The 277759-nt window shown below is 41.7% G+C and overlaps 3 protein-coding genes and 1 long non-coding RNA gene across 14 annotated transcripts in view; 2 read left to right on the forward strand and 2 right to left on the reverse strand.

Moving 5' to 3' along the window:
• Positions 1-18796: 18796 nt before the first annotated feature.
• Positions 18797-73579, forward strand: RPGR (retinitis pigmentosa GTPase regulator). Of its 5 annotated transcripts, none has more exons than XM_037512532.2 (18): positions 18797-19011; positions 20749-20874; positions 21311-21403; positions 22355-22417; positions 25395-25553; positions 27317-27466; positions 27565-27723; positions 32571-32726; positions 35158-35282; positions 36615-36800; positions 38016-38184; positions 41716-41813; positions 42160-42225; positions 44453-45388; positions 52978-53130; positions 54824-54881; positions 56182-56258; positions 60077-60700. In XM_037512532.2, the coding sequence occupies exons 1-18, from the start codon at positions 18849-18851 to the stop codon at positions 60263-60265; spliced, it is 3126 nt and encodes a 1041-aa protein (XP_037368429.1). In that variant the 5' UTR covers positions 18797-18848; the 3' UTR covers positions 60266-60700. The 5 variants fall into 5 exon arrangements, with proteins under 5 accessions (XP_037368429.1, XP_037368432.1, XP_037368430.1 ...); XM_037512535.2 differs by lacking the exon at positions 60077-60700 and adding an exon at positions 73295-73579 and having other exon boundaries at positions 18812-19011; XM_037512533.2 differs by having other exon boundaries at positions 18812-19011; positions 52978-53109.
• A 9207-nt stretch (positions 73580-82786) lies between these two features.
• SRPX (sushi repeat containing protein X-linked) lies at positions 82787-194666 on the forward strand. Its single transcript, XM_037512537.2, has 10 exons — positions 82787-82874; positions 139020-139079; positions 144376-144567; positions 146058-146234; positions 153722-153848; positions 157208-157329; positions 158063-158242; positions 159819-159952; positions 162216-162337; positions 194139-194666. Exons 1-10 carry the CDS (start codon positions 82799-82801, stop codon positions 194320-194322), a joined length of 1374 nt encoding a protein of 457 aa, XP_037368434.1. The 5' UTR covers positions 82787-82798; the 3' UTR covers positions 194323-194666.
• Positions 194667-194697: 31 nt separating this feature from the next.
• LOC129145885 (uncharacterized) lies at positions 194698-197881 on the reverse strand. The gene is made up of 3 exons (XR_008552021.1): positions 197566-197881; positions 196176-196249; positions 194698-194796 (listed from the first exon to the last, which is right to left on the reverse strand). It is a non-coding gene; the product is annotated as an uncharacterized LOC129145885 (long non-coding RNA).
• A 12529-nt stretch (positions 197882-210410) lies between these two features.
• Positions 210411-277759, reverse strand: part of SYTL5 (synaptotagmin like 5) — a 185814-nt gene continuing 118465 nt past the window's right edge. For 5 of the 7 annotated variants that reach the window (XM_054695781.1, XM_054695784.1, XM_054695780.1 and 2 more), the window contains 14 exons: positions 267759-267874; positions 266226-266328; positions 262735-262869; positions 247262-247397; positions 245264-245393; positions 243564-243670; positions 239715-239807; positions 235763-235941; positions 232792-232891; positions 230619-230780; positions 222038-222146; positions 219851-219986; positions 217773-217981; positions 210411-216763 (listed from right to left, as the gene is read on the reverse strand). In XM_054695781.1, the coding sequence (XP_054551756.1) occupies positions 216621-216763; positions 217773-217981; positions 219851-219986; positions 222038-222146; positions 230619-230780; positions 232792-232891; positions 235763-235941; positions 239715-239807; positions 243564-243670; positions 245264-245393; positions 247262-247397; positions 262735-262869; positions 266226-266328; positions 267759-267874 (1858 nt within the window). In that variant the 3' untranslated portion in view covers positions 210411-216620. Of the gene's footprint in view, positions 216764-217772; positions 217982-219850; positions 219987-222037; positions 222147-230618; positions 230781-232791; positions 232892-235762; positions 235942-238542; positions 238609-239714; positions 239808-243563; positions 243671-245263; positions 245394-247261; positions 247398-262734; positions 262870-266225; positions 266329-267758; positions 267875-277759 lie in introns of all 7 variants that reach the window. The other 2 variants (XM_054695786.1, XM_054695785.1) reach the window with 2 other exon arrangements.

Consider the following 277759-nt stretch of genomic DNA (forward strand, 5'->3'; position numbering starts at 1 on the left):
AAGCAGTACACACTTCAGGTATAAGCTCTGTGGGATTGTTGCTGGTGATATATCTTCCACTGGATACAAATAAATAAGTAAACAGATTCCCCCATCTGAGACCAGTAGCCATCTTGTGACTATGAGGAAAAGCAGCCTTAGAATGAAGTTATGGTTTGGCAGAGTGGAAGAAGGAAGGAGTCCTGGTCATTTATGACATCATTGAATTGTGATATCAGCCAACCTCTCGGGGGGAGAGAGAGAGAGAGAGAGAGGGAGAGAGAGAGAGAGAGAGAGAGCACGCGCGAGCGCTAGCACATGAGCACATTTGCTTTGCTTTTTGTTTGGGGAACTGAGAAGTAGAGCTACCATAAACATTTGTGTAAACATAAGTTTTATTCATCTAGGGTAAATATTTAGGTGTAGATAGATGGAGTGTAAGGAGTCTGTTTAACTTTTAAATAAACTGCCAAGATATTTTTCGGAGTGGCTGTAAAATTTTGCAGTCCCATTGGTAATGCATGAGAGCTCCAGTTGCTCTATATCCTTGTCCACACTTGTTATTGTCAGAATTTATCATTACTGGCATCCAGATAGGTATGTAGGTGTTTCTGATTATGGTTTTTAATATGCATTTCCCTAAAAGCAACTGTTGTTGAGCATCTTTCCATATGCTTATTTGCCATCCATATATCTTCTTTAATGAAGCCCCTGCAAAAAATATTTGTTGACTTTATGTTTTAATTGACTTGTTTGTTTTCTTATTGTTTAGTTTTGGGAGTTCTTTATATATTCTGGATGTAAGAGTTTTATTTTTGTTTTAATTTTCTTACATTGTTGCTTATTTGTATACACTGAACAACAGATGAAGTGTTCATAATTCTCCCACCACCACAGCACTCATGAACCATTACTACATTCTCTTGTGTTCTTCCCTCCCCTGTTTTGACACCTCTACCTCCACCTCCCCTGCTGTATGCCTCAGATCTATGGTCTGCCTGCAAATTTTGTCTTTTTTCTGATCCTTTGTTTGGTCTCCCTATATTCCCCTTCTAAGATACTTTTCTTTTTTCTTCCAACTTACTTTGCTTAGCATAATCCCTTCCAGCTCCCTCCATGTTGCTGCAAATGGCATGAGTTTATCTTTTTTGATTGTTGAGTAGTATTCCATTGTGTGCATATACCACATCTTCTGGATGCAAGACATTTATTGAATATGTAAAACATGAATATTTTCTCCCAATGTAACCTTGTATTTTCATTCTCTTATTAGTGTCTTTTTCAGAGCAAAAGTTTTTACTTTTGATCAAGTTCGATTCTCCTTTTTTTTCTAATGAATCACACCATTAATCCTGTATCTATGAAGTCTTTGCCTAATCCAAGGTCACAAAGGTTTTCTCCTGTGTTGTCCCACAAGTTTTATAGCCTCTACAAGTTTCAGTTAGGTCTATGATCCATTTTGAGTTAACTTTTGTCTAGGATGTTTGGCTTGCGGGTTTGGTGGTGGGTTTTTGTTTTTCTTTTTGGCATATGGATATAGAATTTCCGTATTCTTAAGCCATTTATGTCCCAGATCATATCCAACTTGCTGAAGAATTGAAAAAATATCCTTTTGTGTTAATGTCCCTGGAATGCTTCACAAACTGCAAATCAGTGTCCTGCTGTAAGAATGCATTCCTTTGTGCCTTGGATCTGCATGGGAAATAAATTAGAATTATGATAGTAAAGCAAATCACCTATCAGCTGGCTACTTTTATTTTTCTCCACATGTATATTGTCACCCACAGAGCTCCTGTTTTACAGAAAATTTGAAAATTACTTTTTAATTAACAGATGGTAATGGGACTTTGTCAAAATATTGATTCAGGGGTGTTTTCTTGCTACATCACCACTAAGTATTTGTTCAAATAGGCAGGCCCTAAGGGAGGTTGTGAAATCAGTGAAGATTATCTCTGATCCCCTCTCTGCCCCTTTTCATCTGAAGCATGTCAAAAGGTAGAAAGGGCCCTACATGAAGACCGAAATTCGGAATCAGAGTGTAAACTGCTCATCATTAAATTTAAGTGTAATCTCTCTTTTCTCATAATATAAATTGCATTTCCATTGAAGTCATTCTCCTGTTATTTACCTTAGCGATTGTTGACTTTAAGCAGAACCTGGAGTTTTTCAGAGCTCAGATGAGGACAAAAATCTCAAGCTTTTGCACTTTGTGTGCTTTTGGTTTTGTGATCTAGTGAATTTCAGCATTGGAAGATGAGTTTAGACAATGCACACACAATATATGAGGTAGAAAAAGGGTAAATAAATACGGTTAATAATTCAACATTGTGTCAGAGGCACGTGAGATGCAAAGGGTGAGGTTATCTTTCATGAGTGCCCTTTTATTTGCTCGAGCTCCCACCCAGAATGCTAGAGCCATCTCTTCCCCCATAGGCTGACTCCAGTTCCTCCCCTTGCAAGCACAGAGGTCAGGCTGTGCATAAAGAAGATTTATTAGCAGACCAAAGGCTATCAGGCATTAACCAAACAGGGAAATCACATGGGTTCAAAGTTCATCAGTGTCTCAGCAATCATCCCTGATGCTCCCTACAACTGCCAGACACTTCTAGTGTCTGTGATATGGGAGACCCCATTAGGCTATTGATATCGCTTCCCTCTGCCCAGGGCTTGGTCTGGTAGCACTGTCCCAGTAATAAGTTCCATGGCAATATTTTCAAATTGAGCCCAAAACACATGTCCTGTTTGTCCTCAAAAATCAGTGCTTCGAGAATGATGCCTTTCCTGCCCATTTCTAGTTTTTGGTGAAACCTACAATCATTGCTGCAGTCAATCAGTGCCTTTCTCCAGACACTACTTAGAAAGTCCGATGATTGTTTTGTTAGGCTACATCTGCTATGCAAGGGTTCTGCCCTCATCTTAAGCTGCTAGTTAAACACAATCTTCTTCTCATAAGGCTGCTGCTCTGGTAACAATTCTGTAGCCTCTAAAGAGGGGAACCTAGCCAGGTTCCAGAAGATAAGACAGTAGGAATCTTGTCTCTAAAGCAAGAGAAAGCAAACACTTTTCCTGGAGCTTTGTTGACTATTTGGATCCTAAGTCATGAGAATTCGGCACTCACCATTGCTGATTACGTCTGTCAGAATTCTTCAACTGGAGTTCAGTATCTTTGCTTTGAGAAAACCCAGGAGGTCATGGATTCCCAGATCATGCTTCATTCTTACCCAGTATATTACCATTAAGGAAGGGAATATAAAAGTCACCGGGGAAGCAGTAAAAGGAGAATTAATCCAAGAATTTAGGAGTCTGTAGGAGTTGGCGAGATATTTATTGTGAATAAATGACTCAGCCTCTCTTAGCCTGCTTCCTCCTTTTTTAACTGGTGATGCTAACAGCAGGTCTCATGGCTTTGCTGTGAAGATGAAGATTGTGGTCACAATCCCTGCCTCAGCGTTCGATAAATGCAGTGTTCAATAAATTTATTGAAATGCTCAGTCTTCAATAAGCTAGCTTTTACTAGTTAATATCCTCATTATATGTGGTGAGCACCCCCACCGCATCCCAGTTGTTGGCCTGTTATAGTTACTTTCCGAAAAATAAACGTGTTGACGTGCCCTGCTTTTTTCACCCTTGTTTTCTAAACTAATCAAAAAGAAGGAACAAAAAAAGAACATTTCTCAGTAAGGACCTCTGATATGTTCTCTTCTTTCTTTTCCTTTTTCCCCTAAATGATGGGAAAACCTGGAACTCTGTTCTCCCTCAGTCCTTCACCTGCCCAATTTTTCAAGTTTTTAATCTCATGTTGTCAATATTTTCCTTCTGTATCCCTGCAGTGCTAACCAACCTGTCCCATTTGAGATGAAGACGAGATAAAGTAATTAATGATTGTTAAGCGCTTTGAAAATACAAAGGACTCTACAAATGATGCCAAGAGTCGTGATAGCTTTCCAGTATAATAAAATAGCATAATAAAAATGGATCATAAAACCGCTTTGCTCCCATGGCTACTACACTTTTTGCCAGTTAAAATTTACAATTATAGCCTCTTTGTTCAAAGCCACAAGGGACATAAAAACAATCCAGTCATTTTCGAAAATAGGTGTCACTAATCAGTTGAAAGCAAAATGACTTTGCAGACATCAGCAATACATTTTGCAAAATCTGTATGAGAATAACACATCAGGATCACCTTCAATTTCTAGTGATGTCACCGACTCGTCCCTCACCCTTAAACTCTTTTGCTGCCATGCGCCTGCTGTTCACATCTCTGCTGCATCTATCAGTTGTAGATCGCTACCAGGTGTTTGTTTTATACACCATGCGTCACAGCTGCAGGACGCTGGGCAGAGAGAAAAAAGAATCCAGATAACCTCGGGTTAGGTAGAGGGCAAAGTGTAGACACATTCAAAACAAAGTATTGAATTTAGAAGAAACTATTTAATCAACTTAAAGTGAGAGCTATTTGCTAGTTTTCCTATTATAATTCCAAATAGGACATTTTAAACTCTCCAAGTATAACTGCCAGACTTGAAAACGCAACTATTTCTTTGTGTTTAGGAAGCCTGGGAACTTTAGCAGGCTTGGACAAATGATTAAGACATATGTAAAGGAAGAAAAGAACTCAGTTTCCATTAGAGGGTCTGAACATATTTGAGATCCAAGACTCAGGTTTGTTTTGGAAGCAAATTCATGTAAAAGCATTTAACAATCTTGTAATTCACCACAATTTTCAGAACGTTCTGTGCTATTTTCTTTTTCATCCTGACACTGTCCTTTGATTTGGCAAAGTAATGTTGGCACCTGACACTATCCCTTAACTTTATTAAGTGAATGTAATTAAAAGTTATTTACCTTCAATTATTTGCTTATCTGCTTCTTTGATTGTGCTTTCTCTTTTCATCAATACCAATTTTAGCTTCATTTAATCAAAGTAGTGAAATAATTAGATAGATAAGAGATTTAAAGTAAAACTGATGCATCAACCTTGATAAGACCCTAAGGCCTTCTGGAATATTAACTTCTTTTATTACCATTCTCCCAAAGGATTCCCTGGATTATTTATATGCACTTTAACTTTGGGGGGTGGGTGGGTACTGAGTGAACAACTAAAATCAAGACGAAATGTCAAAAGGCAAGTAAGGTTAAAATGCTTCAATATATAATATTATATGAGGAATTGCATAAATATTATGACTTGCTTACAAATGTAGAAGTTTCATATTTAATGTGAAATTGAATCAAAAGTATTCATTTTAGAAGACTCGCTAAAGGGAAAGATCTTAGGCTCTACATACACTAAACTTTTAACATAAGTATACTACCTCCTTTAATAGATTCTTAAGAGATATGAGACTATGTTTAGTAGGTCAAGAAATCTCCACACAGCTCTCCATAGTGGTTGGACCAGTTTGCATTCCCACCAGCAGTGCAGGAGAGTTCCTTTTTCTCCACATCCTCGCCAACATTTGTTGTTGCTAGATTGTTTAATATGTGCCATTCTCACTGGTGTAAGATGGTATCTCATGGTAGTTTTGATTTGCAACCCAAATGCCCAAAAATAGATGACTGGATCAAGAAGTTGTGGTACATATGCACCATGGAATATTACTCAGCATTCAAAAAAGATAAACACATGCAATTTGCAGCAACATGGATGGACCTGGAAGGGATCATGCTCAGCGAAATAAGCCAGAAAGAAAAAGAAAAATACCGGATGGTCTCACTCATAGCAGGAATCTAGAAAACTTAAATAAGGGACCAGGAAAAAGAATAACCATAAGAAAGAAAATATCAAAATCAACAAACAACTATGAACCGGAGACACTCTATGGGGGGTGGGGGGTGGGGAAAGGAGGGCTTGGGGTCAAAATAAGGGGGTTGTAATTGTATGGGGAATATAAAAATAAAATTTAAATTAAAAAAAGAGATATGAGACTGTAGTTAGATATAGACGGGTCCTTATAACTGAGCCCAACTCTTTCCTCCAGAGGAACAGGGGGAATAGTGTCTTTCTCCAAATCAGGTAAAGGAGGGAGAAAGAGAGAGAAAGCAAATGCAAGAGTGACAAATAGATATAGCTTCTGGAATTCTAGCTCTTTCCATTACTGATTAACAGAAAAGGCGGGTTTTCACTGCCAGCCATCACCTGTAGTTCTCATTGTACGAGTCTTACTGTAGTGTTGGTATAAAACTTTCCATGCTCTAGGGGCAGGATGGGCACTGGGCAGGTTATCTATGATCCGGCAGATGGGTAAAGGAGGAGTCCTGGAGCCCTCAGTGGGTTTCTCAGGCTTTTATTGAGCTGTTACATATAGAGCAACAACCAGGGGTGGGGAAGGCCAGCAGGCCTTCAGGCTCCCAGCATGTCTTCTCTGTGGGCTTCTCTAGCTTCTCTCTCTCCTTCTCTCTCCTGCTTCTCTCCTGCTACTGCTTCTCTTGGTGATTATATCTCAATACTCCTCCCATGGCCCACAGAAGTAAGTAAGACAGTTTGCAACAAAGTAACAACTGCAGGTACCCCATCAGGCAGTACAATCCTAATGGTGGGAGGGCAGAAAAGCCTGAAAACCATTTACCCTACCCATGCCATTCTCCACCCTCAGTAAAATGATATCATTGGTACATGATCCAGCATGGTATTACCATGGTGACTAGGTGGGGCAGAGGCTGTGCACTTCAGCAAAGTCAGCAACAACATCCTATCCCAATCTTCCCTGATTCCATATATCCCTCCCCTTCGGGAACATTCCTCTCCAGATCCTAGCTTGTGTGATGAAACTGTTCTTCCATTGGTTGAAGATGCTCTTTTATATGAGGGAGTGGCCTGGCAAGATGAAATCAATTCTCTTCATCCTCCTCATTCCCCACCAATTACCAAGGTTGTTAGATTTCCACATGAACCTGACGAGAGTGGTAATGACAAAGTGAAAAGCCAAAGTATTCCTAGATTTCTAGTATCTATTTAAAAATCTCTGGGAAGACTTTATGGGAATAGAGTATGAATAAAGATGCTTGATCAAGGATGAGAACTGTAATTTTGGATTAGTCTGGGTCCAACAATTCAAGAGATCCTCAAATAATGTCATTTCATTCAATGTTGCTTTGTTATATCATTCAGGAGAAAAAATTCCCTGGTAATGTTGATGATGTTATTCAAGGACCCAGTTTCATTATTTGTTGTTTTCTATAAAATCACAATTTCCAAGAACCTAGTGATGATGTTAAATGAGGATTGACTGTATTAGGGAAGAAGCATCTGCACCCCTGATTAGATGTGAGGATTTTGGTCCTGCTTTCTTATATAAAGATCTAGAGAGAGGCCTCCCCTGGAGGTGCAGGCGGTTGAGCGCAGCGCTGTGAAGCTGTCCACAGCCTCTGGAGCGCGGGTTTGATCCCTGCTGGCCAGCAAGGGTCCCAAATGGCTTGGAGACCTCTCCTGTCTCACACGCTGCTCCCCTCATCAGTGTGTTTCAGTCAGTCTGCCTGTTCTGCTCCCTGCTCTGTCTCTGGTGAATCCTCTCACCCTCCCGCACATCTGGCCTGTACCCCAGTTCTTGTATAAATAAATCTAAAAAAAAAATCTAGAGAGAGAAATGCATCTTCCTAAGATCAGAAAATGGGAGAAAGAAGGAAACGAGAGAAAACAGAAAACTAGAAATAAACAAATCTCTCTGCTCTTGTTTGATAGACTTACTGTGTAGATTAATAAAGGAGATTTAAGAGGGCTTTTGTTAATAGAGATTTACAGTTTTGTTTTGTTTTGTTTTGTTTTTAGAGAAAACAGAGAGCTCTTGGCTTTGAGCTCTTTCCTAATATCTAGAAATCCCAAAATGTGTGAGTCTTAAAAAAAAAAAAAAAAGACAGCACCTGGGTAACCAAGGGAAGTAAAATGTCCTGTTCTCACCCTTTAGCAAAGAAGGTGAACTATCAGGTGAACTAGCCTCAGCCAATTGGCTGCTCTACCCAGGACTTTGTTCTTGAAAATGTGACTAAGAAGGAGAATGAATTTAGAAGTGTGGTGAAAACATTGGCTGTTTCCAGTGGGGGTGTCCTAGCCAGATTGCTCCTTCTGGGTAGGCTTCCTGATCTCTGCCCGCTTTTTCAGAGCCTAATTCCCCAATCTTTCCACTAATTCTGTGCACTGGTTGATAGCCCCAAGCTCTAGATATTTCCTACAAAACTGATTTGCATATGTGACATCAATAAGTTCCTATAGCTTTAGCTTCTGGTTGGATTTGGCCATTGTAATCCCAGCTGGAGAATGGAGGGAGGGAGCAGAGTAAAGTCAGAATGCTTGTCATTTTTTCCCATGAGGTCCCCTTGGGTTGGCTGTTTCCCTCAAGTTGGCCTACTCTACACAACTTCCTTCTAAGTTCTAATCAATTCTCCAAATCTTCATCTCTTTTGGGATAAGGCATAGTAACATCTCTGCTGTTAGCCCTGGATCCTTGTGATTGCCACGACCCCCCAACTTATAGCTCTTTGAAATTAGTTCCTTTGTAAATAAACCCTACTCAGATTATCCTAACCTGACTGATATGCCTTCAAGTACATTCATTTGCTGGTTAAATTTGTGCCAAAGAATGCCAACAGACGTCACATTTTAACAAGAAGAGAAAGAAGGAACAGAAGCCCAGAGTTGAGACCAAAGGTGAACCTTTCTGTGAACAGTAAGAAATGAGATTAAGGGCCTCCCTGGTGGCGCAAGGGTTAAGACGCAGCCTGTGAAGCTGTCCGCAGCCTCTGCTCCCCAGCCAGCCAGGGAGCTACCCACATGGTGCTGCAGACCTCTCCTGACTCACCCACTGCTCCCCTCAGCAGTGTGCTTTGGTCGATCTGCGTGTTCTGCTCCCCACTCTGTCTCTGGTGAATCCTCTCACCACCGCCCCCCGCACCTCTGGCCTGTACCCCGGCTCTTCTATGCATAATAAATAAATCTTAAAAAAAAAAAGAAATGAGATTGAAAGTAGCCCAGAGGCCCTTAGAGAGCCCTCAAGCCTGAGTCCAATCATAAAAGACTTTGGCTACCAGCTAATGTAAAAGGAAAATTCTGTTCCCAGACATGCAATTGCTGAACAGTGAAGTCATTCATTTCTTAAGTGTCTGGATGATCATTAGGTCCTTCCTCCTGTCTCCCCTCCCTCCCTCCCTCACTCCCAATTCCTGTAGTGTTTTACACAAAGTCAAATGCACATGGGTTCTTCCAAATATCTCCTCCACAGTTTCCTTCGCAGGCAGAGAGACACATCTGCTCCATGTTTGGAATGATGCAGCATGAAAAAGCTATTAATCTGGCTCCATCTAGATGCACCAAGTCTAACTGCAGGGCCGCCTCTAGCTTCATTACAGCACTATGTACAAAGCAATGAAAAATTTAAAACACAAATAATGGGGATTAAAATCATGAGGGAAAGCAAATAATTTGTAAAGAGCTTACTGAAAGTCAGGCACTACAGGTTTTGTACACAACATCTCATTTAAACTGCACAACAATCCTGCAAATTAGGAGTTATTATCCTGATTTAACAGATCAAGGATCAGAAGCAAAGAGTAAACAGCTTGGCCAGATAACTCAGGTATTCAGCAATATAGCCAGAATTCCACACCATGCCAGCCTATTTTCTTAATTGAGGTGCGTGTCCCCCAAGACACACAATCCATCTCAGTGGAGCAAAACAAATATTAGAACTTTTAATTATCTTTCTTTTTAAATCTCATCTACTTTTTGTGTGTACTTTATACTGTACAAAATATTAAGTAAAGTAACACGTGCATGGAAATATGTAGGTCCAAGTGTATTTCTTCTGCTGGGTAGCTTGCCTTCATCTCTGCCTTTATTTTTTCTGGGCCTCATTCCTCAGTTTTCTCACTCATTTTGTGCATCAACTTATAGTTTCAAGTGCTAGATATGGACCCAGGAACATTGCTTTGTATGGGAGCAGCAGTGAGCTCGCGTTTATTCGGTTTCTAGTGGGTAATGACAGAGAATATGTGATCTAAGAAGTTTGAAGTCCACTCCACACTCACAACAAAGGGTAGTTTCCATCTTGAAAATCATTGGTAGTTCTCATCTATTTAAGTTTTAAGTTATTCTTCAAAACAAATATATTTTCTAAAATGCAATACAAATGCAAAGATGAAGGATTTTCACTTCTGTGGCTTTTTACAAGAACACACCCCAAGCTCTAAAGTCTCAGCCAAAAGAACAGACAAAGCATGTTCTGAGCAACTTCAGCAATGCCACATTAAGCGACCTCCCAAAGAAGGGGAAATGTCTCATTTGGATGTCTAAGTTATATCTAGCCAAAGTAGTGTTCACATTACTGTGAAAAAAATTTTAAAAAATAATTGTTTTATTAGAGCATGATGTAATATAGGAAATCCAGTCATTGATGTCAAATAAAACTAGATTTGATTTCTGGCCCTATATTTGCTAATAGAATTACTTACAAATCATTAACATCCATAAAGCGATTTAATAATTCCTTGCTGGAAGTTTTGAGGAGGTTGGGTAGAGGAGGTCAGTGAGTTGGAGTCAGGTAGTCATTTGTTAGAAGTTTACCTTTTATTTTGAGTGAGTAAAAAAGTCGCTGGAGGGTCTTGAGAAAGGGAAGGTATGTCATGTCTTTAAATGGATCATTCTGACCCCCGAGTTGTGACTACTGTTAGGGTGAAAGTGGGACCACTAAGGAAAGAGTGATGGCAGCCAAGTGAAAACAAATGGGATTTTGGAACGGGCAGGTAATACTGGAAATAATGAGACATGGTGAGTTTGCAGATATATTTTGAAGCTAGGAATTTCTGAACATGTATTTAAAGAGATAATGTAGCTTAAAAGCCTCAATCAGGTATCTGGTTTACAAAAAAACCAATAAGAGGACATGATCTTTACTTTATGCTCAAAACATGTAATCAGTGTCTAGCTAGTTTGCTCGGGAATGGTATGAAGTAATTTCTAACATATTTTTCCTTGTTAACATCTTTTAATTTTTCATCAATTGGCAGGTGTATAATTCTTAAAAAAAAAAAAAAAGAGGATAATAGAGCTCTGTAGCCAGTTATATGGGTTCAAAATTTGACTCCACCTCTTACTATTAGACCTTGAGCGTGTTATTTCTGCTCTCTGTACCTAAATGTCTTCATCTCTAAATTGGGGAGACTCAATAAAACACACCCCAAAGAATTATGTGAGGATTCAATAAACTGATGTATATAAAGCACTGAGACCAGTGTCTGCCATATAGCAGACGCTTAGTAAATGTTATTTATTATGATCGTCAGCTTCTAGTTGACTCTTTTGCTTGGTTATTTACCTTTTGAATCTTCTGTTTCTATTGAAAAAGCAAGCTGCATTCATTGCTAAAAAAATATGAATGACTTAGAAATTCGAAGGCCTCTCTAACTCCACCCCCCAGAGGGGACATTCATTTTAAACAGCATAGTAATTAATGGTCCAGATTTTCACTTGTGTTTATACCACAGATGTCAATATATGCATTTATGTTCATCTAGTTTTTATAAAGTGGGATGATACTCAATAGTATTTTGTAACTTATTTTTATCATTTAAATGTTGACCTTAGATATCTTTGCATGTAAGTTCACATGAAACAACTGTATTGGTTTTCATGGCTGTGATGTATTCTAGTGTATGGAAGTCTGATAATTTGCTTGTTGAAGTCATTTATGCATCTTTAATTTTTTTACTCTGACAAACAATGCTATAATAAACATTCTTGAACATATTTTTGGTGCAAATTTTTATATTTCTGTAGGAAAAAAATTCTGAAGAACTGTTCTACATAGTTATGATGAGTTAGTATTATATGACTTTTTTAAAAAATTACAATTTGTATTGCCAAATTGCTTTTTGAAAAGTTGTACCTTTTTAATTACCACAAAATGTGAATTAAATTACTCATTTCTCCCACTAACTGGAACCTGCTGGTCTTATTAGTCCTTGCCAATCTAATAGTAAAAATAGATTACTTTATTTGCACTTTTATGCATTCACAAAACATAAAACTGACAAAGGACACTACATGCTTACTCACAAAAAGTTTAAGCATTAAGCATTTGTGCATGAAGGAACATATGAATATCCGTAGCAGCTTTATTCATTAGATCCCCAAATGGAAATTATCCAATGTCCATCAATAGGTAAATAGATAAATTAAAGTATATCCACAGATATAAATTAAGGTATATCCATAAAAGGAAGAAAACACTGATGCATACAATCACATGAGATAATCTCAAAAAGAGTATACCTCGTGAAAGAAGTCAGATAGAAGAAATTGTACAAAAGCAAAACTAATCTATGACTGAAGGAAATTCAGAATGCTCTATTCTAGTGTGGGAGTGGGGAGGGAAATGTATATCTGGCTTAGGATGGTGGTTATAAGGTCTAAAGGAATATACATTTGTCAAAGTTCATCAAAGAATACACTTAAAATGTGTAAATTCACTTTATTTGAATTATGTCACAACTGAGTTGACTTAAAAAAAGTTTGATAAATAATGTAAAATATTTCAAATGTGCACTAAAGTACAGAAAATAATATAAAAGCTGTTAGCGTTCTACCACATTTGTATTCCATCTCTGCTCTTAGAAAAGCAAACCATTACAGATAATTAGGAAGTTTTACCGTTCATCCCTTCTTCCCATTGCAGAGGAAATGATTCTTCCTAATAGGGTGTACCTAGTTCCCACAAATGATCATCTTCTCTGTATGTGTATCTCTACACAAATATAGTACCTATCATTTTTAATTTCATTTTTATGAACATTATGTTTTTAAGAATTACTCGTGTACATTGATTATAACTGCTCTGTGATAATTCTTTTGGAACAGACTCTCCATTCTTCTTCTGATGGACAGTTAGGTCATTTCCACTCTTTTATAAACTAATATTCTCATGCCTCTGGGCACAGTTACTTTCCTAGTTTTATTTAGTTTGGGAAAATATTTTTTTAAATATTTATTTATGCATACAAGAGTTGGGGTACAGGCCAGAGATGCGGGGGGTGAAGATCCACCAAAGACAGAGTGGAGGACAGAAACAGGCAGACTGACTGAAATACACTGCTGAGGGGAGCAGTGGGCGAGCCAGGAGAGGTCTGCTGTGCCATGCGGGTTTCTCCCTGGCTGGCCAGGGATCGAACTTGTGCTGCAGAGGCTGTGGATTGCTTCATAGTGCAGTGCTTAATCCCTTGCGCCACCAGGGAGGCCCCTGGGAAAATATTTTTTAATGTGGTTGTAATAATTTACACTTTCACCAGCAAGCTTCCCATAGTCCTAAATACTCCAAAACACCTCAAATCATTCATGTTATTATTTTTGCCAAATGTTAGCTCTCATTATGTCTCTTGCATTTTCTTTTTTTTCTAGTTATGTTGAATCTTTTTATATGTTTATTGACCATTCGAATTTTTATCGCTGTGAATGCGTTCCTCTTTGCCCATTTCTTATTTCTTCTATTTTTGTCTTTTTCTTATTGATTTGTGGGTGTTCTAGGCACATTCTGAATACTAGATCTTTTATCTGTTAAATTGTGTTTAATCAGTCACATTGACCAGTCTTTCCCTTTCTTGCTTCAATAACCTACATCTTATGCCTTTCTGAGAGTTAAGCCCTTGCCACATAAAGTGTGAGCCACAGACCAATAGCATCAGCACCATCTGGGAACTTGTTAAAAATGCAGATCCCTTGGGCCCACCCTGGATCTGATGAATCAGAATCAGAATTTTAATAAGACCACTAGATGATTTGTATGCTCATTAAAGATTTTAAAAATACTGGATTAAATGATTAAGAAAAGTGTAAAATTTCTCCCCTGGGGTAATAGCTCAGTAGTCCCATCTGCCTTCTGCTGTTTCTTTATAAATAACCCCCCTGGCTGTGGACATGTGTGTCCTCAGTTCACATATCCTGGAGCTGCATTATAAAATATTAGAAATCAAAGAAGCCATTAGAATTTGATCTGTAAATTTGGATATTGATGGGGTTTCAGAGTGGAGTTTGCCAAATGTAACATACCTGTTTATCTGATTCCAGAGAAGTTGAGAAGGCAGCTGCAGTGTAATGCAACTCAAAATGCCAGCCTTGGAAGTTTTGTTGAATGCTGTCAAGAATGGAACGAGTTCAGCTAGGAATCAAATGTCTTCCTTGTTCATACATAATCCATCAAATGTCTTCCTTGTTCTTACATGTATCTATTTTTAGTTGACATAAAATGCTCCACAAATGAATAACAACTAGAATTAATAAGGGAAATTACCCAGAGTTGTACATGTTGTCAGATGTGTGATGACTTCTGTATATCAACGTGATTTCCTGAGGCATATAGAAGTGACTGGCCACGTATGAAGGGGGCACCCGAAGCACACACAATTGCAGTGAAGACTGATCAAATTACACCTTAGAACACCCTCTCTTCTCCAACATGCGAGAGGAGACAGTCAGAAACCATCCAGCTACCAGACAGGAATGGTGGCAGAAGTAGTGAATAACCACTCCCTGGGTTCATGGGTCCTCCCACAATTCTCAGTCCCCTTGTAGCACACAGGAGCACAGAATTCTGGATCTGGCCAAAGGGTTGTAGGAAGGAGAAACATGTTACCTCTGGTTTGAAATATTTCATTTCCGGTTCCCTCCCTCTCTCCTTTCCTGCTACAGCAACCAAAGAGATCAGAAATCGCATATGGTACAGCTACAAGAGTTGACCCTCCATCCATAGCTGTGTCCCAGAGTAACCAGGTGGAACAGATCCTCCCACTGACCCATATTGGACATACAGCACCAGTGAGAAAGAATTGGTTTTGTTCGTGGGAAGCCACTGAGATTGGGTGCTGTTTGCATTGCAGCCTAAGCCTGTGCTAAGTTGACCGATACAGCGAGCACGGCTGACTCTGCCTTATTAATAATAGCTAACACTCTTGAGTGATACTCTCTGCCAGATACAGAGCTATAAATCCTTTTTTTATTTCAAGAGCACATTTATTTATCCATTTGTTTTTAATCCTGACCACAAAGCAGCAAAATCTGTAGGTTCATACTTTCAGTTGTAGATGTGATTCATTCAAGCAGTATCAATGAGATCAGCCTCAGTGCAGCTTTGTTACACGTGTTCATTTCGAGCTGTAAGTTCTCTGTGCATTACCTAGTATCTCACAATTTCTGAGAAAGACAATAGTTTTTCCGTAGATTATAGATCACGTGTGATATATATCCTATAAGCCAATAGTGCTTAGATAATATATGTGGCTCTAGATATGTACATCAAAGGTGTATTGTGAAGAAAGAGGCTTTCTTCCTTTCTTTCTGTTAGGCTAGAAATTGTCTCACCTAAGGCCAGTCTGTCCAAACGAGGTCTGAATGCCATCACTTCCTTCCTAACATTACTGAGTATTCCTTGACTCTACTGAATCTGTGCTTTCTCCCCTTCTATTCACGTTGCCCCTCAGCATTCTCAAGTCTCTCCAAGCTTAAGAAAAAAACCCTCCATTTGATTTCTTTCCTCTTCCAACCACTGTTTCCCCACCACTACCCTCCCAGCTCTAGCTCTTGTCTCTCATGCTTGCTTCTTTGTCTCGGTCTCTGTTGGTTCTTCCTCCTTCATGCTACCAAACAGCTCTTTCTGTCACTAATCATGCCTAGACTGCTGGATTCAGTAGACAGTTTTCACCTTATCACATTTCCCAGCATCACCCATCACAATGGACCACACCCTGCTGCTGAAACCCTATCCTACCATGGGTGCTTGGTGGTGGGTGTAGGGGGATAAAGTACACCTGAAGAGGTGGGAACCTGTACCCCCGATCATATACAGTGTTGTAAACCAAGCTCACCTCAATAAAAAGAATATATTTTTATTTTTATTATTTTTTTTAAGATTTATTTATTTATTTATACAAGCACTGGGTACAGTCTGAAGCGCGGGAGGGTGAGAGAATTCACCAGAGCCAGAGCGGGGAGCAGAGCAGGCAGAAGGACCGAAGTACACTGCTGAGGGGAGCAGCGGGCGGCAGGAGAGGTCTGCGCGCCATGTGGGACCCTCCTCCCATGGCCGGGGAGCAGCCGGGGATCGAACGGGCGCCGCAGAGGCCGCGGCCAGCTTCGCAACCCAGCGCTCAACCGCTGCGCCACCAGGAAGGCCCCAATAAAAAGAATATATTTTTAAATGAAAATTTATTTTTTTAATAATGCCTGTCGATGGTTCCTTATTACCTAATAATATCAAGGTCCATTTTAATTTTAACTCTCCTCTCCTCCTCAGGGCTCACATATTATGTATTTGACTAGAATTTTAAAGAATTCCAAAAAATGCTAGTGCTAGTGCATCTACATGATTTATTATCTCTATAACTTCATATGCAGTTTGTTCTCTCAAAATATTCATTCAGCTGACTTATTTATGTTTGTTCCATAGGAAAATACTGAAATTGCTCCTCTCATGCTCTCTTGTCCAGGCTGGAATGTTCTCTACTCTTTCTCATCCTTCAATTATCAGTTCAAATGTTACTTCTTTTAGAAAGCCTTCCCAAATCTGGGCAGAGTGTTCATCCCGTATATTCCAACAGCTCCTTCTACTGCCACATTATGATATCTATATTGCAATAGCATAGTTGCTAATGTCAAGTAAATTCAAACTCGCGGAAGACAAGGTTTATAGGTTTATGTTAATATTGTTTGTGGTTATATCGCTAGAGACTGCTAAAATTCCTGATATCTGATAGGCTCACAAAGACTGTGCCTTGAATCAATGAAGAGGTAGAACATTAGGGGGAAGTTTAGTTTGCCAGTTACTATGGGTAATAAAATTTAATGTAATAGTGGTGTCTCTGAAAAAACAAACAAACAAACAAAAAAAAAATAAGAAATCCTGTCCTGTGGGCTCTCCCTCTCTGGTCACTCTCCTTTTCAAATTCATCTGTGCTTCTGGGAGCACTCAACACCAAAATGTGCCTGTAAAAATATTTTTCAATAAAACACAAACTAAAGCATATCAAAAACAAAGTAAGTCTTTTAAAACAATGGCTTTCCTGGGCCTCACTGGTGGCGCAAGGGGTTAAGCACCACACTGTGAAGGAATCCACAGCCTCTGCAGCACGAGTTCCATCCCCAGCCGGCCAGGGAGCAACCCACATGGCGCAGCAGACCTCTCCTGACTTGCCCGCTGCTCCCCTCATCAGTGTGTTTCAGCCAGTCTGCCTGTTCTGTTCCCCACTCTGTCTCTGGTGAATCCTCTCACCCCCTGCATCTCTGGTCTGTACCCCAGCTCTTGGATGCATAAATAAATAAATCTTAAAAAAAATAAAATTCTGACTTTCCTATAGTAACTATTATGATGCTTGTAAAAAGAATATGAACTCCTTTCCAAAACACTTTAGGGTCCCTTCTTTACTGTTGCTTTAAGAGCTACCTAATAGACCTGCACTGCCTAGAAGTCAATAGACACAATTTCTTGTTCATTCTACCTCCTAAAGTATTTCCCAATCAGCCTGCTCTGCTCCAGTGTGACTGCTTGTTTGCATTTCTGCAAGAACCTCTGAACCTTCCTCCCTGCTTCAATGAATTCTCCACAAAGCAGTCAGGCAGGATGATTTCAGCAACACACATAACTCACCTTGTCACGCCATTGCTTAAAACCCCTCAGTGGCTTCTCATTGTTTTAGGATAAAGTCTCAGTTCCTTAATATGCTCAAGATGCTCACACTTTGTCATGAGCCCAGCCCATTGTCCTGGAAAGGACAATCTCCTCATGAGCCTTTGTAGGAGATTTACTCAGGGGTCTCTCACCAACCCAACCCCCCCCCTCCAGCATCTCTTTACATTTAATGCCCTTTCTTCAGATAAGTATTTTTTAGCCTCTCACATAAGGTCAGTGCTCCTTGTAAAAAAATTAATAATCCCCCAATTTGCTTTGGAAGTAAATGGTTATTTGTATATTGGGTAGTTTAATCTCCCTTCCCTAAGAAAGTAGTTACATGCTCTAGTACACAGAGGAATTCAGGGATCCTTGAATCCACTTTTGTCGGACTTTAGATTTTATGGCCACGACTACCACGTGTTCATAAACCTACTCATCCTGAAAGAAGGTGACTTTTTGCCTCTTGGGTTTACGATGGTGAAATGTTGGTACATGGGAAACTAAGGCTTAACACTAGAAAAACGACATCTGTGAGTTATGTTGTCCTGCTGCTGGTGAATCTCTTTGATCATATTTCCCTCAGCTTTCCTCTGTGGGAGGATATAAGGGGAGCATTCAGAGTAGAGATTGGACAGTCTAAACTGGACCCAGCTCTCCCATTGTATAATTCCCATATCCGTACATGGGGGTAACATTAACCACCTTACATGTTGGTACAGTGGGGCTCATTCATGCAATAAATATTTAATGAGCATCTAGTATGTAAACCAGGTCTTAGTGTGGATGCTGGAGACATCATTTAACGTGATTTAGGATGTTTAGCAGAGTGCCTATCTTATTGAGACTTATATTGATGGTTACTGTTACTGGGGTTACAGTTGCCTGATGACGTTTGCCTATGTTACATCAGCTTGGGGTATTTATGACGTCTCTCAAAATCGGAAGGTCAGCCAGACTTTGCCTTTCCACCAGGGTAAGCGGAGGCGTCGCCGCCTCTCCCCTCCGGGCCGCCAGAGGGCGCGCGGCTTCTACCTCCCCGCGTGCCCTCTGGGTGTGCGCCTGCGCCAAGCCTGCCCCGCTCCTCCGCTCCCCTCCTTCTCCCTCTTCCCAGTTCCCGGTGCCCGCCTTCCCCTCGCTCACTGCCCCGCCTCCAGCTCCTAACGCTCCGCCTCCGTTGCCCCTAGCGGCTGTTTGTTGACTTCCGGGAGCGCGCCGCTGCCTATGCCCGGAGTGCCGCTATGGGGGCCCCAGGGGCTTCTGTGGCCCGCGTCTGGGCTGAGGGGCAGCTTTAGGCTCCACCAGGTCGCGCCCGCCGCCTTCCCAATCCAGTCAGAGGCTCCCCGTCGCGCCCTCGTCATGGGGGAATCCACCGAAGTAGTGCCCGGTGAGTCGCGCCCGCTGTGGTGGCGGCGGGCCGGGGGGAGGGTCCGCGGGCGGGCGGGCGGCCAGGCCCCGCCTCCGGGCCGGCCCCGTCGGGGAACAAGCCCGGGCAGCCGCCGCCGGGCTGGGGCCGGAGCTCGGGCCGCGCCGCGACGGAGGGGAAAGAAAGGGGCGGATGGAATGGCGGGGGGACCGCGGGCAGGGCGGGGGTGCCTGGGTTCCTTTTAAATAAGATTTCGATAAGTTTGTCGAAGGCAGGGACAGTTTCCACCGCCCCGTAAACTTTCTGGAGCACCTCTTCCACGTCCCCAGGGGCCAGTTTTGTATGGCGCGGAGGGTTGGGGGGTATGGAGAGAGTCGGGGGCGAAAAACGAAGGGAGAAAACGACGACTTGGGGAAAGGGGGTGAGAGGGGAACCTTTAGCGAGTTGGGTTTTTTTTTAAGATTTTCCCCATTGGCTCCAGAAAGGTATTTGAGGTTGTGACCCGATGTGCGTGTTGTGACCTCATAGGTGCTGTATAACAGAAACACATTTCAAACCAGTGCTTATTCTAACCACTTGACATACGCTCAGATCTTTTCTATAATGCCAGTATTTTATTTTTTAAGATTTATTTATGTATACAAGAACTGGGGTACAGACCACAGGTGGTGGGGGGGTGGTTTGAGAGGATTCACCAGAGACAGAGTGGGGGAGCAGAACAGGTGGATCTACTGAAACACACTGCTGAGGGGAGCAGCAGGGAGACAGGAGAGGGCTGCTGCGCCATATTGTGGGTAGCTCCCTGGCTGGCCAGGCCCGAACCCACGCTGCGGAGGCTCGGACAGCGTCACAGTAGGGCGCTCAACCGCCTGCGCCACCAGGGAGGCCCAATGCAAGGCTTTTAAAATGGTGATCGTGACCCAATGAAACTGATTTTCTGACCCACGAATGGGTCACAGCCAACAGGTTGAAAAACACTGGAATTAAACAGAATCGTACATTCACTGAAATATGTATTACCTTTTCTACTGTATTCTTGGCTCTAACATGATTAGATCCCTACCCTCCTGGAGCTCAGAGCATAGAAAGAGATAAAAGAAAGCAAAAGGGCAGTACCATTTGAGGGTAAGTGCCAGGGGGTCAGAGCAGAGCCTCCAAACCCTGGCTTGGGTGAGGATATCAAGGAAGGCTTCCTGGGACACTGAAACGGGACAAAATTGTTGAAATTATTCGTCCTAGAAGAACCCAGAGCCTATTCTAAAACCTGGCCTCCCAAGACTCAATCACCAGTTTGAACTGATACCTCACAATTGTTCTCAAAGATTTTCTATAGTGACTAGTATTTCGTGCACTGATATTTATTAATAGTTAATTTCACTGTGCTTTTCTTCCTGGTACCTATTAATAGTTTCTTTATGTCTGATAATCCTTGAGATTTCAAATGCTGGATTTGGCCTGTTGGGAGCACCGCTTGGTAACAACAGGACTGTTAATAATTGAGGAATGCCTTCCTTGTGATAGCTCTTATAACAGTAAATGAATAATACATATTTCACTTAGTAGATTTCAGAAATAAAACTCCAATGAAGTCTGAGCAGTGAGACTGAATTCAGGTGGGAGGACAAACACAAACAAGGTCAGAGCAGAGGCAAAGATGCCACAAAACATGGAATTTAGAGAGATAAGTTACTAATAAAATATTTTAGTAACAGGCTACATAGCAGGGGTTGTAAAATAGAAACTATCATTTATTTGCAGATTCTGGTGCTGTGTTTACATTCGGAAAAACTAAATTTGCTGAAAATATTCCTAGCAAGTTCTGGTTTAAAAATGACATTCCTGTTCATCTGTCATGTGGAGATGAACATACTGCCATTGTTACAGGTTAGTATTAAAATCCTAAATGAAGATAGTAATACTTCGAGAGTCCTATATTACAGATGTGCTGTGTTTTAACGTATTGGAAATATATAGAAAGTTTTGTTTGTTTTTTGCTGTGCCTGAGAATTATTGACAAGTTGATTGATCAAGGGAGGAAACTTAAAGTCCCTTTAGTATATTTAAGTATGCTTTTCTTTGCACACAACTTTATTGGAGTTAATGTATTTTAATATAGCTATATAATAAACAATCATTTAATCTTAGGAACTCCTTTACACCTAACAGAATCTGGCTCCTTAGATAGACAAGGTAACCTGTTTCAAGTGGAAAAGCCATGACTTTTAAGTGTAGCTTTTTCTCTTGCTTTGTGATGACTTCACCTGGGGTTACTTTATGTTGTAAATGTTTCAATTTATTGTTTCTTTTTCCTTCCCACCAGGAAATCATAAGCTTTACATGTTTGGCAGTAACAATTGGGGCCAGTTAGGATTAGGATCAAAAGCAACTGTTAGCAAGCCAACGTGTGTCAAAGGTTTGGGGTCTTTTCTTCTTTATCACTTCAAATGCTTAACAAACTATAAAGTACTTTATATTGATTATGTGGTTCATATTTTAAGTATAATGCCCTTAGTTCTTCATTTTAAATATTTGCTTGAATGTTATTGGCATTGAACTTTATTTTGTATATGTATTCAGGTCTACTTTTGTATGTTAGGGTCTAAACATCACGTTGATGTTACACCCAGATTCTCCCACTGCAGTTCAGCATCCTTTTCCTTCTCCCTGTTTGTAAAGCTCCTTAGCATCTCCATGCTACTTACAGGCTGTGGCCTGGAGCTCCTGAAGTATTTCACATAGCCAAAAAGTATTTATTGAACACAGTCTGCTGAACACTGGGCATATTCATGGTGACTGTGAGCCTTACTCTCAAATACCTGGTAGATGAGCTAACGGGAGTGTCTAGACTTGGTTTCCTTGAGACTAAGGACTTTGTTTCAGTGATCTTTACACCCCCTATGCTGTGCATTTGGGAGATGTTCTGTAAATGTTTACTGCATATTTAAATGAATGAGGATCTTTAACGCTTCATGCCCATGAATGTAGGATTTACAGTGCCTTGGTGGTGAGCTTGGTGATGATAATGTCAGGTTGATGAAGAGGCAGCACAAGCAAACATAATGGATCTCAGTGCATATTAATCACCTGTGGAGTTTTTTTAAAATATATAGATGTCTGGGCCTTACCCAGAACCACTGACTCACATTCTCAGGGATGGGCTGAGCTATCTTTATTTTTCTCAGAATTCTGCTGGCTATTATGATATGTACCTAGTTCTGGAAACCTTCAGTTTATTAGTTAAAAACATCACTTTGGAGTCACATAGGCCTGGGCTTAAATCTCAGTGCTACCACTTAGTTACCACTAAATCTGGGCTATTTATCATTTTTATAACCATAAAAATTATCGTATTTTTATATTTTAGCTTTAAAGCCTGAAAAAGTGCTGTTTGCTGCCTGTGGAAGGAACCATACCATCATTTCAACAGGTACAGTCTTCAGTCTGTATGACTTCCTGCTGGATTTCAGGACTGAGGTCTCCATTAGAATTTATAGCTTTGTAAAGTGAATAGAAACAGTGTTTGGGCAACAGATTAAGATTTATAAAACTGTACGTAGTTAGTAAGCTTGTTTGCCTTTGAAAATATGCTGATAAATATTAACTGGCTGCAGACAAAGCTGGTTTTCTCAAATCCTATCAAGGGACAACCTCTCCTTATCTGTGTGCACATCTCAGGGACCAGTTCCTTCTGATCTTGGTCTTCCCTCTTCTCTTCTGAGGGTGAGTAGAAGCCATCCCCCAAAAGCTGTTGATTTAAGTGAGCAGAACTCCAGTCAAAATCCAAACACTTTTTGTATATGTGTGTGTGTGTGCGTGTGTGTGTGTAGAAATTGACATGGTGTTTCTAAGTTTATATGTAAAAGCAAAGGACCTAGAATAACCAAATAATTTTGAAAAGAACAAAATTAGAGCACTCACACCACCAGATTTCAAGACCTACTGTAAAGGCACAACAATCAAAACTGTTTGCTGTTAGTGAAAATATAGACAAAGGTGAGTGGAACAGAATAGAGTCTGGAAGTACAGTACACATACACACCCAACTAATGTTTTTTTTAAGATTTATTTTTATTTATTTATGCATACAAGAACCGCGCTGTAGGCCAGAGGTGCAGGGGGTGTTTAACCAAGGTGCCAAAGCAGTTCAATGATGGAACATTAGCCCTCCGGGGCCTGGCCACAGAGCAGTCCTTCCCGCCTCCTATCCTGTGCACACAGCTTTTTCTGTCTTCAGGCTACTCTGACTTGGCTCCTCCTCACCTCTCTACACTCCTTTACACTTTTCCCTTGATGAAATGTCTTTTCTCTTTCTCTTATTTAAATTACTCCTTTGAAAATCCAGTATGTCTTTACCTTCCATGGAGTTTTTTATAACCAACATTTTACTAATGTAGTTCTCTGAATAACTTTAGCATTTCAACAATTCCAGTTTGCTCTGTATGTTTTATTTTATTTTTTTTAAAGATTTATTTATTTATTTATACAAGCACTGGGTGCAGTCAGAAGCACAGGAGGGTGAGAGAATTCCCCAGAGTCAGAGCAGGGAGCAGAACAGGCAGACTGATGAAGCACACTGCTGAGGGGAGCAGCGGGCGAGGCAGGAGAGGTCTGTGCATCATGTGGGGCCCTTGCCGGCGGCCGGGATGGAACCAGCGCTGCAGAGGCTGCAGGCAGTTTCACAGCCCAGCGCTCAACCGCTACGCCACCAGGGGAGGCCCTCTGTATGTTTTAAAATGTGCAGTTCAATTCTTTGTGGCCTTGTAGCACCTTCCATTTGTAAAAGCTAGTCTTGTTTCTCTGATTAGGTTTCATTTTTTTCTAAAATAGTATCTAATTAAAATTTTTTGTTGCTTTTGCCTTCAGTTTTCCCAATAATATAGCAAGGTGTTAACTTCACGGTACATTTTTACTAAATAATGTGTGTGTTTTTAAAAATCTTGATTAATTAAAAACTTACTGGCAATAGTTATTATCTAGGTATGATATACTTCTTATTCAATCAAGAAAGTAATTAAAAGGAACTCTCCTGAATTGCTGGTGGGAGTGCAAACTGGTCCAACCACTATGGAGAGCTGTGTGGATATTTCTTGACCTACTAAAGATAGAGCTTCCATATGATCCAGCAATTCCACTCCTAGGTATTTACCCAAAGGACACAGAAACATCAATTCCAAAGGGCACCTGCATCCCTATGTTTATAGCAGCACTATTTACAATAGCTAAACTATGGAAACAACCCAAATGCCCCAAAATAGATGACTGGATCAAGAAGATGTGGTATGTACCACATACACAATGGAATATTACTCAGCAATCAAAAAAGATAAACACATGCAGTTTGCAGCAACATGGATGGAGCTAGAAGGGATCATGCTCAGTGAAATAAGTCAGAAAGAAAAAGAAAAATACTGGATGGTCTCACTCATAGCAGGACTTTAGAAAACCTAAATAAGGGACCAGGAAAAAGACTAATTAATACAAAGTAAAAATCAAAATAGACAAGCAACTATAAACCAGAGACACACTACGGGGTGAGGGAGGGACGTGGAGAGGGAGGATTAGGGTCAAAATAAGGGGGCGTGCAATTGTATGGGGAATATAACCAAAATGAAAATGCATACATTGTGTAAAAATGAAAAATGATGTAAGAATTATATAAAATATTAAAAAAGAAAGTAATATACAGTTATAAAGTGCTTACAATGAGCCAAATATTGTTCTAAGAATTTTTAAGATGATGACTAATTTAATTTTCATAACAGCTCTAGGAAGTATAGGCAGAAGAGGAAAATGAGACACTGAGATGTGAGCTCTAAGTGCAGCTTACCCACACTCACAACTGTTAAGAGGCAAGCCAGAAAATGCACCCCAAAAGTCTGGCTCTGAGTCCTGTCTCCTAAACAATGCTATACGGCCTTCTTATTTAGCTAGAAAATTAAAATACTTACATGACAATTTTCATGCTTCTCTTTATATTCTTTTTTGATTAGCCTCATTTACTTGTTACTTATTATATCTTAGGTTTAATAGGTATGGAAGTTAAAATTAACGAACCACATCTCTGTTAAAACAGCTTGATTTAGATAATAAACTAATTTGGAGATTACTTTCATCTTTTTTGCTCTGAATTAAGAGTGCTGTATTAACAATACATCTCTCACATTCAATGCATTTCAATTGCTACTTAAATTCTATAATGATATCTAGAATTAAAATTTCACCACAATGTTTAACCTTTCTTGTTTTGCTTTTATTTTTGACAGCATAATGCAGCAATTCAATTTATAGGCTAATGCCAGCTTTCAACTTTCTTCACTATTCAAAGAAGTAGTACCTGGTATACACTGGCCTGTCTCATGAAAATGGTGACTTTAGTATACTGATATTTTCTTTTCCATGTGCAGAAGGAGGCAAAGTATATGCAGCCGGAGGAAACAACGAAGGACAGTTGGGACTTGGTGACACAGAAGAAAGAAACACTTTTCATCAAATCAGCTTTTTTACATCCCAGCATAAGATTAAACAGCTTGCTGCTGGATCCAACACTTCAGCTGCATTAACTGGTGAGACTTTCAAACCGAGACACATCCCTTTACTTTAGACAGCACATACCAGCTCAGTACACTGAGGACAGCATTGCTGTTTAGTTTTCTTTCATTGACCATGTTTTTTCAGAAGACATTTAAAATACAACTTTGAGTCATGACATGTATTGCACTGTTATGCTTATTTCAGATTTAGGTATGGACATGCATTTCAAAGGTAAGTGTTAAAGTACATCCTAAGCTATGCTGTTTTATTGCTCCTTTAGATGTCCTCAAATACTGTCATCATCATAGGTTCTGTAAGTCATGCTTGTAGCTTTTATGAAGTTGCTGTCAAAAACTAGAAATCTAATTGTTCAAATGTGGTGTGTAGTAGTCATTGAATCACTCTGCCCTTCCTATCAAAAGCCCATATGAGAAATGTCTTTAAAATTTGGAGCCAAGATAAACCTGGTGTCACTGAAGAGGCTGTTGGTGTGCTCCCAGGCAAGAGCTGGGTGACGTGATGAGTTGCTAAGACCATCCAAGGGGCCAGAACGGACCCACAGTTCCATCCTTTTAGGCTGTCAGCTGTGCAGTTAGAATATTGACAACCTTCTCTTGGTTCCTATTTTCAATTGTCTTTTTTTTTTTCCTTAAAGCCACTTTCTTTTTTCTTTCTTTCTTTTTTTTTTTAAGATTTATTTATTTATGCAAGCACTGGGTACAGTCAGAAGCGCGGGAGGGTGAGAGAATTCACCAGAGCCAGAGTGGGAAGCAGAGCAGGCAGAAGGACCGAAGTACACTGCTGAGGGGAGCAGCGGGCGGCAGGAGAGGTCTGCACGCCATGTGGGACCCTCCTCCGGTGGCCGGGGAGCAGCTGGGGATCTAACTGGCGCTACAGAGGCTGCGGGCAGCTTCGCAACCCAGCGCTCAACCGCTGCGCCACCGGGGAGGCCCATTTTCAATTGTCTTTTAATTTACCTTTAGTATTATTAAACTACTTCAAAGATCAAATAATTTTTAAATTAAAGACATAAGTAAATAAGTAATTCTTGGTAATTCCTTTCTAGCTTAACTTTTCAAAGAGTTAACCCTATTTTTGAGCTGCTTTATATGCTAATACAATTCCTTATTCTTTGAAGCTAGCTTATGTGTTTTCCAGTGTAAAATGTCAAAGAATGTTTAGTGAAATACATTTATCTTTTTCTTCCTTTAAAACGTCATTTCCACAGTGTTCTCAAGAGCAGGCCCTTTTGACCTGGGACTTGCCCAGGAGATGTCCGGTGTGACTTACACTGTTGTTCAGCTTAGTTGCAGGTAGACTGCTCAAAGGGAAGAAACCATTTTCTGTTAGAGACATTAGAATAAGATAAGGTTATTACAATAGGAAAGGACAGCCTGTTTTTGATATGGAGATAAAAGTATGGGCAAAGTGGACTGTGGTGGAGAACTATGGGTGGTTTGGTGGTGAGTACAGTGTGGTAACAACACCTGAGGGGGGAGACCCTATATCTCTAAAACATAAATAACATTGTAAACCAATGTTACCTCAATAAAAGAAATAAGTACACAACTAAATGATTTATACCAGGCTATTCTCTGTTCCTTATCATTACAGAAATATTGCATAATAGAAATTGAGCTCGTTAAGTAGCCAGCTGGTATAAGTGTCTTAGTATTTTGTTTTTCAAAACACAATTTTTCTAAATTGAAAAATAAATGGTCTGTTGGAAATACGATAAACTTGATATCCCTGCTACCTTTTAAAACCATTTCCCCCCCTTACGTTTTCTCTATAGAGGATGGAGAGCTTTTTATGTGGGGTGACAATTCTGAAGGACAGATAGGCTTAAATAATTTAACAAATGTGTGTGTACCTCATCAAGTGACCGTTGGGAAACCCATCTCTTGGATCGCTTGTGGATATTACCATTCTGCTTTTGTAACAAGTAAGACAACAGTTTGGATTCATAGCTATTACTGAATTAATAACAATATGATTGTTCATATTTATCTTGCATGGATCACTGTTCTTTTCCCTTAATAGTGGAGGGGAAACTGTTCACGTTTGGAGAAACTGATGGTGGGAAGTTAGGTCTTCCCAAAGAGCTGCTCCTCAATCACGGAACACCCCAGGAGGTATCTGCAATTTGTGAGAAGGTGATCCAAGTAGCTTGTGGTGGAGCACACACGGTGGTTCTCTCAGGTATGTGTGGAACCTGCTGCTCTGTGGTGACTAAGGAAAATTTTTCTTACATGTGTTTTTTATTATGATAAGAACACTTAACATTTGATCCACCCTCTTAACAGATTCTGAAGTGTACAATACAGTGTAGTTATGTGTAGGCACAGTGTGTACATCAGAGCTCTAGCACTACCTGGCATAGCTGAAACCAGATCTGATGGTTAGCAGCTCCCTTGCCCCCCACTCCCAGCCCTTGGCTCCCACTAGTGTAGTCTCTGCTTCTGTGAGTTTTCTCTTTTAGATACATCATCTGTGATGATCATGCACTTAGTTCCCTATCTTTTATTCCTATAGTTAATATATATTTTTGGCATGTAGAAGTTTTTAAGTAAAATAAATCATCAGATTGTTTTTGCTGACATAATTAACCTTTTCATGATTTTAACAGCTTTAATGACAGCAGATAACATTGTTTTTAGCTCATTTTCAAAAACAAACTTTTCTTCATGTATGTGTATTCCATATTTATCTAAAATTAACACCTTTTTTTCCTGCAATATCTTCTTTTGGAGGAATTCCCTATTCATGCTATTTTCTACATGCCATTGATAACCCTTTTCTTTGTGTTATTGACAATGTCTTAATTGGTGATTTGTTTGTGATCTTTACGTTCTGCAATAGTAATTCATTAAAAAGTGTTAAGCTTTTAAATTATAGATATTAAAAGAAAGTTAGAACCATAATAGTAATGTCACTTTTGTTTTCTGAATTTTGTATTTGGTATTACATGTCATGTCTCAAGACTAGCCAATATGTTAAAATATACTTATTACTTGATATTGTGCTTACTAAATTGATGCTCCTAAATTTATTAGCTTTAGGATTAGTTTTAGATGAGTAGTATAAAGGTAATATAGTCAGGTAATGAATTATTATGGGTTTTTTGGATCAAAAAGAAATTAGCAGTTTCTGAAGTCACCACTTAAGCTTTAGTAACCCAGGGTTGTACATGATCTAGACAAATTTGGAATAATTAATTCTCAGATGATAAGCTTACTGTTGCAAGGTGATGGAGCAGTATCTTGTCTTTGGGTTTTCTTCTGTTACGTTGATTTTCTTTGTCATCTTGTTCTAGTCCCAGTCATGCTTATTAAGCTATGGTTTCCCAGAATACACTTTCCAGTTGGAATTTTTTCCAAGTTAGAAGTAATTTCTTAAGACCTCTTCTCTAAATTTGGAAAAAATTCTGAGGTTTAAGTTTTTTTTGAGTTTCTGCTCACAAAATAAATTTTCATATATTTTCAAAAAGATTTATTCTAGGAATTAAACTTGGAAAGTAATCTCTGTACATTATCAGAAAATTCATTCTGTAGACAGAAATGCAACTTTTTATTTATGTGCTATGTATTTTCTCTAGTTTATACAAAGATTATAGAAATGATTCATTTATTCCATGACTAAAAATTATTCTGAAGGACCATGTTGATTATATAATTCAACCATACCTCATAAAGTAGTATCATTTAAAATGAACCCCAAGATAATCCATGATAATTTTAATTATGCTTAATATTAAGATGCATTTAAGTGTGATTTATTTTCTTTGCAGTATTGCAAGCATTTCACTTTCAGTGGACTTTGTTTTGAGACTAAAAACCATGTTGCCAGAATCTGTTTTCTCCAGATTTTTCTAGACTTTGGAAAATCTCAGACCACTAAAGTAATTGTGGGAATCAACAGATGGTTGCCATCTTCTAATTTGCATTTAGCTAAATTGCCCAAAAAAACCTAAAAAACAAAAAAACCTCTGTTCACCATATCATAAAATACAGGGCATTTTCAAAACAAAAAATGTTAAAGTTCTTTATTTTACAATAAAAGACACCTCATTAAATTATATAAATGCATCTCTATAGAAAATTCATTACTTAACCTATGTTTTACATTTCTCCATGGATCTGTGAGTGCTTTATTATGAGCCAGCCCAGGTGAGAAACCTGTGTTCTGGATCACAGTGGGGACAGAAATACTAATCATCAGTTTGACTAAGTACTAAATTGAATACCTAAAAGAGTATTATAAAGTACTTTGTGAAACTTTAAAGGAAAGAATATCTAACCATCTGTTCTAGGGCTTTCCCTTCACTAAAAGAAAGGACTTTAGTTAGATGAGACCGTGGAGCTCCTCCCCAGCTTTGTTTTTCCTTGCCTATAACTCTTTTAAAATGTGCTGGCCTATCATTCATGAAAACACTTTAAAGATCATTTAAATTAGTATGCTGCTGCTGAATTCATTAAACATAATATTTATACGCAACCATGATAGATTAGTGTAAGGACAGGAAGACCACAGTGCAGGTTTTCTGATTCAGCAGACCGGGTAAAGGAGGAGTTCTGGAGCCCTCAGGGGTTTTGCAGGTCTTTTATTTAGATTTACCAGGCATATGGCAGGCAGGGGTACTGGGGGGCCGGGAGGCTGGCAGTCCTCCCAGCCCTCAGCAAATCCTCACTCTATCTGGGCTCTCTGGCGTGCTCTCTGCTTCTCTTCTCTCGGCTTCCATTCGTTCTTGGCTTCTGCTGGCGTCCCTGTGATGCCACCCTTATAAACTCAGTCTCTCAGCCAGGTGTACCCACTTCAGGTGCCCGCCATCAGGCATGCATTCAGGAAACCACAGGATTCCCTCATGTATCCTAATGGTGGGAGGGCAGAAAAGCCTGATACTTTTTTTTTTTAGTATTTATTTATTTATACAAGCACTGGGTACAGTCAGAAGCGCGGGAGGGTGAGAGAATTCACCAGAGCCAGAGCAGGGAGCAGAACAGGCAGAAGGACCGAAGTACACTGTTGAGGGGAGCAGCGGGCAGCAGGAGAAGTCTGCGCGCCATGTGGGACCCCCCTCTGGTGGCCGGGGATCAAACCGGCGCTGCAGAGGCTGCTGGCAGCTTCGCAACCCAGCGCTCAACTGCTGCACCACCGGGGAGGCCCAAGCCAGATACTTTTTACCTTACCCTACAATTAGAAAATACAACTAATGGTTGTAGTTGATGGTTTCATTAGTTTCTCCTTGGAACCAAGGGCTGCTATTGTGGACGTTTCAGGCAGGAACTTGAAATACTGTAAGTAAGCCTGAAGGCTGTATCTTGTGTGTTTCCACATCAGATACCAAAAGACAAGAAAGGCCCAATTTTAAGATGGAGTCCACAATGAAGCCTGAATCCCAAGGAAAATGAGGACTTCCCCTAATTTCTCCAGTTTATATTTGGACAAACTTAAAATTTCTATAGGGAAAGAGTCACTAGTCATGAAATCAAATGTAGTCTGTGAAATTAGAGTAATGTGCATCTGCAGCTAACTAATAAAATCTGTTTTCCTAATACAGTATTGTTTATTAATGATGGATTACATTGTTAAATGTTATGAAGATATTACCCAGAGTTATATTAGTTGTTATATGTAATTCCTAGATAGAAGGCTCTTAAGTTATTTTAAAAAATAGTGACTGCTGTCATCACTGATCATTCTAGCACCTGAAAGTGACCCTAACAGGGTAAGGAACAAAACCTGGTGACGGGATTCAGATGCTTAAATGGTCTAACTTCACAGACTAATATCAGACAGTCCAAGAAACTTAGAGTAGTTGTTGGCTAGCTAGAGGTAGACAATTGTTTTTAATTTGCCCAACATTCTACAATTAAGCTGAATATTCGTAACTGGAGATGTGTGGATTAATTAAACTTAGAGGTGGCATTTTTTTTTACACTAAAAGATCTTTTGGCTCAATATAACTTCATATCCTTAACACAGAATATTTTCGTTAAGAAGTAATCTGTTTTATTTATAAAGTAAAAATTCTTATCAGATAGGAAATAAATTGTAAAACAGTTGGAAAGATGTTCTTGACCACTGAATGTCCTATTATATTTGAAAATCTGCCTATTTTCTCATTTAATCGTCACGGCAACTCTATTAGATAGGAGTTATAACATCAGAGACTTATACTTTCCTAGCTAATATTAATGGACATTTGGGTTTCTACCTGAATCCAAAGCTCTTGCTCTTCTTCCTCCAGCAGGACAATTAATGTATTGGACTAAGGAGAGGTAGACTTAATAGAACAAACCCCTTGCTTCCTAATAGCCAGAGTTGTAGGTCAAAAGGACTCTTTCATCACCACTCATTTATCCCGCTGTTGTATTGCTCCTTATTTATCCTGAATTTCCATTTCTCAAAAAAATATATGAGCTAACATTTACTAAGTTACTGAAGATCCTTTGAAATCACTGGAATCACTTAAAAATGCTAGTAATAGAGGAAAGCTTTTTTCCTTCCTTTTATTATTGCATTTACTTGTAAAGGAGCTTTACCTAGGAATAAATGTAGCATATTTTTTTTTGTAAGTTTTGATTCCCATGGAAATTTTCCTCTGAAGCTCTTTTATACAGTAGATTATTCTATCAATCTACTTTTGAAAGTCAGGAGATTTTCCATAGGAAACATTTTTCATTTAAGACAGTGAAAGGAATTAACTTGCTGACAATGATGCTTTTTAAAGATCTGAGTGGTAGTTAAAGGAATATTTTAGGTAGTTCGCTGACTTAAATGTCTATAGCAATTCCTTTTATGGTTATATATAAAAGATATAATCAGGCCTGTGACATAACTTTTACAATTGTGTGCCTTGTCATTTTTCTCTTCTTTTATCATTGAGAAATGTGTACTTAAGTAGTAGATATTCTTATATGGGTGTTTCCCTCAGAGGCATGTAGCCTTCAATATAACAGGTTGAATATCACAGCTTTTCTGGATAGAACCATAGCAGTGTCTTCTTTCCTGCAACCCTTTTCTTATATTCGCCCCTTCCCTTTCAGAGAAAGCTGTATACTCCTTTGGACTGGGACAGTTTGGTCAGTTGGGTCTGGGCACTTTTATTTTTGAAACCTCGGAACCCAGAGTCATTGATCGTGTTAAGGATCAGAAAATAAGTTCTATTTCCTGTGGAGAAAATCACACGGCTTTGATAACAGGTACAGATCAGAATTTCTGTTATATAATTACAGAATTGGGTCTATTTTATATTACAAAATAAACATATCAAATGAATGTATCTAGAATAAGCAAAGGAATTAATAACTGAGAAAATATGCCAAAATATGAAGCTGTAAACTCCTTTTTAATATTTTCCATTTAAATCAGTGTAAATGAGCAGAAGATTTAGAACCTCCAAATATTTAAGTGCTATCAGAGGTAAGACCACAATATTCTACTTTGGCAGGAAGCTGGAATATTTTTGAAGTTGTATCACTTTGAATGCTCTTAACTCTATGTAGGCCAGAGGGAAAAATCTTACAAGGAAGAACTTAAAACATTCTCCCTGTTCCATCTGACAGAACTGCTTGCAGGCTGAATACATTCTTAAGATGTGTTTGACACCAGGAGAGCCACTGCCTGCCTCTCTCCACAGAGATAGAGACAAGGCGCCTCAAAGATCATGAGTAAATATCTAATCCCTCCATATTTTCCACTCTATAGTTTCTCCTCCATCCAAGGAGATGCTGCTTTGGCCTATTTCTCAACCTCAGAAATTAGGTGCTGCTAATGTATGACTCTGTACAGAGTCTCCCCTAAAAAGACGCACTCACTCACTGTAGGTGATTGAGACACTCCACTAATTTAATTGGTTTGGAACAAAAAACTAATTTTACTACTCTAGCTCACATTTCTATCTAAAAATGAAGTAAAGCATTAAGGAGTCAGAAATCATACAGTATTTTAAAATAATCTAGATACTAGTATGTCTCCATTCTTTTCCTTTTTCCAAAAATGCTTCCGCTGTGATGGAGCTCATCTAATGGTATCTGGTTAGGGGAACTGGGAACCAGCAAATGTAAGGTACTTCCTTCCCCAAAGAACCTTTGGAGAAAAAACACTTGCCCATTTTGAAGTATCAGTACTCTTGTTACTATAGCATAAAATAGAACTATATGGAATGTATTTATCACAGACAGGGTAGAGCTGTTTCTGTGTATCCCTTGCTGCTGCAAGGTTTTCCTCTCAATTCCTCTGTCCTTCCTGCCATTTTTTTCATGAACTCTAAATTGCCATTGATAGAAAATACTTAACTTTTTATGGATCATCTAATGTGTAATTAGATTATTTGGTTGAACTTTCATAATACCTTTCCTCCTGATGTAAAAAGTTATAGCACAAATAATTGAACTTTAATTTTGATTGCCTTTTTGCGCATGAAGCCTCCCAAAGTGATCAGTATTAGGGAATTTTTTTCTCTAGGATTAATGAGAGGTGTGTAATAAGTTATCTAAGTTCTTGTCAGTTCCTCTGCATAGTTAGTGGCTCATATTTGAAAAAAACTCTCTGAGATTGGAAGTACAATTGGGTAGAATCAGTTTATTTTTTCTGGCTAACCCTAGTAAAGTTACAAGGCAAACCTTGAAACCTGGATAGAGAAATCAAAGTAAAAAAGAAGAGGATGCTGAAATAAAGATAATAAGGAAAATATCTTTAAAAAGGAAGTAAGTATTATAAGAGTCCAAATTTAGAATCTGAACACTGTTTATTGCTTATTTATAGGGAATCTATTTTTATATGTTAGCTTTTGAACTTAGCACCTTACTAAATTATGTTTTAAAGAAGGAACTTGAGAAGAGATGTGAAGATTCAGAATAATTGCCATGGTAGTGGACAGAGGGGTAACTAGAGAGTAGTGGTAAGATTACTTATCATTGTGGACCGAGCTATAGAGGGGATCCCAGTATTGGGTCAGCATGGTTGGTTTATATCATTTTCTTCAGGAGCATTCTACAGCCCAGGAACAGAATTGGTAAAAGACACATATGGAGCCAAGCCAGTAGTTCTCCATTAATGGAGATTTCGTCCTCCCAGGGGAGACATGGCAATGGCTAGAGACATTTTTGATTGTCACAGCAGCAGAGGTGGGGTGTTCTATGGCCATAGAGTAGGAAGAGGCAAAGGATCCTGTAAAGCACAGAGCAGACCCACATAACCAAGAATCATCTGACCCCAAATGTTAATAACGTCAAGGTTTAGAAAGCCTGTCCAATCAATGACCTGAGAAAAAAAGAAGATTCTTTTGGGATGTAGGGGGTCAGAATACATAATCTCTTTCCCCTGGAGAAGGTAATGCATAGTAGAAGATGTCATGCTGGATTGCTGCTGCCCCACCCAGTGCCTTGTGCAACTGGGCCTCAACTTCACAAACCACCAAGGGGTGGGTTAGTGTTTAATTCTGAGTATCTGTTACCCAATGCTATGCACAGGATACATGCACAGGATACATTGGATCAGGGCAAATTCATTGCATAATTTGAGGGGAAAATTACCATTGCAATGTTATTTAATATAATTATCTGTTTATAGATTTTGGTCCACACAAGTAACACTTTTGTAATCCTGCCCCCCCATTTTTTTGTATTTTAGACATGGGTCATCTATATACTTTTGGAGATGGTCGACATGGAAAATTAGGGCTTGGACTGGAGAATTTCACCAATCAATTTATTCCTACTTTCTGTTCTAATTTTTTGACATTTATAATTAAGTTGGTAAGGGCATCACGTTTTCCTGTCTACATTTTTATATCTACTTTTAGATTTTCATTGAAAATAAGTACCTTTCTAATTGTATGAAAGAATATCATGGATGTGTCTATTAGACACACTCATTTCCTAAAAGCCAAATGTCAGACATCATGCCACTCCCCATATCTGTCCCTTTCCTGGTTTGCCTCTGTAACATCTTTTTGACCTAACCTTGACTCCTCTGCTTCATTCTCGTGCGTCTCTTTAGAACTAGGACAGTGCCATGCCTGGAAGCTTTGTGTCTCCTGTGGTACCTAGCAGAATGCCTTGTTCATAGTAGCCCTCTCTTAATAGCTGTTAAGTTCGATATTACTAAGACTCACAAATTCTGCATGAGAAAATCTGATAATAAACACAGAGTTTTGCAGATGTTTCATTGGCTAACTTATTTAGACAAGAAGGTATTGTTTCAGAGTCATTCCCATTGGGCATCATATATTTATTGTTTCTAAAACATTTGCACTTAAGAACTGTGGGCTTGAAGATTGTGTTTACTTGATGATGATAATATCACTTGAAATTTGTTCTCCAAAGACTCAATGCCTCATTTGACACCCATTAATGAATGCCTGCTCTGTTCAGGGTGCTGGACTAAGCATCAGGAATACGAAGCATGCAGTGATGAACAACATAACCAAATCCTCATTCAATGAACATTTATATTATGGGGAAGATCATTTTGTAAAATGACACAGACTAAATAAATTTTAACTGAAAATATTGTGAAGGAAAGGTTCAGTGCTTACTATTCCTCTACCACTATGTAGCACATTATAAAGTTGCAAAAAATATATGTGTATTGCCAACACTGTAGGGTTTTTTTAAGCATTTTATTTAAAATGAGTTATTTCTCACAATTCTTTGAATCTTGATTTCATCTTTCATTGTTCTATCACTGTGTGTTTGCATTTTATTCCAAGGATTCTTAAGCATTAAACTTTAAAAGTGTTCAAGTAGAGAAAAGGCTTGGAGACATAATTATTTGAGGAGACTGATTTATTCCCTGGTCATTTTTTTCCAAATAGAACTTCTCTGAGTAATTTTTCAAGTTGCTATTGTTGCCTCCAGATTGAAGTAACATTTTCTAATTTGTAAGAAGAAACGTAATGTGCCAAACAAACAGTTTTTTCTCTATACTCTAGTAAGATGGTGTGTAATTCACGTTTGTATGTATCTATGCATTTGTGTGTGAGTCAGTCCAGGAAGTCTACTAAGTAAGTGAATATTTTGTAGCTGAAAAACTCACTTGTGTTTGAAAGCCTTGTCAATTAATTTATCTGTGGGTTTGTGCCTCAGGTTGCTTGTGGTGGATGTCACATGCTCGTTTTTGCCACTCCGAGAATTGGTGTGGTGGAAGAAGTTGACTTAGATGAAGTAAGCGACTCTGGCTTACATGCAACGCCTTCTCTACCCTTCAACGATCTGACCTCAGGACACGTACTGCACAGAACTTTATCAGCACGTGTGCGGCGACGAGAGAGGGTACAATTGGGGACTGTTCTTTTGTAATAGCCATGTCCGGCACCTCAGAGAAAACCAAAAGAAAAAAGTCCATTTGCTTTTTTTTTTTTTTTTAAAGATTTATTTATTTATTCATACAAGCACTGGGTACAGTCAGAAGCGCGGGAGGGTGAGAGAATTCACCAGAGCCAGAGCGGAGAGCAGAACAGGAAGAGTGACGAAGTACACTGCTGAGGGGAGCAGCGGGCGGCAGGAAAGGTCTACGTGCCATGTGGGACCCTTGCCCGGCGGCTGGGGATCGAACCGGTGCTGCTGAGGCCATGTGCAGTTTCGCAGCCCAGCGCTCAACCGCTGCGCCACCAGGGGAGGCCCTCCATTTGCTTTTTAAATAAAGGTCTTCTCAGAAAAAACTTAATTATTTGAATTAAGGGCTTACAAACTTTTAAGTGATTCAGAGCTAAGCCGTTAAATACCCATTAGAAAATTCAAATTATCCTGGCAAACCTTTGCTTATAGACAAGGGTAGTTAATCATTGTTACCACCTCACTCTGCATGCTGAGCTGTGTGCTCTACTGTATGTATATTGACTTCTACTTTGCTGTTAACTTTTAGTTGTACCTCAGAGCGAACACTGTAACAAGCAATGACACATGGAAAACAAAAAATAAGGACTTATTCTTGAGAGACTGTTCATTCTCCAATTAAATTTAGAGAGTTATACTGTGCTTTAAGTTTGTTATTTCAATGACACATTTTTAAAAAAATAAAATACCTCCCCAAAAGAAAAAGTGAAACAATTTTTAAAGGAGACAGTCCTTTAAAAAAAAGTACTTTAACTCCAACATGCATTCTTTTTGAGGTAAAAAGGTTAAGTTTGGCTTTAGATGAGGAAAAAGTATATATGGAAAGACTGTGAACTATTCCATCAGTATTTTATAATTGTTTTTGTCTCATGAGTGATTTTTTTGTTTCTCAGGAAAGGCTGAGAAAACACATGCCCACTTTTCCCCATCATGTGAAAAACAGATTTCCAGATTGATGATGTGGAGCAATTTAGACACAGAGACAACAGAACAAAGCATTTTTGAAAGCCCTTGGGGGTTATTAAACAGTGAATATTGTGGGACACTGGCAGATTTCCAAGTCTCTCAAATATTTTTAGCAACTGCAGGGTAGTTTATGTCAATATTAAATCCATAGCATCATCCAACAGTTTAATCCTATTTATTTTAAAGGAGAAATCCCCGGATTCCATGCGAATGACACAGATACTACCTCCAGTTGAAGGGACTTCTGTACCACCTGTTTGTTTTTCCCCTAGTTTAGTTCCTTTCTGCCCACCTGCAAGTCCTCTGCCAGAAAAAATGCCTGAAAAGGGGGACGACTCACAACCAATAGAACCAGGTAACATTTGATATTCTCTCTGCCTGCTCTCAGGAGAAGTGTGCCTTTTATTTTTAGTGTTTTCATGTTTATCTTAATATTTTTTTTCTCCAGTTAAATTGTTTTCTTCCTAGTTAGAGACATCTCTCATTTGAACTCAAATCCTGGAATACTCTTAATAGAAAGTGTACTCAGATGCCCGAAAAATCCCTTATTGACGACAGTAGTGTGTTTTTATAGAGCAGTGTGTACTTTAGTTTTTTAACTTCATTTCCTTTAAACTTCTGCTTTATTTCCTTTAAACCATGAAGCAATGCCATGGAATAGACATGGGTTATATTCTTCAATTTTATAAATGAGAAAAGCAAGGCTTAAAGGAACTGAGTGACTTGTCCAAGGTCACTCAGCTTATAAATGAAGTGAACAGGATTTCAATGCAAGTCTGTGGACCTATGTTAAGTTCTGCATTTAAGTAGTAGGATACAATCATTACGAGCATGGAGTATGAAGTTAAGAAGATAATCCTCTCACTCTCTGGCCCCAAGAGTTGTCTTTTTCTTACAAACTGCCTTCAAACTTTGGTCTATATCTTCTCATCTTCTTTGCCTGGAATGCATATATTCTTTCTCTTTGTGTGGCTATCTTTCTTACTCTTTATATTTTAGCTTTAAGTATCACTTTCTCAGCAAGGTCTTCCCTGACTTTATTCCCTCAGAATAAACAAAAAGTAACTTTTATATGTTGTATACAACTTTCAAAACATTCATTAAAAGAGTTTCAGTGAACAGTCACAAAAAGACAAAGGATAGTTTTTCCTTTCAATCTAAAGTTATGTACATCTTCACATTCAGATCTCTTAAGTGAGAAGCAACTTTTTCCAAGCCCTACATTTCTCTTTTCCTTGTATACACTGCTCATCACAATCTACTTTTCCAGTGTATACAATCTACTTTTCCAGGGCTGAAAAGCATCAATGATTCTTATTGTGAAAGGAAACACACAAAAATTGTGGGTCAATGCAGTAAACTGGCTCATCATCAAGGACCAAGTTACATTTAACTTGGGGTCCATTCCCAAGGCCCATGATTCTTACCTGAGTTCCTAAGCCTTTATTACCTCAACTTTTGGCCTAGATTCCAGATCCCAGAGATATTAAATACTATCTGTCCCATGGTTCATAATCCAGATTAGAAGGAAATAAAATTAAATGTGTGCATTTATTGGTGAGAAGATAAAACAGATCAGATCAAGTATAAAGCAAAGCCATGAGCAAAAATTATTACCTATTTTCCAAATCTCCATCTTCTGCCTTCTCAAATCTATCCCGTTTAGCATGTTCCACCTTAAACATCCTTGAGTATAGTTGAGTTCCGGTCTGCTCCAGTGTCTTCAGAGGATCCTCATGTTTATGAAAATAGGTATACATTTCCCCTATAACTTCCACCTTTCATAGCTTCCTCTCAGTAGTCTTTTTCTTATCATCTTAATTTAGATTGCACATTTGCAAACTGTGACCCATTAGCCTCATCTAGCCGGCTGCCTATTTTTGTAATAGTTTTATTGAACCTAGCGAGGCCTTTTCTTTATGTATTGTCTATGGTTGCTTTTACACTATGTTGGCAGAGTTTAAGTAATAGTACACAAAACCTAAAATCTTTACTGTAGGGCCTTTTGATAGAAAGTTTGCCACCGCCCCAATTTTGATCAAACAGAGCTGTTCACAGTCAGATTTAGTGGAGTCAAGACAGACCTGAGTTGACACCTGATACCAAAAGGGTCACTGTCCCTTAGTTTCTTCATTTGTAAAATGGCCAAATAATACTTAACATTATGGGGTTAGCCCTACATGTGTAAAAGCATGTTCCTGGCACACAGTAAGCAGTCAATACAAGCATTCTGCTGTTTCTGTTAGCACTGGGCTTCATCCTCCTACACATCCTCCTCTGCTTCTCATACTAATCCTTCCCTGTACCCCCTAATGAAATGTCTCCTCGTTCCCAGCATTCTGATGTGATTTGATATACCCCTAATGTCATCTTGTCATAGATTTTATATTCCCTTCCAGACTATCAGTTCATTAAGAATTCGCAGTTACTTAAGTTGATATAGCCTGGATAGGATCTCACCTGAAATAAATACAACCTGATTTGCATTGAATACATTTGTAAGGGAGAGATCAGTGAGGACTGGCATCTTTAGCACAGATTTCATTAGGAATTCCTCTCAAATAAACATATAGATGCTATATGGGGGCATAATAATTGAAAAAAAATATAAAGTCAAAAGAGCTTATAATTTCTATTTTATGATACAATCTTGTAATCTTCCATGAAAACTTGTAGCCACTTGTATTGGTTGGCTATTACTATATTTTAAAAAAACCCTAAAACTTAGCAGGTTAAAACAACAAGCACTTAACCAAAGTTTCTGAGGGTTAAGAATCCAGGAACAGACTAGCTGAGTGGCTCTGGCTCAGGGTGTTAAGAGTGGTTGCACTCACACTTGTTAGATGGGGCTATAGTTATCTAAAGGCTCAGCTGGGGCTAGAGGATCTTCTTCTGTGCTCCCTCATGTGGCCATTGAAAGAAGGCTTCACTTCACCAGCACATGAACTTCTCCCTAGAAATGCTCAAACATGGCTTTCCCCAGAACAAGTGATGAGAGGGAGGGAGAGTGTGGGGCCAAAATATACACTACAATGGCATGACAATTGCATCTGCTTTATTTTGTTGACTGTATAATTCAACCTGGTAAAAAGTGGAAGGGAACTATATAAGGGTATGCATACCTGGAGGTTGTGGGTCCTTGGGAACCTTCTTGGGGAATGGCTATCACAGTGCTTAATCCCTGAGTAATATTTGTTCCAAAGTGTAGGGGCAGGAATGACCACGGTGCAGGTTTTCTGATGCCATGCAGACAGGGTAAAGGAGGAGAGAGTCCTAGAGCCCTCAGTGGCTTTTGCAGGCTTTTATTGGGATTACCAGGTACACGGCAGGCAGGGGTGCTGGGGGCCGGGAGGCTGGCAGTCCTCCCAGCCCCCAGCAAGACTTCATTCTATCTGGGCTCTCTGCTTCTGCTTCTTTGCTTCTCTCTTGGCTTCTTTTTGGCTTCTTCTGGCGTCCCCATGACGCCGCCCTTAAAAAGCACAGTCTCAGCCCAGGTGAATCCCATCTACCTGTGCCCACACCCTATTCCAGGTGCCCGCCATCAGGCATGCATTCAGGACCTCAAGGATCCATCATCTGTCCTGATGGCAGGAGGGCAGAAAAGCCTGACATTTTCCCTTACCCTACACAAATGAATAGTGTTTACCATATTCATGTGAATGAAGCAGTTGTTATCGGTATCAAAGTCTTTAAACTTTCAAAAAGAGATTTTTGAAATCTCTGTGAAATTTCACTGTGAATGAATTCTATCCATTTCTCTTAACATGAGGTTAAAGAAACTTTAATAAAATTATACGTACACCTTCTATTATAGATTAATTTGTGTTGTTTTGTTGTCTTTCAATCTCAGTTGAATTCTAATCTCTTTTTCCTTTGAATCATTCAGATTATTTTGAAGATAAAATGACCGGAGAGAGAGAAACAGATAATTCTTCAGCGGGAGATGCAGAAAGTCTTGGAGAAACTACTGATGTCTTAAATATGGTAATGGCTTCCTCCTTATCTGTCTAGATACAAGTTTGAATTTTAGTTCATTACCTGTTGGTAATGTGTGTGTGTGTGTGTGTGTGTACTTCTTATACTTTTATACATATAAATATCTTTGTTTCATTTTGCTTGTTATTTTTAAAACAGCTTTATTGAGGTATAGATTATACACAATAAATGTCATCTCAGTCTTCACACCATCAGTATGCAATTGAGAGTTGCTTGTACTGCTAGCTGAACTGTTTCATATTAATTTTATTTATATATGTTTGGAATATATATATATAGTGTTTAGAATAATCATATATTCTTTTTTTGACATACGTGTGTATTTTAATTTCAGACACATGTGATGAGCCAGAATGCCAATGACAAGCCATTAAAATTCTCACCAGTTCAAAAACAAAAGGTATAATATGAAGAGTTATTTTCATTATGGTGGGTAAGAACAGTTTAAATTACTTTTTTTCCCTGCAGGGTTTCTGGAAAGCACGTTTGAAATGTAAGCTTTCACTGACTTTAGATTTAACAGACAGCACATGGCATAGATAGCCTCTGTTTGCACTTGTTCTCTTGGTATGTGTTTTCTGTGATGCAACAACTTTCATTGCAGAAATTCACTCTTTGAAGTCACTAGCAAATCATACTATCCATATTTGCATAATGTCAAGGCAAAAGATTATTATTGCAATTCTTAGGTATTAGAAGAAGCTGCTGTTATCAGAATGGTTTTGGACTTTCGTTGAGTGTGACTTTGGGGAGTTACTGTGCTGACCTTACTGCATGATAATATCCAACTCTTAAATTTTATGGTTTAATGAGAATATTTGACAATTCCTTTTCTAGTGTTTGGAATGGGCTTTAGTATATCAAAAAATTGATAGCATAAAACCAAGATTAAACATTTGGAAATTAGTCAGAAGCCATGCATGGGTGATAAAGCAGACACCTTTAATGAATAGCAAATGAACAGCAAGAGGAAGTAGTCTGTGGTTTTCACAATGCTGGAGAGATAAAGGCCTGACCTAAAATCCTTTGCTTTTTCTGGCTTTAAGGACTAGTGGGGTGAAAGGATGAGGGGTTTGGAGATTAGGAAAATAAATTGGATGAATATAAATTGAGGGAAGAAGGCTATAGAAAACATTTAACATAATTTCTTGTGCCTTTGCCAGATTGCTAAGCCAGAAAGCCTTAAAATCAAAGTCACTGAAATGCAAGAGAATCTAGCTAAGTTATAAAAATTTAGTGCCAGTCCTCATTAGTCTTATCTACATTTTACTGTGAGCCATGGTGAAAAACACCATTCCTTTCGAATATGGAAAAGCTGTTCTCCTAAACACAGTTGTGGAAGCTCAGTAAATGTTGACTGCTTAACTGACTATACTGTTAAGCAGCCATCTTCCCCTGTCTTTCCTTCCTCTTTCTTTAGATCCTGGCCTCTGCCCCTTCTGTGCAGCTTTACCATACTAGGGAAATAAAGGCTTGTAATTTTAGGATTCAATTCTGACAACTGACCTCTGTTTCTTAGGCTCTTGAAAGAATTGTGACTTTTTAAAGAATAGAACCTAGAACAAACAGAAAGGAAAATCACTTCCTTTAAAACTGATATATATAGGGTCGCCAGTTAGCTCAGTTGGTTAGAGCATGTTGCTAATAAAACTGATATATATGTATACTTTACATTGCCCTTTTTAAGTAGAGGCCTTGCCAGGCCTATCTTAGAGAATGAAAAAATGCTATATTTCTATATATTAATTTTTTAACCTGTATGTCTTAATCATTTCTGTAGCAAAATGTGACTTATTCTTAGGCCAAACACCCATCACAATTTATAAAAGTTGTCTTAGTGAGGTTTTACTATGTAGAGACCCACTTTGTCAAATATTTAAGTTCATTAGCTTGTAGGTTTTAGCTCAACAGTTTGACCTAAATGGTCTTAATATTTCATTTAATTCTCAGTGCTAAATTCCATAATTTTTCTAAAAACTCCTACTTTTTACCTTTAGCACTTTTTCTGTGTAGAAAGTGGTTTTATGAAAATTATTACAATTAAAGAATATAATGAATAAAAGGAAGAGGGTCAGAAATGTGAAGATTTTGTTTTAAAAAGAAAAATATACACATTATTTAGTATGTAGATTTTTAAAAGTTCATTTCCAGTTTTCATTTTAGTTTTTATTCGCCTAGAAATAAGCTATTTACTTTTCCCATTTGTACAAATTTCACATCTTCATTTCTTTAATTTTGAAATATTCATGGAATCAAAATATCAGAATTTGACAAGTGCTAAGGAAGATAGAAAAAAAACCTGAACTGCACTGTATTCAAGAGACATATGTTTTTTAACAGTATTTTGCAAAATCTGTTTGGAAATGCAATGTATTTAAAGATTGATTCAGATTAAGCAAAAGGACAGAGAATAAATATTGATGGTACTGTTAGTAATGACAAAATTAAGGCAGCTGGTAAGAATTTGAAAATTAAACATGTTACTGAATCAAAATAGACCATAGACTTAGTAAAATGTCTGGTAACACTGGATATTTTTATCCTCCTAATGAAACTTACAAGTATTTAGTAGATAAGTTACCTTGCTAACTAATAGTAGCATGACAATTACTTCAAAAAATTTACAGAAACAAGGAACAATTGAGCAACTGAAGCAGTGTACAGCTCTTTCTGAAAGCGATGATAGTAATGAATGTGAAGAGATGTCTCAAAAACTGAAAGAAGGGAAAGCATATAACCAGCTTTTGGCAAAAGGAATGTACATGGCACAAGAAGCTGTGACTCTGGAAACATTTTCAGATGAGGACGTAGGTAATGAGTCAGGCCAGCCTGCACCTCAGGCCAACATCTGTCCAGGGAATTTTCAAAGAGGATTATTTAGATGTCCAAGTAGATATAACCTTTATCCACTCAGTAGTAAGGAAATAGTAAACCAAAGTAGTAAAAGATGCAGTGAGAGGTTTTCAGAAGCAGAAGAAATAGACTATGAGAAGGAAACAGTGCTGGAGGAGATGGCAGGTCTGAAGAACGTGAGACAGAGGGAAAGGAGTTTTAAAAATACTGATACATTTTTTGACAAATCACCAAATAGAAATGTGAATTTTGAAGATGAAGAAAATAAAGATTTGATTAAGGAACGTAGACGAAAAAAGGAAGATCGGTTCTTTGACAGTGAAAGCGAATCTGTAGAGGAGCCAGAGTGTTACTGGGACGGTGAAAGTCAGCAGGGTACAGCTGATGCCTTCGAGCTACCTGACTCGGTAGAATTTAGTAGTGGAGAGAAGGAGGACGATGATGTGGACATTGACCCGATCTTGTGGTATAGCAGATATTTTATTGAACATGGACATGAGGAAGAGCCTGAACACAAAATGTACAAGTTCCTGGCAAAATATGATACTAAGTGTGACCGCTTATCAGAGATTCCAGAGGAGCAGGAAGGAACAGAGGATTCAGAAGCAAGTGGAATAGAGGAGCATGAGATAGAGGCAAATATGGAGGAGCCTGAAGGAAAAGAGAAGGAAGTAGAGATCCTGGCAGATGACCTTACAGACAGAGCAGAGGTGAGTGAAGGCGAGGGAAAGTTAGTGGGGGAGGCTAATGATGTGCCTGAGAGTGGAGGCGGGGGCATCTGGAAAGAAGGTAATTCAGGAGTAGAACAGAGGCAGAGCGAGAAGGGGGAGGAGGTGAAGGCAAGAGGGGAGCAGAAATGGAGAGCCCAGGTAAGGGAGAGCAAGATCTAGATGAGGAAAAAGATCTGGAGCAAAAGGAAAAGGAACCAGACCATCAGGAAGGAAGAGACAAAGGGATGGAGGAAGGAGAAGGGGAGGAGCAAGGAGACCGTGATGGACAGGGAGAGGAGGCCATAGATGCGGGCAAGGGGAGCGAAGAGGAAAAGGGGGAGGGAGACAGAGAACAGGAAGGGGAGGAGGGGGGACAGAGGGAAAAGGGAGAAGGACGAGAGGAAGGACAGGGGGGAGAAGAAGAAAAGGGAGGATATAGGCGAAGGGAAAGAGGAAGAAGCAGAAGAGGAAAGGGAGGTGGAAGGGGAGGAAGGAGAGAAAGAGGAGGAAGGAGAGGAGGAAGAGGAGGAGGGAGAAGGGGAAAATGAGGGAGAGGGGGAGGAAGAAGAGGGGAAAGGGGAAGAAAAGGGGGACCAAGGGGAAGAGGAGGGAGAAGAAGGGGACCAGGGGGAGGAGGAGGAAGAAGAAGGGGACCAGGGGGAGGAGGAGGAGGAGGAAGAAGAAGGGGACCAGGGGGGAGGAGGAGGAAGAAGAAGGGGACCAGGGAGAGGAGGAGGAGGAGGAGGAAGAAGGGGACCAGGGGGAGGAGGAGGAAGAAGAAGGGGACCAGGGGGAGGAGGGGGAAGAAGAGGGGACCAGGGGAGGAGGGGAGGAAGAAGAAGGGGACCAGGGGGAGGAGGAGGAGGAAGAAGAAGGGGACCAGGGGAGGAGGAGGAGGAAGAAGAAGGGGACCAGGGAGAGGAGGAGGAGGAGGAGGAAGAAGAAGGGGACCAGGGAGAGGAGGAGGAGGAGGAAGGGGACCAGGGAGAGGAGGAGGAGGAAGAAGAAGGGGACCAGGGAGGGGGAGGAGGAAGAAGAAGGACCAGGGGGAGGAGGAGGAGGAAGAAGAAGGGGACCAGGGGGAGGAGGGGGAAGAAGAAGGGGACCAGGGGGAGGAGGAAGGAGTAGAGGAAGCGGGGGAAGGGGAAGAAGGGAAGGAGGGAAGAGAGCAGGGGCGTGGGAAGTGGAGAAAGGAGAAGGGGAAAAGGAGCAGGAGAAGGGGAGTGGGAGGCAGGACTGGAGGGAGGGGAGAGGGAAGGCAAGGAAAGGGAAAGAGAGGCCTGGGGAGCTGGGGAGAGGGAAGAGGAAGAAAATGGGAGGAGAGAAGAGGAGGAGGAAGGGAAGGACAAAGAGAAAGAGGAGAGGAGTGGGCAGGAGAGGGGCGCTGAGGAGAGTGAAGGGCAGGGAAGACTGGGTGCAGGACTAGAGTTCAGGAAGGTGAGCGCTGTCAAAGCATCCAGGAAGTGTGGCAATGATAGGGCCTATCAAAACAAGTGCATCGCTGGTGCAGAGGGAAAGGGGGGAAAGCATGAAGTACAGAGGTGCCAAGTGACAGTGCAGGCAAAACAGCTTTCAGAAAAGCAGCCGCCAGGTTCCAAAACATTCTGGAATAACGTTTTGCCGCATTATTTGGAATTGAAATAACAAAGTTCAAATTTGACCTGGTTATTTCAACCAATTTGATCACCTTACACATAATCATTTTATAAGACTGATTTTATGTCATGATTATGTGTGGTCCAGTAGTGCCTGATAAAGACAGGCTGAGGCAGTGGTAAATGTGCCCCACCCCCAAATTATAAGTGTGCAATTGGAAAACCATCCAAAGGTCATCGCAAATAGTTAAAATTTTACATTCCTCATTAAAGACGGCTTTCGGATGCAGGCTAGACGTCCGCTGTAAGACTGGTGTGTGTTTCCTAGTTGGTCCCTTTTAAAATGGCGCAGATCCTTAAGTGCTGTAAAAACCGCTACTTTCCTATAAATATGTTAGCGTTATTTTTTTTTTAATCTATGATTACAATTTGCCTACCGCATAGAATAGTTTTTATAAGACTAGAGGATATTCTAAAGCTGAAACGAAGGACTCACTTTTAAGAAGGTGCCTGGGATGATGTGGTAACTATAGCCCCTTCCCTTGGGGCTTTCCTCCTGACAGGATACATAACATGAGCTGCTCAGCCCCGTTTGTTTTTCACCTAATTCTTTCAAGGAAGACAAATTACACTTTAACATTAATCTACCTTTCTAGAAAATATTGTTCTTTACTCTTAAAGATAGCTTTCATATGTCTTGTTTTCTATGATTCTGTATTTCTAAACTCCTATCATTTCCGCGCTTCAACTGTGCTCTCGGAAACTCATTCCTGGTACCTGTTCTGTACCCGTGTTCTTCAGTGACTGTGGTAATTCTATTTGTTGGTTGCTTATCAGAATATTTCAAGTAAAATAAAAATTAACTGTATAGGTCAACACTTGTTTGTAAATAGAGAAACTAATAATAGATATTGAATTTTAGAGAGTCCAGATTTCCACTAATTTCAATCTTCCCTTAAAATTTTCAATGTATTCAATGCAGCTCCTTTATCTGAGTGTTCATTCATAGCTCCCTTTTCAACTGATTTCCTTCTGTAGTCCTTTCCATATCTTGGACATGAGCGGGACGTGAGGGGTTTCTTATAAAAATTTCTTTTATTGAGGAAATTTTAAACTGCGAGTTACTAATGTTAGCGGTTTGGACAGTCATCTTCACTGAGGACATAATCAGCCAGTGATAGTACAGTGATGTTCTTAAGATATGCCCATTTCGGTATTTGAACTGGTCTAAATAACCACTTTTAAACAGCATTTCATACCCATTTTCTCATACTTCCTTGGACAAAAAAAAATTGTGTTTTTTTAGAAGTTCTGTTTCATGCACGTATCTGGTGTTCTGGTCAGAAGAACACCACCTAATCATTTTGAGACCTGAGTTAATACTCAGTTAAACGAATTGGAATAACTGATTCTTCCTTTACTGCCCCCATCTACTAGCTGGTCAAGCTTTTCCTGTAGTTTATCAGTGATCATTTCTGAGGCAGGTATGAGTTGTGCACGTAGAATTCATTGAGTTACAGTTTCAAGTGAGGATTCTGGCAGAAACACACTCTCAGGTAAGCCACACAGGAGTGCCACAGAAACAGCCACTGCTGCTGACCAGCAGCACACAAGGTGAGTGCCACTGAGATGTTTTCTATTATTTCACTATAGAGATACATACTGTATCACACCTGTATTAAAAATAAAATGCTACTGGGTAGGAAGGTGCTGTAATTCCTTTCCCTCCTTTCCATTGTGGAAATTAAATGTGATATGCCCAGTACCTGACACACATAACTTTGTATTTGGTACATATTATTCGTTCAACAAATATTTATGTACCAAGCACCAAACAGGAGTACAGAAACTTCCCCAGCTCAAGTGGATCTCAAGAAGTGAGGGCTGCTTACAGTCACCCTCCTGTTACCCTCTTACCTGCTAGGGACATTCAGTAGGTATAGATTTCTTGAAAGAACACCAGGTAAAAGGAGTTCCTGCATCTCTACCTGAACTATTGCTTAACAATGTCCTTTTGTTTCTCAGCACCCCCTTGTTCTTAGCCAGGACTGCCCAAAGGTTAAAAAAAAAAAAAAAAAGATCTGAGTACAAATCTTTGGCTTTCCTCCATTAAAGCCTTATTTAATAAGAAGAAAATGTTTTTGTGCCTGGGGTTTGCAGAGAATAAGACAAAGCTTCTGATCTCAAGCAAGTCTTAGTTACTTCTATAGACTGGCCTAAAAATTGACTGGTACAATAGAGTGCTTTAGGAGCAGCAAATCAGCTACCACAGAGAAAGGCTAAGAAAGTGCTTCCAGGGAACAATGGTAAAATGTAAACTGAGTCATGAAAATGTGAACTGAATCAGGTGAAGGGGCTGGTGGGGGGGGACTGGGCTTCTGACCAGTGGGAGCCATGGCCGTACAGTGTGACTGACTGCAGCCTCAGGGATCCTTTGGTCCCTGGGTGGAGAAACAAAGGATGTATTTGTAAAGGAAATTAAGCCACACAAACATGGGCTTTTGTAACTTCATTCTGGCAGCAATATGGAGGATGGATTGGAAGGAAATGGTACCAGAGCTAGGGCTACCAGTTAGGAGGCAGTTATAATAGACCAGGCAAAGACTGGAGAGGGACAGAGCTAGGACAGTTGTGACAGAGAGTCAGGCACACAAAGATTATTGAGAGACTTTTAGGGATAGAACTGGAGGGCTTAGTAAAGAGATGTAGCTTGGAGGGAGAGAAAAGGCCAAATACTCTTTTTGATTCTGGCCTGGAGATTGGGTAGAAGGAGTGCTAGTCCTCAAGACTGAGAACAGAGAAGTAGAAGCCATTCTAGGGAGACAGGGACTTATTAGTCCAGATGTTCAGCAAGCTGATACACGTATGGGTCTGGAGCTCAGAGGAAACTGCTGAGTACCACCAGCTTACATATATAGTTGAAAACGTAGAGTTGAATGAGAGACAGCTTTCCTATTATGAACAGAAGAGAACAGAACTGAAGATGGGATTTAGGGAACCATCAGTATGATAAGGAGGTGGTTTAAACCCATTCTAGGGAAGAGAGGTCTTGCCCAAGCCAAACAAGGAGCAACGGGAGGGTGAGAGAGAGGCCCAGCAGAGGGCTGGGGCAGAGCCCACATTACCAGCAAAGAATAAGCTCCGGGAAGTCTGCTTTGCCAAGAAATGGAATCAGAACTAGACTTTGAAAAATAAGTATCAGATCTAGAGCACTAACTGACATAATACTAAATTTAGGAAGGGAGATTTACTCTGGAAAAAAATTCCTAAATTTGTATTTGCTATTACACTATATGATGGTACATCAGAATAAAATCTCATCCTAGAACCCTGAAATTGAGATTTAAAAATAAATGCTTTCCTACCTGGTATGACTTAGATACAGTTTTATGCTCTATTAACCTTTTTGGACAACATTTTCTATCCTCTATGCCTCTCTCAGGATTTATGGCATGCCTCAATGGCAGCACAAATTCCATACTTTATAGTTTTTTTTTTCCTTCTAACGTAAATAAAATCTCTTGAAGTCTAGTACATGCACAGAAGAGTACATATCTCATGCAGTTATAGCGCGATGTATTTTCCACAAACTGAGCATGCAGATACTGTCAACATCTATATCAAATTAAAACCCAGTGTCAGCTCCCCTTCACTCCACTTCCAGACATCGCCCATCCACCCCCTCACCGGGTGGCCACTAGGCCCATGTGGACTTCTAATAGCAGCCTTGAGTTTTTCAATCATGCAGTTTAATTGTATTCATAAGCAACCCAGAACTTCATGAAGAGCCTTTGATTTCTTGTTATTTCCATGAGAAAAGTAAGCAACCAGATGAACGGCTGCATCTTACCTGTGCTGTGTCTGGCCAGTGAAGCAGGGTCCTTTTGTGCAAGCTAGGCCCATTCACTTCTTTCCTGTGGTCCTAACACAAGAGATTGTGTTTCCATTCTCCAGACTACGTCTTTTCTTACATGGTTCTGCTGACAATATATTTAAACTTTCCCCTTTTTATAAAATGACAGTAGTTCTACCACTCGTAAATTGTTTCGGTTTGAAGGTAAGTGCCATAGTTGTTCAAATGTGTAGATTAATGTTAAATGTGCTTAATAAGTGTAAAGTGTGAAAATAGATGATGTGATTTCTAGTGAAAAGGTCATTTTTTCTAAGCGTTTTCTCAAATATAGAAAATGACATAATTCCAACAGTTCTTCTTTGGTAGAAATTTTCTTAAAGTCAGTGAGGTAGTTGTCGTTCACTAAAAACGAGATGTCTTTTGCTAATTTCTAAAATGAGGTGAAACTCCATGTTCCTTTTTTATAATGGCATGTTATCCTGTTACATGAATACCTTAGTTAACTAAGTTGATTGAAGGGGACCCAAGGGCTAGATTAGTCGCTCTCTCCAAGTCATAAGGACTTAGCCTGAATACAGCTCACCAACCCTGCTTCTGGGAGACAGATGGGCCAAGTCTGAGATTCTGTCTCAGGAGCACCGTTCTTTCTAGTTGGCCTTTCATTCGTGTACATTTATCAACCGTAAGTCTTCAATCCGGTAATATTGCTTCCTGTTCCTTTCCAAAGTAGGCTGTAATTTTAGTTACCCATAATGTGCATCTGGCTAGGCCTAATATACACTATTAGTTCCTTAGAGGGGGAATCATGTGGGAAAAAGAAGCTTTAGCTGTTTTTCATAAGCGGTAGCTACCTTGTGCTTAACCCTATCCAACCTCGCGAGCAGTATGTCCTTTGATATAGCTGCCTTGCTCCTGTCTCCCACGTCCCCGCTCCGTGTACTGCCGCGTGACCTTTGATTAGCCAAGTGCTCCCAGAGTAACTTCTGAAACTCTTTTTAAATCTCAAGGCTTCACTTCTGGATTGTCTGTGCTCAGTGGGAATGCTATTTGGCCACACCCTTTGTGGCCTGCGGATGCCACTTAATACCTGTGACTAAGGTGTGAAATATAAATATAAATATATCCTCTCCCTGGCATGAACTCTCACTTTGTATTTTTGCCAGAAAAAAAAAGTGAGTTAATAGAGGCATTATTTTCAAACCACCCACCAAAGATTCTGCTATTGAATGGAATGTGAAGGGTGTGTATGGTCTGAGGCAAATATGGCCAAGGTGGGCTTTGAAAAAGCCTTCTTCTCCCCAGTGAATGGCACTGATTACTTACTGCCTCCCTTGTTGTAGGGACCATTATACCTTTAGTGATGCACATGAATAAATGAAAAGCATAGGGGGGAAATCTGGTAATAAGCCTAACAATAAATAGTATTCCACTCAAAATATAAAATTGAAAGAAAAAGCCTCAGTATAGAATAAAGACAAAACTTAATATTTTCCACCTAAATGAATAAGCATCTCATCATTTACTATCAGTCTATCAAACCCATAGATAATTTGCATTAGCTGGCCAAGAGCCAGATGGACCAAGTTCCACCTCTATTTGGTTTTCCCTCTGCTTTAAATAACTAAGCTCAAATATTTAAACTGTCTATGTTCCTTTATCTTTTTCCTGGAATATAAAAATTATACTTACCTCTAGTGAACACCAATGAATGGTACTTCTGAAGTGATTCTACATTTCTGTTTTGGAATATAATGTAGATCAGATTATGCTATAATACTTCAATAGATAGGAAGCTTTTGAATATCTCTGAAATGTTTTACAAACAAACACTCTTTTGAGACAGCCCAGAAAAATATCAAAATTTTCTTCCATTTTAACCTTGCCATAGGTGCTTAATAGAATTTTGGAATCCTAATCATTAAAATGTTGACATAGAGCCACATGCATAAAATCCTTGGCAATATAATAAGTGGCTATTCAGCAAGAATTACACAGTATTTTATTTCTTTGACTTCAACATTTGAATTAATAATTCAAAATGTTTTGAGATGGTGTCGATTATTTATGATGGCAGTATAAAATCTGTGTTTTTAAAACTAAAAATCTTAGCTTTTCCTTGACAACTATCAATGTTGTCACAGGATAACGAATTTTCAGAAAATGAGGGTCTAGACAATGTAGATGAAGACACTGATGACAACCTGGAAGAGGAAAAGAAATCTGTGAAAGATCATGAACATCCTGAAGATGACCACAGCAAGGCCGTTGAACAGGTACCACCAACAACTGAAAAGGTATAAAATGCTTAAGTCCTGAGATCCTGCCTAAGAGAAAGTATGTGGGTCCCCTGCTCCCCTACAGAGGGCAGATTCCAGCTGCTTTTGAGAATAAAAATACTTCCATGAGTGACTTTTGACTTTTGTCATGTGCAGTAGGAAAAGCTTTTGGAAATGTATGAATCAGACACACTTTGTCCCTAGCCCTCTTTCTCCAATTCTTGGCAGCTTTCTTTCTGTGCTCTACATTAGTGATATCAGCTGATATAGGCTAGGATAGAACACTGTTAAGAAACTAACCAAAGAGTTCAGCACTGGATCCTTGAAATGATGAAATTGCAGTTAGGAGCCCTGGTACTGATGGCAGAAATGGGAGGTATGTGTGTGTGCATACATGTGGGTATTTATATAGAGACAAATGAAAGTCATTTGCAGCAGTATTTGAGACTGTGATCCATTCTGCACAAAAATAGTTTACAAGAAAGTACTCATAGGAGGACTGGGAGGTATTACTGAGGAAGAGAAAGCCATCCTGAAAGTGGAGCAAGGGATGTCAGAAACATCTCTTCTGGTTGGTGGTTTTGTGTAAGGGTAACCCTGCTAAGAGACAGACGGAAAGTTTGAAATCATTCCTTTGCTAACACTATTCCGAAATAGTGACTCTGTATTGATTTATTTTCATCTTCCCTTGTTGGGTCTCTTGCATAGAACACTGAGTTAATCATGCCTTCTTGCTAAGGAAACCTGCCATCACTGGGCTGTGCATAGCTCCTCTCGACTAGTTGACTTACTTTAGCCCCGTCCTTATCATCCCTGACATAGACAGTCATTGAAACATGTTTTTCCTTTTATTTGAATATATACATGTAAAACATGTATTTTGTGTGTGTGTTGTATTTTTAATTTATAACATGTAATTGTGCTGTAGAGGTCATTCTCTCTCTTGATTCCCTCTTTTTCCCAGATTCCTTCCTCTCAGTGAGAAAAAATATGTTCTAACAGTTATCATTTTCTTTCAGAAGAGGAGGAAGATTGTTTATTGGAAATATTTATAAGTTTCCGTTAGGGTAGTCCCTAAAATTCTTTGACCTAGAAATCATTAAACTCCTATTTGACGTTGACACCATTTGACATCATATACCAATTAGTATTCCTGAGTTTTTGAATGGAATTTTTGTTTTTGTTTTTTTTTTTTGCATGTTTTATTTGTTTGTTTGTTTGTTTGTTTGTTTATACATGCACTGGGTACAGTCAGAAGTGCGGGAGGGTGAGAGAATTCACCAGAGCCAGAGCAGGGAGCAGAGCAGGCAGAAGGACCGAAGTACACTGCTGAGGAGAGCAGCGGGTGGCAGGAGAGGTCTGTGCGCCATGTGGGACCCTCCTCCGGTGGCCGGGGAGCAGCCGGGGATCGAACCGGCGCTGCAAAGGCTGTGGGCAGCTTCGCAACCCAGCGCTCAACCGCTGTGCCACCAGGGAGGCCCTTGAATGGAATTTTTGAATCATATAATTTTTTTAATCGTTCAATTTTAAGCTAAGATATTTTACATTTTGGACTCATTTTTACAAGAGTCCAGCAAAGTAAAGAAATTGTCACATGTTTAGCTTGTTAGTTAGAGATCAGCTCTGGAGCCCTGCTTAAAACCAAGGCTAAGTTTTTTAATACAGCAGAAATACGTTTTTTATTATTATATTGTTTCTTTTTTGTTTATAGGACAACAAAGTCAACCCGGAGCAATGGGCCATTCATGAATACAATGAAAATCCAAAAGGTATGAGCATGTTTACTTCAGAAACAAGTGTTTAAAAAGGCTAGATACCTAACATACATACAAAACACCTACATTTATGTGCGCATGTATATGCTATGACTGAGTAATTATAGCTGCCACACGTGTTCTATCTCACTTTCTCCTGTCACATGGCCCTTGTAGCCAATTATGAAATGTGTGAAATCAGCTTATTCTGTTCTCATCAATAACCACCCTAGGTTCTTCACCTAAAAATATTTATATTACTCACAGCTGCTTTTATGTCAATGTTAAGAAGCTTAGGACAACTTTTTAACTACTTTTTTTCATCTGTGTAATCAGTATTATTAAGTTGAGCTTTTACTTCAGATCTCAAGTTTCATCGCTGGGAGCACTGCACTATTGCCTGTAACTAGGCTGACCTAGAGCCACTGAAGTCCATCCTGTTATTTCCCTCAAAGCCCAGGCTTAAGGCTTTGGTCCTTTCCCGAGCCTAGCTCTTAGTGTCAGAGAAGAGGTGTCACAGAATGGAGACACTGATCACCCTTGAGATGACCTACTTTTGTATACCCAAATCAGCTATATTTTTTACTGTACGAGTCCTGTATTATATTTCTGCATCACATCGCAGTGTTTTTTCATTGAGTTCTCATTAGAAGCAATTGTTCTAATAGTGTATATCGTACCTGAACTTAAGCAGAAGAAGGAATAGTTTCCTTAATCCTATTTTCCTCCTAACTTCTTCAGAAAGAGTAGTAAGTTATAGAATACTTGAAGCAAAATGTTAAGATATTTATCATCTTATATATTCTTAGCCTATAACCCAAAGTGTTGAAAAGAAATTAAATGTAAACTTTAAGTAGTTTATAATATAAAATTAAAACAATGCATATACTTCGTGAATATAGTTTAAAAACTCATTCTTCAACTATGTAACATGGATTAACTTGAAATGGCAAGAAATAACATGGATTAACTTGAAATGCTTGAATACAAAGAATTTAATTATAACTAGGTTAATTTTTTAAAGGCATTTTATATTTTACAGAAGTTTGCCCTGACATTTACTGTTAGCTTTGTAGCTATATTTGGATGCTGGTCTTCTAAGTATTTACATTGGTCAGTTCATTCTGGGCTTTTTGCCTTAATTCAGCTTTTCAGGAAATACACAGCGTAGTCCTTGTCCATTACTCCAGCCGTAAGCTCTTTAAGTAGTTACTGCTCCATAATACAGGGTTGGTAAAGTTTCACTAAAAACTTAAGGATTTTTCTATTTCTCATTGGTTAGAAAAAGTGTTTCTAAATATATATCCTATTATAGGACGCATGTGCAAGTCTGCAAAGAACGGTTCTTCAGAAGTCTCAGAAGAGAGTGAAAATGTAAAAAAGTCAAAAATGGTAAGTGAAATGAATTCTTTAATGTTAACTCCAAAGTATTGAATTGTTCTTTTTCACTTTTCGTATGGATACCTGCATCATCTGACTCCATGAATAGGAGTTTTTTTGGCCCCAAGACGTGAAGAATTTCACATTTTTAACATGCCTATCTATCTATCTATCTATCTATCTATCTATCTATCTATCTATCTATCTATTGGACTTTAGGTGTTTGGCTGCTCTGCCAAAATTTAATAGCCCTTTCAATAATTCATTCCATCATGTTGATTCATCATATAATAAAAGATTCACTAAATAACTGTTGTTTAAATGATAAGAGTATAACACTCATCAATATCTAAAAGAGAGTAAGGCAAAGCCAAGAACAGAGAGGATGAATGAAAAAATAAAGATGATTGTGCTTAGGAAACACTGCAACTTGCAACTTTATTTGTTCCCAACTGTTAACTTGTTTTGGTAGTGTTCAAGTGTGATGTATACATGTCTTCTCCTTGGAAGTAAGTGAATTTTGCATTTGCAGAAGAACTTTCTTTAATCACAAGGCAATATTTCAGGGTAGAATTGTTAAATACAAACATGGAAGAAAAGAAAAATGTAAAGTCCTTGTTTTTCAACTTGAGGTCTCAGCTTTAATGTCGTTTCCACATAGAGGCCTTTTGTGGCCAGTAACACTTCTGTAAAGTGTTTTGTCCCATTATTACGTCACATAACACCCTTTTCTTATCCTTCTTAGTGTTAATCACAATTTGCAGTTACAGTTATTTGTATATTTATTTGCTTTATGTCTCTCTCCCCCCACTGGTCATCAGCTCCTTGGACACAGAAACTTTTCTATTTTGTTTTCCCGTGTGTCCTTAGAACTCAGCCTAGGTCCTGGTACTTGGTACATTCTCAGTAAATATTTTTGGTTGGCAATGAGTTGTAAATTGTAAGAGGGTAAGAAAGAAGAAGAGTGAAGGTAAAAGCAGGAGCAGCCCTGTCTTTTACCCTCTCTGAAAGTTGGTGCCACTCTGCAAGCCTTCAGAATTACTTCAGCAATTTTAAAGTTATTTTGACCCAGATCCCCATAGTGTTATCTTTTACTAAAAATCACTCCATGATCATTTTTACCTTTATAAAAATTATGTTTGGATTATTGTACCAAAAGCAGAGTTGTGACTGGGCTCAAAGGACACTTTGCATTTATTATCCTTCAAATTTTAACATATTTTATTAGAACATTTGACCAAGGATTAGGAAGTTTTAGATTCTTTGTCTAGTAGAACAGAACATTTAACACATACTCTCCTATGCTTTATAGCATTCCCATGAAGACTTGTTCTAATTATAAGAGCTTAGGGAAAGTGTCTACAGAAGAAAATCAAATATAAGGGAGGAAGATGAAAAGTCATGGAGTTAGGAGACATAAGAACCTTAGCAGAAGAAAAAAGTGAAGCGGCAAGAAAAAGATTTGAAGCAACTCTCACCCAATGAACAAGCGTATTCTAGAATACATGATCAAATTTCAGGGACTTTTCAGGCTCTCCAGTTTTCAACACTGCTCATAGATGGTTCAGAGGATTTGGATGGAGGACAAGAGGGGTGGAGGCAGGGCAGCAGGAATGCCATGCGGGAGGCAGAAGGAGGTTGAGAAGAATGTTGGGATCAAGTATTCCATCCTTGTCAATTAGGTGCAATTAGATGATAGTATTCAGCTCCTCCCTATCCTTCGTGATTCACTATCTTTTGTTATATTTTTGAGAGATGGGTATTAATATAAGCCCTGACTGTAATTGTGGATTTGTCTGTTTCTGTTTATACTCCTAGTAGTTTTTACTTCACATATTTAAAGCTGTTACTTGGTTCAGTAACATTTAAGATTGTTATATCCTGTTAAATAATTGACCCCTTTTTCATTATGAAATGGCCTTCTTTATCCCCAGTGGTATTCTTGGCTCTGAAATCTACCTGATTGGATATTATAAAACTACTCTAGCTTCTTCTTTAATAGGGTTATCATGGTATATTTTTTTCTCTCCTTTTACTTTTAGCTCATTTCTGATTTTATATATCAAGTACATTTGATAAAGGCAGCATATAGCTGTATCTTGCTTTTTAATTTATTATTGAGATCACATTGGTTTCCAACATTGTGTGTGATTTAGAGGTATAGGATCACACCCTTCAGGTATATGTTGCTACACCACACCCATCACCCAAGGCAGCCATAATTCTTCACCATAGTCTATTGGACGCACTCCCCATTTTGTTCTTTTTGATCTGAAAATCTGCCTTTTAATTGTAGCATTTAGGTTATTTATATTTAATCTGGTTATTGATGCATCTAGGTTTATATCTGTCATCTTACTGTTTGTAGCATACTCCTATATCCCTAAATATGTTAAAGTTTATTTTATCTGATATTAAGATAACTTTATGTAAATGTGAACACCAACCTCATATTAGGAAAAACAGTGTTCTTCTTTACTCAAAGACCAGATCAGGAGACATGTTATTTTGTTATCTCCCAGTATTTGTAGGGAGACTTACATTAAGGGTGTAGTCCTTGGAGGGCCTCCATTTTGTTTCAGGCTCTTGGTTCTAGTGTTCCATATTTCATGGGGTCATGTCTGTTTAAAATCCTGGAGTCTAAGTTATGAGATCAATACTTGCCATTTCAGTGCTCACTCACCTGTGATGCTTCTTTCTCCTTCTTCATCTTTTAGCCCACAAGGATTTCCCTTCATTTTTTTTCTGAGCTTACCTACACATGATAAAAATCACATTTTTATACTTAGTCAGCATTTGTTGGTATTGTGTGGTTGGAGAATCTTCTAGGAGGTGGATTCCTTCCTTCATAATGGCAGAAATATAAGTTCTCCCACTGTGCCATAAACCCCTTTTCTAGACTCCAACTTTCTGGGTTACTTTTTTTCATTCTGTACCTCCATTTTTTAAGGCTAAGGCTATGCTACTAGTATTAACACCATGTTGATTTATGAAGGGGCCAAGATTCTTTGGTTTTGGCATCTTGTCAAAACCTTATTTGTGTTGTCATGCTTTAGGAGTCCTATTTTCCTTTTAGCTAAATGCTCCAAAAGGGCTTACATCAAATGTAAATTTTTAGTCGTCATCTTCTTCAATCTCTTCTGCTGTGGCTCTCTTGACCACTCCGTTCTTGATACATTTTCCTCCTTTGACTTCTGAGCTGCCTCTTTTTCCTGATTTTATTCATGCAAAGTTCAACCCTCAGTGCCGGCTCGGCTTCCCATGCCTGCCTCTCACACTTGACTCTCTCTTAGTCTCTCTCTTCTGCCCGCCTGGGATCTCTGGGTTGTGGGGTCTAATTTCATCTCTTTAGCCATTATCTGTATTCTGCCTGGCAATAGCCCAGGCCTCCCTGAGCAGCAAGTTCGTATATCCGACTACCTACTGTCTGCCATCATTTGGCAGTACTAACATTTTCCAGAAGCTCTCGTCTACAGCAACAGGGAGCTATGTCCTTTTCCTTCTCCAGAGTAGCTTAGTTTTCATCATTTTCCTCTTACAACACAAAAAAGTAAAATACTAAATTTGTTCTTTAAATTAAATATAATATTTAGCAAGGCACTGGTAGTGTTGAAGGTTAAACTCTGAAAGATGTTGTTTTTGGAGGGAATCACTATCCACTGGCAAAAGGAAAAATGCTGATGGATGCTAAGAATATGCCATTGCACATGCAGTAGACCCCATGAAGATGTTATGAGTAATGATATGACCTGCTGAAGATGATACCTCCAAATATTACCAAGTGAATATTTCACTTACTGAAAATTCTCTTGTGTATGTGTTTTTTCTAGATTTTCTTCTTTAAAAGGATGTCATTGACAGGTCAGAAAAGTATGCAGAACAACGAGATGCTCCCAGAGATAAAAGCAATAGGAGATCAAATAGTTTTGAAAGGCAATAGGAACCACGTGGAACAGAATCATGAAGACGCTTCACACTCAGTTGTTGCAAAAAAGACAAGAACTTGCACATTACTATAAATACACACTCTTTTCTCATGGTCACCAAGCGTTTTGTAATTTATACTTGAAAAACATGACTTCTGAAGGGATGTTTCTGATAAAGATAAGATATAAGTTAAAGATAAATATATAAGTTAATATGTTTTATTTGGTGTGATCAGTACATGACCAGTTTTCTTATTTATTTATGCTAAAATTTTTGACAAGCAATTTCAAAATGTATCTCAGAGTCTCCTTCAAGTGTTGTGGCCTTAACTGTTCAGTGTTGCATAAAAATATATTTTTATATGTGAAATTTTAAGATATTTCATAGTTTCTACTAAACAGTTTTACTTCTTTATAATATCATAATGCAATCTTTGCAATTGCACGACACTGTAACAGTTTTAATGTATTTGCAATTTTTAAAACAGCAAAAATGTTTTTGAAGAACATATTTTAATAAACTATATCTGGTCGGTTTACTGTTTAAATGGATGACTATGAACAAAAGTCAGAGGTACTTGGGGTTATCAGTTGACAAAATGCAGGCCAAAAAATCTTATTTTAAAATATTGAAGGACACAAAATGCATTGACTACTGAGTAAAGAAAATGTTAGTGCAACCGCATAAGCAGTACACATCTGTGCTCTCCACACCTGTCTATGCAGGGTAACTTGGCATGGAAACACTGCAGATGGTGTGGCGTGATGTGGGGTGTTTGGCCACGCCACATCTCACCACCGTAGGTAAGCCCTGCAGGGCCAGTCTGGCTCCTTCCCGCCACAGCTAGCCCTGACAGCGGTTACCTGGGCTGGTCTCACCTCACATTGCTCTGCCTCAAGGAGTAGGAAAGGTAAAGCCTACATGTCTGCTTTGCTGGAAACTCGTCCCTGTGTGGACCACCTCCATTTCCCCCATTCCAGCTTCTGACTAAAAACCTTTTATTCTTCGATCAGCCACCATTGTCCCATTCAAACAAAGACAGACAAACTCCATCTTTGTGTCTCATTCACAGAGCTTGTAAGGGTGTTAGTCTAGAAAAGATGTGATTTTGAAATCTTAGCCAAATAGTTGTCTGTGTAAGTATTACATTTAGTGTAATTCAATTTTATTAATGGTAAAATTAATAAAATTGTTTTGCTGTTGCCACTGTGGTGGCACTAGTTAAGTATTGCAAAAATGCCCTACCAGAATATAAGCTACAGTAGCCAATTGGGAGTAAAACTCAATACAGTACTAAGACAGGCCTGTTGTAGGCAGAATTCTAAGGTGGGCCTACAAGCTGCCCCCCGGCTGGTCTACTTGCTCTGAATAATCCCCACCTCAAGTGTGGGCGGGCTCCATGTGTATGATACACTCCATTCCTTAGGTTATATGGGAAAGGTGAAAGACTGTGTAGATGTAATTAAAATTCCTAATCAGTTAACTGTAAGGCACCGAATTCTGCCAACCACCTGGAAGAGAAACTGAATCCTCAGACTAGACTGTAGTCTTGGCAGGGTCCTTTCTTTAGCCTGTGAGACCCTGAGCAGAGGACCCGCTAAGCAGTGCCCAGACTCCTGCCCCGTGATACGGTCCTTATCTACTAAGCTTATGGTAATCTGTTATGCAGCAATAGAAACTTGATAGCAGTTTTATTCTCTCTATGGCAGCATCCCTCATCAAAGCTACAAGGTAGAGTCATTTAAGTCTACTAGCGAGACAGGGGTCACAGCCTGAGGTAACATCATCATGGAAGTGACATCCTGTCAACTTTAACATACTCTGTTGGTAAAAAGCAAATCTCAGGCTCCACCCACGCTCAAGATGAGGGTACAACACACCACAAGGGCATGAATTGCAGGAGGCGAGAATCCTAGGCTCCGTCTTAGAAACCTACCCACCGTTGCCAAGGAGAAAAGGGACAGATTAGGGATCAAAGAGTCATTTTTAAGTCAAAGCCCTTGGAAATGAGGCAGAGCACATGAGACAAGCGTAAGCAAACTAATAGTGACCCTGCTTTGTCAGATATCTCAAAACAGTTCAGGCATTTAATAAGGTGATTTACTGAGAATCAGCAACACCAAGAATCCATGTTAGTGATAGGAGAACATACTTTTTGTAAAATGTTATAAATCATCCCAGCCATCTGCCCTTGGACTGGGAATGCTTGTATTGTATTTATTCTCTAAATTTCATTTCATATCTGGCTTTTACATTGGAGAACCACCTACTGACACTTCCCTTGTGCCAGCTATTATGCTAGAAACTCAGAAAACAGTCACAGTGAGAGTAAAAAGAAGAAAATGGGCTGTGACTGCATTATCAATTGAAGATATTATGACAATTTAAAAACCTGTTTCCTAGGATGGAAATGAGATTAGTGGACAATAAACTTGAAAAATTAAGCATATTTAGGAACTCTTGTAAAAAATTAGAAAAGATCATTGATGGAATCAGTTTACGCTGATTTAAGAGATTTGCATTTACTAATATAGTTCCAACAAATTGAAATGATTTTGTTTTAATCCCCAAACTATTCATTATCTTTTCATTTCTCTTTCCTCTCTGTAATTATGTTGTTTTGGACATTTCTTGGTGACCTGAAAATAGACCTTTTTGGGACTGAAAAATGAATTTGCTGACTGGCGGGAGCGGGGGAGGAGGTGGTTATTGACATCATTTAGAGTATATTGGGTCAAATTTTAAATGGATCTTAATTTACTAAATGTCAGTGGTGATAAGATGCTAAGATATTGTGAAAGAGCAGGAGCATGCAAATCCATACCTGAACATTAAAGATAATGAAAATATTGGTCATCACTGAAACCCTTCAAAGTATGGAGAAGAAATGTATGGTTCTGGAAAGGTGCTTGTATTATTCTCCTAGGGTTTCTGTAACAAAGGAACATAAACTGGGTGGCTTAAAGCAGAAACTTATTGTCTCAGTTCTGGAGGCCAGTTATCTGCAATCCAGGTGTTGGCAGGGCCACACTGCACCTGAAGGCACTAGGGAAGTTCTGCTTCTCTCCTAATTTCTCTTAGCCTCCAACAGTCCATGCCTTGGCGATACATCACTTCACACCTTTGTGCTCACGTGGCCTTCTCCCCGTCTTCCCCTTGTCTTCCTTCTGTGCGTGTCCATCTCTGGTTCCAAATGCCCCCTTTTTATAGAACACTAGTATAGGGGGTTGCAGTTCGCCTTAATGACCTCATTTTAACTTAATAACTGCCTTAAAAACCCTGATACCACAAAGTATTATGTTCTGAGGTATAGGGGTTAAGACTTCAACACATCTTTTTAGACAGAGTTAACCCATAACAATGCTTCAGTTTGAGGGCTGCAGAGCATCCAAAAAGTACCTTCAATTGTTTGTAGTCCCTAGTCTCTCACATTCACTGTTACTTTCCTAAAATGTGTTACATCCTGGCTCTCCAATGATAAAGCATCCTCTGTGGAGACACATTTCGATGTTGAAATTTCCATCAATGTGTTTCTAGTTACGTCAAAACAGGAGTTGTGGCAGGGCTATCTTTTCTAGGACCCCAGCCAGGCACACTGAGCACTACTAAATGTTAAGTGATTATCCAATCATCACATTTGCAGTTGTAGAGTTTGGACAAGGATCTATTTCTTAGAAGTTTATGCACACTTTTAAGTTTAAACTCAGTTTTTTAAAGCATTTACCATATGGCTCATCGCAGTGCAATTCTACCACCCATAGGCTATTAATAATTCTGTATGGAAAAGAAAGTCTTTGCATAATCAGGAGACAATATGTCTCTTCCAACAGAAGTAGCCATCAGACACATCAAAAGGGGGCCGAAACTAGTTTTATAATCATCAAGCTTGGAAATGTCACCAGATGAGGAAGCAGGCCTGGTGCCTCAGTACCATCCCACCCTCCAGCAATGCAAATGGATAATCTGAGGGTGAACCAGCTCCACTCGCTTGGAATTGGAAGATGGACTGAGGGGCCCTCCTCCCAAGCACAGGAAAGAGCTCTTGAGACCCTCTGGTCAAGATTGAACAGAGGACCCCACAGACAGCAGGGAGGACAGACAAGGAGTCAGCATTTATTGATGAGCCAAAGAGCAAGGAAAGAGCGCTCTGGGGAGACCTCTCTGGGCATGAGACAGACTCTCTGAGGTGCCAGGGCTAAGGGTTAAAGACAAAGGCATTCAACTTTATCGGCCAGGAATGCCAGGAGAGTAGATTGTAAAGCTCACTTGTCCATCTAAGTGGGGTCCTTTTCTTGTCAGTAGTTATGAGCATCAATTTGCTGGAGCTCAGTGGTCATGCAGAGGTTGTGACCATCTCATGGGTGAATGTCTCATGGAGGCTGTGTGCCCACACCTCAGTCTGACCCAGTCTGGCCTGAAGGTCTGTAGATAGCTCAGGGATGCCCAGGCTGGGAAAAATTAGTAAAAGCCACTATGAACCAAGGACATTTATAGCAGCAGGTGTCAGGGCCTAGAGTATTTAACCTCTTGATTAGGAATTTTTTTTTGCTGTGCTTTGCCCGTTTGTTTTCTTTGGTTATTTATATTCCACAAATAAGTGAAGCTACTTCTGTGTATTTATCCAAATACAAAAAGGCTAATATCAAAAAATTTATGCCTATTAAACCTATGTTCATAGCAGCATTGTTCACAATAGCTAAAACATGAACCAAAATAAATGTCCATCAACAGATGACTAGCTAAAGAACCTAGAATTTATATTTAATGGAATACTCCTCAGCTATTTAAAAAAGATGAAACAGGGCCTCCCCTAGTGGTGCAGCAGTCGAGTGCTGGGCTGCGAAGCTGCCCGCAGCCTCTGCAGCGCCGGTTCGATCCCAGGCTTCCGGCAAGGGTCCCACATGGTGCAACAGACCTCTCCTGACACCCGCTGCTCCCCTCAGCAGTGTATTTCATCGGTCTGTCTGTTCTGTTCCCCGCTCTGGCTCTGGTGGATCCTCTCACCCTCCCGCGCTTCTGACTGTACTCAGTGCTTGTATAAATAAATAAAAATAAATCTTAAAAAAAAAAGATGAAACAGTGCTTCTTGGAATAAAATGGATGGATCTTAAGGTGACTATGCTAAGTGAAGTCAGAATTTTTAAATGTGCTTTACTTTTTTTTATCTTTGAATAATAAGTCAAATGAAAATTGGGGGGAAATCAAAAGATAGGAAAGTGTTCAGCACAGGAGAGGGATATTTTATTCAATAAAAAATTAAACTAGGAGTCATGTAACAAAAGTATTTTCAGATGCTAGACAGGTAAGCATATTGGAGCTGCTGCCACTCTGTTCTAGCTGGTGATTTCTTTCTCCCACTGCTGAGCCCAGTACTGCCAGACCCTCAGCTGTTTGAAAATGAAGCTGAAATCGGGTTTTTATGTGGACAGTTTGTTCACATGGGCGTGTGTATATAGAAGCTCACAGCTGCAGTACCAAGCACGGCCCACAGAGGGCAAATAATGACCTGTGTTTTAAATAAAGGACATTATTTTGTTAAGAGAAATGTGTCTAGAAGGAAAATATGTTGAAGTAATGAATTGGGTCCTGGATTTATCTCATTGATAATCTTTCCCATTTGGGCTCAGATTTTAAGCAGGAGAGTTAAAGAACAAACTAGAAAACAGGAAGTCTAAGGTAATTTTTTTTGTTGCATGCAAATAGAGGGGTTCGAAAAATGTGACATTTCATAAACCCCAGGAGACCCTGAAAAGAGGCCTTGAAGAAATGGAAATGGCCAAGGTAGTGATTTCAGAACCCTTCTCCGCAGGTGGTTGGGGACCCCTTGCTGAAAGTCAATCAGGCCAGATTTTCTGTCTGGGAGGAACTCAGTTCTCTACTGCTCTGTGTGGCCCCTGGATCTGACCTCTAGAGGTTCTTCCTTTACTTTTTTTTTTTAAGATTTATTTATTTATACAAGAACCAGGGTACAGGCTAGAGGCATGGGAGTGTGAGAGGATTCACCAGAGACAGAGTGGGGAACAGAACAGGCAGATTGACGAAATACACTGCTGAGGGGAGCAGTGGGCGAGATAGGAGAGGTCTGCTTCTCCATGTGGGTTACTCGCAGGCCGGCCAGGATCAAACCCGCGCTGCAGAGGCTGTGGACAACTTCCCAGTGCGGCACTCAACCGCCTGCGCCACCAGGGAGGCCCCAATCTTGTGATTTTAATTGTAATCCCTTCCAAGAACAGCTACACAGGATAAGGGGACAGAGATGTTCTTCCCTAACTACTTTAGATATGGCAAGGAATGTAAAAGTAAAGGAAGAGGGCCTCCCTGGTGGTGCAGGCAGTTGAGTGCTGCACTGTGAAGCTGTCCGCAGCCTCTGCAGTGTGGGTTCGATCCTGGCCGGCCGGTGAGAATCCCACGTGGCGCTGCAGACCTCTCCTGTCTCACCCGCTGCTCCCCTCAGCAGTGTATTTCGTCAATCTGCCTGTTCTGCTCCCCACTCTGTCTCTGGTGAATCCTCTTACCCTCCACACCTCTGGCCTGTACCCCGCTTCTTGTATAAATAAATAAATAAATAAATAAATAAATAAATAAATCTTTTAAAAAAAAGGAAAAGGTTGTAGAATTAGATAGTGTGATGGGGGTACAATTGCAGTGTACAGCAGTGCTGAACTGTACACTGGAAAAAATTAACTTAATAAAATGTTATTTACCATAAAAAAATGCTTGTAGTCAATCCCATGTAGCAACCACGCAGCCCTTGGGAGACATGGTTTACAGATCTCACACTGTTTTTGCTGTTTTCTAAATCCCTTATCTGTCGCTTTCTTGATTTAGTGGTGAGGGACTCCAAGGGGACAGAGAAGGCCATAATCTTAAATCTTTTCTGAGTGATTTTATACAAGTGAGAGGTTTTATTGAGGGCTGTACCCTTAAATCTGATCTATTCCCTATAGCACTTCGGAAAAAATAGCTTCATTGAGGTGTAATTGAAATATAGTAAGCTATACCTATTAAAAATGTACAATATGATGAGTTTTTAACATATGCACATATATCACCCTCAATATAACAAATCTGTCATTCCCCCAAGTCTGCTTGTGCTTCTTCATGCCTTCTCTTTACCACTCTTCTCTATCCTCTCCCCCAGACAATCACTGATAGGTTTTTTGTCACTATAGCAAGTTTGCATTTTTTTTTTTCAGTTTATAGAAATGGACGAGTTTATAGAAATAGTTTGCATTGTTTAGAATTTATAGAAACAGATTAATGTAATAGACACTGCTTTTTACAAGAAAAAAGCCATTGCAAATGGTACTGTATTTAAATTGCAGTTTTCAAAATTATATAATAGTATGGAGAACTCAATTACACTAATAGCTTTTTTGTAGATTTTATTGGATTTTCTACATAAATAGTCATTTCATCTTTAAGTAGACAGTTGTACTTTTTTCTTTCCAATCTGAAAAACTTTTATATCCATTTCTTGCCTGTTTGCACTGAAGTTATTATTGTATTAGCGCTTCCGATACTAAATAGAAGTAGCAAGAGGGGACATTGTGAACTTGAGGGGGGGAATATACAATTATTCACCATGAAGTGTGATATTAGCTGCAGTTCTTTTGTATATGCTCTTTCTTGGGTTGAACAGGTTTCTCTCTGGTGTGAATTTGCTGAAAATTTTAACCAGAAATGCATGTTGAATTTTGTCACATGCTTTGCATTAATATTTAGTATTGAGGTGATCATTAGTTTTTCTTTCATGATCTGTTAATTTGGTGAAATACATTGATTGAGTTTTGAATGTTAAAAAGAGTTTGTATTCCTAGAATAAACTCCATTCAGTTGTGATATATTATACTCTATATTGTTTGATTCGATTTGCTAGTTTTTTATTTTTCTCAAATTTTATTGACTTGCCCAGCATTTACCTAACTATATAATTTGGGGCGTACAACTTCACGCCTCCGTATATACATTTGCTTCACCCCCCCAAGGTTCCCACGCCAATGCCCTATCACCTTTGCTCCCCTGTCAACCTTCTTCCTACCCCACTCCTCTGGGAACCACTGTATTTTTCCCAGAGTCTGTTTATTTTGTTGTGTTTTGCCAGTTTGTTTTTCTTTATTTATATTCCACTAATGAAGGGAAGCATCCAGTAACTTTCACTTTCTAATTTATTTCTTTTTTTAAAAAGATTTATTTATTTATGCATACAAGAACTGGGGCACAGGCCAGAGGTGTGGGGGGTGAGAGGATTCACCAGAGACAGAGTGGGGAACAGAACAGGCAGGTTGACCAAAGTACACTGCTGAGGGGAGCAGCGGGTGACACAGGAGAGGTCTGCTGCGCCATGTGGGTTGCTCCCTGGCCAGGAATCGAACTCGTGCTTCAGTGGCTATGGACAGCTTCATGGGTTGCATCTTAACCCCTTGTGCCACCAGGGAGGCCCTCACTTTCTAATTTATTTCACTTAGCATAACCACCTCTAGATCCATCCATTTTTGTCTCAAAAAGCACTACTTCATCTTTTTTAATAGCTGATTAATATTCCATTAAGTTATACAGTCAATGATTTCTTTATGCAGTGTTTCTCAATGGGCATTTGGTTGGTTCCGAGTCTTGGCCATTTTGGACAGTGCTGCTATGAGCCTAATAGCAGGGCATACATCTTGTCAATTTGCTAAAATTTAGAGCATTTATGTCCATGAGGGAAATTGATCTATACTTTTATTTATTTATTTATTTTAGTGTCTTTGTCTGGTTTTGCCATCGGATTAACAATGTTGGCCTCATAGAATGAGTTGGGACATATTCCCTTCTCTTCAATTTTTTCTAGGAGTTTATGAGAATTGGTATTATTTCTTCCTTCAATGTTAGGTAGAACTTACCCATGAAGTCAACTGGGTTTGGACTTTTCTTTGTGGAAAGGTTTTGAACTATACATATTAGCTCTTACATGCTAAAGCCGAGGAAGGATGCCTCAAACTTCTCATGGCCAGAACTGGCCACGTTTCTGCATAATTGCAAGAAGGCTCAGAAATGGAAGGGAGCACATGGATATCTGGTGGGCAGGAATTGGCCTGTGCCATAGGATATTTCAGAAAATTTATATGTCTGCATGAGTAATTGCTCAAAGTTTACTTTGAAGTCCTGAGAGGTGGCAACTCCATTTCTAGGCAGGTTCATCCCCTCCAACACTACAAAAAGTCCATTACTTTTATCATACAACTCTGGAAATAAGATCACATTCTCTGTGTTGTGGCTCTGTTTTCTGTTGAGTGGAAACTCAGTTTTCTCCTCTTATGGCTTCTGTTCCACATTGGTGAAGGAAAGGATTTTATCCAAGTTAGACTTTGGCAGGAAAAATAATTTCTAGATCTGATCCAAGATGAAAATGGTTCCTTAGCCTTATGGAAACACAAATATCATGACTCTTCCTGTCTTACACTATAAATATTCCAGTGTCTGCAGCAGCTTCTCTTGGCCGGAGAACTGTTTAAATATTTCATGTCCACCACTATTTAGGCTATGAAAACCCACCAAAGTCAGAATTTTATTAATACTTTCATATTAGTAACACTCAGTTCTTAGACCTAGCAGATAAGTTCGTTTGATCATAAGAACTTATTGGAAGTTCTATCCCTCAGAGCCGGTGCCAGGTGCTAGAACAGAAGATCTACTGTTTGGTGGCTTATTCGAAGTATATGTTTCTCACTCAGATCACAGTTCAAAAATGTGCAGTCCTGACTAGTAAAGCTGCACTGTGATCCTCAGTATGGGGCTTCCATTTATATCATGCTCAAGATGACTTGAGTTCAGTTTGCATTTTCCAGCTAAGATTAAAAGGAACGACTCAGGAGCGCACACAAAACGTCCATTGTAGAGGGACAACTTGGAATGGCATACATTGCTTCCACTCACACCCAAGCGCCAAACGTAACCTCCTGACCACACCAGGTTGTGAAAGGGAGGCAGCCATTTTGTTGGAGGGGGAGCCATCTAGATTTCTCATACCCCCAGATTTTTCACAATAGGCAGTACTCCAGGAAAAAATACAGGATACTATTTGGAAGTGGTGTGGAGCTGTCATTAAGACACACATCTAGGGCCTCCCCTGTTGGCGCAGGTGGTTGAGTGCAGCGCTGTGAAGCTGTCCGCAGCCTCTGCAGTGCATGTTCGATCCCAGCCGGCTGGCGAGGGTCCCACATAGAGCAGCAGACCTCTCCTGTCATACCCACTGCTCCCCTCAGCAGTGTATTTCGTCAGTCTGCCTGTTCTGTTCCCCACTCTGGCTCTGGTGAATCCTCTCACCCTCCCGCACATCTGGCCTGTACCCCGGTTCTTGTATAAATAAATAAATAAATATTTTTTTAAAAAAAGACACACATCTACTGTATCAATCATTTAAAATACTTGCCAGAATATTGGTCCTGTTATTTATTTGGTCATTCTCAAAACAAGTTTGTGACTATAAAAAAGAAGTCACCATCTTAGCCCATAGCTGCCAACACCTAGGTATTATCGAAGCTTTCTTTGTCCTGTTTCTCATACTGATGCTTGAGACACAAGTAAGAAACCCTAGTCAAATGATGCCAGTATTAGTGACATTTCTTACCATTCAAATCAAGCAGGATTTCAGGTAAGCTAGGGCCCATAGATCTGGACTCTGGTTGTTTTTCTCGTGGTTCTCTATTTTCCTTCTTCATGTCTTGTCTTTAGTCACAAGCTGAGCACTAAACATGTCTATAGATACAAATAACATTGAGGTCGTGACACAAGAGTGATTTCAGAGGCGCCATGTGGACAGACCCAGATTGAAGTAGGTTGATAGGGGCAGAGAGTTTAGACAACTTTGCTGAAAGGGAAAAAAAGAGTTGGAGAAAAACTATACAATGCAGCCATCACGCGATAGCATCTATTTGAGAATTAGAAGCCAAGCATTGGGTTTCACTGTACCAGATCATACACGAAAGAGACACATCACTCTGTATTATTCTCTTAAAGAGAAGGGAGCATGAAGCAAGTGGGGGAAATGCCTCTATCTTACATGCTCCTGATTAACAGAAATTGGAGCCACACCAACAGAGAGCAGGGCCACAGCAATGCAGGAACACTTCGAGCAGCTGCCTGACAAATATTGCTATAATCCCAGTGCTCATAGTTTAGCACCTTTATTCAGCTTGGATGTGGTAGACGCTTGTGGTCCTTGGTGCAAGTCTTGTAACTTTTCCATGCATCCACTTTACTTTGGCTATTTACCAGGGTTACACAGAGGATGATCCTTGAAAAGGACTTGGAACAAAAAGTCCAACAGGATTTGATTAATGAAATGTTTGATTAGTTATCACTAGCAACATGATGCAACCCAGAATGGACTATTAACTCATTGTTTCTGAACTTGGCTTGCTTTGAAGTTGGCTGGAGTGCTCAGAGCTCTGGCCAAACAGCAAGGTTTCCAGTATGCACTCTGGCCTCCCAGAAGACCTCACAGTGCACCAGAAACTCAGCCTCCAGGAGAGAACTTTAGGAACAGCAGGAGAAAGGGCATGGGAACAACCACGAGGAGAGGTTGCTTGTTAGCTTTCTCGTAGCTGGAAGCCTTTCTTTAGCCTGCAAGACTAATTTTCCAGTCTAAGTCCTGGCAGTGACGATGACCTTTGGGTTGATTACAAAAGAGTAGGTGAAAGCTTTCCTTCTCCTCTGCACATCCTTCTTTGACTTGAAACATGTGACAAAGCTGTTGCCTCCAGTGTGTTTGGAGATGAATCGGCTTTCTAGCAGTCAGAGCCCCTAAATATGCCAAACATCAGTAGAATCCGAAGGATGAAGAAGAGATTGAGTGACAAATCAATGGATGCAGCCTTTTGTAAGGGTCAACTGCACCTCTGTAGGACTCTGAGCTGACCTCATAGGCCAAGAACTGGGGTCTTCTTTGGGAAATCAGTATCATAATAGCTGGCTGGGAGCATATTTCTGAGGATAGATTTCATGCAAAAAAATTTCCCAGTCTCACACTAGTTACTCCTCTTCAAATGCATAGCCTCTAGGGGACAAATTGATTGCTTCCTTATTACCACGTTAAATTATTCTTGTGTCAGAAGTATTCTAGCCACTTGCTTCTCTGTCAGACGGAGAGAAGTGTCACAACCCACATTACAACCCAAGGTGAGGGCTTTGAAGTTACAAGGCATAGACCTTATAGGAAAGAGATTCAGCCTCGGGTCTAACTGATGTCATCTCATGTCATTACATTTTCTGTCAGCTTCTAGAACTGGATCATGCTCACTTGTATATATTTTCACAGGTTCTATCTGGCAAAGAAATAAAAAAAGGCTCCTTCCCCCTCGAACCTCAGGTGTCTCTGTCAAGATCTAGAAGTTGGTGTTTACTGTAGTTTCCTTCAGTTTTCCCTGTCAGTTTTCTCCTTTCTTTCCTTTTTTCTCCATTGTCCTCAGTGACCTCAGGTTTCACCTCCATGCAAGCATTTCAAATATATCCATCTCTCCTGAATTTCACATAATCCCTGCACTAGACATCTCCATGGTGTTGTTTTGCTTGTACTGCAATCTCAACATGTTCAAAACTAAACTTATTTTCCCTCCATGCCTGGCTTCTCACCTGTATCAGGCTGAGTGCAATCAGAAGAATAAATCAGTAGGGGATACATAGTGACTGCATCGAGCCAATGTGGATATGTTACAGGGAATCGCTTTTATCCAATTGTGGGAGCTCACTAAGTCATCTCTGTAGGACTTTGATCTCTCAGTCTAATGCTGGAGCCAGAAGTTCATGAGACAGCTGGTAGGGAAGGAAAGATGGAGGGGAGTCAAGGGTAGGCTGGAACCAACAAGCATGAGTTGGAGTCCCCTGAGGAAGAACTGGAACTCGTGCTAGTTCTTGTAGTCTCAGATCTTATTGATAAGGGTATCCAGCATAAGTTGGGGGTCTTTGTCACATAGACCTGGCCTAGGAGTTGAAGAAGCTGAAGGAGGATACGGGGAATCAGCTGAAGGAGGGCCTGGAAGACCCTTTGCAGGCCCAGCTGCTGCTTTACACCAAATGAGGTAAGTCAACAGGAAGGCAGTGAGATGTGTGCACTAACAAAATGGCCGCTGCTTCTTTTCCAGCCTCTGGAACTCCCAGAAATCTCCCTGGTGACTGACCTTAACTAGAAACAAATGAGAGTGAATTCTTGGAAATGTATCTTAGCCTCGCCAAGGTGACACGAAGCCATTAAAATCCACCCCTTGTCAACTTGGCATCCGTACACATCTCTGTGAAGTATACTTCATCTCTGAATAAAAACCAGAGTCCTGCTTGTGCCTAGCCTCATACAACTGTCCTGCATGCAAATGAAAAAAAAAAAAAAGTAAAGACGTTAACCCTTCCCCAGAAGAGAATACAAAGTTCCTTTTTTTGTCTTGTCATTTGTTTTGTCATTCTTTGTCATGCTGATATATCTTATACCTTAAATAGTGAGACAGAAAGTTTAAATATCGTTACTATGTCTTGTGTTAGATGATAAGGGAATGAGAAAGAAAACAAATATCCAGAAAAACACTTGCATTACAGCCCTTGTTTTGTAGTGATTACTGGGCGGAGCTGCTATTTATAACCACTTTCTTTGTATATTCTGCCACTGGATATTCTTTTTGCTGTCAGGAAGCACCTCAGCTGCTGGTCATGGTCCTTTGCCTTTTGAGGGAGGATTAGGTGAAGCCAGAGCAGTTGCAGGTCCAGCTGCTGCTTCACGCCAACAGAGATCAGCATGACATGCGAGCTGCAAAATGGCCACTTACTTCCCTCCCCACCTCCAGAGCACCCAAGGAATTCCCCTGGGGCCAAACCAAAGTGGAAACAAATAGCAGAGTGAATTCTGGGAAATGCAGCTTTCATTCTTGGAGGTGCTGGCACAGCAGCAGCCCTGAATTGGATTGTTAGTTTTCTGTTGACTTTCATCATAGGACAAGGGGTGTGTGAAGAGGCAGCCTTGAAGATTCCCTGCTTGGCAGATATTATTCTTACCCCCATGGTGTGATGGTAGCAACACAGTTTCTACCTGGTAGTCATGACGATCGCCTAGCCAGACAGTAGTCCCCTTCTCTGCCTGCTTCTTCAGTGGCATGGGACGCCCGGCTCAGCCAGGCAGCGGTCTCAGCTTTAAGTTCATAGCCATCATCGTTGGGGCTCCTGGTGGAAACATTCCCCCTTTGGATCTGGGAGCTGTAGAGCAGCAGCACATATGCTGGGAAGGAACGTCTTGCAGATGGATCACTGGAGGTGATGATGGATGGTGAATCGGGCTGGGGTCCGGTTGCACCTCTTCCTCGTCTCCATGAGGGAAGAATTCAAAGTTGAGACAGTCAGGCAGAAAGGCAAGAAATTTATTGTCAGATAAGGACAGGTAAGCTCTCTGAATGGAGGGGGGTTCTGGTGGGCAGCTGCTGAGGGACAAGAAGCAGGAGTTTATATGAGCACAGAGGGAGGGCCGAGGCTCGGGTGCCTTAGCTTTGTGTCCCCAGTGATTGGTTGTAGCCCCCCGGGGTCTTCTTTTTCAGTTATTTGTTTTATTTTCCCAGAATGAGCCTTTGGCTGTTGTTCCCCAATTGTATTGGTTTTCTGAACATCCAGTTTTTCTCTGAGCTGGGGCACCCTGACTCTGGCTAGTGCCTACACCCAGCCTCACTTCCTCATCCAGCCCCACTCCCACTTTCTCAGGACTCACGGATCTGTGAGTATTGGCTATGAGAGAAATAGCACCAGATATCGGACGCTCACACATCCAGGAGGATCTTGCCCAGCCCTTGGAGGTGTTACCACCTAGCTGGAGCCATAAATGTTTCTTTAAAAGCTATTCCACTTGAATGGAGCTGCTGCAGGGTGATGGGGAACAGGGTAAGGCCAGTGAATTGTGCATGAGCCATTTGCCTCATTTCAAGGAAGTGAGTTGCTTTATCAGAAACAATGTTGTGTGGAATACCATGACAGTGGCTAAGGGGCTCTCTGAAACACCAGATGGCCATTTAAGCAGAAACATGTGGACAGAGAAAAAATCCATATCCTGTGTAGTGTCTGTTTAAGTGTCCAGGTGGACTAGTCAACAGCCTGCCCCCGGGAGAATTTCCCCTTGCCCGTCCTTCACTGCTGTCAGAAAGCAGGGCCAAGGGCCTCCCTGGTGGCGCAAGGGGTTAAGACACAACCTGTGACGCTATGCGCAGCCACTGCAGCAGAAAACAGGGCGATAGTGTCACTGTTGCGACAGGAACTTTGTTGCCGCTTTGCGGCGGGAACGCGATGATGGACACAGCAGTCGTGGAGCAGGTTTGCTGGACGAGACTCTGCTACTTGAGCAGAAGTTCTTGTGCCATTTATTGAAAGCACACAGGCTAGCCAAAGCTCATCACGCGACAATGGTGTGAGGAATAAAGTCAGGAGGGTGGGATAGGAATGGGGGACGAAGTTTTACGAGGGACAGGGAAGGGGACATCGTGACCATCTGTCAAGAGACATTTGCATCAGCAAAGTATGTGATGCTATCACAGGCAGAGTTATCCCGGGACCACCATGGAGAGAGTCACGTAATCAGGCCAACAGCGGCCTAGGCGTCCCCGGGCCCATACTCTGTAGGTAGTCAAGGAATGCTCTGCTCTGATTTGTAGATAGCAAATAGGTCACAGTTGCCCATGAGCGGCCAGATCATAGGAACCCACATGCCACCATGCTCTACTTTCAGGGGGTGAAAGTACATTCCATACAATCTTTAAATTTTTTTAAAGATATATTTTTATTTTTATACAAGAGCTGGGGTACAGGCCATAGGTGCAGGACGGTGAGAGAATTCACCAGAGACAGCTGGGAGCAGAACAGGCAGACGGACCGATATACTCCGCTGAGGGGATCAGCGGGCGCAACAGGAGAGGTCTGCTGCGCCGTGTGGGATTCTCCCTGGCCGGCCGGGAATCGAACCGGAGCTACAGAGGCTGCGGACAGCTTTACAGCGCTGTGCTCAACCCGCTGCACCACCAGGAAGGCCCTCCATACAATCTTTAAACCAGGCCTTCTTCCTCAATTGGTCATAGATGTGGGCTTGAAAGGAGAAACTAATGTAGCAGAAGTAGGGGCCATAGGCATTTCGGTCACTTTCTGATACAATCTACTGTGCCTTCTGGGCCCACCCAGGCCTAATAACATATAGATCACTTCCATCTGATGATGGAGGGCTGCTAGCACACCCAACTTTATGGCTTGGCCAGTTCAACGCCCAGTTCAAAATGGGCAGCTCAGTTTACACAGTAATTTGGTGGCCCATGGTTAAGCCTTCAGTCTCTACTAAGGCCCAGTAGCAAGCCAAGAGTCTCTCCTTTGAAAAGAACAGAAGTTATCCACAAAGGGTGGCAGTGTTCTGATTCAGAATTCTAAGGGTCAGTATAGGGACTTGCCAAAGACTTCCAAATGCATGTCTATCTGCCACGGCCACTGAGAACCTCACTAGTTCTGACCAACAACCAGCAAGAAAACAGGACTTCAATTCTGTAACTGCCAGGAACTAACTGACTAGGAGTGGGGTGGTGGTTAATATTTGCTATACCCATAGGTGCCAGGGACTTCAGATTCTTTTAGTGTCCTTGCTTGTATCTAGTCTCTTGACTTTGGGCTTCCCTGAGTACTCCTCAGAGTGAGTCCAAGTCTCGCAGCTCTTTCAGCTACAACCCAGCGTCACTAAAGGTAGATCCCTGTGTGGTGGCGATGAGGTGATTGGGAGCAGAGCTGTTCTTTAATTTTATGATTAAATCTCAGTTCTCAGTCTTTTGTAGATCTGTGTCCCTGGACTCTGTCTGCAAGTGGTTGTTGACTTTTTTTTTTTTTTTTTTTACTTTCTTCCCTGAGGTAGACAGGTAGGCTTCAGGGGCTGAAGAGAAATGCTTCTCCTCAAGGTGAGACAAGTCTCTGGTAAACTCTTCCCCCTGTAAAGCAGTCCTTTCTTATGGAGAAGTCTCTGAGTACATTTCAGAATTACTCTCTCCCTCTCCTGCCAGGGCAGGAAGGGGTTTCTAGAAACTTTGTCATGAAAACCTAAGTCTTCACAGAAGTTAAGCCCACAGTAATGTGGGGGTAGCTGCTATACCTTCAGCCTCCCCCAACCCCCGGAGTTTTTCTCTTATCAGTGCACAATCAGCCTTCAGCAATTTTTCGAAATTTTCATTTAAGTGTTCCTACCAACGTACAGCCCCCACGACTTCTGCTCCAGGTAAGCAGCCCCCTGGATATGCCTGACTCCCCAGATAATGATGATTCGTGATCTGCCCTGAAAATTCAGTTCGCTCCTGGGTCCAACAAAAGTCACTGATTTTCATGTTTGCCCAGTTTTTTTGTTGTGGTTGTTAGCAGGGCAGGAAGAATGACTTCCGGGCCTGTGACAATTGAACCTGCAAGTTGTTCATTTCATTATTTTTCTCTGCATTCTTATATTTCTCAATTCTTCTTGTGACCTCTTATTCCCACTTTATAAACACTTTCTTTGAATCTTTTACTGAATAGACCAAATAGACATGGTCAAAAATCGCCTTTCCTTTTTTGTAGGTTATTTTCGCAAAAGATGTTTTCCTTTGAATCTTCAGAGTAAAAATATTCCCTTTCCTTTGTGCAGCAGAATTTTTTCACTTGTATTATTCTGAGTATTTACCAGAGAAAGAAAAGAAATACCTGTTAGCCAGGGGGTTGTAGACAGATGCTGTTCTTGGACTGTCCTTAGCTTTTTTTTTTTTGCTTTTTTTTTTAGATTTTTTTTTTATTTATTTATACAAGCACTGGGTACAGTCAGAAGCGCGGGAGGGTGAGAGAATTCACCAGAGCCAGAGCAGAGAGCAGAACAGGCAGATGGATGAAGTACACTGCTGAGGGGAGCAGCGGGCGGCAGGAGAGGTCTGCGCGCCATGCGGGACCCTCCTCCGGAGGCCGGGGAGCAGCCGGGGATCGAACTGGCGCTGCAGAGGCTGCGGGCAGCTTCGCAATCCAGCGCTCAACCGCTGTGCCACCGGGGAGGCCCTGTCCTTAGCTTTTTTGATCATGACCTTGGGCAGTCTCATATTCATCCCCTCAGATCTAGATTTTTAATAGGCAGCAGTGAGCACAAGAAGCAGCCCGAGTCACTCCACTATGATTTAGCATGATTTCAACAGACTGAGGTCAAATCTCCTTGTCCTTCTAGCCTTGGTTTCTCAGAAGCCTGGAGGCTGTAATTGGTATATGTGCACCATGTAAAAGATGAGCCTCCTCTCACTGTGCTAGTCGAAGTGTGGTCTCTGAATGGGTGCTGCTCTCTGATCTTTTTCCAAGTTATTTTTCTAGTGAGTCATATTTCTTGATTTTACAAAAGCATCCATCAAATGATGGATTGGAAAGGTTTAAATAATAGTCCTTTGCCACAGATGGTTTGAGGAGTATCACTCCTGAGTGTCCCCTCCACTTTTACTCCACTGCCAACCCCTTTCCCAAGGTACAGTGAGCTACCAATTTTAAACTTCAACTTCTGCCCCCATTCTGAAAGAATGTGGATAGAGAACTGGTTTGAGAGGGTGGGCAAATGAGGAGGTGTAGGCAGATCGTAGGGGCACATAAGGGCAAGACTCTTGCGCAGAAGTTCTTGTGCCATTTATTGAAAGCACACAGGCTAGTAAACGCTCATCACGCGACAATGGTATGAGGAAAAGGATCAGGAGGGTCACATAGGAATGGGGGACAAAGTTTTACAAGGAACAGGGAGGGAGACATCGTGAGCATATGTTGAGACATTTGCGTCAGCAAAGTATGTGATGTTATCACAGGCAGCGTTATCCCAGGACCACCATGGAGAGAGTTACGTAATCAGGCCAACAGCGGCCTAGGCGTCCCCGGGCCTGCCTCATGATACGGGCTATACGCCGTAGGTAGTCAGGGAATGCTCTGCTGTGATCTGTAGATAGCAAATAGGTCACAGTTGCCCATGAGTGGCCAGCTCGTAGCCCGCTCATAGGAACCCACAATGTAGGGCTTCATATCGATCCCTAGGATCGTTTATTGTTCAGTCAACAGAGCATCCTTGCCTGTTTTGAGCCTGGACCCAGTTTCTTACCTGCCCAGAGCTTTGTGTCTCACCCTGCCAGTGTCTTTTTCCATGAAAAGTTGTGTCAGCAGGACAGGAGTAGGATCAGAGCTCGGTGATTTCTCTTTTAGTTCCCATCAACTGTGAAGCCATCTTCTGGGTGCAGTTATTTGACAGATTGTGAATCCACCTGAACTTCCTATTGTCTACCAAGATAGCGGGGGATGAGTTGATAATGTCCTTCTCCCACTTCCCCTTCTCCTGCGTCCCTTCTAACAGAGAGGGAGGCCGGGAATCATCATCATCATCATCATCATCATCATCATCATCAGATTGGAGTTTGCTCTAAGTTAGCGAAGAAAGCAACTCTTTATTTTTTATTAATTCATTTTTTCTTACAACTATAGTTCCCATAGTTCTCCTGCCACTGTATCACCCATGAACCATCACCACATTCCCTTGTGTTCATCCCTCCCTTGCTTTGCCCCCCCCACCGCCCCTCATCTGCTGCATGCTTCAGATCTATGGTCAGCTGCTAGTCTGGACTTTTTTCTTGACCTTTTGTTTGGTTTCTCTGTAATCCACGTATAAGTGAGACCATCGGTATCTTTTTCCTTCTTACTAATTTCAGCTAGCATAATCCCTTCCAGCTCCATCCATGTTGCCCCAAATGGCACGAGTTTGTTGTTGTTGTTTTGATCCCTGAGTAATATGCCATTGTGTAAATACACCACAGCCTTTTGATCCATTTATCTATTTTAGGGCATTTGGGTTGTTTCCATATCTTGGCTATTGTAAATAGTGCTGCAGTAAGCATAGGAGTGCAGGTTTCCTTTCGTGTTGGTGTTTTTGTGTCCTTTGGGTAGATTCCTGGGAGTGGAATCGCTGGATCGTATGGTAGATCCATTTTAAGTGTGCTGAGGGAACTCCACACAGGTTTCCACAGTGGCTGGACCAGTTTACATCCCCACCAGCAGTGTAAGAGGGTTCCTTTATCTCCACACCCTCCCCAGCATTTGTTGAGAAAGCAACTCTTTAAAATGAGTATGTTGTTTCTCGTAATTCAACCAGACTCAGGTGCTAGGAGAATGTCAGGTGTTCCCTCTTAGCCCAGTAATAGACTTAATGCTGGTTTTTGTGAGGAAAGCTGCTTCAGAGGTGAATTAGAATGGAAGACTAGACAGACTAACCTGGACCTGAAGTTTGGGGTGCACTTTAACCCTTGCTCATGGGCCTAGACCAGTGGTTCTCAACTGGGGGCAAATATTCCCCTAGGGGGCATCTGAAAAACACCTGGAGTCATTTTTTGGTGTCACAAATAAGAAAATGAGGGGGTGCTACTGGCATCTGATGCATTGAAGTCAGGGGTGCTGCTAAACACCCTTCAGTGCACAGGGCAGCCTCCTTCCCCAACAATGAAGTATCCAGCCCCAATTGCAATATAGCTGTAGAGGCAGGACCGGACACTGAGCAGGTTTTCTGATCCCATGCAGACCGGGTAAAGGAGGAGTCAGAGTCCTCAGTGGTTTTATGCAGGTCTTTTATTGGGATTTACCCGGTACACGGCAGGCAAAGGTGCTGGGGGGCCGGGAGGCTGGCAGGCCTCCCAGCCCCCAGCAAGTCTTCACTCTATCTGGGCTCTCCTGCGTTCTGCTTCTCTCTCGGCTTCTGCTGCTTCTCTCGGCTTCTCTTTCGGCTTCTACTGGCGTCCCCGTAACACCGCCCTTAAAAAAGCACAGTCTTAGCGCAGGTGTGCCCACTTCAGGTGCCCGCCATCAGGCATGCATTCAGGATCACAGGGTTCCCTCATCTATCCTGATGGCGGGAGGGCAGAAAAGCCTGATTTTTTACCTTACCCTACAGCAGCCTAGGTGGAGAGACCCTGGAAGTCTCCCAGTCTCAAAGCTGCACCTGAGCACGGGGGAGCCATGATATGCATTTGGTCAGATTCCAGCCTGCACCCCAAAGATTACTTTATTTGCTCCGGGGTCCAGCTATGATAAGATATTTACATGAAGCTCCCCGGGGAACTGGCTTGTGGGCGAGACTGAGGACCACTCCCTGGAGTTGCTGTGGTGGAGGCCATAGACCAGCCGCACCTCCCTTTTTTGCTTGTGATGAGAGGGTTCTTGAAGGACTGTTGGCTCTTTGAGGCGGTAGTAGCAGTGGGGAAACCCACAGGAGATGGAAAGAAGCCCCTCAGCACTGGAGAGTATATGGAAGTTCAAGGCAGGTGCTTTGAAATGCACTTACCCTCATACAAGAGTGGAACACCTGGGTGGATGTTGCCAGGGCACCTCGCCCAGCTAACAGATCAGACTGCTTGGCCAGGAGGAATGTGCCCTTCCGCCAGGGAGGTGGCTCCTGCCAAGGCAGGGGCTCTGGGAATCCAGAGGTGGGTGGATTTTGACGCCCACTCACCCTTTTCTCCAGGCACCTTTGTGCAGAGCCCAAACTGCCCAACCTAAGGCCGCAGCCCAGCCCGCTTATAACTTCCTAAGCTCCTTTCGGGGCTGGAAAGGGGGCAAGGGAGGAAAGGGGTGAGGTCCTGCCTTACCCATTTACAGAAAAATCAATTTGAGAAACCAAATCCGTCCTGCAGGCAGCCTAGAAACCCGCTCCGGATGCCAGACCACAGGGTGGAGGCCCCAGGCGGTCTTGGTGTCCTTGGGGTGGTTGAGAACAACCCAGGAACTGGGGCAATCCGCTTGCAGGAAACTGCAGCAACTGGATTTCCAAGCGGGTGGGTGAGACAGGGAACTTTCTGTGCCTGGTGCCTGTCCATCAGCAGACCCTGGAGAGAGATGTTCAAGTGCATCCCAGGGCAGCGGGCAGCAGGCAGCAGGCAGCAGGCAGCAGGCGCGCCCTCGGTCGAGCCTTTAAATCAGTCGTTTGCAAAAGAGAAAACAGCGGGAGTGCGGAGGCTGGCGCGGGCAGGAGCCCACACCTAAGTTCAAGTCCCCGCTTTGCCCATAACCATGAACCTGGGCAGTTTCTACGCCTCGGTTTCTTCTCGGATGACACGGACAGAGTAATGCCGAGCTTGAGGCAGGTCGTGAGAGTCAAAGCAGCCAGCCTGGCCCTAGAACAGTCGGCTTTGTGGGCCACTCTGGAGCTCTCGGGTGCCCCGTCCGTGTGACCCAGGCACCTTTCCGCTCATGGCATTCGCCGGGGGTCCGAGATCTGGGAGGCGGCTGGGCCGGCAAGGCGCGTGTTCGGGGTGCGAGGGCACACACTTGGAGAACAGCAAGATACTCTCGGGCCCTCTGGCTTCCGCGGGCGCGCCCCTGCCGCTCTCAGGCCCGGGGGGACCAGCCCCGCTGCCAGAAGAAGCGAGGGTACAAAACGAGGGGGGAGGGTCGGAGCCCCAAACCACGCCAGCGTTCCGGGGAGGCGGAGGAAGGAGGGCAGAGGAGGGAGGGGAGAGGCGAGAGGAGGAGTTTCCCGGCGCGTTTTAATCCCGCTCGCTCCCAGCGCAGCCCCAGGTCTCGCTCTCGCCTCCCGCCCCTGCACGCGCGCTGCCCGCGGAGCCCATCCTGGCCGGCGCGCCATGGGGAGCCCCGCACTCTGGCCCGCGCTGCTGCTGCCGCTGCTGCTGCGAGTCCCGCCGAGCCGCGGCTTCCCAGGTAGGGCCGAGCGGGGCCGTCTCCCCATTTGGGCTGCGGGGACCCTGGGATCGTGGACCTGGGGAGGTGCGGGGGGCGCCCTTTGTTCGCGCCCGGCGTGTCTTTCGCCGCCGCGGGGAGGGGTGCCGCCGGCGCCTGGCGTCTGGGCTGCGGGAGGAGCGCGGTGCGGTGTGCGCGGTGTCAGGCGCTGAGCGCCCCCGCGGCGCCACGAGCCCCGCGCCCGCGCGTCTGGGGCTCCAGGGGGCCAAAACCCTCCTGGGCGCGGGAGGCTCTGAGGACAAGTTTGGCCGCGAGCTACTTTCTCCCGACCGGGAGGCGTTCTGCCTCTCGCGGCGTAGCTCTGGAGCCCCGGGTGCCCAGGGGCTGGCAGCTGGTCCTGGAGGGAGCCTCGGCCCCCTCCCGCTCGAGCCCGCAGGCCACCCCCTGGGTCTGCAGCGCACGAGCCACCGTGGAGCGACTCTCGTGGACAGCTTAGGCGGGGCCTTTCCCCGCCTTCCTTCCCCCCTTGCTGGGGATTCCAAGAAAGTCTGCGCCTCTGGGACAGAGGTGCCCGCTGAGAGTGGTGACATGTGGCATGCGCTGGCTTGGTGAGTCCCAGGGAGAGAGGACTACACGCGCGCGACGCAGCTGGGCGGGGGTGTGGCTTCTCGTTGCTGCAGTGCCTGGTCTTTGGCATCCAAGGGGACCCTCTGGTGGTGTTGGCAAACCCTTGCAGATGCCCGTTAGAAAGCTCCAGCTAAATGCTCCATCTGGGAGTTTTAGGTTAGCAAAGAGCTTCGGGGGAGCACATGAATGCACCCCTGTCACCCGGGAATGGAGAGGATGTCCACAGCCACGTTTTAATGGAGTGTTAATGCAGAGTGGTTTTTAAGGTGTGCAGATATTTGACTTTGGATTTACACTGCGCAGCTTGAATCTGGTGTCTGAGAAACGGACTTGCTGGGTTCAGGGTGAAGGATGAGGCTGAGTGTTCCAGGAGACCTGGTTATGGCTGTTGGAAATTCTCAGCATGAATTGAAGAAATAAATTGAACGTGTAAAGAGATAAACAGGTACATTTGTGTTTGGAGCTGAATTTTGTAAGTGTTATGTGGACTGGTAGGAACTGACTCAGGGCGAGGTGGAAGGAGTCTCCTCAGTGCCAGGCAAGTGCTGTTTCCTTGACGTGTTCATGCCCCCCACCCCAGCAGCAGTCAGGCTAAAATGAACTTGGAGAGGAAGGGAGAGTCAATGCAGGCCAAGGGGAATCAAGAGGGGAAATCAAGAGACCTTGAGAAACTAGATCATGCTGAATTTGGAAGCATCTCTGAGCTGCCTGTACATCTGGAAACTTTCTCCCCAAGGGCCTCTTTCTATTTGTGCTCCCGGCCCTCTCTTCCCCTGCCTCCCCTGTCCTTTCTCTTGGGTTGTACCCTTGTGTAGTAGAGCTCTCTGCCAGCACCTCCCCCCGCATCACACACTACTCTCCTGCCTCCGGACTTGCCCCTGGGTGGCCTGTCTCCCTCCTCCAGACTGCATGCTGCCCCCAAGTGGGGGCCACTCTGCTCCTCCTTGCCACCCCTTCCCTGGATTCCTCACCTGCCCTCTGATTCTGCTGTGACCACAGATGAATGAAGCTGACTGCAGTGGCTTTCAAAACACGCCACTTGAGCCCGCTTGTCTTGAGCCCGGCATGTTTCTTTGGGGTGTATTAGAAAATATTTTCTGCCGGGCCTTTGAATCCAAGTTGGCTCTTGGATTCAGTCTGAGCCACAGGTTAGGGAAGGCTGGTGAGGGGAGACGAGGCAGGTGAGTCCGGAGGCACATCAGCTCAGGTGATTTCACTTGAGTGCTGGTTGCCAGAGAGATTTTGTAGATCATTTCTGAGTTACTCTCTGAGCCAGTGGACATCATGTCTCCAGTAAGAGAGAAGGGAAGAGGCCTGGAGTCAGGAACCTCTGATAGAGGGAGATGGGGATTTAGGGCCTCACTAACCCCCCCATTATGTAACCAGCTGAGATTTAATAGCAAATCTGTCAGAGTGAGAGTAAAATATTCCCATTCCTGCTCCTAGAAGGTCTTTGGAGTTCTTCCATCTTTGAATTTGATGCAGCTTTTCTGGCCTGCTCGCTTATTCTTTGCAGCCTCGTAAAGACACAGTGTCTGCACAACCCACATAAAATGTATGGAGAGCCCATAGCAAAGTTGAACTTTTGATTGTGTTTGTATGCCTATAAGAAATAGGAGTTTTGAGGCCTCCCTGGTGGTGCAGGGGTTAATTCTCAGCACTATCAAGCTATTGCCAGCCAGCCACTGCAACTTGAGTTCCAGCCCCAGCCAGGGAGCTGACCCACATGACCTCTCCTGTCTCGCCCACTGCTCCCCTCAGCAGTGTATTTCAGTAGATCTGCCTGTTCTGCTCCCTACTCTGTCTCTGGTGAATCCTCTCAGCCCCCGCATCTCTGGCCTGTGCCCCAGCTCTTGTGTGCATAAATAAATAAATCTTTAAAAAATATTTTTTTAAAAATAGGAGTTTTGATTCTATTCTTAAAATGAACTCTTGAAACCTCATTTCCATCTGAGGTCTTGGGGGTTCACTCTACCCCCTTCTGCAAGCAAGGCTGAAGATGGAGAATGTATGCCATGTTCACTATGAAAGGCTTCCTGAATCTTATGCCTGGAGAAAACTGGTAAAGTTTTGCTAAAAAATCAAACCAGACCATGTCGGCCATAGTCTTCTGAAATGAAGCTCCTGGGTGTAAGTATTAGGAACTGTACACCTGGCTTAGTATATACAATTAAAGTCTCACCAGGAGTGGGCTAGCCTAGAAATTTCTGTTTGGATTTAAAACATGTAATCAACTGAGAAAATTGCCTGCATTTAAAAGGAGGATGCACGTTTCCTTTCCAAGTAGAGTTTTTGTGTTCTTTGGGTAGATACCTAGGAATTGAATTGCTGGGTTGTATGGCAGGTCCATTTCTGGTGTTTTGATGAATCTCCACACAGCTTTCCATAGTGGCTGGACCAGTTTATATCCCCACCAGCAGTGTAAGAGGGTTCCTTTTTCTCCTGCAGCACTATTTACAATAGCCAAGATATAGAAATAACCTGAGTGCCCCAAAATGGATGACTGGATCAAGAAGATATGGTGTATATACACAATGGAATACTATTCAGCGATCAATAAGATAAACTCATCCATTTGCAGCAACATGGATGGAGCTGTTAGGGATTATTCTAAGTGAAATAAGTCAGAAAGAAAAAGATAAATATTGGATGGTATCACTTCTGTGTGGAATATAGCAGAACCAAAGGGTCAGACAAAGACAAACCTTGAAAGCTGATCATAGATCTGAGATCTGAGGCCCCCATGTGTTGGTGGGGCGCGGGGAGGGCTAATGGGGAAGAACACAAGGGAATGTGGTGATGGACTATGGGTGCTTTAGTGGTGGGAAAACTATGGTGATCACACCTGAGCAGAAAAATCATATTGTCCAAAAATTAATGAAAAAAGGTACCCCATTTTAAAATTAAAAAAATAAAGTTGAAAGGAGGATGCAGAGGAGAGCAGGCCTTTTCAGTTGGTGTTTTGTTCTTTGATAACACGTCCCACAGCATATAGTGGTGGCTGCCTCTTGTTTCAGAGCTGTGAACGGAGGCACCGGAAACCACTGCTGAAGCACCATCTTCAACCCTTCCTACCTCATCAGTGGTAATAATGGAATGGAAAGCAGTGGAAATAATGGCTCTTCTCTTTTTGATTATCTCTACAGCATTCTCACTTTGAGTCTCTCCTTCTGATTCATACTGTGTTCGGATAATGGTCTTTTAAATACAATTTAGTATTTTTTTTTTAAGTTGCATTACTCTTACTCCAAAGCTTAAGAGCAGCAACTCCCTGTCCTCCCCCAAGGTTAGTAGAAAGTTCTCAGCATTTTCAGGGGGGTCCTCATTTCACTTCAGCCTAATTTTCCAGCACCTTTCTCCTGGTTTCCTAAATCTGAGCAATATAGACTCTCTGTTTTTCTAGAGCTTGAGTCACATTTCCCCTCTTTTGGCGATTGCTGTTTCCTGCAGCCTAGACAGCCACCTGTCTGTCCAACTTCTGCCCAGCGCCCAGCACCAGCCCCTCTGTGGTGAAACTTTTCCTTGATCCCTTCGCTGGGAAGCCTTCTGTCCTTTGCACACCCACAGCCCTTAATGTGCCTTTTCTGGTATTCCTCATCCCTTGTGTGCATTATAATACTTCACACTCTTCTAGAGTCTGAGCTTTTGAAAGTGGGGGCTAGGCTGTATCTTACTCTTCCTCGTGTTTCTCATGGTGCCTGGCAGAGCACATTGAGTCAGGTGGGTACTTGTGCTTATTGAGTGAGCCGTTCCCCGGGTCATTTGGTTGATGGACTGTGGGAGAGAAAAGGCGCCCAGGAAAAAGAATATAAGAAAGAAAAAAATCAAATTCAACAAACAACTATGAACCAGAGACACACTATGGGGGCGTGGGGGACGGGGAAAGGAGGGATTGGGGTCAAAATAAGGGGGTTGCAATTGTATGGGGAATATAAAAATAAAATGAAAAAAAACATAAACCGGTGAACTAAAAAAAAAAGAGAGAGAGAGAGAGAGAGAGAGAGAGAGAGAGAGATGTGCGCAGGTCAACAGGGCTGGGAAGCTCCGTGAATCCGCATGCGTAGGGACCGTGGCTCAGCGGCTGTAGTGATAGCTTTGCAGTCCATGAACACCCTCTGTTTAAGCAATAAGTTTCTCTCTTCGGGACTGTATAGGACAGTCTTGTGCAGCCACAAGCTGGAGTGTGCATTCATTGTTTTTGTTGGTCACTTCGCTACTGCCCCTTCCAAAGTGGTTGAACGGGTTCCTTAGTAAACACATGTGTGTGGCATCCACTCTCCATTCGGAGAAGGCGACTCAAATGGGTCATTGAAAGGGAAGAGAGCGTTTCAAGGGAAGGTTCACTTTGCCAGGCTATAGCATAGTATGAAATTGTAGCAGCCACGTTATGACTAATACCCAGGTTAAAGATTCACTTCCAAAATAGCAGTGTGAATAACGGCCTCTCTGGAGTTCCAGTTCCAGGGTTTCTCAAGCCAGTCCCTTAGTTTTCCGCTGTGTGATTTCTTGACTGACAATTTGCAGGGCTTTTTGTTTCAGGGGTCTTTTCTGTTTGAGTCTTTCTCTTGGGTATTTGGCTTTAGTTCTGAGGTAAGAAACAGCGTGTGGAGCTCTCCTGCCTGCCTGTGACTATGCAGGTGCCTCTTTTTCTTTCACCATTTCCTAATAAACCTGTCCTTTCAAAATGTAAAAGAAATGAAACAGGGTCTGCCTTCTCAAATGAAATCTGGGCTCTCCCCAGAGACTGCCGCTTTATAGTGGACACTGAATGGCGAGGTACTTGGGATACCACGATGAAGGTAGCAGATTACTTCTGTCGGCTAGTTTTCTGTCTTCTGAGGAAGTAGAGTTTTCTCCGGTGGTGAATGTCAGAATGCAAATGGGCCATTGGTTCCAGACAGCACAGAGGACTCCTGCGGGAGCACAGGGCCCGGCTCTGGGAGAGGGATGCTAATGGATACCCAGACTAGTGGAGAGTGGCACTGTGGGCCCAAGGAAGGTCTGAGGAGTGGCTCTGTGGGCTTCTCTAAGAACTTCTCCAAGTTTTGAAATTGGAAACAAAACTCTGTGTGGGTGTTGTGTTCTGGGGAGAAGGCCCTCCCCAAATTAAAACCACTCTTTACTAGCTTTGTGAATTCTGTGAGAGATTAGGTACCTGATGGGTACAAAAATCAACAAAGAGGAAATTGCAGAGTAGGCAAACCTGGCTTGAACCAACAAGCAGGTGGCTTCTTAGTTACAGCCAGCAGTACAGTTTCCCCATTCTCCTCATTTAAGGAACACCACCAGACAAAGCAGACATAATCATAGGTCGTAACTTCCCTCAGGGCTGGGCTGGAATTTATTGTACCCCTCACTTATCACTGTCTGGGACCTTGAAGGGGGATCTTCAGTCAATATTTGTGGATTAACTCACTGAACAAGGAATCAACACCCTCTTTTTCCAATATCCCTGCAGATTATAACCAGAATTTCCAAGATGGTAATTCCCACAGAAATAGGGAAGTGAGATAGTAGAATGTCTGAGAAAATTGACAATACCCTGAACAAAAGATCCCTGTGGACAGGCAACAAGTCAGGGCATAGTTAATTGCTGAGACTCTTAGATATTGAATCACCCTAAGCCACTATTTTAGGAGACTTAGAAACTCCAAGGAGTTCCAGGAGTAGGATTTCCAGATAAAGATTTAAGGATAAAGCTTGTGCAAGAGAAAAATCATTGGTAGCTTTGCTAAGCTCCCAGGTTGTCCAGGTGCTAATCGGTTGCACCTGGATCTTATGGGGGGCATAGCGCACGTTGGCCACAAAAGCCTCTGGAGTGCTCATTCCCCAGCTGAGTGATTCACTCCCTGGTAATCCTGAGCTCATACTGGAGGCCTGTGTATGCATTGTCCTCCAGGGAGAAGACAACTGGATTCAGACCTAATACCTTAGATTATCCCAGAGGTTTGAGGTTGTAAATTGAGTATATTGGTTTTAAAAAAAAAATTATGAGTAACAGACAGATCCAAACATAGAATTTAGGGGCAGGCTTTCTGCCTTGGCCTTGAAATATCGTACTGTTTCTTGGGTCCTGCTCTTACAGTGATATGTTGTAGCAGGGACTCATTTTCCCTCCTGTTACTTGCTGTTTGCATTGTCTGTCCAGTCGTGTCTAATGAGCACCTATCTCTTCAGCGCCAACTGTACCCCAGGACCCTCTGACGGACAGCTCTGGCTTGCCACTTACTGCGTGGGTAGCTGAGCTGAGTGGCCTTCCAAGTTCCAGGGATCCAAGCATGTTTTAAAATGCTGGTTAAATTAGGGCCCCCAGAGTGAGAACTGGCCAGGGCTTGGCCAGCCCACTGCCCAGTGCTGAGGAAGTGGTTGTGGACTCCGCCCCTCACCTCTGAGTGGCCCTTATAGAAATTCTGACAGACTTGTTGCCACTGACTCAGCAATTGTCAGAGACTCCCATTCCTGTAACTATTCAATGCTGAAATCTTGTTTCAATTTATATTTTTGACTCAGCTTTCCAAGGGGTCGAGCCCTATTGTTTCACCATTAGCTGTTAGTGGATCTGATGTCCTCGGCCTTGTAAGCAGGTACTAGCATCTTCTTCACATCATGCCCTCCAGGCCTAGCAGGGAACTGAGCAACTTGGAGGCATCTTGGAGGTTCTCGGTGGGTCTGTGGAATGAAATTTGCTGGGGAGCACACCGCTGGCCAGGCCTAAGCTGCTGGTGGCATGTCCCAGGATCCCTCTAGATGCTTCACCACATCTAGGTTCCCTTGCTTGGGCCACCTAATTCATCGTACCGTGGGGCCCCCTACTGGGAGGGCTTATTCTGGTGATTCCAGAATTCCCTTCACTCTACCACAGGCAGATGTTGAGTTCAGTTTTTGAGTGGCCTTGCAGGGCACCAGGGATAGATAGGCGAGAATCAGTCTCCCTCTGGGCCCTCACTGGACCCCTGTCCAGGGTCTGTCTGAGTGTGGTTGTTTGCATCAACACTTGGCTGTGATCTTAGGGTCTCATGCCCGAGCTGCTTGGATTTTCCTCAAGGATTCTGAGAAGTTGCCGCCCCAAGGCCAGGCCTTGTCCCCTTTTATCAAGGTCTCAACCTCCCTCTGCACCACTTGTTATGAGCTCTCCAACGGGCACATGATGACATTTTTACTAACTTTATTGAGATATGATTCACTTACTATTTAATGCACCCATTTAAATCAATGGTTTTTAGTGTAGTCAGAGTTATGAATCCATCACCACAATTTTAGAACATTTTTATTACCCTAAAAGAAACCCCACACTGTTTAGCCATCACCCCCAATTCCCTTCTTCCCCAGTTTTCTGCCACACTAATCTGTTTTCTGTCTCTCCAGATTTTCCTGTTCTTAACGTTCCATATACATGGACGGACTCATACAGTATCTGTCTGTTCTTGTCTAGCTTCTTTAACTTAGCATGTCTTCAAGTTTCATCCATGTTGTAGTGGGGGGTAGAGAGACCACTTCTTAGATATATCCATTCATTAGTTGATGGGCATTGGGCTTGTTTCTACTTTCTGATTAGTACGATTAATACTGCAGTGAATATTCATGTACATGTTTCTGTGTGGACAAATGATGTCTAACTTTCCTTGCATATATAGGTACCTCAGAGTGGAATTGCTGGGTCATGTAGTAACTCTCTTTCACCATTGGAGCAACTGCTCGACTGTGTTCCAAAGTGACTGCATTCCTTTTACATTCCTACCAGGAGTATAGGAGAGTTCCGGTTTCTCTACACCTCACCAACCCTTGATATTATTTCTCATTTTGATCAAGTGATGTCATTTTATCTCAGCTTGTTAACACGAGCTCCACGCAAGGCTTGAGTGACCAAGCAGTGTGTGTCTGCTTTGCCAAGTGTAGCAGGCTACTGACAAAAGTTCCCTAAGGATGCCTGCCACCCTCTCACTCCTGGCTGCAGGGACACCACTAGCCCACAAGGCACCTTTGGGTGAATTACAATAATAAAATAGACCTTCTCTCGGCACATGCAATTCCACAGGCGCGGGGCTGGGTCCTGAGACAGACTTTGGGCTAATAAAGAAAAGGCTGGAGCCTGACTGTGCCTTGGAGATTAGAGGGCAGGATGATTTGAGCCCCCACACCTCCTTGCTCTTTTGGTGGGTGTGATGGCAGGTGCTGTCCTGGAGGGAGCCCCCTGAGAAGTGTTAGATGTGGCAGTCCTGGATGGCAGTAATTCAGCCCCGGCTGGGACAGAGCCCTGGACCCCATATTCCTTTACAGCATGGCTGTTTAAAAGGAGCACAAAACAAAAGGCTGTCCAGTGTGTCAGCCACATCCTCGCATTCCAGAATCCTTGGGTCACCTGCGAGCAAGTCAGAAAGGCTCCCAGATCCCTCTGCAGACCTAAAGAATCAACATCTGCATTTGAACAAGATTCCTCTGGGGTTCTTATATGCAAATGAAAATTGAGAAGTACTGGTCTAATGAATGAGCTCAGCCCTTTGCCAAGACAGGGCGGCTTGCTTGTTTAGAGCCTCACATACCGCCCTTCCCCTCCTCTTTCCCTTTTCCTGTTGGCTTTGCTTCATCACTGCATCCTCTAGACTTCCTTTCCTAAGTCCCCGACATTCCTGAGATAAGCATGTATGGCCTTTAGGTTTCCACTCCTTCCTAGAACTCAAAAACAAACCCTTGGGGCCTGCCTGGGCCCAAGGGGTTGAGCACAGCACTGAGAAGCTATCCGCAGCCTCTGCAGCATGAGTTCAATCCCCAGCCAGGGAGCTACCCACATGGCTCTATAGACCTCTCCTGTCTCGCCCGCTGCTCTCCTCAGCAGTGTATTTCAGTCAGTCTGCCTGTTCTGCTCCCCACACTGTCTCTGGTGAATCATCTCACCCCCCACACCTTTGGCCTGTACCCCAGTTCTTGTATGCATAAATAACTTTTAAAAAAAGATTTTAAAAATACAGAAAAATAAAAAACAAAGAAAACAAACCCAACCCTTAAGAAGCCCTTGATTTCATCTCCTTTTAAGTCGTCCCGCCAGAATCATGCCGTCATGCCTGCCTATCCTTGAGCAATAGCAAAGCACATCTTCAGCGATTGGCAACAGGTCCTTGTGTGGTTTTTTCCCTGCAGCTAAGATACAACTTGTGCTCATTTAGAAAGCCACACAGTATGATCAGGCCCTCCTGCCTCTCCAGCAAGACCCTGGGGCTGAGCAGTGCTGGAACTGACCACCCCCTAAAGACACAGGGACTGTATATCCTTGTACCAGAAATTGACACCACTGGAAGGAGCGGGCGGCACCTTGGAGGATGGAACACCAGCGGGGAAATAAGAAAGCACCCCCAGCCCTCTATATAAAGCCCTTCCAAGCCCCCCGAATTGGGAAAGTCAGGAAGACTGAACTATTAACAGCACTAAAAGTAGGACTTCCACTCCAGCAGTGGTATTTGGACAAGCTGAATGAGGATGACCTCGGGGTCTGATGAAATGAGGTTGCCCTGACCCCACCTCTGTGTGTTCTGCTTTGGCAGATCTGGGGTGGCAATCAGTAATCTAGGCCAGGCGTCTATAGACTAAGTCCAGGCAGGCCAAATATGACTCACTTCCTGGTTTTATATGACCAGTGAGCTCAGAATGGTCTTTAAATTTTAAAATGGTCAAGAGAGACCAAAAGGAGAATAATACTGCAACACATGTGAAAATTATATGAAATTCCAACGTCAGTGCCATTGGACACAGCCATGCTCCTTTGTTTGAGGACTGTTTGCGGCTACGCTGATGCCATGGCAAAGTTGAGTAGTTGTGACAGAGTCCATATGGCCTGCAGAGTTGACAGTGTTTACTGTCTGGTCCTAAACCAGGTCCTGGCTACTCCCTGGGAGCTTTATAGGAATGTAGATTCTTGATTCCACCTCAAACTTATAAAATCAGAATCTTTTAACAACACCCTCAGGTCTTTGAGCTGCTTCTCCTTCACCATGAAGCTCAGCTCCGGGCTGATCCTGGCCTTCATTAGGGGCCTTTTAAGACCCCCTAAACGTGCATCCCCATCCTTCAGGGGGGTTGTTAAAACACACATGGCTGAACTCATATCTCCCCAAACCCAGGTTCAGATTTAGTAGCTCTGGAGTGGGGAGAATTGACATATCTAGTCAATTCTCAATGGACTTAGTGAGGAGCCACAGTGCATTATGGTGGAGGGTGATGGGTGGGGGTGGTGTGGTGACACATATCTGAAGAGGTGTGAACCCATTTCCCTAAATCATATATGGTGTTGTAAACTGCTGTTACCTCAATTAAAAAAAAAAAAAAAGAAAGAAAGTAAAAGAACCAAAAAAAAAAAAAAAAAAAAGGCATGGCCCAATGTGTTATAACTACGATTGTACACCATACTAGTAATTCATCTGGCAGATAACTAACTGGGCCTCTCATTTTCTATGGTTGAGACTCGGTAACCTCCTGATACCTTAGACCCTCTAGAAACTAGAACTCTGAGTCTTGCTAATTTTTGGTCAAGGTCTGGCATCCTAATTCAAGGCGGCTGTGGATTGGCCTTTGCTGCCTATGACAGACTTCCTTGATGGTGTCTGGATTTCTGGGCAGCAGGCTCAGCCCTCCCCAGGCCCAGTTGCCTTTTGCTGTTCCTACAGGAGGCCTGCAAACTTTCTGCTGGTCAGAACCAGGCCCGAGCTGTGCAAGTACCCTTCGTCTAACATTTCCCAAAATGGCTTCCTTGAAAAGCTGCTTTCCAGAGAATTCATAGCTATTCTGTGTACAGCAGAATACGTAGTCAGTAAGTTGGGAAATGCTGGGCCAAGTAGATTTCCTTATTGCAAGATTCCTCGGGGTCAGTGGCATGCTAATGTTCCTCCCTGCCCTCTGGCAGAGGAAAGGGGGGAAGACTGAGGACCACAGAATCTAAAATTGGGGTTCCCAGACTGGCAGCAGCAGCACCTGGATTTTATTAGATATGTCAATTCTCCCCACCCCAGAGCTACTAAATCTGAAGCTGGGTTTGGGGAGATGTGGGCCCAGCCCTCTGTCTTAATAAGCCCCTGGAGAATGGGGCTGCATGCTCAGGTGTGAGAATCACTGGCGTGGACGTTTCCAAGTCTCTTAGAGTATCTCGTTAGACCAGAGTTTCACATCTGTTTGGGGAGATGACATTGAATTTCCTGAAGTATTTACTGGTGGCAGCTACCACTGAACGCCCAAGGGGAAAATAAGATAAAAAGCCCACGTTTGGATAGAAACATCTGCCTGACATCTGTCCCACTGAGCAGCTGTGTGCATTCTTGGCTAGAAGCTTCCTCCAGTTGAAAGCCACCAACTTTTGGCCTTTGTAAACATGTGTTCTTTTCAATGTGTTTTTGTGTATTCAAACGAAGAAAGCTGAGGAACAGAACTCAGGAGGTCTTTCTCTCCTCCTCTGCAAAATGCCCTCATTCAAATCCCAGATCCATCCTTCTAGGCTAGTCAAGTACAAATGATTTCTGCCACTACCCTGGCCCATAGCCGACAAAAAGTGAACCCCTCGAAACTAAGAGCTGAGGTGTGACCGGTGTCCAGGCAGCACCTCTCGGCCTGGGGCAGCTGTGATTTACTTGTCAGGCCTCGTTCTAGAGTTTCCTTCTTTACCGTCTCTTATCAGGGTCCACGCCATCAGAGCCTTGGACCTGCATGTGAACCCTTTTCGTTCTTTGCCCTCAGACAATTTGTCAGTGTTGTGCTGTCACTTAGTTTGATAGTTCCAGTGGCACTGAAGTTTGAGGTGAAGTGAGAGGATTCCCTACGTTTGCTTGCCCAGATCTTTGTTTTTTGTTAAAACAGAGGTGAGGCCTCAAGATCTCTAAACTGATGTGGATGGGTAGGGTTTTGGTTGGTTTTGCCTTCTGAACAGAATTGTGAAGTGGCAGAATCACCTCATTTGTCAGGAAAGAGAGAATGGCCCCCAATTGAATGTGGTGTGAGATCTGGAACCTTCTGCTGAAGACCTTGCTGTAGCTGCCTTCCCATCTTGGATTTTGACTGTATCTCAGTTGACTTCTGTGGAGGACAGTAAGCCTTTGGAGGGCCATGTACCATGACTTTGATTCTCTGTCTGCTTTTCCTTTGAAGGCTAGATCACTTTTTGTCTGTCTTTGTTGAATGCAGACAGACTCCAGGGCTTTGGCATTGCCCCAGGGTGGGAAGTGGAGTTGACATTTGATGAGGGCCCTGCTTTGGGAGGACCACCTCAGATTTAGGTCCCTGTCATTTCTCTGTTTCTCCTTTCCTCTGGCTTTAGAGGGTGGGCATGGATACTTGTTGTGTCTTCGTAGTATTAAACAAGAAAGACAGGCTATATTGGAAAAATATTTTTCCTTTGACGAGAGCAATTCATTTATAAAGTTGTCCTTTTAACTTTCTTTGTGTTAGCTGTGTAAAATATGGCCACAATTAAAATTTCACAAACCACATGCTGTCTTGATTGTCTTTGCTAATTAAAGGCGAGTGCCTTTACGATTGTGCCATCGACTATGCCTAATGTCTTCCTTTTGGGGTCTCCTGCAGAAGAGTTTGAATAGAGGGAGGAACATCTCTCAGGTGAAGCAACTGTCCAAGCAATACTGCCTCTGAGCTCATGTCTGCAAAGATCACCCTCTTGCCAGCTCCTCACCTTACCATCATTGTATTTTTTTCTGGATGCAGTAAGGTTAAAATAGTATTTAAAAGTAGCCTTAATGGGGAAAAAAGTTACATAGGGTGGTGTTCCAGGGCAAGGCTAGGGAGGAAGAGTCCCCAACAACAGGGTGGAGCTGCAGTTGCTCAGTAAGAACTGTGCTATGGCTTCCTCCCTTCCCTGTCCCCCTTCCTTGAGATCTCTCCCCAAATGAACTCCAATAACATCATTTCATTATAACATTGATGAGAAAAAAAAACAACAATCCAGGCTAAAAAGCAGTCCCAGCTGATGTTGAAACAAGGGACACAGTGGGAACAAAGTCACAGTTTCCAAGACCCTATTCATGACATTGAGTGAAGGCTACTTACATACTCCCACCTTGTCTTACAGGTTTTTTTGGGGGGAGGGGGGTAGAAATCATACAGACAATAGCTAAGCTGGAACCTAACCTTAGGATTTTGGTTTCTGATTCGAGATTCTTCCTGCAGGGCCTCCCCAGTGGTGCAGCGGCTTCTGCGCCACACCATGAAGCTGTCCACAGCCTCCACAGTGCCGGTTCGATTCCCGGCCGGCCAGGGAGCTACCCACATGGCGCGGCAGACCTCTCCTGGCTCGCCCGCTGCTCCCCTCAGTAGTCCTTTCAGTCTGCCTGCCTGTTCTGCTCCCTGCTCTGTCTCTGGTGGATCCTCTCACCCTCCCACGACTCTGGCCTGTACCCCCACTCTTGTATAAATAAAAATAAATCTTTAAAAAAAAAGATTCTTCCTGCAGCTGACTTGGTTGCTGCTGAAGAGAGCTATCCTAGGTTACTACGTGAACTGTAAGGCAGCCGTTGATTATGGAAGCTAGGGGATTGTTTCAGTTATCTAGAAACCATCCTAAAATGTAGTGGTTTAAAAGAGAAACCACCGTTGATTTGCTCATGACACTGCAGTTTGGGGTTAGTGGGGTGGCTTCTCTCTGCTCAGTGGTGTTGACTGGGGAAGCTCATTGGGGACTGAAGGATCCAAGATGGCTCTCCACATGTCTGGGACTTCACTGGGGATGCCTAGAAGGCTGGGATCACTGGGCCATTTCTCTACCCCACTGCAGTCTCCCATTTCCTAGGTCTGCTCTCTCTCTCTCCATGTTTCTTTTTTTCCAGCAACATAAATGGACTTGTGTCTTTACAGATGGCTTCCCAATGGATGAATGCCAAAGCTGCTGGGAGGCTTAAGGTATGGGCACAGAACTGTCACAGTGTCACCTAGATTTGGGGTCATGGTGATTGTGGACATAACCCACCTTTCAAAGGGAAGAGTGATGTGTATGTGGGGGGCAGGAGCAAATATCGGTGGGTGCATTCTGACTTGAGTGCTGAACCCCAAGTTACCTTTCCAAATTTATTAGACTGTTTAGCTACAGAATGTGGCATGCCCCAATTCATTGTTAGGCCATAGAACTGAGTAAATTTGTTGTCCTGGGAAGATTCAAAGTTCATTCCCCAGTACTTACTTCCCCATGCTTCTGTCTCTCCTTTCATCATAGCCAAAGATTTTGTTAAAGAAAAAATAACTCAAAATATATCATCAGGCTAACTAGAAAACCTACATAAAACTTCTTGTTGATAATATGGGAGGATATTTTTGTGAGCTTGAGTTACACAAGGCTTTCTTAGACATGAAGCAAAAGGATGATCTATGAAAGGTTACAAATAGGAATAAGGGCCTCCTGGTGGTGTAGGCAGTTGAGCACAGCGCTGTAGAGCTTTCAACAGCCTCTGCAGCGCAGGTTCGATCCTGGCAGGCCGGTGAGAATCCCACATGGCGCAGCAGACCTCTCCTGTCTCGCCCGCTGCTCCCCTCAGCAGTGAATTTCAGTCCATCTGCCTGTTCTGTTCCCTGCTCTGTTCTCTGCTCTGTCACCCTCCCACGCTTCTGACTGTACCCAGTGCTTGTATAAATAGATAAAAATAAAAATATAAAAAAATAAAAAATATAAAAAATGAGCAAAATATTTTAACGTGGCATTTCATCAAAGAAGATATATGAAAAGATGCTCAACGTCACTATCCAGCTACTAGCTGGATGAACTTGAACAACTTCTGCTTTCATCAGTCAAATGTGGACTATGCTATCCACTCGCCTAGGGAAGTGATTTGTAATGTACGGTGCAAATATAGGTATGGTTATAACTCCCAGAAAACAACTTGCATGCATTTCTGTTCCTTGTAGAGGGCTGACTAACCATTTTTTCTGCCTCCCTCACTGGGCTTTACATGACAGACATCCACAAATTGCTGGCCATGACTGTTAGGTAACCACTAGCCACTAGCAATTTGAAGCAGATCATTTACTGTAAGCTCAAGTGGACGTGGGTATCTCCCACCATGCTTTTCCAAGCCAGTCTGGTTTTAGGGTTCCCTAAAAAAAATCTCCCACTGCCTACTTTTTCTGCCCTCAAGTGTCCTAAAGTCCTTTTATGTCAAGAAACTTGCCTCATTTGTGCCCTATAACAAAGGGCTTTAGTGTCTTGGGATATTATTAGTACTTAAGATATTGACTTTGACCTTGATTTTTTTCTTGAATTCATTTGTAATCAATGAAATGAATTACTTATATTATCAGGTTATTTTTTTCTCCTTTACCTAATGCTAAATTTAGTGTTGGGGCCTCCCTGGTGGTGCAGGTGGCTGAATGCTGCGCTACGAAGCTGTCCGCAGCCTCTGCAGTGTGGGTTTGATCCCGGCTGGCTGGCGAGATACCCACATGGCACAGTGGGCCTCTCCTGTCTTGCCCTTTGCTCCCCTCAGCAGTGTATTTTGTCAGTCTGCCTGCTCTGTTCCCCACTCTCTCTCTGGTGAATCCTCTCGCCCTCCCTCACATCTGGCCTATACCCCAGTTCTTGTATAAATAAATAAATCTTTTTAAAAATTAGTGCTGAATGCTTAATAAAGACACTATACGAGGAGTAAGCAATAGGCCATTGTCATCTAGTTTCTCAATTTGGGGAGGAGAGGGGGAAAGCTTAGATGAACAGCTGCAGTATCCCAAATAATTTCCTTTTTCTGTGAATTCCAAAGGCTCTTCTTCATGCATTTTATGCATTTCACATACCTGAAATTCCTGAAATTAAAAAAACAAACTGTAAAAGGAACACACAGGTTTTTTTCAAGAATGATTGATTGGGGTGTACTCAATGTATAATAAACTCCCCTAAATTGCCCTTGCATTGTTTTCAAAAATGAATTGGCAATTTGTTTGCAGGTCTGTATCTAGGTTCTTTATTCTGATCCATTGATCTGTGCGCCTATCCCTTAACCAGTGTCACATTATTTTTGATTACTGTAACTTTGTAAATAGTCTTAAAATTGGATAGTGTGCTTCCTTCAACTTTATTCTTCTTTCCAAAATTGTTCTGGCTGTAATTTTCATATAAATTTTAGAATGAGCTTATCTGTGTTTACCAAAAAGAATTCCTCCTGGGATGCTCATTAGAATTATGTTAAATCAGGGCCTCCCTGGTGGTGCAAGGGATTCAGATGCAACCCATGAAGCTATCTGCAGCCACTCCAGCACGAGTTCAATCCCCAGCTGGCAAGGGAGCTACCCACATGGCGTAGCAGACCTTTCCTGTCTCGCCCGCTGCTCCCCTCAGCAGCATATTTCAGTAGATCTGCCTGTTCTGCTCCCCACTCTGTCTCTGGTGAATCCTCTCACCCACCCTCCACACCCCCCCCCGCATTTCTGACCTGTACCCCAGCTTTTGTATGCATAAATAAATAAATCTTTTTGAAAAAGAATTATGTTAAATCAATTGGTCAATTTGAGGAGAATTTACATCTTTACTATCTTGACTCTTCTAAGCCAGTATATCTCTCCATTTATTTCGATCATGTTTTTATTTATTTTTTTCAGTATTTTTTCGTTTTTAGCATACCGATCTAGTAAATGTTTTGATGAATTTATACCTAAGTATTTTATCTCCTGGAGCTATTGGAGATATCTTTCAAGATAAAGTGTGATGTTAATGGTTGGCATTTTGTAGGCCCCTTTCAACAGGTTGAGGAAGTTCTTTTCTGTTCCTAGTTTTAAGTTTTTGTCATGACTGGGTGTTAAGTGTTGTCAAACACCTTTTCTGTATCAGTTGCTCATGTGAATTTTCTGTTTAATCTGTGAATGTGGTGGATAATATTGCTTTTTTCCTATTGATTGATTTTTTAAAAATAATAAGCCAGTCTTACATTTCCAGGATATATGCCACTTGACATTGGCATGTCATTCTTTTTACCTACTGCTAAGCTTTATTTGGCAATATTTCATTTGGGAATTGTGCATGTATGTTCATAATGGGTATTATCCTGTCATTATAATTTTTTGCAATGTCTTTGTCTGATTTTAGCATCAGAGTAATGCTGGCCTCATGAAATGAATTGAGACATGTTCTCTCCATTTAGACTTTCTAGAAATGATTCTGTAGAACTGGTAATTTTTTCATTAAAATTTGGTTGCATTCACCAGTGAAATCATCTGGGCCTGGAGATTTTTTTTTTTTTTTTTTTTTTTAAATATTAAATTTTATTTTTATATTCCCCCATACAATTGCAAACGCCCCATTCTGACCCCAATCCTTCCCCTCCCGCCCCCACCCCCCAAAAAGTGTCTCTGGTTCATAGTTTTTTGTTGATTTTGATTTTCACTTTCTTATATTCATTTTCCTGGTCCCTTATTTAAGTTTTCTAGATTCCTGCTATGAGTGAGACCATCCGGTATTTTTCTTTTTCTTTTTGGCTTATTTCGCTGAGCATGATCCCTTCCAGTGCCATCCATGTTGCTGCAAATTGCATGTGTTTATCTTTTTTGAATGCTGAGTAATATTCCATGGTATATATGTACCACATCTTCTTGATCCAGTCATCTATTTTTGGGCATTTGGGTTGTTTCCAAAGCTTAGCTATTGTAAACAGTGCTGCTATAAACATAGGAGTGCAGGTGCTCTTTGGAATTGATGTTTCTGTGTCCTTTGGGTAAATACCTAGGAGTGGAATTGCTGGATCATATGGAAGCTCTATGTTTAGTAGGTCCAGAAATCTCCACACAGCTCTCCATAGTGGTTGGACCAGTTTGCACTCCCACCAACAGTGCACAAGAGTTCCTTTTTCTCCACATCCTCGCCAACATTTGTTGTTGCTAGTTTTTTTAATATGTGCCATTCTCACTGGTGTGAGATGGTATCTCATGGTAGTTTTGATTTGCATTTCCCTGATTACAAGTGATGTTGAACATTTTTTCATATGTCTGTTGGCCATTTGCATTTCCTCTTCAGAGAAGTTTCTTTTTAGCTCTTCTGCCCATTTTTTGACTGGATTATTTTCTTTGTTGTTGCTGAGTCTCATCAGCTCTTTGCAGATTTTTGTGATCAGTCCTTTATCATTAGTGTTGGGTGCAAAAATGTTCTCCCAGTTGGTGGGGTTTCTCTTTGTTTTTGTTATTGTCTCTTTTGCTGTGCAGAAGCTCTTTAATTTGATGTAGTCCCAGCTGTTTATCTTTCTCTTCACTATCACTGCTTTGGGTGATGTGTCTGTAAAGATGTCTTTGATGTGCAAATCCCGCAGTGTTTCGCCTATATTTCCTTCTATGTATTTTATGGTTTCAGGTCTTATGTCTAGTTCTTTAATCCATTTTGAGTTGATTTTTGTGTATGGTGTGAGGTAGTGGTCAAGCTTCATTCTTTTGCATGTAGCGACCCAGTTTTCCCAGCACCATTTATTGAACAAACTTTCTTTTGGGCCTGGAGATTTTTTACTACAAATTTAATTTCTTTAATATTTATGGTACTATTCAGGTTATTGATTTCAGCCTGGGTGAGCTTTAGTAGTTTGTGATTTTTGAGGAAATGATCCGTTTCCTCTAAGTTGTCAAAGTTATGAGTAGAGTTGTGTATAGTATTTGAAATGATAGCCCCTACGTTATTCCTGATACTGGTAATGTGTTTCTTCTTTCTGTTTTTCTTTGTCATTCTTACTGGTGTTTTATCAATTTTATAAATATTTTCAATATTTATATTGAACCAATTTTTGGATTCTCTTCTTGATTTTCTCTATTATGTTGTTTCATTGATTTCTTCCTTACCTTTATTATTTGCTTCTTTTTGCTTTGGCTTTATTTTGCTCTTTAATTTGACATGGCAAAAGCTTCAATTATTGCTCTGAGACTTTCCTCTTTTCTAATACAAGCATCCACTGCTATAAATTTCCCTCCAAGCACCACTTTAGCTGCATCCTACTGCATTCTTTCTCCTCTCCTTCCTGAACTCTGATGACTTAAATGCCAGGCCTTTTCATCTTGTCCCACAGGTCCCTGAACGATAGAGAAAAATGATTGAAAAAAAAATTAACCGAGCAAGGGGAAGACAGAGAAAGACGAAAAACCCCGGGTGATCGCCTCAAACTCTTGAGACCACCTGTCCAATCAGAGAGAAAAGTTCCCAGGTGCTGCCTCGTTTTAGGTACCTGCCAGCCCCCAATGCCACTGCCACAGATGCCACTGTTGTCACTTCTGCCCATAGCTACCACAAGATAGTTTGGGGGTTGGGACACACAAGGACAAAGAGCATAGACAAAGAAGACAGAGGATTTTCTCCACTGTCTTTTCTCATTAAGTATCTCCTTTTCCCACTGTTGGAGCCAGAACTAGAGGACTCCTTCTGGAACTCTTATCCAGTGTCCACACCTGTGTTTGAGCTGACTGGAGTTCAGCTCAGAGGATACCAGAGGAACAGTGGGAATGTCACCATCGATTCGGTGGTACTTCAAATTCTGTCTTCTTCAGTCTGCCTGCTCATGTTTCCATTTCAAAGTTCTCAAATAACTGTTCAGTTCTTTCTGTTAGGAGTTTTTAGCTGCATTCAGTAGGAGAGACAAGGTGGAATATGACTACTCCATCCTACCCATAACAGAAATTTTGTGACCTCTTTTTTAATGTTACATGATCTTTTTCATGGTGGTCAAGTAGGCGATTTCAGTCTTCTCATTTTTCTCTCTCTCTCCTTCCTTCTTTCCTTTCCTACTTTTTCTTGACTGTGGTACCAACTATGTTGTTAGAATTTGATAAATAACGTTGACTTGTAGCTTTGTTACAGGTGGGGAAATTATTTTGCATGAGGTATCATAAATATTACAATTTAGGGCCTCCTCAGTGATGCAGCGGGTTGAGCGCTGCGCTGTGACGCTGTCTGCAGCCTCCGCAGCGCCGGTTTGATTCCCGGCCGGCCAGGGAGAATCCCACATGGTGCAGCAGACCTCTCCTGTCTTGCCCGCTGCTCCCCTCAGCAGTGTATTTAGTCAGTCTGCCTGTTCTGCTCCCACTCTGTCTTTAGTGAATCCTCTCACCCTCCCGTGACTCTGGCCTGTACCCCAGCTCTTGTATAAATAAAAAATAAATCTAAAAAAGATTACAATTTAGAGAACGATTGAAATATTTATCGTTGGAAAATGCTTCTTTCCAAAGTTGTACCTATGAGGATGAGAAAAGAAAATAATCACAATTTAAAAGGTGGGGAATACTGATGTTATGGAGTCAGACTGTAGGTATAAAGGAATAACAAAGCTCTTCCCGACACAGATATATTACTTTTATTCCTTTAAGTAAACCCAGTCCCATCCAAAACCATTTTTCATGAGGTAATGCCAGTAAACATATGTTCATAGACTAAAAGAATATAACCATGCAGAACAATTACATATCAAATGCTATATGTCATTTTGCTTTATTAGATATTTCTTCTGAGCAGTGAATGAACAATCCTACCTTCAGCCTGAAAATGGAAATTGTGGAATTGGGGCAGGGGGAGGAGATTCAGTAAAACATGACTTTTGACACTGTTTCATTAAACTTTTCAACTACTTGCTTTTATTTGGCACTTGTAATGGCATTATCCAACATTAAACTGCTTCCAAATATAAGTGACATTATAGCTACTTCTCTGCAAAAGAGTGAACTCTGGGAAACTATGTAGCTGCTTTTTCACTGCAACCCAATGACAGCTTTCCACAGCAGACCCACAAGTGGCGTAGGTTATGTGATAGGTGACCCAAGCTATCTCGGCGTCCTAATCCAACTAGGTCTTTCTAATCACGGATGATTTTGAGCAGACATCTGAAACTGATGTCAGCACAATTCCACTGATAGCTGAGGCAAAGGAAACATTTGCCTTAATATCCAAATTCTGTTCAGAACATCAACAAGAGTCAAATTCCCCAATTTCAGAGGCTCCTTTGAAGTCTTCTCTTGTGAACCAACAATGTTGACATGTAATTTATCCTTAGCTCATAAAAACACTTCAAGATATAAATCATGATTGACATCGAAAATGCAGTTGTTCTGCTTTCAACTAGAGCATCCAACCCTGGGATCTAAGATGGTTGCTCTTTTTCCAGCCACTCTGACACTTTCAATCCCATCTCCCTTCTCATCTCTGTCTTCCTGCCCACACTCTTGAAATCATGTCTTTCCCTCTGATATAATGGCTGTGTCTTAATTTAAAAATCTTCAATAGAATAAACCAAACTCCATGATTAAGCAAGAAGGTGCTAAGGCACTAAGAGATGGTGGTCTGGCCACGGTTACACAGCTAGCTGGTAGCAGAGCTGGCTGGGACCTCCTAGTGTCTCATCCCATTGTTTTCCTCCTAGTCTTCTAGAAAGGCTCAGTGCTATTCACAGAACCTCACCTATAAAATATCGCACTGAATTTTTAATTCACTCACAACTAAAGATGCCACACTGAGTTTTTAATCTGTTCACAACTTTCCAAACCTTATAAGCAGATGAAAAAAACCCAACTTGTGATGATGTTTTGAAGCCCAAATAGTGACATGATTCTGCTCATTTGAGTGGGTATGTTCAGTTGTGACAATTCAGTGAACTGTGTATTTTTCTTTAATTAAAACATTTCTAAAAAGTATACAGAAGAGGGATGACTCCAGTAATAGTTTGGAAAAAGTGCATTAAGAGGAGACTAATGGCTCATGGTAAGATCCCTGATTTTTGCTTTGGCCTCAGAACTTAATATTCTAATAATACCCTTTATTATGTAACACATCATCTCTCTCATTTATCTTAAAATTTTATTTTTCTCTTAATGTCCTTTTATTCTGCTCTCCTGGGTACTTTTGCTTCCTGGCGCCTGCATAATCTGTGTATCATCAATGTTGCAGAGTCCTATTTAAAAAGAAGCATTTGTCACAGCCGAAAACCACAGCCATAATCAGGCAGTAATCTTGGCCCCCACCCCAGGGTACTTTCTTGTTTGATATTTACTGCACGCCCTTGTAACAAGCCAGGACACATCTGGATTTATAGTTTTCCTGATTGTCTGTGCACAAAGGCTCCAACAATATGTGTGATAGTCTGTGGTTTATTTTTTTAAGTGAAAGCATGGATATCTTCTGTTTTTCTCTTTTTACATTGACTCTGAATCACATGTAAATGATTATTCTTTGAGGCTTCTCTCTCTCCACTCCCCACCTTTTGCAGCAGAGAAAGGGGCAGGAGCCTAGGCTTATAACCCACAGTGAACTGAACTCCTTCCTGCCCAGATCTGAGGAGATAATCTTTTGTGGGTGTTCATCACTCTGCCTTTATATTATTTCTCTCATTTTTAGAGTCTTTTTTCCCCCCTTCTCCCATCTTCTTGTCTCTCCTTCCCTCCCACAAAGATTGCTTTTCAATGACATAAAAGTCAATCTGAGGTCTCTGTGTAAGACAGTATTTGGTGTTGTAATTTCACAGAATCATAGACTCTTAACCTCAAAAGGAACTTAGAGCTCCCCGCTACTCCCCACTGCAGAAATTCCCCCATCTCACTTCAACAACCAGCATCCTGCAGTCTGCTGGGAACACATAAGGCTCAGAGAGCTTTGATTATGTCTCAAGATGGTCTTGAAGCCTTAGAAAAGCCTGCCTTCTCTTGGGCTGAAACCGACCTGTGGATAAGTTCCAGAAATCATCCCTGTTTTTCAATTTTGGAACTTTACAGAGCAAGCCTCTCCATATTTTAGTCATGTGAAGGCCATCAATAAATCAGCACAGGGATTCTATTTCCCTTAAGTCTAATTTTCTTCATATTATAAATCTAAAGTTTCCTAACCATTCAACAAGCATTGTATTTGTTCACTTGTTATTAAAGTTAGCCCATCAATGTAATACATCATGTCAACAAAAGATTAAAATCATATGATAATAATCAATAGATGTTGAAAAAGGATTTGATAAGATTCAGCACCGATTTATGACAAAAACTGTAAACAAGATGGGAGTAAAAGAAACTTACCTCAATATATTAATGGGCCACATATTACAAAGCAACAGCCTATATAATACTTCATGGTGAAAAACTAAAAGCTTTCCCTTTAAGGTCGAGAACAATACGAGTATGACCATTGTCACTTCTTCTGTTTAAAGTAGTGCTAGAGGTTTTGGCCAAAGCTATCAAACAAATACAGAGACTAATGGGGATCCAAGTCAGAAAAGAAGTGAAACTGTTACTATTCACAGTTGTTATGATATTATATATAGAAAATTCTATAGACTCCATCAAAAAGTTATAAGAAGCAGTAGACGAAGAAAGCAAAGTGGCAGGTTACACAATAAACATAAAAAAATCCATAGTCTTTTTATATATAAACCATGAACATGAAACAAAACAAATTGAGAAAAAACTCCATTTATAAATGCTTCGAAAGAGTAAAGTACCTCAGAATTAAACTACAGAGGTAAAAGACCTAGATAATGAGAACTATAAGCTGTTTTTAATGGAATTAGATAGCAACATTATAGATGGAAGGATAGCCCAAGCTCATGGATGGGGAGACTCAGTGTAATTAAAATGACTATCTTGCGTGAAATGATATCTATAAATTTAATGCAATCTCCATCAAAATACCAGTAATATTTTCCAAAAAACTTAAAATTTAGGGGCCTTCCTGATGGCACAGGGGTTAAATCTCAGTGCTATCACCACCTATGCCTGAGTTCAAACCCTGGTCAGGGAGCTGACCCACATGGCCCAGCAGACCTCGGCTGTCTTACCTGCTGCTCCCCTCAGCAGTGTATTTCAGTAAATCCACCTGTTCTGCTCCCCACTCTGTCTTTGGTGAATCCTCTCACCTCCCGCACCTCTGGCCTACACCCCAGTTCTTCAATAAATAAATAAATAAATAAATAAATAAATAAATCTTTTTAAAAAATTAAAATTTATACAGAACTAAAAAAGGGCCTCAGATTGCAAAAGCAGCCCTGGGAAAGAAAGGATAGGAAATGGGAATACCACATTACTTGATTTCAAACTTTAGACAATAGTATGGAATAGAATCAACAGCCGAGAAATAATGTCATGTACATACTGCCACCTAATCTATGATAAAACAAGCTATGACCATAAAATAGGAAAAGGACAGTTTCTTTAATAAGCGGTTCTGGGAAAATTGGAAAACCACACATAAATGAATGAAGTTGCATCACGCACTAACCAACCCCATACACAAAAATAAAAACTTGAATTAAAGGACCAGATATAAGACCTACAATAATAAGATACATCAAAGAAAATATTGGCCATATTTTCCATGATACAATGATAAAGATATTTTTGGTGACTTGACACCTATGACAAGGGAACTAAAAACAAAAATAGATGATTAGAATTAACCTCAAATTAAAATGCTTTTTATACAGTAAGAAAATACAAGATGTGGACTTCCCCTGGTGGCGCAGGCAGTTGAGCGCAGCACTGTGAAGCTGTCTGTGGCCTCTGCAGTGTGCGTTCGATCCTGGCCAGCCGGTGAGAATCCCACATGGCGTGGCAGACCTCTCCTGTCTCGTCCGCTGCTCCCCTCGGCAGTATATTTCACTCAGTCTGCCTGTTCTGTTCCCCGCGCTATCTCTGGTGAATTCTCTCACCCTCCCGTGTGTCTGACCTGTATCCCGGTTCTTGTATGTACGAATAAATAAACCTTTAAAAAACATACAAGATGATTAAAAAGATACTCTATTCAGTGGGAGAAAATATTCACATATATAATTGATAAGGAATCACTATCCAAGACATATAAAAACAATTCAACAATAAAAAAATAAATGAATGGCAGCAAATATAAGCAGACAATTCCCCAAGCATACTATCCAAAAGACCAGCAGACATATGAAAAATGTTCATCATCACTTCCAATAAGAGATGCAGTTTAAAACCACAATGAAATACCGTCTCATGCCCATGAGAATGGCACGTATTAAAGAGATCTCCAACAGCAAGTTTTGGAGAGGATGTAGAGAAAAAGGAAACCTATTGCCCTGTTGAGGAGAATGTGAACTGATGAAACAATTATGGAAAGCAATCTGGATTTACCTTAAAAAATTAAAAATGGAGGGCCTCCCCTGGTGGTGCAGGTGGTTGAGTGCCACGCTGGGAAGCTGTCTGCAGCCTCTGCAGCACCAGTTCAATCCCGGCAGGCCGGTGAGGGTCCCACATGGCGTAGCAGACCTCTCCTGTCTCGCCCGCTGCTCCCCTCAGCAGTGTATTTCGTCAGTCTGCCTGTTCCGTTCCCCACTCTGTCTCTGGTGAATCCTCTCACCCTCCCGCATATCTGGTCTGTATCCTGGTTCTTGTATAAATAAATAAATAAATCTTTTAAAAAAAGGATGAAGTAGGAGGATCTTTTAAAAAAAATTAAAAATGGAAATTTTATGACCCAGCAATCTCACTCTTGGGCATCTATCTAAAGAATGTTAAACCATCAACTTGCATATTCATATGTTCCATAATGTTCACAGCAGCAATTATGTACAGTAGCTGGGACATGGAAACAGCTTAAATGTTCATCTACAGATGAGTGATCAAGATGTGATATAGCCATCCTATGGAGGACTATGTCACATGTGAAAGGATGAAATGCAGCCATTTTCAACAAAATGGAGTATGAGAGAATTATGTGCAGTGAAGCAATTCAGAATGATGAAAACAAATACTGGATATTTACATAGCAGACAATTTGATAACAATTTTTAAAAACCGGTGGACATCAATTAATACCATGAGGGCTCTGAGGTTAAGAGGAAGGGGGAGGGAAAGGAACAAGGGGATTTAAGGGATAACTGGAGGTTGGGGGGAAACCTGCAGACAGCTAGAAACCATCTGTTTTTGGGGACAAAAACTAGCCCACATTGGTCATGCATTGATTTGTCTTTCTGGTATCTTCTAGCATGCCTGTGTCCTCAGTGTGGCCCCAAGAATTGGCCTACATGACCTGGTACTCCCCACGTGGTTAGTTTAGCCAGATTTCTGTGGTTTAGCCTCCATCCTCTTGCCAGTCACGGCCATTGCTGTCATTTCTTAGAAGCCCTCTCAGCTGCTAGCTCACAATATGGGCAACTGGCTGTTTAGTCTCTCCCGATTCTGCCAGGACACACCTCCCCTGTACTGCATGTGTGCAGCTTCGTGTGGGAAGATAGAAGAGTTTATGTTTATACTCTGTATTACTTGTAGGTTTCCAACCAGCCTGTGATTCCTCATCTTTCTTTGTTTTGTCCATTTGTAGCCCACGTTGTAGCTGCCCTGTCCCCCTCCCTCACCCCACCTTTGCCTTCTCCCACAGCCAAGGTAGACAATTCTCACTACCTGACATGGAACTGTTAGGGGGAACAGGGCTGCTCTATAACAGAACCGCTAACAGCTTCTCATCTCAGAGGGCCCTGGAGTGCTGTGGGAGCTTACTCAATAGGAAATTCTGGAAGGATAGGAGATTTAACATCCTTGGCACCAGGCCTCAGCCAAAGAGGGCCAGGAGTAGTGCATAAAAACCCTAGCTTCCCAATTCAATGGGTGGTAGTGCCCAGAAGTCCCGGTGGGAATGAGTTCTGGTTGCCCCCCCAAAGCAGCCTGCTCATCAACACTTTCTTTTCTTCATTTCTCACTTCCCCAACTTTCTCACCGTGCTTCCTGGGAAAACCTGCCAAATGATCTACCGCTCCCAAGTCCTTAACTCAGAGTCAGCTGAGTTTCCTATTTTGTATCTTCTGCAAATTTATTCTTCTTAATTTTTTCACTCATAGTGTTATAGGACAGGGAGAGGGTCAGCCCAAACCCTGCAAACCTGCCTATTCTACATGGGTTCTGCCATCCGCCGCATCAACACAAAACATAGGAGACTTTAATGGGAAGGAACTTTAATAAAAACTAGGAAACAATACAGGTGAGGCAAAGAGTCTAGTTTCTAAATGAAGCACCCAAAGTTACCCATCCCCTCGTGGGTAAAAGTCCATCCATATGGGAATGGCGCAGAGCAAAGCCCCAAAGCCTGCTAAAAGTCTAAAGCATCTTCCAGTGGGGACCCACAGAGAAGGGTCACAAACAACCGGACAAGCCCGGAAGGAAAAGAGCAAAATCAACATCAAGATAAAAGCTGCCATGGTCACCTCCCCACGGGTCTCACCCACATCTGTGTCACCCAGTCCACGACCAAAAGACAAGCGCAGTTTCTTCACATGTCTCTAGGCTCCATGCGCCTCCTCCAGGTCTCCTGGCTCCATCCTGCTTCCTTCCTCAGTCTCTTCTGCAGCTTCTCCTCTTCCTGCTCAGCTCCACCCTCCCTTGGGTGGGGCAGGGAACCTGGAACTTCCCCCTTTCCTGGGGACCACCCTGTTACAATAGTTCTACACAGAAACCTACAGCACATCTCCTGAGGGAGTGTTACCCATGAATGTGTTGTAAAATTCGTGTTGTGATTCATGACTCTTGTTGTTTTTGGAGTCAGTGGGTTTGGAGTGCAGGGTCCTTGGTGTCACTCTGGGAAAAGTGTCACTGGAGCTCCCATTTCAGCGACATGCAGCAAGTTTCCCAGGCAAGTGTCTCCATAAGACAGAGATGTTAGTTATATTTAAAGGGCAGGTTTATTAGGGAAAGGGACAGAAGAATGAAGGACACTTGCATAAACACCAGCAGGCAGGAAGAGCTGCCCCGAAAGGGCCAGGTTTGCTGAGAGAGGCCTGCATGGTTGCAGGTGGGCGGCCTTGAGGAGAGCAGCCTCCTCTGAGGGAGGTCCGTGAGGAGAAGCCCCGGCATGGGACAGGTCACAGGGCAGGCAGGAAGCTGCTGCCCTGCAGAGAGAGTTGGTGAAAAGAAGCACCTGCATAGTCACAGGTGGGCGGATGGATTGCTGCCCCAGGCTGTGCAGAGACTGCAGTGATACAGTCTTCTCTTTGGGAGGGGCTCACTTCTTAGGAGCCTTAGGTTAGTTGTTGACTTTGGTTAACTATGTAGAATCTGAAAGGGACCAGAGATTCCACAATGGGCTCCATCTCCATATCTTTACCCTTGGGCCTGTGCTCTCCATACTCCCTACAGCAGCCTGACACCTGCTGGGATCTTATGCTTTGTAATCTAGGCTTTGGCGCCTAAGGGTATTGGGTTCTACAGTTGGGTCAATGGCTATGCTAATCCCTTCTACCTCCAGATCTTGGCATTTTGTGAGCAAGATTTCTGGCCTTGTGCCCACCTCCCTTTCAGTTTTTTTCTATTCCTGTCCTCCATCTGTTGCAGGGCAGGGAGAGGGGCACCCCACACCCCGCAAACCTGCCTGCTCTAAATAGGTTCTGCCATCCGCCGCATCAACACAAAACATAAGAGACTTTAATGGGAAGGAACTTTAATACAATCAGGAAACAATACAGGAAAGGCAAAGAATCTAGTTTCTAAATCAAGCACCCAGAGTAACCCGTCCCCTCATGGGTAAAAGTCCACCCAAGCAGGATTGGCCCAGAGCAAGGCCCCAAAGCCTGCCACAAGTCTAAAGCATCTTCCAGTGGGGACCCACAGAAATGGATCAGAAACAACCAGACAAGTCTGGAAGGAAAAGAGCAAAATCAAGACAAAAACCACCATTGTCACCTCCCCACGGGTCTCACCCACATCTGTGTCACCCAGTCCACGACCAAAAGGCAAGCGCAGTTTCTTCACGTGTCTCTCGGCTCCATGTGCCTCCTCCAGGTCTCCTACTGGCTCTCCATCTTGCTTCATTCCTTCCTCAGTCTCCTCTGCAGCTGCTGCTTCTCCCTGCTCATCTCTACCCTCCTTTTGGGTGGGGCAGGAAACCTGGAACTTCCCCCTTTCCTGGGGGCCACCCTGTTACACATCAGTGACCAGTACTTTTTCAAAATTAAAATGCATTAGATTAGAAAATACGAGAGAGCATCACGGGTTGAATGTTGTTCTATGAAACTGGTTTTTCAGTCATAAAATTTCTGTGTGTACTGGCTCACAGATAATTCATTTATAACTGTGGGTTGTGGTGAAGAGTTGAAAATCATTACTTTTGTGGACACAATAAATACATAAATAAATCAGTATTTCTTTTGGGTATTTATAACTGTTTTACATACTACCATCCAGTCATGGGGCTGTCACAGAGTATATAGACTCTTATGCATACAAGTGTGCCCTGTGAGAGTTAGCATTCTCTTCAGTAAACCCAGGACATGAGGCAAATTTGGCCCGATTTTTTCTTTTTCTTTTTTTTTTTAAGATTATTTATTAAAATTTCTTTATTTATGCATACAAGAACTGGGGTACAGGCCAGAGGTGTGTGGGGTGGGGGAAGATTCACCAGAGACAGAGCAGGGAGCAGAACAGGCAGATCTACTGAAATACACTGCTGAGGGGAGCAGCGGGGGAGAGAGGAGAGGTCTGCTATGCCATGTGGGTAGCTCACTGGCTGGGGATCAAACTCATGCTGCAGAGGCTGTGGACAGCTTCATAGGTTGCGTCTTAATCCTTGCGCCACCAGGGAGGCCCCAAAGATTTATTTATGCACACAATAGCTAGGGTGCAGGCCAGAGGTGCGGGGGGATGAGAGGATTCACCAGAGACAGAGTGGGGAGCAGAACATGCGGATCTTCTGAAATACACTGCTGAGGGGAGCAGCAGGGAAGACAAGAGAGATCTGCTGCACCATGTGGGTAGCTCCCTGGCTGGTCAGGGATTGAACTCATGCTGTAGTGGCTACCCATAGCTTCATAGTGCTGAGACTTAACCCCTTGCACCACTAGGGAGGCCCACCGATTTGTTCTTTTTGAACCAATGCTGAATCAAATTATCACCATATAAAAATATTCCCTCTATTTTTCTGTTTAATAATATGTTCTCAAGGGGCCTCCCTGGTGGCACAAGGGGTTAAGCACCGCACTATGAAGCAATCCGCAGCCTCCGCAGCACAAGTTCTATCCCCGGCTGGCGAGGGAGCAACCCACATGGCGCAGCAGACCTCTCCTGTCTCACCAGCTGCTTCCCTCAGCAGTGTGTTTCAGTCAGTCTGCCTGTTCTGTTCCCCACTCTGTCTCTGGTGGATCCTCTCACCCTCCTACCCCCACATGTCTGGCCTGTACCCCAGCTTTTGTATGCATAAATAAATAAATCTTTAAAAATATAATATGCTCTCAAATAAAACTTAGGATAGAATTGAAAATTTTCATGTCTATAGTTTCCACACTCCTTATTTTTTTACCAGTTTGACACTGCTGTGATCTCCCTTAGTCTTTTCAGTGATGAGGAATCAGTCCGCAGTCTGCAGTCTCTGTTCTTTGAAGCCCTGGGATACAGGTTCCATCAATCTGGAAATCTGAGCTGAGGTAAAGCAGTTGGCTGGGCTCTCATTGCTCTTGTTTCCTGATGCTTGGCTTCCTATTCCCATGGCTTTCATTTCAGTGGAGGTGAGGGACACACAGCAGGGGCTGAGAAAACTGGTTTTACTTTGTTAATCTGTTGCAGTTTCCACAGATTCTCAACTAGTCTAAAATTCAACTTTATATTCTTGCCACTTTAAAACTCCTCATTGATTTTGAGATACATGGCATCTGGACAGTCCGTGTCATCAGAGTAGGAAAGAGACATAGCCCTCATTCAGCAATTCTTCTCCAGGGCTGCGAATAGCAAGCCTGGTGAGATAGCGTTCAGGTTCTTTAGAGCATGTGGTTGCATTGAGGACTGGGGTCCCAAAAATGGTGCACCCAGCAACAGCAAGGTCTGCATAACCTGCCTGGGCTTTGGGCTTTGCTCCACTGTCTACCCCAGTCCCAAACTCTCCCCTTTTTTTCTTTTGCATGGAATAAAAGGGTGTCGACCAGAGGTGGGGAGAGGATTCACCAGAGACAGAGTGAGGAGAACAGGCAGATCTACTGAAATACACTGCTGAGGGGAGCAGTAGGCAAGACAGGACAGGTCTGTTGCGCCATGTGGGTTGCTCCCTGGCAGGCCGGGGATCGAACACGTGCTGCAGTGGCTACGGGATAGCTTCATAGGTTGTGTCTTAACCCCCTGCGCCACCAGGGAGGCCCACACATGCATTTTTTAAAAAAGTTTCAGGTGTATCGATGGTTTTGTTATAGGGCAGCCCCGATATTGAACGGGTTGCCTGGCTGTGGGTCCTCATCCGCGCGCTTACAAGGGACTTATTAACACTCCACTACAGGCATACACACAAGGTTAATAAAAGGTTTATTTACAAGGGAAAAGGAAATAAGGAAAATGTACACTCAGGGAGAAAATAGGGAAATAAAGTCTTTAATGCGTCCTACCAAATCCGCCGACCTGGAAACCCAAAGGCACTCTCAGAGCTGGCCGGACACTGCGAGCTGGTGGAGAGCCAAAATGGGGGACCCCTCCAAAGCCCACGTGTCTGGCTTTATACCAACCTGGCTGCTTAACCCCACCCTCAGGTCCCAGCCACCTTCCCTTTGGTGGGGATGGGATTTGGAGTTCCCAGTGTCTTTGGCTTTGGCCTGGGCTGGGGGTGGAGTCCACAAAGCCTGTATGGAATTAGCTTTAGGACAGCCTTTTCCCCTAACAGTTTGCTTCCCAGAGTTTTCCCAGTTGTACTTTTATAAGCAATATATACAACTGTCTTTTTCTCGCTCTCCAACCAACACTAGGCATTACCATTTTTTAAAAAAAAGTTTTTCTAATCTCTTTGGGAAACTATATTTTATGGATTCTATTTGTAAACCTTTCCCCGTTTATTCTTCCCCAGGATTTATATCCCTTCCAATCTTGTCATAGTGCTTCCCACTTCCTAGTCTTTCTTCCCTGGGCAGAGAGGGGAAGTTCCACTGTCTGCTTGAGAGATTTCATGCCCTGGGCCTTTCCTCCACTTTACCCAGTTTTATTGCCTGAGCTGCAAATGGCCTCTTCTGTCCCATTGAATACACCATCATCAGCCCTTTTGTAGCCCTTTCCCAGGAGTATCTGCCCGACACAGAAAGCTTCTCCTGAGCACTGATGACCCAAAGGTAGGGTGTTGGCATACATGTTAAAGCAAGAAAGGTCTTAGGTGATCTTTAAGGGAAAACTTTAGACCATACTAGAGGTAAAATGTCAATATCCAATTGAGAATAGACCATGATGCCTATGTCTCCAACCTTTGAATTCTCACTGGTATACTCTCAGTCCTTGAAGCTGGTGTCAGCATACATTGTCTTTCTTTCTTTCTTTTTTTTTTTTTTAAAGATTTATTTATTTTTATACAAGAACCGGGGTACAGGCCAGATATGCGGAAGGGTGAGAGGATTCACCAGAGACAGAGCGGGGAACAGAACAGGCAGACTGAAGAAATACACTGCTGAGGGGAGCAGTGGGCGACACAGGAGAGGTCTGCTTTGCCATGTGGGATTCTCACCGGCCGGCCGGGATCGAACCCGCCCTGCAGAGGCTGTGGACAGCTTCACAGTGCGGAGTTCAACCGCCTGCGCCACCAGGGAGGCCCAGCATACATTGTCTTTCGAGATCATTCCAGAACTAAGCCTAATTTTATTGACAAAGCAGGCCTTTTAGTTGAGGCCAAAATAGTCATTCTTAAGAACTTCTAGAATAAACAAGTTCCTGTAATTGCAAACAAATGAAAAACTAACCAACTTTTTGCATCAAAAACATTATAATTGCTCTGGCTTTAAAAATGTTTTTGAAATTAAGCATTGAGTACAACAAAAAATGCTTGTATAATAAGGTAATAAAAAGCAAACACTTCTGTAATTACCAGCCAGTTTATTAAAAAGAATTACCAAAAAAAAAAAATTACCAAAAAAATGTAAGGTTGACCTTGAAGTCGTCATTATGCTTCTTCCAGCTCCTCAGAGGTAACCAATTTCCTAACTCTGGGCTTATCATTCCTCTGATTTCCTTTATAGTACTGTTGGACATATTTATATTCCTAAGAACGTAGGATGTATTGTTACATGCTTTTGACCTATGTATAGAGTAGTGGACTCATACTCAATGTATTCATTTTCAACTTGCTTTTTCCCTCAACTAGATTTTTTTTTAGTTTAAGTTTTTTAAGGTAATGTTGGTTTACAGTACTGTATACGCTTTAGGGTTATAAGTTTACACCTCCTCAAGTGTATCTTGCCACACCATACCCATCACCAAAGCACCCATAGTCCTCCACCATAGTTCCTTGGGGTTTCTCCCTCCTTTGCTCCCCACACCCCACTGTCCCTCTTTGGTAGCTTTGGTTCTACAATCAGATTTCAAGGTATTGCTTTACTTTATTTTTTTTAAAAGATTTATTTATGTAGTTATACAAGCACTGGGTATAGTCAGAAGCGTGGGAGGGTGAGAGAATTCACCAGAGCCAGAGTGGAGAGCAGAGCAGGTAGACTGACGAAGTACACTGCTGAGGGGAGCAGCGGGCGGCAGGAGAGGTCTGCGCGCCATGTGAGACCCTTACCCAGGGGCTGGGGATCGAACCGGCGCTGCAGAGGCTGAGGGCAGCCTAGCAAACCAGCGCTCAACCGCTGCACCACCAGAGAGGCCCTGCTTTGCTTTAATTTTGTCCCATTGTGTTATTTCTTCATATTCCACAATGAGTAAAGTCACCTGGTATTTGTCTTCCTGATCACTTCATCTCCCCCAAACCAGTGGTAATCACTATCTTGAAATCTGCATTTATCAATTATTCTGACATCCTGTTAGGTTGAATCCTGTGAAACTGTGAGTGTTCGGTAACATGTACTCCATACACTGGCATTTTCATGGGATTTAACTGCATCTTTTGTCAATTTGTATGCATCCTTATACAATTTAATAACTGTATTTTAAAAATAAATTGCCCTTTTTTCCAAATCAAGGAAGCTATTTCTTTTATTTTGTATTTGAATAATTATCTTTTCTCTCATATGGAAAACTAGCTACCAGTTTCAGCCACACCAGAATGGATATTTTTTTATCTCACTGTACACAGTGCAAAATTATGTGGCATAAGAAATTAATGAATTAACTGCTACCCTCAACTAGATTCTTAAGATGTGTTCATGTTATTGTGTGGTTGTAGTTTATTCATTGACATTCCTATAAAAAAAGTCTCTTGTAAACACATGCCATAGTATATCCTTGCTCTACTTGGCTTATTTTTTTGTTGTATTTTTGTTGAGGTGACATTACATTGTAACATTATATAACTTTGGTGCACGCATCATTATAAATCAACATCTACATATACAACATTAAGTTTACCACTAAAAGTCCAATTGTCCCTACCCATCACTAATCAGCAAGTTAGAACAAAGCTGCGTATCTCTTACTTTACCAGCATGTGATTCTATGACTTTATGTGTTTTCCTTACTGCTGCCTGTCTTAGACACTCAGCAGGGTGGTTGAAAGGCAGAGAGGACCAACCACTGCTGTGGATGTACTGGGTAGAGGTCTGGTTCATGTGTGTGGCCCCACTGTTAACCCTGCTCACTGGGGTTCCAAATCAGACACAGCAGTGTATTCACTGGTAGAGCCCTTCATGGCACCAGTACAGAGCCTGAGTTAGAGGGGAGTGAAACCTAGAACACGTCCCTGTTTTCCTCCTTGTCAGAGTACCAACCTATGTGAAGCACCTGCGCTCTCCCATTATAGACATCACCTGGGCTAATGTATGTGCTCCCACCCCATCTTTTTTCTATTAATATTTATTTATGCATACAAGAACTGGGGTACAGGTCAGAGGTGTGGGGGTGTGTGAGAGGATTCACCAGAGACAGAGTGGGGAACAGAACAGGCAGATTGACTGAAATACACTGCTGAGGGGAGCAGCAGGCGAGACTGGAGAGTTCTGTTGTGCCATGTAGCTTGCTCCCTAGCCGGGGATCGAACTCGTGCTGCAGAGGCTGTGGACAGCTTCACAGCGCTATGCTAAACCCCTTGCGCCACCAGGGATGTGCTTCCACCCCGTCTTTGCTCTTCCCTCGCCTGAGACCATTGGGGGCCAGCAGCCCTGCCATCTTCCTCCACCCCAGACTGATGTCTCTGAAGCCTTCTCTGCACCCACCTTCTGTCACAGCGATGCAGTGGGTGTCCTGGGCTTCCCTTCTAATACAGTCTGTTTTGGTCTCTGAAGTGCAGGCTGGTCTCTGGGTGCTTCTGTCTCATCTGTATATTGTGGGATTCTTGCCGTGACATCCTATTCCTGGAAGATCTTCTTTGTTGTTCCTTTTGGGAACGAAGCAAGGAATGTCTTCTGTTACCATCTTGGTCTCTTCCTACTACCCTCAGTGTGCACTTGGGTTGTTGCTAGTTTTATGTTACAATAAACAGCGCTGTTGGGAAGATTCTTGTTCATTTCCCTGGACCAATGTGCAGGAATTTCTCTAGAATAAATGCCTAAGAGTAGAATTTCTGGGTCGCAGTGCCAGCATAACTTTGACATTAGCAAATAATTTGGAATTATTGAACAAAAATTAAATTTTAACTTGGTACCGATTTAAACTTCCACCACCAATATGTGTTTCCACTGCTCAACATCCTTGTCAACATTTGATCCTGTTAGATTAAATTTTTTTGCCAGAATTTAAAACTGGTTGGGTGTGAAATGGTATCATTATGGTTTTTTAAATTAATTAATTAGTTAATATATATTTTACATCTTTTTTTAATAATGTTTGTTTTCTTTTCTCAGGTGTAGACCCCATAGAATTCCCACCACCAGGTCACCCGTGCACCATCACCATAGTCCCTTGTGCTGTTCCCACCCTCGTTTTGATCCCTCTCCCTCCCCCTCCCCTGCAGAATGTCTCTGATTTATAGTTGTCTGTTTATTTTTGTTTTGTTTTGTTATATTTTTATTGTTATTTTTTCTCATGGTTTTAATTATTATTAGTAGTGGTGTTGATGGAATTTTAATAATAATAATAGCAACAATAACAATGTGGTTGCATTTTCTCATCGTTTACTCAGTGCCACGGTAGGAGACCAGAACTTTTCTTTGGAGCCCCCATACCTGAGGTGTATTTATCTCCAGGTGCCTCTTTCCTCCGAACATGTAGACATTTGGTGTCTCAGCTTTAGGTGGGCAGTAAGGGGAGGTGGGAGTCTCTTCTGAAACTATTGAGTGGTCCCCGGAGTTTGTCTTTTTTTTTTAAAGGTATATTTATTTATGCATACAAGAACTGGGGTATGGGCCAGAGGTGTATGGGGGGAGAGGGGCGAGAGGATTTACCAGAGACAGAGCGGGGAACAGAACAGCCAGACTGACTGAAATACACTGCTAAGGGGAACGGCGGGGCGAGTCAGAAGAGGTCTGCTGCACCATGTGGGTTGCTCCCTGGCTGGCCGGGAATCAAACTCGTGCTGCAGTGGCTATGGACAGCTTCATAGGTTGCGTCCCAACCCTTGCGCCACCAGGGAGACCCTGGAGTTTGTCCTCTTTATTGAGTCTCCCACTGGTCCATGGAAATCAAAGCTCAGTTTTGGTAATGGGCCTCAGAACGAAAGGGGAGCCTCAAACTCTGCTCACCTGACCAGCTTTTACTTTTGCAAAGGTCTTGGCCTTTGGTGGTCCTTAGTTTCTTGCTCAATCTACTCAAAAGTGGATTCCAAAATTTAAAAAATAAATAAAAACCTCATTTAGAATTTTCACCCTTGTGTGAGCATATTCAGGTAGTGACCCCCCACACTGCCTGAAACAGAGCCCTAAGCTTGACTTTGAAATTGGTTCCCATTTTCAGCTTAAGTGTATTTCGTGGAATTGCATCAGAACAATCTGGTAATTTGATAACCTGAAGGAAACACACACCTCCTCAAACTGCGCTCCTCAGACTCACAAACTACAAAATTCTCAGAGGCAAGACTATCCCATTACTTGCTGAAGATATTACAATAAAACAAAGAGTTGCCACTTGCTAACATTTGAGAATTTTTGTGTGTGTTTACCTGAGGAGATGAGGAAAAGCCTGCTTAGAATTTTTCCCATGTATGACACTTGCCTTTCAATTCCTCGCCCAGCATTTCACTGAAGGATGATAGTTTTAGGAGACATGGGCATTTATTCTCTGAAAAATGCTCATGTCTTAGTTTTTGATGCATCCTTAATGATGAAAAAGGACCCACGCCTGGTTTGATCTTGTGGTATAAAATTTGAATATGATACGACTGACATACATCTAAAAAAACTTTCAAGAGCTAATACCAACAAAACAACTACTGATCACTTTTGCCCGGGATACAAAATTGTGTGTTTGCATTCTTTCCTTTTTCTTTTTGGATAGGCTTTATAATCAAATACTTTATGTAAATCACCCTAGGGTAGTGTCTGTCCTCTAGATAATAATTCCTTTTCCCCTTGCAAGCTACACACGTAGGCCTCAGTGGTAACAACTTTGGTCAATAGGGGCAAATAAAGTGATGCTACACAGAGCTGCTCCTGCATGTGAGAAGCTGAAGGAATCTGCTACTTCATTTCATTTAACTTTTATTTATTTAATTTTTTTGGCTGTTTCTTTCTTACTCTAGGCTTGTATCTGCTCATCAGGGTCCTGGAATATTACACAGAAAGACATGGCTTTGGCAGAGTTCCCTTAAGTGCATATATTTCTTCATTGATCACTTTCTCAGCCCTGGCCTCATCCCTGCAAAGGGGGATGTCACCAGCTCTGCCAGTTCCCTCCCTGCAGACAGTCTTGCCTGGCCCTGGGGCTTACTGCTGACTGGAAGGAAAGACAAAGGGAGCTTCATTCACATTGCAGGCTTCTGTCTGGTGAGGGGCTGGGAAGGGGGCCTACATGCCTGAGGCTCCTGTATTGACAAGTTGCAGCATCCTTGAGAGCAGTCAAGATACACAAATGATGATTTGTGCTTGCATCTAGAGTTTCTGAGCTTTGAATTCTTGGACCACAGGACTCTCAGTAAGAGAACCCGGGACACATATTAATACTCGTATCTATATTAGTCTCTTTGTTAAACTCTAGGTCAACACATCAAGACAGCCAACTGGTAGATTGATTGCACTGACCGTAGAATGAGCCTGAAGGCTGTGTCTCGGGGCAGTCTTGGGGGAAGCGGATGCGGGAGGTAGCATGCATTGGAAAAGGATAATCTCCTTCCCTTTAGCGGTTACTGCATCACCCCCAGGCACATCTAGAATTCAACTACATTATGACTTGAAGTGGCTCTTGTGGACTTTCCAGGGGACCTGAACACCATTGGAAATACAGTTTCCAAGTTCAAATTATAACTAACTGATTTGGGGCCTCCCCTGGTGGCGCTGGCAGTTGAGCGCAGCGCTGTGAAGCTGTCTGCAGACTCTGCAGCGCAGGTTTGATCCCGGCCTCCGGGCGAGGGTCCCACATGGCGCAGCAGACCTCTCCTGTCTCATCTGCTGCTCCCCTCAGCAGTGTATTTCGTCAGTCTGCCTGTTCTGTTCCCTGCTCTGTCTCTGGTGAATCCTCTTACCCTCCCGCGCATCTGGCCGGTACCCTAGCTCTTGTATAAATAAAATAACTAACTGGTTTGCCGATGCTCTGTTAGGACTGCCATCTGGAGGTTAAAGGTCACTTGGGCTCCCTGTCATCAGTGCCTTGAAATCCTTGGAGGGTTACAAGCCAATGGGTCCCTTTCTTGGGCCTTACTTTGACTGGGCAGGGGGCTGCAAGTTGCTTTTGTCAAACCACACTAAGAGCCTGTACCTCCACTAGCTGTCCTGTTCCCTGAACTTTCCCCATAAAGATCAAGGGGTTTCAACAATGAGAAGGAAGACTTCTGGGGAACCCTTAGTATAATAAGTTGTGTTAAAGCGACATGTAAATAAGAGAAATGCTTTCATTGATGCATGTAGATAGCTGTGTTTGATGACCAATTTGGGAATCTCTTCCTAAGTTGTATAATTCTATTTATGTGACATTGGTTTATAACACTGTATATGGCTCATAGGTATAGGTTCATATCTCCTCAGATGTAACATTCTTTTGCATGCTGCCCACAGTAGGTATATGTTTTACATCCCAATCCAGAGCATACACACGTATGTGCATCAAACCTAAGATTGCATTGGTTGTTTTGGTAACACTAAGAAGAAAAAAATGTGCTGATTAGATTGTGCTATTCCATTGATTATAAAGTTGATTGTGAATTCAGAGAAATTAAAATTAAACTGCTTTTATAGAAACACTGGAGAAATATATATAGCTTTACATATTACTGAAGCAAAACTTTCATCAACCTGTACCGTGTACAGTGTGTTATATGTATTTATTGTTTTTTCCTTTTTTAAAGATTTATTTATTTATGCATACAAGAACTGGGGTGTAAGCCAGAGGAGGTGTGGGGGGCAGTGAGAGGATTCACCAGAGACAGAGTGGGGAGCAGAACAGGTGGATCTACTGAAATACACTGCTGAGGGGAGCAGCAGGCGAGGCAGGAGAAGTCTGCTGCGCTGTGTGGGTAGCTCCTTGGCTAGCTGGGAGTCGAACGCAAGCTGTAGTGGCTGCCAGTAGCCTGATAGCACTGTCTTTAACCCCTGCGCCACCAGGGAGGCCATGTTATTTTCCTTTTCTGATCTAATGTATTTTATTAGAAATAAAGCTGGTCTCACTAAATGTATTGAACAGCACCCTAATGTATTTTAAATCTGAGCTACAATATTGTTTTGAAATAGTAATTGGAGGCAATATGTAGAGACTGATTTCTGACTGCAAACCAGATGTCATGCCCTAAGTTGTCATTCATTTCATTCTGATGTGAATCAATGGCCTACTAGTTAAGTCAGAACTCTTTTTTTTTTTTTTTTTTAAAGATTTATTTTTATTTATTTATACAAGCACTGGGTACAGTCAGAAGCGCAGGAGGGTGAGAGAATTCACCAGAGCCAGAGCGGGGAGCAGAGCAGGCAGAAGGACCGAAGTACACTGCTGAGGGGAGCAGCGGGCGGCAGGAGAGGTCTGCGCACCATGTGAGACCCTCCTCAGGTGGCTGGGGAGCAGCCTGGGATAGAACCGGCGCTGCAGAGGCTGCGGGCAGCTTCGCAACCCAGTGCTCAACCGCTGCGCCACCGGGGAGGCCCCGAACTCTTTTTTCTAATCGAAGTTATGATGGTCTGTTAGGACTGCCATCTGGAGGCAGATGGCAGTTTATAAGATTATTTAGGTATCAAGTCCACAGCCTTTTAAATCTACATCTGTATATACAACCTTACATTTGCCTCCAGGATTCCAGTTTCCATCTATCACCCTACAGTTGACTCCTTTCACCTGATTTACCCACCCACACTTCCCTCCCCTTCCTGGGACCACTGTTTTTTTCTCACAGTCTAAAAGTTTATTTTTTATTTAGTTCATTCATTTCCTTTGTTTCTTTAGTTTCCACATATGAATGACCTATAGATTGTCTTTCTCCTGACTTATTTCATTGAACATAATAACCTCTAGTTCCGTTTATGTTGTTGCAAATGGTAGGACTTCATCTTTTATTTTAATACAGCAGAGTGGCATTCCATTGTGTGATTATATCCATACCATATTTTTGTCTCATCACTTTCCCTGAACACAGGTTGTTTACAGCTCTTGGCTGTTGTAAATAATGCTGTGATGCCTGTGGGCATGTATCTAGCTCTTTGAATTAGTGTTTCCTTATTCTTTAGTTACATGCCCAGAAGTGGGATGGCTGGATCATATAGTAGTTCTACCTTAATTTTTTGAGGAATTTCTCACCGTTTTCCATAATGGCTGCAACAATTTACATTCCTACCAACAATGCAGGAGGCAAAACTTCCTGGCAAGAGACAGAAATCCATCATGAATTAACTTGGCAAAAGGGAGACTTTACCGTTCTAGCGAAGGGCAGGGATATATTGGTGGGTGAGGAACAGTGGAGCACTGTGGGATCTCTCTTGCCTTCTTTCTCTGGTTTGTCTCTGCTTGTCTCTAATGCGTCCATTCTCTCAGGTCAGCATCCTTTACGAAACTTAACCTTTGTCGTTGGCAACTACAGAGCTCACATCTTCCTTTTTTTTTTACCCCCAGAGAAAGATTCTCTGAAGGATCTGATTGTCCCAGTTTGGCTCATGTGATCATTCCTGTGGTCAGGGGATAGGATAAAGCATGTCCGCAAAGAACCACATGGGTGGCAAGGGGAATAAAGCTGTTCTCCAAAAGGAGGGGTCCAGTTTCTCTCAAAAAAAAACCATGTAGACGGCTGTCACACCCAGGCGTGGTGTACTGGGGTTCAGGCTGTCCCACACACATCACACAGGCTTGCAGACCATCATTTTGAAGACTAGAATTGCCATCACTCCAATTCCATCTTCTATTTGCCTTCAGAATTTGACTCTCCCGGGGAAGTTGTTTTTCAATTTTTCATTATTTATTTATATACATCCTTGTTTATTTTTTCACAATATAGGATTTCTCCCCTCAGGTGCAGTCACCATAGTTTTCTCACCACCAAAGTGCCCACAGTGCTCCAGCACTCTCCACAGCTCTCTCCTCCCTCCTCTAGTCCTGAGTTGAGTCTCAGTCTCTCTCTTTCTCTCTCTCTCTCTCTCTCTCTCCTCTCTCTGCTATTTAATCTGCTGTATTTAAATATCATTCTTCAGTTGTGCAATTAAGTGGTAGTTGCTCCCTGCCATTCTCAGTACACACCACTGTGATTTTCTTTTCTTGTCTTAGGATCTCTCTTTGCTGAGTCCTGTTCTCAGTGTTGCCATGATGCGCCAGAATTTGTAAATGATACTGCTAGTTTACTGCCAAGAATGATGTACTAGTTGCAGCTTTATCTGGGCAGCTTTTTTGCATTTTTTTCTGTCCCTTAAATACAGTATCTGTTGCTGTAAGTACAGCCTGCGCTGAGAGCGATAGATGTCTTGTTCTGACCCTGGGGGAGCAGCTCAGGTAGATCAAGGAGTGTGTAGACTAAAACCTCAAGGGGAGAGAGGACCTCTTGGTGGAGGCTAACCTTGTTTCACTGGGGCACTAAGGGGAGACAAAACTCAACCATATTCCTGGAGGAGTTTGATGTTGAGCTGGAAAACAACCTGCACACACACTTCCGACATAACTTCTGAAAATCCAAAGCCATCTAAGGTCAGTGCTAATTCAGAAATGGGAATAGAGGACCCCAATGACAATGACATTTAGAGTAAAGATTTTAGAAAAGACAAACGAGGAGCTAGGCTTTGAAAGAGCTTTTAAAACAGGAAAGAAACTTAGAGCTGGGGTAGGGCTTTAAGGTGGGTCAGGCAATAGCTTGAAGACAGACACAAATAGTTGTGAATTTGCACAGGATTTACCATCAGAAGAGTTTGATGCTTGTTTCTCCTGTAATCAATATTCACATACTTCTCTGAACTGAGAGTATGGTCATGGCCACAGTAGCCGAGAGTCTCTGCCCTCCCCGGGTGGATATTCACCCCCAAATCGTCTCTATCTCCTGGGGTTGAAAGAGGTGATGGAAAAGAGGCACCTGAGCACATCTGGAGTCATTCACCACCACGGTAATGTAACTGTGCGGTGCTAGCCATAGGAGGACGAGGAGGCCGGCAAGACGATTTGCCTAACTTACAGTGATCGCAGCCGAGGGTGAAGATGAGCAATGTTCTGGGGAAACAATTCGAAAATGTTTACTGCGCTCTTCTCTCCACTACTGTCGCTGCTTTTACAGATGAGCAAACTGAAACTCAGCAAAGGAAAGTTGCTAACCCAGTAAAGACCAGATAGGGGTGGAATTCCAGGGCACTTTCAACTGTGTGTATCCTTGCAGAGAGGATGGCCGTGAGTGGTTGAGGAAACCTGGTACTTGCTTCATTTTCAAGGGATAGAACTGTTATAGGGCAGCCCCGATATTGATCGGGTTGCCTGGCTGTGGGTCCTCACCCGCGCGCTTGAAAGGGACTTATGAATACTCCACTACAGACACACACAAAAGGTTAATAAAAGGTTTATTTACAAGGGAAAAGGAAATAAGGAAAATGTGCAACTCAGGGAGAAAATAGGGAAATAAAGTCTTTAATGCGTCCTACCCGATCCGCCGACCTGGAAACCCAAAGTCACTCTCAGAGCTGGACGGACTCTGCGAGCTGGCGGAGAGCCAAAATGGGGGACCCTCCAAAGCCCACGTGTCTGCCTTTATACCAACCTGGCTGCTTAACCCCACCCTCAGGTCCCAGCCACCTTCCCTTGGGTGGGGATGGGATTTGGAGTTCCCAGTGGCTTTGGCTTTGGCCTGGGCTGGGGGTGGAGTCCACAAAGCCTGTATGGAATTAGCTTTAGGACTTCCTTTTCCCCCTAACAGAACCTCCATCTCCTGAACAAATCAGAGAAAGCAAACACTTCCTCTTATCCTCCCCCAGCTCCCTGCCACCCCAAGCCTTTCTCAGATAGTCATAACCCTCTATTTTGAGGAGAGAAACAAAGAATTAACTGGACAAGCTACCTATAGGTTTTCTTTTCTTTTTTTTTTTTTTTTTTTTTTTGTGGGACCCTCACCGGCGGCCGGGGAACGAACCGGCGCTGCAGAGGCTGCGGGCAGTCTCGCAGCCCAGCGCTCAAACGCTGCGCCACCAGGGGAGGCCCTAGGTTTTCAAAATAGTCTAAATCACTGTTTTTCTAATCATTTTGATGAAGAGCCATAGGAAGAAATATAGTCTACTAGATTATTATTTATTATCCAATTCAGGACACCTTTTTTTTTGTTTAGCCAAGTATTTAATTGTGCATTACAGTTTGTAGGGTTTACAATCCACTGGGACCCACAGGACAAAAAAGCTATATAGTATATAGTATGATTATCATCAACTTCTTGTACAATTATTTTTGAAACATCCTTGTTTATTTTTTCACAATGTAGGATTTCTCCCCTCGGGTGTGGTAACCATAATTTTCCCACCACCAAAGCACCCCTAGTCCTCCACCATAGTCGGTTATCGTCTTCTTTCCCCAAATCTGGACACTCTGGAGTGTGAACGGGGGTGCTGCTGATGACCATGCTGAAAAAACAGGCACAAAATGGGGCTTTCTCATGCAAACTGGGACACCCTACCACACACACTCACACACACACAATTGAAACAAAAGTTGCACAAAGTAGTGTTTATACGTACTAGGTGCAGTGCACCCTGACATTTTAAATTCTATTCCACTACAAAAATACTGCTTATGACCCATCAAATTGGGTCGAGCGTTTGAAACATATTACTCTAGTGTACTGGTACATGTGAGGCTCTTTGGATGGTGATGGAGAGGTAAATGTCAGATGTACTGTAAACGACTCCCATTTTGTAAACTTGCCCCTGAGCATTTTGGTGAATATTCTCCCCCAAGACAACCATTGGCCATAACCATTACCTTCCATCTGCTTCCCATGATTAGAGAAAAATTTAGATTGATCTTTCTGGATCCCTTTGTACCACGGGGAGCAAGCATCATCTTCCTTTATTCACTCCTCCTTTTCTTGCCCTTGGGCTTTCATCTGTTCTGGGCCTGTGTCTTAGGGTTGATGCTGTTGAAAAGCTAAATTGTCTTTTTGCACCATCCTTCAAACTTACACATTTATATGCAGCTCCTGGACATCTCTCCTTTGTCTTGAAACTTAGCCAGGACATTTCAGCACCGGTCTCCCCTGCCAGTCAGGCTCACTCCTGGGCTTCTTCAAAGCCCACACCCACCCCATATATGGGAACTTTTCAGCTAAGACACCCTTGAGAATTTACCCATGGATGAGCGAAGGGGTTACCACTCTACTCTCTGTCCTCCTTCTCCGGTATCCCCCCAAATGTGTGTATACCTCATATGTGTTAACACGAGCCACAAGAATGTGAGAGGCTCAGTACTAATACTTCACAACAATATGCCAACTTTCTGTAGACTACTATTTTTAAAGATCGTGAGGCTGGGAAGGCATTTAAGGAACCACAGGATTTTCCTGCCTCAAAGGATGAACAATGGTGCTATCTTGGTTCGTCTCTTTTTCCCAAGGGAAATTTTACCATCTGTCCATCTGTTCATCCGAATTCAGAGACAAAACTTGACAGCAGTTTATTTTACTGGCAAGTATTGAGTATGTGGCTTTTGGGGGTAGTCATAAATCGAATATATTTAATATGATTTTCTGAGTCATAAATCATACAATTTCGTTTAGACAGAGGAATTTAAAAATATGTCCAGAAAACTTTGGTAGCACTGAGATTCCTGGCTATGTTTAATTGTTAAAACAATTTTTTTAAAGATTTATTTATTTATGCATACAAGAGCTGGGGCACAGGCCAGAGATGCGGGCGGTGAGAGGACTCTCCAGAGACAAAGTGGGGAGCAGAACAGGCAGACTAACTGAAATACACTGCTGAGGGGAGCAGCGGGCGAGACAGGAGAGGTCTGCTGCGCCACGTGGGTTGCTCCCTGGCCGGCCGGGGATCGAACTCTTGCTGCAGAGACTTTCAATTGCTTCATAGTGGGTGCTTAACCCCTTGCGCCACCAGGGAGACCCTGTTAAAACAATTCTTGAAAACCATTATCGGACCAGATACAGGTTTTTATTATTTTATTGTTTTATCAGTTCATTTACATGCATAGCAGCTGAAGGCAATGAAAACTGTCATTATTCACACACTGAACTAAACAGAAAATGTGATGATGACCATCAAATGAGAAGCTTTCAAAACAAACCAAGGATAACATAAGTATTTTAATATAGTATTTTAAAAACATCCATATGCCATTTAACCTTTGTGGCAACCCCAAAAGGCACAATTGATGGGGTGTTTGAGTTGATGGGGTGTTGGAGTTCTATAGAAATTGAATGGCTATCTTGAATTGGTTCCCCAGAAGCAGACCCCATGATTTGTTAAGGGAATGTTCTTGGGAAAGATCTATATATAAGGGTGGGAGGATAAACAGAGCCAAACAAGTATTAGTGTCAGGTAAAGTCTAGCACCACAAGGGACTCAGGGACATAAATCCTGCAGGGTTGCACTCTGACCTAATCTCTACCTCCTACCCCTACGTGTACCCCTACTTCTACCCCGCTGCTTAAGGCAAGAAGTCTGACCTCTGTCCCCCCATTTCAACTAAATGTTGGCTGCCTCCAGGGAAACGGTGGGAGTGAATGAAGTGACTCAATCAGCTGTGGACAGTTCTCTGGAGAACAGAGCAGCTGTGACCCATTAGCAACCACGTGCTCACAGCAGCTGGGAGATAGGTACATAATTCTGGATAAAAGGGATGCGGGTTATGGATCCACGACATTTTCTGCAGTGACCTAATAGAAGGCTAGAAAACCAAGGCTGAGAAGTACTTGGAATCTTCTGACTAAACCAAATTCCCTCTCTTCTTCCCTCCTTTCCTTCTTCTTTCTCCTCCTCTCCTTCCCCCTATCTCTCTTCCCCCTTCTCTTCTCTTCATACTCTCCCCCCTCCTCTTTCTGCCCCTCTCCCTCTCCTCTTCTCCTCATTTTGTTTTTTCTATGGCGACTACACCTGAGGCGGTTGGGGGAAGCAAATATTGTTTAAAAATGAACACTGATGTAAAAAATTAAAAAAAAAACATATACCACTTGTCATGTTAGCATTTTTGTAGATCAGAATCTGGTCATGGCTTAGCTGACTCAGAGTTTCCCATGAAGTTGCATTCCAGTTGTTGGCTTGGTTTGAGGTTTCATCTGAAAGCTTGACTGGTGTGCGTATGTCAGGGAAGATTCTTCCAACCTTGTTCACATGATTTTTGGCAGACATTGGTCCCTCACCACATGGGCCTCTCCACAGGACTCCCTCATGTCTTGGCAGCTAACTTGCCCCATTGAGTGAGAATGTCTAAGATGAAAGCCACAATCTTTTTATAACTTAACCTCAAAAGAGATAATGGCATCCTTCCTGCCAGTCTGTTCATTAGAAGAAAAGTCACAAGGCCCCACTCCATACTCAAAATTATGCAAAGATATGAATTTCAGGAGACAGGGAATCACTGGAGGCCATCTTAGAGGCTGCATATCAAAGTTCACCCTTTGGTACCAGGTGTTTAAAATACACTCTCCTTGTCCCAAGGCCCCTAAGTCTCCTCCCATTACAGCAACAGCTCAAAATCCAGACTCTCATCTATATTAGATTCAGGTGGGGGTGAGGTACCTCATTTGTACTTCTTTAATTGTATACAGTTCTTCTCTGTAGACCTGCAAAACTAAAGGTGTAAGTTGTCTATTCCCAATGTACTCAATCTACAGCTGGTGCGATAGGCATCATGTAACTGCTATAGAGACTCCTGTTAAAAATGGGGTTAAGGCCCAAATGCCCAAAAATAGATGACTGGATCAAGAAGATGTGGTACATATACACCATGGAATATTACTCAGCATTCAAAAAAGATAAACACATGCAATTTGCAGCAACATGGATGGCGCTGGAAGGGATCATGCTCAGCGAAATAAGCCAGAAAGAAAAAGAAAAATACCGGATGTTCTCACTCATAGCAGGAATCTAGAAAACTTAAATAAGGGACCAGGAAAATGAATAACTATAAGAAAGTAAAAATCAAAATCAACAAAAAACTATGAACCAGAGACACTCTATGGGGGGTGGGGGGCGGGGAGGGGAGGGATTGGGGTCAAAATAAGGGGGCTGCAATTGTATGGGGAATATAAAAATAAAATTTATTAAAAAAAAGAAAGAATATATTTTGTTGAATATATTGTATAAGTGAAAGCTAGGATATGAAAATTACTTTTGTGTAACCAATACTGGTACTTCAAATATAGATTTTTAATCTATAATTGCATTGTTATAGACTTTATCAGTAATGTAGAGACATTTCAATTAAGAAAAAATCATATCATGTATCTTTTGTTTTAAGAAGGTTGCCTTTATGTGATGTGACTATTACCTTTTGAGAGTAAGTTTTTCTACAAAAATAGTCAGGGTTGTAATTTTATGAATAAATTATTCATACAAAAAAAAATGGGGTTAAGGGCCTCCCCGGTGGCGCAGCGGTTGAGCACTGGGTTGCGAAGCTGCCCGCAGCCTCTGCAGCACCAGTTCGATCCCCGGCTGCTCCCCGGCCACCGGAGGAGGGTCCCATATGGCGCGCAGACCTCTCCTGCCGCCCGCTGCTCCCCTCAGCAGTGTACCTCGGTCCTTCTGCCTGCTCTGATCCCCGCTCTGGCTCCGGTGAATTCTCTCACCCTCCTGCGCTTCTGACTGTACCCAGTGCATGTATAAACAAAAACAAACAAATAAATAAATAAATAAAAAGCATGCCTCTATTAAAAAAAAAAAAATGGAGTTAAATGGGAGGTAGAAAGGAGTCATTCTTCCACAGAAATTCTGAAATCTCCCTGGCTAAATATTAACAGTTGCTTTTTCAGACCTCACAGTCTAGAAAGAATTTTTTATGGCTTTCTGTTGTGCCCTCTGGGCTCTTGAGTCCACCCTTTGAGTATTCCCTTTTTCAGGAAAGTTGACACATATTTTCAGCTTAACAGCTCTGTAAATATGCTCCTGGCCATAGAATTCTGTGGGATCAAAGGCTTCTCTTCATTCTGTAATGTCTCTGTCCCCCTCAGACATGCTGGTGATATTTCTGCATATAAACTCATTAAGAACTTTATAGCTCTCCTGTGAATCTTCTTGGAGTTCACTGTAGTAAATAAAAGCCACACCCACAAATCTTATAAATACAAACTCTTCTCTGTTGTTTGATTGGGAGGACCTGTGAGACATACCCTTAAAAGTGCCTTTTGGATGACTACAGGTACTCTTGGACACCTCCTTGATTTAACAGAGGTTTTATCCTTGACTTCATCTTTATATTTTCCTGGCAGTGTCCTGGAGTTGATCTTTTTTCAGAAGCCATTTCAAATTTCTTTTTCACTTTACTGCAGCTGCACTCTAACTCCACTGGCAAATCATTTGTTAGCACTAAATTATCTGGTTCCTGCAAATAAATACCCGATGGCTTGTAATAGTGTAAAATGCTTTTTTTTTTTTTTAAACATCCACATCTATCCAGTATTATTACGGTTCAAATTTATATGCTGAAGCTGTACTGGGTAAGATAAAACCATTCCAGACCTGAGCATAAGGACACATGATTTATGTGCCATAAGAACTTAAGGCAGATTTTTGTTTTCTTCCAACATTTATTAACCACCAATTTCCAATCACATGCTTGATGTATGGTAAGATATACATGGTTCTCACTACTGAGCAATTTATGGACATGATTTATCCCTATAGAATATTTTTTGTTAATTAAGTCTAGACCTATACCGGCTAGTGTGTGAGCTACTAGCCACAAATTACTACTTATATTTAAATAGCTAAAATTAAATGAAATTAAAAATTCAGTTTTCCGAATTGCACTAGCTATATGTTGTATGTGCAATTGGACAGCACATACAGGGAACACTTCCATCACTGCAGAAAGCTCCATTGGACAACTGTAATATAAATATAAGCACTAAGATCTAATAGAGATAATCATTTATCCTCCTTTTAAGTATATTTGTCTCTTTCCAGTATTAAAGAGTGAAATATCAAAAGATACTATATACTTCTTCAGTAAATATTCTAACATGCTTCTAAATAAATAATATTGTAAAACCGTGGCTTTTCATATTTTTTCAGATCACAGACCCTTATTAAAATCTACTGAGGGCTTCCCCTGGTGGCGCAGCAGGGAAGAGCGCACCACTGTGAAGCTGTCCGCAGCCTCAGCAGCGCAGGTTCAATCCCCCGGCCAGCCAGGGACATAACCACCTGGCGCAGCAGACCTGTCTTGCCTGCTGCTCCCCTCAGCAGTGTATTTCAGTCAGTCTGCCTGTTCTCTTCCCCACTATGTCTCTGGTGAATCCTCTCACCCTCCCACACATCTGGCCTGTACCCTGGTTCTTGTGTGAATAAATAAATCTTTAAAAAAATCAAAAAAAATAAAATCTACTGAAAGTCAACAACCTTTCCCCCACAAAGTGCATTATTGTACCAAAAGGCATGTTCAGTTACAGGGGATTAGTGGACACCCCATCCCCACCCCAGGCCCTTCCACTGATTTTCTAGGAACCCAGGGACTCAGGTTCAGAATCTACTGCAAAGAGAATTTTATTTTCCCATTGACTTTCAGTATGAAATTAATAATGCAGTTTACAATTAAATATGATTTCTGCTAATATTAAAATTACATTTAGGGCCTCCCCGGGTGTCGCAGTGGTTGAGCACTGGGCTGCAAAGCTGCCCGCAGCCTCTGCAGCACCAGTTCGATCCCCCGCCGGCAAGGGTCCCACATGGCACGACAGACCTCTCCTGCTGTGCCCACTGCTCCCCTCAGCAGTGTATTTTGTCAGTCTGCCTGTTCTGTTCCCCGCTCTGGCTCTGGTGAATTCTCTCACCCTCCCGCGCTTCTGACTGTACCCAGTGCTTGTATAAATAAATAAATAAATCTTAAAAAAAATAAAATTACATTTAGAATAATGGTGATTAGGGGAAAATAAAAATTTCTGATGAATTATTAAGGTTGCAGAGCTGTATTCAAAATACCTAAAAAATAAATGTAACCCTTTGAGCTAAAAATAGCACACAGAAACAGTACATCTGTCAGTTTGGATCATGCATCCTAAAAAGAATATATACTTTTAGCAAATTGGCTGTTCTCCATTAGTCTAAAATACTCCTTCTCCCCTAATCCCAGCCCACTCCACTCCACAACGAGAAAACTTGGGTGATGGAAGGAATGATCTGCTCTCCTTCTAAAATCTAAATTCCTGATGTAATGCTAATTCATGTAACAGATATTAAAAGTGAGTTTGGTGCCTTGATGATGTTATCTACCTGAACTTCAAAATGGAAGGTTGGGATTCAAGAGGCCAGGAAGGCCCTTCTTTGAACTTTGAAAAAAAATGATTGGCTATTTCTTTGAAGATCTGTTGGATTAGATGGAGTTTCTGCAAGGAGAGCTGAGTTATAAATGGAATTGGCTCTAGCCATGGCTGAGGGACAGAATCCTCCTGAGCCAATGTAGAATTTGTATTTGTGTGGAAGAAGCACTGAAACATTCTTTCCAAAAAGTTGTAATCTGAACCATATGAAGCCTGATGAATGGTTATGCCATAATAAAGCTTCAATTAAGCAAAATTCTAAAGGAATGGCCTTTAGTAAATGAATTAAAAGAGTTTGTTAGGATCTCACCCTTCCCCCTTCTTTTCTCCCTTTTACTTTTAACCCTGTGCAAAATCTCTCACCACTATCGATGAGTCTCCTTTGCTCTTTTACCAAGTATATCTGCTCAACCTATGTCCATTACATAGGCAGGTCATAATTTTTTATATAAGTTGATATATGAGTTTAGGCTGAATGTAAACTGAAAATTTGGGAGGAAGCTTGCCTAATACCCATTTATTTTCTTTTCACTTCCTTTGTCTCTTGTCAATTTTCCATTGATTTGTCTATCAGTTTGGATACATTCAACTACAAGTAACAAACAATGCAACTCACAGTATCTTAAATGGAAGGGAATTTATTATTTACCTAACAAGAAGTATAGAGATAAAATGTCTAAGTTTGATTTAGTAGCCCAATGGGGTCATCATAGACCCTGGTTTCTCTTTATCCTTCCATGCTGCCATCCTCAGATGAAAATCTTTAATCCGGTTACATCTTACCTCATGGTGGCAAAATAGCTGCTATAGCATCAGGTAATCAGGTAATCATCCTTACACAATAGCTTCTACAGCAGGAAGGGAGTAAAGAAGACAAATGTGTCTACTTGTTCAGTTCTCTCTTTTATGAGAAAATCTTTCCCATATATCCCATGTGCACAAAGCAGACTTATTTTTTTATTTGCCATTGGCCAATACTGGGTTTTATGCGTACCGCTGAAACAATTGTTGGCAAAGGGGGATTTTTAAATTAGCATCATCATTTTCTGGGAAGGGGCATATTGCTGTTGAATACACCTCGGGGGGTTTAGTAAGAAGAAAGATGAGAATAACTTCCAGGTAGGCAACTAGAGCCTTCTGCTACACCCAGATTCTTCATCTTGATTTTGTGGGACCCACTCTTGCCTTGGCATACCTGTTACTGCCCTACTGATGAGGCGATTTGCTGATTGCCTATCAGTGATCCCAGAGCCTATTATCTCATTTGTTTAAAAATGCCAGCACAGAAGGTGGAAAGAGCATAATAGACTAGGAGGTCAGGCAGACTGGATTTGAATGCCGATTTACCACTTGCTGGCTTCACAAACACGAACAAGTAGTTTAAGGCCTTTGAGACTTTGTCTCCCTGTTTGTAAACCAACTATAATATTATCAGCCTACCAGGGTGGTGGTTCAGATTAAATGGGATAATGCATACACAGTGATTTTTTTTTTTTTTTGGATTGTTGGTCATTTTGTTTCATTCTAGAAAGCTGATCCTGTAGAACCTCTTTGACCATGAGCCATGTACTTCTAATATTGCCCAAGGCAGTTGCTTTTCCAGACTGGTATCTTTCCCCAAAATATGTGCAAATGGTTCACTTCTTTGAGCTTTGCCCACGCCTTACCACTGTTGATGTTGTCTTTGCCAACCTTGGTGAAGTAGTATTTGCCAGGTTTCCTCACAGTGAAATACTCCTTTTTACGCCATTTCCGTACTGTACTGCAATGCAGATCTTTAATCTGTTGTGGAAATGACTTTTTGGTATGCTTGAGATTGGGCTGGGTTTTTATTTTTCTTTATATGCATAGCCAGCATATTTACTGGCCTCCTACCCACTGATTTGTGATCTCACGTTATCATATCCCAAATTTGACATATGTTAGTTTCAATATTATGTATGTGTATAAATGTATGTATACATATGTATGTATGTACACACACAAAATTTCATGCTTGATCCTATATATAGTTTCTAGTACCTGCTTTTTTGCTTAGCAGTATGTAATACACATTTCCCATTCCAAACTTGATTACTGACTATGTAATAGCCTGTTGATATCAGGTAATTTTGTGCTTATTCCCCTATAGTCAGAGATGTAATTTTTCACTACAATACACAATATGTGATGAACATGTCTTAGAATGTTCATGTACTGGTGAAATGCGGCTGTGAACTGCAATTGCATCTGCCTCTCCAGTAGGTATCAGTTTCTGGCCTTCTTGATGGAGCACCCCCGCCAAAGTGAGTTTACACATCTCAAGTTATCTCTCAATGAGTGAATATTGTTATGATGGTCACAGAAAGGCATGGGCCAGATCTTCCTGCAAGGAATGCCTGGTTGTCTGAACTGGGGCAATGTTGTTCTCAGACAGCCATCAGCTTCCAGCCCCTTCAGGGGGGCCTCAGCCCTTGAGACTGCTTTGTTCAAGTTCATGTTCTTTCCAAGATGGACTATATCCAATGACTGATAGAGGCAGGCTATGACACGACACACAGGAGGCTGTCATTGGGCTGACATTGAAGCTGACTTTCCCTTCGCCCAAACCTGCTTCCTTCTTATTTCTTTCATGGGTGTTGACCCTTAACATCCTGTGCACTAAACTCCATCTTGGAAGCTAGTTCCCAGAGAATGCAGCCTGTGACAGTTGGTTTCTTGACTTTGAGCCAGGAGTAAATCCAGAGTCTCTCTCTGCCTGTGAAGATTATGCATATATGGAGGCCAAGATGACTTGGGGGAAGAAGGGGTGGATCTTAATATAAGACAGATCATTTGATGCTTAGAAATGTGAGAGAATCCAACAATTCTTAGAGGAATCAGCTCTGAATATGGAGAGAAATGGAGCCAGGATGGGAAGGGAGGAACAGGAGATTCTTAAACATCTCTAATATACTCAAAATGTATTTTGGAAACTAAGTTTCTTTGAGTTGCATGCATAATCAAGTTTTTATTCTATTATGAAAGTAATTCTTGTTTATAGTACAACATGGAGAAGAAAAGGAAAAACAATATCCAACAATAGACTCTTTTCTATGTATTGTTTATTTTTGAATTTGATTATTTTGCATTGTTACAAATTACACCACTTATATAATTTTGTTATATCATATTTTTTCACTTAATATTAAAACATAAGCTTTTCCCACACTATTGGATCTTTTTATAAACATTTTTTAATGGCTCTTTTATTTCCAACGGTTTTACTATGACTTATTTAACCAGAATATTGACTTTGTGATATATTTAGTCTTTTTCTATTATAAGTGACATTGCAAAGAAATCTTTGTGTGTAATTTTTTTCTATAATTAATATTCTTGTCTAGGGATTGATTTCCTAAAGAGGACTGGCTAGACCAAGGGATTAGAACATAGACTTTTGACTAGTAGTTAGATTGCTTTTCTGAGAGTTAATAGTGGGTTTCAGGTCACTTTTTAATATGCAATAATGAACAGTCTGTATAACTTTGTACCTGTCTGGGTGGCCAGAGACTGGATCAAGAGACCTGGAGCAAAGCAGAACATGGAACTGGGCCTTATTAGTGGGGCGTGGTGGTGGGGGGGGTCCTTTCCAAATGGGCATGGTCCAGTGTCCATCACCTCCCCACTTTTATTTCTCCAATCACCATCTCTCTCATCCAGAATGCAAGTGGCACAGAGGCGATTCCTCATTTGCTTACACTGCATGGGGATTTGAACAATCTCAAAACAGAGACTAGCTTCCTCTGTTGTGTTGCAGATCCCTGTAGGTAAATGTGTGACCAAGATGGTGCTGTCTTTCCGGCCAGTGATCAGATTAGGAAGTTTAGAGTGAAAGATCTCTAAAGTTAAGATGACTGTTTTGAAGCATGAGGCCTGCTACCACTTCAAAAATTAAGGATTTTTATGGGGCATATAATCAAAATGAAAATGCTTACATTGTTCAAAAATGAAAAATGATGTAAGAATTATATAAAATAAAACAAAAAATAAGGATTTACCACCTCCCTGAACTTCAATAGTTAATATTCTAAAAATGATTCCATTCCTACTTCCAGATGAGTTTAAAATTTAAAATTGTATCCAGACAGTCTCTCTGAGACTGTGATTTTCAAGGCTAGCAAGATTCTTGAAGCACTTTTACTTTACTCATGCCTTGATGAAAAGTTCTGAAGAATCATCCAGATCTGCGATCTTTCAGCCCTTATTTCCTACAAATATACCAAAGCAGCTTTGCATTTCTTTTCTCATTAAAATAGGACATTTGATTTGCCTCCTTTTCCTCAACCCCCATTAATTTCACAGGATGGTCCAGTTTCCAGGTACCATAAACTCCCAGTTGTACTGGGATGACTCTGATGGCTAGAGAAACTGGGCCGGGTCTGAGTCACACATTTTACTGCATCTCCCCTGGCATGAGATTGATATATATTGGCATCTTCTCAGAGTGAAGTTGACTCTCTCTATCCTCAGTCCAGAACTTCAGTTGGCATATGGTGAGTCCAAAACAGTTGAGACTCAATTTGATTGGCTCTGGCAATATCAGCTCGGCCAGGTTCACTCTGAGAAGTCCCCTTTCCCTTCATGAATGGCCACAGAAGCTTTAACTCCTGGCTCTGCGTTCTCATAGGCCCTCTTGCATGGACTGTGCCAAAGCAACGCTTTGAAATGTACATTTCATATCATGTGGCTTTTCTTGCTGCAGTTTCTGTTCTGTTTTATTGTAGGATCTGGAGACTCTCCACTAGAAGATGATGAAGTCGGTTACTCACACACTAGATACACAGGTGAATGCTTTGCTTATGTGCTAAGGAGGACCTGCTGATGCCAGGAGAACTTTCCCTTTTGTCCTGCGGAGCAGACTGTAATAAAGTGACCAGACCATGCATTTAACTTCTAATTCCCCATCCAGAAAAGAAAAGAATTTAAAAATGAATATATATATGCTCCTATTAGAAAAATTTAAGAAACAAACCAAAAAAAATAAGAGAAGAAAAAGCATTTCAAATCTCTGAAGTGCTGTCCTTCAGCACTCTGGTGGTCATTTTATTCTCAGAAGTTTCTTTACTGTTCTTATTTCTGCAAAGCCAAGCTCTAGCTGATGAAAGTGAAAATCAAGCTGTGAATTCTGCCTGATTCATACATTACAGCCAGAGTCGTGGAGTAAACCACCCAAGGTCCAATCTAGACTCAGTGCTGTTAATGTACTGAGATTAATGGAGAATGAGAAAACTTGATTTTCATAATCTTATTTCATGGTGCTCCTTCTGAGTTCAACTTGGCTCCCGAAATGTCGAGTAAAGTGTGTTGCCCAATAAAACTTTAATCATAAAGAACTCCATGTCTACACATTTCCAGCAACCCGCCAAGCAGGTATTAAAAAAAAAAAAAAAAAAAACAAAAAACCTAATCAAGAACTCTCTACAGGCTCAGGTAAGTATGTCCACAAATAGTTCTATTGGTGAGTCAGTTCTTTGAAGCTTAGGGAACACTGGGAAAAGCCAAGTTTAATTTAGGTTATTTCTCTCTGAATTGGGTACCTTTTACAATGGAAGCATAATTTGAAGACAATTGGCTAGCAGTGTTCTATTATAACATTTGGCCCCAGAAATAAGTCCACATTCTGGCAAAAGAACACTGTCCTGCTCTTTGTGATACGTCAAGTTCTAGGAGAATCGGGGTAGTACTCATCAGTCTCTGGCTGCAGGGAGTCCTTCATTTGTTTTCCACACAAATGAACAGACTTTCCAATATGATGACTGGTGCCAATGTCCAGAGGTGTTTTCATCATATTCTACATTTGCTTATGACCTTTGAGTGCAAATGCTCGTTCCTATCCAAAGTTCCTAGATCCATTGCCTCAAGGGTTAACCAATCAAAAAAAACACAAAGTTGTTCATTAGATTTTTGGGGTAAGGATGTATTCTGAGTCCTAACACTTCCTGAGTGTTTAATTTTTTCCCCTTGAAAAATCTTCCTAAAACACATTGCAAGCACATGTGGCCTTTAATGTATACAGTAGAAGTTGTCTAGTGCCCCCAATTACTGTTCCCAGTGTCTATACCCACCTCACAGCATGGCAAACATGGAAGGTAGACCAGATGGCCAAAATATATGCCTGCCCCAGAACCTACCCTGAATGTTTAAATACTTCTTAGGAAATTGTTTCTAGTGTTACTTTTTTTATTTTTAAAACTTAGAGGCAAACCGTTGCTAACTCAGGGTTTTGATTTAGAGCCCCAGGCCTCTGGAGAGTGTCTGACACAGAGTATATACTCAATCAGTATTTTGGAATTAAAGTAAAAGAAAGAAGACAGTGAAATTTAACCAGCATTTATTATGTGCCCAGTATGTGGCAGGCATTGCTTTTGATTCTTTTACTTGGAATGCCAACCTATATTCACTCTAATTGAGGAAAGAGGGGAGGGGAGGTGGTAAGATTATCCTGTTGTCATTCCTTATTTACAGATGGAGAAATCATAGATTTGAGAGGGAAGGCAACTTCTCCAGGGTCACACAGCTAGCAAACATTACAGTTTAGGTCTGAAATCCAGCTGTTTTCATTCAACATCTAGAATTTACTAGTGACTCCTCATTAGTCTGCCCCACGACTCAGCCTATGCCAGGAACTCCAGTTAACTGGAATAGTTACCACATTGGCCCAGGGGATGAAAAACTTTCCTGAATAATCGATTAAGATTTCTCCCTAAGTAAACCCTGTCTTAATCGAAGCAGCATAAGAGCTTTCTTTCTCTAAACCTCTATTAAAGGTCTTGCTAAACCTCTTTCACTTGTGGTGCTTTAATGTACTTCAAGTCACTCGCTGATATTTTAATTATTTGCACTGCAGGCCGATTAAACTGTTAAAATATCTTTCCAGTTTGTCTTGGAAAGTAACCCAAAAGATACTCCTTTTGTGAATAAATGAAAACAAAATATTTCCCCCAACACATTGATAGTAACACAGCTTTTGGATGCACAGCCAGCACTGCTGGGATGATTTGAAGACTCAGAATATGGGGCAAATTCTGCTGATTGCATGTTGTATTGAAATATGTGAATCTGTGATACATTCATATACATGTCATGTACAGGTCATGTGTATGGCCCTAAATATTTGCCCTGGGTATATTTGTGGGGAAAAACAACCCCTAATGTGTGCTAAGAATTGAAGGTATATTGCCTCATATTAATTTAAATTGTATGAATAAAAAATTAAAAGGAATATTGTGTCCCTCCTAAACTCACACTAATGTCTAGAAGCTAGAGGATGTGAGTGTTTTCAACATTTGAGTAAAAAACAAGTGGAGGTTTGACACTTTTCTAGTTTGCATATTAGTGAAATTGTGATCAAGAGCCAGAAGGCAAAAGGATTTCCCTTTGGTTGGAAGGGTTCCAGGAGACTGGCCGAAGTTATCAGTCAGAAAAAGTGAGGAGGTGGCATGGACGTGACGGGTGGGATTAGACAGCATCCAAAGTATGTTGGGACTTTGCAAATAGCTGAATCCACTTCTGCATTTCATAGATGAGGATTCTAGTTCTCCAAGAAAGTTAGTGAATAGTCCAGTGTTACATCAGTTGGAGTTAGATGTGTGCCAGCACTCTTGACTCTCCTCAGTAGTGTGTCCAGCACACTCGACTAGCTCACTCCATTTTCTTCATCTTCTTTTGGGTTTCTCACTTTCACTCCAACCTCACGACCTTTCCCCCACATTCATTTTCTCTCTCTGGAGTGTGCTCAGTTCTCAGTTAAGGATTCCACAGCTTTGCCTGTGACATGGTAGAAAAGAGGCAAGAGGAGAGGAAGGCTAGAGATGGTGAAGCACAGACACACTGTGGTCTAGAAGGGGAACAGGGCAGACAGGGAAACGAAGATGACATGAGGCAGTGGGGAAGCTGGGGTGATGAGAAGGGAAGATGATGAAGAGGTAAATCAACAGATGATATTGTAAGATTAATACCATGGATGTCTGTGGTATAAACTACAAAATGTGGCTCCTTGGTATTAAAAGCACCAAGTCCATTGTGGGGTTTCTTGTAGATGATCTTCCTTATTACAGTTGGAAAAGAAATGCACAGAGAGAAATATATATCCCCCTTCTAGGAGTCACAGAAATCAGAAGGTTCTAAATCCTCTTTTTTTTTTTGGAGGGGGGGTACCATCTGTGAGTTTTTTCCAGAATTCATCTTAAGATCATTTCATTATACAAGAGCTGTCTTGGCAATGCTAAGCAAATGTACCCCAAGAAACTCTCACCTGTGATCTGGAAACCTCTTTGATGGCTAATGTAGAACCATCACTGAAGAAAGAGCAAAAAACATTTAAAATTACTTCAGGTATTCTTTTATACTTAGAAGAAAATGATGGACACATGCCTGATGTTTTGTACCTTACTTCAGGGTCCAGATTTTTCTCACTTAAAAAAGCTAGAACATACAGACACTCGGTGTAAACCACGGAAGAAGAAAGAAGGGTCTGCAGGCCTGGTGGAAGCTTCCATGGGTCTCTTAGCTCTAGGTTAAGCCCCAGGATATCACTATTACCGATAGTCTAGGGGCTATTGTTTGAGTCCTGACTTTAGGACCCACTTTCAGCTGAATGCAAAATACTTTATGATGAAAGTGTCAATCAGAGGAGACTTTTTGAAGTAAAAAATTGTATATGCACAAGTTCTGGACAGGACTGTTGATTTTCATGGCCAAGAAGTAGTCAGAAGGGGCCTCCCTGGTGGCGCAAGGGGTTAAGCACAGCACTAGGAAGCAATCTGAAGCCTCTGAAGCATGAATTTGATCCCGGGCCCGCCAGGGAGCAATCCACATGGCTCAGCAGACCTCTCCTGTCTCGCCCGCTGATCCCCTCAGCAGTGTATTTCAGTCAATCCACCTGCTCTGCTCCCTACTCTGTCTCTGGTGGGTCCTCTCACCCACCGCATCTCTGGCCTGAACCCCAGTTCTCATATGCATAAATAAATAAATCTTAAAAAAAAAGTCAGAAAGCACATCCTCAGAAGAGAATTCCTGGGACAAACAGGGTCTGTCCTCTTTCTGGCCACATGATGGCGCACGAATCCCACTCACCGTTAGCTCAGGTGCTGTGGTGGTGTGAGGAGCCCTCAGCTGGAGGGCGGGGGACTCCTGCTCCTGGAGTTGAGAGCCAGGCAGCCTTAAGCAGCTCCTCGGTGTTCCCCCATCCAGGATGCTGTGGCCACTGTAGTAATTCCCGCTCGATGAACTGGTCTTGCCCTTGTAGTTTTGTGGATCTCACAGAACATCTTCCAAAGGCACAGGGAAGATGTTCTGATTTATTAGCGTCATGGTCATCCGAGCTGTGCTCTGGGCAACTGCAAGATCAAAATCAAAATAACCTGCAACTCTGCCCTTTAGAAAGGATGTTAGCCTCTGGCCAGGAGGAGGCATACCTTTTCCATCTGGAAAGGAGTTTTGCTTCTCTATAGGAAACAAGTATTCTCCGACTTTAAGCCAAAATTATATCCTGTGGCAAAAATGTGGAAATTGTAGCTTCATTCACATTAATTAAACAAGAATATCATGAGTTCTTCAAGGAATATGCATAGAGCCTTGGAAAAAATCCAAATTAAACTGATTGACTCCCCACCCCTCCTGTGTATAGAGGGTTGAGGTTACAGGTCATAATGATCTCTGTTGTCCCCCAAAGAATTATGTCTCAGTTAAGAGAAATACTAAAAATATTCAAGCATTTATCAAACATTTCCTTGTGCTGGCCAATGTGCTAGGTGGTTGATAGGCATTATTTATTTAGTCCTCAGAAGAGCCCTATGTCATAGGTGTAGGTACTGACTCAGAGAGGTTATGTAACATGTCCAAGGTCACACAGCGGAGCGAGTAACCCAGAGTAGTAGAGTGACTCAGATCTGCATTCAGGGTATGTCTAACACGTAGTTCTTTCATTATTACCTCCCCACCCAGACACCTCAAAAGACATGAGGCACTACATGAGGTCCAAAATCCGGAAGGCAGCAAGTCAGGGACTAGGGTAAGAAGACACTGTTTCTGAAGCTGTCACTTCCCATTTCTCCCATCTTTTGTTTCTGCTACCTGCAGACACCCCATGGTGTTCCCCCGTCAAGGTGAAGCATGGGGATGTGTACTGCAGGGCCCCGCAAGGAGGCTACTACAAAACAGCCCTGGGAACCAGGTGCGACATTCGCTGCCGGAAAGGCTACGAGCTGCAGGGCTCATCCCAGCTGGTCTGCCAGTCCAACAAACGGTGGTCGGACAAGGTCGTCTGCAAGCGTGAGTAGCCCGGGAGTCGCCCAGCTGCGTGCTGGGGCGTGAGTGCCCGTGAGAACTGAGGTTCTTTGTCTCTGAGATCAGAACTTTTTATTTTTTTAGATTTATTTATTTATTTGTTTGTTTGTTTTTATTTATTTATACATACATACAAGCACTGTGTACAGTCAGAAGCGCGGGAGGGTGAGAGAATTCACCAGAGCCAGAGCGGGGAGCAGAGCAGGCAGAAGGATCGAAGCACACTGCTGAGGGGAGCAGCAGGCAGCAGGAGAGGTCTGTGCGCCATGTGGGACCCTCCTCCTGTGGCCGGGGGGCAGCCGGGGATCGAACCGGTGCTGCAGAGGCTGCGGGCAGCTTCGCAACCCAGCGCTCAACCGCTGCGCCACCAGGGAGGCCCGAGATCAGAGCTTTTGACTGAATGTATTGTGGTTCCCTTTGTGAGCAGAAGCCGGTGAGCTTTCAAAGATATGGGGAAATGAGATGGCACCTTTCTGCCAGAAAAGTGTCATCAACTGTGGTAAAGGGGGAGAGAACAGAGGTTTGTTTGGCAAACAAGTTATGTTGGTTCAGATAGGGCCAGACCCTGAAAAAGTGTTGGGAATCTAGAAACAAATAGGAAACACACAGTCCCCACCATCAAGGGCCTGACGGGACAGCATCAGAGACTGCGGATCTGCATGATAAGTCCTGTCTCCTTTGGGAAAGTGCCAGGGGCATTTTAGATGCTATTGTTACTCAAAATAGCCACCATTGGGGGAGCACCCGTTGGGTGCCAAGCATGTCCCATAATTTGGTTTTTGCAACCCCACTATGATGATGGATGCCATTACTTTCATTCATTGGTGGGGGAATTGAGACTGGAGGCTGCAGGCACGTGATCCAGACTGTGCAACTGGTGACTCGAGTGGCCATTGTCGCTGCTCCCCCCATCTCCCTGGTTTACCAGTTCTCAGTATCCAGCTCCCAGCTTCAGAGAGCTTTGCTCATAATGATTTGCCCCTTGGATTTTCTTGAGAGGAAGAAGAGGCTCTGCTTCTTCAGAGGACTCTTTTCTATTTGGATAAGGAAGAGCCGCCCACTGCAAACTGGTAAAGGTTGGGGGAAGGCTGCTTTCCATGGCTGGAGGGGGGATAATGTCAGGTGTCCTTCATGCCCCAAAGGTCCCCTGCAGGAGCAGGTGGAGACTGACTTAACCTGAGACCCACCTGCTGCTCTTCCTCCCCTGCCCCCCACCCCTCCTGGGTCCCCAGGAGGGGCACTTGCTTATTAAATCACTTGAACACAGATCTTTGTCTCTGGGTCTGCTTCCGAGGGACCCATCCCAAGCCAGTGTGATATGAAACAGTGTCCCTTCTGTGTGACACGCAACCACCCACTGTTTATCTAATTCTGTTATATTTAAATTAACTTTTCAACTTATGCTTTCAGCATTTCTGGACACTGAAACTCTATGAACACAACTTAGAAATGTTCACTATCTGGTTTTTCCTTAGAAAAGCGATGTCCTACTCTTGCCATGCCAGCCAATGGAGGGTTCAAGTGCGTGGATGGCGCCTACTTCAACTCCCGGTGTGAATACTACTGCTCCCCGGGGTACACATTGAAGGGGGAGCGGACTGTCACATGCATGGACAACAAGGCCTGGAGCGGCCCAGCAGCCTCCTGTGTTGGTAAGAAAATATCACAGCTCTCTTGTGGTACATATTTTGGGAGAAGCAGGGGTTGTTCCTGTAGCAATGACCTGCATAAAGTGTGGGCACTCAGCCTTGCTTTCAGTCACTCTCTCTATCCCTAGTTCTCAGCTCAGCCCAGGCCCAAGCGCAGCCTCTATCCTAGGGCTGACTTCACAGCTAATGACTTGCACCTGATTTTTGTCTCTTTCCCTGCTTGCTATTGTGATTGAGATAAAGACCCCAGGAATCCAGGAATCGTGAAATTAGAGCTTATCAGGTAATCAAAGAGAGGATTCAAAGTCACCAACAGTTTGACAGATTTTACACTGAGACAGCTCCTCTGCTACTTGCAAGTTTGAATGAGATGATGTGCCCTTGGGAAAGAAGGGAACAATCAGTTTCTTGTGTCAAACAGCATAGTGATCAAACCACACACTGAATTTTGACAGGGTATTTTTGTTTTCATTTGTGGGTTCTCTGACCCAGGGACTGTTATCTGTACACCCAGGGAGGCAAGACATCAGGGCAGTTAAACTTGACCCGAACTCGGCTGATGAGATTTTCGGTTGGGTTCTGCTTGTTTGGGCTTCCTGTAACTGCCTGCCTTCAGCGACAGAGGTGGCCAGGTGGTGGATTTCATTTCCTCACCAGCGTGACTTTCCTCGACATAACTTCCCAGAACAGGACCAGTCCAATTCCACCTGGAGTCGTAGCTAGGGTTTGGACATTCCTTCTGGCCTGTCACACCCGGAAAGGGATCGCCAGAAGCAATTTCAGTTCTCACTATTGAGAACTGAGCCACCAGCTGGCAGAACTGCACACCCGCCCTGGCGGCGTTGCCTTTCTGGGGCCTTCCGCAGAGGGCAAAACATTTGCTGGGTCAGCCCCGCAGAGAGCACTTTCGTGTCTTCTAGTCCTTTGTCTTTGACTCCATTAGTCAGCAGGCACTCAGTTTGTTGAGGTGGTTCTCCCGGCCTGTCCTGGGAAAAGCAAAGCAATGGCAGCAGCAGGGTCTGGGAACCTTGCAAAATGCACATTCTCAGTCCCACCTGAGATCTACGCAATTGAAACTCTGGGGTGGGACCCTCCCTGCTTGACGAATCCTCCTGGGCATTCAGAAGTGTTAAAGGAAGGAGCCTCTGAACTCAGGCAGCGCTTCCCAATCGTTAGAGAATGTGGGGATCACCTGGGGACCTTGGTGACAATGCAGATTCAAATTTAGCAGGTTTGGGTGGGGGCTTCGATTCTGCTAGATCATGCTCTATGGACAGGGTTTTTGAATCTTGACACAAGGACAGTTGGGGCCAAATCATTTTTTATAGTGGGGTCCTGTCCTTTTCACTCTAGGCTGCTCAGCAGATCTTTGGCTTTTACCTACTAGATGCCAGTAACACCCTCCCCTTCCACCACTGCCACCAGTTGGGACAGCCATGCAGGTCTCCTGGCATTCTCAAATGTACCCTAGATGGGAGAGGAGAGGAAAATCCCTCTCCCACTGAGGATCACTGGTCGAGGGGCTTTGGCTCCCCACCATGGCTACTTCGAGAGCGGCTTGGGTATCTTTTAGAACCCAGCCATGCTTTGTTCCTACCTGCTGATTCCGTCAGTGGGACAGCTGATGTGGAACAGCTGAATGAGATGAGGGGCATCGTGAAACTAGCTAGATGGTTTTCAAGTGCAGCTCAGATCAAGGACCATTTCTGCGAGCAGTGGTTCTCAAAGCGCAGGCATCAGCATGGCCCGAGATAGTTTAGGAATGCAGATGCCCAGCCCCACGCCACACCTGTGAGGTTACAGGCGCTGGGGTAAGTCCTAGCAAACTGAACTTCACAGGCCCTTCAGGGATTCTGATGCTCTAAAGTTTGAGAACCTGCCTTTGAAGGCCACATTTGGGAAGAACTTTAGTAACTTTATACTTGAAATATTGCCTTGGGACCCGCATTACTACTAGCAGGACATTTGTTGGAAAAGTAGAATCTTGGGACCCATCTCAAACCTGACTGATGAAAATCTGCATTTCAGACGATCCCCAGGGCTGTCCCATGCTTCTTAAAGGTGGAGGACAATTGCCTTAGGGCAGTAGTTTTCAACTCTGGCTGCCATTTAAATATGAGTCTCTGGGGCCCTGATATTTTTCCTGAAGCTCCCCCAACTCATGGAAAACCACTGTCTCAGCATCATTACTCATACAGTGTTACTACTGCCAAGACTCACCATTAGGGAACATTCTAGTCCAACCCCTATGAGAATTGATGTACATGTACAAAAACCCTACTTAGATGCACATGCACACTCAGCAAACTACAAGGCCCAATATGACTTGCATCTATGACAGGAAGTGATGTTGCTTCCCCTGCTTTATTCCTCCAGTTCGTCCTATATTTTTATTAAATTCCTGTGTTTGAAATACCTGGAGTGATTTGTTTTCCTGACATATTCCTACCTAAATCCCAGAAAAACAAAACACTAGAATAAATCTGATTCAGTTAACCTATCCCTAATGGAAGAAAGAATGAAGTTTCTTTTTGTCCGGGAGTAGCTCAGCCAATGGGAGAATGCCATAAAGTAACGAATGAGCAGCCACCACACAGCAAACTCCCAGTTTCCTCCAGTGAACATTTTGGTTACAACAGCACCACTGAAATCTATGTAAGTTTGTTCAGGCTTTTGTCCTTGAAAAGGGTGTGTGTGTCTCACATAAGACTATATATTTCAAATAGCCTTTTGTTGTTGTTTCCAGATAAACTTGTTTGTTGATTTAAAAAAAAAAAACCAAAAACTGGCTACTTTGTGTTTGAGGTCAACAGCCCCATTCTACAGGGGGCGCCTGAGAGGTCACTTGACTTGCTCGGGGTTGTGTAGAGCCAAGCCAGGAAAGTCTCCAGACTCTCAGGTCCAATGTTGCCCATCCAGGAACAGCTCTGGCACTGAGGGGCTAAGGCAGCTGGCCACAGCATCCTGACTGCTGCCCTGCTTGGATCTGTCAGCCCTCCAGGAAAATTTCTGCTCAGCTGGCCAATGTTCATTAGCCCAAATCCTCCTTCCCGACTGTTCAGCTACTTCAGGAGTAAGACTGAAAGCAGATGCCACCCTCTAAGGGCAGACGTGTGACAATCCCTCTGGCCTCAGCCCCAGAGGTGTCTTTATGACGGCACCTCTGTCCACTGTCTTCCTTAGCAGCATAACTCATTTTTCACTCTGCAGTTATGTGGTTAATGAGGTAGAGCCAAGGCCTCTGGCCCAAAATATTATCAAAACCCTTCTATCGAAACTCTTCAGAGTGACAGCCTGGGCCATACTTGCATCCTTTGAGAATGGCAGGTCCAAATAATTGATTCAGATTTATTCTGTTCTTTCCACCCTCCCCCCCTACAATTTAGATAGGCATTTGTATTGGTCAGTAGTCAAGAAAACAGAAGCCACTCTAGGTATTTCAAACCCAGGAGAGTTTAATACAGGAAATGGATTCCAAAAACAGAGGAGGAATTAGGAGCTAAAGAGGGGAAATGCTGCTACCAGGGATTAGTTATAGCACAAAGTCATACCAACCGAAGGCTGGAGAAGCTAAAGTGGTATGGTAGTGTTACCCAAGGTCTGTAAGTTCCCCCTCGATGCTGGCATGACTGATAGCATCACCAATGAGAAGTCAGGAGCCCACATTCCTGTTGATGTTCCAGGAGCCCAGGCAACCTTCATTGAAGCTCCTATCAGAAGTTTAATGGCTTCCACCTTTTTCTTGCCGTCTGTTCTCATGAGAAGGTCTCCCATTGGCAAACCTATCTGGTACCCAGTCCCGGCAATAAAGAGGAGATTTCTAGAAAAAGTCAAGTATTGACCAACTATTTGGCACAGCAACATTTCTTTAAGCTTTAAGACTTCTCATCGTGAATCATTGCAGTTCAATGAAAACACACACACAAAAAAAAAAAAAAAAACAGCAGACCAGTACAGGTAGAATGGCACAGAGGTTGTGAACAGCTTGAAGGATATAACCTAAGATCAGATGTTTGGGTGAGAAGGGCCCCACACAGATGTGCTGTCATTAACTCCCCCTGTGACTTCGTATGTGCACACCAGCTCTTGAAAACAACCCCAGCACATTTTGAATCTCTCTTCCCTCAGATTGGAAGGGTTGGAGGTGATAGGAGAGATGATCAAAAATCTTTCTGTTGAGCAAGTGTTGGCAAAGAGTTCTCTCAGGATCAACACTGTTCATCTGTCCCAAATTGTGTGCAACTATGGAAAGAAAATGCTGATTGTTCTCAAAAAGCAAAAAGCATGACTTAAGCTGGACCAGATGGGCCTGGAAACTTCCCAGAGAGAGAGAAGGAACTAGGAAATGAACCCAATTTCAAGCATTTTATCTGTGTTTGCCAGGGTGTATTTGGGGGGAGGGGAATTGCAACATGCAATTAGGTGGGAATGGCAAAAAGAGGTCCGAGGAGCCACAAGAGAGTATAGAACTCCCAGGAGAAAGAAGAGAAATAGACAAAGCAAGCAAGACAATCCTTTCCTTGATTTTGGTGACAGATAAGCTGGAGTTTGTCCTGGTGAATTTTACTCCAGGAATGTCATTTACTTTACTCATTTGGTTTAAAATGTATTAAATTAGTTTAATAACTTTGTGTGCTGGCGGGGCCTCAGCCTATTTTAGGAGCTGACACATGGTGGCTGAGTAGTTCCCAGATTTCCACACATCCTTGAGCAGCAAATGTTGGCCAAAGTTGTGCTGAGTGTTGAGAAAATTGCCCCAGGTCTCTTTCAGACCTGGAGGAGAGAGAACACTGGCCTTATTTTAGACTCTGAGGTGGTCAGTTCTATGCTCTGGCTAATTTGAAAGTACCACAAGTTAAAATTAATTCTTTTATGCAGACCGCACTCTGGCAGTGGACTCACAGGCTTCGTTATTTCAGAAACAGATCTAGATAGAAATAAGTCAATGTAGGAAAAAAAATACTTTTACCCTCCTGCAATTCACAGCTTCCATTGAGATATATATGTAAACACACACCTTAGAATGTAACAACTATTGTTTTGGCCCCTTCTGGCGGGACCTGTAGGAGAAGGGCAGAAGGGGCCAGCCAAGTCTGGAAGGAAAGGAGCAAAATCAGAATACAAGTCAAGGTAACGGCTGCCATTGTCAGCCTCCGCACAGGTGTCTCACCCACGTGTTTCCCAAGTGTCTCTGCCTGTCTCGACTCCACGTGTCTCTTTACAAGACTCCCACGTCCCTGGTGCAAGTTCAAAGCCTAGAAGCAAGCACAGCTTCTTCACATGTCTCTCTGCTCCATGTGCCCCCTCCTACTCTTCTTCTCCAAGTCTCCTCTTTGTCCAAGTCTTCTCTCCACAGTCTTTTTTAGCTTCTCCTCCCTGCTCAGCTCCACCCTTCATTAGGTAGGGCGTGGAACCTGGAACCTCCCATTGTTATGGAGATTACAGTTACATCTTCACTCTGATAATGTCACTCCAAGAAAATATGGTAACATGATGTCATTTTACATTGAAATCTATCTTCTGGGCCTCCCTGGTGGCTCAAAGGGTTAAGCACCGCACTATGAAGGAATCTGCAGCACGAGTTCCATCCCTGGCCGGCCAGGGAGAAACCCACATGGCGAGGCAGACTTCTGTCTCTCCCGCTGCTCCCCTCAACAGTGTATTTCAGTAGATCTGCCTGTTCTGCTCCCCACTCCTTCTCTAGTGAGTCCTCTCACCCCTGCATCTCCGGCCTGTACCCCAGCTTTTGTATGCATAAATAAATAAATCTTTTTTAAAAATCTACTTTTCTTGCTCCTCCCTCATTTTGTTTTATTTTTTTTTTAAAGATTTATTTATTTATTTATACAAGCACTGGATACAGTCAGAAGCACAGGAGGGTGAGAGAATTCAGCAGAGCCAGAGCGGGGAACAGAACAGGCAGACTGACGAAGTACACTACTGAGGGGAGCAGCGGGCGCGGCCGGAGAGGTCTGTCGCGCCATGTGGGACCCTTGCTGGCGGCCGGGGATCGAACTGGCGCTGCAGAGGCTGCGGGCAGCTTCGCAGCCCAGTGCTCAACTGCTGCACCACCAGGGGAGGCCCTTCATTTTTTTAATTTAAGGAAAGATATGCTTTCTTTTCCTTAATTTTACTTATTTTTAACAGATATGTTTATTTTTTTAAGGTATTTTATTATATTTACTGAAGTAACAATGGTTTACAACATTGTAAATGAACTGAGAGTGTAATGTCAGCTATATTTGACCAGCAGGGATCAAGTATTGGATATTTGTCTTTTTGATTCACCCAAAATTGTGATATGTTCATCTGAATTATAAAAATATGTGTTCTCTCATCTATCATAGTAAAATAAGTGGATTATTTTTTAAAAAAAACATAGCCACTGAAATTATACCTTGAATGCATTTAAAGTGGCTTCCATTTCATCCTAACATTTGTATGTTTTATCAAACTAACAAAGTATCCTATGAAATATTTTTTCACATTTTAATATCCCTGACATTGGGATGCATCTCACAATTGATAGTGACTTAGATTCAATAAAATAGGGTAGTTTTCAATTTAGGATGAGTCTATGAAGGCTGTAAATTCACACTCCATGGAAGCATGACATAGAATAAAAATGAATTTGGATAGTTGAACTCAAAATTATTAAATTATTCAGAATTAAATATTTAATTTTCATTCAGGTTGTAGCAGCATTTAAATAATTATCAGTTGGCATGTAAAGCAATGCAAATCTGAATGTTGTTAAGCTGTTATGCTTAAATTATTTTCAACCTGTTCTGAATCATCAAGTAGAATTCACAAAGCTCCCCCTTCTTGTGATTTAACTTTAGCTATCATAAGATGAAATGCCACCCAGTGTAGAAATGACATCTTAGTTATTTCTAGCCCTCATTATCAACCCCTGCTTGATAGTGAGGGGGCAGAAATTCTGTAAGCAAGTAGAGGAACTACTTGGGGAAAATTTGGAAAGTCTTTCAGGGCTAGGACCAAGGTAAAACTGCTGTCCCCAAAACACAAAACTGTAGGTGTGGGCCAGCGGCAGTTGGAGGGGAAGGTGGACCTAGACAGACCCTTGTTTGTTTGAAGATATCAAGGAATATGTGGTGAATAGACAGAGGCAGACGAGAGAGCTTGTTCTCCGGGTTAGTACTCTGTTGCTTTGAATTGAATTGAGCTAGATTTCTCAGAGCAAGAGGGACTCACTGCAGCTAAGTGACTGCTAGCTGGGTAGCTGCCATGTCGCAAAGTCAGTAGGCAGAGCAGGTTTGGCCATGCACATGCGAGTACACAAGCAATCTTCAAACTTAGCAGGAGAGAAAGGGCAAGAGAAAGACAAGAAAGAGAAACACAACAGGGTGAACAGACCCTTCGAAATGGGGAACATCTAGACTCTTGGGCATTTCAAATGCTGGGTGTTGAACCCCAAGTTGACAAGATATTTCTTGATGATGGTGAGAAAACTGTGGTTATCTTTTCAGATATGGAACCGCCTAGAATCAAGTGCCCAAGTGTGAAGGAACGGATTGCTGAGCCCAATAAGCTGACAGTCCGGGTGTCCTGGGAGACCCCTGAGGGGAGAGACACCGCAGACGGCATTCTAACTGAGTAAGTGCGGCTTGGTGGCTGGAATGATGTGGCCTCATGTGAGCCACTTACTTCTCAGAAGGGCAAGTGTCATCTGTGCTGGTCTAGTTACACTCTCAGACTCAGCCCAGGTCTCTTCCGGGAATTCCTTACTGCTGCTTGATTTTTCTCTAGTCTTCACTATGTGTTGTACTCTGTATTTTGCTTACATATGTGTTTATTGCTGGACTCTGCTACTCTATGCTCCCTGTCCTATCCCTAGTGCTCTGAACCATGCCTCACACAGAGCTGGTACTCAGGACATGCTTGTTGAAGGAAAGGAGGGAAGAAAGGAGTGGTGGGAAGGGAGAGGACAGGAGGTGGAACAGGAAGCCCCCTAATGAATTCAGAGACAGAAACCCAGACTTCCTCCTCCCAAACCCCCAGGGATTCTGACTCACGCCCCCAGGTCTTCCTGAGCCATCACCTCCCAGAGAATCCTATGAGGCTCCCACCTGGCTCCAGATGCTGCCCCCTTGCACCCCATGAGTATGGTTTACTACAGAACTTCCCACTCTTTGTCTTTTTTTGCATCTGCTTCTTTCAAGACTTTTGATTTTTAATTTATTTTTTCAAATTTGTGACCACATTAAATATTGATAGAAAAAGCTTATGAAAAAGCTCTCGCCAACTCCATTCTCCAGAACCAACTGCACTAATAGTTTGATGTACGTCCAAAATGTTTTTTAAAATGACTGTTTCCCTTTGGTAAAATTCAGCTGCATGTTGTTTTAATTTAGCATATGAGCCTGTACCCCTGCAGCTATGGGATTGGCCTGCACATTCCCTGGAGGCCACTACGATAAGTCAGCACATTCACGTCCATGCCCTGAAGTTCATTGCCCTGTTAGACCTCCCTCCTGAATTTCCATGGGTGGACAAAGGATACCTCTGATTTGCCCCCTGATGAGCCATACATCAGGGAAAGACATTCTAGCATCCCATCAATCCAGGCTGTGAAAGAGAAAACATTTTAAAGCAATGATCCACTAGGAAAAAGTTGAGTCTCTCACCCCAGCAGGACATTTTATTCCTACCACCTGGTAACTTTCCCCCAGCGCTCCCTAATATTAGCTTAGCTAATATTGCTAGTTGTGTTTCCCCTTGCAACTCCTCAAAGATAAAACTTGAGTATTAAGAAAATTATTTATTTGCTGTCACATAGACCTGCCACAAAAGCTAAAAGGAGAAAGTTTAGGCAATTGGAGTTAAGCAATAAGTCACAGTTGACGTAATCAGGGATTGGGTTTTATTTGTCTTTGAATCTTTGGGGCTTGGGCCAGCCATTAGTTCATAAAAGCTTCTTAGCTTTTTACCACTGTGACAGTGTTGAAATCCTAGGTAACGATCAGGGATGTATCAGGTCCCCAGATGACTGTGTGGTGGGGATATTCACCTTGACCTATTTGCAGGTGGCCTATGTGCTGTGGTTACATCCCCCTACCACTTTACTCCAAGCTTCCAGAGTCCATAGCCCAGAGCCAGCAGAGGCCTGGAGCAGGATGGGGGTGGCGGGGGGCACTTGGGCAGAATGAAGAATCTGAGGTGTAGTGCCAGGCAGGCACAGTGCAGGATCTCTGTGATCCCACGCAGACGGGTAAAGGAGAGTCCTGGAGCCCTTGGTGTCTTTTTCGGGCTTTTATTGAGTTTACCAGGTACACGGCAAGCAGGGGTGCTGGAGGGCCAGGAGGCTGGCAGGCCTCCTAGCCCCCAGCGAATCTTCACTCTTTCTGGCCTCCCTGACATTCTCGTTCTTCTCTCGTTCTCTCTGCTCATTTCTTCCACCACTGCTACTCTTGCTCTCTTCTGGTGGTTCTGTTCCCCTAGCGTCCCCATGACGCCACCCTTATGAGCCCAGTCTCTCAGCCCAGGTGTACCCACCTACACATGCCCACACTCCATTCCAGGTGCCCGCCATCAGGCATGCGTTCAGGACCACTGGGATCCATCATCAGTCCTAATGGCAGGAGGGCAGAAAAGCCTGACAATCATTAACCCTACAAGAGGGTTGACTTCCGTTCAGCTCTCGCAGGAACTCCTTGCTTCTCTGGCATGTGGGGTCTTGTGGCCCTCTTCCCCTGTGCCCTATCAAGGCTACACTTCTGCAGACCCCTTTGAAGAAAGAAGTTTCTAGTATCAAGCTGAGACCAGTGCTTCCTGCGAATGCCCTTATTTAGTCCTTATGACTGTTACTTATATGTCCCAGATGAAGTGGAATCTCCACAAGGCCATCAACCTCTCTGTTTGAAGTTTGATTCCCCTCAGGTTTATCTGCATGCAAGTTGTGCCTCCTGAGGATCTTAAAGCATTTGGGGGCCCAAAGTGATATGACTCTAATGGTGGGATTTCTGGCATTTTCTCAAGACCTCTTACTTCATACCTTGTAAACAACCACCTTGTCTACCTAAGTGTAAGAGTCTCCTTAATGGCGACAGTAATATATTTAACCTGTCCATTATCAGCAACTATTCACATCCTTAAGAAGCGTGGAGAGAAAAGAAATTATACATCTAGTGAAAAACAAACAGAACCTGGCATTTGACTGTGCTGTACCTATTGCTCCAAGCCACTGCTAGCTCTGGGCTCTGGAACTCTGGCAGATTGAGAGGAGGCAGCCAAGAAGAAAGATACTAGAATCACCCTATCTGTGTGATCTTGGGCAAATTCATTAATCTTTCAGTTCCTCAGTGTCCTCATCTGTGAAATGGACATATTAACACCTACCTCACAGCGTTATTGTGAGGATTAAATGAACTATGTAAAATGCCTAGAACTGTGTCTGACTTATGTAAGGTTTATATAAATACAGAGAACTATGATGATGATAGTGATGATGATAATATTAGGATTACCAAGGAATCACATTCAAATCTTCCTTTGCTCAGAAGCAGTCTCTACTGGCTCAGATAGAAAAAGCAGAGAAAGTTCTGGCACATGCTGCAAGCCCAAATGTCAATGATTGCTTGGACTATACTCTCAAATGATTTTTCCCCAGAAAATGACATCATCTTCTCGAAGTGAGGCAATTCAGGTCCCTTCTAGAACAAAGGTGTGCTTGGAGGATGACTTGGGCTCTGGGTTCTCAGCTTTCCCCATCCTCTATTCTACCTTCCCCCAAGAAAAAGAAATCTGAACTTCCCAGGAATTGAGGACTTCATTTTCTGATCTCAGACCACTCTTCCAAAACAGAGTACAGCTCAGGAAATCCTATCGGTAAATTCTTTGTTCTACTCAACTGGCTGATGAGTGTCCTTTGGTATCCCTGCATCCTGGGTAGAGTCGGTGCTCAACAAGTGCCCATGATAATCATCTGTGGTGTTTGTTTTTATCCCCCCTTTAAGTGTTATTCTAAAAGGCCTCCCCCCAGGCTCGCATTTCCCAGAAGGAGACCACAAGATTCAGTACACAGTCTATGACAGAGCCGAGAACAAGGGCACTTGCAAATTTCGAGTTAAAGTAAGAGGTAAGAAGAGTGCTTCTTGACTTTCTCCCATTATAGAGGCTGAGGGAAGCAGGCCCACGAGCAGGAACCTTCTGTGAGTGCCCGCTGCCACAGGGGCCCTGCCAGCTTTGGCGTAGCCTCTGGTGACTAGGCTACAGGATATTGCTGTTATTCCCCAGAGCTCACAGTACAAATCTGGACGAGGTTCCATGCTGGCTGAGTATTTAAGGAGTCTGACAGCAGTGAGCTGGTCTCGCTGACTGGCTGTCCCCAAAGGATATTGCTCAATAACTTTCCATCCCAGGGTTCGGGTGACCAGCCAGAGTCTGCAAGTTTTCTATAACCAGGGTAGTGAGGAACCCCTTAGCTAGGGGCATCTCGAGGAGCCCCGAGACCATGTTCTTGGTGTTCCAGAACCTTTGGTCTACCAGGAGAAAATGTTTTTAAGGTTTATGTTATTATGCCTCATGGTATGGGCACAAATGACACACTTTACTTTTCGGGTTCCACCTTACCTAAAACACGGTGGGCAGGGGGTGGCACCACCAGGTGATCTCAGTGTCTGAGTGGTATGAACATTGGCCATTCCAGGGCCCACCCCATGGCCGGATGGCCACCCCTGCCCTTTCGCTCATCTCACAGGCCAGTGTGGAAGTCGCATTGCAAAGTTGGAGCCCGGGAGCCCCTACCTTCCCTGGTTTCTCTGCGGAGGGGAGCTCAGCACTGAGACCCTTCTGGGCTTGTGTCCCTACAGTCAGACGCTGCGGCAAACTCAACGCCCCAGAGAATGGTTACATGAAGTGCTCCAGTGACGGTGATAATTACGGAGCCACCTGCGAGTTCTCCTGCATCGGTGGCTACGAGCTCCAGGGCAGCTCTGCCCGAGTATGTCAGTCCAACCTGGGCTGGTCTGGCACGGAGCCCAGCTGTGCAGGTACAGTGCAGCGCGCTCTCTAGCCAGCGGATTCCAGTTCAGGGAGGGAGGGTTTCATTCTATGCACTTCGAAAGGTTTACTGCCACACTTCATCTTCAGGGTGAAAATAGCCCCTGGGCTCCTGCTGCAGCCCAACTCCCCCCACCCCCCTCACCTCTGCCTACCTTGGGATTTCTCTTCCACATTCTTTAAGGAAGAAGCTGCAGGTGGGAATCCAGAGCAAGCTTTTAGCAACAGTGTGAACCAGCCAAGTCCCCCGTAGTTACCCTGGTTCCTCCCTTCCACGAATGTGCAGGTTTTTTGTTTTGTTTTGTTTTGTTTTGTTTTTAACAAGCCAATCACCTACCTCATACAGACAATATAGTGGTTTGCAACACTGGCTTGAATGTCCCGCAGACCTTGGGGCTTTGGAATCTTTCTTCCCATGTCAAGTGAGGAAGATCATCCCTTAGCTGCTACTTGAGTTGTAAGGAGTCAGTGAGGTCACCCCCCAAGCAGTGCATGGCACGGGATATGAGGAACAGGAGTGGGTCTGGGGAGCAAACACGGTGAGAAAGTTGGATGGGCCAAGAAGACGCTGCACATATCTCTTTAATGCACCCTCCTTTTTTTCTTGTATCTTAGACTTTCTCATCTTTACTCTTTCCCTTTAATCCTAGTCATTCAGAGTAGGTGAGAGGCATGTACAATGGCTAAATGCCTGAGGTCTTCGATTTCATCCATTTAAGTAAAGCGAGCATACCTCTTGCCTTCCCCATCTGCTTAATAAGCTATGGAGAATAATTTTCATCCCCCAAAGGCGCCCGCATCTTAATCGTTACAACCTGTGATTTCTCCCGTTGCCTGGGGACTTTAGACATGTAATTAAGTTAAGGGTCTTCAGGTGGGCCCCATGTACTCACAAGCGTCCTTATAAGGAGGCGGGCAGGAAGGGCGGGGAAAGGATGGTGGAAGCAGAGGTCACACAGATTTGAAAATGCTTTGCTGCTGGCTTTGAAGATGGCAGAAGGGCCACCAGCCAAGCCATGCAGGTGGCCTCTGGATGCTGGAGAAGGTAAGGAAACAGATTCTCACCTGGAGCAGCTGGGGGGAGCTCAGCCCTGCCCTCACCGTGACCTTAGCGCAGGGAGACCGGCAGTCAACTTCTGATCTGGCAGACATCGGAGAGGAGACAGGGGTGGGGAGAGGAGAACCCACTAAGTTTGTAGGGATTTGACAGTAGTAACAAGGTGTTAATACACGTCCCTGCTCTTTGACCAGTGTTTCTTGGGACCGCTTCCTGAATACGCTGCAGTTGACCCTTGAACGACATGGGTTTGAACTGCACGGGTCAAGGAACTGACCCCCTGAGGTTGCGGACCCCTTGGGATATGTAGGGCTGACTGCAACTCATACTGGGATTTTCACCTGTGTAGGCTGGGGTTTGGTGGGTGCCCTTACCCCCTGTGTTCTTCAGGGGTCAACTGGAATTAGACTTGGATCCTTACCTCAGGGTCTATTTCTTATACATCTCGCTCTGGTTGTCCTCACAGACCAAGCAGAGTTTGTGCCTCATCTGGTCATTTGTAATTATAGCTATGAATGTCAATGTGGGCGTCAGAACCGCAGCTGCCCTTCTGGATCAGTTTTATGAGAAAAGGAGGCTCCTCATTGTGTCCACACCCACAGCCCGGAACCTTCTCTACCGCCTACAGCTGGGGATGCTACAGGTGAGTCCTTGCAAGGGGGTGGGGGAAGAGGGGGGCGGACGACCTCTAGCAGGAAGGGCCCAGTCATTTCCTTAAAAGCAAAGGACGGATTCAGGGCCTGATCTATTCGCTGTGAGCTTCAGGAACTGGCACTTCAGAGCTGCTACCGTTCATTTCTGGTTCTGGGCATAACTTGATTAACATCGACTGCCAAGAGCTAACCCTATCGTTTCCCAACTAATGAGGCTTGTTTGTCTTCACTAATAAGCCTAATTGACATGCTGTCCAGGCCCAGTAAAAGAACAATTGTCTTTGTTGAACCTGTCCAGGATGCACTTGAACTGGAGGCAATTGATCAGTTGTTTGCCCAAAGGCTGACTCAAGGGATTGAGGGGGACCCAAGAGCCTTCAGGCCCCAGGAAGACTCCCCAAGTATTATTGAATGGAGCTCCTGAGAGAATGACGTCCACCTTTTTTCAGCAGCACCCGGGAGCTTGTTAGATATGCAAATTCTCGAGCCCCATCCCGTACCTACTGAATCAGAATCATTTTAATAAGACCCTCAGGTGCTTCCTATAAGACCTTCAAGTTTGAGGAGCATTTCTCAGCTGTGTAAATATTATAGCTACGAAATGAGGCAACCAGTGCCTTATTTTAAAAAACAAAACTAGAAACTGAAAGGATCAAACTAGAACTTGACTTTTCTCCTGAAGCTTGTTGGCAATAAGAATGGCCAACAGGACAATTTTGCTAGAGTCGGGACACACGCTGGGTCATGGACACAGTGCTGCATGTTTTCTGTGAGGAATGTTTCACTGATTACAGTGAATAGAAGTATTTAGAACAGTCACAGTTTAATCCAACTAAAGGTTTCTCATTTTAGCATTAATACAATGAATAATGATAAGTCTGCATATTTTGAAAGGACTTCCCAGGAACTCTGAAGAGTCATTAAAAAATGTAGGCTTCCTTGATAGAGACCCAGTTCATTGCATCTTCACCCTTCACCCCTGCACCTCACCTCCACCCTTCATTCCCCTTGTCTCGGTTTGCTCTTCAAGTCACACAAGCCCAGGCCACTCCATTTTGTGGGAAATCAATCTTTCAGGCTTCATTCCATAACCATACATTTCCTGACCTTGTTGTATTCCATTGAAAAATGAATAAATGACACAACTTGCTTTTTTTCTGTTGAACTGTGGCCATGGGCCAAATCTGGCCCCCAGTGACAGTGTTTCTATGTAATATTTTATTAGAATACAGCCACACTCACTTGTGCATTGTACACAGCTGCCTTTGCACTATAATGCACTATAATCAAGTAGTTGGGAGAGGGACCCTCCAAGTCCCCAAATACTGTGGGGCCCTTGCCAGAAACCTTGGCTGGCCCCAGCCCTAGCTTATCCCACTCCTCAAGTACTTGCTGATTTACCAACCCACTACTTGGGTAAAATATTTGGCATCAGGTGTGCATCAGTGACCTCTCCCACCCCAACATATTTACATTGTCATTTTAACCAGACTCTTCAAGAAAAGGTTTGCTTGACTTAGGCATTTCAGGTAGAAAAGGTTGGAATACACCCTTTTTCCTTCTAATTTTTCTACCAATTCTGTCACCCTATATAAGGGTGTTTCAGTGGAAATGTAAGAAGTTTGGTGTTCTAATAATTCAGGAATTTAACATTTCTTTTCCCGTTTGGCCAGATTCATCTGTTGTTGCGCTTTGGTTCCCTGTGCCTTTGTGCTGATGAGACTGCCTGGCACCTGGTTGAGTGGGCCACATCCCCAAGGCTCCTGCCAGGGGCCAGCTCAAAGGGCTGGAACCTTTAACCCTTCCTCCCCTTGCCCTAGTTTGGTTGTGGAGGGGGCCAGGGGATGTGTGTGTGTGTGCGGGGGGTGGTGGAGTAGAAGCAAGGGCAGATGAGGGAACTCTGAAAATACTCTCCTTACAGAGACAAACGTAGAATTCTCTGGGGGTGGTCTTGGACAATTTGTAGGAAATTTGACTTATGCAAGGTCTCACCCCATCTGGAAATACATAAACTACCCTTTTGCTTAGGTTTTCAAAAGCCCATTGCCAAGCCAGTTCTGAATGATTTCTCAGGAAGGTATTTAGACTTCACAGCCATTGCTTTACACCCAATTTCTCAACTGTTTTCACAACAGTTCAGAGTGGGCAGATAAACTTCCCTAGACAGACCAGTGCCGCTTTTGTCCACCTATAGTTTGAAAGGGAAGCCTCTTTCTCAGCCATGCTCACATCTCCCCTCTTGGGCTTTTCCAGCAAGCGCAGTGTGGCCTGGATCTTCGACATATCACCGTGGTGGAGCTGGTGGGTGTGTTCCCCACCCTTATCGGCAGGATAGGAGCAAAGATCATGCCTCCAGCCCTGGCTCTGCAGCTCAGGTAGGGGGAGACCTAGCCCTATATTTCATGCCCTACGAATGTATTTTTTTTCTGATCAGGTTCCATGATTTCTTTTTATTCGATATTGATTCCAGACAGCCTTCAGTATTTAATTGCTTTATTCCAGGAGTCTTATAACCATGTTAGTGGGCTGCTGCTGCTGTCCAAATAAATGATGCAGTGGGCGGGAGACCAGGCTTCTCTTCTGTCCAACAAAGTGATGTGCGCGCGTGCGTGTGTATGTGTGTGTGGGGGCGGGGCGGGTTTCTTGCTTGGGTGGGGTGGGTAGAGGAGAGGCTGCAATAAAGGACCTCAGCAATCTTTGGTTTTATTAGGAAGGCAGATGCCCAGTTAGCAGTTCCAGGCTTGGCTGCTTATCCCTTCATGCTCCCAGGGCACTTGTCCATACCCTCATTTTAACAGTTATATTTTATTTTGGTATCACTTATAAAGCCAGAACCATGGTGTCCAGCCTCTGAGTAATAGTGCACTAAAGAAACAATTCAACAACTAAAAGGTAATTTCAGAACAACTCAGTATTTTACTTGCATCTCTTAAATCACTGTGAAAAGCATAATTGGTCTAAAGCAAAACTCCTGAACACCTGGCTTTCTCACACACTGAAAAGGAGGGTGCAGGTCTCTGCTCTGTATATGTCTCGTGGTCCCAGGCTGATAACCCTCCACCATCTCATAGCATCAGCCTCCGGAACATGTGGCTTCCAGGCTTCTGTAAAAGGGAAGAGTAAACACAAATCACACGTTTTTATATGTCACATTGGAGGCATAAAATTGCTCTCCCAGACTATTGGCCAGAACTCATCAGATGATCCTTTACGCTGTCAGCGGAGGCTGGAAAATGCAGTCTTTCTGTATTATCAGGAAGAAGAAAATGAAATAGGACCTAGTGAACTCTGTACCATGTTCAGAGAGGTTTACAGAAATTCCTTGATGGAAATACACCCTTAGCATGTGTGATATTATAGACTCACAGCAGCTTCTTTGTCCAGTTTCATTATTTTCCACCCGCCTTTGACCTACCCCATCTATGATTTATAGCCCTCTCCACTTGAACCTTACCCATCCACACCGACCTCCAAAACTCACAGGCCTGGGCATACATAAGAGGGTACCTGCATTCTCTTTAGTGGGCTAATGGAGGAAGAAGGCTGGGCATATACGTAAGATTCTATTTTTGTCCTACTGCATTTCCACTAGTACCTCCCTAGTGTGTAATTGCTAGAGTAATATCAGTACCAGATCTTCTTTTCAACATTTGCAACCTAGTACCCGACAACATTTGCAGCATAGTACCTGGCACCATGTTGGTCTAGGTGGAGTAAATGACTCTAAAGTAAAACAGCTGTACGACTACCCGGGGCAATAGGAGCCTTTAACAGTGTATTTACCAACACCTCAAGTTGAAGACCACAAACCGAGAAAAGGTAATATTGACATCTGAAAATTTATAATGAAAATTCTTAGTATGTCTTATGAAGCAGTTGCTTATTTAGAAAATACCTGCTCACATTTTTAATGACCTATTGCAGAATTTGAACATCTTTGGGTTCCGGATATATAAGGAATGGAATCTTTATAAAATCTTGATATGATTTAAAACTGCTTAAATTTGAAGAATAGTAATCTGATTTAAGAAAAATCTGATTTAAGAAAAATGCTATCGTTCAGGTTATATATGTTGGGGCTATTTCAGAACTCTGTAGGCTGAGGATTTTAACACATAAGTTGCATGAACAAATTCTGCAGTGGAACCCAAATTTAAAACCTATCTGGGCCCCATGCCCAGAGTTTGATTTAGTAAGTCTAGAATGGGTCTAACAAGTTGTGGTGCTGATGCTGCTGTTTTGGAGATCATACTGTGAGAACCTGAGGCCTAGTGTTTTAGCAAAGGCTTCGGTTTTAAAATGGGAATTTTGCAAAGCAAATTCCCATGTAAGATGCATCAGTCATTATTGGGTAGCCAGAAGATCATCCAGTTGAATGCCCTGAGAAATGATTACTCGGAGGCATTAGCTAATGATCGGTGTCAGGCCATGTCTCCCCTTCATCAGGCTTATCAGTGAGGAACAAGGAAGTTGGCAAACGGCATGCAGAATTAACTAATTTTTTTTCCATTTTTTTAAATTAGTTTCTACTTGAGATACGGTGGCATGCTTATAACACCATCTGTGATTCAGGGTATAGGATCACAATTCTTCAGCCATATGTCACCATACAACATTCACACCAAAACACCAATAATCCTCCACTGTGGTCCAGAGGGTCCTCTCCACCCTTGCTTCCCACCCAACCCTCCTGCTTTGTTAGTCTTTAATTCTAGAGTCTATAATTTCTAGAGCTAGTTTTGGTTTAGTTTTGTCTGTTCCTTTTGTTTCTCTATATTGGACATGTGCATGAAATCATGCTTTCCCTTTGACTTGCTTCACTTAGCATCATCCCCTTCAGATTCATCCATGTCATCACACGTGGCAAGATCTGTTTTCCTTTTCATAGCTAAGTAGTATTCCATTGGGTATATATACCATATCTTTATCCACTCATGGGTTCTCAGGCACTTGTTTCTATAACTTGGCTATTATAAATGTTGCAGTGAATAGGAGTGCCTATATTGCCTCAAATTAAAGGTTTTTGCATTCATCAGGCAGATACCTAGGAGAGGAATTGCTGGATCATATGCTCTATTTTTTATATCTTGAGAAAAACTACACTGCTTTCCATAGGGGCTGGACCAGCCTACATTCCCACCAGCAGCATATGAGGGTTCCTGTTTCTCCACATCTTGCCAATACTTGTTTCTGGTCTTTTTGTTTAATTTTCTTCCATTGTTCATTTTGATACAGTATTTGGGTTCTCCCCTTGGGTGTAGTCCCCATACTTCTCCTACCCCCGTAGCACCGATGAACCATCACCATTGTCCTTCATGCTCTTCCTCCCATCCCCAACCCTGCTGTATGCCTTAGATCTATGGTCAGCTTGCAAGTTTTGTCTTATTTTAAACTTTTGTTTGGTTTCTCTATATTCCACATGTAAGTGAAACCATCTGATATTTATCTTTTTCCTTCTGACTTAGTTTGCTTAGCATAATTCCTTCCAGCTCCATCCATGTTGCCACAAATGACGTGTTTATCTTTTTGATTGCTGAGTAATATTCCATTGTGTGAATGTGTGATGGCTGAGTAATATTCCAGTGTGTATGTGTGTATCACATCTTCTTGATCCATTCATCTCTTCTGTGGCATTTGGGTTGCTTCCATATCTTTGCTATTGTAAATAGTGCTACAAGGAACTTTTCACACAGCTTTCCATAGTGGCTGGATAGGTTTACTTTCCCACCAGTAGTGTAAGAGGGTTCTTTTCTCCACATCTTCACCAACACTTGTTTATTATTTATTTTTTTTTAATATGGGTCATTCTCACTGGTGTGAAGTGTTATTGTGGTTTTGATTTGCATTTCCCTGATAAGCGATATTGAACATATTTTCATATGCCTGTTGGCCATTTGTGTTTCTTTGGAGAAGTGTCTTTGCCACTTCTGCCTATTTTTTTTTTTTAGATTTATTTGTGCATACAAGAACTGGGGTACAGGCCAGAGATATGGGGGGTAAGAGGATCCACCAGACACAGAGTGGGGAACAGAACAGGCAGACTGACTGAAATACATTGCTGAGGGGAGCAGCCGGTGAGACAGGAGAGGTCCGCCTCACCATGTGGGTTTCTCCCTGGCCAGGGATGGAACTCATGCTGCAGAGGCTGTGAATTGCTTCATAGTGCGGTGCTCAACCCTTTGCGCCACCAGGGAGGCCCCATCTGCCTATTTTTTTGATTGGGTTGTTTACTTTGTTTTTGTTAAGTCATATAAGATCTTTGTAGATCTTTTATATCAGTCCCTTCTCATTTGTATGGTGTGCAAATATTTTCTCCCATTCAGTAGGCAGTCTCTTCATTTTGGTTATTGTCCCTTTTGTAGAGAAGCGTTTTAGTCTGATGTAGTCCCAGCTATTTTGTTTTCCTTGCTTCTGGGGATAAGCCCTCAAAGATGTTTTCTGAGGTTTATGTCTATGTTCCCTTCTATATATTTTATGGGTTTTGGCTCTTATTAAAGTTTTTTTATCCATTGTGAGCTGAGTTTTGTGTATGGTGTGAGATAGTAGTATAGTTTCATTCTTTTGCATGTGGCAGTCCAGTATTCCCAACACCATTTATTGAAGAGGCTTCCCTTGTTCCAGTGTATATTACTTGCTCCTTTGTCATAGACTAGTTGACCATAGACTGGTTTTATTACTGGGCTTTCAATTTGATTCCATTGGTCTTTCTGTTTTTCTTCCAATTTCATGCTGCTTTTATTGTGGCTTTGTAGTATAGTTTGAAGTCTGGCAGTGTAGTATGTCCATTCTTCTCCCTCTTAGTCAGGGGCGCTTTGGCTATTTGGGTTTTTGTGTGATTCCATATGAATTTCAGCAATATATGTTCCATTTCTTTGAAGAATGCCACTGAGATTTTTATTGGAATTGTGTTGAATCTGTGAATAACTTTTGGTAGCATGGACATTTTGATAATGTTAATTCTTCCAATCCATGAGCAGGGAATACCTTTCCATTTCTTTGTGTCTTCTATTTTCTTTCAACCATGTTTTCTAATTTTCCTTGTATAGGTCTTTCATCACCTTTGTTAGGTTTATTCCCAGGTATTTAATTTCTGGGGGGTACAATCTGATCTTTTTATATGGGCTGTTCTTACAGGTGTGAGATGGCATCTCTTTGTGATTTTTGATTTACATTTCCCTGATAGGTAATGATGAGCATTTTTTTCATGTGCCTGTTGGCCCTCTGTGTGTCCTCCTTGAACATATAGCTCTTCTGCTTATATTTTGTTTGGATTGTTTTCTTTTTGTTGAGTTGTATGTGTTCTTTGAAGATGTTGGATTTCAGCCCCTGGTCAGATGTATGATGTGCAAATATTTTCTGTCATTCAGTAGAATGGGTTTTTTTTTTCTTTTTCATTTTAATGAGTTTCTTTTGCTGTGCAGATGCTCTTTAGTCTGTTGCAGTTCCATGTGTTCATTTTTGTTTCTGTTTACTGTTAGTCAAGTTCCCCAAAATGAACTGAAGTCAATGTTGCAGAGAGCTTTGCTTATGTTTTGTGTATTTTTATGGTTTCAAGTCTTACATTCATTTCTTTAATCTATTTTGAGTTAATTTTCCTCTATGGTATGAATGGTCTAGATTTCTTTTTTGCATATGGCTGTCCAGATTTTCCAAAACCATTTGTTGCAGAGACTTCCCTTCTCCATTGCATACTCTTGGCTCCTTTGTTGTAAATTAACTGACCACATAAGTGTGGGTTTATTTCTGGGCTCCCAGCTCTATTGCATTGATCTGTGTGTCTATTTTTATTCCAATACCATACTGTTAAATCACTATAGGCTTGTAGTATAGTTGGAAGTCAAAAAGTGAAAGGGGGGAATTGTTAGGAGGAAAAGGATGTCCTAAAGCTAATTCCATACAGGCTTTGTGGACTCCACCCACACCCCAGGCCAAAGCCAAAGACACTGGAAACTCCAAATCCCATCGCCACCAAAGGGAAGGTGGCTGGGACCTGAGGGTGGGGTTAAGCAGCCAGGTTGGTATAAAGCCAGACACGTGGGCTTTGGAGGGGTTCCCCCATTTTGGCTCTCCGCCAGCTCGCAGCGTCCAGCCAGCTCTGAGAGTGCCTTTGGGACTGCATTATCTGTATATTGCCTTGGGTAAGATTGTCATGATAACAATGTTGATTTGTCCCATCCATGATGATATATTTATCTTTTCATTTCTCTTTTAACAATGTCTTGTAGTTTTCATTGTACAGATCTTTTTCTCTTTTGTTAAGTTTATTCCTAAGTATTTCCTTTTTGATGCAATTATAAATGGGACCTTTGAGTACCACCCTAAAAGTCTAGTTAATAGGAAAAGAAACAATTGAGGCAAATATAGGGAAGCATGAAAAAAGAGAAGCATAATGCCTGGAAAATCTAGAAGTCCTCTCATCTGGTTATATTTTCAAATAGCTCTGAAACCATGGCAAAAAATAAAAGGGCAACAGCAGAAAGGAGACAGTGCCTGGTGGTGCAAGGTCATTACATATTCTGCTTCCTTGTCCTCATTTTATATCTGGATGTAAGGACAATTAATACTCCCAAGGGTAGTTGTCCAGCAATCTCATGGCTGATAAGGACCAAGAATACTGTTGTTTTTGTACCCATTTTATTTATTTTCTTTTATATATTTTTTACATCACTTTTCATTATTGCACAATGTATCCATTTTCATCTTGGTTATAGTCATACAATTCCCACCCCCCTTGTTTTGATCCTACTCCCTTCTCTCCCGCCCCCGTAGTGTGTCTCTAGTTTATAGTTGCTTGTTGACTTTGATTTTTACTTTATTACAATTAGTCTTTTTCCTGGTCCCTTATTTGGGTTTTCTACATTCCTGCTATGAGTGAGACCATCTGGTATTTTTCTTTTTCTTTCTGGCTTATTTCGCTGAGCATGATCCCTTCCAGCTCCAATTCCAAAGGGCACCTGCACCCCTATGTTTATAGCAGCACTATTTACAATATGTAAGCTATGGAAACAACCCAAATGCCCCAAAATAGATGACTGGATCAAGAAGATGTGGTACATATACACAATGGAATATTACTCAGCAATCAAAAAAGATAAACCCATTTTATTTTTTTTTGAGATATAACTGACAACATCATTTAAGGACTACAAAATGATTACCATTTGTATATATTTTTAAATGACCACCATAACTTAAGAGTTTTATGGTTTCAGGTCTGGTTTAAGTCTTCGGTCCATTTTGAGTCAATTTTGTGAATGGTGTGGAATAAGGATTCAATTTTATTGTTGTGCATGCATATTTCCAGTTTCCTAGTACAGTTTGTTGAAGAGACTGTCCTTGCTCCATTGGGTGTTTTTTGACTCCCTTGATAAATATTAGTTGACTCTCTATGCCAGGATTTAATTCTGGGCTCTGTTCTGCTCCTGTACTATGTATCTGTTTTTGTGCTGTTTCTATTGCCATGGTTTAGTAATAACAGTTTGAAATTAGGAATCATGATACCTCCAGCTTTTTTCTTTTTCAGTATTGCTTATTTTTTTTCTTTGTGGTTCCACACAAATCTTAGGATTGTTTCTTCTGTTTCTGTGAAGAGTGCTTTGGATATTTTAATGTGAATTATACTGAACCTGTAGAGTTGGATGACCATGTTAACAGTTTTACTTCTTCTAATTCATTACCATGCAATGATTTCCATTTGTCTGTTTGATTTCTTTCTGGAAAGTCTTTTAGTTTTCATTATATAGATTTTTTTATTTCCTTGGTTAAACTTATTCTGAAGTGTTTTCTGATATTCGATGCTGTTGTGAATGGGTGTCTTTATTCTACAGGTACTTTAACATTAGTGTGAAAGAATGCAAATGATTTCTCTGGGGTTTTCTGTTGTTGTTGGTTTTTGTGGGGGTTTTTTTGGTTTTTTTTTTTTTTTTTTTTTTTTTGGTATCCTGCAACTTTACTGAAATATTTCATCACTTCCCAGAATTTTTTGATGAACTCCTTGGGATTAACTATAAGATCATATATTAGCAAACAGTGACAATTTAGCTTTCTTTCTGATTTGGATGCCTATTTCTTCATCTAGCCAAATTTCTCTAGCTATAACTTTGAGTACTGTATTTAATAGGAGTGTAAGTATATTGTTCTTGATCTTAGTTTTCAATAGTTCTCCATTTAGGGTAATGTTAGCTGCAGGTTATTGTATAGGGCCTTTGTTATCTTCAGTCATGTTCTTTATACACCCAAACTGTTAAGGGTTTGTATCATGACAGGATGTTATATTTTGTCAAATATTTTTTTCTGCATCTATTGAGATGATCATGTTATTTTTTTTTCTTTTACATCGTTTTGTAAAATTCCCCGTAAAATACCCACCACCAATTCACCAGTGAACCATCACCGTAGTCCCTTGTGCTCTTCTCTCCTGTTTTGCTCCTTTTTCCTCCCCCTCCCTCGCAGAATGTCTCTGATATATGGTTTGCTGCTAATTTTTAATTTTTTTTTTCCTGATCTCTTACTTGGTTCCCCTATATTCTGCCTATAAGTGAATCCATGCAATATTTTTCTTTTTCCTTCTGGCTTATTTCACTGAGCCTGATCCCATCTAGCTCCATCCATTGAGGAAAAAAAAAACAAAACCTAGCAACAACAAATGTTGGCGAGGAGGTGGGAATGCAAACTGGTCCAACCACTATGGAAAGCTGTGTGGAGGTTCCTCAAACTACTAAAATGGAGCTACCATATGACCCAGCAATTCTACTCCTAGGAATCTACCCAAAGGACACAAAAACATTAATGCAAAAAAATACCTACACCCCTATGTTTACTGTAGCACTATTTACAATAGTTAACATGGAAACAACCCAAATGCCCAAAAATAGATGACTGGATGTTAATTTTTATGCTTTTGTTCATATGATATAGCATGTGGATTGTTTTACATATGTTAAAACATCCCTGGACTAAATCCCATTCAATAATGGTGTATGATTGCTCTGATGTATTGTTGAATCCAGCTTGTGAATATTTTGTTGAGAATTTTTGCATCTGTGTCATCAGAGGTACTGACTTGCCTTTTTTTTTTTTTGTGATGTCCTTGTTTGGTTTTGGTATCCGGGTAATGCTGGCCTCTTAAAATGAGTTTGGAAGCATTCCTTTAATTGGGGAGGGGGGTGGAGGGAGCAGGGCTGGTATTAATTTTTGTTTGGTAGAATTCACCAGTGAAGTCATCCAATTTTGGACTTTTGGGAGGTTTTGAATTACTGATTGTTTCATTACTAGTATTGGTTTGTTCAGACTTTCTATTTCTTCATGATTCAGTCTTAGTAGGTTGTATGTTTCTTGGAATTGATCCATTTCTTCTAGGTTGTCTAATTTATTGGTATATAATTCATACTAATGTCTCATGAGCCTTTATATTTCTGTAGCATTAGTTATAATGGCTCCTCTTTCATTTCTGATTTTATTTGGTCCCTTTTTCTGGGTTAATCTAGCTAAAGGATTATCAATTTTCATTTCAGAGTGCTGATTCTTGGTTTCATTGATCTTTTTTCCTTTCAGTCTCTATTTCATTTTCATTCTAATCTGTATTTCCATCCTTCTGTTAACTTTGGCTTAGTAAGTCCTTTTTCCAGTTCTGAGGTGTGACACCAGGTTGTCTTGAGATTTTTCTTCTTGGAGTAGGCATTTATCACTATGAAGGCCTGCTTACAACTGCTTTTGCCTTTTAGGCCTAAGTCTTGGACAAGCAAATAGGCTTCTTTTTCAGGGAAAAAAAACTAGAGGTGTGTTTCAGTGCACTGTCTGTGCACTGTGGTAGGGATGGTAGTTTGCCAATAATTGTCTAATTGTTAGAATCTCAGAGGACCCAGGAAAGCAAGCCCCAGTGGCCGCCCGAGGCAGGCAATCAAGGGACGTTCCCTGGACACAAGGCACACAGATTATCAGACGTAAAAATCTGGGGTATTGGAAACATGTAGAAGTTCCCCTCCAGGGGAGACTGGTGCTCTGGAGGATGGCGGAGGGAGAGCATGAAGATGTTGCCCACTGGCTGGATCAAGGCAGGCAGAGAGTCTGAAGATGACACACAGCAAAATAAAGAGAAAAAAGGGATTAAAGGAGGAAAAGTCGGTTCCTGTGACTTAGCGAAGGCAAGAGGGAGAGCATAACAATGCACTCCCCCCAGTCTGTCCTGAGAGAGTACCCTGGCAGACCCATGCTCCTCAGCTCAATGCCTTAAAATTACCAAATGAGCCTCTTTCACATGTATACTGGTGCTTTTCAGTGTACTGGAGTCTGTGCTGTGCCTGGGGTAAGGCCTTGCATCAGCCCTTTCTCAGTTTGCCACAGCCCATGGGTGCAAACCCTGTTGGTTTTCAAAGCTAAATGTTTGAGGGCCTTGTCTCACAGTTGCAGATCTTAAATATTGGGGTGCCAGATATGGGGTATAAACCCTTTGCTCCTCAAGGAAAATCACAGGTTGAGCCTTTCAATAGTGGGTCACTCTTTCCCGCCTACTTTGATGTCATTTCCTTCTCGCTTGTTTGGTAGGCAGGAGCCAGTCTGCTAGTTTTTAGGGGTTTTCCCCACCCCAAAGGAAATGTTCTATAAGTAGATATAGATTCATTGTGCCCATGGGAGGAAGTGTGTGCTGGATCTTCCTGTATCACTATCTTGAACCAAAACCTCCCAGATATTTTGAGTCTCCAGAGCCCTCTGGAGAAGATTCTCCAAGGAAACCTCATTCCAAATGCAAGATATTTTTGTAACCCTGACAAAGTGCTGGCACCACCCCTCCTCCCACACAACATGTGGGGTCCAACCATCCATCCCCAAGATTTCTGTGGTCTCTCTGCTGTGGTGGGATACATTCCCATGCCTATTGGCAGTGTGCTGATTTGATGCCTCAGCTCTTCCAGGGTTGGTTTCCCTCTTTATAGTCTCAGTCAAGGCACAAGGGTCATGTGAGGAATGTATGTGCTGGCACCATGGGGGGTCTCCATGCTGGCCTCAAAATCACTACAACCGCCAATGCTCCAGTTCCTCATTTCCCATGGGCTCCAGCCACTACAACATTGTGATTCTTGGACCACCCCCTGCCCTAGGACTTAACCCTCTTCTCCCCATCATAACTCACCCCACCCACTACACCTCTTCTTAAAGATGCAGAGCAGTTTAACTTTCCATTCATACCTCACATCATGGTCTCCATTTACTGGGTCAAAGATATTTTAATGCATTTCTCAAAGTCATCTACTCCCGAGTGTCCTTATTAAAACCACAGGAAACCTGGGAGAGACTTCAGATTGTCTCATTTCTGGTCACTAGAAGTAAATTAGCAATTTAGCAACCCATTGAGATAAATATTCCTTTCCCCTATCTTCCTGGAAATTCCCCCTTAAAAGGCAAAGTGCAGTCAGTTTAGATTTTAAGTCATGACTTTTTCCTCTTGATCCAGTTGAGGGAGGGAGGAAAAAGTCACATTTCCCCCAGGTTTACTGAGATATAATTGACATCTATCACTGTATCAGTTTAAGGTGTAACACAATTGCTTGACCTATATGTATTATAAAACAATTATAGCAATAAGTATTTAGCATCCAAGGTCTCATGTAGACACAGCAGAAAGTAAAAGAAAACCCCCATTTGTTCCCCAGTGACTATTCTTAGGATTTACTCTTAAACCTTCACATGTAGCATACAGCAGTGTTAAATAAATCATTACAAGCCTAGTACTCATTTATCTTAGAAGTTGGTACCTTTTAACCACCTTCTACCAATGCTAATTCTGTACCGCTGCCTCTGGTAACCTCAATTCTAGACCCCCCCTTTTTTGAGGTTTTTGTTTAGATTTTATGTATAAGTGAGATGGTAATTTTTTTACTGTCTGAATTTCACATAACCATAGTGCCCTCAAGGTCCATCCAATAATGTTGGAAATGGCAGTATTCCCTCTTTAATGGCTGCATAATGTTCCACTGTGTGTATATATACCACAACTTTACCCATTCATCTGTTGATGGAAACTGAAGTTGTTTCCATGTCTTAATTATTGTAAATGATGCTGCTGTGAACGTGTTGAGTTAGTGTTTTCATTTCTTTTGGATATATTCCCAGAAGTAGAAATGATACATCATATGATAGCTCTATTTTAAATTTGTTTAAATGTTGCCTTATTATTTTATTTCTATTTTGCATAGAAGAATTGGGGTGTAGGCCAGAGGTGCAGGGGGTGAAAGGATTCACCAGGGACAGAGTGGGGAGCAGAAGAGGCGGACTTACTGAAATACACTGCTGAGGGGAGCAGCGGGTGAGACAGGAGAGGCCTGCTGTGCCATATGTGGGTTAGCTCCCTGGCCAGGGATTGAACTCGGACCATAGCAGTGATAAGCATTGAGACTTAACCCTTAGGCCACTGTGGAATATATGACTAATAGTACTCAAGGGATTCCTTTTTTCTGCATCCTCATCAGCATATAATCTCTTGTATTTTCGACGATGGCCATTCTAACTGGCAGGAGCTGATACCTCGCTATGGTTTTGATTTGCATTTTTCTAATGACTAGTGATGTTGAGATGTTTTTGTATATCTGTTAGCTATTCTTAAATCTTCCTTTGAAGAAATTATTCAAGACTTTTACCCATTTTAAATTTCATCATTTTTTTTTCCTTGAACTGATTTGTATGGGGTTGTTAAATGTCTTTATATTACCCACTTATCACATAATACAATTTGTTGTTTTTTCCCCATTTCATAGGTACTTTTCATATTGTTGGTTGTTTCTTTTGCTGTATAGAAGCTTTTTGAGTTTGTCCTCCCATTTTTTTCATACTGAGAATTTCATTTTTTTTCATTGTGATAATACTGGCTTACAGCACTATGTATGATTTAGAATAGATTACAACTCTTCAGATATATGTTACCATACCAACCACCAATATTTGCCACCATAGTACATCAGGCCCCCTCCCCCTATGGTGGCCTCAATTCTGTAATCATATTTCTAGGGTTTTTTTGTTTAGTTTTATATGTTCCTTTGTTTGCTTCTTTGTTACACACGTGAGTGGAATGATCCAGTGTTTGTCTTTCTCCTTCTAACTTAATTTCACTTAGTATGATGCCCTTCAGTCCATCCATGTGGTGCATGCAAATGGCAAGATTTCATCTGTCACTGAGTAGTCCATTGTGTATATATTGTATCTTCTTTATTCAGTCATCCGCCCTTGGACACTCCAGTTGTTTCCATAAATTGGTGAATGTAAATAGTGCTGCAATGGACACAAGAGTGCATATATCCTTTTGAATTAGTATTTTTGCATTCTTTGGATAAAAAGGAGTGGAATTGCTGGGTCATATGGTAGTTCTACTTTTAATATTTTGAGGCACATCCATGCTGTTTTCCATGGGGTGGGGAACCGATCTACATTCCTACCAACAGTGTGTATGAGGGTTCTATTTTCTGTACACCTTTACCAACACCTGTTGTTTCTGCTCCTTTCAACATAGGCCATTCTTAAAGGCATGAGATGGCATTATATTATGGTTTTGATTTGCATTTCCCTGATAAATGTAGAACATTTTATTCATGTGACTGTTGGCCATCTGTACGTCTTCTTTGGACAACTATCTATTTAGCTCTTCTGGCTGTTTTTGGATTTGGGTAACTCTTTTTGTTAAGTTCTGAGTTCTTTATAGATCTTGCACATTAGCCCCGTGTTGGATGTGTAATGCGCAAACGTTTTCTCCCATTTTGTAGGGTGTCTTTATCAGTTTTTTTCTGTTGTGCGGAAACTTTCTACTTCGTTGCAATCCCATCTGTTTGTTTTTGTTTTTGTTTCCCTTGCCATTGGTGTAGAAACCACAAAAACAACCATAAGGCCACTGTCTTGGAATGTTTTACTTATATTTTTTCCTGTGTATTTTATGGTTTTGGGTCTTACATTCAAGTCTTTAATCCATTTTTAATTTTTCTGTAGGGTGTGAGAATGGTCTAGATATTTTTTTTTGCATATGGCTGTCCATTTTTCCCAACAGCATTTGGTGAAGTCTTTCCTTTCTCTGTTATATACCCTTGACTACTTTATCATAAATTAACTAAGTGTAGGCTTACTTATGGGCTCTCAATTCTGTTGCATTGATCGCTTTGTCTGTTTTTATTCTAATACCATAATGTTTTCATCACTATGGCTGTGGATAGTTGGAAGTCTGGGAGTGTGATACCTCCATTAATTTTTGTCAGGATTGCCTTGGCTATTGGGGGTCTTTTGTAGTTCCATATAAATTTCAGTAATGTTTTCTCTATTTCTTTGAAGAATGTGGCAAAAATGATAGGGATTGCACTGAATCTGTAAATTGCCTTAAATAAGATGGTAATTTCAACAAACCCACAAGAGGGAATATCTTTCCATTTCTTTGTGTCTTCTATTTCTTTTAATAATGTTTTACAAAATTTGTTGACCAGATCTTTCTCCTCTATTAACTTTATTGCTAAGTATTTAATGTTTTGACGATACTGTAAATGTGATTGCTTTCTTTATCATCTAGTTACTTGCATATAGCGATGCAAAAATTTTTGTATGTTGAATTTTTTAGCCCACTGATTTGTTTCTAATCGTTTAGTGGAGTCTTTAGTGATTCTATTTATATTATCATGCCATCTGTAAATAGTGGCAGTTTTACTTTCCCAATTTGGATTCTTTTTTTTTTTTTTAAGATAGATTTATTTATACAAGAACTGGGGTGTGGGCCAGAGGCACGGGAGGGTGAGAGGATTCACCAGAGAAAGAGTGGGGAGCAGAACAGGCAGAGGGACTGAAAACACTGCTGAGGGGAGCAGCAGGCAAGGCAGGAGAGGTCTGCTGTGCCATGTGGGTATCTCCCTGGCCAGCTGGGGATCGAACCCACACTGCAGAGGCTATGGACAGCTTCACAGTGCTGTGCTCAACCCACTGCACCCTGGGGAAGCCCAGGATTCTTTTTTTTTTTTTAATTAAATTTACTTTCTTCCATTGGTGTTCATTTTTGGATAGTATTTGATTTCTCTCCTCAGGTGTAGGCCCCATAGTTCTCCACCACCATAGCCCTATGCTCTTCCCTCCCTGTTTTGACCCCTATCTTTTCCCCTCCCCCACTGGTTGCAGGAGACCTATGGTCAGCTTCAAGTTTTGTCTCTTTTCCTGACCCTTTATTTAGATTTTCTGCATTTCCATATTAGTGCAACCATTAGATATCTGTTTCCTTTTGCTTAGCATAATCCCTCCCAGCTCCATCCATGTTGCCACAAATGGCATGTCTTTCTTTTTTGATTGCTGATTAGTAAATCATTGTGTATATATACACTACTCTTCGTGATCCATTCATCTGTTCTGGATCATTGGAGTTGTTTCTATATCTTGGCTATTGTAATTAGTGCTGCAGTAAACATAGGAGTGCAGCTTTCCTTTTAAATTAGTGTTTTGGTGTTTTTTGAGTAGAGTCTTAGTGGAATTGCTGGATCATATGATAGATACATTTTTAGAGTTTTGAGGCCCCTCACACATCTTTCCATAGTGGGTGGACCAGTTTACATCCCCACCAGCAGTATAAGAGGGTTCCTCTTCCACCACAGCCTCACCAGCATTTGTTGTTTCTAGTTTTTTAAATTTTAATTCTCACAGATGTGAGGTGGCCCCTCATTGTGGTTTTTGATTTGCATTTCCCTGATAATAATAATGAACATTTTTCCATCTGCCTGTTGGCTATTTGTATTTCTTCCTTAGAGAAGTGTCATTTTTTTTTTAAAAGATTTATTCTTATAAGAGCTGGGGTACAGGCCAGAGGTGTGGGGGGGTGAGAGGATTCACCAGAGACAGAGTGGGGAGCAGAACAGGCAGGCTGACTGAAATACACTGCTGAGGGGAGCAGCAGGTGTGACAGGAGAGGTCTTCTGCGCCATGTGGGTTGCTCCCTGATTGGCCGGGGGATCGAACTTCTGATTCAGAGGCTGTGGATAGCTTCACAGTGCTGTGCTTAACCCCTTGTGCCACCAGGGAGGCCCGGAGAAGTGTCTTTTTAGCTCTTCTGTCCATTTTTTTGACTAGGTTGTTTGTTGATTGTATAAAAACCTTATAGATCTTTGATTATCAGTCCCTTAACTGTTGTATGGTGTGCAAATCTTTTCTCCCATTCAGTAGTTGTTCTTGCTTTAGCTACTGTCTTTTTTGCTGCACAGATTTTCAGTGTGATGTAGTCCCAGCTGTTTATCTTCTCCTTGGTTTTCCTTGCTTCTGGAGATGAGTCCTCAAAGATGTTTCTGAAATTTATGCCAAGGAGTGTTTTGCCTATATTCTTGCCTATATATTTTATGGTTTTGGGTCTTACATTCAAGTCTTCTATACATATCCATTTTATCCATGAAAGTCCATATCTGGGCTTTCAACTTGATTCCATTGATCTGTTCCAATTATGCTTTTTTTTATTATGACTTTGTAGTATAGATTGAAGTCTGGGAGTTTAATTCCTCCATTTTCCCCTCTTTTAATCAATAGCTTTGTCTATTTGGTTTTTTTCTTTTGTGGTTCCATATGAATTGCTGTAATCTTTGTGCTATTTCTTTGAAGAATGCCACTTGGTAATTTTATTGGGATAGCACTGAATTTATAAATTGCTTTGAGTAGGATGGCCCTTTTGACAATGTTGATTGTTACTTTGCATTAGCAGGTAATAGCTTTCCATTTCTTTGTGCCTTCTATTTCTGGTTTTTGTGTAGATTTTGTTTCCTGCCATTTGCTGAACTATTTGTTTCAATTAGTTTTTTTTGAGTAGACTTTGAGGTTCTCTATATTATATCATCTGCAAATAATACAGTTTTCTTTTCCAATTTGCATTCCTTTCATTGCTTTCTTTTGTCTAACTGCTCTGGCCAGGATTGCTAGCACTATGTTGAATAGTAGTGGTGAGAGTGGACATCCTTGTCTTGTACCAGATCTTAGTGGAAAGGCTTTTGGTTTTTCACCAAAAAACCAAACTAGATACTTTCTAGTATCTAGAAAGTTACTAGCTGTGGGTTTGTCATATATGGCTTTTATTATATTAAAGTACATTCCATTTATTTACAATTTTCCATGGGTTTTCAACATAAATGGATGCTGAATCTTATCAATAGATGCTGAGAAAGTATTTGATATGTCATGTTTTTTTTGGTTGTTGATGTGGTGAATTACATTGATTATTTTCAGATGTTGAACCATCATTTTGTCCTGGTATAAATCCCAGTTGGTCATGGTTTATGATCTTTTAAATGCATTGTTGGATTTGGTTTGGTAAGATTTTACTGAAGATTTTTGAGTTATGTTCACTAGAGAGATTGGCCTGTAGTTTCCTCTGTTGTCTTTGGTTTTGGTATTATTGTAATGTCAGCCTCATAAAATGTGTTTGGGAGAATTCCTTCTTCCTTGATTTTTTTTTTTTTTTTTTTTTTTTTTTGGTAAAACTCACTTGTGAAGCCATCTGGCCCTGGACTTTTGTTTTTGGGGGGAGAGTTTTGATTACTGTTTCAATTCCCTTGCTTGTGATTGGTTTGTTCAGGTTTTCTATTTCTTCCCTAGTCAATCTTGGATGATCGTATAATTCTAAGAATGTCCATTTCCACTAGGTTTGTTCAATTCATTAAGCAAGTTAATCTTGAGCTCATTTAAACAGTCCACATTTCTTATTCTCCTCCACCCCCACATTTTGTTTTTATTGTCCTCCCATTTCTTCCTATGTATCCATTAACTGGTTATGTAATTTTTATTCATGGTGCTTTTGTCTTTCAAGCTTCGTGCTAGATTTTTTTATGTGATTGATTCTGCACCTTTACTATGTTTACTTATTAGGCTCGTTGCATGGGGTTTTCTTCCCCTTTGTTTTTTGCTGCTTCTATGTGTTGTTTCTTTAATTTTATAGACACCCCTTTAGTATTTCTTGCATGGGCAGGTTAGTGATAGTGAGTTCTTTTTAACATTTGTCTGTACTGCTCTTCATTGCTACTTCAGTTCTGAGTGGCAACCTACCTGGTATTCTTGATTAGAAACCTTTCCTTTTAGCACTTTGAATATATTATGTCATTCCTTCTAAATTGTAAGGTTTCTACAAGAAATTCGCTGATCTTACAGGGGCTTCCCTTGTATGTGCCTCATTTTTCTCTAGCTGCTTTTAAGGTTCTTGAATTATTGCAATTTTTTCCCTATACTGCATGACTTTATTTTAAAATCAGGAAAATTTTGCCCCTAGTGTCTATCGATGTAGTAGAGTACCCCCACTCCAGATCACACTTGCAGCCACTGTCATATAGTTTTAGTTCTCTTCCCTCCCCTCTCTGCCTCTGTACCCTTACCCCGTAGCTCTCTGGCCTCCTGCATGGGTGCTCTATTAGCATTTGTTCGCCTGTACGTCCCCCTCTATCCCCACCCTACCACTGTGATTCTGGGACAGGAGAGAAGGCAAAGAGGGCCTGGTGTGTTAAAATCAGCCTCTAACTACAATTTTTAAAATTTTCTTTTAAGTTTTGGGGGCTTCATTTTTGCTCTTTCATATGTGCACATGTACCACTCACCCTCCAGCAACCATGCCAATACCCCATCTACTTCCACCCCCCCATCTGTTCCTCCATCCCTGCTGTTTCCTCTGGTACCCATTATATTCTTTCACTGACTTCAGGATTTATTCCTATAGCATTTTGCCATTGTATGTTTTTTTTTTTATTATTTATAGTCCACAAATGAAGAAAACCATCCATCTTTGTTTCACTTTTTAACTTATTTCACTTAATCACTTCAAAGTCCATGCATTATGTCCCATAGCCCACTATTTAATCTTTTTCATAGCTGTGTATTATTCCATTGCATATATATTCCACAATTTCTTTATCCATTTGTTGAAGGGCACTTAGGTGGTTCCATGATTTGACAATTGTGGACAACACTGCTATGTACACAGGCATTTCTTTGTATAAATGCCTAATAGAGGTATTGCTGGTTGACACAGCAGTCTTCATTTTCTTAAATCTCCACACTGTTTTCTACAGGGGCTGCACCAACTTGTATTTCCCACCAACAGTGGATGAGAATTCCTCTTCCACTGCAGCGTTGCCAACATTAGTAGACTCCAGTCTTTTTTTTTTTTTTAATTGGCCATTCTCACAGGGGTGAGGTGGTATATCATTGTGGTTTTGATATGCATTTCACTTATAGTAAGTGATAGTGAGCACGTTTTCATGTCTGTAGGCCATCTGAATGTCTTATTTATGAAAGTGTCTATTCAGATCCTCTTCCCATTTTTGACTGGATTGTTTTGATGTTGGATTATATAGGAACTTTGCAAATGTTGGAGAGTAGCATCTTGTCAGATTGCAATGTACAAATATTTTCTCCAATTCTGTAGCTTGTCTTTTATGGTTTTCTGATGGTTTCTGTGGAGGTACAAAAGCTTTTTTAGTTTGATGTAGTCCTACTTATTTTTGCTTTTGTTTTCCTTGTCATTGATGTTGAGTCCCCAAATACACCTTTGTGAAAAAATGTCCTATAATGTGTCCCCTGTATTATTTTCTCCCCAAGGGCTTTATGGTTTTGGTTCTTATATCCAGATCTTTACTCCATATTTTCCAAAATCACTTATTAAAGAGGCTATTTTTTCTCCATTGTATGGCTATAGCACCTTTTTCAGATTAACTGTCTCTATTTCTGTGAGTTTCGCTGGAGTTTCTATTCTCCATTGGTCTTAGTTTCTTTTTGTTTCAGTGCCATACTGCTTTGATTACTGTTGCTGTGTAAGTTTATAGTTTGACGTCAGGAAGCGTGATACCTTCATTTTTTGTCTTTTCTCTCAAGATTGCTTTAGCCTTTTGTGGTTCTGTATATCTTTTATAACATTTTTGTTACTTTGAAAAAAAATCAATTTGGCAGGTATGCATTGAATCTGTAAATTGCTCTAGGTAATATGACCATGTTTCATGATAATTATCATTTTAATGATAATTCTTCAAATCTGTGAGCATGGGATAACTTTCTTCTTTATTTTATATATTTTTTACATCATTCTTCATTTTTGTACAATGTATGCTTTCTCATCTCTGTTATAGTCCCTGTGAAATTTCCACCACCAATTCACCCATGTACTATCACCATAGTCCCTTGTGCTCATCCTACTCCCCTCCCCCCTGCTCCTGCCTGTAGAATGTCTCTGGTTTATAGTTGCCTGTTAATGTTGATATTTATTATAATTTTTTTAACTGATCCCTTATTTGGATCCTCAACATTCCTCCTAAAAGTGAAACCATCCGGTATTTTTCTTTATCTTTCTGGCTTATTTCACTGAGCGTGATCCCTTCCAGCTCCATCCATGTTGCTGCGAATGGCATTAGTTTATCTTTTTTGATTGCTGAGTAATATTCCATGGTGTATATGTACCACATCTTCTTGATCCAGTCATGTATTTTTGAGCATTTGGGTTGTTTCCATAGCTTACCTACTGTAAATAGGAGCACGGGATATCTTTCCATTTCTTTGTATCTTTTCTTTCTTTTCAGAGTTTCATAGTTTTAAATATATAAGCCCTTTACCTCCAGGTATTCCATTCTTTTTTGGCATGACTATAAATGGGATTGTATTCCTTATTTCCCTTGCCTCTGACACATTGTTTGCATATAGCAATGCTACTGATTTTTGTATCCTGCTACTTTACTGCTTTCATTTATTTCTATTTTTTTGGTAGTCATTTGGTTTGTCTAAGTATATTAAATGTCATTTGCAAATAGTGAGTTTCACTTTGGATTCATATAACATATTTTTCTTACCTAATTGCTTCAGTTAGGACTTGTGGGAAAATAGTGGTGAAAGTGAGCATCCTTATCGTTTTCCTGATCTTAGCACACTTTCAGCTTTTCACCATTGTGTATGATGTTGGCTGTGGGGTTGTCATATATGGCTATTATAATGTTTAGATAATTTCCATTTATTCCCATTTTGTTGAATGATTTATCATAAATGGATGTTAAATCTTAACAAATGCTTTTTTGTCATCTATTGAGATGATTGTGCACCTTTTATCTTCCTTTCTGTTGATCTGGTGAATGACATTGGTATGTTTGTTGAACAGGCCTTGCATCCTTGGGATGAAACCCACTTGCTGTATTTGGTGTGCTAGGATTTTGTTGAGGATTTCTGCATCTATGTTCACTAGATATTGGTCTATAATTTTCTTTGTACGGTTTTTTTTTTTGTTTGTTTTAAAGATGTATTTATTTATTATACAAGCACTGGGTACAGTCAGAAGTGCGGGAGGGTGAGAGAATTCACCAGAGCCAGAGCGGGGAGCAGAACAGGCAGAAGGACCGAAGTACACTGCTGCGGGGAGCAGCGGGCGGCAGGAGAGGTCTGCGTGCCATGTGGGACTCTCACCTCGGGGCCGGGGATTGAACAGGTGCTGCAGAGGCTGCGGGCAACTTTGCAACCCAGCACTCAACCGCTGCGCCACTGTGGAGGCCCTCTTTGTACTGTTTTTGTTGTAGTTTGGGGTCAGGGTAATGTGGGCCTCACAGAATATATGAGGAAGTTTATCTCCTATTTCAATTTTTTTAAGAATTTGAGTAGAATAGGTATTAGATCTTCTTTGAAGTTTCCATAGAATTCACTGGAGAAGCTATCTAGTCCTGAGCTTTTCTTAGGGAAATTTTTTATTTCAATTTTGGCACTTGTGATTAGGACTTTTAAGCTGTCCATTTCATCCTGATTGAATCTTGGGAGTTGTATGAATATAAAAATTTGTCCATTCTAGGTTACACAGCTTGTTTACATACTTTTGTGAAAGGGTTTTATGGTCCTATGAATTTCTGCAGTATCTGTTGTAATTTCACCTCTTTTATTTTTGAGTCTATTTGAGTTTTCTCTCTCCTGAAGCCTAGTTAATGGCCTGTCAATTTTGTTAATTTTTTTCAAAGAACCAGTTGGACTGTCTTCTTTTTTCCTATTTCATTTATTGCTGTTCAAATTTTACTTCATTGGTTTTTGGATTATTTTTTCCTTTTTTTAGTTCTTTCAGCTGCAGCGTTAGATTGTTGAGAATTTTTTTTTTTTAACATGGGCCCTATTGCTATAAACTTCCTATATAAGTACTTCTTTGAGAACATCCCATAGGGTCAAGTAGCTTGTCTCCATTTCATTAATCTCTAGGTACTCCTTGACTTCTTGAATATCCAAGAGTTGTTCATGAGCATTTTGTTTTGTCTTCACGTGTTTTGGTTTATTCCGGGACTCATTTTCTGGTTAATTTCTAGGTTTATAGCTTGTGGTCTGTGAAGATGCTTGGTGTGGTTCTTACGTTTGTATATTTTCTGAGACATGTTATATATCCTAGTATATGATCTATTCTTGAGTATGTTTTATGTGTACTTGGAAAGAAAATGTATTCATTTACTTTGAAATGAAACACTCCATAAATGTCCAATAAATCCACCTGTTCTAACATTTCATCAAACAATTTTATTAATTTTATGTCTGGGTGATCTAGCCCTTCATGTCAGAGGTGTGTTGAGTTCTCAGACAATGACCATAGTTTTGCTGATCTTTTAGGTGTGTTAATAGTTGCTTTATGTAACTAGGTGCTCCTGTATTAGGTGCATAAATATTAATAAGTTATATCTTGGTGAATTGTTCCCTTGGTCATTACATAATGCCTATCTTTGCCCCCAATTTGCTGTTTTTAGTTGAAAGTCTGTTATCTGATGAAAACAGCACTTCCTCCTTTCACTGTGAATTAACATGGATGACCTTGCCCCAACCTTTTATTTTTAGGGAATTTTTTGTCTTTTGGTTTTAAATGGGTCTCTTGTAAACAAAGTATAGATGGCTGAAACTCTTTTGCCCACATTTTTGTGCATGTCTTTAATTGGTGAATTCAGACCATTCACTTTTAGGGTGATAATCGATATGAACTGTTATTTTGTTGTTGATTCTGTTCTTTCTAAATGGCTTTCCTTATGGTGTCTATCAATTTGTTTGTGGGACTCTTCTGGATTTTTGGTTATGATGGAATTTTTCATTCCCATGTTTTAAGATCTTTATGAGCTGGTGCCTGCTCTCCAACTTCTAACTATACAGGTTTGGTCCATTTCACCTCCCCTTAGTGTTTTGTTGACACATAATCTTGCTTATGCTTTTGGTTTTCTATTTGTATTGTCATTTTGCTCAGGAATTTGTGTTTTATTTTTTTTCTTTTAGAACTCTTCAACATTTCTTGAAGGGTAGGTCTGGTGATGACAAAGGTTTTCCCAAACAGAATCCAATGAAGTTTATTTCACCTTCATACTTGAATGATAATTTTGCAGGATAGACTACTCTTGGCTGGCAGTTCTTATCTTTGAGGATTGTGGACACTTCCTTCCAATCTCTTCTTGCCTGGAGAGTGTCTGGATGAGCCTAATTTATAAGATTTTTTTCCTTCCTGCCTCCAAATTTTTTTCTCTACCATTTAAAAACTTGGGTATTCTCTCTGCTTCCTGGACATCCATATTTAATTCATTTTTTCGTTTTGGGAAATTTTCAGTTATTTTTTTGAATAGGATTTTTGCTCCTAGTTCTCTTTTCACCTTCTGGGATCCCAATTAAGTTTCCTCTTCTAATTGAGTCTGATACCTCTCACAGTTTTCTCACCTGTTCTTTGCCTTGATTCTCTTTCTGAATGGGTGATTTTGTAACCAGAAGACTGGAGTTTGGGCAGCCTGTCACCACTGAATGCCAGTAAAACAGAGACCAGAATTGACTCTTTGAGGTGTGCTTTAATCAGACAGCTGGCAATCTGGAAAATGGGGTGTTAACACCCTAAAGTACCACCTTAACATTTCATTTCCAGCCGGCTTTCTATAGTGAGTTGAACCAAGACAGTGCAGCAGTAAGCAGGCCTTCGCTGCTGCCAGAGCTCATGATGTCCACCCACTGGAACTCCTTATCACCCTGCTGGACACCTGGCTTCATGCTTGTCCCAGTGTAGTGAAGCTGGTCTTCAGATACCGATGTGTCCTTGGGCTGGAAAAGTAACTCAGAGCAGACAAGCGGCCATAAACAATGTGTGCAGATTTCCTACTATACCACGCCCTGTGTCTCAACAGATCGCCTCCCCCTCCCTAGCCCCTATCAATATGTTCATTTGAATCTTCTACTTCTGAAATTCTTCATTTTGTTGGTTTGATTCTATTTAAAGCAGTTTCTGAATTTGCCTGCATTTCATGCAGTCTTTTTTCTATGATTTTAAAAAATCTATTCAGATGCTTTGGTGAAGAACTTTGTTCCTGGATCTCCTTCCTAAGATCTTACAACTGCCTTTGACCTTTGATTTAGCATTTTTAGTGTTATTTATTGTAATATTGCCTTTGTCTGACAGCTCCTATTTCTGTATCCTTTGTATTTGTCCTAGGAGCTCGCGTCTTCATTTTGCTTTTCCATCTGTGTTCAGATGTTCCTTGCTTCCTAGGCATGTGTGGCCTTATTTGCTGTGTGTGTGTGTGTGTGTGTGTGTTTGGGTGCTAGGGATTTAGTTTTCTCGGTGTGCTGTGGTATGAGGTGTGGGTAGGAGGGGAGTCTGGAGCTTTAATTCTCCATTACAGGCATGATTGGTCACTTCTGCCTCCTTCATTTCACAGCAAGCTGTATTCTGTGTGCAGGTTATCTCACTGCCCACCCCACCTCCCTGTTCCTGCGGCAGGGCGTGATCTATGAAACCTGAGTCTTCTGGTGGGGGGAGCTAGGTCAGGACTGCCAGGCTCATGCTCCAGGTCTAAACTGTGCTTGGCAGGCGGGCACCTGCTGCCTTATCACCATGGCCACTGACAACGGTCGGTCGCTGCTTGTGTGGGCTACAGGATCCTCGCGCTGTTTGTTTACTTCCTATGGGAGTTATGAATTACCTCAGAAGTCCTTCTCTGCTCTTGGGCCCTTTATGGAGTCTGGAGGCCAGGCTGCCTCCACCTGGTGTCTTCTTTCTCTCTCCCGGGAGCGGGGTGGGGAGGGAGCTTCTGGTGCCCGAGTCCGCTGTGAATTTTCCAATTTCCCAGGTCTGCGCCTGCACGTGTATCAGCAGCGTGCCTCCAGGGACTCTCCCTAGGCCCTCAGTTGCCCCCTCGTGGAATGGGTTGTTGACCCCTAAGCCCCTTCTGCTGGCTGGGTTATCTACTCTCCCCGACACCGCCCCTTACTTCCCTGCCGGGGCCACCAGCCTTAGTTTGAAGAAAGTCCTGGGACTCTAGACAGGACAGTTTCTGGATCTTCCTATGAGCAAACGTTTTTTTCTAGTTGTTTTTAGGTGAGGGCGTGAATCCCAACCCCATCACGTTGTGGGTGGAGTCCCCAATTATTGTAATATTTATAATGTGTCTTGGTACATGTGTATTTGGGTTTGCTTGGGACTCTTTAAGCTTCGTGGATCTAGATGCTCTTTTCCCCAGGCTGAGGACATTCTCGGCTATCTCTCAACAAGATGTCTGCCCCTTTGCCCGCTCCTTATGGACCCCCACGTGATGTGAATATTCTTGATTTCATTCTATGAGGCTCTTCAGTAATCTTCATTTTTACAAAGGAATCTGAACTTTTTCCCTTTTTGCTGGTCTGTTTAGGTGCTGTCCACCACCCTCTCTCTGCTTGCTGGCTCTGTCTGCTGCTTCACCTGGTCCACCGTGGAGCCTCTCTCGTATTTTTTTCTGGTACTGCATTCTTTAGCTCGAGGATTGTTTGCAGCTTTGCCATTCTTTGCTTTGCTGTAGTTCTCATTTTGTTCATCATCCATTCTCATTTCAGAGAGAATCCTTAAAACTGATGCTTTGAAAATCTGAAGATAGTTTAATTCATTCTGTGGCAGTGAGGTTCCCCCCCCCCTGGGATTTTATCTTGAACCTGAAATTAGTGTCTAGTCCTGTCTATTTCTGTGGGTTTGGGTAAACAGCTTTCTTTCCCAGTCTTGACGCATCACCTTGTGTTAGAGCTGCAAGTTGCAGGGTGTAGGCCTAGGGTGTGGGCCGGGATGCGGGGCCTCCTGTTGCTGTGCAGGATGAAATCTCTTCAACAGTCATGGTATTTGGAACTTGGAAGCCAGTGCAGGGTGATGGCCTGAGATCCCCGCCTCGAGGGTGGGATTTCAGGGCAGTGGGAAGCAAGGTTGCTGCTGCTGAGGAATGCCAAGGACACATGCTGGAGGTACAGCTGCTTAAGCTGAGGGAGGGATCTGCACCATAGCAGAGCACGCCCTTAGTCTCAGGCTGGAACTGGCCCCTCTGCCATAACTGAGCTCTAGTCTCAGCAAAGGTTTTCCCCCCAGGAATGTGGGCAAGAGTAGGGCCGCTGAGACGTAGGCTGGAGGCAGGTAATATGGGTGTCCTGTAGCAGAATAGACTGCATAGAAATGGAGGAGCCACCAACTTGGAGGGGTGGGTGTTTCATGGGGACTGTGGGAGCTGCGGGCCCAGGAGGAAACAGTGACTGGCCTGTTCTTGCAGGTTCTGGTTTTCCCCACAGGCATGAGCTCCAGCTGTTGGTGTCCAGAAGGTGGTGGGTGGATGGGCCCCCAGGAGTCACGAGAACTATCTGAAAAGCTACAAGAGCAGTGTGGCGGAGGGATGGGGTATTTTGTCCTCCATTCCTGGTGCTGTTGATTTCAACCAGTGTGGCATCAGCCTGTGCCAGCACTACATGGCCCAGCGATGGCGCTGAGCTGCATCTCCATTCTTGGAGAGATTGCCCCTCCTTCCAGCTGGCTTTACATTTGTTTAAAATCCAGTTCCTCAGTTAGGTCTTTGATCAATCTACTCCCTTTGTTACCCATTCTGGCATCTCTCCTTTGGGGAACTCAAATTCTCTTTTCTATACCTGGATGTGGGTGCTGGAGCTTCCAATGTGGGAAGTAAACCGTTTAGTTGCCGGGGAGCTTTGTGTTGCCTTTGTTCCGAATCCCAACCGTGGACCACAGTGCCCAGTGGCAGGCCTGGTAAGACTGTCTAGGCATTTCCTATGCTTTCCAGTGGTTTCCATCACGGCTCCTTATGCTCATTGTTTTTTCAGAGAAACAGTTGTTCCTATATCATTGCACGCTTCTTGTGTTGTGGGGAGGAGGTGACACAGGATCTCGCTGCTCCTCCACCTTGAACCTCTTTCTTGGATCCCATTTTTTAAAAAAAATCTTAGAATGGCTGAAGGGTTCTTTTGGTTGGTTTAGTATGTGTCCATTTGAAGTGAGGACTACTACTGCCATTTTGTTCTCTGCCTGCTTTGGCGGTCCATTGTTTCTTCCTGCTGTCTTTTTTTTATGTGTTGATGTCTCGTAGCAGTATGCTTGGGCTTCTTTATCATGATTACTACAGGTTTTCCCATTTTTTTGTTACCATAAAATATTTTAAACTATAATGACTTTAATAGAAAAACCTATTCAGCTCTCAGAAATGTCATGACCTATTTTTTCTGCTTTTCAAGCAAAAATGCATCGTGACTTTTCCGACAACAAAATAGTTTTTCTATTATAATTTTACACTCCCCCCCCCAATTGCTGTTACAATTTAAAATAATTTTTATAACAAATCATTGCAGGTATGGCCATTTTTTAACTTTTAGACTTATGTAAATTGTGTACTACTATTGGCATACATGTATTTAATTAGCATACTTTTACTTCCATTCAAAGAACTCCCTTTATCATATTTTTTTTTGCAAGGCAGACCTAAAGCAGAGGATGAATCCTTCAGCTTTTGTTTGTTTTTTTTTTTTTTTTTTTTTTTTTTTGGAAAAGTCTTCATCCTTACTTCTAAAGGACAGCTTCTCTGGAATACGGCAGCTCATTCTCTTCTGTCCTGAAAAGGTTTTCTTGAAAAATCAAATGATAGCTGTGTTCGGGTTCCTGTGTATATAATGAACATCTTCTTACTGCTTTTGACAATATAATTCCAATATGTGTCTCAGTGTAGTCTATTGGGTTTCACTCTATTTTGGGTCTCCTGGCTGTCTCTCTCTCTAGGTTTGAGAGGCTTTCAACCATTATTGCCTAAAGTATACTTTCTACCCTTTTCTCCTCGTAAAATTCCCCCATTCGAACATTGTTTCATCGTGTCCCCATAAGTCCCGGAGACTTTCTTCCCTCTTTACTTTTGCTGCTCTAACTGGGGAATTGCACGTCACCGATGCTTCTGCATAGTAAAGCCTGCTTTTGAAGCTGCTGATTAAATTTTTCAGTTTGCTTTCTTTCCCCCTACTCAGGTGTCCCCACAGACTTTCCTTCACCAATACGCCCATGCACCATCACCTCAGTCCCCTGTGCTCCTCCCTCCCTCCTTCAGTTCTAGGATTTGTTAGGGGTTTCTTTGAAATTCTTTCTCTTCTATTCTGCTAATTTTAGTTGCTCATGTTTTTATAATTCACTTTAAGAGGATTATTTTGAATTATTGTCTAATAGTTCCTATATTTCCATTTCTTTAGGATCAGTTACTAGAGATTTTAGTTTCCTTTGGTGGTTTTATATTCACTTGTTATTTTGTGACCCTTGATTCTTCACATTGGTATCTGCATATTTGATTAAGTGGTATCCTCTGCCAGATATTGGAGAATAACTCTCTCAATGGAAGCAAACCTATAGTGAACTCAGCTTTCTGGACACTTCTGGTAACATCCTTGAGCAGATGGGGACTGCTAGTAGGGTCTACTTGGGAGATGCAGTTGCTCAAGCTCTAATGTTGAGGGGATGTCCCACTGGCTGAGAACAGCCAGTTTGACTCCTGCCCAGGTGAGGCTGTAGGATGGGCTTTATTGTTGCCTTGATTGATCAGGCCTACTAGCAGTGGGTCAGCTCTGAATTAACTTTCCTGCCACAGTAGATAGGCCCTGCAGGGCACATAGTTTGTGGACTCAAATCAGGCAAGTGTGTGCACTGTGTATCCTGATCCGGTTGAAGTAGTGGCTTTTCCTATCAGCAGAGCAAAAACCACTAAAAGCCTTGCTCATAGGGCCACACAGCTTCCTGCATGCTGGTAAGGTTGCCTGTATCAGCATGAAGTGGGCCCATGAATTCATTTCAGGGTGCAGGGGGGAAGCAGCCCCAGGGCCATTAAGGCTCTTTGTGGTCTTGACTCAAAGTGGCCCTTGCTCCAAAGCTATCAGCCCTTCTTGGCAGAGCCAAGACTTACAACTAAGCTCTCCTGCCTAGGCTGGACCACACCAGGCTCCAGAGCCTGCAAAACTTTGCATTTAGGGGCCCAAGCCAGGCAGACCTGAACCCTGCTGAGTATCCTGTTCAGACTGTGCACCCAGTTGGGGCTGCTACTTGGGCTCTGGAGGTAGGAACTCTACCTGCCAAGATCCTAGTGCTAGAAGTGCATCCTTGCTTCTCTACCACTGATTCCCATGATGCATGTGTGGCAGAATCAGAGTAGGGGTTCCCACAAAGTGACCCACAATGCTGGGGGTGCTGGATGTCACTTTTTTGGTTCCTTTCCCACTGGAGGAACCTAGGCTCCAGGGAAACCTCTTGGTGTAATGAATGTTCCAACCTAGGAAGAGGGCAGTGCGGCCAGCAATAGCAGCTTCTTACCTTTCTAATCCAGCCTGTGGTGCAAGGGGCACTTCCGTCTCACTCCCAGGCTCTAGATGTTCTGCAGTCTTGTCCTTTAAGAGTTGCTAGTAGCTCTTGAGGGGGTGTGACGTCAGGAATGACCTACGTTGCCATCTTGGTGACCTCGCTCCAAAATATTTCACAGCAAGTCCAGAGGGCAGTGTGTATTCTGCCTCACATACGGCCCGCAGACATCTAAAACAAATCCAAAGATGGCAGTGAGCAGGCTTAGTTTTTTCCCACTGGGCTCTCTTGTCCATGTGTTTCATTTTTCCAATTTTCATCTAAACATCTTTATACTAAATTGTGGACTCAGCTCACTGGAGCAATATTTTCAAAGATGCAATGTGTACAAGAATAGTAAAGTTCAAGAAATAGTTAAAGCACATGTATACTTACATATACCTACAGCAAGGTTTTCTAAAGTTTTTTTTCTGTGGAATGTATGGGTAGATAAAGGTTATACTTTAATATATTGATAAACATTTCTGAGTAAATTAGTTTAAGAATGCCTTGTGACATTAATAATTTAGTACTGTGACTAAATCCCAAGGATAAAAGTATATATTTATATGTAGGATTTCCTCAACCCAATATGATAAATAATCCATTGGAAAAGTTTTATAAAGTCATCAATCTACAGAGAAGTATTTTGAAATACTGACTTGGTGAAGAACCTTTAAAGGGAAAAAGATTTCAAAACCCATTTGAATAAAAAGAAAAGGAATGTGATTTATAATACACTTCATATAAATTAAAGTTCAGATGCACAGAACACAACCTTAAATGCGCACATATTTTGGTAATGTATCAGCCCTTAGAAAGGTTGCCTGTGTGGTGGAAAGGACATGAACATAAGTGAACATTGAGGAGAAACTTCCACTAATTCAAAAAGCCCTAGAGACTGTAGTTCAATGTTACTAAACAGTACTGGTTGAACACACTACCAACTCTTTCAAAATGTGATTTTTTTTTTCCCATAGAGTACTGAGGATGCAAAGAAATATTTGACCTAATTACAGAATTTCATTTTATTTTTTTAAAGATTTATTTATGCATAGAAGAACTGAGGTACAGGCCAGAGGTGTGGGGTGTGAGAGGATTCACCAGAGACAGAGTGGGGAACAGAACAGGCAGATTGACTGAACTACACTGTTGAGGGCAGCAGGAGGCAAGTCAGGAGAGGTCTGCCTAGCTATTTGGGTAGCTCCCTGGCCTGGAATTGAACTCATGCTATAGTGGCTGTGGATAGCTCCATAGGTTGCGTCTTAACACCTTATGCCACCAGGGAGGCCCCTAATTACAGAATTTGAAAAAGAAAAAGCCCCTTATGCCTAGAGGAAGCAGCATAAACTTAAGTAAACTTGCATGTCTATGCTTTCAGTATCAAAAGCAGGAAAATCCTGGGGCCTCCCTGGTGGCGCAAGGGGTTAAGACACAGCACTGTGAAGCTGTCAGCAGCCACTGCGGCATGGCACGAGTTTGATCCCTGGCCAGGGAGGTGACCCACATGGTGCAGCAGACCTCTCCTGACTCGCCCGCTGCTCCCCTCAGCAGTGCATTTCAGTAGATCTGCCCCCCACTCTGTCTATGGTGAATCCTCTCAACCCCCCCACACCTCTGGTCTGTACCCCATCTCTTGTATGCATAAATAAATCAATCTTTAAAAAAGGCAGGAAAATCCAAAACCTCATTTCCAGAGTCATGTATTTAAACTGATCATTTTCTCCTTTTCAAGGTTGCAGGGATATATCTGTTTGGGAAAATCCAATGTTATCATAATTAAAAGAATATTTTTAAACAAACAAAATAATTTTAAACATCATTGTACTATTATATGTAAAATATTTTTGCAGTTTAAATTCTAATGAGGCAGAGTACAAAAACTATTACAATTAACCAAGTCAATATAGCTAGGGGTAGAGGCCAAGTTCAATCCTCTCTTCACTGTGTAGTCCTGAGCTGGCCACCCCATGGGCCAGAACTATAGATGCAGTACTATTATTATCACTTGGAACCAAATAATTCTTTGGTGGGGAGGGGGTATGCATGTTGGGCTGTTTAGCAGCATCCCTGCCCCTACTCACTAGAGACCAGGAGTGCCCATTGTGGGCGCTCAATCCCCCCATTGTGGTAATTAAAACATCTCTGAATGCCTCTATTGCTAACCATTGATCTAGTCCTAATGTGGCTGTGCAAACATTTCTATTCTACAGACTGGTTTGACTCCAAGCCAACACAAAATAACTTTAGACCCGCCTTGTAGCATACAGATAGCACGTGCATAGCAACACTGCTGGCCTCAGGTCTCCCTGACCATCGTCTAAAGCAGTGCTGTCACTAAGGGTCACTAAGGGTCCTGCTAATAATGCACACTCTGGGTCAGTAGGTTTGGGGTGGAGTGTGGGATGTGCCATCTCTAACAAGTCCCCATGTGTAGGGACCACAATTCTAGTAGCAGGAGAGTAAAGGATGACGCAGACAATGGTACTTAGCCTTTGCACAATGTGTCTCTCCTGGGCGTTGGATGATCACCAGAACTCCTGACGGTTGAGTTTGACCTCGTCTTCTCTTGACTCTGTCTTCCCTAGGCTGCTGTTACAAATCCCACTGTATTCCTTCAGCATGGTGCTAGTGGATAAGCATGGAACGGACAAGGAGCGCTATGTCTCCCTGGTGACGCCTCTGACTCTCTTCAACCTGATCGACACTTTCCCCTTGAGGAAAGAAGAGATGGTCCTGCAAGCAGAAATGGGCCAGACCTGTAATACCTGACGTGACGGTCCCTCCTCTTGGCGGTCGGTCTCCTCTTTCTACCAAGTGCTATATCCATGGAAAGGCCTTAAAAATATCCTCGATGTACAGATTTTTATTTGTAATTTTTAAAGTCTATTTTATTATGAGCTTTCTTTGCACTTAAAAATTAGCACATGCTTTTTGTACTCTGAAATGATACTTTTTAACTCTCTCCCCTTCATCATGGCTGGTTAATTTTGTAGAGAAATTAGAAACCACACCCATCAGCACCCTTTCCATGTGGTGTTCTGTGTCACACATAACTTTACTGTTTTTTTTATATGAAACTTTTTATAAAACCTAATAAAATATTTTGGAGCAAATTTATGAGAACTTTCTCAAACTCACTTTTTTTTTCGAGTAGCGGCCATCCTTGCTCATGTGGTCACTGGAATGCTTCTGGGTAGCTGAGTTCCAACTTGCAGGTGCTGGAGTTGTCAGCTCAGCTACAAGCTGAAAATGAAAGTGAAGCCTGTTATCACTTACTGTGACAGTGTACACAAGAGGCCAAGTCCGGAGGAAGGTCAGGTGGAGCACGGAAGACCCAGGCAGTCACACTGTTGAGGGAACCCCAAGCTCCAGCAGTTTTATGACCCTGATGTCAGGTAGGGGTGAGAAATAGAAAGGTTACCCCATACTGATTCCGAGTGGGGAAGAGTATCTTCGAGATTCTTCCCTTCTCCTATAATGAGGTCTCAGAAAATGAACCTGGAATGAAGGCAGCACCTGGGCTTTGAAACAAATACATTAAGTTCTCAACTAATGACATTCAGTTCTCAAACCATGGCTTTATATGCCATTTCCTTTAAAGAAAAGGAAACTTGGTTTCATTCAACATAGGCGGGGAGGTTTTCCTCATCTGCAATGAAATGAGGTTAAACCAAATATTACTCAGACCTGTACGTGAAGAAACATGGCTAGTGTCACGTGGGCCTACCAAATCCTTGACTGGAAGAAGTTGTGGAGATTGGACAGCAGTGACTGACCAAATCTGGATGGAAATGGCTGGTTTTTCCCATGAGACCTTGTGGGTAAAGCCTTTGGAATTACCTAAAGTGTTACCTAAATTTTAGGAATTACCTAAAAAATCAAATTGGTTTATAAACAGGCATTGGACTATCCCACTCACACCCTGAAATTCTCCCTGCCCTTTGAGTACCAGTTTGGCTCATCTATTCCCGAATAAGCAAAGTAACAAATAATGAAAAGCCCAAATTCCAACATACAAAGGTTTAAAACTGAAATCAAACCTGATACTTTTTTTAACATTAGGTGATGATTGCGAGTCTATGAATAACTGATTTTTTTTTTCACAAACCACACTAGATACCTCACTGACTTCTGTCTCCCTCAGATATATCAAACAAAGGTCAGTGGCATGTTTGGGAGGAGACTGTTATCCAGTGACCAGTTTAGAAGCCAAGAAAATTTCACAAGATGTTTGTGACAAATCATATCAGCCCACATTACAGCTCCGTCTGTGACAAGCCAGCCTGTGCCATCAACCCACAGCCTGGAGAGGGCCAACCATAAAGATAGGCTGATATCTAAGGAACCCCTGAAACCAGTCTTCCCGATGAACTGGCACATCACCCAACAAGCTACACAGACTACTTGAAGAATGCATGTACTGTGGTCATTTTTTAAAACACCCCGTACCAAATTTGTGGGTACTCTCCTGCTTAGATATTTTGGATGACCTAATAATTGACATAAGAGGTTAGCAAGAGAAGACCAACTTCAGGTGTTCATGGGGATCCACAGAATATGAACCAGTCATCTGGTCATTCCAGTGAGGTTAGTTTTTAGGAAAAGATAAAACATAAATACACCTTAGAAACAGTAGTCTAGGATGGTCTGTCACTTCCATGATCGCCATAGAGATTTAGTTCCTGTTTTTAGGGACCTAATTAGGGAAAAAAAAATCATTCTTAGATCTTTTGTATCTCAATTTCCTTCCATTTAAAATAATCAGCATGCCCCTTCAGCACATCATGGGGCAACCTGTCATCGGTCCCAATAGGGGCACTTCTAAAGATTAATTGGCTTTTTTTTTTTTTTTTTTTTTTATAGAGGCATGTTTTTTTTTTTTTTTTTTATTTATTTATTTGTTCGTTTGTTTCGTTTATACATGCACTGGGTACAGTCAGAAGCGCGGGAGGGTGAGAGAATTCACCAGAGCCAGAGCAGGGAGCAGAGCAGGCAGAAGGACCGAAGTACACTGCTGAGGGGAGCAGCGGGTGGCAGGAGAGGTCTGCGCACCATGTGGGACCCTCCTCTGGTGGCCGGGGAGCAGCCGGGAATCGAACCGGCGCTGCAGAGGCTGCGGGCAGCTTCGCAACCCAGCGCTCAACCGCTGCGCCACCGGGGAGGCCCTAAAGATTAATTGGCTTTATACAACTGGTTTCTCACTGCAACTTCTATAGGACTATTCTATCTACCTTCTGGACCGCATTAAAAAAAAAAAAACTCAGTTCTACCTACTCACGCTATTTTGTGGAGCAGAACTTGTGTGTGCGTAGTACAAGGATAGGCAGTTAAATTGGCTGAACTCAAAGTGAAAACAATAGATGGCAGCTGGAATAGCAGGTCAGTTATTTTAACGTTTGCTGGGCTGCTTGAAGTCTGCCCCGCCCCTGGCCTGCTCATGCATAATTTAGCAGTCAGTGAGAAGTTTATATGCAGAACCAAGGGCTCCCACTCTGCCCTCTCCTATCTGGGATTTCCCTCCTGAATTTTCTTTTTTTTTTTTTTTTTTTTTTTTTTTTTTATATAGAGGCATGTTTTCTTTCTTTCTTTCTTTATTTGTTTGTTTTTGTTTATACATGCACTGGGTACAGTCAGAAGCGCGGGAGGGTGAGAGAATTCACCAGAGCCAGAGCAGAGAACAGAACAGGCAGAAGGACCGAAGTACACTGCTGAGGGGAGCAGCGGGCGGCAGGAGAGGTCTGCGCGCCACGTGGGACCCTCCTCCGGTGGCCGGGGAGCAGCCGGGGATCGAACCGGCGCCGCAGAGGCCGCAGGCAGCTTTGCAACCCAGCGCTCAACCGCTGCGCCACCGGGGAGGCCCCTGAATTTTCAATTGCTGTGATTATAGCTACCCTCTCGTCTGGTTTGTAAACCTACGAAATTGCAGTTTTCTATGCACTTATCCCTTTCCCCAACTGCAACCTGATAGAAACATATAGGAAAAAACCAATCCTCATGACTCAGTTTATTTACCTTATTCAAGTGATGATCATCCTCTAGCACCTGCTTGCTTTTGTTCATTCTCCAACACCTTCAGGTAGCTTTTTATATTTCATTCTGATGCAGTTGTCTGTAAGAAGCTGGGCTCATAGGAGTTGCTTGGTCATTCATTATCAGAAGATTAGTGAGGGGTGAACCAAAAGGTGGAAGAGTCCAGGTCATTACCAGAGAACCACAGATTTCACTTCCATAAGCCTGCAACTCTGGGCTTTAGTTCAGATCGGTGGGGTGGATGAATGAGAAGAAAGGAAGTTAATGTTATTGAAAGCAAATTGAAGGAAAGATTAGTTTCCTGAATGCTGATGACTATGTTATTCACTTACTCTTACATCAAAAGTTACCCCAACTCTGAGAAGTGGGGAGCAGAAGCAGTATAGGGTCAGGATAATTCTGTGTGTCTACCCGGATCATTTCTAGGTTTGCCCGGGTGAAGCCAAAGGTGGAAGAACTAGGGTACTCCATACAGGCTGGGATCCCAGAAAGGACAACAGAGAAAGTGCTAGACAATACTCCCCCTTTCCCACACTTTAGAATCCGTGCTGGTGCCATGATGAGTTCCGATAGCAAATAAACTGCTGAATCTTAGATCTGGAACCTCAGACAGAAAGGATAACAGTGCTGGATCTCAAAAGAGCCAGCCCTCCTCCAGCACATTCCCCCAGCACAACCACAACAGTGGTTGGTACACTCCATGCAGCCCCCACTGAAACAACAGCTATACACTACCTATTCCGTTGTCTGAGTACCTTAGGCACCCAGTAGTAACCAATAAACAAAGCCACAGCACCACCTGCTGGAACAGTAAAATATAAGCAGCTCAGTTCTAAGTTGCTGATCCAGATTTCAAATGGGCTGGCAAAAAATACACAAGGGAAAGTGAGAACTCAATATGACATCACAAGGACAGAATGACAACTCTTCAGAAAGCAAACTCAAAGACACGGAAGACTATAACTTTTGAACAGATAAAGAATTCAAAATAGCTATCATAAAGGAAATGAAAGAGATACAAGACGACTCAGAAAAGAAATTCAAAGATATACAAATAGCTGAGAAAAGCAACTCGATACGATCAGTAATAAAACTGATAAGCAGGGGTAGAAATCGAAGGTTTAAACAAGCAAATAACAGATTCAGAGTGTGAAGAATCAATAAATTAGATCAAGAGCGGTACAGAAAGCTATGGGAAAAGAATAGACCTCACGGAGACATGAACCAGTGAACTCAAAGATACAAAGCTGGGAGTATCCAAATATTACCCCAATTAAGGATAAATTAAAAAATATAGAAACCTAGAAATGATCCAGGTGGAAGCAGAGAACTAAGATATAAAAAAGTGAAGGAACGCTACAACTATCCAGCTACATTAGGAAAGGCAACCTAAGAATTATGGGTATCCCAAAGGGTGGAGAGAGAGAGAGAGAGAGAAGGGAGCAGAGTGTATTCAATGACCTAGCTTAAAACTTCCCAAACAAGGGAATATACAAGACCATAAAGATAACAGAACATCTGGTTATCTAAACGTAAAGAGACCTATACCAAAACACAAAGCGAAACTACCAACTAACTAAGATAAAGACAGACAAAGAAAGGTGTTTGGAGGTGGGGGTGGGGTAAGCAGGTAAGTTATAAAACCACTCCTATTAGGCTACCAGACTTCTCAGTAGAAATTCTACAGGCCCAGAGAGAATGAAATGACATATTGAAAGAGTAAAAATTACCAGTCAAGAACCACAATAAACACTCTCTCTCACAATGTGAGTCAGGGATTTGGGGGGAGCTTAGCTTACCAGTTCTTGCTTGTAGTCTCTCCTGAGTGTACAGTCAGATGTTGGCCAGGACTCTGTTCACCTGAAGGCTTGACTGAGGTGGAGGCTCCATTCCCATGCTGGCTCCTTCACACAACTGGCAAGATGGTACTGGCTGTTTAGCGAGGCCTCTGTTCTTTCCCACATGGGCCTCTCCAGAGAGTGTCGTGGGTGTTTTCGTAACACGGTGGTGGGCCTCTTTCAGTGGAGTTATCCAAGAAAGCATGAAGTACAAGTGACAGTATCTTTTATGGCCTGGCCTCAGAAGACACAGCGTTACTTCCAGAGTATCCTACTGGTCCTATAGGGCATACCTGTGGAGATCCGCCATGGTGGGGAGGGGCCAGACTCTACCTGTCTTGAGGTTGAGAGGCGCTTACGCAGGAATCACCATGAGTTCCACAAGGGGACAAGATTCCCTAAGGAATAGTTGGTTCCCTGTGTGGGGCACAAAAACTCAGAAGCATCTTGCTGTGGTCAGCAAGCAAGAATGCTTTCAGAGGAAATGGAGGCAGAAATGCCTTCCCCCATTTCTAAAAAGTGATGATAATCCTTACCATCAGTAATAAAATACAAATAACAACAAATGAGCAAAAGATTTGATCAGTTTTGCAAAGAGGATATACGAATGAAAAGGTGTTCATTATCTTTAGTCATTAGGAAAATGAAAGCCATAATAAAATACCACCTGAGTGGTTAAAATTTAAAAGACTGATAACCAGGTGTTGGCAGAAGGTGGAAAAACTGGAACCTTCATACACAGCTGGTAGGAGTATGACGTGGTAAAACTACTTTGGAAACCTGGTAGCTTCTTGTAAGTTAGACATACACCTTCCATAAGATTCAACAATTTCACCCCTACGTATTTATCCAAGAGAAAAGAAAATGTATATACACAAAGGCTTGCAGCTTTTATTCATAATAAACCCTACCGGAAGTAGTTCAGGAGTGTGGATAAACTGGAATGATGGACTATGACTCAGTTAATAAAAATGAACAAACTCTACTGATACGTGTAACATAAAGATGAAATTCAAAATCATTATCCTGAGCAAAAGAAGCGAGACTGCAATGAGTACATTTTATGTAATTCCCTTTATATGAACTTTGTGAAAAGGCAAAACTTGTCTGTAGTGAGAGAAATTATCACAATAGTGGCTTCAACTGTCAGGGTAGAAACTGATTGGAAATGGAACACAAGGAAAAGCTCATGGGGGAATTAGAAGGGTCTCTGTGTTGATAAAGATGTGGCATATATGGCTGTATCCATTTTTTAAAACACATCTAACTGCATGTGTTAAATAGATGCATTTTATTGTAGCTAAATTATAGTTAGCTATAAAAGAATAAAAATGAAATTTAACGTGAATAAAAGGCTAAGAAAGGCTGAGTGCTAACAGTTTAAGCACCAAAATCTAATGGTTCATATCAACTCGAACCATAAGATCATAATGATGTAAAATGGCCAGTGTGCTTGAAAAAGGCAGGTGTTATGATATGAATCGATCACAAAAGACAAGTGTGGGACCCAAGATGTTGGCTAGATGAGCATCTATGGAGGATGAAGGTGTCGACTGTGAAAAAACAGGTGTCTGATGAGGGCCCTTGGCCTAACATCGCAACCACCCAGGTAGGAGGATAGCAAATCACAATTGGTGTGTGGATTGTGGAGAAATGCTTCGTAGAACACTGCACATTTAGAGGAAGACATATTTTTTCAAGGACTTGCTGTCTGCCCTAGACATGGCCTTACTGATCTTGGTTCAAAGGGAGGAAGAGACAGGAACTCCATGTCAGTTAACAGCCAAGTAAGTTCATAACATGCTGACCTCTCCAGGCTTAAAAGAACTCCGGAAAACCAGGGGGAAATGGTTTGAATTCACAGACACTCAACCAGAAGCAGGCAAAGACGAGGAGAGACAGAACACGGAAAGAAATGTGGAGGAGATCCACAATTAGTTGGCTTTTTCCTGAAGCTTCCTCTATTTGCTTGGTGCACTGGATGCAGAGCTCAAGCAGAAGGCTGCAGTCTCACAGGGTACGGGTTCAGAGGACATGGTGGGGTGGCCAGAGGGGCTGGTCATTGAGAATACTGAGAAGGGGAAAGCCTGGTGGAGGAATGCTCCAGATGTGTAAGTTCATGTCAAATCCTTAAATGACCCGAAAGGTATGTAAAGTGAAGCTCCAAGGAGTCCATGGTGGGGGAGTTGGGGGGTTGGGGGGAGCAATCAAGTTGAAGGAAAAAGAGCTGAAGCACAGTCTCTGATCAGTGCCAGAGACAAAGTCAAGGCAAATGGACTCCTGACATCTTGGGTTTCCACTAACAACACAGAAGTAAAAAGACTAATACAAACCAAAATAGACCTGCTTAACAAAGCCAAAAACGAAGCTTTCACAAGAGCAAGCTGACACACCAGTACCTTAACTCTCAGCCAGAACAAAAACAAGACCAGCTCCTTCAACCACCAGTTCTCAAACCTTTGGAAGACCCCAAAGCACTTTTGTTCACATGGAGTACGTCTATCCATATTTTAGCTGTCCGAAAATAAAACTGAGATACATTTTTAATGATTTTATATTTCAATTAATTTAGAAAAAAACTCATTACATCTTCACAGATTTTTCTTTTTTTTAGAAAAACTAAAGTGTTTCCCAAGACAAAGTGAGAAGGAGTGGTATTATTTTAGATTATTCCAAGTGTCTTCACAGTTTGTCATAAAAGCAGACTGTTGGCTTCTCATACGTGCTTTCCTATTCAGTCTGCTACAATATCCACATGCTGTTTTGACTGAAGTATATGAAGAAAATCTGGCCCCACAGAGATACATATTTGGAAAGGGAAGGAGCATTTTAAAAACCTACTGAGATGATTGTGGCTATGTTTCTTTGACATTTCATCAAAACTCAGCAAGCGCTTGCTCTAAAAGTAATGGCGCTATGGGGCGCTATTTGTACCCTGTTGCACTACAATTCATTGGTCCACTTTGCACTCTGAATGGATCTTTTTCCCATGCATGATTTTTGTAATTCCTGCAGTGCTCACTTAGAAAATATTGATTCACATAGTCATGCAGATCTTCCAATGGTTGATAAATTTGGTTACACAGTATCAAAAATCACATTGGTTCTTCTCACTGACAATCTTATTGACAAGTCTCTGAGCATTGGGAAGCTGTCAGTGACACAACAGCATAGATGAATTTTCCAAAATTCTAATTTTTGCTTCAAAGCCTAAATTTCATCAATGGCAACGAATAATGTCAGTTGCTTTTCTTGAAGTGACAGGCTCACTTTGTTCATTTTCGAGAAAATGCCCAATCCTCAAGCCTGAACAACATAGATTTTCTGTTCCTTGTCCATTAAAATAAAAAATGATCAAAAGTACAGCCAGTTCGATTTGTAATTCAAACATACAAGCACATATACTTAAAGGTCAAATGTAATAACATTAATTTTCACTATTTCATCAAGGACTTTCTTAAATGAATGTGGTATTTTACTTTTTTATTATAAAGGCAAACCCACTGCCTTGATTCCTGCTAAAGTGCCTGCAGCTTTACCCACTGCTGCTGTGAACCATGGATGTAAATGCCAACACAGTGAAAAAAACAAATAAGGAAAAGAGTTTTGACCTTGTGGATCCCCAAAAAAGATTTAGGATGCCCAGACATTCTGAGACCACACATCATGGACTGCTGCTTAGCTGAAGTATGCTGATAAATAGAGTTCTGGAATGGTGACAGAAGCTTCAGGAGAAAGGAATGGAAGCATAACAAAAATTTTGCTTTTGTTTTAATCAGCTCTGACAGGACTCACGAAGTGTCCCAAGTAGCTACATGCCTCGTAGAGACCACAAAAGCAAGGAAAAATCCCTTCCAGCTTGCTGCATCTGTTCTTATTTTCTGCAATGTTCTTTCAATTAAGTTCTATAGCCTTAGCTAAATTAATTGGAAATGAATGGTTTCTTTTGGGCCGTTGAGAATCCAAACTGAAACACTGCAGGCGCATTAGCTCATATTATCTTTATGAAAAGTCAAAATTTTCTCTCCTCCCAGTTTTGCTTGCTTTTAAACATCAACTTTGCCACACAGAGAATGGAAGGGACATGGCAAGGTTCTCCTGACCTCAGCACCCTAGGGCTGGCCATGGTGAGGGCTGTGTTTTTTTCTACAAGACCTGCCACCACCACACCCATGGCCTACTAGTTCTCCCAGAACCCTTTATGTCAGTAGCTCTCAACTTTGGGGTGCACACTGGGATTACTTGGGGAGCTTAAAAAAATATGGATGCCTTGGTGCCACTGCCAGAGATAAAAGCATCCAAGGGGATTCTCATGTACAGCCAAGGGTGAGAATCACTGTTTTGGGTGCGGTGAGAAGGATGGAAACACTTAGCAGTTGTTGCTTCTCTGCCTAACCATGGTTTGCATCACAAAGTTAGAATTATGCTTAACTCATTTTAAACATACTACTTGTTTCTCCTTATGAAAAAGGCACAGGAATGGTGCAAGACATCTTTGTTGGTCAGTATCAATCTGGTGAATTTACAATGTGAAGACGCATTTCTACTGTGGTCTTGAATCTGAAAATGCTCAGTTGAAGGGAATGTTTTTCTGTTTGTTCTATGGCTGTGTTGGGCCTTGGGAGACATTTACTTTCTGAAGAGTTCAGAATTTGGTGTTCTCTTAGAGTCTCTCTCTCTGAGACTAACTAATTTCAAATAGAATTGAAATGCTGTCATCTGTCTGACCAGAGATAAAATCTGAGTCCTGAGTATCTTCCAATGCAACTCTTAGGCCCATGGAATTCCAGTTGACTCTTGGACAGGCTATTAAGCAGTTCTCTAACGCTCTCTGAGATGAAACATGGACTTAAAGTTGTTATTGAAAAAAATGGAAAGGGAAGAAATCCTCTCATTTTTCAACAAGTGTCAGTAATTTCAAAAAGGTGGCCCTACGAAGGGACAGAGTCCCGAGGCCATCTTAGCAGGACTCCTCAGAGGACAGGACCCCTATGGGCTGCTGGTCCCCAGACCATTTGTTTCTGGTTCACCAGGAGATGGGAGCAGGGCCCAGAATGTAAATCAAAAATGACAGTAAATGCATTATTTAGTTCAGCTGATATTTTTTGATAGCAAAACTCTCTCAGTGAAGGAAGCAGCATACTAATTCAATACATTCTGATGTAAGCTCCTTATTTCATTATGGACCAGTGCTGTACAGTGACACTGCTTTAGAGGAGGGCCCGGGGTGCACACTTGTTCTGTTTGTCTCTATGGGGACGGTTAGGAACTAGGAAACACAGCAGACTTCTCCAAAGGCACAGGAGCTCTTGCATCAGCTCAAGAAGCCTCAGTCACCGCTAGATTTCTGTAATAATACAGTCTATGCAGCTCTGATCATCAGCGTGCTCAAAGCTTAGCAAGTTCTAGACAGGCAATCTAGACTAATGGATTAGAAATAAGAGCTATGAAGATAGCCCATGTATGTTAAAATACGCTGGGGCAGATTATGTCACATAGGGCAGGCAATGTGAGATAACTGCAGCTGCTGTGGAATCGGGTGTGTCCCAGAATGGTAGACCACCCTCCTCTTGCAAAAAGCTCTGAACTCAATTCCAGAAGAGTCACAGACAACAGTAACTGGCACCATGTCACAAAAAGCAAAATTGTGTCCATGCTGGCTGCAGCTGGAGTTGTTTTATTTCAGGAGAAATGGAATGTGTAAATACCATTCTAATGTCTGGGCTGTGGGGTAACAACTAGGAGTCCTAGGCAAGGCCATTGCCACCTTGCAGATCACCAAAATGAGAAAGTCTGTCTCCAGGCTGAGAAAGAGCTTCTAAGGATAGGAAGAATCAGTGTGGACTCAGTTTTTAAAGATCATTCTGAACAGCACACAATCTCTCATGCTACCATACTGCATCTGTCTTTTAAATGAGCTGCACTGGGAATACTAACATCTCATTGATTCATTCACTCACCAGGAATATACTGCCAGCTAGCAAAGACTTTGATCCTAAGATGGATATTTTTGGGTTCACATTTTAACATCTCGTAAGAAGGGAGTTTATCAATGACACCATTCTTAGTCAAAGTCCCAGGGGGAAACAGATGGAAGACCCAAAGGGGAATTGAAGGGGGCATAATCAAAGGATTATTTATAATGATGTAAGCATGATGAGGGGAACTCAAGAAGGGATGCTGAAGTCCTTCAAGGCTAGCTACACCAGAGGATATTTACCAGTCCAGGCCTGAAAGTCAAGGGAACAGAGGGATTGTGGAAACCCAGAGAGAAGTACAGGTTCAGTTTTGCAGAGACCACCTAAAAGGAACTGTAGTAGCAGCACAGCCTTTAATAACTTTCAACTGAGCAGGGGGAGAGCCAAGGAATAAACACCCTGACCTTTCTCCTGCCCTCTAATCTCCTGTAATAATTTGAGTTTAAATATGGCCACACATTCATGACAGAGAGAACAGTTTACTTTCTGATCTAAATGCTACATCATCTCTATTGCTCTTTGTTATAATGTATAATGTGACAGTTGCCTATCTTGCTTAAACAGACACACCGCTTTACCATGGCCACCCTAAGGATGCTGAGCTAAGAAGAACTTTCCATTGTCTCTTTGGGGTTGGCTCCAACTGGCCAAACCCAACTGAAACCCAGAGGACAAAGGAGCAAAGCACAAAGTAGTTTGGAAAATGGCAGAGTGAGTGGGGCTGGCGGGACAGAGAGCACTCAGCATAGTGCATTCCTTTTCACTCCCAGCATCTACTCTCCTCTTCGAATAGAAGTCTTACATCCACGTCATCTACTGCACAAGTCAGCAAACTCAGCCCACAGGTTGGCTGTCTGGTTTTAAAAATAGTTTTAACTGGAACATTGCCACACACATTTTTGTGTGTGTTGTTCAGGGTTGCTTTTGCTCCGCAACAGCAGGGAAGAGTAATCAGAATGAGAACCAGATGCCCTGAAAAGCTTGAACTATTTACTATTTAGCCCTGAAGAAAACTTTCTGAACCCTGATTACCAAAAGGATTCTCACCTTCCAGTGTAACAGAGGCTTCCTAGGTAAGCATCTGGCCTTGGGCACTAGAACACTTAGCCTCATTGAACCCCAATCCATGGAGATCAAAAACAAAAATTCTTTATTGAAGTACAATAGTTGACATTTTTGTTAGTATTTTGGAAGTACAGGATTATCCCCCTCAGGTGTAGTCACTGTAGTGAACCCACCACCAAAGCGCCCCTAATCCTCACCACAGTCCACTGTGCTCCATCCATACTTAGTTCTCACCTCTCCCTGTCCCCTCTGGGTGGTTCGGTTCTATAGTCAACTTTAAAGGGCTAGTTTCTAAGTTTGACTTTATATGACCATTTGGTTTCCTCTGTATTCCACATATAAGTGACACCATCCAGTATTTGTCTTTTCCCATGTTTTGCTGAGCATAATCCCTTCCAGCTCCATCCATGTTGCCACAAATGGCATGAGTTTATCTTTTTTCATCACCGAGTAGTATTCCATTGTGTACATATACCACATCTTCTTGATCCACTCATCTGTTTTTGGGTTCTTAGGTTGTTTCCATAGCTTGGCTATTTACACTGTGCTATAATAAATAAGGGAATGCAATTCTTCTTTCAAAGTAGTGTTTTTGTATTCTTCGAGTAGACACCTATGAATGGAATTGCTGGGTCATATGGCAGATCCATTTTCAGTCTTCTGAGAAACCGCCACAGTGTTTTCCGTAGGAACTAGACCAGTCTACTTTGGAGCTGGGAATGGTCTCTCTTGTTATTATACCTACTACCCCACTTAAGATATTTTTCCTGGACCAGTCTACATTGGTTCAGAAAAAAATTCTTAAGTAGGATATTAGATGTAATAATGAGAGGGATCGCCCCCAGCTTTACATCTTGGTCCCTGAACCCATGTCCCTGAACCCTTTAGGCTATAAGGCAGGCAGTACCATATTTTGGCTGTTGGTTCAAGGCATATACTACATCATATAAGATATCTGCCCAGCCTCACCAAGTAGACTCAATCAGCTAATTCTGTAACGAGCTTTGAGCAAGCCACGCCATTATTTCCTCAAACCAGCTATTTGGAGATGAGGAGACATATGGTAAGACCACTGAATTCCTTATCAATAGCTCACAGTACTTTCTTCACAGAACTTTCTTCACTGTAAAATGAGTTTCCTGATAGAGGAGATATCATTAACGTAATCTTTGAGTTTAAATACAGCAGTGCATTCATATGACAGGGAGAACATTGATTCATTCCATGCCACTCCAAATGTGCCATCTTCACTAAAGCAAAGTGATCAAACCTTTAGTACATGGTTCCCCAGTACTGACTGGGAAACTGCTTTGTTTTCATTGCTACCAGCAAATATAATCAGCAGTAGGAGTGTCTGTGTAGAGAGCATGGGAGATCTTCTTGAGAGAGTATATGTATTTTAAAGATTTATTTATTGATGCATATAATAACCGGGGTACAGGCCAGATGTGCGGGAGGGTGAGAGGATTCACCAAAGAGAGAGTGGGGAACAGAGCAGGCAGACTGATGAAATACACTGCTGAGGGGAGCAGCGGGCAAGACAGGAGAGGCCCGTTGTGCCATGTGGGTATCTCCGAGGCCAGCTGGGATCAAACCCGCACTGAGGCTGTGGACAACTTCACAGTGCTGTGCTCTACCACCTGCACCACCAGGGAGGCCCGAGAGTATATGTATTTTAAATGGCAATGTTCGCACATTACGGAGAATATAAATGGGAAATCCCTCTTGATTTATGGCTTCCTGATATTTTTTCTAGAGATTAGAGGCACTAGGATCAAAAGATCATTCCCCCCATCATTCAAAGTAATATTTACTAAGTACCTAAAGGGCTGGGATTGCTTCTCAAATATGTGAGCAACATAAACATAAAATTCTGTTTTGTGAGCCTAAGGATACTCCTGATACCAATTATGTTATTAACCAGGGTCCCAGCAGGAAATAAATGGAGCACTAAACCTGACTGTGACATGGAAGAAAGATAGGTAAATGAGGTATTTATAAAGGTGACGTCAGGATTACGAGAAAGTAAACAAGGAATGGCAAGGCTAGCAACAGCAGAGAGACTTAGAGCTCCTAGACCAGAAGGCAAGCAGAGGTGCTTACTACAGCTGTAGCTGGAGGAGAGGGCCACCTGGCAACACCTACAGCCCTGACAGAGATGCAACTGCTGTCCCTTCATTACTCAGCAAGAAAGAGCCAGGGGAATAACTGTATCAATCTCACTTTCCACCCTATCATTCAATCTCCTACTGATCCTGGCCTTTGGTCAAACCCAATCAAAATCCACAGGGCTGGAGAGCCCCTGTTGAAGCAAGTCATTAAGGTTTGCTTTCTTGGACAGAAAGCCGACTGAAGAAAGGTAAAGAGAAAATATAGAAAGACAGACATTACACGAGAATGATAACTTAGTTATAAATGGCAGAGTGTCTCCCGTGTAGCAGCATATGGACTAATGTTGCATTTTACAATAAAAGGCATCTTTGAGTAAGTGAATTCAAGCATGTGCAAGGTGTTGCAGACTTTAGCGCTTGAGGGGCACACTGGCGGTCACTCAGTCCAAGGCCTCCATTTTACAGATAAGAAAACTGAGACTTACAGAGAGGAAATGTCTTGCTCAAAATCCACGGTGAGGTCTCCTAAGCCTCCAACCCAGTGTTCTTTAAATATACTCTCCTCTTTCAAGGCTGGATTAACAAGGATGTATTCTTGGCTTAGACTCACATTTTTCACTAGCCTGCCCAAGCACAACTGGTATCTGTACCTGATTATAATCAGTAACACGAGAGCTAAATTCTGACTGAAAGTAGAAGAGATATCATCTAGAAGATGTTTGACCAGTATTATGGAATAAAGTTTCCATGGGCTCTACCTCTTCAGGTTTAGAGGAGATTTTATCCAGATTCAGTTGATCTTCATTGGATTTAGCAGGTTGGAAAACTCATCTAGAATAAAAAAAAAAAACATCCAGGTCTTTCATTCCAACTATTCTGAAGCAAGGTTAAACTGTACACCCAGGGAATGGATTCAAAATAGTGACAGAACACAGGGATAAAATAGACATTAGTAACAGAGCACGTGTTTATGGGGAAGAAATCAAAAATGGAGGAAGAGGCTCAAAGACAAGACTGGTAGGTGTAGTATTTTAGGCCAATGTTCACATCGACTATGATTTTTACTAACTAACAAGCAACAGTCTCAGGTACAAGGTGCATTCTGCCATATTCTTTATACCAAATGCTTCCCATTGTTTATCAGACTTGAGCCTCAATTAAGGATCTAGTAATGAGCATTCTGATTCAGTGGGTGTGGCTTGGGACCAACCATTCTTCATTTCCAAGTTCCTAGGTGAGGCTGAGGATGCCGGCTCATGACTCGCAACTTTGAGAAGCAAGGTGCCAGCTCACAGCAAACACAGACTTTGTATCTGGGGTACAGTTTAGTAAAGTACAAAGAGCATGCATGGGCTTTGGAATCTGAACTGTGGGGGAGGGTTCATGTGGAATGAGGTACTATTACATACTAGCTGGGTAACTTGAGTAAGTTACTTCTCTGAAACTCAAATAATTTTGTGATCCTTTGCCTTTTTAAAAACCAGCTATTAGATTAGCCAACAAGCTGTACAGCACCTGATACAGTGTAGGTGCTCAATAAATGTCATTTTCGATCCCTTCCCTAGTCACTACCCACAATTTATTCAGGGTAGGGCAAGGGAAGATGGTGTCATGGTTTAGATTTACAGGAAGAGGGGTGAGCCAAAACCAAAATGAGGGGTAAAATCAAGAGCTGAACACTCAGAAGAATTCAACATCATCCCAGCCTTGGAAATAGAAACCAGACACCCATGCAAATGTGTGTGTTAATTCAGCGGATGTGTTTTTCTCCAAAGACAAATAAGAATAAAAACAAGAGGAAAAGGTGACATACAATCAATATAAGGGTACACAATCCATCTCAAGAACTCAAGGATAACTTGTAATAGAACATATTAGCTGTTCGGAAAGTGAATTTAATGAAAAAGACAGTACACTTTGCAGCAAGTACAGGGTGGAACAACGCTTTGGTCTGGGGTACACAGTCCGTACAGAAGCTTAGAGACAGACATGTTAAGCACTTACATATTGTTACTTATTTTGCACTAAACACGGGAAGACAAGTAAATAGGATATATGTGTTTGTCGCCAACAATCAATCAACCAATAAAAACCTAGCAAAGTGAAAGCAAACCTCCCATCATCTCTAGGGAATTTCTTAAAAAGTTGTTATTGTTACTTAGAGTTCTTCCATCCTTTTCTCTCTCTATTCAAAAACAAAGATAATATATCATTTCACTCACCACAATTAAAAAAAATGGCCATCAAGCCACAAAAAGACATAGAAGAACCATAAAGGCATATTAATAAGTGAAAGAATTGAGTTGGAAAAGACCGCATATCATATGACTCCAAATACAAAAGGCAAAACTATGGAGACAGGAAAAAATTCCAGTGGTTACCAAGGGTTTGTGAAGAGGGGATTTCTAGGGCAATATATCTATGCTTGTATGATCAAGTAATTGTGAAAACCCAAGAAGGAAGCCTAATGTAAACTATGGACTTTAATTAATAGGCCAATATTGGTTCGACAACTGTAATATATGTATCACACCAATGCCAGATGTCAATGATAGGAGAAACTTGAAGGGACAAGGAGCTATAGTATATGGGAACTCTGTACTTTCTGCTCAACTTTTTAAAATAAATCTAATACTATTCTAAGAAATGAAGTCCATTCATTAAAACCAGACAGACAAAGAAGAGCAACTTCCTATCAGAGTAGGAGTACAGTTCACTGGCAGCCAGATGTGGTGGGTGTCAGGAACAAAAGAGAAATGAACACGTGTCGGTGACCCAGCCTTTGGCAGAGTTTGGAAAATTACTCTATAATGTTTTCCCAAAGAGGGCCCCCATTCCAATGTCCCAGCGATCCAGTGGTCTTCAGCTGTTCTTTGGATATTGAAAGTGTTACTTCCTACTCTGGCTCACTAAACCTGGACTCCTCATCAGGCCCAGAGGAAAACAACCCGCCTGTGACAAGTACATTGAATCCAGGACTGGGGCCCCAGTGCATTCAGAGTTGGGCTAATTCTTGTACTAATGATGGGGTGTCCCTCTCAGATGTTCTTTAAATAGTTTTACATTTATTTTCAGGAACAACTGCCTAGTGGAAGGGATTCAAAAGAAATCCCCAATGGAGACACACTCCTTTTTTTCACACTTCCTTTCCCCTATGTCATTAGCAATTCATGTCTGGTTCAAATTGTATACTCCATTCAGTAAAACAAAAACCATGCCTCTAACCAGACCCATCTTCCTGAGAATTTATCTACCATGAATTGTTCTTCAGGCACGAGGTACTTCCTCACTTATCCACTCAAGCAGACATTACTCTTCCTGCTAACACTCTTCTCTTCCCAAGAGGAGCTCTCCACCTCATTACCTTTTCAGGGATGTTTAGTGGGCCTTATAATTTGGCTGTCTTGGAAGTGTCCAACTGGTTCCGTGCATTCAGACACTTTGCAAGCCAAGTAACTCCAATAGATGGGGTTGGAGGTGACAGAAAAGAGTTGAACATTAGTAATAATATTTTCCACCAATCCATGTGGAAAAAGCATTAAAGGCATCTCTTTTAAGTTTCTGGTTTATGACACATACATTGTCCCCAGTGGGACAATGTAAAAAGATATTTAGGAATTAAGGAGGACAAAGTAAATGGGGGGTGGGGACAGTGTGGAAAGGTCAAAAGCAAGAAGATTCAGGAAATTCTAGACAGCTCTTTCTTCATGACAACTAAAAGCCAAATGAATTCTGTTCAAAAATGTTCATTTATGAATAATGAACAATAGGATGGAAAAGGAAAGATTGTCAACCACTATCACTCCAACTACCATTCAACCATGAATGTTTGACATAAACTGCTTGGTAATGGAATGGTTTGCTTCCTTGCTTCAAAACAAGAGTAATTCAGAAGCAATTTTTGTTGTTGGGATTCATCTATTTCCATGGTTTTGCACAAACGAGTTTCAAATTTCTGAAAACAAAATGAACTGTTCGATAAGTAGAAAAAAAGTTAGGAAGGAGCAACATCCTCCCCCAAAGTAAGTGGATCTAACAATAAAAGGATACAAGTAAAATATCTAGAGTTAAGCACATATATCCAGTTCTCTGCCTTTCTATAGAGACCTTTTTTGTTCTCCAGCAAATGCCAAGATTTCAACTTTTTCTTTAATTATTGTAATGAACTACTGTCTTTGCTTGTGGCGTTAACCTCTTCCTCATTCAGAGAAAAAAGAAAACAAATTCTCCTCCTGCATTGAAATGCTGGAGAGAAAAGCACGACCTTCTCCTCTCCTCATAATGACAGAAGTAATTTTTATTTCTATGGGACTTGTTTTGACAGAATGGTGAGTTTCCTTCTGCAGATAAAAAACAGTATTCAGAAAAACAGGCCGTTGAGAAAGGCAGGTGTGATTTCCTGCTGTGGGGGGCAGGCCAGGGCTGCACAGAGGGACAGGCAGGGCTGAGGCAGGGCTGTAGGTGGCATCAGGGTGGAAGAAGGAAAGCTGGCTTGTTTGTACGCTCCATACCAGTTAAGAAAAATCTGACCACCATTTTTCTCTCCATCAAATACTTTTTGTAATAACTGTGATCTAATCAGACAAAGTTGGAAATTCCAGCCTGAATGTAAATACACTAATTATTATCCACAATGAGTAACACAGCACAGGAGAATGGGTTTTCTGAATACTTCTGCTATCTACTGCTTCATTACACACAGAACCCGTTAGTCCACATCAGCATCCAGAAAAGGGGGCCTCAAAGAATATGAAACACAGAGTGGTAGAACTAGCTCAGTAGTAGTAATGACTTTTTTTTACAGTGGATTAAAATCTACAAAGCATTTTTAGATAAATTACCTCATTTAATATCTTCCATTACTCTCATTATTCCTATTTTATAGAAAACCAGAACAAGATCTACATTGGACGATTAACTAGATTGAGGTCACATGGTTGGTAAGTAGTCAAGACTTGAGCTAATGTTGTCTGAGTCCAAGTTTAAGTTCTTTCCATCTCCTCATTAGTGCTATGCAATTAATAATGTCCAGGTTGGCCAAATGGGCCACCGTGACATATATTTGTTCTAAATAACATAGCCACATAATTCGTCCCTTCAGTGTCACACTGTGGTCCATTTGTATTATAATCACCCAAAAAGTTTGATAAAAATTGATGGAGATCCTTGTTCTGTAGGTTTATAACAATGCCCTGGAGTCATATTACAAACTCACATTTCAGATGCTTCAGAAAATCCTTTGGGATTTTTTATGTGGTCCAGCTTCCATGACTATTGTTCAAACCTTGCCAGATACATTTTTTGCCATTGCTTTACCTATGTAGACTTTCTCCTGCTTTTCTTTAATTCCAGAGGTCAAAAATGACCATGTAGGAGGAGGAGTAAAGTCTTTCTGCCAGGTTCTAGAGGCAACTCAGTTTACTGTGAACTATTTACCTGGAAGAAAAAACAAAACAAAACACTGACCACACCCCAAATGCCATAGGCTTTCACTCTGAGGTGTTTCTGGGGGTTGATATTGCAACCTGCTTTCTTTCTAGAAGTGGGGTTAACCTATTTCTTCCATGGCTTCCTCCTTCCCTACCAAATATAAACTTTGGAATGGTGATGATGAAACTAATAATACTCTAAATGAGATATATTCAATTAATTTATTAGTTACAATACTTAATGGTTCCTAATCATATATTTGTGCACATTCCTTATGGAAATGAAGGCCAAGAATACAAAGTCCCATCAAAATTATCTTTGTTTTTGTGACCTGGAAAAAAAGTACATCCTGATGGATCCAGTGCCAGTAACAACATAAGTGAAGTGAGAGTGACCTGCTGATGCTATTTACATACTGAATTTATAAAGTGAGGCCTTTGCAATTTGTCTGGTTCAAGTGAGGGAAAATTGAGAGTTGAGATCTCTAAACAAGGAACAGGAAGATCCAAGCATGGCTGGGGTCTCTTCTCCCAAGAAACTGATAAGCCAGGCAGAAGAAGGCAGCCTGTGCTTTTACCAGCGTCAAGGCGGACTGGAACACACTGCCTAGAGCTGTGACTGCAGTACTTCTATGGAAAGTTTGCTTTTAAAAGATCAACCAGTAAGCACATGCTGATATTTTTCTTGATCTGTGTGGACCCCAGCTTCCACCTCTGTTAATTGCAAGTTACAAACAGCAGTCTCTAAAGATGCGTACTGGCCTAATATTCTATGATGGTGGCTTTTCTTCACTTCTTCCACTCTGAACCAAGCACAGGGGACAGAGATACAGAACATAAATATAAGCTACAGAAGTGTTGCCTCTGCTCTTATGACGCGTATGTTCTGGAGATGTTATGGGAAGGGAACTGACACAGGCATTAAAGGATTCGTTATGAGAATAATTTATTATAATTGTGATGCGTGCAGTGAAGGGGAAATAGAGGCAGGCTGCTGTGACCTAGTTAGACAGAGGGTGATCAGGGGAGGATTCCCTGAGCAGGTAACATTTAAGACCTGGGTGATTAATGGAAATTAGGCCACCAGGAGGGGGAGTAAGAAGATTCCCTGAAAAGGCCGGATGCGATAGAGCCTAACACAATTGAGAAGCAGAAGAACACAGAGTGGCTGAGGAGAAGGGAAGGGGTGGGGAGACCTGGCTTGGCCTGGCCTGGGCCAGCTGGAGAGGGGGCAGCAACTGTTTTAGGCAGGGGTGGGCAAGAATGTGGGTCTTTATTTTCAGAGCAATGGAAAGTCATGGAGGGTTTTAAAGCTTTTTTTTTTTTTTTTTTTTTTTTTACAGATTAGCATTTTTTTTTTTTAACAAGATCGCCCTGGGGATGGACATTAATAATGATAAACAAGTACAGCTAATGTCCTCCTGTCCATTCTGATAAGCATGGGATCATGCCAAAGTTTGGAGACCAACCCTGCATTTAAGTCTGTATACAGTTATAGCCTTTATATGACCTTGGGCCAGTCATTTCAGCTCTCCTGGTTTCAGGTTTGGAAACTGCAAAATAAGCAACCAGGTCTGAGGTCCCCTTTCAGTTTTAACTACCTGCGCATCTAAGTGTGGTAAGGCATCTGGGATTCCAGGTGACAGAAGGTATGGTAAATTGAATCACTGGCCCTGATTCTTCATCCCTTCCAGCTCCTTCTCTCTTGCCATGGCTTTACTGTGAACAGAGTACCTCCCTGCCTCCTGATGTTGGGCTTGGTCTCGTAACTTCCTCTGACCTGTGGGACCTCAGTAGATACAACACAAGCAGAGCCGAAAAACCATATTATTTCTCATTCCCTCTCAGTTAGTGGCTTAGGAATTTTCAAAAAAAAAAAAAGTTTACCACAGAACTTTTAAATAGTTAGGTGATAACTATGGTGAATCTGCAACCCAATTTTCTCAGGTCAATTCTGGTTTACATCTGTTGTTCTGATGTAATGATTTAGCTCTCTTCATTCTCAAAAGTGGGCTGACTTTGATTATAAATTCTGTAGTCACCACAGAAAAACCTGTCAATTCATCTTAAAAACTTACCTGTTTAATCCACAAGATTGTCACAATAACAGGTCTACCCCCTCACCCAGCAAACATCCCTACAATGGATCATGGGAATCCCAGGGTGAGGAAGGGTGGCTAGCATCCCTTCTTCCTACTATTCAAGTGGTCTACGCTCTCAGTGACTCCCTTTTCCTGCAAACCATTTGAGGAAACCTAAAGTAACTCATATCTAGTAAAAGGTTGGGTGCCCCCATTTTCAAATGTAGTTTCAAATACACTTGCACCAGTTCCTTTACATGCATCATCACACAATTTGCTCGTTGAGCACACAGTGCGCTGCACTTTCTATCATCCAATCAAGAATACCCTGGCTCATAGCATGGCAAGCTACATGTTTTTTAAACACTTGGCAAGACCCTAATTTTTTTTTTTTAACACTGACATCTCTCTCCACATGTCCCAATACCCTCAGGTGAAAAATGTCATGGAAGCAAAATACCAGGTCCAAGTCTGATACTGGTGGAAAATGGCAGCCAGTCGGTCCCAGGAGCCTTATTCATGGAGAAGTGTACCTTTAGAGCCTACATTTCCCCATGCTGGAGCGGAGCATGAGCACACCCTCTACAGGAGTCCCCGGATTATCTGCCATCTTCTGCCACAAGCGTTGCTCTTCCCCCTGAGAATCCATCCAATCCACAGTCTTTCCATGGCTCACACCTAAAGAAGGGAAAGGGGAGCATTACCCTTCACAGCTGAAAAGTTTGTATTTTCTGGAAGGCACCAGTCCACCTCTGAAGGGGACTTCTGACCAAAGCACTTCACTGACTTCTCACACAGCTAGTGGGGGTGCTAGAACGGAACACGCCCTCTGCGGCCTGCATACTGTCACCTGCCTAGAATGAGAGACAAACCAGGATGGCACTAATGGCTCATTTCTTTCCCTCCTGGGCAGTTTAGCAGAGCTGGCTCATCTGAGCTGAGTCAACATGAGAGAACAGGGTGAAGCTGAGCTGAGGTTCCCCCCCTTCCAAATTTCTCAGATTATTTTACTGGCACAGGTTACTCCCAGCTCTCCTTTATTTGTAAATCAGCATCATGGGAGGCTCCTGTTCACCATTGTGCTTGCCGACCATCTATGACTGGCTTAAGCTAAGGGGGTTCAGTGGGGGTGCAGATGTTCTAATACTGTAATCCCTCCCTCCACCATTCACCCTGTTATTGTTGTGTCTTGTGGCAACTGTGGTCTGATTCCACGACCTGTTTGCAATGTTAGATGTTATTTTTTTAGGGAAAATAACTGATTTCTTTTCAATTCAACCAAGTAGATAATGACTACAAGTGCTGGACAGAATTGAGAAGAGGATGGAGGAAAGTTGGTCTTGGAAGCCCCCTCTACCCCATCAGAAGGCTGCACTGTCTTGCTATACCCCTCTGAGCAAAACCCGAAGGCCCAAGAAAGGAGGTGAAACTCATTTCCACTAAAGTGTAAATGACATTCTTTGAAAGGACCAAACATGAACAGTAGACATCCCAAACTTCTACCCCAAGGATACAAATTATGTAGTAGTGTTTTAACAACAAACAGATTCCTTAGCAATAGGAACGGAGCACCTGTGGGCATTGCAGGGGTCCAGCTACATACAGACCTTCCAGGTGTCACACCTGCAGGAATCCTCCCCTGTCCTGTGCCCAGTCACAAACCACCTCAAGTCACCAAGTCCCTCACCGCTTCCAGAGTTTAAACGAACTCCTCCCAGAAAGATGTTGCTGGCAAAGGCCTCCTTGTCCCAGATGGTAAGTTCTAGGCAGACATTCTTTATATCCTGGGGGTACAGGCCAGTGAACATGAAAGTATGATTCCACTGAGGATTAACACTCTTTTTCACCACCAGGGTTTTGTGCTTGGTGGCTTTGTTATCATCAGGGAGCAGGTAGCTGCGGGAAAACACAATCATGCCATCAGTGACTGGGTAGGAAGAAAATGGAATTTCCCATAATTCCTGGTGTGGGAGCGTGATCTCTGAGAAAATCTTTGATTTTCTCTCTCTGGTGCTTACAAATTTAAATTTGGATCTATTGAATGGAAGGTGTTACTGTTGTTGTTATTGGGTCAATAATAAACTGCTCCTCACTATCCTTTCTAATCCTATTTTGGCCCCTTCCTCATCATGACCAAAACAAACAAACAAACAAACAAACAAACCCTCCCGTGCCAGATGCTACTTAATGTCACACTGCCTGTTACCTCTGGCACACCTTTGCATTTACCTGCAGCAGGATGAGCAGTTACTCACATGTTGGCAGCTTCCCACCTCAAGTACCTGCGTCTCTTGGCTTCTCTAATTAAGGACTTTTCTGGTGATGTGTGAGCTCAGCTTATGGACAGAGAACACTGGGATTTCTGGGGAACTCATATGCTTATGAGCAATCCTCAGCCAATGAGTTTTGGAATTGGTGGATGAATCCCCCAGCTTCCCTGTCCCTTGAAGGGATAATCGTAAGGTATATTCCACAGGGTTCCTTGTTGCTTTCCCAGTGGAAATGAGCCCCACTTTCCCACAGGGGTAGCCCATGTTATATTTTTAGCAGCTTCCCTCCCTTCCCTGTCTCATTTTCTCTACTCTCTCACTGGTGCTTCCTGGAATCTCTTCTCAATAAAATACATGCAATCCCAGGCCTTCTCTACTATGGTCAAAACTTCTATTATGTTATAAAGCAATGTCACTTCATTCAAATTAATATTAAAAAAAAAGTTTTGGACTGTAGTGGAGAACTAGGCTCTAGGTAGCTGATGGATCAGGGAGCATGCTCTTGGAAGGGAGACACATGTGTATGGAATTACCACATGAAGCAAAAATAAAAAATTCCATAAAACAAAGGAACTTCTAGTGACGAAGATATATTAGGACACTTGAGATTTCATTGCAAGTAACAAGAAGAGACAGCTGATGTCCAACTCTAATCAGAGTTAGAGTATGTGAGGGTAAGAGGCCTCATTCATTTCCTTGAATGGAAAATTCCCATTTTCTAAGAAGTACTGAGGAAAAACAGCGTCATCTAATTCAAGGAATCACCCTCATGATAGGCAACATGGTGGTTTACCACCTGTGTTTACGGTTTGATCCATGTGTATTTATGAATTTGCTTCAATCAGTAGAAACTATCCTTCCTGTTCTAGTTCCTCTGATTACAGGGAAAACAAATCTCAAACAGAAATGAAGAGGGCTCTGCTGTCTGGGCTGTCTAGAAAGGGTAAGCACATTCATATAAACAGTTGCATTCCCTCAAGAAACTGCCCTTTGTGCCACAAAGTGGGCATCGATGCCAAGCAGATGGTCGCGGAGCTACCCGCAGCAATGTCTAGTAGATGTCCCCGGGGAGGATGCTCTGACATCTCCACATTTTACAATTTCCCCCAGGAGAGCAAAATGCCAAGGATCCAGTATTTTTGCTGCTGCACATCGCCAGCACAGAATGATAACAAAGCACAATAAAAAATACCACATGTAGAAAATCATGTTTGCTCCTCCTTTGAGAAATGAATCTCATGGAAAATTTTGCCAATCTTGAGGGTGAGAGTGATGGGGAAATCGTGAAATATGCAGGAAGGGGGCTGAAAACCAGAAACAGCAGTTCCCTCTACATGGGCACTGTTTTAGGTGTTGGAGCCAGCACTGAGGATGGCTCTTTGCTAGGATATTTAGAGTAAGAACCGGGAAGCCTCACGGCCACCACTGCTTGTGGATCACAGATCCTCTCATCTTCTATTAAGTATGATTTTAAAATAAGCCAAAACAAAATTACCCCTTCACAAAGCTATCAGAAGTGCCTCCTGACTTCACCGCTGTCAAGTTCTTTGCCTCTTTGATGAAAACTTCCAGTATTCCTCCAGAGATTACAGAAGACTCCTTCTTTTTTCCACTTTTAAATGCCTTCTTTCCTGCATCAGCCATCAAAATGAGAGCAAGCGAGGGTGAGGGGCCAAGGGGCAGGAAGAGGGAGGAGGAGAAAGAACAGAGAAAGATCACAGATTCCATTTCTATACTGACAAAATCACAAAGATTTTCTCATAAGCTGATCCAATCAGGTCTTTACATAATTGTGTATTTTCCATGTACTCATTTAAATGATTGATGTTACTATATTGGACTCTTTCTGGATAGGATTTTCATTTGTGTTTGTTGAAAAAAAACGAATAAATTTAAAACTTTATATATTTCCCTATAAGATACATCTTATCATTAAAAATGGATCTGCTAGCCAATCCAGCAATTCCACTCCCAGATATCGACCCGAAGAATGCAAAAACACTAATTCAAAAGGAAACTTGCACTCCTATGTTTACTGCACTATTTACTATAGCACTATTTACTATAGCCAAGCTGTGGAAAGAACCTAAGTGCCCAGAAACAGATGAGTGGATCAAAAATACACGGTATATGCATACAATGGAATACTACTCAGTGCTCCAAAAACATAAACTCAGGCCTTCTGTGGCAACATGGATGGAGCGGGAAAGGGATTACGCTAAGGAAAATAAACCAGATGAAGAAAGGTAAATATTTATTGTTGTCACTGATATGTGGATTATAGAGAAACCAAACAAAGGGTCAGATAAAGTGAAATGTAAAACTAACCCATGAAAGCTGATCACAGAGCTGAGGGGAAGGGGAGGAGGGCAGAGAACACAGTAAGGAGGGAGCACAATGGACTATGGTGAGGACTATGGGTGTTGTGGTGGTGGGTGTGCTACGGTGACGACACCTGAGATGGGAAATCCTGTACTGTCAGGATACTAACCACAATGTAAGCCACTGATACGTCAATAAAAATTTTATTTTAAAAAAGACGTATCTTTTTCACAGGGCACAAAGGAGGAAAAGACCATGAGAACTGCTTGTGTCACTTTCCTGTTCTCAATGAGAAAGTGCTACAATGAAAGCCACATGCAAGCACCAAATATCCAAAAGAGAAAGTTCTATAACTCCCTTCTTTGATACTGTAGCCTCATGAATTGTCAACTATGTGCAGGGCCAGTTCTAAAGGCTATGGTCATGGCCCAATTAAATTTCTGAGTGAAAGAAAATTCCAGTGTCACATTTCTATTCTGACAAAGGATGTTCAACATGAATAAAACCCACCACCACCACCTATAGTTAGAACTGTTTTAAACACTGGAAGTGAATGACCCTATCTAATCCTTACTACATCTGTAAGTATTGAGGAAACTGAGGCTAAGAGAAAAAAATGAATAAATTTAAAACTTTATATATTCCCCTATAAGATACATCTTATCATTAAAAATGGATCTGCTAGCCAATCCAGCAATTCCATTCCTAGGTATCGACCCAAAGAATGCAAAAACACTAATTCAAAAGGAAACCTGCACTCCTATGCTTACTGCAGCACTATTTACAATAGCCAAGCCGTGGAAACAACCTAAGTGCCCAAGTAAGATAGTAAGTCACTTGCCCAAGGTCACAGGGAAGAGGGTGACCGTGTTTGGGAAAAGAGGCTGCCTGTAAAAACAGATGGAAGGTGAAGGGCAAGAGGGCTTTAAAAGTTGATTCCACCTGGATGTTTCCTTTGCAATTTATATTCTAGGTCAAGTTCTTCCTGAAGATTCCTTGAGGAGTTATGAACGTCATCAATCCATCCAGCAGTTTTTTACATTTCCCCTTCTCAGCACATAGTCCCCCCACCCCCTCCTTCTCTCACTCCACTCCACAGAAGATCCTATGTCTCTTGACCTTTCACAAATGAAATCTCACCATCAGACTGGATTCTAAATATTCATTTTGTCCTTTCCTTGTAGGAATCCCATACCCTCCCCCCACACAGAGTAGGTATTTCTCAGCTCTCCTCCCAAACAGTGACACCCAACTCTTTACATTTCACAAGTGTAACGCAAAAGGAACCCAGTCTGCCCAAGCCCTGATCCTCCTCCCCAAGCTTGAATGCCCTTGATCACAGTCACAGACTCTCAACTACCTTGAAGCTGTCCTAGTGGAAGCATCAAGCTGTGCTCTGGGGGGATGTAACGCAGAACAACTGTCAGCTCTCCTTTGTACTGAAGGCTGATGTCGGCAGCAAACTCCACCTAACCCAGGGGAGACAGGAGAAAAGAAAAGAAAACAATGTGTGTTTGTTGTTTTGCAACTCATGTTTGAATGTACAATATTTACTTGGTGACTTAAATTGGACAATCCATTCCCACTCACCCACTGGTTAAAGAGGTGCCTCAGTATGAGAAAAGAGGCTGGAAAACTCTATGGAGGTATTTACATACAACTTTTAACATTCACATAAAAGGCATCTGAGAGGAGATATATAACAGACATTTGATCAGCTGATGAGTACTGAGGTCCTGGACTTATCATTGAACATACACATATGATTAGGGCTATAAGGCACAAATAAAGATGCCACTGGAAACAGTCCCATAAGATACTCCTCCCTGTCTGCCCTCAATGCCTCAGGGCTTTCTTAAGTAATCAAGAGGGGGTAAATTGGCAATAGCACTTAACTGGTGCTGACCATCAATTATTAAAAACCACACTGGTAATTCACATTCAGTTGCAATGTGGGAAAACCGGTTTCATCAAACATTGCTGAAACGTAAACTTGTGCAGTTACTCTGGAAAAATCTGGCAGTTTCTTTTAAGACTCCATCTGCAACTAGCACACCTCTCAAAAATTATATTCTTGGTCATTTACCCTAGGGAAATGAAAGATTATGCCCAAATAAAAACCTCTATACAAATCTCCATATTATCTTTATTTCTGGAAGCAGCCAAGAAGCCCTTCAACTATTAAACTGTGATACAGCCGTTTCATGGAATACTATGCAGCAATAAACAGGAATGACTATGGATACATGTGAAAACTTGGAAAAATTTCTAGAGAATTATGCTGAATGAAAAAAAAAACACCCTCAGAAGGATACATACTGCACAATTCCATTTATGTGACATTCTTGAAATGACAAAATACATATAGAGAACAGATTAGTGGTTGCTAGGATGTATGGATGGAGGTGGCAGGAGGGAGATGGGTCTGATTATAAAAGAAGACCATGAGGGCTCCCTGGGGTGATGGAACTACTTTGTACCTTGGCTGTGGTGGTGGAGACAGAGAATTACATGTGATAACATTGCATAGAACTAAATAAACACTGCTCCTCCCCAACACACAAATGATAACTGAGGGAATCTGAATAAAATCAGTGTATTATATCAATGTCAGTATCTTGGTTATACTATCATACTATCATATAGTTTTGCAAGATGTAACCATTGGAGGAAACTGGGCAAAGTGTAAATAGAATGTCTCTGTAGATCTATAATAATCTCAAAGTCAAAAGTTTAAATTAAAATAGTCAATATGAGTGTATGTCCAGAGCCTCCATTCTGAAGGCCTCATACTTGCCTTTGAGTCAACTGAACTTAGATTTTTCATAAATAGAGTATACTTTCTCAGGCCTTTTTCCCTCTCGGGAATCTGAGGAGGCAAGGGGCAAGAAGAGGAAGGAGGAGAAAGAACAGAGAAAGATCACGGATTCCATTTCTATACTGACAAAGAAAATCACAAAGATTTTCTCATAAGCTGATCCAGTCAGGTCTTTACATAATTGTGTAGTTTCCATGTACACATTTAAATGATTGATGTTACTACAGTGGACTCCTTCTGGATAGGATTTTCAGTTGTGTTTGTTGAAAAAAAATGAATAAATTTAAAACTTTATATATTTCCCTATAAGATACATCTTATCATTAAAAATGGATCTGCTAGCCAATCCAGCAATTCCATTCCTAGGTATCGACCCAAAGAATGCAAAAACACTAATTCAAAAGGAAACTTGCACTCCTATGTTTACTGCAGCACTATTTACAACCTGTTCCACAAGGGACTGAGAATTATTGGGCTCTGGGCCTCCCCGGTGGCGCAGCGGTTGAGCGCTGGGTTGTGAAGTTGCCCGCAGCCTCTGCAGCGCCGGTTCAATCCCCGGCTGCAACCCGGCCGCCGGAGGAGGGTCCCACATGGCGCGCAGACCTCTCCTGCTGCCTGCTGCTCCCCTCAGCTGTGTACTTTGGTCCTTCTGCCTGCTCTGCTCCCCACTCTGGCTCTGGTGAATTCTCTCACCCTCCCGTGCTTCTGACTGTACCCAGTGCTTGTATAAATAAATAAATAAATCTTTTTTTTTTTTAAAAAAAAAAGGAATTATTGGGCTCTGAGAGAGGACAAAGAATTCAGAAACTCCCATACTCACAGCAAAGCCAGAGGCTGTCCAAGTCTCAGCAAAAAATACCAAGCATAATGAGACCATGACAAAGAAAAGGAATCCTTGTCTGAATTTCTTTCCTCTTGGTGGTAGTAAAAGTAATTCATGAGGGTGGGAAAAATCATTGAAGGTATTTCACTCAATGTTTTCACCTGGGGCAAAAATGAGATTAGAACTAGACTATCCAATATTTAATCTGATTATTTTAGATCAGGTGCCTTGTAAAAGGATTTTCTTATTATCTTGACAGTGTCAGACATGTTAATGTGAGTGTCATAAATGTAAAGTTAGAATGGAGAGTATTAAAGACGCCACTACTTTTTGGATACTTAGCCAACGAGGGGCAGAGTATATGTCATTTCTCTTTGGAGCTAAGTGGGTTCTGTGATTACTCTGATCTGCAGAATATGCCAGAAGTAACAAAGTACCTGGGGTGCAGGCCTTAAGAGGCTTCCTCTCTTGGAAGGACTAGTCACGAGATGTTCCCTTCAGGAACTCATGTGAGGCCCAAGCCACATGGAGAAGGCACAGATAGGTGTTCCAGTTGACAGGCCTAACTGAGCTCCTCCTTGGCAGCCAACATCCAGTGTGGGAATGGACCAAGCAGCCCAGTCAAGCCTTTGACAACATCAGCCTCAGTCTACCATTTAGCTGCAACCACATGAGAGCTTTAATAAGAACCACCCAATGAAGCCCAGTTAACCCTCATTATCGTGAGTGATGATGATCACCATAAATTGCTGTTTTTGGCCACTAAGGCTTCGGGTTGTTTTCTATGCAAAAACAGTTAACTAGTGCAGGCTCTGTTTGCTTTTGGCTGAGATGTTTGGATAGGAAAATATGCTGGTAGAAAAGTGATGTGTGCAGTTGTCTCATTCATACATAACTTACTAGCAAGGATCAACACACACATTATCGGTATTTGTTCATGTTCCATTGGTTTTTAGCTTCAGTTAAAATATGCTCATGACCTTATATAAACACAGTCCTCATTGCTTGGAAAAGAAGAAAACAATCACGATGAAGTCTGACAGCATTATAATCACATACAGAAACTCCAAGGAGGGTGTCATCTGGCAGCCTGCACACAAGTAATGTCCCGAGCTATTTGTGGTAGTCTCATAAGACAACAACCTCTCCTGGCATATGACCATTCTGTATTATTCAACTAATAATTAGTTAATAATTGATTATAGTTATAATTATTAATAGTTAATAATTAAGTTAATAATATTAACTTCCACTCAGCACAATTCAATTCTACGAACACACGTGAAATGCCTTCTCCAAGTAATGCTTTTAAGGCATTTTTGCTATGTGCTCTGTGGACACAAAAGACACAGACCCTGCTTTCAATGACCTTTCATTCTATTTAGGAGACCTACATATGTATAGTAAAAGCTCTATTAATCTGCCCTTATTTAATGGACTCAGATTGATTAATGAAGAGCAGAATCCTCTCTGCAAAAAGGAATGTCTGTTCCTATCCCATCATGAGTCAGCTGCATTAATCCCCCAAGCTCTATATCAGACATTTGTGGTTCTGATTATGTAATTTATTATCACATAAACCAGATTACAAAAACAGACAGCTGTTACATATAAAAATTAAGTTCAATACTTTAGAAGAACTAAAGATTTGAAATTTGTTATTAGAGTATATTTGGGCTTGAAGCTGTAACAAATTAGGAAAAATATTGTATGTGAGAATATTTTGCATTTGGTTTACTTTGAATGTATTCTTAAGTTCTTATTTCACTTTAGAGAAACTCAAACTGGAAACTGTTGATGCTGCTGCATTAGATAGAATTTATGCCAGGAAGATATGGCAGAATTTTAATCACTAAAACTGTACTCAAACAAAATTAATTGCCCTTATAGCAGAAGACTTGAAAGCATAATTGTATATTTGAAGAAGACTTGAGAACACAATCGCATATTTATTTGCTTTAAGGTGAAACAAATATTAAAGAAATGCATTGGGGGGGCATATGTTTTAATGTGTGTGATTTCTATGACTTTCTCTATTAACTCACCTACCATTGGTCCTGATTGCTGGGAATTTTTTTTGTTTTCTGTTTTTTTTTTTTTTAAAGATTTATTTATTTATTTACACAAGCACTGGGTACAGTCTGAAGTGCGGGAGGGTGAGAGAATTCACCAGAGCCAGACCCAGAGCGGGGAACAGAACAGGCAGACTGACGAAATACACTGCTGAGGAGAGCAGCAGGCGAGACAGGAGAGGTCTGTCGGGCCATGTGGGACCCTCGCCGGAGGCCCGGGATCGAACCAGCGCTGCAGAGGCTGCGGGCAGCTTCACAGCCCAGTGCTCAACCGCTGCGCCACCAGGGGAGGCCCCCTGCTGGGATTTTTTTTCTTGGACTTCTACTGCACAGCAAGTTCAATGTCAGACTGTGAGAGCTGCTCTAATACAAGTACAAAGAAACTACTGTACAAAGAGATAGCAACCGGACTGGGATAAAGAGGTGCCCTTTGTTTGGATCTTAAAGGATGGGAGAGATGATTCCAGATGAAGATGGGATGGAAAGAAGGTTAGTCCACATTAAGAAAGCAGCTCCAGCAAAATATAGTGGGGACTGTGTAGAATGAGTTCAAGAACTAGTAGGAAGTCAGGTGTGATTAGAGGTGTAGGGGTATGTGTGTGTGAGTGTGTGTGTGTGTGTGTGTGTGTGTGTGTGTGTGTTTGTATGCGCACACACATGCATGCAGGGGGAAGGAAAGATGGAAACAGATTGTCTAGAAGACCCAAAGCCATGAAGTTATGTTATAGTGTTTTATGAGGAAGGATAGTAGGGAAGTAGGACTTCACAATACAGGAAAACTTAACAAGGATTTTACCATCAGACAAAGTTCCATGGAGAGTGACTTTTGCTCAGTCTCACAGGAGACTACTAGAGATATGACAGATCCTACGTCAGCGCTTCCCCATCAGAAGCAAGGGCAGAAGTGTGTATGCTCCTCCATTCACATCACTGATAGAGGGCTCTGCCCTCCCCCACTCCCAGGGTGATGAAATACCCAAGCAACTCTGGGTTTTCATATGCACAGACCAAGCCCACTCAACTAGTCTGAGGAGTCCTCTCCTACAAAGACTGGAGGGTGTTGGCTGGTGGGAGTGACAGCCTTGGGGAACCACGCCTGAATGAAAATGGGGATATGAGTAGAGTACTGACATCTTCCTCCACTACAGAAGGCTGGGCCACATCACAGTAGCACTGAGTGCCAGGGTGAGGGTTAGGACTTATTCAGACCAGATCCCCAAAGAGTAGGGAACGATGGAGGTCATCTGAGTAGAGGTATGGCAGAATCAGATAACTCCATTATCTTCTGCTTTTTGAAAAGAGAGATACCAATTCCATTAGAGTAAGGAGCAGAGACTCTCAGGGCGTTTACAGATCTAAGGTGATAAATTGCAGAGAAGTCTGCCAAAACTACCGAATAAAGAGAAAGTCTTTCTACTAGATAATAATGCCACAGGAATGTGCATTTACTCTCTGCCTGCAGGCAGAACAGAGAGGGTTTCTTGGAAAACTATCTAAGCATGTGATTGATACTCAAAGGTCCTTATTTTTATAATAGCACCTTTGAGGAAGATATGAAAGGCAATTCGTAATGACAAACGCTTCTCGTCTAACTGCCTAGAATGCCCTTCCGGAAGAGACAGCAATAACAACACACAGTCCCATGTCGTGTAGTGAAATGGAAGCTACAGTGCTAAATGACTTCACAGCACTTAGGGCACCCTGAGTTCCCTCTGCACCAGCCTCCTCGTTGGCTGTCGTGATCTAAGACCTGGCGAAGACAAAGGTCTGGGTCGAGTGATTTCCATGAATACAAAGTCAAGAAGCAATAAAACACTCGTCTTCCTAGCAGTCCCACTGCTGGCAGTATTTCCAAGTGCTGAAGGCCTGTGAATTCTGATCCTCTATCACAAAGGCAACTAGTCCCTGTGGCCCATACTTCACCTCCTGAGCCGGGTAATGTGCAGGAGACACCAAGTCCCCGGGACTGCTCACCCCACAGCTGCAGCTGATGGGACTATGGCTTTGAGTGTCTGAGCATGAAGAGATGCTTGCATAGTTTGCTGACAATCTACCACACAGAGTCCAGCTCTGCTTGAGGATGAGTCACTCAAGAAGCAGGAGATGGTGTGGGGATCAGGTTTTGCACTGACAGGAGAATGCTGAGTCAGAGCAAGTGCTCACCCTTACAGCGACGCTTTGTATTCAATTCTAAGAGACTGTGCTCTCATTGCCAAGTGGTTTCCATACTTGATGTCAGGGGAACGTTATGATGCTGTGGCCTTACCTGTAGTTACCTGTTAGTCATGGACTTGCAGTTATTTTATGCTTAAGGATTTTTGTATTTTATTTTCAATTGTACCCAGAGCTCAGTGACATCTCCTAAAAAGTTTCCATGAGTTATTTTTTTCAATTCTTTTTAAAGATTTATTTATTTATTTATACAAGCACTGGGTACAGTCAGAAGTGTGGGAGGGTGAGAGAATTCACCAGAGCCAGAGCAGAGAGAACAGGCAGATGGATGAAGTACACTACTGAGGGGAGCAGCGGGCGGCAGGAGAGGTCTGAGCACCATGTGGGACTCTCGCCCGTGGCCGGGGATTGAACCGGTGCTGCAGAGGTTGCGGGCAGCTTCGCAACACAGCGCTCAACTGCTGCGCCACCAGGGAGGCCCTCCATGAGTTATTTATACCAAGTTTGAGGGCAACAGGTATAAAACCCCACCAGAAAGTTGCATTTAACTGCTGAGTCTCACTGTCTGCACATAAAATGGGGATCCTAATACTGACCTCATGGGGTTGTTGTAAATTTATCATGAAAAATGAACAACGCTGCTGTCGATGATGATTGGGCTTTCTGTTTGTTTGCTTTGCTGTATAGAATCTTCTCACCACTCCCTTTAGCACCTCTGTACCTGATTTCCTTTGGGCCAATACTGTCTTCAGGACCAGGGTATAGGCTGATTATTTCAAACCAGCCAAAGGGATCATCTCAGGGCAGACACTGCAATCAGAATTAGGACAGCCAGGCCCAGGGCACTGGTTAGGCTGATGGAGGAGGAGGTATTCACTCTCTTGGAGTATGACGCAATGATGAGAGGCTTGCAGCTGCTACAGGGCCCAAGAAAAACATACCTGGAGCTAGCAAGGCAGGGTCAGCATGTGTGAAGTCTGAAAATGAAGCTAACATAGAGGAGTAAAGACACCAAGAGACTCCAGGGCTTGATAAGATTTGAGCAGCTGGATCAAGCCATGCTTGATACCCACTGACCAATAATTTCCTTTTTTTTTTTTTTTAAAGCAGTATGAGCTTTCTGCCCACTGTAATATAAGGACTCGGATATAACATGAATACTACTTAGCATTTACTGAAAATAGACACTGTGCCTTACACAGCTTCATGCACATCACATAAAGTGCTTATTCAAGTCTCACAGCATCTCTACAAGCTATGTCCATTTATATCACAAATGAGAACACCAAGGCCTGAGAAGTTTTAAGTAATTTTCCCAAGGTCATACAGTTGTGAAGTCATGAAGTTTGATTTGAATCCAGTGCCTTTACCATCATGTTCTTTTTAACCCTGTTAAAAAAAAGCAGTCTTTGCTTACATAAATATGACCTTTTAATACCTCACCTGGGGTTTAAAACATTACTGCCAGTGTATAGAGATTCCAGACACACACAGTAAATCCAAGGTACCTATTGGTCTAGTTTAGAACATGCTATGCTGTCATTTAATTTCTAGAACCAGCTTGGCAGTTCTGTTTCTAAATGTATCTCAAGACCTGGGGTGTGAATCTCTAAGAAGGGATGTAGGAAACCAGGCCCTTTAGCTACTGCTCACTGCCTCATGTGAGTCAAGGCAAGACCATTCCTGCTTATGGTCTGATGGTGGAGAATGTTCTAGCATGGATCTTGCTCTATGGATTTGTTTTATCTATGTGAACACGAAAACTTTCTCTTTCTATAGACTCATATGATATGTTCTCTTGGTTATTCAAATGGTGAATGCATTTTAATTAAAACAAATTGGTAATATATATGACTATGTGGCTTGTACTATATACATTCTTCATTGAAGTAATTCCAAAAGAATGAATTTGCACTTATTTCAAAATTATCTGTACTAACCTTCAGAGTATGCTTGACAACTGGTAGTCTTAGGGTTCTCTAGGTATGTGACATCAATTTTGCTCATAACTTGTCTAGTGGTATAACTATTTGACTAATATAGAAGCACTTCCTACCTTGGGCTGAAGCACAAACCACTCATCACTTGGGTTTTCAAAGTTCCATGAGTCGAAAGGAATCTCCACCTCTCCAAGGAAGCTGTTACGTCCAAATCGATCATAGTGCCAGACAGAGAGCTGCAGAGTTCGTGTTTCCAGCTGGGTATGGCTGATGGTGTACTGTAAATGACAATTAGAACATCACCTTCCAGAAAGAGGGCTCAGTACAGCTCCAGGACAGGCTGAAATTCACTTCCATCATCTTTCAGATCATATGCATTAGTAACATGAACAAAATGCAAAGAAAATAATTTCTTGGGTTCTGCAACAGTGAGGTTCTAGTCCATGAACCCACTGTGTCAGACCTAGCAGTGAGAGACATACACACACTAATCCAGGGAGTCAATAACCTTCAGATGCTATAAAAAGTGTTAGGTGATGAATCTTATCCCCCTCTCCAGCTTTACCTGCTTTTCACTTGCCTCATTATTTTCAATAATTATTCTTTAAGCTCAAGTTTTAAGTGATCAATTCTCCACTCCTCTAATTATATTCAAAACTAGAACCTCCAAAATACTGACAATGACAAATTCATGTCATGACCTAGGACAGGCTGCCCAGGATGTGTCAAAGTGGCAGGCGGATTATTTTGAACTGAAGGAAATTGGAAACAAAAATCCAAGAATGACGATTTGCCAAATTATCTCCTTAAAAACAGGAAATAACTCTTCTCTGTGGTACTCCTTGTGGTGAGAGAGAGGCATCCTTCAGACTAGGGTCTGTATGGTCTCTTTGCATATGCAATAAACCCCAGGAAAATTCCTTTCCTAAACTTCAAAGTTTCTTTTTGATCTTCTTTTCCTCCCACATTTTATTATCCCTTTTCTAAGAACTACATAAAATCCCTGGCTGACAGATCACAGGTTCTATATTCTATGGATCATGTAATTAAATTTGTCTTTTCTTTTGTTAATCTCCCTATGTCAACTTAATTCTTTTCCCACAGGAAGGACCTAGAAGGGTAGAGGAAGATTAGCTTCCTCTCCACAGGCAAACAGCAAACTTCATAAAGCCCACCCTAACTGCAGGGGTGAAAAGACACATGCATACATTTTGCAGAAAGTAAATCTCTTTACTTTAGGGATAGCTACCTTTTCTTTTGCCAGCAGACTGTTATGAGGGCAAAACTGTGCACACATCCTTAACCATCCTGCTTCTTCTGTGTAACTACCACTTTGGATGGACTGATTTCTGAATCTATATTTGCATCTGCGCTTGTCTTTGCTGTCCCTGGCATGATTAACTTTGGCTCCCTGCTTTCTGAATTTGCCATGTAACCAATTTCACCTGTTCCACTTGGGCTCATCTTTGTTGTCCTATTATGGTCACTGGATTCACCCTCTGCCTGTATTCATTCATTCTCATTTTCATCTGTCCTGGCATTGGCTCCTTATGTCTGCATGCAGGTTCATGATTTTCTACCCTCACCAATTTCTTGCTTCAGCAGACTCTCCATCATTTCTGACTACATGTTTCAAAAACATCCCCACAACTGGCAATGCTGTCTATATTCTAGTATCTCTGGATATTCCTTACGAGGTCAGGTGGCTTAGGATGGCAGCCCGTGGGGACAAGTAATTTCTCTGGGGTTGGGGAGTCTGGGTCAAATGCTATCTAGGCTACCTTCTCTGCAAGTTTTCAAGCCCAACCCTGCATCTCTATCATTCATTAACGACATGCCTAAATTTAGCTAAGTTCTGAAATCATACCAAGAAACAAAACATATTTAAGCAGTGTTAACAAAATAATGAATGTGTACAAATTGACCTGCTAAGTTAGTGTCAAAACTGTGACACGCTTCTTTTAAGGGAAACTAGGAAAAACAGTTTTTCCAAGGGTGAAGCATATTTCTGGGCAAGATGTGCCAGCACAGATGTCATTTTGCTGGGTCATCTCTAATTAACGTGGAACTTTGGCAGTAGCTAAGAAATAAACAAACTAAGATTGGTTTACATTTTTCTTCTCCAAAAATTGTTAAGAAAGCCAAGGGCATTATGTTAATTTACTCAAATTGTGCTTTTCTAGATATACACGAGCCTCGGCATGAAAAGACTCTGGAGTTACTTCTAAACCAATGAGGTTGAGAAGAATACTATGTGAGATACTCTATGAGAGAAGAGAGAATATTTACCTTCAGTGTTTCATTGAATTCTGGATTGGTGCCTGTTCTGATTTTGGTCTTGCGCTTATTGTTTCTAGACTTGTCAGGAAGAAGGTATGACTTGACATAACTGTAGGTGATAAAAGTCAAAAGTGATTACTGGGAAACAGCTAACTTGCAAGAAATGTTCAGGACTTCAGTGAGTAAAAGGGGCAAAGGAAATAAACCATAGTTTTATATGAACATAAGAGAAACAATGAGAATGTTCTCTACATAACAGGACACTTTAACATGTAATTTTAGACCTTCCATAAGAGAGAAGGAGGATAGTGGTAAAGACTGTGAGTTCTGGTTCAAGCCAACTGGGTTTGGATCACTCTGTGTCTCCCTGGTTTTGGTGAACTTAAGAACTTGAGATCTCTCTGACTTAGTTTCTTCATATGTAAAACTGGGAGAATAACAGTAATTTGTGGCATTGTGAGAATTAAATTAGTTGATACATACAAGGAGCTCACATATACTGTTCAATAAATGTAATCTATTATTATGTTCAATGGACTCACAAAATATTATGGGCTTATATTCGTCTCCATTTAGATGTTAAGACTCCTCATGAGTAGAGTTTGTGATAATGGATAAATGAAGGAAAATGGTGAAAAAGAAGAAAGAGAAAATAACAACCTGAAGTCACAATAGCAATTCTACCCAACACCTTGCCTTGAGCTATCCCAGGAGTCTTTTGAGGCAGGAGCCTCATGGTAGACCCAGAAATGCACAAGACTGAAATGTACAAGATACTACCACAGTCCCAGAATGCATCTACTGGAGCTTTAGATGATCCCCTTCGCTGCTAGTTGAGATGATCACAGTGATTCTGAAGTCCTCTTGAGTCTTAGGGCAAGTTAGAGTTAATTAGGCAGCTTCAGGGACAGTGCAGGCAGGGGCTTTGGGAGAGTTAAAAAAAAAAATCTTCTGAGATAAGGACAAAGAAATCCAGGAGGGCTAATGAGGGCAGTACGTTTTCAGGCTAATAAGGAGAGGAAATTTTAAGAGACCTTGGACAGGGCAGTGAAAGAAAGGGTAAGACAAGAGCTGTAAAGCGGGACACAGCTGCCCAGGGAAGTACAGCCACTGAGAAAGCCAGTCACAAAAGCTGACGCGATTTTAGAAAAGAGAAAAAATATTTAAACATCCCCTGGACACAGGCCCATCCGGCGTCTTCTGCCCCTCCTTGGCATCACTGCCTTGGAGCCTTTGCCTTTGTTCTTTTTCCTCTAAATAAACTTTTCTTTACCTCCTTGAACAAAGTTTGCTTCTCTCTGCTTACTTATCTAAAATGTCTGCAAATTCCTTTCTTTTTTATTTAAATATTTTATTTTATATAAATCTTACATCTTTTTTCATCTTTGCACAATGTATGCATTTTCATTTTGGTTATATTCCCCATACAATTGCACACCACCCCCTTATTTTGACTCTAGTCCTTCCTTTCCCCGCCCCTACCCCCCCCCCAGTGTGTCTGTGGTTTATAGTTGCTTGTTGATTTTGATTTTTACTTTGTATTGATTAGTCTTTTTCCTGATCTGCCAATTCTTTTTTTGACGGCTTCGTGGGACAAGAGCTTGTGGTGGTTCAAGGGCTAAATTAACAGCTCACACCGGCTTCATGTTGATATTTAGCTGAGGAGTTAGGTGCCCATCTGCACTCAGAATTAATTCATTTGTCTATCTTAGGACATCTGGAGATAACGTCACTGAATTTTTTGAATCTATATCATTCATTAGGTGGAAAAGGGGTATCACAGCAGGCCCGAGACAGCTCTACCTACAAATGCCTGCTTATAGGCATCAGCTGGCATCTGGTAACCTGGATTTTGGGAGGACTTCCATCATTCTCAGAGCGATGTATGTGGCTCACTATCACTAAACTATTTAAAAAAACAATATGGCTTATACCTAACACATATTTTCCTTCTTGTAGATGGGAATTTGATTAGATGACCAGCGGAGTCTCTAGGTGAGCAAGTGTCGTCACAGCTAGCTGCTGGGAGACTGAAACACATGCCGTGTGACTCCACTGGGGAAGGACACTGGGAAGCTGTGTCTGGATTCTCCGGGACTTTGTTGCATTTGCCTTTTCCTGTGGCTGAAAAGAATGACATGCGAAGTCCCGTGAATCCTCCTAGTGAATCACTGAGCCTGATACTGGCCTTGGGGATCCCAACACATCCACCCCAAGGCCTCCCTTCCAAGAGGCCACGGTCCATCCCTGCCCTCCCAGACGGCTCCCTGGACCTCTGAGTCCCACCGCTGCCTTTTTTGAATTATTCAGTTGGGCAAACAGCTTGGTGCTTTTTTTTTCTGGAGGGTTTCCCAGAACAAAAATTAACAGGATACTCTTATACCTCCTGGGATGGGCCAATGTGTCCACTTTTTATCTCAAAGAGCTGCCTCTGTATAAACTACAAATATGTCAGTCCTGAATCATGTTGAGCAATAGCTGTTTAAAAATCACACAGTGGGGCCTCCCTGGTGGTGCATGGGGTTAAGCACCACACTATGAAGCAATCTACAACCTCTGCAGCATGAGTTCGATCCCCGGCCCACCAGGGAGCAACCCACATGGCGCAGACCTCTCCTGTCTCACCCGTTGCTCCCCTCAGCAGTGTATTTCAGTCAGTCTGCCTGTTCTGTTCCCCACTCTGTCTCTGGTGAATCCTCTCACACCACCACCCCCCCTGCATCTCTGGCCTGTACCCCAGCTCTTATATGCATAAATAAATAAATCTTTTAAAAAATAAATAAAAATCACACAGTGGTGGACAAACCATTACATGTGCATGTCAGAGAATATTTAGAAATGTGGCAAAGGAGGACCATGAAAATCAACCTTGAACAGGCTTGGAATCAAGAGGATTGCTAAGACTTTTCTAAAAAGAAACACACATACTGACAAAGAATGCAGTGATTGAAATAGTCTGAGGAATGTGCCACATGCTTACGCATCTGTTCTCTGTTTCTTTTCATCACCTATGGCGAGATTTCTGCAATTCTTGACAAAAATGTAGAGTCCACCAGTTTTGTAGCAGTAGCTGATGTGCAGAAGGATCTCGCCACTGACCTTCACATTGCCATAGTCTCCTGTTTCGCTGTAAACACTCATCATGCTGTTAAGGCTGGTCTGGAATAAACAAGATGGAAAGAGGTGGAGTGTTAGTCTAATAATCTCTTTACAGAACCCACACTTTCATTTGATTACAATTCCAGCTCTTTATAAAAAGCAGGGACATCTATGGTGAGTGAAGAAAGCAAAAATCATTTGTTTTGCTTGTTGTCCTGGGGAGGTATAAAAATCCCATCCTGAGAGACGACGTCAAGGACAATTAGTAAGAAGGCAGGAAAGTTGCTGAGAGGGGAAGCGTGGCCTTTTTGGGTTAGTGAACAGCCTTTGTTAATCCTTTGCTAATGAATACTAGGTCACTGAGGGATTTGCAATCCCACCTCCTGTTCCCATCTGTGTAGCTTGCTTTCTTCTTTATTCACCAGTAGACTCAAGGTCAATGTACCTCAATGTCTAGACTGCACTGATCAGGACAAAGGAAAGCTCATCTCAAAGTCTGTGCGAGCAGGAACCACAAGCTTCTCTAACTCCTCCATTTGTCTCTGGGGAGCCAGGCCTGCAGCTTTAACAAGAGACAGCAAACACCCATAGCTGCTAAGATTTCCCTGAGCAGCTGTGTGGTCAGTTTTGTAAACCTCTGTGAAACAGCAACTCACAAAATAAAACACTAAACCACAAACACACACACTAACCAATAAACAAAATACAAAATGAAAAAAGTCCCAATCTGTCGGGACAAATGAAGTTTCTGATAAGACACTAATGACATGAGACATAGTTTAAATTAAATGTAATAAAATTACCCTTTAGTGACAGAAGCACAACATCTGTATCTTAGCAACATGACTGTCACAAAAGACCACCCGGAAGGCTGATATTATTGACCCAATAGTTTCAAAAGCCCTGTCTGTGAGCAGCTGAGAAGTAAGGATCATGGTGAGTATGAAGAGTGTAGACTATGTATATGTGTGTACACACCACACACACATACACACACGAAAAGGTATGACATGTAATCTCTCTTTGTTTATATAAATATCACATATATGTATATATACATGTGTATGTATATATGTGTGTACACACATGCACCCAAAAGTCATTATATTACACCAATTGCTCAACAAAGACATTGAGAACAGAATGTAGTAATGTGGCCAGTATCTCTTCTAAGCTTCAGTCAAAGGGAAGTGCAAACCAAGAATTCCATAATTTGGAGAGCATAATTAAAGAGAGCTAGCAAGTGATCTATTCGTCTATCTTATTCCTAAAACAACAGAATTTTCACACAGAACAGGTCGCTTTGAGCACTGTTTCCCAAACTTTGATTGCATATAAATCACCTGGTGATCTTGTTAAAATGAAGATTCTGATATACTCAGTCTTAGGTGGGATCTAAGATTTGGCTTTTCTGACCAACTCTAGGCCCACGATTCCTAAGCTGTGTCGAAGCATCCCAGAGCATCATAGCAGACTCCCAGAGGGTACCAAAGGGTAGTTTAAAAATCAAGGGAAACACAGTGAGACCTACCAGATCACCATGCAAACTACTATACTAGTTCAGTGTCAACACTGCATCACACTTTACTCTTTTCAATGACGTCCTATCATTGTGAAACTGAGTTTCAGCACTTGCTGTGACAAAAAGCAAGTATTGCACAAGAATCAATGTGAAAAAGGAAATGAAAGTGGTGATACCAATCAGATACCAGGTTTGGCAATTCATGCAGTGTCCTGCAGGCATGCATTCCAATGGTAAAATAGTGAATAGTAAAAAAGGCTATTTAACAACAGAATAGAAATACTATTTTTCTTTCAGCTTATGTGCATTATTTTTTTTTTCAAATGGCTACTAAGAAGTTAGGATGCAACCAGTACTTACATGGACCAGTGCTCATTAAGCTTTTCTGATCTATTGATAAATGGGTCACCCAGGTGTTACTTTTGGTCTAAGAAACACGGAGACACAAGGGTTTCTGTGAACTAACTTCTAGAGTATTTCATTCAGGTGATGTGGTGTTGCTGGTCCATGGACCATACTTTGAGCTTCGGGAACTAATAGATTAAGCCCAAAACCCCCTTGTGTTACATGAAAAAACAGTGGCTCATTGAAATTACTGGCAGTGCTAAGATACACTCTCCAGACTTTTAATCTGAGCACCTCCCACCACTTCTCACTGCCTCCCTATATTATGACCTTGTGTCTACATGTCTTTCTGTAGCCACATCTCCAGAGAGGGTTGTCCATAAACAGGAAGCCCTTATGTTTAGAAAAAAATGTAAGAATCTACAAATGCTGACACCTGGGAGAAATTAAGGCAGTTAGGGCATTTTTATTACTAACCATATTTTATGCACTTAACGAAGTTAATGCTGTGATTGAAAATACAGATATTTATTCTAAAGGTATCTTGGTATCATTAAATACTTAGGACCATGTGTCTTTTGACTGGCATACAGAGTCTAATGTTTAATGAATATTCTTTCTTTGGAATAGTTGGAGTCCAATAACCTTACTTATCCTTTAAAAGAGAACCCCTGGTTAATTATACACAAGAAAAGATGAATTCTGGAAAAATTGCCCACCTCATCCTGTTTCCCATATCATGTACTTTGTGAAGTATGGTTGGCAAGAAAGAAGAGGAAAGAATGAAAACTCACAGTGTCGGAGTCAGCGTCAGGCACATTTAGGTAGGTCCACTTCCTGTCAGAGCCTGCTTGAGAATTCTTTAAGGAAGTTGCCCAAAGGTCAAAAGGAGAAAGGGTATCAGAGCCACAGACAGAAATCAGAGAAGCAAAAACAAAAACAAAAACAAAAAAAAGAAAGAAAGAAAAGAAAAAAGACTTAGAGGCACATAGGAGGGCACAAGCACTCAGGGCCTAAAGCCTTCCTCTCAAGGAAGCCTTGAACACTGCTCTAAGAAGGGACTTGACTCTGTAGGTGGTGGGAAACTACGGATGGTGTCTGAGTAGGAGAAGAACTTGACTGGGCAAGAGTGTTAGGAAAGTGAATGGCGGTGTGGAGGACGGGAGGATGGTTGGGGAGTTTAGAGAATGGTAGTTGGGAAATTTGTCAAAAGCCATCCAGACAACTTTCAGTGAGTCTTCACTTAACGTAGGCAGGTTCTTGGAAACTGCAACTTTAAATGTAATGTATAATGAAGCCAGGTCTTCCAACAATGTCATTTCCTTAATGTGGGCTCTAATTGTTTTTCTCATCAGTGATATAATAAAACAAGGTTGAGCCCAACAACATTTTTTTAAGGACCTGATCTCACGTGAGCCTGAATAAAGAAGCGAAGAGGTTTTAAACCAGGCAAGGAACATGAAAGGAAAGAAAAGGAATCAGAAGCTTTAATAAATGCCCATACAGGGGGCCTCCCTGGTGGGGCAAGTGGTTAAGTCTCAGCACTGGGAAGCTATCTGCAGCCTCTGCAGCACAAGTTCAATCCCCAGCCAGGGAGTTACCCACATGGTGCAGCAGACTTCTCCTGTCTCACCCGCTGCTCCCCTCAGCATTGTATTTCAGACAATCTGCCTGTTCTGTTCCCCACTCTGTCTCTGGTGAATCCTCTCACCCCCCACACCTCTGGCCTGTATCCCAGTTCATAAATAAATAAAATATATCTTTAAAAATAAATTAAAAAAATAAATAAATGCCCGTACAAATAGACCAAAGTGTACTCTGTTGGCAAAAGACAAACAGGAACCCATAATAACTTCTAACTCACTATCACATATTTTCTCAAAGACATTCACATCTCCTTTGGAAAAGTACAGAAAATCAACAAGAGAAGCCAAGAATTTCTAGCACATGTTAGAAAACTACATACGGTTGACAGGCCACTTGCTAAATTGTAAGTGTTTGCAGAAAACCGGGTAGACACTAAGTTATTGATGCCTTCTTCAGTCTCTTCCAAGAAGTCCTAAGATGGAAGAAAAAAAAATCAGTGGTTTGGTTTCTTTCTTTCCTAGAAAGTTCTTTCACTATAAAATCACTTTTTTAAATACATGAAAATTGAGGTAAAATTATCTAGTTTAGTTCTTTTTTGTCCTCCATTCAATTTGAACTATGCCAAAAGAGGAATAGGGTCTCCTTCCCAGTGCTTCCTTTATGGAAAGAACATGAACTTTGGAATCAGACAGAGCGAGGTGTTCAATTTCTCCCTCCCTGATCTCAAAGGTGATTCACTGTGGACAACATATTTAAATTAATTTTTTTTAGGGTAACATAGGTTTTACACCACTGTATATGATTCAGAGGTATAGGATCACACCTCTTCAGAGGTATGTTACTGCACAACACCCATCACCAAGGGACACCAAGTGTTCTGTTGTGTGATATTAACTGTCAAGATGGGGAAAATATATCTCGAAAATCTCTCCAATAGAATAAATTGTTTTAGATGCTATTGTTGTCCACAATCTCAAATTCTACTTTTCACCTCCTGCATTTTTTTCCCTCCTAACAAAAGCCTGGTTTCCTGGTTATTTCAGTGACAGCTTTTTATAGTAAAATATTTCAAGCCATACAAATACAAATTAAACTTAGCTCTCCCACTAACAGATTAATGAACAAAATCAATAATTTCTGATAGTACATATGTGATACATATATACTATATCACATACATACATATATACACACATGTACATATGTGGATTAGATACATTGCTTTTTAAAATTATGGATACCTTTTTTTATTGCTTTATCTCTTCCCTGGTCCTCCTCTCACTCAAAGTTAAACTAATGTTTTGCATCCTGCTGTACAAATTCCATTTTATACATTTCTTCCCACTTGTGTGAAAAATTACATAATACACAAATTAAAGTAGTCATAAATAAGAATCTCTTTTAGCTGTAGTTTAATTGAGTTTATATATCTATATATATCTACTGTAGTTTAATTGAGTGCTTTTGCTTTAAAAATCTTTTTTCTATAAAAGTACACAAAACCTAAATATACAGTATAGTAACAATAGGAAATTATCAAGCAGAAGCCCCCCTTCTCCTGTCCCTATCACAAACTCTTCCTCCCACCCTGGAAATATCTTAACTTTTATGGTAATCACATCTTTGTTTTACCACCTCCCCATATATCCCTAAACAAGATGATTTTTGCCTTGTCTGTTTTTGAACTTTATGCAAATGGAATGAACTGTTCTAGATTCCTTTGGGTTTTGCCTCTTCTTCTCAGTACCATAGTCTAAAGATTCACCCAAATTGTTGCATGTGCAGTCTGCTCATTTTGATTTAGTGTTCTGTTGTGTGATACCCCACGCTTTACTTATCCTTGCATCTTTTGCTAAATCTTTGGGTTTTGCTAAATCTTTGGGTTTTGCATGTTTTGCTAAATCTTTGGTTCTTTGTTCTATTATGAACAAAGCTGCTATAAATATTTTTTAAAATGTCCCTTGGCACACAGAAACACAAGTGTCCCTTTGAGCATACACCAGTGAGAACTGATGAGACATAAGGCATCATATATCCACATGCTTATCTATAGTATTCTTTTTGCGGGACCCTCGCCAGTGGCCGTGGATCAAACTGGCGCTGCAGAGGCTGCGGGCAGCCTCGCAACCCAGCGCTCAACAGCTGCACCACCAGGGGAGGCCCCTTATCTATAGTATTCTTAAGAGAATGTCAAACTTTCAGTAGTTGTACCAATTTAGTCTAATGAGCCATGTCTGATAGTTCCCTGTGCTCTATATCCTTGCCTCACAACAGTTTGTTTTCATATAATTTTTCATCTTTGTGAATCCAGAAGGCACTCCAAATCTTCATGATTTTCATTTTCATTTCTCTTATTACTAAGAACTAAGTTGAGCACTTTTTTGTTTTGTCCTGGACATTGGCCAATTAAATCATCTGTTTTGTCAAGTACTTGCTCAAAACTTGCTTATTTTTTCATTGTTCCATTTGCCTTTTTTTTCTCACTCATGGAAGAAAGTAGTCAAAATAAAACTAGCAATAACAACAACAAAAACCCCAACCCACAATGGTAAGAGTCTGTCAAAGGGACCCAGGAGTCAACTGAAAGATTTCCAAATGACTCAGGCTGGATACATTTGAATAACAAAATAGTTTTGGATTATAACTCAAACTAAAATAAACAGCTTGAGTACAGACCACTATAAAGACATGACTAAATGCCATATAAATGGGCGAGAAGAGAAAAATCTCCAATGCAAAATAATTCCAAATAATTTGCATGGATATTCCATCTTCAAGGAATGGAGCTTAATGCCCCACTCTGTCAGTGTGTGCTGAACAAGGTGACAGCCTTCTAAGAGTACAGGTCAGAAAAGGGGGAAAGGAGTAACTTTACAGTGGGTCAACCTGACAAACACTACCTCAGTTAGGTGATCAACATCAATGTCAACAGTGACCAGCCACGTGGACAGTGTGCACCCTTGGTATGTGGTGAGAATTGCACTTGGCCGAGGTGGTCTCCCTCCCCAAAACACATAATGAAAAAAACATCAGACAAGTCCAAATTAAGGGAAAAGTCTACAAAATACATGACTAGCACACCTTAAAACTATTAAGATAACTGAAAATATTGGAAAGTCTGAGGATATGTGATAGCCAAGAGGAGTCTAAGTGAAAATGAAAAAATAATGCAGCATTTTGGATGGAATCCTGGAACATAAAAGGGGCAGTAAGTAAAAACTAAGGACATGTGAATAAAGTATGGACTTTAGCTGATTATATCAATATCAATTCATTAATTGTGACAAATATGACAAATATAGGATGTCAATAGTGGAAAATGGGTACAGGATATATGGGAATTCTGATTTATCAATTTTCCATAAATGTAAGACTATTCTAAAATAAAAGTTTATTTTAAAATACCTTTGTAGACCTGTGATAAATCCAGTTTGAATATTAAGGTGATAATGGTGATACTATGATTTTGAAGCTTTCAGATGTTTTTTAAAGGCTGAATACAAGTAACCTTTGAAACCATTTGAATGTATTACTCTCTCTTCTTGTGGTGAATCACAGAATACTTTTCCAGTTTTTTTATATGATAATAAATAACATTGTATTTTAGAACAATAAGTTTCCCAGCTTGCTTTGGAAAAATTATATTAATGTCATTTAACTTTTGTGTTATATCTTTCTTGCAAGGAATTCAAATTGCATTATGGCAATTACAGAAATCATAATATCAGAATATTAGAACTGGAAGGAGACATAACAATAATCTAATTCAACCTTCTCATTTTATAAATGAGTTTACTTAAACATTAATTTTCACATAATTTAGTATCAAGTAAGAAGACAGCTTATTAGGAATACCTGAGATGTAAAAATATTCATACAGAATATGTAGTCAAATAAATCTAGAAATGTCTGGCTTAGGATATGTTGAGACCCCTTGTTTTCCAGGTTTTCCAGGTTTAAATTAAGTGATCTGCTTTTATCCAAGAATTGAAATCCACAATAGAGGTTTACTTAGAGATAATCTTCACTCATTAACCTGAAAACCTATTGACTTTTCCAAATCATTATTTAGTTGTTTTGTATGTGGATGGTAAAAGCTAACAGGGAGAGATGATTATCCATTCTTACTTTACTCTCAACTCATCATCATCTGAAAATGGACAGGTTGAGAAAAGATTGCAGCCTTAGTTATTATTATCAGACTCTTATTCTTGTGCATCCCTCTTACCAAATCTTTGTCCAAAGTCCCAGAGACAGACTTGCTTCTTATGCTGACAGTATCCTCTAAGTCTTCTGTAAATGACCCACTCAAATCTAGCTCAGATCGACTCCGGTCTAGAAGAAAGGAAGAGAAAAAGAAAGATATGAATCAGCGTGTTTTGTTAGAAGGCTTCATTTTTCATTATAAATGTTTCATCTTCATTCTACTTCTATCTAGACATAAGACATAGTATCATAAAAGCAATAGTCAGAGTCAGTAATTTCATACTGTTCATGCTAACGTAAATCCATTTTCCTATATTATTTTGAATTTTCTTGGACTGAATTACCAAATGCACCTATGTCTCTTTCGATCATAGGAGGTTAAATGCTCTACTATAAAATGCTCATTTTTAAGCTATTTAAGGCTCTGCTTTGTTTAGAGACTTCAAAAAACTCTCAGAAAAAATTAAACATTAACCATTCTTGATTTAAATGTTTAGAAAATTCACTGTGTTTTCATATTTGTCATAAAATGCAACTAAATGACACAGGCTGTTCCTTTTACACAAAAAGGGAGTGGCCTATAGGTAAACCGAGAGAAAGTTTTCTTTAGGTAGCTGAGCATTTTTTACCAACAGAATCTCCTCCTTTTAAAACTGTAAGTTAAAGAATAAAGCACAACTCAGAGCTTGCCAAGACAGATCTATGTCAAAGCCCCACTGAGATATGGCTGTTTATAAATGAGAAAGACTGAAAAGAGCAGCCAAGTACTTAAGTATGAAATGGTAAATGAAAACATGTAGAAGCACTTAGCATAGTGCCTCACACACAGTAAGTGCTCAATAAACAGGAGTTATGCAAACTTCATGCAAATAAAAGTAGTCTGACATTGACCTTCAGGCTAGTTTAAAAATTTCGTTTAATAGGTGAACTGGTTTTTTAATTCTGAACAAAAAGCAACAATAACCACACACATTTAGAGAATCCTTTGGGAGCTACTTGGCTAGGGGACTCCCTAACTCAAAATCCGGCCTTAAGCTTCATGAGAATACAATTCATTAGATAGCAGGTCACTTTTGCCATGTTGAGGATCTTGTCATTATTTTAATTCTTTGCATGGCACATAAACATCATAATTATAATAACTTTTTCTGCAGATTTCTCTGAAGAGTTTCCTTCAGCATAGGTAATAAAATGGCTTTGTGGGTTACAAGAGTTGCTGTAATGATCAAGTCATGATATACCTGAACGTACCATACAAATGCAAGGAATCACTGTTAACACCTTAATGCTGCTTGCAAATAACTCCTTATTTCAACCATGAAATGATAACGCTGTCTAGATACAGGGAACTTTCATCACCCATATCAACTGAGCTACCATTTCCTTGCAGTCTTGGTGTACTTGAGCTTTCATATTGAATGAACAAATAACATTTCCTACACTCCACTCTCAGCATTTGGTATAACTCTGAAACTTGAGAGTGATGGCTGCCAAGAGTAGACATTTAATAAATGGGTTTTGCATGAATGCAAGAGGCTCAAGGCATCACTTGTGTCTACATTCAAGCAGTCTTTATGGCATGGGTCCAACACTGTGGGTGGTCAAAGAATGGGTGACTGTTTTCTAAGGCATGAAACAACCATTTTACTGTTATACATAGCAGTCAACTCCATTTAATTTATTCATATTCTATGACAGAATAGTCATGTTGTAAATACCTACCTGAGGAGAGGGAGGCCCTGGACACTGCTATAGAGGGTGTGCCAGAAGTATTTCTGCGATGGCTCTTTGTGAAGTCCTCAGAGATGCTTTCAGCAGCAGCCAAATCCATGGAATTGTCAAAGGCACGTTCCTTCCCACAAAGTAAAATGAAAACAAGCATTATACCAAAGGACTTTACCTAACTTTAAAATCCTTCCATAGAAATGTACTTGAATATAAACACACTGATGTGTATCAGCCATTAGCAGAGTTTGGAAGACCCTCGTCAGAGTCCATACAACTATTAAAACTTACTATCAACAATTACTGTCAAAAATCTACATAGAAAGTTTTATTAATTAGCACAAAAAGTGTTCAAAAAATTTTTCCATTCACAAAATTAATGAGTGTTCTAATGTATGGTAACTAAACAAGATGGTAAAGGTACGTGCACAAACCATGTACAAGAATCTGGCCATTCAGGCTTAGCACTCTGGTTCCATGTTTGCCCTGGCAACACCCTCTGTCTCCAAACCCCCATTACCTCTTTTACCCCATTTAACAGAAGATATGCCACTTTTTCCATCTACCATATTGGGTGATCAAAACATGGTTGGTTATGCCATTTCTGGAATGAAATATTGGTGCATGGCAAGGCCCTTATCAGCATTTACAAGAGATCCGATTCAACTGTCTGAACTCATTCCCTAGTAATCCTCCCTCTGTATACTCACAACAGCCACTCTGGCCCACTTGCTCTTCCTTGAACATACCAGGCAAGCTCCTGGTCTGTGGACTGGTGTTTCTCCAGGGGCATTTATTAGAGTGCATATACAGGCTGACTTCCACTGATGCACAACTGAAACTTATATACTGTTGTAAAGCAATGTTACCTGAATAAACAAATTAAAATATCTGCACATGTAAAAAATATTTTAGATACTGGTTGAGCAAGGGCACTCACCATTCAAGGTGGAAAGTAGCATGAGGAACTGAAACAGTCTTCCCTGCAGGTACCTGCTGTGTATTAACGTTGTCCTGCCTAGAGGAACACCTTGAGCCAGACTCCTATATGGCTAATTCTTTTGCTTCCTTTAAGTCTTTGCTTAACCAGGGTCTGGCATACAGGAGGCTTTCATTAAATGTTGACTGAGTCAAAGAATTATAGTTCATCTACAAAGATTTCTTAAATATAGATGTTACGTTTCTTGCTTAATATGTTTGGTGACTCTTGCCTAAAAAAAAATCTAGTAGATGCTCATTCATTCAAGAGAATGACTTCCATTGTATATAAAATGAACTGCATGATACAAGTTCATTGTGTGTTGATCCCTTATTTTAATAGAGCATAGAAACGAAAAGTATAAAAAGATCTCAAGATACTACCTTTCTTGACATAAATCAGTTTAGAAAAATCTAAAATCTAAGAAGTTACATGGAAGCTCAAAATGAGACACTTCTAAAGACTATACCTGGTTTAAGTCATATAGCCATAGGGCCTCCCTGGTATTGAAAGGGGTTGAGCACAGCACTATGAAGCTACAGGCAACCTTGGAAGCATGAGTTCGATCCCCGGTCAGGGAGGTGACCCACATGGCGCAGCAGATCTCTCCTGTCTCACCTGCTACTCCCCTCAGCAGTGTATTTCAGTAGATCTGCCTGTTCTGTTCTCCACTCTGTCTCTGGCGAATCCTCTCACCACCATCCCCCATATCTCTAGCCTGTACCCCAGCTCTTGCATGCATAAGAAAATTAATCTTTTAAAAGAAAAGAAATCATATAAGCCACATAACCAACCATCATACAAATGCCACCTCTGAACCCCCCTCCTTTCCCTTCCTCCTTGCTCTAGACTTCCTACCAAGAGCTCGGGGTGTGGGACGGTCAGGGCTGATAAAGCAGCACCTACCATTAAGCAGCACAAATAACACACCTCGAGTTACAGGGCTGCAATCCCCCCTGCCACAGACACAAGGCCAAGTCCTGGAGCTGTGCATCCGTTCAGATTTGTGTACTCACTCTATTGCTGCCTGAGGTCATACTGCGTGAGCTGGGAGCCGGTGACTTCTGAGTGACTGCAGTGATACCATTGCTGCGGCAGCTCTTTGGTGTCCCAGGTTCCTGCTCATTGAGATCTGATGAACCCGTGCTCCCCCTAAATGAGAGAATACTCTGACTTTAACATGGAAGCAAAGCAGCAACCCAAGACACAGTCAGGGAAGAGGTCATAAGGAAATGAGGCAACCTGCAGGCCACACGAAGAGCCACGCGGTGGCCATACTGTCACCCTCCTCCTCAAGCACCTTCAGGGGCTTGCTAGGTTCTACCCAGTTGTTTGACTTCAGGGTCTTGGCCTTTAAGCTTTACTCTCACCAAGCTCATGCTTGTATTTTTGTTCACACTTTTCCCACCTAATACGCCCTATTGCTGATGCTGCCTGTTCAAATTTTCCCCATCCTTCAAGGACCAGATAAAGTTCAGCCTCCCTCATCCAGCCTTTCCTGTCAATAACAGGCTTTGTGAACTTTTGTTTTACTCAGTTCATATTGGCTTACAGTCTTCGCCAAATTATATAGCCCTTGATTACACAATGTCTTGTTTGGTTCCCTAACTGATCAACATACAAGGACCTTGGTGTCTCTTTTAACTGTGAGCTCCCTGGGGATGGCCTTATAATGTATTTACCATATAGCCAGCACCTTCAGAGTGCCTTGGTCAGAGGAGGCACTCAGTACATAGTAATCAAAAGTCATATATTTTTTCTTTGTATTGTTTTAGTGTCTGGATCATGGTCTATATTTAATAAATGTGGTATAAAAACAATGACATTTGGTAAATGAGCTTGACTGACTTTCACGTTTGCTAAAACTGATTAAACTCCATTCAGTTATGATTAAGGAAAATGGATGAGTTCAACATTGGTAGAATAAGCTATTAAGAAGATAATCAAAAGATCACACAGCTAGGAGTTCATATCTTGGATTTAAGAGAACTATGAAAATTTTCAGAATAGTATTCTTTAATACTACACAGAAACAGTGTCTGGGTTCTTTCTAATTAGGACACTGAATACATTATTGTACCATTGGACTCTTCTCAGGAGGGATTCAGGACTATGTCTTTTCATTCTGACAACAAAATAAAATTTTGTGATGGAACAACTTGATTCATTTTGAAATCCCATGTTCATTGGTGTTTTTTTAAGCCCTCCTATTTCAGGAGCTACATTCCCACATTTGACAAGAGTTAACCATATTGATGTCTTTCTAGGTGATTCTGTTCATCTCCTTAGTCCTACAAAGAAGGGAGCTTAGAGACCTAATGAGTGATGCTGTGCTCTGACTGTAAGTTCTCTGCTTTAGAACACAGTACACACATCTCTCTCCCTACTGTTTTAGGCAAACTCTCCTTAAAAAAAAAAAATAAAAAGGAGCCAATCAGTTACAATTTAAAGGAATTTATGGATTTTTCTTCTTGTGTCTATACTGAAAGGGTCTCCCAGAACTAGAAGTTTTGAAAAAGTCCCCAACATTGATTCAACTTGCTAGAACCTAAAGTCCTGTTTATGTAGAAGCTTTGGCAGAAGTGGATTCATTGTGGAGATGACATTAAGAGGCTAACCTGTTATAAGGAAAAAGTTCCTGTGATTGTAAGACAGCTGCTGGAAGGAACTGTTGCCAGAAGTATTATATCAAAAATGCCAGACACTTTTCACATTTGTGCTTGGCATTTACTGTGAGCTTCTCTCAAAATATTTTCCTCACAGTTGGCTGTTTCAGTTGATCAGATTTAGTCTAATGAGGCAGACTATCCTTAATATTTGAATGTCAACCCTTTTAGATGTTATATAAAATATGACATAAAAACATGACATAAGGGCCTCCCTGGTGGTGCAACCAGTTAAGATGTAACCTCTGAAGCCGCAGCACGAGTTTGATCCCTGGCCAGCCAGGGAACAACCCACATGATGCAGCAGACCTCTCCTGACTCGCCTGCTGCTCCCCTCAGCAGTGTACTTCGGTCATTATGCCTGTTCTGCTCCCCACTCTGGCTCTGGTGAATCCTCTCACCCCCCACCTCTGGCCTGTACCCCAGCTCTTGTACGCATAAATAAATCTTTTTTAAAAATATGACATAAAATGGTAAAAATGTATCTTTGCCACTTAAATAAGAGAAAAGCTTCAAGTCTAAATTAGAAAAGTTGAAATTTGAATTAGGACAGTTATTTTTGATTTAGATATCATGTTGCTGGTATTTAAATAAGTGAAATATGCCAGAAGGAGAAAGACAAATAACAGATTTTTGATCATAGGTGTAATATAGAGAAAACAAAGAGTAAGGCAAAATCAAACCAAAACCAACCCTACAAAGTTCAGTAAAACTGAGGGGAGCAAAGAGTGAAGGACTATGGGTGCCTTGGTGGAGGCTGTTGTAGGGTAAGGTAAAAAAAAGCATCAGGCTTTTCTGCCCTCCCACCATTAGGATTGATGATGGAACCCTGTGGTCATGAATGCATGCCTGATGGCGGGCACATGGAGTGGGGTGTGGGCATGTGTAGGTAGATACACCTGGGCTGAGAGACTGGGCTTATAAGGGCGATGTCACGGAAAGAGCAGAGCAAAAGGAGCGAAAGAGAGATGAGTGAAAGAGAAGCAGAGACCACGAGAGAACACTAGGCAGAGTGAAGACTTGCTGGTGCCCCCTCCCCCCCTGGCACCCCTGCCTGCTGTGTACCTGATAAATCCCAGTAAAGGCCTGCAAAAGCCACTGAAGGCTCCAGAACTCTCCTCCTTTACCCCGTCTGCTCAAATCATAGATATCCTGCTCTGTCTCTTCCTGTCCCTACACTGTGATGTGGTAACATACATCTGAACAGGTAGGATCCTATATTTCTGAATCATATGCAGTATTGTAAACCAATGTTAATTCAGAAATTATTTACAAAACTAGAAATATTAGAAATCAGTGCCAATGAACCTTCCAGGTACATTGGACTTATGGGGAAACTGACAAGAAAGAGATACACTGATCTCATTCTAATAGAGCCCAACGTGTGGGGATAGGATACTGGGGAGCTTAGATAATCTGGGTTACCTGAAAGACACAACTCCTAGGGTAGGAAAGAGTCATTTCATGAAACATACTTAAAAATCCTTCCATTTTGTTACCTCTAATTCCTACTGGCACAAACTTTGATAATGGCTTCCTAGATGTATACATTTCTAGATTAAGGAGCCAAGGTAAAGGAGCAGAGACTGTAATTTAAGGAGTTGTCTTTCTGGTTTACCTAATAGTCTCCCAGGAGTTGCAGTCAGGAAAGACTTTCCCAGGATCCAACTTTGCCAGGCTAGGCTGACAATGTTGAGTGTGGCCCTGCCTGGTCACACAGGTGCTGCCCTAAAGAACCAAAAGGCAATATTCACTTGAGAGGGACTAACCCTGGGGCAATGAGGCTAGTGAGCAGCACAACAAAGACAATGTAGAATATTCTTTGTGCAGTTTATGAACTTTTCTGCCTTGGAGTTATTTCAGATTTACAAATGACTATGTAAGAAAGACAAGTGAGGGAAGAGAGGAAGTTAACTAAGCCTGTTCAATAGGGTAGAGATGTTAAAAATGAGAAATAAAAGGGGAAAGTTGAATATAGCTCAACCTTCCAGTCTTTTGTGATTCCCCCAATGCTATGTCCTTGTCAACAGTCTTGTATGAGATGGTGGCCCTTGCACTTGGCTGCGTATCAGAAATACCTGGGGCAATTTTAAAAATTCCCATGCCCAGAATATACCCAACACTAATGCTACCAGACTCTCTGAGCATGGGATCTAGGCATCAGCATGTTTTAACCCACCACTACCCCTGGACCAGGCCTCCAGCAATTCCAAAATGAAAGCAATGCAGACAACACCCAGATGAACTATGGATTAAGTTCATTGATCTCAGACATTTCTACGCCCACACTGTCTGCTCCTCATAGACAACTCCTCATTTTCCTCACTGCCCCTCATTTTCCTCACTCAGCACCGTGCTCACATCAAAATCACTGAGCTGTTCTCCTGGCTCAGATGGTGATAAAGGGGAAGGACATTTTCTGTGTCAGGGAGGGAATCTGTCATACCAGGGATCAGTAAACTATGGCCTGTGGATCAAAATGGACCCACCACCTGTTTTTATACAGCCTGTGAACTAATAGTGTTTGCTACATTTTTAAGTGGCTGATCAAAAAATTCAGAAGAATAAGATGTTATGATGTGTGAAAACATGGAATTCAAATTCCAGTCCCATAATGTTTTATTGTAATTCGGCCATGCCCACTCATTTAAGTGTTGTCCATGACTGCATTCATGTTCCACTAACAGAGCTGAGTAGTTGAGACTGAGACCATGTGGTCCATAAAACCCAAAATATCAATTGTGTGTACTTTTGCAGAAATAGTTTGTCGAACACTGTGTGTGCCCATGTGCACAGGAACACAAACACAGGGACCTGGGTGAAGGACTGATCAAAGAACTCACGTGACTCAACAAAAACAAAATAAACAACCCAGTCATGGGCAGAAGAACTTAAAAGATATTTCTCCAAAGAGGAAATGCAAATGGCCAACAGGCATATGAAAAAATGTTCAACATCCTTTATAATCAGGGAAATGCAAATCAAAACCACACTGAGATATCACCTTACACCAGTAGGAATGGCACATATCAAAAAAAAAAAACAAGCAACAACAAATGTTGGCGAGGATGTGGTGAAAAAGGAACTCTCCTACACTGCTGGTGGGAGTGCAAACTGGTCCAACCACTGTGGAAAGCTGTGTGGAGGTTCCTCAGTCTACTAGAAATGGAGCTACCATATGATCCGGCAATTCCACTAATAGGGGTCTAACCAAAGGACACAAAAACATTGATTCAAAAGAGCACCTGTAGCCCTATGTTTACTGCAGCACTATTTACAATAGGTAAAACCTGGAAACAATCCAAATGCCCGGAAATAGAAGACTGGATCTAGAAGATGTGGCACATACTCAGAAGGAAAAAGAAAAATATCAGATGGTTTCACTTATAGCAGGAATATAGGGGAACCAAATAAGACATCAGTGTAAAAAAAATAACAACAGTACAAAACACAACAAAGCAAAAACGGACCATTATAAATCAGAGACCTCCTGCAGGGGAGGAGGTGGGAGAGGGATCAGAGGGAGGGAGGGAGGAGCACAGGGGACTGTGGTGATGGTGCCTTGGGGAAGGAAATTCTATGGGGACTCAACCTGAGGGGGTGGGGGGAAGTTAATATTGTTTAAAAATGAACAATGATGTAAAAAATTTAAAAATAATAAAAAATTAAAAATTAAAAAAAGAAAAAATAATATAGACCAAACTCTTTGAAGAAGTCAACATATCACAAGAGAATGAACTTCATTTCATATATTGGGTGCATGTGTATTATGTGTGCACGTGTGTGTGTCTGTGCATGCGCGTGTGCGTTATATGTAGGCACAGATGAACCATCACAGGGGCTCCTGAACGCAGAATTAAGGAAGTATAGAAATGAAGCAGCAGCAGCAATTCTTCAGACAGTTTCTCTGGCTGCAATTTTCTCTGAAGGCCCAGGCTTTCTGTTGCTTAATCACATGTACTTTCCTTCCCTTTCTTCCCTGGAGACAGGACAATGTGGTGGGCACTCACTGAAATTTGGTTCAGTGGATCTCACTGTTAATTCTATAATGAGTCTCTAATTTGATTTGCTAAAAGAAAAGCTAATTTGACGGGTGGTTTAAAATATCTAGGGTTTCCTTAAAGGATCTGTTTCCTTTAAAAGGATGCTTCTTTTTTTTTTTTTAAAGATTTATTTATTTATTTATTTGTTTATACAAGCACTGGGTACAGTCAGAAGCGCGGGAGGGTGAGAGAATTCACCAGAGCCAGAGCGGGGAGCAGAGCAGGCAGAAGGACCGAAGTACACTGCTGAGGGGAGCAGCGGGCGGCAGGAGAGGTCTGCGCGCCATGTGGGACCCTCCTCCGGTGGCCGGGGAGCAGCCGGGGATCGAACCGGCGCCGCAGAGGCTGCAGGCAGCTTCGCAACCCAGCGCTCAACCGCTGCGCCACCGGGGAGGCCCTAAAAGGATGCTTCTAAAATGGAGGAGACAGTCACTAAGAGGGAAGAAAGGACTGACTAGTTATGATGAAAGAGATGCTAAGAACAGGTAGACTTTCATTCAGATACTGTTTTGGTCTTTTACTATCACAGTAAAATACCAAATTCTATGTCTTCTTTTTAAATAATGTCTGGCAGCTCCCTCTCTGGGAAGAGAAGACAGCAGCCATGGAAAACCATGGGTAGACTAGAAGTTAGGAGTAAGAAAGTCATGTCTTCTACAGACACCAAGGAAAGCAAATGTTTAATAGAACTGAGCTTTCGGTAGCTAAGTGGAGCAAGCACTTAGTCTGTACTTAGTTCAGATTTGCTAAACTCTTGTACCCACGTTGCTTATAGTTAGGAACTTATCAAGGGAAACAAATCCATCCACATCTTGTTTCAACTTAGCTCTGCATTTTGTCTCTTGCACACCACATTTCAATATTTATGCTCTACAACCCTGAGCTGCTCTCCAGTGCAGGCAAGATTGCTTTATGCCTCTTTTCCTTTGCACTTTCTATTTTCTCTGTCTAGAATGGTCTTAATTTTCTTCACCTGGCCAATTCCTCCTCATCCCTTCAAATCGCTTAGAGGCCCACTCCATGAAGCTTCCTGAAATCCTCTGAAAGTACAAAAGTCTGTCTTTAGTTTTCCCATAATACACAGAACATCTTTCGATCACAATGCCATATTGTCTTGAAATTATTTAGTTGTTCCAATCTTTCCTGCCAAATTGGGAGTTAATAAGGAGTGGAATGGTATCATTGCCTAAGAATGTCAACATTTTCCACTTGGCATATCATTCTAGATCCATAATGCTGATAGCACTGTGTTCAATTTATTCAGATAAGATGCATAGGTGAGCAATTTCTAGATCTTTACTCAATGATTTGTAGAAGAAAGGCCAATATTGTGTCTTCACTACCCTGAGAATAAATATATCACATAATACACTTGACATGGCAGTGAGTAAGAAAGAAATGTATTAGGTTGGAGGATGGAAGTGTGTTCATCTAGTTCCTAGAAAGAAAACCAGCTGAGACAGTGAATGTGGGGGAAACAAAATTAGAAAAACAGTTAAGTAGCAAGGGGGAGACAAGTCAAGAACTCAGTTGTGGTGCAACCACAGGATAGTGTCAAGAGTCTGGATGAACTACTGAGGTTCCTTAATCCTGATATGGGAATCATAATACGGGAAGTCACAGGAATGTAAAGCAAACATACATCAGAGGCTGAGCAACTGGTAGTCTGACAGACTGGATCTTTGAAGGAGGGATGCTGAAGCAGGTATCAGTGCTCCCCCCATTTCCTGCAGCACTCGCCTCTCCTCATTAAAACCCCGCTTACTGAGAACACCTCTATTTCAAGCCCAAGACCTTTCCAGATCACAGGAGCTTGAAGCTTTGTGCACAGAGCAAGACACAAGTGCCAGAGAGTCCGGGCCTCCGAACCGGCCCTCAACCAACAAAGAGAAAGCTGGTTTATACAGATCCCAGACCCCCAATCTCTTGACAGGACAACTGTGACTTGTATTGAACACCATCCCAAGAGTCATCCAGTGAGGTTGAGCCGTAGTTGCCAGAAGTGGTGACTGGCATAATGATACACATTCTTTTGCCTTCTTTTCATTCCATGGCTCACTTTCTCAGTCCCCTGGGGTTTTCAAGACTACACCCTAAGTAAATTACTTGCTCCTGAAATCCTTATTTCAGGGTTTCCTTCTGGTACTCCCAGTCAAGTTAGATGGGCATGGTGCCCAAAGGATGAGTTTTAAAAGGGGTAGTCTTGAGGTATAAGTAGAAGTTAAGAGCTGAGGAATTATCTGGCCACTCCGGACTTTATGGAACTCCCACTGATGTGGTCACAGCACAAGTAAATGAAATCCTCTTTTGAGTTCACCTTTTCTTGCCTGTTCAGCTCATGTTCATCATCATGGAAGTATGACTTACTCTACTCAGGTTACCATATTTCTGTGAATCGCATTAGGCTGTTAGCATCTGTGATGACATGTGACTTTGCTCGCCTACCCCCTGCTCCCACTATGGAGGGGTGAGTTCACCCAAGTAGGTTAAAATAGGAAGAAAGAAGAAGGAGTATCAGACACAGCAAAGGCACAGGAAAGAGGTGAAATTGATTTTCCTTTGGAGGACAATCCTTAAAGTCTTTGTCCTTTTGTGTCACACACTGTTGTGGCTGAGATTATGGGGTAATATTTATGTATTTTTAGAGATGTGCTATAAATGTGAATAATTTCTGAAGCCTGGTAAGGAAAGGGGTTTGCAACTAACTACAAAGCATTCCAGCTACTATGCAAAAACCAACCAGCATTGCCTTCGCGGATGAGCTCGAACACACTCACCTTGCTCTATTCCAATTATTAGTAAGAGGATGCTGCTTAATTGGCATCTTGATTGCAAAATGGTCCACGAAAATTACATTCAGGACAGGAAAATAATTTTACTTCTGATGAGAAAAGGATGTCGTATCATTTAATGATGGAGCGCTTTCATAAGCTCACTTTACCAAAATAATAGCTATGAGGGAAGAATGATTGCTCTAGTCTTGACGGTACCACAGAGAAAGGGGGGGTGAGGGGGGGTGAGGAAGTGACAGCAAGTGCGGTGCTTAGAATGCGCACTAGGACTAAGGGCGGCCTTGAGTGCTGTGGCCTCTGCTTTGGATCAGAGCCAACCAAAGCAGTTTGTAAAGTGTCACAGAAACTGTGACACACAGTGGATGGTCATCCTAGGCCTCCCAGACAGCAACTGAGAGTAACTGGAGAAAACCGCTATGCGTTGCAGGGAGAGGTGATGTGGAAGGTGCAGGGGAGAGGAAGAAGGGTGAGAAACCAGCTGGTTATGAAAATGAGACCAGGGCCCATGGTAAAATGTTTGCCCTCTCCTCCAGCAACATGATCCAAGTGCTGCTGAGAAACAGAGCATCATCCTTTATCTATTTTTACTGAACAGAGTGAATTTCATGTTCAAAACTCCACTTTCTCTTTATGCATTTTAGGGGACATTATGGAAGTCCCAATTGGATCCCCTGTCCCAGCTTTGCATGTCAAACCCTAGTTTCTGAGTGTTTTTCTATCATGGCTTCTACCTGAGGCCTTCAGAGTGGTGACATACCTTGGAGTGTGTCTCCTCCATCCCCCCAGAAGAGTTGTCAGATACAATGTATAACTCTCAGTTAAATTTGAATTTCAGATAAATGAATTTTTTAGTATTAAAACATACTAATGTTCATGTGGCATATAAATGAAATATTTTATGAGGCATACTTTTTAAAAAGTTGTTCATCTGAAATGCAAATTGATCTGGGTACCCTATATCTTTATTTTCTAAAACTGGAAACCCTACCCAAGAGACTCTTAGTCAATGACTGGTTGGTAAAATAGTAGAATGAGCCAGCGCCTCAAAAATGGAAAAACTCTGAGATACAATTTATGCCCAGCGTGTTTCTGCAAATCAAGCAGCATCCTCAAACTCAAACCTCATTTGAGGCAGCACCAATGTGTAGCTTCTCCCTCTTCTTTATTCTGCTACTCTTACTCCCTTATTGGTTTCCTCTGGAATCCTTTCATTAATAAATCACCGGCTTATGAATTCTTGCCTATGCATCCATTTCTGGGAGAGCATGTCTTCAGATAAAGATGTCACATATCATACCACATCGACAAGGCATCTTAGGAATCAGTGCTTCAAAGAGCATTCTGTTCATTACTTATAGATTATATTTATAGTCTTTTAAAAAATCTCCTTTGCCTCATATGTCAGGTCCTTAACAACCACTGAAGAGCCTCTTCTGAGAGGCTGCTAGGCCTTGCCTGACCCATTCATACTTCTCACTTTGAAACAAATGAAAAGACGTAAATCCAGTTAGGTATATGATAATGCATCATTTCCAGTCTTCTATTACCTGTGTTTTGAAAAACAAAGCCCACGCTCTTTTGGGCCCCGCCTCTGAAGCCTGCGGATTGGACAGCGGGGTCAGGAGGCACACGCCTCCGCAGCCCAGCCAATCAGGAGCTTGCTGTAATTTCCAAACCAGCTAAGTAGATGCTGCTGAAGCTGGGAGAGTCAGGGGGAAAAAGAAGGAAGTGTGGGTGACCCTGAAGGGTTCTGGCACAGTTGTACGCCGTCACGAGCACCCTCCAAGCTAAGAAGGATCCTGTCCTCTGGGGTTTATCTTTTACTCATTACATTCGCACAGAGCCCACACCACCCAGAACCGACAGTCAAATCCTGCACCCGGGACCAGGAGAACCAAGGTGCAGGAGATTAAAGCAGAAGTTCCACAGTCAGGGCTCCCTCTGACTCAGCAGACCCCAGGCCGAAAGCCACACATGAACAGAGAAATCACAAATACTGTTGGGGAGCACTCAGCTCTAGGACCCCTGAGGTTCTGGGGGATAAAATGTGGGGCCTGGGTCCCTTCCCCAGACAAAGGCTTCCGGAGCCTAAATCAAAATCCTGTCAGGTGAGGGGGTATAGAGCTGTCACTGGGGGCGCCAGTCCAGTCTGGAATAAGAGTCCATATTCCAGGGAAGTAGGGACACCCTATCTGGAGGGACCAGGGTGCCTGGACCTCTGCATATCTGGGCCCTAGAACCTCCACCCAGTGACTGGATCTTGCCAGTACTTCCTGCTTTGAGAAGGGAGGGATCAGATCTTGTGTCCCCAGAGGTCAGAGGTGCTGATTCCATCCTCAGGACCTTCCTTTCCCCTTCTACTTGCTCCAGGAGCAAAGAGAGAGGTGGCAGCAGCTGGGCATCAGAGAGCCAGGTCTCAGGATTACTCCCGGAGACCCCAGTCCAGCCTGCATCCTCTCTCCCTGGAAGAGAGCATGAAGGTGTCACTTAGGTGAAGGAGGAGGGGCCACTTCATCTGGCCCAGTGGATGCCATTAAGATAAACTGCACAGAGTCATCTTTCCAGCGGAGTGACTCCCACCTGATGCCCTCCCTGGCCAGGTGGTGCCACTTTCCATCCCAGGTTAGAAGGGCTCAAAGGGAACCTTCCCCTAACCCCTCAGCTCCAACCTCCTATTCAGTGTCATGGCTTCTCACCATTCACACCAAAACCAAGTTCACACCCACCCTATGGGCCCCCAGAGTCCAGTAGACCCGACCTGCCCTGTGCTGGGGATGGAGTACAGTAAGGGTATTTGACCAAAAGAGTTGTATAAGGTTTGAGGAGGTACCTGGGAAACCACCTGTGGCAAGTCCTTCTAGACCCCACCCCAGTAAAGTCCCCAAAATCCAGGAAGTGAGGATGAAGCACATTAGTATCCTGTAGCCAATGTGTACCTCTCTGGGCGGGGCCTCTATGGTTGTGGTTGAACTACAGGCCCCGTCGGCTGAGATTTCTAAATTGCTGAATGCCCCAGAGCATAAATCTGAGGCTTCTCCCACTTTTTTGAACGATTGCAGCACTTTGGGTTGCCAAAGCCCAGCCTTTCAGAGGAATGTGGGGAACCACAGTCTGGCACTGGAACAGAGTTTGAGGTGGCTCAGGCCCGTCCTTCACAGGAGCCAGGGCCCCCAGAGTCCTGCCCTAGGAGAGAGGCTGAGATACCAGCGCCCTCTGCCCAGGAACAGCCTATGGGATCAGGACCCTGTTCTTCAATGAAGCCTGGACCCCTTCAGACCTACTCCTAGGGGCAGACTGGAGTCCTGGGGCCCTCCCCGAGGGTACAACCAGGGGTATCAGAGGCCTGCTCCCTGGGATCTAGAAGCCCAGAATCTAGCCCAATGCAGTTAGTGGGCTCTAAGCGACCATTAGTCTGATCTCTGAAAGCCTATTTTATGCCAGCCCCATCTTCATTCATTCCAGTCTGAGCCCCCAACAAGCCAGGCAGGCCCCAGCAGTCTGCCCCCTCGAACTCTAGTCCCAAGGCAGTATCTCAGAGCCTGTGTGACAGCCATTCACTGCTTCCATGAGGTTCACCTAGGTGACAAGAGATGCTTCTATCCCAGCCAAGCCCCTCCCTCGAGCCCACTGAAGTCTGCACCAAACCTGTGGTCAATTACTATTGCTAGAACCGCAGGAACATCCTGTGCTTCACTGAAGTTGGTTCTGCTGCCCTCAAGGCATGCACCCCCACCCATTCCTGCCCTGCCGTTTGCGTTTCTTTTAGCCCTTATTTATTTTGGTTCACCCCAAGAGACTGGGAGCTGACATCCTTTTGTCCTTAAGTTTCTAAAGCATCAAAAAAATGCTCAAGCCCAGCCGCTCCAGGAAAAGAACACTGAACCATGAAGAAACATGCCTTCTAGAGGAAAAAGGAAAATTAATTGCTTGTTGGGTTAGGTAAGAAACCAGAGAGACTGGAGTCTTGCCATCTCTTTGGGGGAATTTCTGTTGCATATGCTTAGATGAATTACATGGGGAAAATGCAATTGTGTTTGCAGAACGTCAGAAGAAAACAAAGTCCACCAGTTTTACTTGCTGGAGTTGTAGAACTGCTTACAGCTCCAAATAAACAAAAGGAAATTAACTTCTTTAGGTGATGAGATTTAAGATGTGCTACCTCCTGTGCCAACTTTATAAGGAAGGATTTTGGGATAATGTAAGTCATCCCACCGGGGCCGTGCATTAATGAGACTCTGATAAATGCTGGTTGTAGGAAAAGGAAGGACATATTGTGGTACTGACATCCCAAGCATCTTTGCTCTCTCTATTTTTATTTCTTTGGTTTTTATAATATATATATATATATATATAACATCAATTTTCATTTTTGCACAATGTATGAATTTTCATCTTGGTCTCTTAATGGGAAAACAATGTTCTTGGCATGCTGAAGCCAAACCACACCTGACTGTATCCTAATTATCTGTAAACCACTTCAGGTATCTACAATTTAAAAGATAGTCTACTTGGAGACCTACAAGTACAAGAAACTCCTAGGTAAACATGTCCACACAACTTTATAGCTTTATGGTTATTTATACTCAACGGTCGACAAGACTCAATAAACCCAGGCAGATAGATCCTGGAAAAATGGTATAAGCACCCTGACACTGGAGAGAGAGCCCATTATTATTTTTTTTATAAATAATAAATTTTATTTTTATATTCCCCATACAATTGCAACCCCCCCATTCTGACCCCAATCCCTCCCTTCCCGCCCCCCACCCCCCAAAAAGTGTCTCTGGTTCATAGCTTTTTGTTGATTTTGATTTTCACTTTCTTATAGTTATTTATTTTCCTGGTCCCTTATTTAAGTTTTCTAGATTCCTGCTATGAGTGAGACCATCCGGTATTTTTCTTTTTCTTTCTGGCTTATTTCGCTGAGGAGAGCCCATTATTTTTGATGAGTCACAAGAAAAATTAATTTAAGGTGAAGTAATCTAATTTTGTTGTACTGGGGACTTTTTTTTTTTTCAATTGGGAACTTTTTTTAATTGGAAGCTACACATTCCCTTGTTTTATATATTCTGTCCCCTTAAATGCTAGCTAGCATGAAGCGTAAGCCAAGATGCTGATGCATGGAGTCCTGATAGACGGAGATAAAGTGGGAACACTAAGCTAGTTCATCACCTCCGGATAAAATTGATTGCTTTCTGAGAGTCAGAGTTTAACAATCAAAGCCAACACTTTTATATAAAGGCATTATGGGACATGAGATGGGGTTACCCCAAGGGAAGTCAAAGGAAATTATTTTAAGGACAAAGGCAACCATAGTTAATTTTTCTTATCATATGTGGAGATAAAGGAACTCTCCGGCACTGCTGGTAGGTGTGCAAACAGGTCCAACCACTATGGAAAGCTGTGTGGAGATTCCTCAACCTGCTAAAGATGGAGCTTCCATATGATCCAGCAATTCCACTCCTAGGTATTTACCCAAAGGACACAGAGACATTAATTCAAAAGGGCACCTGCATCCCTATGTTTATAGCAGCACTATTTACAATAGCTAAGCTATGGAAACAACCCAAATGCCCAAAGATAGATGATTGGATCAAGAAGATGTGGTACATATACACCATGGGATATTACTCAGCAATCAAAAAAGATAAACTCATGCAGTTTGCAGCAACATGGATGGAGCTGGAAGGGATCATGCTCAGCGAAATAAGCCAGAAAGAAAAAGAAAAATACCAGATGGTCTCACTCATAGCAGGGATTTAGAAAACCTAAATAAGGGGACCAGGAAAAAGACTAATTATAATAAAGTAAAAATTAAAATCAATAAGCAACTATAAACCAGAGACACACTACAGGGTGGGGGGAGGAGGGAGTAGGATCAAAACAAGGAAGGTGGGAATTGTAGGGGGACTATAGCCAAAATAAAAAAGCATACAGTGTGCAAAAATGAAAAATGATGTAAAAAATATATAAAATAAAAAAATTTCCTATGACAAAGGAAATCTGCCTACATTCTTGAAAATTGGGAAAATACTAAATGCAGTAAAGATCTTTTGATAGTAGGTGACAAATGATTTCTTAAATGCTAGCTTATTTTTTTGTGATGACAAAAAAAGTGACTATAGTTTGTAGGAATACTAAAAAGCAGATATGGAGAGTCACCATGAAAACAAGCCCAATAGTCAAGAGTGTACTCTTTTGGGGAATTCACTGTTCCATGCTGTAAAATAAATCCAGGGGAGAATGTAATTCTGCTTGCAGAACTTGAGGGAAGAAAATTTTACTATCTAACTTTGCAGAAGTGCTGCAGCGGTAGCAAACACAAGGGAGTTAGTATTTAGACAAACCAGGGAAACATAAAGCTAGACTTTTTTTTCTCATCTCTAGCTTTGATAATACACTAATCATGAAAATATGCTTTGACATATGCTCCAGCGGGCTAAAGGAAATCAAGGTTGATACAAAATGACTACGCTCTTAGCTACTTCTATTTCTCAACAGGGTGATAATTGGGCATAGACGATTCTCATTTGGCCCCACTGATAATGAGTTGGAGGAAGTGGAAATAGAAAAAGGTGGAATTTGTGGAAATTCTCAGAGGCAATTCAAATGACGAAATTATTAATACTTTTTAAAGAGCTTCAAGGAATGTATATGGCAGTTCGGGTTTCTTTTGAAGAAGTTTAAACAGAGAAAGATCAAGAAATCAATGAAAAGAATTTACTTTCACCGTGCATCTTCATTTGAATTTTAGCCCTGAATCCCAATAACATAAAGTCTCATCCCTGCAGGTGACACAGATGATTTCAAAAGCTGTATTTTCAGAAGAAGGGCAAATGCTTTCTGTTTCAACCAAAAAATAGCCTCCTGGCTTTTCACAAGATGTGTTAGTTCTCCAAGAGGCAATACTTTACAGGCTATAGAGAAGCGCTGTTTGGGTGGAAATATGCCAACCTGATCCTCAGGGTATGTCCTCAGGGTCCCTTACCTGTCTGAACCAGAGACTGACTTGAAACTCCGAAAATGCTGGCAGTCTAAGTCCAAGCTGTAGCTCCGTCCACCTTCAGTTTTTGGAGTTATGATTTCTCCTCTGGTGGCTGATCTGAACTTGCTAAGAAGAAATCTGAAATTATATATATTGAAAAGTCAGGTAAAAAAGAAAGCATTTTATTTTTAAAAAATATTTATTTTATGTATTTATGCATACAAGAACTGGGGTGCAGGCCAGAGGTATGGGGGTAAGAGGATTCACCAGAGACAGAGTGGGGAGCAGATCAGGCAGATCTACTGAAATATACTGCTGATAGGAGCAGCAGGCAAGACAGGAGAGGTCTGCTGTGCTATGTGGGTAGCTCCCTGGCCAGCCAGGGATCAAACTTGTGCTGCAGTGGCTGCTGATAGCTTCATAGTGCTGTGTCTTAACCTCCTGTGCCACCAGGGAGGCCCCCAAGACATTTTAATTATCATTCAAGGTTATCATTTCTGGTAATTTTCAAGACTAAATGATTCATATTTACAGTGGCCTTGGGGCTAAGGGTTCTGGAGAGTTCCTAGTGCCTCTGCAGCATAGTGTCAAGGGTGGCAGTGGAGGCGGTTAGGACATTCTTTCCCAAGGCCAGATGACTTGCTGGTAAGTCAGGCCTCTGGCCCTGCTAAGAAAAAGACCGTTAACAGCAACTCACCATGGTCACCTAAGAATGAAGACATATTGCCTGTTTGTAAGGGTGCTAAGAAAAGGGAGCTTGAATTTACTTTGCTGGATAAGCCTCTGGGACAAAATAAGGTAGCAAATAACTGGACTGTGCTCTCTGAGAGCCCAACTCTGCCTTTGTTGCCCGCTGCCTGGTGCCTGGACCTTGAGTGCTGCCTGATACTAGGACCCAACTGCATTTGTGAAACGACAGAGCCCACGTGGGGGAAATCATCTCTACATCTTCCATGACACGATCCCCCAGGGTAATGAAGTTTGAACAATGAATTGTCTCCAGTTGGAAGAAATTCAACTGCATTCCCATTTCACTAAATTATGTGGAACTTAGGAAAAATAGCTTTTGAGGAGCCAAGGTTCAAGTCATGAACCAGGCTACTGAATGCCCTAAACATGGTTGTTTCTAAGTGCATCTTAAAAAATAAAAATAATAATAATAATAAAGCAAAGCTATATTCTTTTGGTGGTGGCATTGAAACAAACCAGTTCATTAACTTTACATTCTACAGTTTTCTTGGAGGAATAATAAATTCCAATGGACTGGGACACTAATAGAATCTGCCAAGTTGTCTCTGTTTCAAAGACCCTTGGAAGACTATCTTGTGAAAAATGTCAGAAACTTCAGTCGAACTGGGAAAATTACATTTTTGGTGAGAATAGCACTTAATATAATGTCAGTCTGTGCTGTTCTGGGAAGCACTGATACAAGTCTCCATCTATGCACTGGCATTTAAGGTGTCTCCTCCACCTGGACTCACTCGCCCCCCCTTCCCCCTTTTGCTATCCTGGACCTCATCTATGTTTCACTTACAGTCCAACATCTTTTCAGACAGGCCCTGCATCTTCCCAACATTACATAAGCCACTCATTTAGCACTTGATTATCTTTTGCCTTATGACATCTCTTGTAGTTAATTAACACCCACTTTGTTTTTCAGAAGGCTTCAGACAGCTCTTATTGCCATCTTATATTTTCCAACAATTCTTCTTTACATATTTACTTTTCAGGTGTGCACCCTTTCTCCCGAACTTTGCACTGTGTTCCTTGAAGACTAAGAACCATCAGATCCCAGTGTGGATTTCCAGCAGGGCTTGCTCAGTGCTGGGATTGTGTGGACCATTCAGGGTTATACATTTCATTGAGCTGGGAATCACTACTGTCTCCCAGTTCCAAGTCTGCCATTCTGTAACCTATGCTGTGATGCCTGGGCTGGAGCCTACGAATTATAACTTCTTGAACACATCTGGGCTCTAAGTTTCTAATTCAACAAGGCCATGGACTGTGTCTGCTGGGCCCACGCATCACTGTGGCTGGTATTGCACAAAAATAAAAGAGCTACTGTTCTACACAACAGGAGCTTACAATTAAGTGTGTGTGCTGGGTGGTGGTGGTGTCAAAGTGCAAAGTACCCAGTGATGCATGGCACAAGGCACTGTGGGAGCCCTGAATCAGGATAAACAGATTGAACATGGAAGAATGGTTACTCTGGCCTATCTTCCCCTCTCATTTCTGCTAATTAGCCAAGACAGGGTTAGTCAATAGAGTTTGAGTAAGACGACATTTAGATTTAGTTGGTATTCAGAAATCAAGATTCTTAAAAAAAAAAAAAAACCTGCAAACTTTCTATGGAGCCAGATGAAGACTCAGCTGCTGGCGATCTCTCCACGGACTTCTGCAGAGAACACAGAGCAACGCTACTGGGAAAGGACTGTGATGTGACTTGATGTGTACGAGACCTCACCCCACCTCAGCCTCAAAACGAGCTGGCAGCTGCCTGAGAAAAGAAGACTGTAAAATGCAGGGCTGTGAAGCAGTCATTCACCTCTGGTTCTTACAGCCTGAATTTTGGCTTTTTTTGAATTTTTTTGAATTTGAATTTTTTCCCTTAATGGGACCCTTTGCCCCCAGTTTCCTAACACTTCCTTAAGCCTTGCCTCCCCATGTGCCTTTGCTATTCTCTATACTTGACACAAAAATTTGCTTTCTGAATTAAGTTAGTGAAGTGCGAAATGTGGGTTTTTTTTTTTAACCATAAGTAAGCCTGCGTTTTAAACAGGAGATATGTGGCCTCCCTGGTGGCGCAAGGGGTTAAGCGTCAGCACTATGAAGCTTTCTTCAGCCTCTGCAGCACGAGTTCAATCCCTGGCCAGGAAGCAACCCACATGGCACAGCAGACCTCTCCTGACTCACCCGCAGTTCCCCTCGGCAGTGTATTTCAGTGGATCCACCTGTTCTGCTCCCCACTGTCTCTGGTGAATCCTCTCAACCCCCACACCTCTGGCCTGCATCCCAGCTCTTGTATGTATCAATAAAAATCTTTAAAAAAATAAAATAAACAGGAGATACACTGTTTTAAACCCAATCAGCAAATCTTTGACTTGGCTATTTCATGTGTCAGCTATTGGGGTGGAGGGAGGCGAGGGTTAAAATTCTTCAACAGAGGCATTTGTCACCTCTTTATAGACAAGACTGGTTCTGATATGAAACCTTCCACCTAGAAGTAATAGGAACACTGATACAAGAGCAGATATGCAAATGAAAGAAAAACTTACACGTTCAGGTCAGAAAGGACCTTTATTTATCTAAGACTGAAAGTAATTAAAATCACATATCCTGAGGACAATAATAGCAAACTGTTACCTCGCTTCAGTCCCTGACCAGCTCTGGGTCACAGAAGTGATATCAGACTTGAGTAATGAAGGCATTTTTTTTTTTTTTTAGAGATGTTTGGAAGAAAGATCAAAAGTTCCTCTGGAAAAGCTGTGTCTTACCCCTTCCTCCTGGGCCCATCATGGCTGGCCTTCTGCCCAGCAGAAGGTGACGTGTCAGACTTTGCTGCATCCTGGCAGGTTTGCTCTTGGCTTTCTTCAGCTCCTCATTAAAAACAATCAGAAGACGAATTTAAATACAAATGGCCAGAAATGAGAGCAATTTTCTAGTCTGTGTTCACTTTCCTACATGGACACAGGACAAGGAAGTCTATAATAATTTGCAATGACATTCCCAACCAAGTCTCCCAGTCACACTGTTATTTCTAATCTGGTGAGTGATCCAGAGTTAACTGAGGACTAAGATGAGTGCTCATGTGTGGGAGGTTTGCTGAGATAAGCTCTCTTAGGAACCATACAAAGCAGGAATGATACATCATCCCTCTATAGATATTTTTAGGACAGACCAGCCCAGGTTCATGAACTCCGAATTCCTGAAGACTAGCTTCTAGCATAGGCTTCTAGAAATGATAGCCTGAATTCTGAGCATAGAAGTCAGACTTCCTGGGAGGACAGGCATCTGTAGAGACATATCATGATTTGAGGGACAGTTGACACTCTGGAAGGTGCTGGTTTGAGTGCAGGAATCAGCCATTGCCAACTACTTAATTCTAACTCTACCCTACTCTGTCACTCTGTGACATCAGACCTGATGTTACCCATCTGGGAAAGCCCTTCGTTGCTCAGGCCATAACGGCAAGTGGCACTGAAATTAGTTCTAAGGCTCCCAGCCATAGAAGTTAGACTAAAATACAAGGACATTTGTCTCTAGTGTATGAAAGACAAAGTAGTTTAAAAATAGGCCAAAAGATGCCCTTTTCTACATGAAAAGTGTGGTCCTAAATATATTTCATTCAGTAACCAACCAATTAAATTGTAGTTTCAATTCACAGACCTGCATTCTTCAGTTGGCTCTTGTTTGTATTTGGTGCCAGTATAATTCTTCATTGAGAGAGACTGTCCTGTGAATTTCAGGCCACTAAATGTGGTTATTTATCTTCCACCCCCCCACACACATCCAAGTCATTGTGACAATCACAAATGCCCCTTACATTTCTAAATGTTTCCCTGGCTTGGAGGATGGGAGCCCGAGTGCTAATATCTACCCTTGGCTATGAACCACTGGATTAGAAAAAGTAATGTTGAAAAGAAATTTGAAATAAATGCTGTTGAAAAAAAAATCAAAGTTTGCTTTTATAATGTGACTCATTGAATTCATCTGTTTAATGTTACTGTCTTAAATGTTTAGTAAAATACTGCAAGCGCATTCAGGAAAAGAACTGCCAGTAATGAAGATAAATGTCTCCTTTGAAAATCTCTGTGTCAAATAAATAAAAAAATCAACATGGATTTTACTGACTTCCTCTCCTTTTGTATGCAACGCAGATTTTAGATTTCATGCTATTGAGTTTTGAAATGACCTAAGGGATTTAGGAAATTCAACTACTCTCATTTGCTACATATTACAGGGAAGTTATTTAGCTCATCCAAATGAGGATTAAAGCAGTTTAGAAACCAAATAATTGCCTTAATTACCTGGACTTCTTCTTAAAATGGACTGTCGGACAACATCAGTGCCTAGAACATTGACTTGCTTGAAACGCTTTGCCTTTTCTTCAAAGAACCATTCACCAGTTACAATCCTTAGTTGCCTACTCCAAGGAAAATGAGAGATCATTGAAATTCAATTATTTAGCCAAATAATTAACTCTCAAAAATCCCTAATTAAGTAAAATATAGTTACTTACAGAGCCCTACTCAAAATCATTTTAGAAGGATTATAAACTGGCCACTATTAGTTGAATATATACTGTGTACCAGGTACTTAGCTAGTGCTATTTATACTTAATATATTTTTATGCATATAGCAACCCTGTGTAAACACTATTAACCCCACTCTGTAGATGAGGAAACTGAGCCTTAGAGCAAAAAATGCTAGACCCATATCACACAATTGATAAGTAGCAGGATCAGGATCCTATTCCAAGCAGTTTGGCCTAGGGTTCAAGTTCTAAACTACTGGATCTGTAAGTTAAGTCTATAAGGGAAAAAAAAAACAAAACAAAACCAGGGAACAAGTGAAGGCTTTGAAGACAAAGATACCAAGATCAAACTCTGCTTTAGAAATATACCTTGAAGCTATATGATGACTGGTCGGAAGTGAAAAGAGAATGGGACGAGACAGCTGAGCCAGGGCAACAGTCCAATACAGAGACGGCAAGCACCAAGCTTGGGCAGTGGCAAGAGTAACAGCCAGGGGGAGAGAAACATGTAGGCAGCAGAAAGGCCTGCCCGGATTTCAGGATCAATTGAATGTTGAAGGTGGGAAAGAAGGATCTTCGAACAATTAGACCCATCATTTAAGCCCTATCTGCCGTGGTTGCACAAACTCTTTACTGCAGTGACACAGGTTGATCTGCTATTCTCAGAGCATGGTTCATGGGGTGCTGGGGCAGCCATGTTCACCTACGACTATCCCAACACCTCTATGAGGGATTGTCATAGAAAATGAGGTTGAAAGGTAGGATTGGGTCACATAATAGAAATATCTGAAGGCGATCCGAAGGAGTTAGAATGCCATTCTGGAGACAATGGGGAACTCGGGCAGCTTTTTTTTTGACGTTCAGGTTGGATCATATTGTCTCTGGAGCATTATATGGCGAAGGAAGAAAACAGAAGCAGGCAGGCCAACTGGGAAGTTATTCCAATAGATAGGATAGGAAATAAAGCTATAACTCAAGTATCATGAATTGAGGGGTAAAATTTAAGATATATAGAGAGATGGGACATTCAGGATGAGGATCAGTGAGATTGGAGACAATTCTGACTTGTTGGCTCAAGAAAAGCAGCTGAGAGACAAGTAGATATTTCTAGCCCCAGAGTAATACATCCGGGTGATTGAATAACATATACAGGAAACGGGTGCCTCATTCCTACATACAAAGAAATCAGAGCCAAATGAGCCTGGAAGTAGAATCTTCCAGGAGCCTCCTAACAAGAGTTCAGCCAGTTGACACCTTAATTTCAGTCTTGTTAACCTTGAGTAGAGAACATACCAAGCCAACCCAGACTTTTGGGCTACAGAACTGTGAGATAATATGTTGTGCTGTTTTAAGCTGCTCAATTATGGCAACTTGTTCTGATAGAAAAAGAAAACAAATACAATAATTAAATAAGAATATACTTGCTTCACTATTCAACTAAGAAATGACTTGCAACAGATTATGAAAAGATAAATGTGGAAAAATCAAAAGAGCAATAGGGCAGAAGAAGGCAAATTATGGCCTGTGGGCCAGATTTACTCCACTACCTATTTTGTAGGGCCTAAGAGCTAGGTATAGTATATACATTTTTTTTCTTATAACTTTTTTATTTTTATTTAAATTTTTTACATCATTGTTCATTTTTTTAAATAAATTTATTTTTTATATTCCCCATACAATTGCAACCCCCTTATTTTGACCCCAATCCCTCCCCTCCCCGCCCCCCACCCCCCCATAGTGTGTCTCTGGTTCATAGTTGTTTGCTGATTTTGATATTTTCTTTCTTATAGTTATTCTTTTTCCTGGTCCCTTATTTAGGTTTTCTAGATTCCTGCTAGAGTGAGACCATCCGGTATTTTTCTTTTTCTTTCTGGCTTATTTCACTGAACATGATCCCTTGGGGTGGACAAAACCAAAAGGGGAGGGAGGGAGAGAGGGGAGTGGTAGGGGGAGCGAGGGAGCATATCTACATTGACTTTTATCACAGCATATTGTTATAATTATACTATTTTATCATCAGTCAAGATTGTTAATTGCTTACTGTGCCTAATTTAAAAAATTAAACTTTATCAAAGTTTAATTTAGGGAAAAACATGGCATATACAGGGTTGGGGACTATCCAGTTTTTCAGGCATCCACTGGGAGTCTTGGAATGCATCCCCCATGGATAAGGGGAGACCACCTTATTCCATGGAATTTATATTCAAAATGCAGTGTCCACACAGCCATGGCAACTTGGTTACATATTGTCTGTGGCTGCTTTTTTGCTACAACTGCAAAATCAAGTCATTGTACCAAAGACTGCCTGGTCTGCAAAGCCTATAATATTGACTTTCTGGCATTGTGATTATTTTTTAATCATGAACCTCTGCAATAGGGCAGTGTTTACACAAAAAGAAACAAAAACAAGGGCACTAATAGAGATGATTGTCTGAAAGCCATCTTACAGTGGCATCGCAAAAACACAGCTGCTTTTTTTATATTCTTTTTCTAAAATTATTTTTATTTTTTACAGCATTGTTCATTTTTAAACAATATTTGCTTCCCCCCACATATTCTAGGCGTATGGGGTGAGATGGCTAGGACATGACAGCAGTTTCACATGTGACGGGGAAATTAGGGAACATACAGTCTGACACCCCAGGACATGGGCCTTTACCACATAGGTCTAGAACTGCCAACACGTAAAACAAGTAAGACCTTCCCAGAATTATTAGTCACTACCTCTTGCTATCCTTGCAAGAACAGTAACTATAATCCTTGTATTTCTTCAACTCAGACATGCGCTTGAGTCAGCTGTCTGAACACAGAGCTGCATCAAAACAATCTCTAGGGGGATCCCTGGTGGTGCAAGGGGTTAAGCACCGCACTATGAAGCAATCCGCAGCCTCTGCAGCACGAGTTCGATCCCCAGCCGGCCAGGGAGCAACCCACAAGGTGCAGCAGACCTCTCCTGGCTCGCCCACTGCTCCCCTCAGTGAATTTCACTCAATCTGCCTGTTCTGCTCCCCACTCTGTCTCTGGTGAATCCTCTCACCCCCCCCCCACACCTCTGGCCTGTACCCCAGTTCTTGTATGAATAAATAAATCTTTAAAAAAAAAAGAAGGGTGAAAACCTAGTGTGTTAGTGCTGGTGTGAATGCTGGGAATAGAATGATAGGCCAAAAGGAGAGAAAAAGGAAGGAAAATAAACATATCCACTATGGAATTTATCTCCCTCTCTGCCACATCATTCTGGTATTTGAAAAATAAGACTTAAGGTATTTTGTGTTCTGAAGAATGAGTTTGACTGAAATTAAATGAGTCATATTCTGTGTGTAGCTTAATCATTATTTGTTGTTAATGATTACAGAGGATTCAGAACTTATCCCGCCCTAATTTCTTTAACATTAAATTCCCGGGACTTCAAACTTTCACTTGGACACTTATTGACATGGTGAGTCAAGTTAAGCACTCCTTAGATTTATAGAGGGAAATAGGTAACCTCATCCTTAAAAAAAAAAAAATATATATATATATATATATATATATATATATATAGTAACCAAGAGATTCATATTCCTCCTTTATATTCTACTATTGAGGACATCTGAGGCAAGATATGCTTATTCTATATGCTGAGACATTAAAAATATGTCTCTATGGGGCCTCCCCTGGTGGCGCAGCGGTTGAGCGCTGGGTTGTGGGGCTGCCCGCAGCCTCTGCAGAGCCGGTTCGTTCCCTGGCAGCCGGCGAGGGTCCCACACACAAAAAAAATATATAGAGATGAGTTTCCTTATTATTCATAAACGGATGATAATTATTTATAAATGTATTCACTACATGTCAAATATTTATTGTTTCCCTACTATGTGTGAGGCCCTGGTGTTAAGGCTCATAACACAGACACGAGTAAGAAAACAAGGACCCTGAACTTAAGGAGATGATGGTCTACATGTAGTCTTCCTTTCCAAACAGGAAGATTTGTGTGAAAGTACAGAACACTATATAGGTAAAGAGAACGTGTTAAAAGTAGTGAGGTGTGTGTGGGGGAGAAAGACCCAGATTACATACAAAGGAGTGACAATTAGAATGACAGTTGACTTTCACTAGTAATAATGAAATCCATAGTCAGTGAAATGTCTTCAAAGTTCTGAGAGAAAATAAATATCAACCTAGAATTGTACATCTAGAGACCACTGTTCAAAATGAGGATGAAATAAAGACATTTTTCAGCACAACAAAAACTGAGATAATTTATCACCAGTAGAGTCTCACTAAAGGAATTTCTAAACACTGTACTTCAAGAGGAAATAAAATAGATCTGAGATATAAAAAGGAATGGTGAACAATGAAACTGGTAAATCACACGGATACATTTAAATAAACTGATATATACACAAATTCTAATAACTAAATTTTTCCATTAAAAATAAGATATGCATGAAATACAGGAAAACGGGCCTCCCTGGTGGCGCAGCGGTTGAGCACTGGGTTGCGAAGCTGCCCACAGCCTCTGCAGCACCGGTTCAATCCCCAGCTGCTCCCCGGCCACCGGAGGAGGGTCCCACATGGCGCACAGACCTCTCCTGCCGCCCACTGCTCCCCTCAGCAGTGTACTTCGGTCCTTCTGCCTGCTCTGCTCCCTGCTCTGGCTCTGGTGAATTCTCTCACCCTCCCGCGCTTCGGACTGTACCCAGTGCTTGTATAAATAAATAAATAAATGAATAAATAAATAAACAAATCTTTAAAAAAAAAAAAGAAATACAGGAAAACAATTATCTACAAGCCAAGGAGAAGACATTTGGAGTTTAAATATTAAGTTCCTTTTAATTATTGGGAGAAGGGAAAACCACTAATTTGTAAAATTAAATATGAATGTTGTGACTTCTAGGATAACCAGTGGAAATAAAAACTCATATACTATCTATTCTCATAGAAAAGATAAACTGAGTGAGAGAAACATACTTTATCGATCTAAAGATAATATAAATGCAGAAAACAGTAATCACAGTAGAAAAAAGTATTAATAGTGCAGTAATCACAATGAATATAACTAGACTAAATGCTACAGTTTAAGACAAAATATTGTCAGGTTCAAGATATATATAGCATATCACAGCATGCATACATATTTGTACATACCACACATATATTATATATACAGCATATATGATAGCAAATATTTAAATGCATTAAAGATACAATTAAAATAACATATATGCTACATACAGGAATCCACATTCCTTAGGTATGTGGAAAGTCAAATGGTAGAAAAATAAATACCATTTAAATATTTAAAAAAGAATTTTGATGTAGTTGCATTAATAATGGTCAAAATAGACTTGAAGAAAAAAAAAAAAAAAACATTTCCAGAGATGAAGGGGGTCATCAAAAAAATACCTATAAATTAGTAAATACAAGACTAATAGCTTAATAGAAATTGGACAATATACACAATCATATCATAGAAAAGGAACAAAAAGTCCAATAAATCTATAAATGATGCTCACAACTACATTAATGAGAAAATTTCAAAGCTAAATCATAGTATGATATCAATTTATATCTATCAGTTTGGAAAAAGAAGTTTTTCGTGTTGGTAAAGGAAACATTTATACAAGCTGCTCCTGTTTAAATTGGCACAACCACTATGAAAAACAATTTCACATTATCTTGTAGAGCTGAAAATTGCATTTGACCTGCAATTTCATTCCTAGGTGTACTCCCTACGGGAATCTTTCCCAAATATTTTTGGCAAAGGTCACAGTAAGAAATATATTTTATATCACAATCCAGAAAATAAGTATCTACATACAGACATTTATGTATATATGTTTAGTACACACATATACACACATATACTTATGTATGTGTATATGTTTTCTATTCTATTTCTTTACTCTGTAACACTGATCACAACCCAGAAATGAGCCAAGACTCACAGTTTTAAAAAACCTCACTAGGGAAACTCTTGTGCATGTCCATCAAGTTATGAGTACAAAGAATGTACTCATCAAGTTATGAGTACAAAGAATGTACATATTTGCACATGTGCATATATGTACAAAGACTGTCATCACAGCTTTTTTAACATTCTAAACTAAAATAAAATTAATGTCGATCAACAAGAAAACAGACACATGAAAGAAATATGACATGATAGTGAAGATGAATGCAACAATATTCACATAAACATTGTCAAAGGTCACATAAATACTGTGCTAAACAGGTCACAAAAGAAAACATATGGTGTGACTTCCAGTTCTATAGCACTCGACACTGAAAAAGCAGAAAATGGGTTACTTAGGACACATGCAACTGTGGCAAAAGAGAGCAAGGAAATGCAAAATGCAAAACAAAATATGCTCATTTCTGAACTGTGATAAATACACAAATAATCTTTTTATCATTGCTTAAATTTTACAAATACATTATAGGGTGTCTTGATAAGTTTGGAATGTTTCGCATTAAAACAATTCCTCTAGTCTATGTATTAAGATCCACAAAGCTTTCTAAAAAGGGGAGGGCACAAATACAATGTAAAGCAGGTGATGCAAAACAGCATGTCAAGGTACTCGAAACAGCTTCTCACCATTCCAAATATCTCTGATGAGACTCTCTCCTTGCAGCTTGATTATGCAAATTTGCTAAACTAGGGGTAACTTTGAAAATGACTATGTCACAACTGGCAATACCCATCAGACTAAATATAGCCATGAACCGACTTCTGGCTGAGTAAGTTGAGATGCTTATTCATTGCATCAAAGAAAAACATGCCATAAAGAATGAAAACACATACCATAAAAACCATAGGGCATCGTGGTAAGAGGACATTTGAAAAGATTTACTATAGGATTTGGTTTAATCTTGAGTAATTTTGGCTAAAGTTCAATGGAAGCACAGATTTGCTCTGTATTAGGTGATATCAGAAAGTGGGGACATTTCTGTCAGTGGTATCTTAATAAATTTTATCTAGGAAGGCAGAGTAGAATAAGACTAAGACTCTAATTGTAAGGAAGCAGCAGATCATTTATTAGCTAAAAAGGGCAATGTTTGGTACTTTGTGGTTTGATCAGTCATCTTGTTTTTGTCTACACTTGCATGAGATCATGAAGTGTTCTTATTTTGCCTCACTTCATGATGGTTGCAGAAGAATCCTGCAGGATGCTGGTGCTCTGAGGTTGTTTATGTCAAACAGGAAACCATCATGGCCAGCCTGAGAGTGCCAGACCAGCTTCTAACAACATCAACACTCACATGTAAGGGTCGTACAAGTTTCCAGATGCCAGGAGCTGTATTTCTCTTTCTCATAACAAAGGCTTATGCACTCCCTGTTTCTAGCTTCCATCCATTGGTACTATCTTCTTTCAAATTTACTGGCAGAGACTCATATTTCATCTATTTCAGTTATTATTACCAATTAATCAAAAACAAAAACACCAGGTTCCTTCTCCTTTAAAAAGACAGACTAACAAGGACATATAGTAGCACAAAATGTCACAACATGGCACGAATACAATAAGATCAGCTCATGAATACTAAGTTAGTATTTCATTTCTTGGTTCTCTGTCATGTTGCTGTTATCTTTTGGATCTTTATGATTCAATGGGGTGCTAATTAGGAAAATGATCATTAGGACTGTCCTTGTGTTGAATGGCAACAGTCTCAGCTAACATAATCATGTGGAATTTCATAGGTCTCATTAAGAGAGCAAAGCAAAATGAACCAACAGTCAGTCTCAGGGTCCCTTTCATTCTGTTTCTATAGAGTTAGTTTTAAAACTAGACCTACAGCAACCAACTTGCTAGAATCTGAAGCAGTTGGAGAAAATGTCAAGGGCTGCCCACCCCATTGTGACAGCTACCTTCCCTCCATCATTCCTTGCTGTAATCATTTCAGTGCTACTGCAATAAAATCTCTTTGCTTTTACCCAATTGAAGGTAAATGACAATAAAGGTTGTGCTTCCAACTGATTAGAGAATGAATCACTTTCTGACTCATCTCATCTCTTGGAGGTCAGAGTGGAAATTTCAATTTTATGGTCTATTAAACATGGAGACAGCCCAGTGGCGCTGCAGCATTCTCTCACAACAAACAAAGGGCGTTCACTGCCAATAAAATATCATACACGTTTCCTTTTTGAAAACCACTCCATGAATAGCAAACAAGATACTTCCCATCATGATAGAAAGTTCAAGTCCCTGAGATCACACAGATTAGTAGCTGGAATATAGGAGAAGCAGTGGTTGGCTTTAGCTTTAAAAATGAGGGGAGACTGTGATATGTCAAATTAAACACTCATCATATTAAATTTACAGCTGCCACGAAAGGGCGGAACTGCAAGCTCTTCTCAAAAAAAAAAAAAAACAAAAAAACATAAAAACCACACATGAAAAGCTCTGTTTCTTCCTCAGGGCATTTTAATGTATGAAAAAGTATTTTCTCTGTTGGCTAGACAATAATGTAATAAATTCATCTTCCTCCTTAGACTGTCAAACCACTGGGGGTAGCCCATGTTTTATTTATGTTTGCATCCTTGTCCTCTGTCATACCAACAGGTTAGCAATATACGCTGTAAGATGGGTAGAGGGTGGATCAATTGGCTAGATGGATGGTTGGGTTTATTAAGTTATTGCTTAATCAGAAAAAAATACAAGTATGTGGGCCTCCCTGGTGGCTCAAGGGGTTAAGCACCGCAGTATGAAACAATCCTCAGCCTCTGCAGCACGAGTTCAATCCCCGGCCGCCAGGGAGCGACCCACATGGCACAGCAGACCTCTCCTGCCTTGCCTGCTGCTCCCCTCAGCAATGTACTTCAGTCAATCTGCCTATTCTGTTCCCCACTCTGTCTCTGGTGAATCCTCTCACCACCACCCCCCCCACATCTCTGGCCTGTACCCCAGCTCTTGTATGCATAAATAATCTTTTTTTTAAAAAAAAAAAAAAAGAAAAAATACAAGTGATTCAGAAGTTTCACATTGATACATGAACATCTCCTAAGGAGGACAGAGAATTTTCATCTTGTCATTATTTATTCATATACTCTCATGACCTCAAGTTGTCTTATATATTTCTGCAACAGCTATAAATTTACTGTGTTCAGTGGGGAAATATATATGTGGGATGTTGGATGTGTGTATGTGTGTGTGTTTTAACTGCATGCTCCTGCCAGGATACATAATTTCTATAACTTGCTTAAGCCCAAAATGGTTTAAATGGGACCCTGCCACCTATTCATCTATACATTGATTCATTCATTTATCCACTCATTTAGTTATTTAACAAATATTTAGCACCCACAATAGGCAGTGTTCTAAGCACTAGAAGTGTATCAGTGAACATTATAAACAACCCCGACCCTCATGGTTTTGAAGACTACATTCTAGTTGAGGAAGATAATAAACAAGATGAATAGTAAATATAACAGGACACCAGTATTAAGGGAAAACAGGGTGAAGTTATATTGTTTAGGTAGGATATTTCTGTAACAAACAACCTCCAAATTCCAACTTAATATATGAAGAGTTTATTTCTCATTAATATAACCTAAGGTTGATCTGACAAGATGTAGGAGGAAAGTCTGCATGATTTAGACTTGTAGTTACCATCCATTCTGACTAGCAGATGAGCTGACGGCAAAACTTTCAATCAGCAGTACGTGAATACACAAGCCTCTTAAGTCTTGTATTAAGAAGTATGTGTCAGTAATTACATGGGGCATTTAAAAGTTATTGACAAAATTCCACTCTCCATATAGAAGCTTGAGGTAACTCCTGATTGACTCAAGTGTCC

This window comes from Talpa occidentalis, unplaced genomic scaffold, assembly GCF_014898055.3.
Source record: "Talpa occidentalis isolate TD23 unplaced genomic scaffold, MPIMG_talOcc4v2.1 talOcc4.15, whole genome shotgun sequence".
NCBI classification, from domain to species: domain Eukaryota; kingdom Metazoa; phylum Chordata; class Mammalia; order Eulipotyphla; family Talpidae; genus Talpa; species Talpa occidentalis.

Excerpts from the sequence above, each read along its gene's own strand:
- SRPX (XM_037512537.2), top strand. The coding sequence starts at position 82,799 with ATGGGGAGCCCCGCACTCTGGCCCGCGCTGCTGCTGCCGCTGCTGCTG. Across the intron at positions 144,568-146,057 it reads GGACAAGGTCGTCTGCAAGC|AAAAGCGATGTCCTACTCTT; the intron begins GTGAGTAGCCCG and ends GTTTTTCCTTAG. Across the intron at positions 162,338-194,138 it reads GCCCTGGCTCTGCAGCTCAG|GCTGCTGTTACAAATCCCAC; the intron begins GTAGGGGGAGAC and ends TGTCTTCCCTAG.
- RPGR (XM_037512532.2), top strand. The coding sequence starts at position 18,849 with ATGCCCGGAGTGCCGCTATGGGGGCCCCAGGGGCTTCTGTGGCCCGCG. Across the intron at positions 19,012-20,748 it reads ATCCACCGAAGTAGTGCCCG|ATTCTGGTGCTGTGTTTACA; the intron begins GTGAGTCGCGCC and ends ATTTATTTGCAG. Across the intron at positions 53,131-54,823 it reads TACCACCAACAACTGAAAAG|GACAACAAAGTCAACCCGGA; the intron begins GTATAAAATGCT and ends TTTTGTTTATAG.